At 38.2% G+C, this 287,960-nt stretch overlaps 3 protein-coding genes across 8 annotated transcripts in view; all 3 read left to right on the forward strand.

Moving 5' to 3' along the window:
* The first annotated feature begins 41,879 nt into the window (after positions 1-41,879).
* On the forward strand, positions 41,880-240,651 carry LOC129770018 (uncharacterized). 3 transcript variants are annotated; one of them, XR_008742014.1, is made up of 4 exons: positions 41,880-43,851; positions 224,399-224,524; positions 239,130-239,674; positions 239,734-240,651. XR_008742014.1 is itself a non-coding variant. In XM_055772595.1 (3 exons), the coding sequence occupies exons 1-3, from the start codon at positions 41,880-41,882 to the stop codon at positions 239,246-239,248; spliced, it is 2,217 nt and encodes a 738-aa protein (XP_055628570.1). In that variant the 3' UTR covers positions 239,249-240,651. The 3 variants fall into 3 exon arrangements, 2 of the variants coding, with proteins under 2 accessions (XP_055628570.1, XP_055628571.1); XM_055772595.1 differs by having other exon boundaries at positions 239,130-240,651; XM_055772596.1 differs by lacking the exon at positions 224,399-224,524 and having other exon boundaries at positions 239,130-240,651.
* LOC129770020 (mucin-2-like) lies at positions 124,224-126,694 on the forward strand. Its single transcript, XM_055772597.1, has one exon. It carries the CDS (start codon positions 124,245-124,247, stop codon positions 126,336-126,338), a length of 2,094 nt encoding a protein of 697 aa, XP_055628572.1. The 5' UTR covers positions 124,224-124,244; the 3' UTR covers positions 126,339-126,694.
* Positions 240,652-251,372: 10,721 nt separating the features above from the next.
* LOC129764883 (phosphatidylinositol 4,5-bisphosphate 5-phosphatase A) overlaps positions 251,373-287,960 on the forward strand; it is a 64,504-nt gene continuing 27,916 nt past the window's right edge. The window contains exons 1-2 of one of the 4 annotated variants that reach the window (XM_055764441.1): positions 251,373-251,511; positions 260,195-260,545. In XM_055764441.1, coding sequence (XP_055620416.1) covers positions 260,514-260,545 — 32 coding nt within the window. In that variant the 5' untranslated portion in view covers positions 251,373-251,511; positions 260,195-260,513. Of the gene's footprint in view, positions 251,512-251,667; positions 251,919-260,194; positions 260,546-286,210; positions 286,515-287,960 lie in introns of those variants that run through there. The other 3 variants (XM_055764442.1, XM_055764439.1, XM_055764440.1) reach the window with 3 other exon arrangements.

A 287,960-nucleotide genomic window follows, 5' to 3' on the forward strand; every position in this document is an offset into this window, starting at 1 on the left:
CCAGCCAGTCACTTTCCGTTTCCTTTCGTAAAACGTGAATGTTGACATTTTGCCTGTTGCATGCGTTTGCGCACATAGTAATCAAAACCGAGCACACGGTATGACCGGTAGCCGGTAGGAAGATCATCAAATCCATCGGTTTCTGAACTTGCAAGACCAATCTTTCTCTCTCTCTCTCACACACACACACATACACCCATACCTTCACCTGTCAAGAGATGAGTGCGTAAACGATAAGGCCTGGGCACCATCGCCTTTCCGAGCGAATGACGCAATACTCGAGAGGATGCGAGATCTAGTTTCGATTGCACAATCTAACAGACTCTCGAGTCTTGGCCCCCTGCGGGATCCACGAGATCGTCCCTCTGGAAGTGAGACACATAGTGGATGGCGCGATGGCTTCGGCTTGGAAATAGAAATAGAAAGAAATTGCTCGTGAAATGAAAGCCGATTTCAATTTTCATTTTTTTCTGCTCGCCTGACTAAGCGCAACACAACGGTTTGATGATGCTGCCTGCGTCAAGGAGAAATGGGTCTTCTCGAAAGGGGATGGGGACGGGGAGCTGTTCCAACTCGATTAGACCGCCACTGGCACTGCCCGTTGCCCGTTGCCATGCCTTGTTAGCATGCATGACTGACATGATGTTATGTTTGTTATGATGTAGTTTATTGATAACGTGTACGTCTACATACACACAAACACACATCGTGCATCGCGGGGGAAAAGAGAATAGTTTTGTAGTTTTCTTTTTGCTTTCGAGTTTTCCTGAAGTGGACCCTTCACTCCCGAAGATCACCCTCTCCCCCAAACGTCCTCCGATCCACTTCTCATGGGGTGAAACAATTTCCTGAGCACTAGAACTTTGTGTGATTGAATAATCTTGCATCTCTGACATGAATTTGTTCTGGGAAATTTCTCCATGTCATCATCATCGAAGCGAAATGGAATGAGGAGGGGGAGGGCTGTTGTCTCGTGTACGAATCTGGGCGGCGAACGATTGCTACAATCGATTGGAATTTAGAAGCAATTCGCCAGCTTTGGATTTGAAATTGATGAAGTGATTATCATGATTGAACTTGTTTAACTGTTATTTAGCTTTTATTGGGTTAGCAGACTTGTTTTCATAGGATGCGGACAGTGTGGTGGACAGTGAGTTGGGATTGTCCATATGGGAGTCGTTACATTGTTTCGATCGGGATTTACAGTTTTCAGTTAGATTTGTTGCAATCGGTAGGGAAGGTGGGGGTATAACGGACATTTTAAGAAGAACTTCAATTTTATCTTTGGAAACTCATGTTTCCCAAAACTTTGATGCAGTTTCTTGCAATTCAATATACTGTTTTTCTACCTAATTGACCAAATATTTTACAAACAAGTGTTTTTCAATGTTTTTTTTACTGAAATTAAGACAGACCGTACAACATTTTTTTCGATGCGGGTAATATGGACAGGTTTGTAATATATGAAGCGTAGAGGTTTATCAATCGCGAGAGGAATAATTTTATTCAACCAAGGTCTGAACTCATCACGAATGTCCGTTAAATGATGAAAAAATCGAAATCATCCACCTAGAAGTGATATCGTGCTTTTCAGCAGTATAAATGGACAGACTCTCAACTATTTTGCTTTTGGTTCAGGTCAGCTTCTAAACAGTCCACATTTGGCGATTTGATTTTCATTTATAGACGCAGAGCATTCCTTAGGAATAGATTGAACAGACTTTTTGCTGTCCATCTCACTCCCACTGGCAACTGACCGTTTCACCCCACCAATACAATTATTGCAATAATTTAAATTTTCCACTCAAAAATTAATTCACATTTCCGTACATACCTAATATTGCCTCTCTGTTAACTCACAAACCGAAATATAATCATAAACGAATTAAATTTTGATATTAAACCATTCAAAAAGCCTAATATCGAAGCAGCTAAAATTACATCCACACGCGGAATCATGTATGATTTCCTGTTTTTGTTTCTCTTTTCCAATTTCGATCAGTATTCATTGCCATAGGGTGGCTTAAATATTATAAAATAACATGCAAAAGGTGTTGTCTCCGCCCAGAGAGGTATCTGAGCAGTATAATGAGTAGAATAGACTGGCTACCCGATAAAGATGTAGAGATGGGAACGAATATAGCCAAGGCTGGTTGGTCAATACTGATCGAAGGATTTATTGCGACTGACTTGTTCTTCGGTAATCGGTAATGAATTAGAGAGACTTTAAACTCTGAGAGTTCATTCGTCTCTTGCCCTTGAGGGCGGGAAATTTAATAGAAAGGAAAACTAAGAAAAAATTACTGCAAAATTCATTATTCCCGCTCGACCCAGTACTAGTAACCGCTATGGATGTATGTCGTGTTGCCGCACCCTACACGGCTCTGGGGTCAAAAACACAACCAAACAAATGGAGCAGGGAAAAAGCCCCTTTAAGTGTGCTTGAGGAGCTCGCTTCTAAAAAGGGCGTAAAAAACCTGCTCATCTTTTGCTGTAATTGGAAGAGAAAACAAACAAAGTTTAATCAGTATAGGTAAATGTAGTAATTAAACATTAGATCTGTTCAAATAAACCTGTATCCTTTAGGAAATCGATGGTCCTTTTTTCCTCGACGGCGTCGTCCGATAGTGCTGTCCTTATGGTGTCTGCAACCTGAAACTTTATTCTAGAAGCATTAAATCTAGAGCATGTGATTAATATGTGTTCCACCGTGAGTCTTACATTGCACGACTCACATAGTGTTGGTTCCGATCCACACATGATGAATTTGTGTGTTAAATATGTATGCCCGATACGTAAACGTGTCAGACATACTTGATTAGATCGGAGAATACTATCCTTCCAGGGAAGGGTAGTATTCTTGATCCTTCTTAAGAAGACGTCACGGGAAAAATACCAACTGTTCTCCCAGCTCAATCTGAAGGATTGACTGACCCATCTGATGGTGTCTGTTGCTGGGGAGGAGGCGGTCCATAGTTCGCAGAGCCTACCTTCCTTGGCGAGACGATCAGCCTGTTCGTTACCCTGGATTCCGCAGTGCCCTGGGACCCAGCAGAAAGTGATGTCCTTCCCTGTAATTTTTTCCTCAATGCTCTGAATCCAAGGGTGTTTACTATTGCCACTTTGTAGTGCCCGTAATGCACTATAGGAATCAGAGAAGATCACCACTTTACTGTCGTTATCACAGAGTGATGTCGCGACAAGGAGAGCGGCAATTTCGGCGGAGTATACCGAACATATGGAAGGCAGTTGGAATTTTAGCTCCGTGTTATTGGCAAAAACTCCAAACCCTGTTAGGTTTCCATCAAAAGACCCATCTGTGAAGATTTTGTGGTGGGTGTGATACTTGTTATGTAGGTGGTTATTAAAACAGGCCGTGACAATGCTGCTGGCTTCCCCAGCCCTAACAGCATTTTTGATTGACCAGTCTATCTTTGGCGGATGTGCGTGCCATGGGCGTTGACCGACTCTGCTTAATGGGGCAATAGTCGGGAGGGTGACTTGGTTAATATTTTGCAGCCAAATGTTGGCTCTGGAGTAAATGGATAGAAGATCCGGGTATTTCTCGGACGTCCGGATGGCTTTAGTGGCTAGCATATTTGTGAGGAAGTGTTCGAAAGGAACTACGCCGGCCTCCACAAGCAGAGCGTTTATTGGGCTGGTCTGAAAGGCTCCTGATGCCTGTCTAATCACACTATGGTAGATAGGCTTTAGGTGATTCAAGTGAGCCCAAGAGGCACGGCTGAAAAGTTCGATACCGTAACGAATTCTAGAGAAGACAATGCTTTTGCCTATGTTGCAGATGGTTTTACGAGAACTCAAGTGGCATCGGCCACCTAAAGCTTTCACCAGCCGCAGGCGGCACTTCATATTAGCTTTAGCATTTCTGAGATGTTGTCCGAAAGATAGTTTACTGTCAACTGGCACTCCGAGAATTCGGACAGAACTGACTCTCTTAATAGGCCTGCCGTTGATTAGACATGTTCTAAACCTTTTCCTATGACCTTTACATTTGCAGCAGTGCATTATATTGGACTTCTCTGCAAAAAAATTAAACCCAATGGAATTTGCCCAGTTACTAACAGCCGAGATTCCTTCCTGCAGTCTTCTGCGGGCCATTTCTGGGAAAGGATTTCTTGCCATCAGCAGTAGATCGTCTGCATAGGCCAGTACCTCGGTGTTTTAGGGATAACCTCTAGAACCGACTGCATAGCAACGAGGAAGAGGGAAACTGATAGAAGCGAACCTTGTGGTACTCCGTTTCCTAGGCAACGGTGATCCGAAAGTACTCCTCCGAAGTAAACTTGAAAACCTCGATTGGTGAGGAAACAGCGAAGAATGTTAAAGAGGGAGCCTTCAAAACCCCATCGGTGGAGTTGATCGATAATGTTATGGCGCCATGTGGTATCGTAGGCTTTGGCTAGATCGAGTGAAGCAATTTCGCTGTGGTGGTCCTTTTCGATAGTCTCTTGAAGGAAATGATCGAGTTGACTGAAGTAGGTGCCCGTACCTTTACCTCGGCAGAAGCCATGCTGTCTGGGGTACAGTAGTTGGTATTCTTCAAGGGCCGTCCTAAGTCTTCGATTGATCATTCTTTCGAAGACTTTCCCTAAGCAGTTGAGGAGGGTTATGGGACGGAAGTTGTTCGCGGTCCGTTTACTCTCCTTCACCTTTGGGATAGGTATTACCAAGCCCGTTTTCCATGTATCTGGGAATTAGCTGTTAGCCCAACATTCGTTGTATATCTGAAGGCGTAGAATTTTTGCATGAAGAGGTAGATGCTTGATCATCGGATATTCGATTCCGTCTGGGCCAGCTGATTTGCTTTTGGATATTTTTATTGCCCATAACAACTCGTCCAAAGAGAACTTATCGTTGTATTTGTGGACCTGTTCCGAAGCAGGAGGAAAAACTTTAAGTTCCGCCTCCGCCTTGATAGCCTTGAATTCGTTGGTGTAGTTGGAGGTGGCTGAAATAGTGGCAAAGTGGTCGGCTAGATGGTCGGCTATGATGCCTGGATCTTCGGAGAAGGTGCCATTAATTTCGAGGGAATAGCAGTTTGAAGCTTTCTTGCCACTAAGAGAGTTGACCTTGTTCCAAAGTTCAGATGTCGAAGTATTAGGGTTGATGCCATCAAGAAATTCCATCCAACTGTTTTTCTTGGCTTCGGTTATTACCTTCCTGGCTAGAGCTCGAGCCGTTTGGAAGTTTGTTAGGGCGATCATTTTGCAAGCACTTCCATCAGGAAGGCGTCGTAGAATACGGAGGGATTTTCTTCTCCTTTTGATGGCCTGTGCAACTGCATCGTTCCACCATGGTACAGCCTTTCGGCCGGGTTTCCCACTGGTACGGTGGATATTTTGTTCAGCCGCTAAAATAATGGAGTGGGTAAATTCTTCCACAGAGCAGCTTTCGTGTTCAGAAAGTAAGCTGTTGATTGTGGATTCGAAGCCTTCCCAGTCAGCCGACTGGTATATCCATTTCCTGCGCAAACGAATGTTTGGGTTTCTTGACAGGGTTCGGATGTGGATGGGGAAATGATCACTACCTCTGAGGTTACTATCAACGATCCAACTCAACCTGGGGGCGAGGTCCCAGGAAGCAATCGTGATGTCGATGGCCGATGATGATCCGCGATGGATATCTATTCTGGTATGACGGTGATCGTTAAGTATGATGAGGTTTAGCTTTTGGACGATTCCCAAAATTGTTTTACCTCTTTTGTCACATTTGTTTCCTCCCCATGAAGAGTGGGAGGCGTTAAAGTCACCCATCAGGACGAATGGGTGCGGTAACTGTTTGATGGCATCCGTAAGTTGAGTTTCAATGTCATTACTGTGCCATGGGGGAATGTAAATGGAAGCAAGGGTTACCTGTAGAGGTCCCTTCAGTTGTATCGCATATATTTGTAATGATGATGTTATGGGGATGACGGTATGAGGAAGGTCACTCAGGACAGCGAGGCAGGCTCCAAAAAGCCCCGAGGATGGCCCTTCCTTAAAATACCATGAAAATTTGCCGCTAAATGCCCGCTCTAAGAGCGATACATTGATTTTTTTATCTTCTTGAAAAGCCAGTGCTAGTGGGAGATGTTGTTCCTCAGCTAACATTAGCTTAATTTCATTCATGGAAGTGGATAGCCCACGCAAGTTCCATTGAATAGCAAGTTTTCGGTTGGGTGTTTGGTTACAGGACGAAGGGTTGCTGTTAATAGCTATAGGAGTGAATTTTAAAAAAGAGAAAAAGGTAAGTGGGCTGAGGTAAGTAAATAGGGGTTCGATGATGGGAGAAGGGTATGAGATTAGGAATGGGTAGATTTGCCGGATTTGTTCTTCAGTCTAGGATCATTTTTGGAAACGTTGGCAATTGGTTTGTTGCCAAGTGGGGTGGGTTTGTTTGAATGGTTGGATTGGTTGGAGGTTTTAGTTTTGGATGCGGTGGTTGGTTGGAATGAAGTGGATGGTTGGGGGGAAGTGGATGGTTGGAGGGAAGTGGATGGTTTGGATTCGTTGGATGGTTGGGTTGAGTTGTATTTTTGGTTTTTGGATTTCTTCCTATTGGATTCTTTTCCTCGAAAAATTTCCTCTTCTGATGATTTGAATTCATCTGAGGTTGACCTTTTGTTTGTATTTTTCCTCTTGTTGGAGGGGGTAGTTTCAATTTCCATTGAAATATCTGGGTCGGATTCTGAATCTGACGAGGAGGTGCTGAGTTCCGATTCCTGTGGATTACTGGACGGGGTTGGAACTGCTTTTTCCGAAGAAATTGTCTTAGCCTGAGTGCAGTTGCATTTGCATTGAGAACAACCTGTATTTTGAATTTTGACTAGTCTTTCTTGTAGCTTACTAGCAAAGGAAGGACCATTTTTGTTCTCAAAAATGGATTTAGCTTCCTTATATGACACACCTTGGTCAATTCGGACTCTGGTAATGTTATCCTCTGCGATCCACGCTGGGCACTTCCTATTGGTTGAGGCGTGATTTCCCTTGCAGTTCACACAAGAGGCAGGTGCATTGCAGATAAAAATTTTAATTTTGTCTTTATCATTACTATTTGTGTTAAGTTCAGGGTGGGCTACACCGCAGTTACGACAAAGTTGAATTTTTTTGGCGCACTTTTTGGAAGTGTGGCCGAAAGCGAAGCATCCGAAGCATTGCATCGGGTTTGGGTAGAAGTTTCTGGTTGAAGCACGGAGGAATCCGAAGTTAATTGCTTCAGGGATAACTGTTCCGTTAATGGTGAGGATCATGGTTGAAGTAGGAACTCTTTCCTTCAAGACTGGGTCAAATCTTAAAATTTTCTTAACACCGATCACATTTTGGTCGGCTAGTTCAGATAGGAGGACATCTTCATTTAGAAACATAACGTCACGACAGGACACAACGCATTTGCGTTGGTTCAAGGTGGGATGGTATATAATTTCAATGGGTGTTACGTCGATCAGCGACTTTGTACCCAGAAGCAGTTGAACAAGTTTTTCATCTCGTAGATGAAGCGCATATTGAAGGCGATTTTTATCGTCGCGTTGAGGTTTAGCGTCTTTAAATTCCTTATCGATCACTCCTTGGATCGATTTGGAAACGGTAAAAGGATTCGATGGAAGAATATTACCTTCAGTGGCTCTCAACAGTAATATTTTTGTAAATTACCACCAAAAGGGTCAGCCCATCTAGGCAAGGTACGAGTGGTGGTAACACCACTGTAAATGTTGGTTGGCCTTCCGGCGCCGGAGCTGCTGGAAGCCATGATCGGGGTCTGGCTATATCGAAATATAGCCAGGCGCGGAAAAATATTCACGAACCAAGGTAGACTATACGACGTGTGACGGGGGACGAAAACGGCGGAGGACAGTAACGGCGGGGGATAATGCCAACGCAGTTACAAGAACAAACACCGAAATCACTTGGCGGCGAAACACTTGAGGAAAAGTTCACTGGCAGAAAAGCACTGTTTTAAAAACACTTGGAAAAATCACTTTTAAATGTCTGTTAAATTAAAATCGATTTGGGATATGTAGTAAAAATTTTCTAACCTATACCCTTTGGGCGTCCTATTTCTCACTAACTCCTGGTATTATGAAAAGTTTGGTCACTCACCGATCGTATTGAAGGACCTCCTCGAAGATCACCACCTAATGGTAGTGGGGTAGCGGGGAAGGGACCGGATACCGCCGACGGCAGGGCAATCGCCGCAGCGGTTCGAAGCGACGAAGCGAAGAAGACCCCTTTTCACACCTCCTGAGTTGCTGGTGGTTGAAGCAGAAATTGCGCCAAAATCGCGCGTCACTGGCAGGAAAACGTTGCTGATGAGACGGGCGCAAACAGCGGGACACGCAAGGGGCAGTGAAAACTGCCGGTCAAAGTGGCCAATCCGACCGAACCAACTTCCTGAATGGCCGTTGGGGGCTTCTCGGCTGCTTCCTCCTTTCCTGGTATCCGGACAACTGTTGCTGTAAAAAACGTTTTATTTAGGACCGAAATTAGCTTTGAAAAAAGCTTTGCATCCGGTTGTAGGAGAAAACTTGTATTTCTATTATTCTCTTTTAGAATGGCGCTAAAAACATAACCGTTGCGGTCGAGTGTCAGTAGCACCTTGACTTTTCGTGCCCTATTTATACTATTGGCCCATACTCATTTGAATAGCCTTTAGCAATTGTTTCTTTGGTCGGGTTCCTTCTCGAAAGTTCGCTGTAAACAATTACGCGTTGTATAGCGGGTTCGTTTCCATCCGTTCCCGTTCTATGACAATTGGGTTCTTATTGTTTTTTTGTTGTGATTGTTGTTTTGTGTTGTGATTCTTGTTTTGTGCTTTGGTAAGTATTATGTGTATTATGCTTTCTAATGACATGAAGATTGTCTTTTCAGGGTTTTTTTTCAGGTATCCGTCATCGATGTACAGGTAAGTGATAATAAGTATTCACATATGAGCATATGGGTAATGAATATTTTGTTTTCAGGTGCGACTGTGTGTGTGTTTATGAGTTTTCGAGTAGTGATAAGTTATTATTGTACAGTGTTATGTTTAGATTTTGATTTAATATAGTGTTGAAAAAAATAGCTTTGTGTTTATCTTTATATGTTCGACTTGGGCCGAAACAGGTGTTCTCATTAACAGAAATCTGAAATTCAAGATGTAACTATACAAACCGCGGTTCCCCTAACTGCATCATGACCGAGATAAGCTGGTCATACTGTCGGAGTTAATCCTGTTCTTTGATTACCATGAGCAAATATAACCAGTAAATGCAACTAATTTGGAGGGTAAATTATTTTTCTGATGCTTTTGAAAGCTATAATAGCCGCAAATCCTATGTTTACACTTTCATCACCTTCTTATATAATGGCACAGTTTCTTAGAATGTTGTGACTTTTTACACAACATATAGGGGTAGTCATATAGGCATATTGGTCATGAGGGGTAAAGTGGTCACCTGCTTGTTTGGTAGTATAACTATTGACTACAGATGCCGTATTGACAATCACCTTATGTTTGAAGCATTTAATGACTTTTGAGTCACCCTGTACTTCAGTTGAGCTGTCGCATGTCAAAATATAAATAAAAACAGAAATTACTTTCTCTGTGGCAATTCGGCCGTAGTTCTGACCGCATGGTATCTAAGGAATTTCTCGTGATATTTAGTTTATTCAATCTGATATGGTGGACAAATCATCAGTTTGGACAACTGTTCACTGACCAGATATTTTGTTTGGTCTCAACGATTAATTAGCATAGAAATCATTATGATGTTTTTGAGGCAAAGTGGTCATGGGTGAATAACGATTACAATGTTCTGTTTACTAAAGCTAATATACCTCATCACATTCTGCTCTTGAAGAGGTTTCTTTTGTGACTTTGACCCTAGGAAAATATGGCACTTCAACTAAATCAAGCCTCATTATGCGGAACGTTATATGTTTCTCACTACGTTTATGTACGCATGAGAAAATTTAAATTAAGACTGTAGGTGAATAGGCCAAGTTTATTTCATACATATACCCACTATATCAAATATGATTTGAACAAATTTAGACGAAAAAAAAACGCATAAATCTATCCCATTAAGCTTGATATGTTAAAGTGACCACTTCGCCCCCACTAGGTGACCACTTTACCTGGAAGCGAAATGAATGTTCGATTTTTCACCTTTTTTCCTAATGATGAAAAATGTACTATTTTGAATTTTTATAGTAAAAGCCGTTCGCAATCTTGAACAACAATGAGTTGAACTATAATATTCTTTGAAAAACGCGAATTGAAGCGGTATGTGGACGCCGGAGGTGGGCTTATTCCTTAGGGTGACCACTATGCCCCCACTTCCCCTAACAGTGTTTATTGATAATTGTAGTTATTTCCCCCCTCCTTATTTTTCGGAGATATATATGTGTTATACCTTCTTCTTCTTCTTCAATGGCACTAACGTTCCTAGAGGAACTTCGCCGTCTCAACGTAGTATTACTTGCGTCATTTTTATTAGTACTTAGTTGAGATTTCTATGCCAAATAACACGCCTTGAATGCATTCTGAGTGGCAAGCTCTAGAATACGCGTGATCACAGTGCAAGTCGGAGGAAATTTCTTTGACGAAAAATTCCCCCGACCAGAACGGGAATCGAACCCGAACACCCGGCATGTTAGTTATGACGCTCACCACTCGGCCAAGGGAGCCAATGTGTTATACCTTTATAGCCCAAAAGCAGTCATTTTGACTGCTTGAGGAATTTCAAATAATAAAATGACTTTTATTATTGAATTCAGTAAATTTCGTGTATGACCACTTTCGGCATTGTATTGGAAGGCAGTTTTCATTTTTTTTTTCGATTACCGTCACATGATAACATACAAATACATGATAAATTGTCACTTTGGGCGTGTTGGTAAGTTGCAGTTTATCAAAAATCCAAAGTAGTAATAATCTCCACTTATGTTCGTTTACTATTCCAATAACTCATTTTTATTCAACATTTACTTCCTGCATTTAGGACTCAAAAGAAATAAAATAAACAACTTGTTTGAACAAGTATTACTGCACAAAAATTCGAATAACAATTTTTGTGCAGTAATACTTGTTCAAACAAGTTGTTTATTTTATTTCTTTTGAGTCCTAAATGCAGGAAGTAAATGTTGAATAAAAATGAGTTATTGAAATAGTAAACGAATATAAGTGAAGAGTCCTTCATGTACTGTAGAATCAGCAATAATCTCTGAACTATCGTGTGGAGATGAGACAGATTGTATTCAAAGTGAAACATTTAATAAAAAAATATATAAAAAAACGCACAAATGTAGACTGCTGAATTTGCGGAATGATTGAACAATAGAATTATCTGAAATATGTGCATTTATTGGGATTTTATATGTCTATGGAGCTTTTAGAATATTAAGAATAGTCCAGCTTGCTATCAACCAGGGCAAAATATTACAGTGGACGAGCAATTATTTTCGACAAAAAACAAATGCAGATTTCCATATACCTAATAAACTAATAAACTCAATAAACTGTGCATACAATTGGAATAAATGTTTTGAATGGTTTTTCTTATTTGGGGAAATATCATCAATGCTTCTCAGTGAACACGTCGTTCTGAAACTTGTCATTTACAAGATGTTCAAGAAATATCACGACCAATTTTCCCTAGCATGTCACTCGCGACAAAATTAACGACAAAAAAAAATCTGGTTGGAACCATTAGAGGAAACTCTCTAAGGGGGGGCTGCCATACAAATGAAACACAAATTTCTGTATTACTCGAGAATTAATCGGAATATATATTCTATGCAATACAGTGTTACGTAATATTGAACTGGAATTGTGTCTGATGAAATGTTTCTATAATGGTATGACACCCCTCCCTTCTCTGGAATGGAGAGGGGGTCCCATAAAAACATTACACATATTTCAACCAAAAACATTCCAACCAAACATGACAATTGAAAATTTTCGTGATCTATTAAAGTTCTATTATATTTAGATATTCTAGTAGCTTCGTTAACAGATTGTTTTAAATTAAAGGAATGTGATAATTGTTCCAATTGAATTTCGCACATTTATCCAATCAATGTTAAAGTCACCAGCAGTTATACTCAACATACTGTAAACAACATTGCTTTCCCACCAGTTTTCCAAAATTTCTAGAAAGCGCTGGTCACTAGAAATGGGGAATGATATAAAATTCCATAATTTCCCATCTGCATGCCTCTTTCAACTGAAATAGTTAAGAACCAATTATTTTCAACAGCTTCGTTTAACCGAATGTTAAATTCAATTGATTCTTTTGCATAAATTGTAACACTTCCAGTATGTTTGGAGTGCAAGAAGCGAAAAGCCACTTTATAACCAGGAATGTTATATTGATCATATGATTTTTCTTCAATTATGTGTGTTTCAGAAAGAAAAAGGATGCATGTACTACAAGATATCGCATTTCTGCGTAGTTGGTAGGAAGCCCACCTATGTTCAGATAAATTATTGCTAACTTCTTCTCACATATATTTTTTATAAATTGCTATTTGGTTTGGAAAAGTTACTTTTTTTTCTTATCCAACAGTCTCCGATAGACAGGACACTGTGTGCTATAAGCTGGATGATTTATATCCAAATTCAACTTCCTTTCCTCGTTAAACTTGAAACAATTTATGCATTTCACTTCATTTGATGAGCACTCAGATGTTTTATGTTTTTCATTACATCTTGAACATATTTGTTCTTTCTCGCAATCTGTACTCTTATGTCCGAATTCACCACCTTTGGAACAGCATTAAAGGCCTCAACCACGGTACATTTATCCCACCCGATGCTTCACTAGCAGTCATCAGGTTTCTGAAAGTATAGGAGAAGTGTGTAGAACGCACCCCCTAAGCGAGAATGGATTTATCTTGACCGTGCTCTTAAAATTCAAGATAACAAGTTCGTCAGTACGTAGATTAGTTAACCCTCAGTCATCTGTAATCGTTCTGTTCAGTATCTAAAAACTGAATAACAAAAGTGCTACGAATTTTATTTTGTATGGCACTCAAATTCTAAATTTCCAATCATACGGTGTTAAATGGCCCAGCAGAACTATTAATGGCCCAGCAGATTATAAAGCTCAGAGAAACAGCTTGTATGAATGAGAAATTCAATCAATCTATTCCCTTCATGCCCACCAGCGAAGAGAAGAAACCGTTTCTCCGGTGAGCGTGTTCTCCCAGTATTCGTGTATTAGGGTAAATGATCTTGGTTTGTCCAGTCGAAAATATGATCATGGTTTGCCCACTTTTTTGAATGCTCTAATTCAGCGCTCCTGTGTCAAATAAGGCCTTCGAATGTTTCGAAACATATAAATGAAATTGCCTTTTACATGATTTATAGTAGTTTGATAGTATATTTTTACGAAATCACATGTTTTAAAGGATTATAAAATACACCTTCTATTTGTGTCAATGCGCCCCTCATTCGAGCTAACTTTTAATCGATCACCAGATGATTATTTGGCACGTATTCAGACCTTTTCTGGATTACAACACTTATAAATATTGTAAACATCATGCTTGCTCACCATTTGTATCGGATTTACATAGCTAAACAATTAAATTAACGCATTTTGATGAACTCAATTCTGATCATGAGTTGTCCAATTCAATAATGTTGTTTTGTCCACATGATTTCTATGGCAACCGCTTGGCGCGCTGTAGTTTGTTTATGTTTGTTTATGGTGTGCTTCGCGCATAGCAGAAGTATGGTTTTTCTGTGTTGATTGTGTTGAGGTAAACACTTCTAAAATGCCCAAGAAAAGGCAATATCCTGAAGAAAGCCTAAATTATGAATGAATCAATATGATGACAGTAAACTCAAGCAATGATAAATGCAACATCTAATTGTGAATTCGAATGTTTTCATTCAAAAATGGAGATTTCTAAAACCGAACAAACCATGATAATTTTTTTGGGCAAACCATGATCATAATTCTTCTTTAAGGAAAATCGTTAAAAAACATAAACATTTGAATAATTTCAACACCTTATGGTAGTATTAGCAACTAGAGACTTGGGGCTTTTCAAAAAACCCAAACTCGTATCGATTATGTGTGATTTTCATGAAGAAAAATCGATTTGCATTTACTAGTTGCGTAAAAACACCCCAAATTGGACAAACCAAGATCATTTACCCTAATTCTTCAGTACGCGCTCTTGTTTTCCTGCATTCTCTGAGCACATGATATAGATGCCAAATGTGAAGACATGTTCTCGTTTTGAAGACATTTAATTTTGTGAAAACATATTGAGGTCATTTCAAAGTATGTGAAAACAATTGTTTGTGTGATTTATCGAGCATCTGAAGACATTTATTCGTGCCATGCAAAGATATTTGAAAAAATCACCTGGCATCCTTCACATCCAAGCTATTTCTCTCGTGAGAATGTTATCCGGCCGAAAGCGAGCATATTGCCCCGATCGAGGGTATGCCATACTGCCCGATGGTAAGCAGATGCGCAAAATATCAAATTGAGAAAGAAATGAATCCTTTCTCACCATTTTCTTCATCTGAGATATTCACTGGGAACTCGACTCAATAAATATGTCCCACAGTTATCACCTCTGAATCGGTTTCAAGCAACAAAAACCTTATAGAAATAATGCAGAAAATGGAGGCGATCTGGCGTAGTGGTAACATCCATGCCTCTCACGCTAAAGGTCACGAGTTCAATTCTCACTCCCGACATTCTTCCAAAAATGGAAGTAAAAGTGACGAACCAGCCAAATGAGTTGAAAGTCACTATAATACAGATAAAAAAAAATGTAGAAAATTACATCGAAAATAGCTTCCAAAGAAAATTATTTTTCTTATTTTATTAAAGCATGTTACAAATGTAAAACATGCATGGTGGGATTCTATCATTGACTAGCACGATTGCCTGTATCCATTGCATTTCTATTCTTGCTGGTTTACGAGAAAATCAGGCGGGACAAATTGCCCGGTAGGTGCGTTTTAGACACATCTCCTCTATATGTTTGAGCTGCTGGTGTAATACTGTGTCAAACGAATGTCCTGTTGTCGAAATTTTATGCTCGTTTGCTTCAACAAGGCCAATGCGCACTTTTGCAACGCACTACTTTATAGTGACTTTTAACACTTTTTGGCTGGTACGTTACTTAAAAAGGGGTAACAGTGAACAATGATGGAAGATTAAAAAAAAATTGTGGATAGAAAACTCCAGTTTTTTTTTTTTTTGATAGACAGTGCAAATTTGATATTCTTTCAACATACTACCCTGATGAAAAAGTTACCGGAACAACGCCGTGTGGCGCTCTCAGTCACCCGTTTCTATTTTTCATGTTTTTGGTAGGTTGGCACATCTGTCATTGACATTCTATAAAATTTGTAGTGTGATAGTTTTACATTTTTAAAAGTTACGCTGTATTGAGTACATCTGCCAGTGTGCGTTTGCAACATTTGAACATTTCGCTAAAAACAAAACGGATACCATTTAGCAACCACCGAACTCACCTTATTTGGCTCCCTGCGACTTTTTCCTATTCGAACGACTCAAGAAACACAAAATTCACATAATACTGCTTGTAAATTATTACAATTTGGTTACAAAATATTCGGAACAAACAGTATATAATCATCAGGTCACCTACCATTTTCATCAGCGCTCCGTTCCGATACGAACCAGCTAACACCGGTAGCACGTAGTCCAGAACGTGAACCTCAGAAAATAGCAACTGTTCACGCGTCTGATAAAAACACCGTTACTTTGGAAGCATTGTGCTTTGTGCGATAAAACAGCGGAGAAGAAAAAAAAATCGCACATCACCTCAGAGACACCGGTCCAAGGGTTTCTCCTAGGACCGTTTGCGCAGGAATCTCGGCCCACTAGGGCAACCCACAGGAGAACGGACGGCAACAACACAAAAACGGACACCAGAGGTAGCAAACCAGAACACGATCAAGTTCGAGTTTTATGGAGTTCTCCACACCATTTCCCAGTCCGAGGAGCCGTGCCCACCATGGCGCGAAGTGGTGTGTATCTCGATTTTTAATCGCTCATCTCGGGAATGATTATTATTCAATTTTCTTGTCCTATTAATTTGATGTAAATTGCTTCCAGGGCACCGGGTGCTTCACCTCCGGGAGGGTGGAGGTGGCGGTGGTGATGACGCTGAACGGTAGCTGCCACCGTTCTTTCAGTGGGGAGACGATAAAGAAAATGGGAAATCATAAAATGTCACGATTTCGACTCAGCTGGAACGAAGAGCATCATTGTACGCGAGGGAAGCTGAGCGCGAATTTGAAGTATTTAACAGTACTTTTCGGTGCGATCGCTGCAGATATCGCAACATTAATTCGCCACACTGAAAGGCTTCGGTCGCGTGTTCACGAGCAATGTAACCGTCATATAATCGCCTCTAATCCACTACTGGGGGCCGATTAAGCTAGGATCGTCTCGTAAAAATAAGTAATATCCATTTGGCGGAGTGCGATATATGTCCCGTGTAATATATCGACTGCATAAGGGAGAAATTTGCATGCAACCATTATTACATACTCAACGCAAAACGGCGTAGCGAACGGCGGAGAGATACTAAGCGTAACTTCTAATACGTTTCACGCAATAGCCGGTGCTCTTGATGGACTGCAGGTGAAATGGAGAAGAAAGTAAAATTACAAACTCTTCGCCAAAGCCGCGCACATATCTGCGAAGAAAGAAAGCGAATCGAATATTCTTGTGAAGCGCGGAGAGAAATGGGTACATTGACAAGCCATTACGTGATAATGCTGATGAAGATGAGGCGATGGTTGACTGCTCCTGCTTTCTTCCGATGGAGATGCACCTTTAAATTCGCCAGAGTAAAAGGGTGAGAAGAGATTTCCCTAACGGTTTTTCCTCCTTCCTACAAATCAATAGTTCTGACGGGGCTGTCGATTCGATTGCTTTCCGCGCTATCTTGGTCTGACGATGCAGATTCGCACCGATTGCAATGCAATCTCCATTACAGTGTATTAGCATTGCAGATTAGATGTCAAGTCGTATACGATGGGATGATGCGCAAGAGAGCATCGATCGGTTGCACTTGTCTGTCTGAGTGCCGCCCGACTTATGTTACAAGAGCGCGGCGGCTGATAAATTGCGTTGACAGCGACTAATTACGTACCTGTTCATCACAGACAACCCTCACGAACATATTAGTTAAATCGATGCGTCCTGTGAAGCGCAGATTAGGTTAGTTCACTACTCATTCTTGAATAAAAATGTACAACGCAGCGTTACCGGCTTTAGATACTCTGGCTGAGATTATCCGTGTAATTTCCCGGCGCGCCATTTAAGGCTGTTTCCGCGATCGCCATAGACTACAAACCGTTCACCCCGACTAGCTCACGTATGATATTGAAGACTCCCAGACAGACGGCAGTCCTGGGCTTCCACCAGGCTGAAAGTGAAGTGCGAGTTCGACAATCAACAGTCGCCAATAACGCATCGAGAATTTGCTCCCATGTGAACAAATAACAGCATCCAGCAGACGGACGACGCACGAACATCTGTCTGACATGACTGACAGACTCCGGATTTCGACGACAACAAATTGCAACATTGTTGCTGTTGCTGCTGAGGCCGCTGCAATTCTACAAATTGCAGTGTAATGGGTGCAACAAAAGGAAAACGATTTGAAAAGTGATTTTGTTTCCATAAAAGTAGAAGCTTCTACTCTCTAGATTGCCTTGCATTATTATGTTAATGACGACGGGGACGACGACGACGACGACGACGATGATGATGGACATGATAGAACTGTCCATAGTTGGGATGTGCCTGATGGCAAGATAATTGAGCACAGTATCCCTCGGGAACCGGTAGTGCCTCTGGTGGCGTTTTTTCATGTCCGTTTGATACACGAGACCCACCCAAATCGAACGGAATGGGCGCTTGGATTCTTGAGATGGAGAACAAATCACATACTTATGATTTACGTTTAAGGTATTTCTGGTGAGTAAGTAAGTATCTACTGGAATGTCATTTTTGTTTGTTTCAAGAAAAAGAAAAGAATTTTGTTTGATAGTATTGTTTTGTCATTGGTACAGTTTAATAAACCATTATACAGACTAGGATAGGTGTGGACAGGGTTGCCAACTGTTATTTTAAAAAATCAGGGAAAATGAAGATAAAAATCAGGATAAATCAGGATAGGGCATTTTGGTATGTCCGGAATGTTTGTGACGATTTTTGGAGAACATAGACATCATTTTTTAGACAGAAATACGCTTATTCAATTTTATGTGCACAGTTATGTTCCACAATCATTCGCCATGTTTCACACAGCTTTAAAATTCTATCATACCAGATCATGTTCACTTTCTCGTCGAATACTGTTCAAGGTATTTTTTTATGCTGTCCAAAGAATCGAAGTTCTTGCCCTTGAATTAGTTTGGTAGAAACCTCAACCTGTGATAATCTGGGGCTGTAATAACCGATTGGTTTGACAGCTGATGATATATCATTTCCTACCGTGACTCCAAAATAATTTATTGTGTAATTTATCGAGACATGCAGTTTGGCGTTGGCCTGATGAAAAGGCGACGTCTATCACGTAGATGATTTGTTTCAAAACGGTATTTTCGTTACATTTATGCATCGAGCCGCAGATTGAAGCACAATCCATTGAAGGCATTTCATTCAAATTTTGTGGAACCCACATATGGTCTCGAGATACGTAAACAAGCTTCAGCAGGTGCTCATCAACGGTGGATTTAGATATCTGTATTGAATTTGCTAATTCATTTGGCGTATACTGAGGGTTATTCTTGATTAACGTCTCGATTTATTCATCATCAACGGCGGCCGAATTTGCTGCGAAAACATAAGGGAACCTTTATCTTCTTTTTTCAGTTCTACATAATTCTTAGTGGCTAATATTCTTTCCCAGTCTATTAATAATCTTTGTTTTATTACTTTTATTACTTTGTTTTATACCTCAGCAAACATTCACTTGTCCTTTTTTAGGCATTTCCTTGACATAAGAGAGAGAAAAAAAGATCTCGCAAAAATATCCTCAATTTTCATTCATTCATTTGGCGTAGATGATTTCATTTTCTGTCATTGTGAAGCGAAAAACATAATGGATTTTCAGATGGATTAAACGCTACGCTACTACGTTTTTTAAGCATTCAAATAAATATAATTACGTAATAATAAATAGTAAACGAAAGAAAGCACTATACGAGGGAGAACCAGAGAGCTTTTTATGTAGGCTATTCTGACAGCTCTCATTTCCAACCAGTAATTTTTTGACAGAAATCCCGGTATACATCATACGGATCCTTTTCATTGTGATAAAACAAAAAACTAAAAAATCAGGAAAAATCAGGATCATTTCAGAAAAATCAGGCAAAATCGAGTGTTTGTCAGGATGTCAGGATACGAGCCAAAAAGTCTGGGAAATCCTGAAAAATCGGGAAGGTTGGCATCTCTAGGTGTGGAAGTATTCGATATGGATGCCACATGAGTCAAGGGGGGACCCCAGTCTGGAAAACCGAAAAATCGAATTATCGTTTTTTGCATTTTTAGGAAGCTTATGCCTTCAGAAATGTTGTCCTAGAAGTATTTTTCGATATTTGATTACGTTGGAATGTTACAGCCAAAAGTATAAAGTCACCTCAAGGGATATAGTATTGCTGTATGAATTTCAAAAAGCGTTTTTCTCGAAACCATGTCTTCAACTGGTGGTATCGATATCTCAGGATCTATTCGACCGATTTGGCTGAATTTTTTTATCAGCATGTAGAAATGGATTATCTAGAGCGTTACATAGCCGTTTTTCGATATCTCAATTTATCGATTTTTATGAGCTTCTAAACAGCGATTTTTCATGAAAAATAACTTATTTTTAACAAAAATGGCCGTAATTTTGGCAATTTTTCGAATATTTGAAAACCCCTATGTAACGCTTTAGATATTGTCCTACAGTTTCGAAACATCCTTGTAATTTGTTCTACGACAACCCGTTGCTTCAGAACCGATGCTACCAGCAAGGTACCGATTTTCAGACAGCATCTACGTATCCAGCTGTCAACAGCGTAATAATCAGTATTCGTGCACTCAAAAAATGGAAAATAAATATACCTAAAAGAATAACCCAAATACCCAGACACTTTACTTCGAAACATCGGAAAAAAATCATGAAAATTAATTATTTTCCGACCTTCCTGACGGGGGTCCCCCCCCTTAAGTGAGAAGAATTTGTGTAGCCGATGCTCATCATTGCGGGCTCATCAGAAACTCGCAGAGCTGGCATTAGTTTTTTTGTCGCATCCACTATAGGGGAACTTTGGGTAAGACGCGCCGTATCGGTAAAACGCCCCACCATGAAAAATCATGGAAAACGCAGTAATCGGCAGGATTTTTCAGCGCTTTTAACTTCCTTTTTTCATTATAAATACAATTGAACGTACCGTAGCACAAAAAACCACGTCTATCTTCATAAAATAATTATATTTTAAAAAAATGTATGATTTCATGGAACTTTGACCGCTTCTATCATAAGACGTTTGAAGTAGAAAAAACTTATTTAAATTTTGTAAACTTCAACACATTTTCAAATGTTTCCAGAGCTATCGGTTGAGTTTGAATGGAAAAATTTTAAAAATCATGTTTTATATCAAAATGTAATTTTCTAATCCTTCTCATAATGGGGCACATAGCTCCAGTGTGAAGATTAATAAAGAATTCCTGTGTTACCAAATCACTCAGATATTTCCAGCAATTGTTTTATACCTGGATGGTTTCTGAAGAGCATAAAACCATTTTCACATATCTTTTGTATTATGTAATATAACCCAGAACGAACACAATTATTACAATGTTTCTTACTTCTAATAGAAGAATAATACAAGCCTTAGAAAACAAAATAAAAACTCATAAATATAACGGCCAAAAGTCTGGCAGCCTATTTGTGAACAGCGGCATGTAGCAATATTTCTATGAACAGCGGCTCATATTAATACGATTATAAACATGAATATTGTATTTCAAATTCCTCAGCGTTTTCGGTTCGACATTTGATGATTCTAACTGGTAGAAACATAATGGAAGCGGAAGGAATAAGCAACGAATTAAGAATTATCAAGAATTAACGCTTCGATGTCGTTTGACATTTTGACCTGTTGTTGTGGTGTATTTTGGACACGCTTATGGGCATTCTACCTCGCTTATTTTAGATTGGTGTAATGTGAATGCGTTTAGAATTCTCGTTATTGCCGTCGGGTTGCCTATTCGTAATCGTTCTTGCTCATATCATTGCAATGAAAATAGACGTGGCTACGTTGTGGATGTGAAGAAACGTTGAAATATGTAGTAAAAATACATGTTTCATCCTGTTTTGCTTAACATGGGCGTCTTGCCCGGACTTCCCCTACTAATCCGCCCAAACGACCTTTAGATTATCACCTGTTTCTGTTTTTACATTTTGTCGCAGCAAAAAATCAAATACAAAAAATATTATAGCTGTCATGGTCAGGGTTGCCAACTATTTTTTTGAAAAATCAGGGAGAATGAAAAAAAAATCAGGGAAAACCAGGATAGCTCATATTGGGTTGTCCGGAAAGTTCGTACCCATTTTTGAGAAAACAAAATTATTATTTTTTGAATTTTATATGCACAGTGTTGTTTTGCAATCAATTCAGGAAGTTCTGAAATCTTTCAGGTAGCCTAACAATTCTAAACATTAACTAATTATGGAAGCTAATTTGTCCAGTTGCGAGCAGTATTTGTGGGAATGTATCGACTGGTTGCTTGGTAGAAGCTCACAATACAGAATTACTCTCCAATACCACCTGAACCAGATCATTTTCTTTTTTCAGGTGAAGACCGGGTCAGTCGGATTGTTTCAAATGACCCGTTTTCATCACCCGCCACAATTTGCTTCAAAAAAAAAAAAATCGACGAATAGATGAAACGCACAAGTCGTAACGATTTACGTAACCATGTTTCAACTGATGCACATGAACGGAGATTTTAAACATATGTAGTGAACCTGCTCATTCATTTGTCGTGTCTCACGGATCATTCTTGCAACTTCTTGCTTTACAAACAATTTAATATATATTCTTCAAGAAATAAAACACTTTTTCATAATAATTACAGTTTAATTAAAAAAAAGATGTTATTTGCTGCGAAAATGTAATGAAACCTGTATCGTTTTTATTTAACTGTACATCATTGTTGGTCGCTAATATTCCTTCATCGTTTCCGTTCCTATTCTGTTTCTAATCTTCGTTTTACTGAGATTGAATTGTGAGAACCTTCGGGCATATGATTCTCATAGATTATATTTCTTTCACGTTAACTTCAAAAGTTAAAAAATGTCGACACTGTACCTTCAAAAATGCGAACAGATAGAGTATAATCGAAAGAAAGAGTAAGCATTGTATAAGCGTGGACCGGAAAGCTTTTTGATGTAGACTATTATGACAGTTCTCATAAACAACCGGCAAAACTCCCAGTATATTTATGTGGATTTTTTTTTCTGATTTAGCAAAAAGTAAAAAATCAGGTTCATTTTATAAAAATCAGGGAAAGTTGAGTGTTTATCAGGGAGCGTGCCAAAAAGTCTGGGAAATCCTGAAAAACCAGGAAGGTTGGCATCTCTGGTCATGGTAGTGGATAGATTTGTGATATTCATGTAAAACTTGAACTGAATTCATTGAACAATGAATTTGTTCAGAACGGAAATTTTTCATACAAAATTATGAATCGGGTATGCTTTGATTTAAATTTCTATTCTTTATTCAAGCTTTCGTCGTTCAATCATTGGAGATGATTTAGCAGATTCTCCTAAAAGCTGTTGGTTTGCTCTCGCCCAGTTCAGTAGTTTCTGTTCCTACAGCATCAACACCGACGTAACGTTTGGATGGTGATAAAAAAAACTGTGACAGATAATTCAATTTGATAAATTTTCCATGGCAGGTAATTATATTAGCTTACTTGCGTAAAAATTCTACGTCCTTGCGAGCGGCATTCGCCATGGCGGACGAAAACATGCGTGTAGGCATGTTTTTGAATTATTTCTTCGCTTTATTTATCTATTCTTTCTCAGTTTTCGCGATAAGATTGTTGGAGTAGATCTCACGCTTCAGGTTTGCTCAGAAATTCTCGATGGGACGTTGGTTGGGTTCGCCAACTTGGGTACCACATCGATATTCAATCACTCCATCTCCTCTAACGATTGCTTCGAGTAGTGGGCCGACGCCAGATTCCTTATGGTATTTCTTGATGAACGACGCAACTTCCGGCAGCACTATTTCCTCGTTCACGGTCAGTCCGAAGCTAAAGAAGAGCGGCTTTGCCATTCCCTTCTCGCTGATTGCCAGCCACAACGGCACCTTCTTGGGAAACTAGGTGTGTGAAATAAACTTCACTTCGGAGCTCACTTCCTTCGTGGGGGAAGTAAAATACAAAGTGCCCAGCCAGTCGTTGCCATCCAGGGTAAAAAAGGTCTCGTCGTCCATCACCACCGCAACGTCGCGATTTGTCGGGAAAATCGACTTGACCCTTTTATTAAGCTGCCGCTGCTCCATTGCCTACAGCTCCGAGACCAGTGGACGGGATTTCCTCTTCCTAACATGTATGTCCATGTTCGCCAGGTACTTCTTCACTGTTTGACCGGTTGCACCGACCTCCCGACCGAGCACACGCAGCGATGTAGGCACTCTTTCCTCTTCAGCATCCTTTGGAGCTTCTTTTCGCTCAGGGTCGTCGACCGTTCGGAATCGGGCTTTCTTTCGATGATCTGATTGTTGTCCAATAGTACCAAGATGGTGTAGATGCCGGAACGGGCGTATCCGGCGTCCACAAAGTACCGCACGATGTCCGTTTTCGACGCGACGGGGAACCCTTTTTTGAACGCGCACACTTCTGAACGACTGATAGAGCTGTCAATTTTTTCTGCCGACTCATGGGTTACTATAATTGATGCTTCATGAGTAGTTTCGTCAGTGCGTGTGAAGGTAAACCCATGAAAAATCGGCAATTTTTGTCCATTTTGATGTAGGACTACGTCTTACATTAAGGGTGCCAAATCAGAAAACAGGTCACGTTTTTATGAAATAAAGCTGACGAGAATAACTATTTTTGCTGCGAACGGATTTTAACGATTTGTATACCAATCGAATCGGAAATTTTCTAAGATTTGTTTTATATGCTGCACATTACAATCCCATAGTCTGTACATGCTTTAAATTGATGAAAATTAGAAGCATTCCCGTTTACCCATACATTTGTTCTGTCCATTTATGTGCTTTCCCGAACAGAGCTGTCAATAACGGTCAACTTATGCAGCCGCTAGTATATAAATAACGAAGGGGGATAGCTAAAAGAGAATATTTGCGACGTAAACTCCACCCTTGCATAGTATGTAAACTGTCGCTAGCGTATAAGTATTGCATATCCTCTAGGGAAAATTCTCAGAATCTTTCTGTGTTTGATGCTTGTTGAATGGCGATACACGGAAGATGTCTCTCGTTCAATACTCAGTGCAATGCATGCTTTGATTTAAAGACACAAATTGCGACATATGGTCAATTAGTGTATTGTTCTCGCAAAGGCAAAAAATAATCGTTGCTTCTCGAAATGATTCTACAAAACCACGCAACCCATTAAACTTTTTCAGTGTCCTTTTTTACTAAAGAGTTATTTATGAAATTTCGACGTATTCGACAACGATTATCATGCGAAGACTTATTGAGATCGGCATAACATCGCATCACAAAAATTAAACGGAATGAAATATTAATATTCTTCATGACTCATATTCATAATTCTCAATGACTCAATTCCTTCTATGATAGATTGAGCAGTAGAACCAATACGACTTGATTGTGATAGTCTGCAAACGAAAATTATTTCACCGAAAAAGCTACTGATCCCGATGCCTAATAATAAGAATACGACAATGGAAAGAAATCATAAAACCTCAGCTATCCTTTAAAAATAAAACAAACTTCATGATTTCATGTGTATATGGATATGAGTACATACAACAAATGGCTCTTTTCAGGGCTACTATTTGGAGTTTCAAAGAAGTTAAACTAACAGATTTACATTTAAAATAGCCAAGTGTTCTGAACAATCACCTACGTCCTACGTCAAACGTTCCGTCCGTATTCAACCTTTATTTTATTTCCATTAATTAGCCTTTTGAGCGCTATCAGTTTCTCTGTTTCTTTATCGTCTGTTAAAACAAATAAGTTTGCATCTCTTTCCAAATATATGATTGATATCTTGATATCTTCAATGTCATCTGATTTACTTGCCAACGTTTTTGATACTAGGAAAGGATTTCTTGGTAACTTATTTTAATTACTCTTAATTTTTTCCACCTACACCGTCCGTCCACGATGCTCCTCTACGATTTGCTTGTTTTGTTTTGTTTTTGTTTATATGCGCCATGTGATTCCCCGTGTCGCTAGGGAAAAGTAGGGTCCTCCACGCCAGTGCCCTGCTGTAACACGGTAAAGGCTGCTTATTGTGGGTGCGCTCCGGTGCCCAACAGGCTCCGTTCTCGGCTTCTTATTTATATCTCCTCTTCCACCATTCACTACTCTGCACGGGTCGTATCACACCTTGACTTTTTCCCCCTTCCAAAGATCCCACCGGGGTTGGTTACCCGACCTTCCCTAAGGTTGCTCATATCCCAGGCAGAACCTCGGGGAGGTAAGGATAGAAGTTCCAAGGCAGAAGCTGAAGGTCCAATAATTGGCGCTGGCTTTACCGGTCTCTTCTCACCCAGTGTCTGTAGAACAAACGCTGCATTTTCATGTCATGTTTAATATTCATTTTAGGCTATTGACTGCTCCTTGACTGGAGCGAGACTGTGTAATAGAAGGAAGGAAGGTCTTGTATTATAGAGACTTTAAACTTTTGCAGTTCATTCGTCTCTAGCCTTGAGAAAGGCCCTTTGAAAACTCTACTCTACTCCAGCGCTACCACCTCCGCTCTCTTGCCTTGAGAAAGGCACTCGATCCCTCGCCGTCCAGCCCGTCCAGCAACGATGTTGTCCAGTCGGTGTCCACACAAAGAATGGCGTAATAGAAATCGCGATTGCATCTTTTTGTACGCTGTAAGTTGAAAATGGGCGGAGCTTCAATTGCAATATTTTCACTCTCTCTCTCTCTCTCTACAATGTCCCTAGAACGAACACTATATATTTTTTCATCAAAACGTGACATGCTTTCCAATTTGGTATTTTATATAAAACTAGCTGACCCGGCGAACGTTGTTGTGCTATATAAATTATCCCTAGTGAATATTCTGGCTGTTCAATAAATATAGGTAATCTACTGTAAGTGTGTTTAAATGTTTTAACGATCTATAAAATTGATAGATTTTGATCGTTGGCGGATGAATATCAAGACGATACGTGAGGGTTTGACCGTGTATTGCATTGGACGTGGGAAAATGGACTTCCCGAACCCGAGAGTGATGTGATGATGGAGATGTGATCTATGACGTGCAGAGAACTGGAGCGCTTTAGACGATGACCGCCCACAAAAATCCGAAACCGAAAAAAAGAAATATAATTTTGTCGTAAAATGGAAAAATAAGATAAAAAAATCATCATTAATTTCGTTAAATTGCTATCCAGTTGGTGAAAAATACGCGCTGCCATTTTTAATATGGACTGCTAAATTTATAAGTGCTGGGTTCCGTTCATAAATTGTGAAACCATAGATACGCCAAACGTCAAAAGGCCAATTTAATACCTCATTATGTCGTCGTTGTGATTCATTCGAGGAGTATTTACATCGCTATTCTGAATTCAAAACACGTCCATCCGCTTTTGATCGAGTCGTTGATGAAATCTTTTTGGAAAACGCTTTATACATTTTCCATCTGCTATGCAAGGTGATAAAAGATTTAGATCACCTCATGGGCATTCGGGCGTTAAATCAAAATGTGAGTTGATGCATATAATGAATTATTCTCCATTTACCGATAATAGACATTTATCGGTTAATGTATTGTATGTTGACCAATCAATTCGGGCCCAATTCACGTTTTTTATCGTGTAGGTGTTACATAAATTGTTAGTAGCACAATTTATGTAATTGTGGTCTAGGATGTCATGATATCGAGCATGTTGTTTGGTTAGGTAAAAAAGGCAATTAATGAATTTAACTGGCTGCTGATTTAGAGGTTCAGAAGGTTATACTCACGCATATCAGATTATGATAACTTGAGTAGTCACGATTTTAATATTATGTTTCCCATATATGTCTTCCTAAGAAATCCGCTTGACTTCCTCGGATGCACATGCCTATTCTCCTTTCCTTTTCCTATATATAAGCAGAACTTAGCACAAAATAAGACCAATTCACTACAGCAGCTACACGAATTTCCCAAGAGAGCACTCATGGCCATAGAATACTCAATATACGTCATCGGGCTATAAAATTATTACAAACAATGTTCCGGACAACGTGGCAACGAAGGAATAGAAAGTATTTTTATCTATAATATATTTCACACAATCACAGTCCTATGTCAAGATTCCGTCCGTGCCCCTAGACCCAGACCCATCAACTTTGTAATATACCCGTTACTACATCCGATGATAACAACTGACCACGCGAAATCATTCAGCGATCCAATTTCATCCCAAAGGTATGTTTTGAGATTTTCCGCTAAAAATTTTTTCAAATGAACGTTCAAAGAAAGTTTTCAACAAAACATTACATAACGTTTTGTGACCTTCACACCAGAACTGGTGTTAATAATAATGGGGTATATACTAAACAAAACATTCCGGGAATATTTACATTTTTTTGAAAATCGTGATAAATTTGCCCCCGGATTACGGTACTTGTGTAGCTAATGTTACAGTCGCTATGGATCAATTCATGCGCATGACATTCCAGCCCCATAGGAATATGAAACGACGACTGTTAACATATTAAATTTGGAAAATCATAACTCAAACACTGAAAAAATGCCTCTCTGATTTTTGGATTTGTTGTGTAAAAAAAACCCTCAGTTTTAAAGAAAAAAAATTGAGTTGAGTTGTGATTGAGTTGTGAAAAACACCCGTAATGGGCACCGTAATGAAAAACAAAAAATACCGGCCCAATATTTGGCGATAAAGAACAAAACTACAAATTTTCACCAAAATCTGAGAACTACTTTATCGGTTTGCCATGGGATAGCTGATATTCTAAAACCACTGTGAATGATTTTACTTTTTTTTTTGACCATAAAAAAACAAGGCGTTTAAATTATTTTGAAAAGGAGTCAATATACCGTTCTGAATCATATTTCGGACAACATCATATTTCAGACACTTTGTTCTAATATATTGAAATGCTTCATGCACTTCATAACTATAAATTTAATATCACAATTGCTTCTTTAGAGTGATCCCTTGGTTTCACTATCACTTCATTTGAGAATAACATTTGAATTATTACATAGTAGGAAAAAATTCAACAACACCACTCATTATCTTTTGTGTTTGACGTTTGTTTTGCGTGAGCACGTAGAATTTACCCGTTCATAAATATTTCAATTTCTCCCGTGTTTCATCAGTTCTCATCATCATTAACAGTTTACTGTGATTGCTTGGTAAGTGTTTCGCAGTTGACTATAAAATATAATCAAGTGTAATGTAATTTTCGTCCATGAAACTACAAAATAAAGTGTCCGAAATTTGAATTCAATCTGTCCGAAATTTGATTTAGTGTCCGAAGTTTGATTCTTATTCGCTTCATTTGAAAAGCATTTTATTCGATGATTTTCTTATGTTTTCAATCAAATAGGTACCAAAATAGAAAGCTTAAAAGTATATTAAACTAATTTATTAAAAATATCTACCAAATTATACCTGTGCATACAGTTTAGATCTGTTTTCTGCATCATATGCCTTAACCGTCCGATATATGATTCGGAACGGTACCAGATTTGAGTAAAACACGAGCATTATTTTTGGGTGATATTTTTTTCATGAAACTCAAATTTAGACAAATTAGAAGCAAATTAGAATTAACTTAGGCGTGGTGCACAAATTACGTAACCCGATAAGGGAGAGGGGGGAGGTTGGTCGAGGTTGTGTTACGTTCTGTGTATTAGAGATAAGAAATTGCCTCACGTAGGGGGGGAGGGGGTCCAAAATCCGGTTTTTTAGCGTTACGTAATTTGTGCACGACGCCTTATGACATAACAGAGAACTTATTTTTTTAACAATTTCCGTTTGTGGCAATGATATAGGTTTTACAGTACTCTAATCACGAATTCGGATTTATTTTTGCCAAGGCTTTATTATTCTTCTATATATTTTGAGATTTATTCAGTTATTTTACAAATCATAAATTTTCCTGTCCAATTATTATATTCATACGGTCACTATGTAAAACTGTACAAACTATAGTTATACCTCTTTTTAGCAATCCTCCGATTATGTGACCCCATGCGAGCGCCAAGAATGCCGAAGTCGAGATGAGGAATGCTAGATTGCTTTCAAAGCGTGTAGGTTCTTTGACCTCGGTATAACAAACAACATCAACGGCAACACCAACATTGTTTGCAGCGGACCTTAAGCCAATCGCTAACCGATTAAGAATGAACCTTTCTTTCTGCTCACCCGGGCACCGTTTCCGACAAGGTTAAACGGGAGAAAGATCATCTTGAAAACCGACCAACGTTCATTGCCTCCTTCCCGCCACCCGCGTTCCACCCCTAGCATACACAGGAAGCGCATGAGAGAATCATAATAACAGCAACAACAATAACAACAAAACACTCAATTGATAACAACAAAAGGGCGCACAACTTTTCAAAATACAAATCCCCCAATGGAAAAAAAAAAACAGCCGAAGCAGTAACACAAATCCACGCGGGAAATGGCCAATCACGACGCGCTTTATGAATATTCATGGCAATGCGCACAGATCTTAATTTTGAACGATTCTTACCGAACTCGAGAGCATCCCGCCGAACACGACGATCAAATCTTTATGCTGCTAATGCCTTTCCGGTGTAATTGTTGCATTGTAGTTGACTTGCGAGACCGAAAACTATATCACAAAATTCAAACCGCAAACAGCGAGTCACGTGAGTGCGCGCCCCGAAAAGTAATCCCCATCCCATCGGCAGCATCCAAACAAAAATCCCGTCTGAGCGGTTATTTTACTTGCTTTTTCGAAGATCTCAAAACATTGTAGCTGGAGAAACACGCAAGAGAGAAGAACGAGTTTACGAGCCTTTTGCATATATGCACTTGCGCTGCTCTTTTGCCCCTGCCTGCGGGACTCACACGCCCCCGCTACTGCCGCAAATCGTGATTTGCAGGAACATGAGAAAGAAGGCACTCAAAATCAAGAACCAGAATGCGATATAGAACTTGAACTTGGACCCGAGAGTGCAAATCGTGGGTCGTATTTTTTTGTGTATGGCGGCGACGGCGGTGGCGGTTGCGGCTGCCGCTTAGGCAATTCGGGTTATTTTCGTTGCCGCAAAGAGTATGAGATGGGCCTGGGACAAGTTTTGTATTCCTACGAGTGGGGCATTTGGATTGCGCAACCAGTTTGTAAATGTTACCAACGGAAATGTAATGCAAATTAACTGTTTCGTCGATTGCAGGTTGCACGAAGACGACATATTTTTAGCACAGTTTTCTGTCGGTTTCATTGCATTTTCAGTAATATATTAGTAATATATATTTTCATAAATATATTTGATATCCTGACGCAATTTTTCATTAATTTTGGTCTATTCTATTCGTGTTTCCGGCATAGTTGAGTCACCGAATGTATCTGCGCATTTATTCGGCACAAGAAATTTTGTTTGCAACACAAAATTTTGCAAAATGTCTTTGACCAACATAATTATTCATATCAAAAATCGTCGAGCCGACCACCAACTGAAAAAATATGTACAACGGAAAGATTCAAAAGTACAAATTCCCGTTTACTTTTTGACTGAATTTCCAAGAGCCGTTCGGAGAATGGTTCCCAGCTCTGCCCATGTTTGTAAAGAAGACGTAAGCGACAAAGTGGACAAAATCGGCATTTTGACCATTATGCATTCTATGCAATGTAATACATTTGCTCAACATGCAAACAAACATGTTGTGTCGGAAAACATTTGAACAATTCTGAATTTTTTTTTTCGAAAAATCACTGATTGTACGCATAATGGACGTAGTTCCATACAGCTTTCATTCATCGTTCGAAAATCAACAATTATCAGTATTATGTGCTACAAGCTAAATCTACATTTGAAACACATTCTTTGTAGAGTCCAAACATGCATGTCACTGTAGTGTCTTATTACTTAGTGTTTCCTAATAGATTAAACCATTGAAACGCTGCTCATATAATTACAATTTTCTGTACACTGCACTGCGATGAAGGAAGAGAAGCAATTGTGTTTTTTAATGTTTTAATTACCTAAATTTCTGCATTTGAATCTTCAAGTAGATAATGAAACATAAGATCAGTAGTAAAATAAGAATAATATTGGATAGCATTATAACTCCCCGGATTTGACATCGAATCATTCCACATACTCAGAATTTACTCATACCGTTGGTGTAAGTCACTCCACTATCTTATTGATCGTGATATCGGTAAATCATGTTACTAAAATTACCAACATTGCAGATTGCCTTTACAAATTCAACTAATTGAAAAAGTCACAGGAGGGTTGTGTCCAAGACACGACCGCATATTTGACGTAGGATTTCGTTAGGCTATCTGCTACATGCTGATTTAAGATATGTTAGAAGAATTACATTGTTAAACTCTTCGATAATGATTTGGGTCCGTTTTGTCTGGTTGTTAGGTATTGTTTGTTCACTCCACCAGTGTCCATAACCGAGTGATAATGATAGAAGGATGGTGATTAGTCATTGATGGTACATATCACATACCAAAGCCGCCCTCTGTGGTCCTGGACGAGATGGCTCCTGTGTTATGTATGGATGATATAAAGAATAAAAGCTCATCAAAGTAATATAAGATAATTATCAATATCGAACACAGGTTTTCTCACCAGAAAAAAAGTGTTACTATAGTATAGAGAAAATATATTTGAAATGGAAAAGGTAATTTCATTCATTATTTTTTTATTTTCTGAGTGTTCATTCAACCCATTTCCTTTTCGCTCCAAACCCAACGGAACACGATCCTACATGCCTCAGTGCGAATTTCAATTGGCTAACAGCACCCAATACGATATGTAGAGCATATGTGAAATCACTTTTTCGAATATTCCTTCATTTTTCCAATTTTTCTCGTCGCATGAACTTTCCTTGGGAGAAAAAATATCGTTTCATATTTCAAGTCATTTTAACACAATAGCTACCATATACAATTTTACACTCACAGTTATGCTAAAAGTTTTACAACACATGATCGGTCATTGATATGAATTTTCATGAAGCAACCAACATAAAAGTTCCACATTTAAATTTTATTTATATTCTATCAAGCATAAGTTCTATTCAGTTCATTGAAACATCATTCTTCAATCAACCCATCGAAATATTCTTATTGGAACGAAAACACACTTGTTCATCGCTCCCACCTTATTCGCCAGCACGTATGCAATCAGCAATGCCGACGCTAGTTGCAATGAGCACTATCCGTTTGTGCGCGTCGTTAGTTAAACTATCGACCACGAGGGTATTTACATGCTGATTTCCCTCAGACACCTTGTATTGAAATCTCTGTTAGGGAATACATGTCGGTGGGAAAAAAGCCCCCCCCCTGCTTTCATGTGTTTGCAATGTCGATTTCCCCCAGGCAGCTTGGTTTTGATGTCTCTGTTCGGGACCCGCCGCATGTGTCGTCAATTTCGACCAATCAGAAGTGGGTATTTCCGTTAGGATAGCGGTTGAGATTTTTCAATTGTTCGATAGTTAGTTTCATAACATATATTATTTTATTCAATGTGAGAAATTGTTATGGAGTGCCGAAATAGATTGACGCAAAAATCTCATCAATCCATCATGAAATGACTGAGCAATAAGCATTTGAAATTGGACAATTTTCACGGTGTGCTCGATTTTCGATTTTCAATTTGTACCCCATTATGTTCCCGAAAGACGTAATCCTACGTCAAAAAAACGCCCCTTTTGTTTTTATCGTATCCTAAAGTATTCAGAAAAAAGTACTATCATAGACTCGCAACAAATCAGAGCACCTTTTCCAGACATTTCACTAAATTTCTTCCAAACCTGTTTGATTTTATCCGACATCAACTGATACTATCAACAGAAACGTTTTGACTATTATCGGAAATGTTAGTTAATAACGCTACATATCGAACAACCTGGTGATTACGTCTGGCTATGAGAACAAATGTTCATTGAAACGATTGATTATCCGCATAAATAGACGCAAGCGATCCCGCGGTCTACATCGATCTAACAGCCGCTTTCGACAAGATTCATCACGACATCGCCATCGCCAATTTGGCAGAACCAGACGTTACTGGGACTTTGCTAAGTTGGTTCGAATCTTACCTCAAAGGACGCCGAATCACTGTTTCAGTCGGAGCAAACAGCTCAGAGCCGATCGCAGCGACTTCTGGAATACCACAAGTAAGCCATTTGGGTCGTTAGAATAGACCAGGAAAACTTCCTAATCTATTTTAACGATCATTTTTGGTGCTAGAAGGACCCCGAGCTTCATTCGCAGACGATTTAAAGATATTTTTTCAGATCCGCTCAACCGCCGATGCTAGCGTTCTCCAACGACAGCTGGATACGTTCGCTTCGTGGTGTTCTGTCAATTGTATGACAATCCGACATTCCAAATGTACGACGGTCACCTTCGGTACGAAGAAGGAATTAATAATGCACAATTATACCCTATTTGACGTTACAATTGAACGAAGAACGGAGATAGAAGATCCTATAAAGGTTTGAACTGGTCGATTTATCTAATAGATAATATTAATGTTTAACCAAGTTAAGAGAACAGTATTATAAAACCATCAATGCGAACTGACTGTGTTGCAGGCATGAATTTCTATTCCCAATCTGTCAAGTATCTTCCCAACCCGGGAAGATACTTGACAGATTGGGAATTGAACCCAATATCTAAAAGTGTCTACTTAGAACATGATAGAGATCTGCCACAAATCAGAAATACTCGATATAACCAATCGATGAAAAGATAGTTTACGACAATTCTGAATGAGCTATCCCCATTCCAGTTTCCACTTCAGACCCCACATAAAAATTTCATTAAGTATCAGTGTTCTGCCAGTGTTCACTTAACATAATCCAGGCCCACCAAATGCGCGCGAGGCTCAAACTTCCGTAGACAACACTCATTTTGACGTAGGATTACGTCTTTCGGGAACATATTGGGGTACAAATTGAAAATCGAAAATCGAGTACATCGTGAAAATTGTCCAATTTCAAACGCTTATTGCTCAGTCATTTAATGATGGATTGGTGAAATTTTTACGTCAATCGATTTCGGTACTCCATAACAATTTTTTATATTGAAGAAAATAATATATGTCATGTAACTAACTATCGAACAATTGAAAAATCTCAACCCTTATCCTAACGGAAATACCCACTTCTGATTGGTCGAAATTGACTACACATGCGGCGGGTCCCTAACAGAGACATCAAAACCAAGCTGCCTGGGTCAAATCGACATTGTAAATACATGAAAGTAGGGGGAGCTTTTGTTCCTACCGAAATGTGTTCCCTAACAGAGACATTAAAACCAAGCTTAGGAAAATCGGCATTGTAAATACATGGAAGTAGGGGGTGATTTTGTTCCTTCCTAAATGTATTCCCTAACAGAGACATCAAAACCAAGGTGCCCAGAAGAAATCGGCTTTGCAAATATATGCAAGTTGGGGGCATTTTTATATTGCAAGTAAGGTGAGTGATACGATTAATTCTAGCAAAAAAAAATTTAAATTTGGAACTTTAACGATCGTGTATTGTGAAAAATTTAGCACAAGTGTAAGTGTAAAATTGTATATGGTAGCAGTTGTGTTAAAAATGTCTGTTTTGTTATGTTTATTTTCACCCAAGGAAAGTTTATACGGCGAGAAAAATTTGAAAAGTGAAAAAATATTAGAAAAAGTGATTTCCCATATGCTCTACATATAGTATTAAGTGCTGTTAGTCCAATTAAAATTCGCATTGGGTTGAATAAACACTCAGAAAGTGAAAGTTATAAAAGAAAATTACCTTTCCCATTTCAAATATGTTTTCTCTATATTGAAGTAACATGTTTTTACTGATGAGAAAAATTTATAATTGTGTTCAGTATTGGTAACTATTTTATATTCCATTAGCGAGTTTTTTTTCATATTTCATTCATATATAATATAGGAGGCATCTCGTCTAGGATGACAGAGGGCGGTTTTCATCATATCTCGTTCCACTTCGGTATCTTTTATCTGATACGCACCATCCAACGACTGTTTACCATCTTTCTGTCATCACTACTCGGTAAACACTGGTGGAGTGAACTAATAATATCCAACAATCAAACAAAATTGCCCATTTCAGGGCCATCAAATCATTATCAAAGTGTTTAACGATGTAATTCTTCAAACATATATAAAATCAACATATAGCCTAACGGAATCCTACGTCAACTATGCGGTCGTGTCTCGAACACAACCCTCCTGTGACCTTTTTTTTTTACAATAACAAAACATTAACATTAACAAAACAAAAAACGAATTTCATCATCATCAGTACGAACACGGTAGTTAAACCTGCAAATAAATTTTATAAATTTTAATCAATTGGAAACATAAATGAATTATTTAGAAATGATAAAACCAGTTTACAAAACAGATTTCACGTGTGAAATACACATTTTCTTAAACTCTGCCATTGTTACCGCACATTTAATTTCTCTGGGCATCGAATCGAAAAAATTTACACCTTTATACAACAACGAGTTCTGCGACCTACTAAACATAAAGTTAGGTGTCCTTGCATCATCCGCGATTCTAGTATTGTATCTATGAACATCACTTCCTCTTTCAATTCGATCACACAAATATCGAGGCAGCATACCGTTTAAAATTTGAAAGATAAACATCATTATCAACTAGTAAATTCTTTACTTCACAGATAGCTACTGTAGCGCGTCCAACATCAAATTAGAGGAAGTGTATCTACCACATCTTAAAATCAAACGCATAATTTTATTTTGTAAACGCTGCAATCTCGTTAATTGTGTATTGTTTGCAAGGAATAGGATCGACGAGCGAAAGTCTATGTGCGGTGAGATCAATGATTTATACAATTAATTTTACTGTTCACCGTCAGTTCTTTTTTCAAAAGAAACAAAACGCCGTACTTCTTAGCAATTTTCTTGATGACATTATTAATGTGAGACTTGAAAGTTAAATTGTCATCAATGATAACTCCTAGGTATTTGATTTCATTCACGCGTTCTAATGTCTCACCATCTATTTCAAAATTTACGTCAATACTGGAGTTTGCTGAAGAAATTAGCATGTATTTTGTTTTGCCAACATTCAATTTCGATTGTTTGGAATTAAGGCACTGAGCCAGAGAATGCAAATCTTCGTTTATGTGTTCCTCGGTTTCTTTTATATCCTTAGCTGCGATGAACAGGACAGTATCATGCGCGAACAAATTAATGTCACAATATCGTAAAATCCGTTTCAGATCATTTATATATAAAATAAACAAAATGGGCCCTAAGACACTTCCCTGCGGCACCTCGAGTGAGTTGCCTATGGGATCGGAAAAAAAAATCATTAGAACGAGCCTTTTGAGTCCTGTCGCACAAATAGCATTCGAACCATTTGTACGACATTCCTACAATTACATTGCGCTCCAATGTTTGTAACAATAAGGGCCTAGAAATTGTTTCAAAAACGCGTTTAAGATCCAGAAATACCGCAAATATAGTCTCTTTCGCCTCGATATTCTCTTTCAATTTTGCTAACACCAGATTCAGGGCGGTTTCACAAGAGTGTCCCTCTCGATATCCCGACTGTTCCGGTATTAGCAAATTTTTGTTATCTACAAAATGCATCAGCTGGACTTTCACAACAAGTTCTAACATTTTTTCTCATATGTGCAACATGTTAATAGGGCGGTACTCTTCGGCTTTATCCGTCCCATTAATTTTGGGGATCGGAATCACAAGGTATTCCTTCCAACCCGTTGGCACGTGCCCAGTTCGTAGAGAATCATTTATTAGGTCCAGTAGATCGTGTCCAATCACATGAAAGCAATCTTGTATCACTTTTGCGTTGACATTATCGATTGCAACCGATTTTTGCAATGAGAAACAAATATCTCCTAACTCAGCAAAAGTGATAGGTGAAAAACAATCTATTGATATTAATCGGCTGTATTATTTCGTCAGGTTCACTGGACAAGTCAATACTTTGGTTGATCAGCAGAACACTATTGACGGAATCACTGTTGAATTTATCGGCAATAGTTTAGTCTGACTGCTCTTCTGACCCTTCGAAAACTATGGATCGCGGTACACTATTTTTAGAATTTAATAATTTTACCAATAATGTCCATATTTCTTTGCTATTACTTTGATGTTCATCGATTTTCCTCTGTATATATTCACTCCTAGTTTTTTTCAAGCCCTGTGAATGTATATTTCGCGCGAAGGTGTACCTACTCCAATCATTTCCTGAATTAGTCCTTATAAACTTTCTGTACTTTTTATCTCTTTTGCGTTTGAGACGCAGCTGATCAAAAGAGTACCACCTGTTCGAATTGTTTAATTCAATATATTTTTCAACCACTAATTTATTGGTACATTCTCTCAGATTATCAGTCAGAACAGCTGCTTTATCATTCAGATGTCCCGTCATTGCTGCAAAATCCAGGCTTGTACAAACAAGCTGAGACATGGCTTCTTTGCAATATCTATTCCAGTTTTTAATTTTTATTCTATTTTCATCACGGTCATCCTGTCCATTATCAATGTAAACAAAAATTGTCTCATGATCAGTTACTTTGAATTTGGCCTCTGCAACAGAATGGACAGTAGCAAAATTTGAATACACGTGATCTATTAGAGTTTTACTATATTTAGATATTCTAGTAGCTTCGTTAACAGATTGTTTTAAATTAAAGTAATGTGATAATTGTTTCAATTGATTCGAATTTCGCACATTAAGCCAGTCAATGTTGAAGTCACCAGCAATTATATTTAACTTACCGCAATCAACAAAGCTTTCCCACCATTTTTATAAAATTTCTAGGAAGCGCTGGTCACTAGAACTGGGGAAATGATATAAAATTCCATAATTTCCCATCTGCATGCCTCTTTCAACTGAAATAGTCAAGAACCAAGAACCAATTATTTTTCGCAGCTTCGTTTAACCGAATGTTAAATTTAATTGACTCTTTTGCATAAATTGCAACACCTCCAGTGTGTTTGGAGTGCGACAAGCAAAAAGCAACATTATTACCAGGAATATTGTATTGATCATATGATTCTTCATCAATTATGTGAGTTTCAGAAAGAAAAACCATCTGAGGATGCATGTTTTCTACAAGATATCGCATTTCTGCGTAGTTTGTAGGAAGCCCAGCAATATTCAGATAAATTATTGCAAACTTCTTCTCACATATATTTTTTCTAAATTGCTATTTGGTTTGGATAAAAGTTACTTTTTTCTTGTCCAACAGTCTCCGATAGACAGGACACTGTGTGCTATAAGCTGAATGATTTATATCCAAATTCAGCTTCCGTTCCTTATTAAACTTGATACAATTTATGCATTCCAATTCATTTGATGAGCACTCAGATGTTTTATGTTTTTCATTACATCTTGAACATATTTGTTCTTTCTCGCAATCTGTGCTCTTATGCCCGAATTCTCCACATTTGAAAAAGCGCAACACATTAAAGTCCTCAACCACGGTACATTTATCCCACCCGATGCTTACTTTACTAGCAGGCATCAAGTTTCTGTAAGTATCATGGTCAACTTCAGTTATCGTGTTGTATTTGTTATATTTCAAACGTGGATTTTGATATTCAGCAACGACCTTGACGTCATTAATACATAGACATCATTAATACATAGATTACCGAAGAACGAATTATGCCAAATCTAGTCCTATTAATCGTATGATGAGCCTCTGTAACGAACACAGTGAAATAATTGATGTAACCATGTCAAGGTCAATGCTCAAAGACTATCTGAATAGAATAAGATATAGTATAGATATAGAATTTCACTGTAATATTTGGGCAGCATATTTAGTCTACGCTGGTTTGATGAAATAAATAAATAAACGAAAAAAAATTTTTGATCATGTAACTTGTTAAAATCGTCTTTTGAATTAAACGGATAAGTTATCTAGCTATTTTTAGTTTTTTTTTTTTAGTTTTAAGTAAGTAGTTTTAAGTAGTAATAAGAATGTATCAGTCTACAATTTTGATTGTCGACAATAAATAAATAAATAAATAAATAAACTTGTTGATTGATTGATTGTGCTAAATTATAGAGACTTTAAACTTCTCAGGACTAGAGCACCTGAGAAGGGCCCTTGTGGACAAATCTAATCCAAACCTCGTTCTTCACCTGCCTTGAGAAAGACACCTCATTGACATTACTCGTCAATAAACCGTGTCCGTTCACACAAACATCAAACGACGTACTCGTGAAAATGTTCAATAAAATACGCAATTAAATATAAAAAATGTTGACAAAAATCCAGATAAATCAAGACTTTTGATTTTCCAACATCCACATTTCTGTTCAATACACCTGGCAACTTTGGTTTAACCTTTTATATGGCCGTGGAGACTAGGTAAGGAATCAACTCAAACTTCAGAAAACATAATCCTTACATGAGAAGGAACTCATTATATTTGATAAAAAATAAACAGTTGAAAATATTGGTGGCAATATAGTTGACACCAGGTTTTTTGGGACGCTCCCTGGCAACCTGACAAACACTCAATTTTGCCAGATTTTTCTGAAGTGATCCTGATTTCTTCTGATTTTTGTACTTTTTACTTTATCAAAATGAAAATTACTCGTAAAAAATATACTGGGATTTCTTTCAAAGTTTTCCTGTTTGGAAATGAGAACTGTCAAATAGCTTTCTGGTCCGCAAATGTATAATGCTTACAGTACATTAAATTCTCTTGATACAAAGCTTAACCTAACTTTTTTCTTATCAATATTTATGATTGTGGCGAATTCGATGTTTTTCAAAACAATGCTAGATAATTTCATGAAAACAGAATATCTGACGAATTTGCCGCTGTCTTGTAAGCTCATTTTATACAAAATTAAAACAGTATCTCTAGTGCAGCGAAAATTTGTTTTATATAGACTTACAAAGAAAAAATATAAAATTTGAATTTTTCATCAAACACACAATTTTTTTTATTGAAGAAACTGCATGAACTTATACAGTAGATCCTAAATAGAACGCTTACAGTGAAAAACTTATCAACTTGTTGCATGTGCAACGAATTTAAACAGAATGTTTTGCCGGTGCTCTGAAATCATGTTTTTTTTACATAAAAATGACTCCCAAATTAATATCGTACATTTTTAGCAGCCCTAAAAAAGTTGGAGTACTGCCAGATACTTTCAGAAGTCTTTGGTTAAGCAAAATATTGAAATAATATTCCAAATGCGACAAAAATAATATAGGGGGTGGTAATATAGTTGTTACGGCCTTATAACAGGCTAACCAACTGCAAAGTCTTTGAATTAGTAAGAATTTTGTATGAATAAGACAAAAACTAGAAATAGATTTTTGTTCAAAAATTTGGCTATAGGGGTCTGAAATATCACTTAATTCTGGAAAAAGGGTCTATTGCCCAAAATAGTTTGAGAACACCTTGTCTCGACTATTTTGAAAAAAAAAGTTAGTGCCTAAAGATGCCTAATTAACTGATATGTCACATTCCACAAAGCTGAAATAAATTCTGAGAATATATCGCCGATCTCATAGACAAACTGGCGTGAATCCGTCAATTAGGATTTACAGAGATATGAAATTACCGAAGATTCAAATCAATTAGTGTTGATATTGTTACTTTGTGATGCATTACAGAAGGGGTTATGTTTCACTAAAGATAATCCAGGTCAGCGAAATACATCCATAATTATTATGTCCATTATCTGATTTAAAGTCTTTCGAACGATCAACAACTTTGTTTACGTTCAACCATCAGCACTCTGCAACGCAAATTAATATTTTTCGAATTTTTACGAATAATTGTGATCAAATAACGTGTGTAATGAACGGAATCCAAATTGAAATATGCAATACGACTATTAGGACGTATTCGTATAATGGTTTTTCTAAACTATATTTGTCCAATTGAAGAAAGAAACCACCCCCAAAAAAAAAGAATCCAAAAATGCTCGGCCGTCACATGGGAGATGCTGATCGCAACACCTTGTTTTGCTGAACCAAACAGCAACCGCGGCGGATTTAAACTAAAGAACCTCTCCACAACCGTTTTCAACTGTTGTTTTCAGCATCCCTTTAAACTGTGAGCGCACCGTTGGATTTTGATTTTTCCTTCCCAAACGAATTGGCCGCTGCGAGAGAGTCTAAGAGTTCAAAACAGAGAAAATTCTAAGGCACATGGGAGAGCGACGCGAAGAGAATCGTCATCATCATCATCGACAGCCAACCGCGTCATCAGCCGCCGGCGGCTCGCTGGGGTCGGGCATTATCGCGAACTTGAACTTTCGCGCGTGGAGTGCAAGAACGAAGAAATGGTAGCGCGCTGCTGCGCACCGGTTTGACGGCCGCCAGAGAGAGAGAACGAGAATGAGAGAAATTGCGGGCGAATGAGAAAAACGCGAGCTGCGAGAGTGCACTGCGATCGTGCGATTCGGTGGAGCGTTGGGCGATCGCCGTTTCTGTCAGTCAGGTATGGCTCGTCGACCGAAAGGGTCGGCGCTGATGCTGGCGGTAACGATTGTTACGCTCAGCTTAGCGAGCTTAGTGAATCGGTGTTCTGGCGCAACAGGCAGCAGCGGCGAACTCGACGATCTCAACGCGGAAGAAACCAGAAACTATAGGGAGTTGTTGAATATTCCGAAATTCGGCGATCGGTTAGCGCCCCGCAATCGTCCCCACGTGGAGGAAAGCAATGGCGGTTCCGCGATCGCGACTGTCGTCGGCCAATCGGGGGCCAGTGGGGGTACCAGTGGTGGAAAATTCAGGCGACAACCCGGTCCCGGGAACGTTTATCCCGGGGTGAGCTATCGAAACACGGGGAGATTGGGCGCGAGTGCTGTTGGTGGTAATCATGAGGCTCAGTTGCCCACACTGGTGAATGATCAAATTAGCAAACGAAGTGATGTGATGGTAACGAGTATTACCCAGAATTTGGAGGATTCAAATACCAGCGGCAGTGATTATTCCGTGGATGCCGATGAACAGGACGAACCCGTATCTGAGAGTGAGGACGAAGGGGAAGAGGAAGCAGGTGGCGAAGATGAAGAAGAGCTTGAGGTAGAACAGAACAACTTTGCATATCCTAAGGAAGTGGTGCAAGGAAGAAGTGCTAAGAATAGTGACGAGCGGCCTGTGCTGCTGGAAAGTGTTAGTATTAAGGGTGACAGCTTGGCACCGCTGGTGGGCAAGCAGAATGCTAGCAGCGGAAGTGGTGTGAATGCATCCGCGCAAGCCCATCGACTAGAAATGTCAACAGAATTTTTCGTAGTGCCATCGACAGCGTTTCCAGCAGTAACTCGATCGACGACCGTGCGTCCTGGCGGTGTCATTATAGCGGCCCGTAATCCATCGGGCAACCACAACAGCCACAGTAATGTCCACAAGCTGAATGTTACACCTCCGACTATCGTCGCGACCAATTATCCGAGCGGACTACGAAAAGAACCTTGGGTAGTACCGGTACTGGTACTAGCATCGCTGTCGATGATCATGATGGCAGCCTTCGAAATTTTTGTTCTCTGCAAGGCTTGGCGAACTTCACCCAGCCGGCGACATTTGTTTCTCGGTCAAATGCTGCTCCTTGGCCTATTTTCCTGTTCTGGACTGGCTGCAGTTCTAACTGTCAATCCAACAGTGCTTTCGTGCGCTACTATGCGCTTCGGCGCAGGGGTCGCCTTCGCTCTCGTGTTCGCTTCCCTACTAGTGAAGTGTGTTTTCCTAATCAGTCTCAACGGTGGAGTCTATCTACCGGCACCGTATCAGGGCCTACTGCTTCTTTTCGCGGTACTTATCCAAGTAGCCGTAGGAGCCCAATGGCTTTTGACCTCCCCACCGAGCGTTGATCAAGTTCCGGTCCCAACCAGTGGCACGGCTATCTCCAGCCGCTATCATCTGCTCCTGACAGCCGGAGACCTTAACAACGCAAACCCAACCATCCCGCTCTGTCACACCTCCTTTTCCGAGCTACTCTTCTCCCTTATCTACGTGGTATTCCTGATCATATTCGTCGCTATCCTGGCGATTAAATCGCGCGGCATTCGGGACAATTATCGCGAGGCAACGTACATCGGTCTGGCCGTGGGTGGCATCATCCCGATCTGGCTCGGGTGGACTCTGTGCGGGCTGGCCGTGGCCGATCGGCACCGGGACGCGTGTCTCGCATTCGGGCTGGTCGCGACCGCCTCGACGGTGTTTCTGGTGATGTTTATGCCCAAGGGTCGTCAGCTGGCGGCGATGGGCAAGGAGGGCCTGTACGTGGAGGATCGCGAGGAACGCTTCAGCTCGCTGAGCCGTGCCGGTTCCGGCTACTCGCCGTCCTTCTTTCACTTCAAACCGATCAAGTACGGAGTGATGGGAGCTTCGCCGACGCTGCAGACCAACAATGGGACCGTGGTCGGGACGGCGACCAATTCCAAGCATCAGGCCGTCGCTACACTTGGTGGAGGTGAGTCACGAAGAAGAACCAACTTTTCGGTGGTGTTGCTTTGTATAGTATATGGCACCATCAATGCGAATGTAAATAATGTGGTGTGCGTTGTTGGTTTACAAGTGTGTTTTTGTTTGTTTGTGGGATTCGGACAGGAAATTGATTCCTCAACCTCATTGAATGTAATACGTAAGTGGTCCACACCAGTTTTAAATGTTTTAAATGATGAATATACGAAGTCGGTGACTTTGGTCTATTATCTGGATGCTCACCGGGATTCGGAAAACGCTAAAAATTATGTTACAACAATGGATACGGAAGTTAAAGCTATGGAAAGCAGATAGATTGATAATGAATAATGGATGATAATAAGAATCTAATCTTAAGGCAAACCCTATTTTGATTCTATTGTTTGTTTATGTAGGCATTAATTTTCTCGCCGTAGTCAGAAGATTCATTTTGGCACATTAAAACTACGTTTTTCGAACCCTGAATCAAACAGTATACACTATTTGATTTTCCTTTTCTGAATCTCTAGAATCTCTAGTGATAAAGTTTTATGCATTATGCAATGCTTTGGAAATGCAAACGAAACAAATATATGAGTCGTATACGATGAGAGTCTGATAAATGATCATCAGAGCTGTTTCTGACTTTGTAATTTCATTTTTCAGATTAACTTTCAAAAAGTAACCGAAGGGGCCGCTCAAGTTTTGTCAATAACTTTTGAAAGGTATAGTTGGTGCCAAATTTACGCTCGTCGACAGAACCTTTTTTGTTTATTTGTCACTGCCATCATTTTTGTCTTTTGTTTCCGCTATAAACACAAGTTCAGCAAAGCATCGACGCATGGGGGTATCATTGTTACTCCGCGCCATCTCTTCATTTGTTATAGTATAAGATTTACAAAGATGTTATGAGCGATTAGCATAAGTCCAACGCAGAATAGAAATATCTGGCCATCCCTCGCAACGAAGAAAGTAGTATGACAACTGTCAATGTGTCAGCTGAAAGCAGAGTCCGAACCCTTAGTTGTTTGGTATGTACAAAAAATGTGCCAAATTTTTTGTACCGTATATAAAATTACTCAGAAAAGGTAATTAGCAAAATCACAACACTTTGGTAAGAATTTGTACAATTATTCGAATTTTGTTAATTTGACCCCGTTTTCAGTCTGTTTTGTTTATATAAAATTGAACTCGGTGGTGAAGGTAAAACATCCAATAGTAAATTTGAAAAAAAAACTTTTACAGTATTTTCGTACTATTTTTATTTTCAGTTTCATATACCAATATATTTTATATACCATAATTGGTCTAAACTGTCAGCAGCCGTATTTTTGCTTTTTCATTCGTGATTAGAAAACAATCGAAGTCACATTGCCACATTGGGATGGCAAATTTATTGAAGTGCGAAATTGTAGAAGTAGTGTAGTGGTTTTCTTTATTGGAGTAAATTTAAAATTCATGGTTTGGTAGAAGTCTTGGTGATTATATTCCTCCATTTATTCTCAGACACATTTCTGGTTTATTTATCAGCGCTCGATAAAAAGAATTGAAAATCAAAATGCAACATCGAGATTTTCCAGTGATGTTGTAACCCGCGACGCCGGGAAAGCGCGCGCGAGTTTGTCGCGACCGGAGGGTTTTCCGCAGGTAAGCGGTTGGCTTAAGCGCCACTCCCGCGAGGGAGACCAACCGCCGTGTTCTTGCTTTGCCCGGCAATGAGACACCCAACACCTAAGGGCGGGTTTGTCCTTTCCTTCAAAACCCTGGTTTGTTCCGCGACTTTCACCTGCGCTACTGCGGACCCGCGACACCGTTTGTCCGCGTTCTGCAATTCCAACAACAAAGGGACACTTCGGCCGATCCAATGAGTACCGATTTACGCTGAAAGGGTCTCCTCACTGGACCTACTGAACAATGTCCGTCCCCCCCACCTTGAAACCTAGTTTCGTAGAACAGGAGCGGGGGTTGAAAAACTTCACAAGAAGAGGAGTCCCAACCCTGGACTCGTGACCAACTGAAAAATTCACTCGATTTGTCGGGTTTTTAGGCTACACCGCCAGCCAGAAAAGGTAGAGTGTTCTACACTACTATACTATCTCCACAACATTTATTAAATCTTTATAATTATCATCTCATTCACATTACTACTACTAATATTCTAAATCACAAAACTCATTCAATTACACACTCTACCAGAAACATTTAATGAACCATATAATAAACCTACACTTCAAACATAAACATTTTATTTACAGTATCGGTTTCGAACCCTCGACCCATAGCGTTCATATACTCAAGCACAACGCGTTTACTAACTGATCTATCCGCTCATATTGAATGTGTTGCGTTCTATACCGATGGGCATTTGCCTACCATCGGCATCGTGCTTCGCTGTGTGGTATTGTTCTGTGGTTTTTCATTGTTAGGGATGTGGCTTTCTAATAATTTATCCTACATGCGCATGTGTTATTGGATAAAAATAGTTTTCGTACTCACACAACCTAGGAATTACGTGGAGCCGTTCTGCTTTATCGCCGTTCCTAGCGATGAATGGCGTTACTGCTGCGATGTCTGCACACGGTGTCCTACGTGATCCGTGGGGTGATTCCTTCGTGCGCGAGTATAATGCGCCAGCGTACTACGCGTGACCACCGGAATTGTCGGATTTGGTGGTCGTATCCAGACCTCAAGCGCGGGGTCAGAAGCGGCTCTTCCTCTATACACGGGGAACGAATACCACACAAATGCCACATTTTTAACATCAAAACCACAATTTAAATTACGCCACGTGCAATAGAGCTTACCTCGAATTTTATTTAGTCGTTGGGAAAACGAAGTTTCTCACACCGAAAAACACTAACGACGACTAACTGGTTTCGAACATGGAACAAAAAAAAACAGAAAAAAAACTTATCTACACTGACTGTACGATGTAACTTTGCCGACTTTTACCTTTTTGACTTTAACTCGCGGTTCGAAAAACTAACTTGACCGCTCCTGCCTATTCCACGTTTGAAGTAAGAATGATCGAGCATATTAGTAAATCCTCAGATCAGCGAGATACTAAAAGGACCGGAACTACGTAATAGTTAACGATGTTAACTATTCAGTAATTATACCGAAGTTCCTCTGTGTTTTTATTGGTCCGGCATTCAAGCATTCGCGGGCGATACCCTTTAACCTCCCGAGCACAGTTCAAGTCGAGGTGCTCGCCGGGTTTTGGAAGTTCAAGAATAAGAAAACCCCACCGAAAGACTCTGCTATTTGGAGGAAATATCCAAAAGAAAAATACCAAAAAAAAGGAAAGCATGAGTCTTCTAGATGTGTATTGGTCAGTGGGTGTCTTGGCTAAATACAGCCGCCAAGTCATATTCAGCACCCATTATGGTTAAACGCTCGAATCCAAAAGCAGAGGAGACACTCGCGCTGCCAAACGTCCCATACAGAGAAAGAAGAGAGGAGCTCAGGTTAACACAACCGAGTTTGTGTTGACTCTGGGCTTCAAAGTTATCAAACGAGGGGCTTCCAAATACTCAAATCGGTACCATGCTACATCGCCATGGTTCCATGGCTTCCAAATACTCAAATCGGTACCATGCTACAATGTTTGAAAAATAACGGTCACTTCTTGATCAATAAGCACATGGAGAGCAAAAATACATTTATTTCTTATAACTCCAAGTTTCTAGTTTTGGAATTTTTGGTTACATACGAGTATTTTTGTTTCGATGTATGTATGTGGACAAAAATGTCAGGGAAGAAAAACATGTCTTTCTTTGTTTTATTCAAAGCTTCCATGGAAAAAGAAATTATGAGTGGAAACAAATCAATAACTAATTCAATAAGCCCAAAAATAATACTTCTATACGCTTCCTAGAACTTTACAGTAAAACCGATTACTACCCATATATCTTAGATTAAATAAAAAAAACCCTTTCGATTTTGAATGCTTCACATTGACTGCGCTTTTTGCATGTAGCAATAAAAATAAGTCAAATTATTTTACATGAATATTTAATATATATGAGCCTATCTTGGACAGTCAAGAGTATTTCAAAATAATTGTTTTTAAGATCTTGTTAAGTAAGTAAACTTTCAGTTTTTCAGAAAGAATTTCGTTCTTGTTTGTGTAAATGAACGATTATGAACGACTAGAACGTCTTTTTTTTAAATTAATGGCACCAAAAAAGGCACTTGACGAATTTCATACCAACTTGTTTTAGGAATTGGCAACATCATCTCAGATAGCATTGAAACGTTGTGGGTGTAAAGATATTGGTCATTCTTGCAACTTTACCTGCTTGGAATATTCGAAAAGATATAGAATACTTTTCGAAAAAGGCCGATTTTTTTTTTAAATTTTTAACAAAAATTTATTACTCAAAAACTATGATGTCTACAAAATTCTGGTCAAAGGATGAAATGGAAGAAATTGATTAAATTTTCATTCAAAAAAATAAGCAACTTAAAAAAATGTAGGATATACTTTATGTTTCCATAAAAAAATATCAAACAATTTTTTTGAAAAAAACATTTTGAAAACTAAAATTAATTTTTATCGAAAACATGTTTTTTTAAATTTTTTAAACAATAGATATGAATACTGCCGTTCTACGCATAGTTGTCCCATGTTACAAAGCAGTAAACTATTGTCTAATGAATGTGTAGGATTCCTGGTGGGACAGTTATGCCTAGAATATCAACATGGGTCATTTGAACTTGATTTTGTTTTTTGAAATACGGAAATACGGAGAAGGGAGTGATCTGCAACACCTTTGCAGATTGTTGCATTGTTAGTAGGCATTCATCAACATGGTGTACACGTTTTCTGTTAAACTTTTTTTATTTTTTTTTGAGAATTAGTTCGCTCTTCCAAACCAGAAATGAGTGCATTAGCCCTGCTGAAAGCGAGGCATTAAATTCTCGTGCTTGAACCTATTCATTTATTATGGATCTACAAAAAATATATGGCGGGACAGTTATGCCTAGAATTTCAACATGGGACAATTGGTCGGTGTTAAGTCAGACCGGACCATGTGATATTTTTACGATCTCGGGAAAAACGAGCTTGAAGTTTGGTGTGACAAAGGGTTTTCATTGAGCGTTCAAAACAATTTCGATATGTTATTCCCGAAATACTCGTGATTTTCCAAATCTGATAAATGTAGAGTGTAGCCTACAATATGTTTAACCTAATGCAATCAATAACTTGAAATTTTTAATTTTGTTACTTGGTCCTCTCTGACTTAACACCGACCAATTGATCTTGGTGTTGTTTTTTTAAAAGCTGGGAACAAACAATAACTTTGATTTGGTTTTTGTTTTTCCCGTAGATTAGCCATAAAACATCGATTAATGAAGAAAAGTGAAAATTATCAAAAAGTAACATGGGACAACTATGCGTAGAACGGCAGAATAACCCTTACAATTTCCAACAAGTCCCCCATACATCAGAAGGTGGGCACTTTATAACAAAAGACTTTTTCTACCAACAACTTTTTCGTGTGATCTTTGAAAAATTACTTATAATGCTCAACTCGTAGCATTTTCATACATAAATTATCGCGATTTCCATGTTCTGCATACTTGTTTATATTTAGAAACATGTAAAGAACATGTCAAACGCGAGAATTTGCGCCCACAAGTGTTGTGGTAAAACATTATTTTTTCAGGAGTCTCCATACAAAATATTCCAGAAACTATAAAAGATAGAAGATTGATGCCTTCGACAAAAGCTCATAGTTGAACAAGATCAAAAACTTTGTCAAATACACTGTTTCGCTATCTTGACTTTAAACAAAATTTGGATTAGTTGAATTTTTTTTTCAAGGAAAACATGAAATAGTGAATTTTAGACAAACTTTTTCCCTGTAAAAGTGCCATATTCCAATGTATGAGTGACTTGCTGGAAATTGTAAAGTCTATTCATATAATAAAAAATACGCTTATGAGAAAAATGAATTGCAATTTGAAAAATATTTTTTCAACGTTATTTTTTTTGGTTGTTTGTATTTTTTATGAATGTTTAAACAATTTCCTCCGCTTCGACCCTCGACCACACTTTCGTAGGTATTATAGTTTTTGAGTTATAAAATTTTGTAAAAAATTTTGAAAGTTTTTTTTTAAAAAAGGAGTCCAATTCTTTTTCGAATATTTCAAGTAGTCAAAGTTTCTTAAATGACTAATGTCTTTACACCCACAACGTTTCACTGCTATCTGAGATATTGCTGCCAATGGTCAGTCGAGTTGGCATGAAATTCTTCACTTGCGTTCTGTCCATACATCTTTCACAAATGAATCTTACTCGTTTATTTGGATAGTATTCTCAAATTATCGAACGTTATGATTGCTATGAAATTATGAAGTTATGAACCGACGATTTTTATTTGAAAGTGCACGAAATCAATACTATTGAACAAATTCTAACAAAGTTTTCACAGTGTGAAATTAATTGATAATTTATAATATGTTTCTCTATTGGAAAAATACCCTGGTTTAAAAATAATGCCAGGGTTTTCTTAGAATATGTAACAAAGCGATTTAAAAACTCAATATTTACATTCATTTCTCTGAATTCCATTTTTCCATAGAGGTGACAAGGAGTCGTTCACACAAAAGTCTTCAATGGCATTCATTGATAAAGAGTTGAAAAGTAATTTAAATAAAATCCCTCATAAAGAGGAGGAAAACAAAATGCAATGTACAAATTCATTGACGATGGGATGTGCAGCAAGTCTATTTTGAGAAACATTTTTCATCTGGTTTCACGAAGTCTCCGGATTCTGTTTTTGGAATACTTCTTACAATTCGAAGGAAGATCTATGTGCACTTATAGCATAATATTGAAATTCTGTCATGCAGAATAATTTCGAATAAAACTTCGTTACTATCGTAAGGAAGATAATTACAGGCTTTCTTTTTCCTACTTGATCTTTTCATGTGAAATTCTGACAATAAATTAGAACTCCAGTTCCATTTTGTTGGGACAAACTGAAATTTAAAATGATGCCTATAGGCGGGAGCTTTACATAGGACTATGATTATTGCGAACTATTTTTTATGAATGGATTCTGTTCAAAAATCCGTAATTTTATCTCTTTCAATACTCAACAAGGAATTTTTGCATAATCATTCAGTGCATGCTTAAACTTAAATTCATACAAAAAAGTTATAGGCTTAAGTCTATTAACATTGCTGGATCAATGTCATATTCTAACATATTTTGTAATAACGATTACATGCCTCATTTTAAATTTCGTATAGTTTTGGTTTCTTAATACGGTCTATAAAAGACTTTGGTTCAGTTATAAGACATCATTGGAAGATATCCCTTCACATCTTCAACTCACTGAACATCTACGCATTCCGTCTGATGATTAGGTAAAATGTTCATAACCATTCGCTGCATTAACGTCGATTAATTCATCGCGTACTTGTCGAAATCGAAACCGAGCGCCTGAAATTCATTAAGTCAAGCAAAGTCGTGGCTCGAGAAGTACGTACACTTGAGAGATACTATTACTTTAGAGGGAAAGGTAAAACAAAATGATAAATGAATGTCAATCCCTAAGCATCATGCCTTACGTGAAAGGATAAGGACGGTCAGATTTATTCATTAATTTTACCTTTGACGAATAACGCAATCTATCACAATGCATAGATTGCCTAACATGGAAATTCTACTTACAAAGTTAATATGTTGAATTCAATTGATTTCGAAAATTGTTTCATTCAATCAATAATGTAATCAATACAATCAAATGATTACGAAGCCAACGGTAGTCCTACGTCAACTTTGCGGTCGTATCATAGAGAACACCCACCCCTTTTTTAATGAGACAATAAAAGCAAAACAATATTTTTTTTTAGTAGCTCAATGAACCGACCAAAAAACAATCCAACCTGTCCTTTGCTCTCGTCAATCCTTTTCTGACTAATTTTGGATTTAATGATTAGTGGCATATTCTTCGAAAAATCATAACATCAAAACTTTTTGTTCGATAGAAATAGGTATATCCTGTAATAATCCAAGGTGTATTCAGATTATCGGATAGCTCCGTTTCGGTGTGAAACGAATCAACGTGAAGTGAAACAAACAGGAGAAGCGGGAAGTGCGGATAAGACGGACAGTGAGGGTAAACTAGACATGCGGTTGAGTTGAATAAATACTTTTCCTAAAGAACGCCTCGCGTCTACAAGCGGAAATCCAATCGCCAAATGTAAAAAATTCTTGACCAGTTTCGATAATGTGGGATAAGCATGTACTGTGATATTAGAAATACACGAATTCATTTCTATGTGGATTAATTGAGTTATTCAATTAACGAACACTAGAAATAATTTGATGGTTTGTTGAGAATATACTCAAAAAGTCCTGATTCAGATAGATTTCCATCAACACGGATGAACAGTCAGAAGTGCAACGAAGTACTTCAGAATTATGTACTGTTGTTTTTGCATGAATACCTCCGTGAAAACTATTTAGCTTGTTTCTCCAGATCAATAGCCCAAACCCAAATGTCTTGAGACATGAGTTTTGAGTATCTAGACCAGGGTTTCTCAAAGTGGTCGATATCCACGATATCCACGACCCCTTTGGGTCGATTTCGGTTTCCAGGGGGTCGACACAAACGAAAATTGGTTTTGGGGGTCGACAAGGTCTAAAAATCGACCCCTATTAATGAACACAAGTTCTTATTTGAAACTTTCTTGATAGTGTATAAGTTGTATTACGTGAAGCAACTTGTTATAATAATGACTAATATTTTAGTAGAACGAATGAAGTCATGATCAAATTCAAGTCCAAACCAGGGATGCCATATCTACAGAATAATCTGTATTTATACAGATTTTTCAGACTTTTAGAAACCAAGAATCTTCAGATACAGATTACAGATTTTTTTTGGTTTTCATAGAGATTTACAGATTTTTCAAAATAACGATCCAATATCAGTTATGGCTTGATCTCAATAATTTTTTTCACAACTCATCAATTTTATTCATATAGCATATGTATTCATATAGTCTGAATGAGAGTCATTTTATCATTCATATGTAGCGTGCAGTACTGCTTTCTAATGCTCAATCTAAGGCGAAAAGATGCAAAAGTCTGCGTATCGGCTAACTTTACAATAAATAAATAACACTCTTAATCCTACTAAACCACAGAGAATACGATTATTTACGTGGATACCATCAACATCGTCAAGTTCATAATAACTATGACAATCAATGATACTAAAGCTGAGATTATGCTTCAAGATTGAACGGAAATAGTTTAGCGTCTTTCGTTTTTTAATTTTCTGTTTGAACATACAGAACAATACTCTTAACATCTACACAGTGCTGTAATACATGTAGTTTTCCATCAATCCTTTCCTCAAGCATGGATGACAACTTATGTTTATACTGATCACTGTTCTCTATTATACATAATAGTACCGGTTTGGTTCGTGAAAAAAAATCACAAGACATTATAATCCGTTCAGAAAAAGTGTGAACTGATACATTGTTGCATAAATGATAATATTAGTATACTTCTTTGCTGTGGTGGCTGAAAGCAGACAAACGACCGCAAAGGGTTAATACAGATTTCGATACAAATTTTCTGAGAAAAAAAAAGTCACAGGAGGGTTGTGTTCGAGACACGACCGCATAGTTGACGTAGGATTCCGTTAGGCTATATGTTGATTTTATATATGTTTGAAGAATTACATCGTTAAACACTTTGATAATGATTTGATGGCCCTGAAATGGGCAATTTTGTTTGATTGTTGGATATTGTTAGTTCACTCCACCAGTGTTTACCGAGTAGTGATGACAGAAAGATGGTAAACAGTCGTTGGATGGTGCGTATCAGATAAAAGATACCGAAGTGGAACGAGATATGATGAAAACCTCTGTGATCCTAGACGAGATGCCTATGCTATATTATATATGAATGAAATATGAAAAAAAAACTCGCTAATGGAATATAAAATAGTTACCAATACTGAACACAATTAAAAATTTTTCTCATCAGTAAAAACATGTTACTTCAATATAGAGAAAACATATTTGAAATGGGAAAGGTAATTTTCTTTTATAACTTTCACTTTCTGAGTGTTTATTCAACCCAATGCGAATTTTAATTGGACTAACAGCACTTTCCCATATGCTCTACATATAGTATGTAGAGCATATGGGAAATCACTTTTTCTAATATTTTTTCACTTTTCAAATTTTTCTCGCCGTATAAACTTTCCTTGGGTGAAAATAAACACAACAAAACAGACAGCTTAAACCTAACGACCCGTTCTCGAGCGAGAACACACCTTGGTTTTTATTTATGAAATATGAAATAAATCGTTATATATATCAAGTCATTTTTAACACAACTGCTACCATATACAATTTTACACTTACACTTGTGCTAAATTTTTCACAATACACGATCGTCCATTGAAATGAAATTTAATGAAGCAACCAACATTAAAGTTCCAAATTTAATTTTTTTTTTGCTAGAATTAATCGTATCACTCACCTTACTTGCAATATAAAAATGCCCCCAACTTGCATATATTTGCAAAGCCGATTTCTTCTGGGCACCTTGGTTTTGATGTCTCTGTTAGGGAATACATTTAGGAAGGAACAAAAACTCCTACTTTCATGTATTTACAATGTCGATTTGACCCAGGCAGCTTGGTTTTGATTTCTCTGTTAGGGAACACATCTCGGTAGGAACAAAAGCCCCCCCCCCCTACTTTCATGTATTTGCAATGCCAATTCCCCCAGGCAGCTTGGTTTTGATGTCTCTGTTAGGGACCCGCCGCATGTGTAGTCAATTTCGACCAATCAGAAGTGGGTATTTCCGTTAGGATAAGGGTTGAGATTTTTCAATTGTTCGATAGTTTGTTACATGACATATATTATTTTCTTCAATATAAAAAATTGTTATGGAGTACCGAAATCGATTGACGTAAAAATTTCACCAATCCATCATTAAATGACTGAGCAATAAGCGTTTGAAATTGGACAATTTTCACGATGTACTCGATTTTCGATTTTCAATTTGTACCCCAATATGTTCCCGAAAGACGTAATCCTACGTCAAAACACAGTTGCAAAAATTTTTTGAGACCAAAAATACAAGTAAACTTCGATATAACGTACATTTCACTTTCAAAATTGTACGTTGTATCGAATTGTACGTTATATCGAAGCATAATAAAGTACTCACAAACGTAGTCTATAATACATTATTGTGTTGCTGTTTTAGTAAAAATAATGAATAACTTCAATCAGAAGACGAAGCCAGCCTTTCTCATGATGTTTTCCTTCGTACTGTTGATTAAAGCTTGATTCATTTAGAATCCGCAATCACAAAACCAGCTGTATTTCGGGATTTATTGAAGGTACAAAACTTGTTTTAGCATCACAATACAGGTAATTCATTGTTCTATCAGAAAAAAAATATTGAAAAAAATGTTCCTTTACACTTTGTACGTTATATCGAGGTAAAATGTACATTATATCGAGTGACGTTATATCGAGGGTACGTTATATCGAAGTTTCCCTGTACAGATTTTATTATGGCAACCCTGGTCCAAACAACTCATCGACTAATTTAATTCAAGAAATTACAACGTGATCACACAGCTGAAAAATGTGAATTAAAATGAAGTGATTGAAAAATAATTTAAGAGATATTCAGTTACGCGTAGCTTTTTTTCTAATACTTCAGGATACTTGGTCGGTGTTAAGTCAGACTGGTCCAAGTGACATTTCCATGATTTCGAGATTCTTGAAGCTAGGTGATATAAAGGATTTTTATTGATCTTCAAAATAAGTGCTGTACGCTTGATTTTTCAGATCTGATAGATGTATCTTACAAAATGCTTAACCTAATTCAATCAATAACTCGAAATTTTCAATTTTGCGACTTGGTCCCCTCTGACTTAACACCGACCTCTTGTCACCGAAAATTATGAATATTCGGTTTTCTTTGTTTTCGGGTTTTACGCTGATTGATGTCTAATGCAAATTTTCTATACAATAGTGACTATATGCAAGTTTATCAATGAGTAGACTCGTGACCATACTTGAAACAACTTGTACTTACACTTACATAAATGCGTAGTAAAATAAGCTACAAATTATTTGGTACGTACTTTCTACTAAAAATGACATTGAGCAATGGCATCGTTCAGAGACGAAATGACGAAGTGTTATTACAGACCAACAGATCCTCTCTCCAGTTGAGCGAGTCTGCATAACCTGTCAATGGAGCTCTGTTGTTAGGGTATGTTCGATATATTAAAAATGAACAAAGAAACCGTTCGAACGCGGTGATTTAATGATTGAACTCACCAATATTAAACTGGATTTAGATAGATTGGTAGAAAGTCACCAGGTTCATTCACTACATTAATTTGATGCAAGGTGCGGGTATTTCTGTATTCACATACTTTTCTGAAGATCGGAATAAGTTTCCTCAACACAGAATTCAAAACCAATGAGCCAGGGGAAATCGGCATTGCGGAATAGATGCAAGATGCGGGTACTTTTGTACCCGCATGCATCTTTACCCTCGGGAATATGTGCAGACTTCAAAAGCGGTATGAACACAATGCTTTGGCTCGATTATTCGAAGATCTCCTCTGACGTCTTCAGCTCGCTGAGTTTCTACGTATACGGTTTGGCAAAATGTTGATACCAATTTGCTGCGATAACGTCTTTAACGTCGATTGAACAACATGCGTTCAACTTACATGTCAAAATTAAACCTGAGTGCCTGAAGCTAAATCAATCAAGAAAGCTTGCGGTTCGAGAAGTACGTACACTTGGGAGATGCAACAAATTCAGAGGGCAATGTAAAATATATTGATCGCTTAGCCATTCTGGTGTTCACATATTTTGGAAGTCCACGAGAAATGAATGAAATGAACAAGGCCATACGACTTGCAACGGAGAAAGTAATCTATCACAATGCATGAATTGACCTAAATTGGGATTTGTTAGCATTTGAATTCGGAAATTGTTTCATTCAATCACTGGTTTAATGAATAATTTAATCAATACACTCAAATGAGACAACGGTAGTCCTACGTCAACCTTGCGATTGTATTTTAGGTATAACCCACCCATAGTTTTTGAATGCGTCTTTCGGGAACATATTTTTATCTTTACTTTGCGATTTTAAAGTTAGTTCCACAAATTAATTACTTACTTTTACACTTGATAATTACTGAAGATCATGTATACATTTATTTTGTTCAATTTTAATGAGAAAATAATGCCAAGTTTTCTCATTTCATCAACCGCATAGTTTTCAGATTGGTAAATATTATGTATGAATAAGAAAAAAATTCGAGATTTTTAAAGAAATTAGATTATAGGGGTCTATGGTATCACTTCATTCTGAAAAAGGGGTCTATTGCCCAAAACAGTTTGAGAACCCCTGATCTAGACAGACATCTGGACCTCGAGTTAAAGGATGTGTCACATCAAATTGCATCACGGAAAAAACGCTGTAGAAATTTAATTTTTAGGAATTATATCTTCAGCTTTCGCTTATAATCAGATAAGACTGTATAGATCACGTTGGCCATGCTTCACTGTCAATTTTTCGTAAATTTGGAAAAATGTCGTCGAACGAAAAAGAGCGTCGTGAATTAATCCTGCGCACTCATTTCGAGAATCCGGAGTTGTCACATCGGGACATCGGTAAGATGCTGGGAATCGTCCAATCCACGGTCAGAAGAGTACTAAAACGATACTTCGAGAACCTAACCATCGACCGGAAGGTGAAGAACGGCAAAAATGGATGCTCCGTCAGTGAAAAAGATCACAAGCGCGTAGTTAAGCAGTTTAGACGTGATCCGAGAAGTTCGGTCGGGGATGTCGCCAATAAGCTGAATTTGTCAAGTTCATTCGTCCAGCGGACCAAGCAGCGGGAGGGCCTGCGTACATACAAGGTTCAGAAGGCTCCTAACCGCAACGAAAGGCAAAACATGGTGGGGAAGACGCGAGCCCGGAAGCTGTACACCGAAATGCTGACGAAGCCGCATTGCCTGGTAATGGACGACGCAACCTACGTCAAAGCGGACTTTCGTCAGCTGCCGGGCCTGTTGTTCTTCTCCGCAGAGGACAAATTCAGCGTTCCGGAGGAGATTCGCAAGCAGAAACTATCCAAGTTTGCCAAAAAGTACATGGTGTGGCAAGCGATTTACTCTTGTGGAAAGCGGAGCGCCCCCTTCGTGATGACCGGCACGGTAAACGGGCAGGTTTACCTTAAGGAGTGCCTACAGAAGCGCTTACTACCACTATTGAAGCAGCACGAGGGCCCGACCATCTTCTGGCCGGATCTCGCTTCGTGCCACTATTCAAAGGACGTGTTGGAGTGGTACGAAGCCAACGGGGTCACCTTCGTGCCAAAGGAAATGAACCCGCCCAACGCGCCGGAGCTTCGCCCAATAGAGAAATATTGGGCGATTATGAAGCAGGCCCTCCGGAAGAACCCAAAAGTTGTCAAATCGGAGGCGGACTTCAAGAGAAAATGGATTTCTGTTCAAAAAAACTACAACCTGACGTTGTACAGAACCTTATGGACGGGGTAAAGAGGAAGGTGCGAGCATACGGGCTTGGGCTCGAAGTATGAATAAAAAGAAAATGCCAAAAGTTGTTTAATAGTTTTTATTTTACTGTTTAAAATTTTCAAAAGGATCGGTCTACTGGGCGAATTTCTACAGCGTTTTTTCCGTGATGCAATTTGATGTGACACACCCTTTACTATGTTTTTGGAAAAAAACAATGACTTTCAATGCACTGTTCCAAAAAATCAGTCGTACAAAATGATTGGTAATATTACAAAAATTATAATTGGTGACTTCATATGTACTAAGCTTAAAAAAGAGAGGGTAGGGGCTGATTTGGCGTGGAATTGCTTTATACACCCAGATTTTTTTTACGCGGTTTTTTTTTGTGCGGTTTTTTTACGAGATTGTTGGATAACGGGAAGCTCGCCGAGCGGTACAACGGGAAGGGGTTTTTACGGGCAGCGATTCATCTACTTAGCTCTGGACGGCCCAACAGTGGTACTGCACGTGCATCGGCAGAAGAGTGTACAAACTACTAGGGAATCTTCTAGCAACAGCAGATGACCTCATTCGTGAGGAAAACCGAACTATAGCTACCAGTAACCAACGAAATTGCAGGAAAAAACTACGGGTTTTTGGAAGCGAGCAGCACATAACATTTTACTTCCGTTATACATAAGGATAGTCCCATTTGATATCTATCATTAGGTGTTACGTGTTTACGCGGATTTTCCAATTAAAGCGGTTTTTTTACGAGGTACGTATCCCCCGCGTAAAAAAATCCTGGGTGTACACAAAAATTTCATAAAACTCCAATAACACCGTCACACGAGATTATTATATATTAAAAGATGTACGTCCGGATTAAAAATAAAGAGAATCAAAGACCTACGACCTGATGATTATTAAATTCAGGGTTGCAGAGATGAAAAATTCTTAAACCGTTAAACTCCACGATCGCGCAACACTTATGGGTTCATTTACATAGCCATTAGGCAACCATCGAGCCCTCCCGAAATAACCGTTACCCGGACGAACACTGCCGGCATCCCGCCCATGAAAATTTAATCTTATCCTGTCAAGACAGCATGTGCCTATCTCTCGATCAAACCTCATTCGGCCCCGAAGGCGAGCTGTTAGATTACAGGATGACCATTCCTTTCTGCTAAACTAAAGTGTGTAAATGGGAGGTCCATCAGAAACACTCATTGGGGCAAGAAATTAGCGATGATTTGTTTTTTTTGCTACTCTTGTTCGCTTCAACCAGAACACATCCCTTACCCATCGTACTCTCCACCGAGGTACACACACGGAATAAGAGCCCCGAGTCGGAAGGCTCGTTGGCAGAACGGCTGTTGGCGAAAATTGAATCAATTAATCTTAAAGCATTGGCCACCAAGAACACTGCAAACAGCGCTGCGAGGAACCTTAGATGATAAGAATCGGTCTGCATGCAGCCAGCCAGAGGTTCAACAAACTTCGAAATCTGTTCCTCCCTATCTGTGCGATAGGCGCGATCGATCGTGACTTTGGCATCGGGGCCTTCATTCGCACACGCAGCAGAACCAGTGACCAGTGAGGGAAAGATTTTTGCGAAACGATAAAATCAGCCTAAATTGAACCGGTGCCAATTTTCGTAATAAGTGGCTATTAAAATCCATTCATTAGATTCTGGGCGGAACTATTTGAGGGAAGCTCGGTAATTGAATTCACCTCGACAGATCACCTTGAGCGTTTGTTTGGAGCCGAGCAACGAAAAAATTACATGACGTGCAGAATCATCATTCGGTTGGTATGTTTATTGAACAAACAAATTCATGGAAAGGTCTAAGAAGCATCGGGTAAAAATATTGTGTTCTCCAATCCAAAATCGATTCGTGAACCGCCCAGCCGGTATCCCGATTCTTGCACCAATGCACAAGTTATCCTTCTTCCATAACTTTCCAAGTTTATTATACACCGTCATCACAACCAGCATCAAATTGTGCGCTGACCTTGAAAATTGTTCACCAGCGAATTTGTTCGAACCCTCCTTTTTCGGTGAACTCGATTCGGGGGTTCGTTTCCACAAAAAAAAAACAACAACAACCAATTGATCGAGCGAATGGAGCAACGGCCTCAAAAACGCCAAATCAGAGGTATGCTAAGTTTGTAATTGGCGTGGAATTTTCAGCGAATGATCTCGATTTTTTTATGCCGCGACATCTAAAACAGTGCCGCTGGGTCGAGCCCCGAATCACCACTCATAATTGACCGCGGATTTTTTCGTGCGCGGGTTCAAGCACTAGTGAGCCAAGCAGGGAACGGTTACCAAAAATGGCCAAAAAATCTAGAACAGGAGATCATTAGTTCGCTGAAAGCATCCATACTATGTGGGCCAATAATTGTGGGTTGGTGAAGTGAAGCGCACTTAAAATTAGTTTTTAGGGTAATGCTGCTGGCCCAGTTCGGCCGGGTTCGGAGTGCGTCGTTTCATTTGCATTGCCCCCCGCTATATCCAGCGGCCAGCGGTTATTATTGGTCTGATTTTAGGTCGGAAATTTGGCGAATTTCGATTCATTTGTTGTGGGATATATGGGTTGCATGTTTTATTGAAGAAAGATGGAAGATGAAGGAAAAAATCAACAAGCTTGTATTAGAATATCATTTCTGTTGACGGCCGTTACTCAACTCGCTGTAATTCACGGGATATGTTGGTTCAAAGCCCAGAATAAGAATATGATTATTGCTACTCCTTATTTTAATCCACGAAACGTAGTACAAGTTTATTTTTTTCCATTCATGAACAAAGACAATAACTTATACTATTGTGAAGTTTATTTTTACCAGTATATCAAATTAACTTCTTATGAGGAAATATATAAATCTAAAAAAAAATATAAATCTATTTCACAAACTAATATCGAGAAGAATGAAGAAGAACACAAACGAAGATCCAATAAACTGTAGACGACATAAAGAACGGAATACAAAAAGGGCAGCATAAAATTTAACTGAATGTGAGATATATCGTCTTTCTAAATCATAGGAAGGAAGACATGCGACAAAGGTCTAGTTAATCCTATCACTGTAATCAATAGATTAGGGATCACTATTTTTGGACGAGAAACTTCATTTTTCTTTTAATTTCCGTAATTGAATATTGAATATTAATATACATAATATCATGAAAACCATACTGAATCATACAACTTCGGAGTTTTTCGTTTTGGGTGAGCTGAGATCCAAACATCAACCTTTTCCAATGACATACCAACTTTTTGAGGATGTACGTTTGTTTGTCATTCTAATGCATAAAGGTTATGAAACATGTTCTTTGAGAGCTTATAATCTTTATATCAACATATACGAGATTGTGTAGTTGATCTTCATAAGAAGAACGATCTTGACGAATCGATTTTATAATCGATTCACGAATAAAATCGAAACCAGAGAATCGATCTTGAAATATCAAAAGCCTTTTCCCAATTTATCTACTTATTCTATATAAGTTTGAGGCATCATTTTGCATTTTGTTTTGTTGCCAACATAAATATTCAGTCCATTTTTTGACATCCTCATACATTACAATAAATGAGTGTAGAAATTCCTTTAAATGTGCTATCTACCCTTACTGGTACAACATTTACTCAAGCGAGAGACGAATTTGTATATAATAGGGTAAATGATCTTGGTTTGTCCGATGTGGGGTGTTTTTACGCAACTAGTAAACGCAAATCGATTTTTCTTCATGAAAATAACATATAATCGATACAAGTTTGGGTTTGTTGAAAAGCCCCAAGTCTCTAGTTGCTAATACTACCATAAGGCGTTGAAATTATTCAAATTTTTATGTTTTTTAACCATTTTCCTCAAAGAGGAATTATGATCATAGTTTGACCACCTCTGATCATGGTTTGTCCAAAAAATGATCATGGTTTGTCCGGATTTAGAAATCACAATTTTTGAATGAAAACATTCGAATTCTCAAGTAGATGTTGCATTTATCATTGCTTGAATTTACTGGCATCATATTGATCCATTCATAATTTAGGATTTCTTCACAATATTGCATCTTCTTGGGCATTTTAAAAGTGTTCACCTCAAGACACTCAACATAGAGAAACTTTATTTCTGCTATGCGCCAAGCGGTTTCCAGAGAAATCATATGGACAAAACAACATTATTGAATTGGACAACTCATGATCAGAATTGAGTTCATCAAAATGCGTTAATTTAATGTTTTAGCTATGTAAATCTGATACAAATGATGTACAAGAATTATGTTTACAATATTTGTAAGTGTTATAATCCATAAAAAGGTCTGAATACGTGCTGAATGATTATTTCATCTGGTTATCGATGAAAAATTAGCTCAAATGGGGGGCGCATTAACACCAATAGATGGTGCATTTTATAATCATTTAAAACATGTGATTCCGTAAGAATAAAACTACTGTAAATCATGAAAAAAGCAATTTTATTTATATGTTTTGAAACATTCGAATACCTGATTTGACAAAGGTGTGCTGAAATAGAGCATTCAAAAAAGTGGACAAACCATGATCATATTTTCGACTGGACAAACCAAAATCATTTACCTTATGTATGTCGCACCAAATAAGAGCAATATAATAATAGCCATTCCATGCCAAACCGATACAGTGGTTCTCAGATTTTCGTCAAACGTGGTAGTTTTGTTCTTTATCGCAAATTGTTAGACCCATTTTTTTTATTTTTTTGTTAGGGTGACTATTTCCATTTTAGTGTGGTTCGAAAAATCCATTTTTCGCATTTTTGCCAAAAAAATTCATAACTTTCGAACCACTGGACCAATTCAGATGTTCGACATATCAAATTGAAGCCAATACTACAGAAAAATACTACAGTTGCAGATAATTTGAACTATGTTTCCATTATTATTCATTGTGTTTGTTTTTTATAGTTTTCATGGTCTCGGGCTCTATATTTTTATATTTTTCCTGGAAAGCTGAGGATTTTTCAATAACATATCTCGAAACCAGGGAGGCGTTTTTTTTCGTTTTTGAGTTATGATTTTTCAAAATTACCTGATGGTCCAAAAAATATTTTTTCCCTTTTTTCCCAAAAATGACTTTCTGAATTGGTTCAGTGGTTCGAAAGTTATGATTTTTTCAAAAAAGTCATTTTTGAAAAAAAAAATGCGAAAAAATGGATTTTTCGGACCTAAAATCCCTAAAATTGAAATGGTCACCCTACAAAAAAAAAAAAATAAAAAAATACGGGTCTAATAATTTGCGATAAAGAAAAAACTACAACTTTTGACGAAAATCTGAGAACCACTATGTCGGTTTGGCATGGAATGGCTGATAAGAGACATTTGCAAATAAGCACACATCAAAGGTAGAAGAAAGTTGTTTACGCTCCCCATTTTACGTTCAGCTCCATACTGATTAAGTCGTCCGACCAATCTATCGGCCGATAAAAGTCTCTTAGAGCCCCCACAGACTGCAGACATTTTTTCAGCCGATTGTTTGATCGGGTTGGGTTGCTAGTGCGCACACCTAGCCAACCAAACAGTCGAATTGGTCAAGAGGGCGCACACCAGCCAGCTGTCGGCCGAATATTCTCGAAAGACTGTATTTAATTTGTGTTTGACAACGGAGAAGAGAACGGTGAAGGAAAATCAAAAAGAGAGTCAGAGAGCATTGAATGCATCATCAGATGCCAAAATTGAGAGCGAATTGGAAGCAAACTGAGAGCGAATTGAACTGTCGGCCGATAAACAATCGTCGTGTGTGCGTAGATCGATGCTAACTCGATGCAAACTTTTTTTATCGGCCGATACTGAATCGGTGTAGTGTGAGCATATGCATATCGCTCCATATTGATTAAGTCGTCCGATCAATCTATCGGCCGACAAAAGTCTGCAGTCTGCGGGGGCACTAACTGCTTGGCTTCGTTTGGGTTTTGTTTTGACGTGGGACTACGTCTAACCGGAGTATATGGGGGGGTAAAATGAAAACCTAAACACAGAACATGCAGGAAAAAATGAAAGATTCCGAATGCTTATAACTCGAACATTTCATACTGGATCGGAAAGATGTTTCCATGAATTGATAGGAAATATTTCTACGCTTCTATCGCAATTAATAAAATATTATTTTTCATTAGATAAACAATTGAATAACTGTAAAATGTTAAGCGTTATCTAAACGCCCTAACTGCCTTATTTTGATTGGCCCGATCTACAGTTTCCCTAACACATCCATCAATACCAAGCAGCCTTGGAGAAATCGGCATTGCAAATACATGAAAGTATGGGGATTTTTGTTCTCACCAAACTGTGTTCCCTAACACAGACTTCAAAACCAAGGAGCGTTGCAGAGATTGGCATTGCAAATAGCAATTTATTTTTATTTCCGACTGAAATGTGTTTCCCTAACACAGACTTTAAATCCAAGGAGTGTGGGGAAATCGGCATTGCAAATACATGAAAGTCGGGGGTATTTTTGTTCCGACTGAAATGTGTTTCCCTAACACAGACTTTAAATTCAAGGAGCGTGGGGAAATTGGCAATGCAAATACATGAAAGTCGGGGGTATTTTTGTTCCGACTGAAATGTGTTTCCCCAACATAGACTTCAGAACCGAGGTGCCTGAGGGAATTGGCATTGAAAATTCATACAAGTAGGGGGCATTTTTGTTCCGACTAAAATGTATTTGCCTAACACAGACTGCAAAACCAAGATGTGTGGGAAAATCGGCTCAGCAAATAAGTGCAAACTTCGAGTACTTTTGTACTCGCTTGTTGATTCATGCAAGCCGGGGGTACACGAATTACAAAAGCGGGTACGAACACAACGCTTTGGCTCGGTTATCCATTATTGCATTTAAGGATATGTCTTCACATCTTGTGCTCACTGAAATTCTACGCATACCATTTGATGATTAGGCAAAATGTTGTTAACCATTTGCTGCGATAACGCCTTTTGATTAAGCAATATGCGTTCGACGTACATGTCAAAATAGAAACTGAGTGCCTGAAGTTCATAAAAAATCAAGGAAATTCGCGGTTCGAGAGGTACGTACGCTTGAGAGATGCAAACTTCAGAAGGAAACATAAAATAGAACAATCGTTTGATAATTCTTCCGTTCACATATTTTGTCCTAGGCAACTACCAAACGTAAAAGGACTGTCATTAAATTTAATTGAAACGAAGAAAATTATCTATCACAATGCATGAATTGACCTTACATGGCATTATTCAATCTTTTTACTCACAAAGCAAATATATTGAATTCAATTGAATTCGGGAATTGTTTCATTCCATTAAAAATTTAATCAATACAAACAAATGATTGCTAAGCTGAGGTAGTCCCACGTCAATCATAAATAAGCGGTTATATCATAGATATAACCCATCCATTTTTTTTTTTTTGAGTATAATTCTAAACTGTCAGAATCTGAGATAATGAGAGGTTTGCTTCATACATACAAACAATTTAACACTCTTAAAAGTGGTGTTTACATCTAACATGATAACATGAGAGGTCAAAAGATTTTATCGATGAGATAGCTTCTTTTGAGCTGATGCTGTTTAATATAAGAGAAAATAGTGATCAATCGGTAAAGACGTATCCCTGCCAAAGACTCATCGTGTTGGTCGATTGCGTCCCAAATTGCATTCCATAGCGATATTGTACCCTCTCCATCTTTAGGATATGGATCTTCGCTGGCGATCGAAAAATAAGCTACCGTACTCGAGTACCGATAATATTGGCGTTTTTTACAAACTTATAAAGCCTCCTGGGTGTGTACTTCACCATTTTTTGGTTATTGTCTTAAGGGAGGACCCCGGTCTGGAAAATGTAAAAAATTGATTTTTGTTTTTTGCATTTTTGGGAAGCTTATGCCCTCAGAAGTGTTGACCTAAAAGGATTTTTCGATATTTGATTTCGTTGGAAAGTTACAGCCAAAAGTATGAAGTTACCTCAAGGGATATGGTGTTGCTGTACGGATTTTTAAACGCCATTTTCTCGAAACCATGTTTTTTCCAACTGGTGGTATCGATATCTCAGGATCTACTCGACCGATTCGGCTGACATTTTTATTCAGCATGTTAAAATGAATTATCTCAAGCGTTACATGGATGCTTCAATCGCCAAATCGATTAACTCCATAAAACATGTTGATGTTGAGAAAAATGATAATATATTATATGTTTTATTATTATTTATTATTCAATGGCTAACAAGATTTTGTCATTTAGTGGTGTTAATACTTATTATTAAAGAAATTTGTTGTGTTCATATACAGTTAAGGGCTGATCCAGTGCTTCGATACTAAAATTTATTAATATTCAAAAAATGGAGATAATCGGTTTGGCATGTGAAGCATCCACATAGCCGTTTTTCGATATCTATTTTTTTTTCGATTTTTTATTAGCTTCTAAACTGCGATTTTTCATTAAAAATGACTCATTTTTAACAAAAATGGCAGCGAATTTTCAAAAACTCCTATGTAACGCTTTAGGTACTTTCCTGAAGTTTCAAAATATTCATTGGAATTCTCTCTGCGACACCCCAATGCATCAGAACCGATACCACCAACAAGGTACCGATTTTCAGACAGCATCTACGCTGTCAACAGCGTTATAATCATTAATCGTGCACTCAAAAACTGGAAAATATATCTTCAAATATATCTTAAACAATAACCAAAATACCCGAATACATATCTTTATTCCTAACATCCGAAAAAAAATCACGAAGTTCATTATTTTTAGACTTTCCAGACAGAGGTCCCCCCTTAAGGGAGTCACTAATCTGAAGGGCAAAAAATATTTAACAATTTTTTTCTATTTTTTCTAGCAAATATCGTCACTTAAAGTGATCATATAACATCGAAAAACTACTCCCCCACGCCATAAAAAATACAATTTTACGTATTCTAGTTAAATTGCAGCTGCATAAGTCGAATAGATCCTAGGATAAATGTGCCGCCAGATGAAAAAACAGGGGTGCGAGAAAAATTCGTTTCGACCTCACTTATACTGCGATGTTCTGTAATATTTTTTTTACAAATAAATTACTTTATGTTTTTCGGGTCGTTCATATATGTCTAGAAGTCTTTCTCAGGTGCATTTATAGTTGGTATTGTGTGGGTTTGTATTATACAGGGTTCTCCAACTTTGAATTCCGAAAGTAAATTGAAATAAAACACACTTAGAATTCGAATTTCGATGAAACTTTTATTTCAAATTCAAGTATGGTTTATGCCATTATGTGTGAAATACAACATCATTCAAATGTCCACCTAGGGCTTCCTCGCACACCTTGATCCGGAACAGGAAATTTTCGATGATTTTTCGGCACATATGAGGCGGTATCTCGGTCATAACTTCACGAATGTTGTCTTTCAAATGTTCAAGAGTTTGCGGAGAGTTGGCTTAGACACGGTCTTTCGCATAACCCCACAAAAAAGTCTAGCGGGTTCAAATCGCATGATCTGGACGGTCAATTGGCATCACCAAAACGCGAAATTATGCGTCCCTCAAATTTCGTTCGCAATATGGCCATGTTCGGTAGTGTTGTGTGGCACGTGGCGCCGTCCTGCTGAAACCACATGTCATCCGTATCCATATCTTCAATTTGTGGTAAAAAAAACGGTTAACATGCGGCCATAGCGCTCACCATTCACAGTTACCGTCTCGCCGTCCTCATTTTCAAAGAAATACGGCCCGATGACTCCACCAGACCATAATGCGCACCAAACAGTGACTTTTGGCGGATGCAATGGCCTCTCAACAATCTCGTGTGGATTTTCTGAGCTCCATATACGGAAATTTTGGGTGTTCACATAGCCACCGAGCTCGAAATGTGCCTCATTGCTGAAGAAAATTTGATGCGAAAATTCAGCATTTTGCTGCTGTTGTTCGTTCACCCAATCGACGTATGCCCGACGCATTCCATGGTCACCACGCTCTAATTTTTGTACCAGTTGGACTTTATATGGATGTAGGTGCAAGTCCAAATGCAAAATTCGCCACAATGATGTGTTTGACAATTGCTGAGCACGCCGTGGAATCGAAACATTCGGGTCATCCTCCACACTGGCAGCAACAGCAGCAATATTTTCGGCCGAACGCACATTACGATGATGCACAGGTTTCACAATATCCGCTACGGATCCAGTTTGTTCGAATTTACGCACTACATTAGCGATTGTGTGCTCTGTAGGCTGTCCATGACGACCAAAATCCGTCCGTAATGCTCGAAAAACATTTGCCGGTTTTTCATCATTTTTATAGTATAATTTAACAAAATTAACACGTTGTGCAATGCTAAAACGAACCATATTGTAAAATGACAGACATTCAACTAACGATATGACGCTTTGGTTGACAGCTATGTCAAACGGTTGTCAGCGTAGGGCTGTATACTTTCGGAAGCCCGAAATGGAAAACCCTGTACTTTTAGCGTAGATTTACTTCTTCGATACCTAACAGTTCGGTTAAAAAGTTCATAAAGTTGACGTCTAGATGGCGCCTCTTGCAAAAATCTACTTTACTATCACAAAGCACCATCTTTCAATGGATTTATTATTGTGAAAAACATGGGAATATCCGAATTTCGTGTATTGATAAAGAATTACTTTTTGATGGAAAAAAATACAGTGCAAACCACAGCATGGCTTGACAAACGTTATCCAGACTCTGCTCCACAATAACATATCATTTTATCTAATATTATGATAACTTGGTTCAATAAATTTGAGCTCGCATTAGATAACGAAAACATAGGCTTGATAACAAGGTTTGATTGGAGAGATCACACTTGCACACAAGACACTTGCCTCTGGTGTCACCAAGTCACGATGCGCCACTGCTGGTGCTATCTTATAAAAAGCGGAAGGCTTGAAAGTCTAAACATTCTAACATTTTTTCCTTATATGTTTCGTCATATTGAAAAAAAATATTAATTTTCTTAACATTCTTCTTCTTATTCTCTTGCTTTGACGTTTTTCATGATTATTACGATTTAATTCATTTTGACGTAGGACTACGTCTTTCATTTCTATACCGGGGTGTAAAACCAAAGTTTCGAAAATGAAAGCGTTACGCCGGATACCGAGATTTTGAGCGTTAATAGCTCTTAAACAACTGAACGAAATGGTATGATAAACACTTCATTCGAAAGATAAAAGGTCTACGCGTCATATACTTGTTACTTTTTCATCCAAAAACTTGTTTCAATAGTCTGAAAATGGCTTTCAAAACAGGCTATTGAAATCACCAATCGGTATATAAGCGAGCGCCGCTCGTAAACCCCCTCAGTTATGATTGAACAGCGATTGGAGCATGTTGTCGCTGTGTTGTGAAGCTATTTTCGTTTATCATGAAAGCGCTAATGAACGGTGTCACCAAGAGCCTGTATGTGCACCTAAGGCCAGAAGGGAATCCATCAGGAGAAGAGTGATGCCACGGTTCCGCTTGAAACATCGGCCGCCACACACACATATACACGCGCGGAATTCTCGTTGCTATCATCGTTGCTGAAAAATAATCTGCCAGTTCCCCTGGGAATTGAAAAATACATTCATGCGAAAGAGTTTATTTTAATGTTTTCTATCCATATAACACTGCAACCAAATACATTTGGTTTTGTGATTTTTCAATCAATCGCAATTAATAGGAAAGCTTCTGAATATTTTTTTCCCATCAGTGGAAAACTTTCGTATCCAATATTGGATGCATAACATGAAAAACGTGAAACATCATCGCGAAAATCAAATCATTTTCGAGCGATTATTTGCTTTCTACTCATATAATGCTGCGACCAAATACATTTCGTTTTGGATTTTTTCAATCAAGTGCGATCAACCTAAGACCACGTCTTTCTGCAATTTATTAGAGGTGCAATGAATCTTTAGGAATTCCCGCTCTACGCGCACTGGCAAACAATGTTTACTCAACAATTTCTCAAACGAGAAATGGGTGTTGTGAGAAAGGATTAGCGAACGCGAAAACGACAAACGGGAGAAAGATATGTTTGGAGGTTGATGGAAATTGGCAGAAAACTTCTTCATTCTATCATTCAAGTAATGTGATTCATACCACTTCGTTTTACCAGAAAGAGTTTCTTAATGCTCAAAGGAGGAATTGAGTCCTCCGAGGAAATTACCCAGCGCAAATTAGAGTCGACTATCGATTGCGGCATTCGTACACAAATAATTTTATAATGCAGTTTCACCAAAGTGATTTCTTCGGATATATTCACTACATCATGTCATATATTTCATATTCTTCATTATGAAATCCATATCCATGGCACCTATCGGTATCGAATTATCATCGACACCACGATTTTCGCTAAATGCTCCTTTCAGTTCGGCCTGTAAAAAACTTTTCTGAACTCTAATCCATCAAATTGGGAGCCCTGAAAAGGGCCGTTGATTATATGCTAAGCTAATATAGCATGCTCTCCTCGGATACGATGGGCCAGCTGGATGTCCTTGGGCATGATGTGACGCGTTTTGCATGAATAGCACACAAATTGGTATCTTCGAATAAGCCTCCTGCAGCGTCATAACTGCGGAACTTTGGAAGCGCAAGTCGGTTTTGAAGTCCTGAGCAATTCCACGATCCAAATGCTGCAAAGGTAGCTGCGGATCACCAATTCGGTCGACTTCTGATAGCGACGAATTTCACGCAAAGTTCCCGGTCGATAGCGATGTGGCTTCTTCACCTATCCTGCTGCTGGTGCGCTTATCCGAGCTGCTTTCATGTGCCTTACAACCGAAAGACTAACGAGCTGTCTGCGAAAGACTAACGAGCTCGAGTCCTCACGGTGCGAGAGTAGAGTAAGAAATGAACGAAAGCAAAGGAAGCGTCATTTTATAAACCATAAAAGTATAGAATCTAAACCCCACCCTTATTATATTCGTAAGTATACAGTATATAATAAAGAGGGTGGGGTTTACATTCGATACTTTTATGTTTTATAAAATGACACTTCCCTTGCTTTCGTTCATTTCTTACTCTACTCTTGCACCGTGAGGACTCGAGCTCGTTAGTCTTTCGCAGACAGCTCGTTAGTCTTTCGGTGGTAAGGCACATGAAAGCAGCTCGGATAAGTGCACCAGCAGCAGGATAGGTGAAGAAGCCACATCGCTATCGACCGGGAACTTTGCATGAAATTCGTCGCTATCAGAAGTCGACCGAATTGGTGATCCGCAGCTACCTTTGCAGCATTTGGATCGTGGAATTGCTCAGGACTTCAAAACCGACTTGCGCTTCCAAAGTTCCGCAGTTATGACGCTGCAGGAGGCTTATTCGAAGATACCAATTTGTGTGCTATCCATGCAAAACGCGTCACATCATGCCCAAGGACATCCAGCTGGCCCATCGTATCCGAGGAGAGCATGCTATATTAGCTTAGCATATAATCAACGGCCCTTTTCAGGGCTCCCAATTTGATGGATTAGAGTTCAGAAAAGTTTTTTACAGGCCGAACTGAAAGGAGCATTTAGCGAAAATCGTGGTGTCGATGATAATTCGATACCGATAGGTGCCATGGATATGGAAATCAAAATGAAGAATATGAAATATATGACTTGATGTAGTGAATATATCCCCATATCGAAGAAATCATTTTGATGAAACTGTTTAACGTTTGTCGTTTTTAATTGTTGGGAAAGGGCATTATTTTTGCTGAGTAAATTCCAAGAAAAAATCCATTCCTTCTTTAAGCGTGATTCATTCTGCTTCGGATCAACGGAACAGTATGATAATAATTTCATACAAAAGATAAAATGTCCAAGAGTTATATGATTGCTATTTATTGAGTCGAAAAATTGTTTCAATAGCTTAATGATAGCTTCGAAAACAGGTTGTTGAAATCATTCGTATCCGTATGTAGCGCGCCCACTTGGAAACCCATTAATCTTATTGGAATGTGAGATGGGGAAGCTCATACTTACGTCTATGCATTATGCTGTACACTTCAATTAGAGCCCCCGCACACTACAGACTTTTCTTCAGCCGACAGTTGGGTCGGATCGGCCTTCTGGTGGGAAAACCGACCCAACTGAATCGGCGTAATGTGCGCACATGCATACCTCTCCGTACTGATTAAGAAGCCGACCGAACTATCGGTCGACAAGTCAGTCTGCAGTCTGCGGGGGCTCTTAATTTCGTATTTACAGGCCGAACCGAAAAATTTTCAGTCGAGTTAACCCTTTTTTTACAGTAATGCTTTTGAATCCGGACACTTTGCATTACATTCAATATCATACAACAGCCATAACATTTTTTTCATGTTGAATTTATGCGAATAATAGCTACTAATATAGTTACTAGTTTCATGATAGTTACTAATCAATCGCATTAATTCAACATGCAGAAAATGTTGTGGCTGCGGTATGGTATTAAATGTAACGCAAAGTGTCCGGATTCAAATACATTACTGTATACTTACTTCGATGTTATTCGTTTCTCTCTCAGGGTAAGCAACGAATATAATAAGGGTGGGGTTTAGATTCTATACTTTTATGGTTTATAAAATGACGCTTCCTTTGCTTTCGTTCATTTCTTACTCTACTCTCGCACCGTGACGACTCGTTTGTTTGGGACCAAGCAGACAGCTCGTTAGTCTTTCGGTGTTAAGGCACACGAAAGCAGCTCGGATAAGCGCACCAGCCGCAGGATAGGTGAGGAAGCCACATCGCTATCGACCGGGAACTTTGCGTGAAATTCATCGCTATCGGAAGTCGACCGAATTGGTGATCCGCAAGCTACCTTTGCAGCATTTGGTTCGTGAAATTGCTCAGGACTTCAAAACCGACTTGCGCTCCCAAAGTTCCGCGGTTATGACGCTGCAGGAGGCTTATTCGAAGATACAAATTTGTGTGCTATCCACGCAAAACGCGTCACATCATGCCCAAGGACATTCAGCTGGCCCGTCGAATCCAAGGAGAGGGTGCTATATTAGCTTAGCATATAATCAACGGCCCTTTTCAGGGCTCCAAATTTGATGGATTAGAGTTCAGAAAAGTTTTTTGCAGGCCAAACTGAAACGAGAATTTTCGTTTGGATGCCATACAGCATCGAGAAAATTCCGGAAAAATCTAATCGTTGCTGAAAAACAATCTGCCAGTTCCCTAGGAATTGAAAAATACATTCATGCGAAGGAGTTTATTTTAATGTTTTCTAACCGTATAACACAGCGACCAAATACATTTGATTTCGTAATTTGTCAATCAAGTGTAATTAGCTGGAAAGCTTCGGAAGATTATTCTTTCCCATCAGTAGGATATTTTCGTATTCAATATTGTATGCGCGCGCAACGGAAAATGTTTCGTATCGCGAAAATTATATAATTTTCAATCGATTATTGCTCAGTCGCCGAAATTTTCATACTCAGAGAGTTCATTCTCCTCTAGTTTGCCTTCCAAATTGCCATCGTAAATCACACCTTCTCTCGATTCATTCACGCACGAAAATCATACTTAAATGATATTCTGGTGGTGAAACCCATTCATTTTTCGTGAGGCGTCGTGCACAAATTACGTAACGCGAAAAGGGGGGAGGGGGTAGATGTTGCGTTACTTTCTGTTTAATAGAGATAGGAAATTCCGTTACGTAAGGGGGGGGGGAGGGGGTTCAAGATCCGGATTATTAGCGTTACGTAATTTGTGCACGACGCCTGAGGACATCGACAAGACAACATCGTTACTGAACGAGCTGAACGGCGAGGGATCGAGGGATTCATTACCTAGCCTGACCTGACCTGAAATGCAATCAGTTTGTTTTAACTGTGAGGGAGCGCAGAAAAGCCGATCGATCAGAAGGAGAAGAGAAGGTGACCAAGAGAGCATCGAAATCAGCATTGAAATACGGTTCCTCGGGAAGACATTATAAATAAAATAATCTGCCAGTTCCCCATGGAATTGAAAATTACATTCAAGCGAGTTTATTTTAATTTTTTCTATCCATATAATACTGCGACCACATACATTTGGTTTTGTGGTTTGTCAATCAAGTGCAGTTAACAGGAAAGCTTCTGAAGATTATTCTTCAGAACAAGGTTTTTTGTATCCAATATTGGATGCATATAACCTTGAGCCTCCAACGTAATGCTCTCGTTTTTGAAGCCACCCAAATATTTATTTATTCATTCATTCAGGATGGATTTAGATTCAACTTCAAACAAATGATCCCTAAATCAACGATAGTCCTACGTCACCCTTGCGGTTATACCATAGATATAACCCACTTCCTGTTTTTCCTATTGTTTTATCGGTTTTCTTTTCTTAAATCATTATCAGTTACATTTCAGTACAGTTATTCTTGTTTGCACTTGTTGTAATTTTTCATGTTTTCTCTATTTTTCTATTGTCCTCATTCTTTTGTCCATACTTTTTCGATTCGAGCTATGTGCGTTATAATTCATTCAGCACATTATGATTCCAACAACTTTGAACTGTAACGCTTCAATTTTTCTTCGAAATTTAGTTATCAAAATGTCAATTTAGGATACAGCTCAGATAAATTTGTAGCACTTTCGAGCAATTTAGTTGTACCGTCTTATCATCTCTCGTTTAAATGGTTATTCTACTAAAAATATGTACAAAGTTCTTGTGCAACCAAATCACTGAAGCGTTTACATTGGTGGAATGTTACTGAAAATTTGGATCGCCATGCTCCATTGACCACGCTGTAGCCAACAGCAAAGCAAATTTCGTCATTGGATTATAGAGTACAGAGTATTGAACTTCTCACTGAATTATCTAAATGCATGCGCTTGCAGTTGTCTAGTTCAGAATTAATACATTGCCTCATCAGGATACAGGATACATATTCATTTGAAATAATGTTGCCTTTGCATGTGCTTCCCACCGGAGCCCTTCTGGTTATCGCGTTCCGCCGAATTACGTAAGCCCAGCCTAACGGTGATGGTAGCAAATTTAAGCACCAGTTTTAATGATATTTCTGTCTGCGCAGGTAACCACCGCAACAACACCCTTTTTCTCTGTTTTTTTTCCTCTACCAAATGTAGCGCAGCACTATCTCTCATCTTCTTAATTAAATGTTAAAGCAGATTTCCCCCGTGGGCTTTTAAGGGGGGGGGGGGTGGTACTTGCATCATTGGGTAGGCTCTCTCGGATTCGGTAAGCATGGAGAGCTTTTGCAGAGGAAGGAAAGAAAGAAAGGAAGAGAAAAAAACACGACCAAATGGCGGGAAGAAAGTGTTTACTACCAGTGTTGTGTTAACAATTCATATAAATAAGAAGCAAAAGCGAAATTCGGCTCGTGGATCGTGGGCGCGGAAGGGATGGCTGCGGCGGAGTGATGTTATGATTTCATCTCGCTAACCACCTTCGTCAGGGGAAAAGTATGTGCATACTTCGATTGTTCCGAAACTGTTGCAGCAGAAATTTCTGCTGCTGCTCGTGGGTGGAGAAGAGGTTGATCAGCTGGGGAAGCCACGGGATGCTGCCTTGTTTTGTTCGAGCTGGAACAGATTTTCGCTGTTTTATGCTGTTGTTGGAATTGTTGTTTCGCGACGCTGCTATGAGCAATTAATTGCTCAGCGCTTGGTTATTTGTTGCGCTACCGCAGAGCAAGAAATAAATATGATGGTGATGATTAGCAGAAGCTTCTTCGGGTAGTTTCTCCCTCGGTTTAAGTGGGCTTTTGCACGCAAACGTGGTCCCTTATCAGAGGCCACGACTTTCAACGGCAGCGAACGAGGGGGAAGGCAACTGTTTTTCAGTGAAACATTTGGCGTAACAAAATCATCAACAAATGTAGCGAAAGGAGGCACACGATTCGCGCGTGGGTGAGAGCCGCTACCGACGATAGAAAGTTCTCATCGCTTCGATAGTTTACTGCTACTTGCAAGATTGATTAATTGGAAATTGCTGTGAAAATTCCCATCATTCTGGTTGGCTGAGGCTCTCGAAACAAGACATTCCTAGAATCGGATTCAAATTAAGATACGATTTCCGATTAGAGACGTCCGATGCCTGCCAATAGCGCACCTAACTGTAAAGCTATGCTCCATCGGAACAACACGGAACGAGTTCCATAGTGGGTTTTTTTTTTATTCCTACAGCTGATTTATTACCTCCAGCGAACGCGATAGCGATCATCGACTCGTCACGTTGCTGCCTGTGACATTCTGTTTATTTTATCGATGTTCTTGCTGCTATCACCATACGCGTCACTCATTCAACCGATCGAGCTTGTTCGTAGGCGGTATCCTCCACCTCCTCCACATAGCATGAATGCGACATTTATTATAATTACGTAATAAATTCCAACGGCGTCCCAAACGGCGGATGGTGACAAGAATTGCATATTTATGCTCATAATGACTTCCCCAGCACCCGGGGAAGCGGTATGGTGAAGTGGTATGGTGCTTTGACGAATTCTATTCACAGAACCACACGTTCAGATTGAAATCGAAAAATGGTGTTGTAGTACAATAGTTAAACCGAACAGACAACAGAGGGCGATTTTTTTTATGGCCCAGATGCTTTTAGTAGTAATACTTAATTATCACGCGTGTGAAGTAATACTCTCCGGTGGGTTGTTCGTGGAATATTGAAACACATGCTCAAGTTGAACGTGTGATTTTTTTGACTGATGGAAATGGCTTAAGTTTATGCTTATTATATCTAATATTTAACACAATTTTTACTCTGAAATTTTAAGAACCTGATTTGATGGACTTAGCACCAGCAACTCCATTGGCAACCATTCCTACGTCGAAAAACTGAAGTTCCCGTGTTGTTGAACATCCAATACTGAATTTCAATTTGTTTAACTATTAGATGATACAAATAAATGAGTTAAAATAGTAATCATTATATAGTAGCAATTGATGGTCGAGGGTACGTGTAGCATTTTGTACTTCTGGTGCAATTAGCGATGAAGTGCTCCTCTAATTTACTCCAAACTTAGATCGATCGGCGAAAAAAAACGGCTGAACGCATCAATATGAAACGTTTACAGTGGTTTTATAAGGTACTAGCTGAGCCGGAAAACTTCGTCCCGCCCAACATTTGTTTTTTGTTATCAATACCCTCAAACATTCACGTTTTCTTACTTTGAGCAAGTTAATGGGTCCAATCGCAGAACTGTTCATTGATTGGTCTTCTAATCGACCCTTTACAATTACCTTTTACTATAAAATTCCTAGTATTTCTAATAAAACTCATCATTATAATATCAGATTATTTTCAGATATAATTCTCGTTCAAGATTTTTCAACCACTTGCAAATCACATGTTTCTTCGTTACATGGAATAAATGTTTTATACAGAAAATATGATAGAATAAAGACAGCCCTAAATTGAACAATTCCTTCCTCGAGTACTGCTCTTATGAACACTTCCGGCGATCCTTTTTTTGGTATGGATAGAAGAAGATATAGGAGAGCGTTTCATCACATTAAAATCCATTTCCAGTTTCGAACAAAGATCAATTTCGCTAGCGCAAACATCAAATGGACTAACAGCACTTGTCACTATGTAATTGTAGAACATATGGGAATTTAATTTTCCGAATTTTTCTTTTGTCCTTCAAAGTTTTCCGAAAATTTTCAATTCAATTCATGTTTGGTTGGAATATTTTTGGTTGAAATATGTGTAACATTTTTTGGGACCCCCTCTCCATTCCAGAGAAGGAAGGGGTGTCATACCATTATAGAAACATTTCTCATACCCAAAAACTCTCACATCCCAAATTGTGCTTAATTAGTGCTCGAGTCATGCAGAAGTTTGTGTTTCGTTTGTATGGCAGCCCCCCTTAGAGAAAGGGAGGAGTATATTCACCATAGAAACGTTTCATGCCCCGTAAAATCTTTACATGCCAAATGTGGCTCCATTTGCTTGATTAGTTTTCGAGTTATGCAGAAATTTGTGTTTCATTAGTATGACAGTCCACCCTTAGAGAGCGGGAGGAGTGTCTAATCACCATAGAAATATTTATTGCATCCTAATACCTCCACAAATTTGGTTTCGTTTGCTTGATTAATTCTCGAGTAATGCAGAAATTTTTGATTCATTTGTATGGCTATTGTGTTTCATTTGTATACTATCACGAAAACCTTCTCCGGCCCCAAAAACCCCTACACACCAATTTGTTGATCATGTTGATCGATTCAGTAGTTTCCGAGTCCATAAGGATCAGACAGACAGACAGAAATCTATTTTTATATATATACTAGCTGACCCGGTAAACTAGCTGACCCGGTAAACCTTCAAACATTCACGTTTTCTTACTATGAGCAAGTGCATGGGTCCAATCGCAGAATTGTTCATTGATTGATATTCTAATCGACCCCGTTGAATTTACCTTTTACTATAAATCAGATAATTTTCAGACCCAATTCTCTTTTAAGATTTTCCAACCACTTGCTAATAACATGTTTCTTCGGGTTCCCGGAATAAATCGCCACAGAAAACGACTGCAACAGAAACCACCGCTTATAAAATGTGTAGTAGGCTATAAATATTGTGGCGCGGTATTGTATTTCAAAACAAGAATTAACCGGGCAAACGTATCGCCCCAGGCAAACGTAACGCCCCGGGCAGACGTATACCGTCCGACGCTCGCTAGAGCTCGGTCGGACATTGCTAAAGGATCGTATCCTATGTTTCAAACTAACCGGGCAATCAGTGGATCCCAGGTTTGCGTGCGAGACACCGCCGCTTCCGACGGCGGGTCGGCGGTGGACTCGGATTGCGTCATCTTGGCGGCATGGGCCGCCTCGATTCCTTATCCTCGCCAAATGGGGACTTCGTCCCCATTACATTGTCCTCAGAATAAATTTCGAAAAACGAGAACAAGAGAATAAATTTATAATAGAAATGTGAGGCACATGATGTTTTTCCCGCGCCAAATATTTCTAGCCTACTACACTTTTTCTAAGCGGTTGTTTCTGTTGCAGTTGTTTACTGTGGCGATTTATTCCGGTCACCGTTTCTTCGTTACATGGAATAAATGTTTTATATAGAAAATATGATAGAATAGAGACAGCCCTTAATCAATTTTTTCCCCTCAGAAAGGTGGAGTCTTGAACCACTTTATAAATGTTTCTTGCCCCTTGAAACCTCCACAATCCAAATTTGGTTCAGTTTGTAATAAATCGGGATGACAAAACATGAGCTCAAAACCAATTTTGGGTGTACTGACAATAAATTGTGGACTCTCTTTTAATCTCCCAGGGGCGGCTTAGCCAGATTATGAAAATAGATAACATCATTGAACTTGTTTTTCCTGTCCTAATTCCCTAGCTCCTCACTTTTTTACAGAATACTACTAGTATCGTGTTTAGTTTCAGGACCCGCCGTTGATCCTTTCTTGCTTCCACTCGCGTTGGCTCGGCTATCCGGTGAAGATTTAGATCCAGTTCGTCGCAGAGTTGTCTTCAGGGCTACTTCTGCTCGGAAATTCAGCTCTGGTTCTCGGCTCAATCGATCAAATTTCCTACACAAATCACTTCCTTGGTTTATTACAGATCTGCACGATTCATTGGGATGCCTTTTCAGACAATTACGACACAACTTTTGCGATTTGCCGAGAAAATGTTTTTCGTCTGAATGAAGAATCTACCGCATTGGTAGAGTGAATGAGATGGTTTGGAACAGAAGTTGAAACTTGAAGATATATATTGGTAGCGACACTATTGCTCGTAAACGGTTAACAGGTTGAACAGTCTTGGAATGACAATTCAAGAATATTTCTTCTCTGAAAATGTAAAGTAGACAAATGTTAGAGTAAAACTGACAGATTTTCTTATATTCCTGAACGATTTATGAGGGTAATTATAAAAACAGCTCACTATGTAGGAATCGATATTTAGTATTATTGAAACACCAGCAATGTTACTTTGAGTTTGAATGCGTTGAAATTTGTTGTTTTTGTCTCAATAATTATTTCAATTTAATCAATCAAATTGTCTAAATAATTCTCTCATTGTATGTCAAATCCGCTCTATCTGATAAAAAACAAAGTCATGAACGGAGCGGACCCTAATGCAGTAGGTATTTACAAACGATTATACTCCTGCTGATAAGCATTGCGAACAACTGGCTCGCGAACAAGTTTTTGCTATATTCATGTATACTTACCAATCAAAAACAGTGGCTAAAGGTGAAGCTGTGTTGTTTGTGAGTAACATGTGTGTATAGACTAAATGCTCGTGAACAGCATCTCGTCCCAACAAATAAAGGACAATGAGTATTGAACATTAATCGTGTTTCCATGGTTTATGAATATAATACAGGACAGACTCGAATATATTAGGTTGGGGAAAAAGTTTAAATTACAGAGGCTTAAAAATTACAATTTGGAAAACCTCAAATAGAGGCGAATAAACTTTCCGAGCTTAGGCCAATTCGAACGCGAGATTTCCGCTTAGATAATGCTTGACATGTTCCAATTTCTCGATAGTTAGTTTCATAAAACATATAGTATTCTTCATTGTAAAATTGTTTCTATGAAGCTTCTAAATCTATTTATGCAAAAATCTTGTTAATTCATCAGAAAAGCACTAAACAATAAGCGTTCGAAATAGGATAACTTTCGCTATGTTCTTATTTTATATTTACGTCCCGTAAGACGCAATCCTACTTTAAAAAACAAATGCGGCACTGATGGTAGTTCAAAGATCCACAGCACCAGAAATATTTCGAGGATTTAATAAGGCGCTGGCATAAGATGCATTCTATGAGAAACAGTCAATGGGATACGCGTCTGCATATGAACATTAGAGAGTTCCATCCTGGACCCTCCCATTGAGTGATTTTCTGAATAAGGCGAATATACTTCGTAATTAAGGCGTCTGTAACAGGGAAAAAAATAATCAAAGAATATCTCAAAGAGGACGATACAAGTTTTTGCGGCTGCTGAAAGAATTATATTTATGTTCCGTCTGTCTGTCTGTCTGTATGTCTGATTCTTATGGACTCGGAAACTACTGAACCGATCGACATGAAAATTGGTATGTAGGGGTTTTGGGGCTGGGGAAGGTTTTCATGATAGTTTGAGACTCCTCCCCCCTCAGAGAGGTCATACAAATGAAACACAAATTTCTGCATTACTCCGGAATTAATCAAGCAAATGAAACCAAATTAGGTATATGGAAGTTTTTGGGTGCCATAAATGTTTCTATGGTGGTTAGACACTCCACCCCCTCCTTTGTATGGGGGCTGCCATACAAATGAAACATAAATTTCTGCATTACTCGAGAATTAATCAAGCAAACGAAACTAAATTTGGCACATGAAGGTTTTAGGGTGCAATAAATGATTCTATGGTGGTCAGATACTCCTCCCCCCCTCTCTTAGGGGGGGCTGCCATACAAATCAAACACAAATTTCTGCATTACTCGAGAATTAACCAAGTAAATGGAACCAAATTAGGCACATGGAGGTTTTTGAGTGCTTCCTTGGCCGAGTGGTTAGCGTCATAACTAACATGCCAGGTGTTCGGGTTCGATTCCCGTTCTGGTCGGGGGCATTTTTTGTCAAAGAAATTTCCTCATTTTGCACTGTGATCACGCGTATTCTAGAGCTTGCCACTCAGAATGCATTCAAGGCGTGTTATTTGGCATAGAAATCTCAACTAAGTACTAATAAAAATGGCGCAAGTAATACTACGTTGAGACGGCGAAGTTCCTCTAGGAACGTTAGTGCCATTGAAGAAGAAGAAGAAGGTTTTTGAGTGCAATAAATGTTTCTATGATGGTAAGACACCCCAACCCCCTCTCTAAGGGGGGACTGCCACACAAATTAAACACACATTTCTGCATTATACGAGAATTAATCAAGCAAACGAAGCCAAATTTGGCACATGAAGGTTTTAGGGTGCAATAAATGTTTTTACGGTGGTTAGATACTCCTCCCCCCTCTCTTAGGGGGAGCTGCCATGCAAATGGAACACAAATTTGTGTATTACTCAAGAACTAATCAAGCAAATGAAACGAAATTTTGCATGTGGAGGTTTTAGGGTGCAATAAATGATTCTATTCTGGTTAGATACTCCTTCCCCCTCTCTTAGGGGAGCTGCCATACAAATGAAACACAAATTTCTGTAATACTCGAGAATTGATAAAGCAAACGAAACCAAATTAGGTATATGGAGGATTTAGAGCGCAATAAATGTTTTCACGGTGGTTAGACTCTCTAAGGGGGGGGGGCTCCCATACAAATGAAACACAAATTTTTGCATAACTCGAGAACTAATCAAGCAAATGGAGCCAAATTTGTCATGTGCAGATTTTAGGGGGCACGACACGTTTCTGTGGTGAATAGACACTCCTCCCCTCTCTCTAAGGGGAGAAGGGGGGAGGGGTCTGTCTCTATTATATCATATATTTTTTGTTATTAATTCGTTTATTTTTACAGGCACTATCATATTTTCTGTATCAAACATTTATTCCATGTAACGGAGAAACATGTTATTTGCAAGTGGTTGAAAAATTTTGAACGAGAATTGTGTCTGAAAATAATCTGATATTATAATAATGAGTTTTGGTAGAAGTACTAGGATTTTTTTAGTAAAAGGTAAATTCAACGTGGTCGATTAGAAGATCAATCAATGAACAGTTCTGCGATTGGACTTATGAACTTGCGCTTAGTAAGAAAACGTGAATGTTTGAATCATAAAAATAAGGATTGTTCGACAGAAATGAATTGACAAAAAAGTGCTCCCTATAATTTTTACCTTGAAGAACAATTCAATGCCCTCACAAGTCGTGACCAACATATTCTCGGTGGAGTTTAACTCCAGGTTTTGTGGTGGCTAAACCATGGGTTTGGTATGGTATGAACGAAACTAAATCGTTGCTTCCCTGAAGCTTCACGGTGCATGCTCTTGAACAAATTTTAATGTTGCTTCATAAGCCTTCGTGATGGATGGCAATTCCGAACAAGCGTGCTTTTCAAACCATGTTCTTCGATTCTCTGGGGAAGAGTCCGATTTGAAGCTATCGACTTACTGACAACGCATAATGGATACAAGGATAGACATCAAAATCATGCAAGAAATGGTTTACTTTTGGATTTTACTTCACTTCTCATATGATTTTGATGTCCATTCTGCCAACGCATAATGGATGCTTGTCTCTATCAGGGTGATCCACTACCGATCCCAACGTCCTGTACTTCTAGCTTTCCCGTTTCTCGAACTACCAATATAGGGATACACAAAGGAATCGCTTATTCGGAAACGTCGTTGAACGTGTTGCCAAATGTTAACATAATCATTTACAATCAATCGAGGGTTGTTCTTATTTTATTGTTATTTTATTTATATATACATTCATCGGACTTAACATGGTCTACATGAAAGAAAAACTACAAATATACATGTGGGCAACAAACACTACGTTGAAACATAAACAATTAAGAGATTCATCATTTTTAAGCCGCTTAAATTATCTAGTTGAGCTAAGCAGCTGGAGCACTTTCAGTTTGAAGACAGATGAGGACTCATTGAAATCAAATAAATGGTAAAACTCATTAAATGCTGAACACATGGATTGAAACGGTGATTTTTTTGTGAAATCCGAACGGTTCCGTGGCATACGCAGAAATCCGCTGCGCTGGCGAAGATTACGGGGTAACACGTTTGCTTGCAACGATTCCAGTAATATTGGGCTGTCCATTTCAGATGTAAGAATTTTAGCTGCCAAAACAGCTTTTGCCAGTTTTCTCCTTTTCTCGAGAGTAGTCAGTCCAAGTAACTGACAGCGAGCTTCGTAAGGCGGTAGAATCTGCGGATTATTCCAAGGTAACTCTCTAAGGGCGTACCGAATGAATTTACGTTGAATGGCTTCTATTCGATTCGTCCAGTTGCTGTGGTACGGTGACCACACGATTGAAGCATTTTCCAAATGAGAACGAACGTGCGCGCAATATAAAGAGCGAAGGCAATGCGGATTATCAAACTCTCTCGCAATCTTAAACATAAATCCAAGTTGTCTATTCGCTTTGTCGATTACGGCAGACTGGTGGTTTCGAAATGTCAATCTGGAATCAATCAGGACGCCTAAATCTTTGACGCACTCCACACGCTCAAGCTTTTGGTCATTGATACGATAGTCAAAACAGAAGATCTCACGGCTTAGTTTTCGATGGAATGAAATAACGATACATTTCTCAAGGCTAATAGTCATTCTGTTCTTTTTACACCAGTCGTAGAATTTGTTCAGCAGTGATTGTAGAACGTAGTGATCGTCCAAACTTTCCACAACGATGTATATTTTCAGGTCATCGGCATATACCAGTTTGCACCTTCCATCAAGCGGTACAGTGACATCGTTAAAAAATAGTACAAATAGCAAGGGACCGATATTGCTGCCCTGGGGAACTCCAGTTTCATTCACGAAAACATTCGACAACGAAGAACCTACTTTGACTTGCAGTATTCTATCCTTGAGGTACGATTCCAACCAGCGGCAGAGGCTACTAGAAACTCACAATTATTTCCAGCAGCTTAGAGCCAGCGCACAGCGAAGTGATGCCTCTGTAGTTACTTACAGACCGCTTTTCACCTTTTTTGAAAACTGGAAACATGTATGATTTTTTTTGTTCCATTGAAAGTCTGAAGATCTTCAGGAGTGGCGTTGATAGTGGTTGAATGCATCGTTTCAGAACAATTGCTGGTAGACCGTCGGGTCCAGGAGTATACGAAGACTTAAGCTTGTGCGCCGCTCTAAAAAGCATTTCTTCGGATACAAAGAAGCAGTCAACATCGACAAGATCAGCAGGAACAGTATCGAGAAATTCATTGGATGGATTTTCCGGACCAGCTTTGCCAAAAGCTGACGCAAAATGCTGCACAAACAATTTACATTTCGTTTCGTTCGTCGAGGCTGTAGAGGTTTCGAGTGACATAGTCAGGGTAAACCATCTGCCTTGTGCTTTGATTTTACAAACGACCAAAACATCCTTGGATTGCGACGCAATTGCTCCTGGATTCTCCTCACATAACCAGCATATCTTTGGCGATTGTATGCACGGTAAGCAGAGCATGCTTCCTTGAATTGAGTCTTCGAATACATACACCGTTTCGATGAATATCTCCGAAGCACCGTCGAGCGTTTGGTTTTTAAGTTTCGAAGCCTGCCGTTCGACCATGGTGGCTTAGGTGATGGTTTGAATCGGGGAGTATGGCTCATGAGCAAGTTGTTCACGATGAGGCCAAACTGATAGTCAAGATGTGCTGCAAAATTAGCTGTCATTGCCGAACCTATCGAACTACTCGGTGAGTTCAAGTCAGAGCTATGGAAAAAGTGCGCCCGTTTGGTTTTAAACACATTGCGGACCGCTGGCGCGATTTCTCGTGTTTCGCGTTCCGTCTGTTACGTCTACACTTGAAGGTTAAATTCTTGGTTTCCCAAGAATCTAACAAGGCCTACCGATGCTTCGCCTTCGTCTCATCGAACGAAACGATCTCATTCGTGGAATCTGAACAAATGAAGCGTTCAAGTTTGCCCCAAAACGTGCTGTCCTTAATGCGTTAAGCTGGGTTAGAGGAGCGGCAGAAAACAGTACGGCAGAAAGCGGAAGCGTGTTTATATGAAATGTTAAGGAGAAAGGATGATCACAAGAGTTTGAATGAATTCTGCACTCTCTCATTATTTAAGTAGTATTCTGCTGCTACTAGTATTTTATTCGAAGATAAACGTTTGCAACATGAACTGTTGTAGAGTTCACAAATGTGCACAAGCGTATTTTGTTTTGTTTTCAAAAAATCGGTATACTTTAAAAATGGTTACAGAAATGCAGATTGAGTATGCGAAGCCACTTCTTTAACTTCAGAACACCCGAATGCAGTTTTGAAATTTTAACATTTAAATGGAAATTTTTAGTTCAGTTTTGACGTAGAACTACGTCTTTGATTTCTATATAGGAGGGTCACTCTACGAAAAATGTAACGTTTATTAAAGGTTTTCAAATGCATATTACGCAGATTCTTTCTTACGATATATGTTATAATATATACCACTTGACAGCAAATTTATCCAGCAATTTTTTCGCCTGAGACATCAACAGTGGGAATAATCAAAGAAGTGTACAATTTAACAAGAAAAGAGGTTCGTTAATTGGGCCGAAAAATCAATGCACTTATCGAATTTTATTCGCTAACTGGGCTGCAAAACAGCAAAATCAATACTTCGAATTGAAGCTAACATCTATTATTAATACATAACTGCTTTGCATCCTAGTTAACGTACGCCCTGTTATGAGGATATCTTAATGAGGACGACGACACAAGTTTGATGAACGAATGTGTGTTTTGAATTTTGGAATAATTTCCGGGAACTTTTTGATTAATTTTGTATTCAATATTGATAATTCCAAACCGGCTACTGAATGAACTCTGTAGGTTCACTTCATCAGATGAAGAAACGTTTCAACGACGTTGACAATGCATGTATCCCCTTATGTGCGAATATAGAACTTCATATCTCTAGAACTGAACATAGATGACGACGGAACTAGAGTGATTCAAAAAGCAGAAACTTGGCATACGTCATTGACCGTTTTCTGTGATCCTGTCATTTCGTCCGGTCGTGAGTCCCTCACAAAACTCCGCGAAACGAAAACTCCAAACCAATAATCTCTCCCACTCTCTCACGAGTACCGCGAATCGAAATATAATTAGGAAGCCCACGGCCGGAAAGGGTAAACTATTTCGCGAACAACTGCCGAGACCCGGTTTGGGCTGCCCTTGGCATAGATCGAACCATCCAGTGCTGGCTGGGAAGGTGAGCTCGCTAACCACATCCGAAGATCTACTTCTTGCGCTAATTGGGCGACGGCGGCAGCAGCAGCAGCGTCGGTGCTGTGCTGTGGATTATACGTGGAAAATAAATAAACTTGTAGCACATGTTCTGGATCGGGCGAAGGCGAACCCAGAATAATCCCTTCGAGAGCGGAGATTATCACGCGGGTTTTTTTTTGCACCGGTGGTTGTTGTTATTATTTCACTGACTCTCGCAGGTCTTGTTTGCAAGCGCATCGTCTCGGCTATGGAACTATGCAACGCTAAGCAAGAAACTTCGAAGGCCTGCCGCCCTCGTGATACAATTGAGTCTGGTATGGCAAAGACATAATCTTGCACTTTATGGGGCCGGAGTTGTACTTATGAAAAATGACATATGACTGGTGGCTATTGTGGAGGAGAAAATCCAGGGGAGGATAAATTTAATTACGGGAAGAATGGCGAAGGCGCATGCCCATGCGCCAGCCACGACCGGTTGATTTAGATGTCATGTTTACCATTTTTATTGCCACTTTGAAGAATGGGTAATGGTTTGCAATTGTCATGTTATTCCCGGGCTTTTTTACCCGGTGGACTCATAACTTTTAATTAAAGCTACTTATCGGGTCGACGAAGATCTCCGTTAAAAAATTGATTTCCTTCACCTTCGTCGCTTGCGTATTTTGCTGAGCGCGCAAGAGCGTGACTGCAAATCCATGCGCTTGCGATTCGGGCGGATCCAGACGAAGCCATTTAATGCCATGACACAGAAAGTGAAAAAAAGCTTCTGCAATTCTGGACCCGAATGAGAATGGGGAGTGGGTGTATCGACGTCTGCGCTTGTGTTCTTCCCTCTCTGCTCAGAACATATGACCCGTCGCCCTCCCCAACCGCTGCGTTCTGGATATGTTGCAGCAGTTGTTAGGGATGGTGGTGGCGGTGGTTGTTGTGAGGCAAGTTTCGCCCACCTTCCGAACCTAGAAGCTGCAGTACTAACCATCCCCAGAGTCAACAATGGCAAATTTATAGTTTCATCTGTCTCCCTCTTTGCAAAAGGAGCGATCGGGGTGAAGAGGCAAGAACGCTCACTCACGTATTATCACTTGTTGGAAAACAAATAGTTTTTGCTTCATTTTCGCCTCTTTTCTCGCGATTGTGTGGAGTTTTTTTCGTTTCGCTTTTGTGTTGCTTTAATGGTTTTTCTTTTTTTCCCCTTCTGTCTCGTCGTTTGTCTCCAGCTTCAGTTGTACTTCTTTAGGCTCCGAAACAATTAACAGGCGACGAGTGCTGTGTTCAGCCAGCTTGTTTACCTGTTTTTTTTTTCTCGTGCGCAGCTCTGCTCTGGTGTTAAATTGCAAGCCGAACAATTTTCACTTTTCCCGCGAGATTGCTGGAATCGACACCGGGCCCATGTTTGGAAGAATGTGTGTATCCTGCAGAGCCCCCCTCTTTTCGCAACGCGATTAAGTGAAGTCTTGCGTCCTCTGCGGAGAGTTTGTACAAATATTTAGACACGAACAGTTGTCTTATGTCGCTCTGAATGAAGGCAGCAGTAACAATGGCAACATTCATAACTTAAACTTTCATTACTGCGCCGAATCTCAACACCGGTGGAGAAAGCGATAAAACGGTTAAGAAAACAAAACTGTTACGGGTGTGTTTTGCATCTCGGACGGATTGTGCGTCCCAGCTGTTGATGGCATGCCACTCTCACCGAGCTTCTCCCAGGTTCCGCCTAACGTTCCTCCCGATTACGGTTGTATGAAAGTTGGGTGGAAGGTGCGTTACGAATCCGTGCTCTACTGCCACATCCCGAACCGGAATCCCGACGAACGTCGTTCTGAATGAATGAAAATGAACGAACATAATTCTAGAATTTGAAGACAGGGATCCATCGTCAAGAGTCGTCGATGATGGTTCGGTGCTGGTAGTTTTTTTCTTTCAATAATTAAACCGTTTAAACTCTATACTTTTCCACCACTCGCACGACCGGGGCAATCAAACTGATGGGAGCTAGTGATGAAACAAAGGGCCGAGAGTACTAACGAACTTTTAACCAGCGTTCCCCCTTTTACTATCCGGCGTTTTTCCCCATCTCCAAATCCACTGTTGCGTGACGCAAGCAACTGTAACTGGTTTATGTGATGGGTACATTAATTAATAACTATTAACTACACTACCTCCGCTAATTTTCCGAAGCTCCGATTTAGAATACGTTGACTCTAAACGCTGTTTTTTATTAATTTTCCGGAATCCGAGCGAAAAATTTCGCAATCCGATCGAGATCGACTTCACTGCATTCTAAAATCCGTCCGAGATTCAAACCTAATTGATATATGCTCTATCACATTGAAATGCCCGAATGCATTTTTGAATGTTGAAATATGAATGAAAGTTATTACTTGGTGTTATTCAAATACTTTGAACATGTATGTCTCACCCTAGCTTAACTATTTTTAAAATAATTGTCCTAGAAAAATTATCAATGATATCAAATCACTATCAGACACAATTTTGTATCGCGTCAAGACAATGTAGTCACCTTCGCATATGTCGATTGAGTTAGAATCTCGAATGAAGTTTAGGATGCAGAAGTCTATCTCGTTTGGGTTACAGAATTCAACATCGTGCTTATTTCAAACCTGATCGGGTTCCGGAATAGAGGTAATTATTTGTTGAATATCTAGTATATAAAATAAGGTTTTTCCCACGTACGTATAACTCATCATCACAGGAGAATGACTGAGCAGTGAAAAGTGAGATTGAAAAAAAAAGACTGTGCATTTTTTCTACAACGACAAGTTTACCCAATTGGAGTTCATTTCTTCAATAGAAATGATTTTGACGACATTGAGATTAATGTTTCGTTATTGTGAAAATAATGATGGATTGATGGACGCTTTAAGATGAATTGGAAAATTCGGAAAAAATCGACTACACATATGCATGTTTCGCAGTGAAATCATCAGTCTGATTAATTTCACAGATCTGTAGGTTAACATACAAACTCTCTTAAAATATATTCGTCATTTTTTTGCCAACCAAAATATTCTCTAGAAATAATTTATATGACAGAAAAACGTTAGGCGGGTCAGCTAGTTTAAAAATACTGTTAACCAGAGATGCCAACCAGGATTTTCCAGATGTTTTAGAATGTTCCCTGATATCCTAACTGAATTTCTCTTGATTTTACCGGAAATGAACCTGATTTATCCTGATATCATACTTTTTACTTCGTCAGAATAAACATTCTCCGTAACAATTACTAATATACTGGTTTTGTTTGTATTATAAAAGAAATCCATATATATATATATAGTTATCAAAGAAAATTCGTCCAGCTCAAATCGTTGTAGGAAAATAAAGTGGGACCGTCATCATTATTACATAATGAATAGAGTACTGTTTTAGGTGTAGGTGCATGTGTGTGTGTTTTTTTTTATCTTTAGACTATGATGATGATGGTATGTTGTTTTTATTATTTTTTTTCTTCAATTTTTAATAATTTTAGTTATTAGATTAGTTTAAAAATAATTGTGAAGTCTACAAGAGTTTGAGCATCGCGCGCGTGAACCGGCATAGTAAAATTTGAAATTGAACATTGGCAAAAGTGATTTTTTTTCTTTGTTTTTGTTTTGTTTAATAAGATCGATCCATTCCAAGGGATTGAAAGTGGAAACTGAAAAGAAGCTAGGGATAGCTCAACCGGAATACTTGTAAATTTATCCTTTTGACAGATGATTGACGAGATCTTTCTGTGTTGTGGCAGATCTCATTGCAGATTCAGATTGACGCGATTATACCCCAGGTTGAATGAAGGGCCTGAAGTATCGGCTGGAATTAGGCTTAGGTTTGCTCAGCTGTCTGGTCTCGAAAACGATTAACAGATCGTTGTCGGGTATCCAGTAAAGCGGGATTTCCTTTGTAAATTCAAGGCTGGTACTGACATAGGTATTAGGTTCAATTCCTGATCGGTCAAGGGTCTTCCCGGGTTGGAAATTCTCTTGACATGCCTTGGGAGAGTTACTGGGCCTGAAGTGTCGGCTAGAATTAGGCTCGGGGTTGCTCAGCTGTCTGGACTCGAAAGCGATCGCATTAGTAGATCGTTCTCGGGAATCTAGTAAAGCGGGAAATCCCTTGTAAATTCATGGCTAATGCTGATATAGGCATTGGGTTCGATTCCCGATCGGTCAAGTGTCTTCCCGGATTGAAAATTCCCTTGACATGCCATGGAATATTTAGCGTTTAGATAATGCCCTTACTTGTTCTTTTGATAAACAATCTATGCCAGTGGTACAACCGGACCGTTTTTTGTTTTTAACTAGCTTACTGGTTGATTTGATATTACAAAGAAACTCCTCCATATAATTATCCACAAGATAACTCGTCCAGCTCAAACCTATGTAGGGGAAAGAGGTGGGACCATCATCATTATTTAAACAATTATACTGGGATCCCTACCAAAGTTTTCCTGGTTGTAAATGAGAACTGCCATAATTCGCGTTGACGGCACTGACTTCGTGTTGCGTCAATTGGGAAGCGAAAATGGTAATGATTTTTCAGGATGGAATAAACACACTTTTTTTTAAATAAAAATTATGAGCGAAAATTTACTGTTCCGTACCGAATATGTATTCAATATAATAAAGTGACACGTTTTCAGAAAAATGTGAAAAATATTGTACGGAAACTCTGAACGATAATGATTTTATATCGCAACTAGCTAACCCGGCAAACCGAGAATACACCAGGAAACTTCATTGGAGCTCATGAACCGAACAATATGGTATTTCGTCGTCGTCATTCAATCCAGAAGTAATTACATCAATATTTTGAATTTGAATACAGTCACATTAGTTCCCTTATTAAATGCAATCAATGCACGGATTATTAAATGTAATATCTGCTCTTCACCGAACTGCGGAACTCTTCATGTATGGGATTGTGTCACAATAACCCGAAGGACAGTAACCCGAACGACAGCTACCCGTAAGACATTCACCCGAATTCGAATCACCCGAATTTAACAAATACCCGAATGGAACAACTACCAAATAAATAAAAATAGTAATTCTCTCTCTCTTCACGCTCAGTAAAGAGAATATCTTCTTCGTACAGTCTCGTTTCATTTCAAATTAATTTCTTTCATTCTTCACACTGAAGCGAAATTATCAAATCGTCAAATGAAAATGGAAGGCTCTTACATCGAATGAAGGTCTGAATCGAATGAAAATTTCGTTGTAGCTCGAACCGTATTGACTGAAACTAATGAAAATGACGATGTGAAAGAATGTGCAGTATGACAGCAAGCGTAATCAGTTGTCGGCGCTGGTTATAAGACTAATATGCCTTCATATGCCTCTTTTAAGGGGGGACCCCGACCCCCGCCCGCCTAAAATTTTGGTTTTTTGCATTTTTGGGAGCGTATCCCCTCCGAAATGTTGATATTTGATTTCGTTGGAAAGTTACAGCCAAAAGTAAGAAGTCACCTCAAGGGATATAGTATTGCTGTACTAGTTTTTAAAGGTGTTTTTCGCGAAACCATGTTGTTTCAACTGGTGGTATCGATATCTCAGAATCTACTCGACCGATATTGCTGAATTTTTTATTTGCATGTAGAAATGAATTATCTAAAGCGTTACGTAGTCGTTTTTTGATATTTCAATTTTTCGATTTTTATGAGCTTCTAAACAGCGATTTTTCATGAAAAATTACTCATAAATTGCAGCCATTTTGGCAATTTCAAAAATTTTCAAAAATCCCTATGTAACACTTTATGTATTGTCCTAAAGTTTCAAAATATTCATTGGAACTCAACACCCCGTTTCTTCAGAACCGATACTACCAGCAAGGTACCGATTATCAGATAGCATCTACACATCCAGCTGTCAACAGCGTAATAATCATTATTCGAAAAATAATCAGCGTAATAATCAATAAATGGAAAATACGTCTTCAAATATGCCTTAAACTATAACCAAAATACCCGAACGCTTCACTTTATTCCTAACATCCGCAAAAACATCACGAAAATTCATTATTGTTCGACCCTCCAGACAGGGCCCCCCCTTCTTAATTCCACTTTTTTTGAAAGACGGTCCGGGAAAATTCAGTTTGGAGAAATGATATCGAATGAATCTTTCAATTCAAAGCGACGATCGTCCTTTCACATGTTAATCTGAATGTGACATATAGTCCATTCAAATGATAATGAATAGGGCAGTTTCAATCGTCGAGTGAGAGCATCTGCTTTCAAATTCAAATGAAACGACACAAGAGTGGGAACGAAATTGAAGAATCGATGTTTCAGCATGCGTAATGAATACACACAATCGTAATTTAAACTAGCTGAATAGGAGAGAAGAAGTAAAAAAGTCATTTTCAACTATTAGTCTCGGAATTGTGAAGCCCTGGTCATCATTAAAATATTCCTGGCGAATGAGAAGGTTAGTACAAAACCTCAGTGTTTATGTGAGGAAGTATAGTCCTACATCTCTCCAGTTATGTCCACGACATTACCCACCCGTCCTTTGGTTTTTTTCCAAAATCGGCCCGAGCTTTCCAGACAACTCAATATGAACTATTCTAATTTCTTTCTGATTTTTATTTCTGCTGTGCCTGATCTTGAAAATTAAAGTTGCTACAGTCTATACCTCTCACATATCATTTACCCGAAACCTATCTTCCCGAATGAATGTAGCTCGGAATCCATAATTCCATATGTAACATTTACCCGAATATCGTAAAATTTTCTGAAAATTTTATTATAGTTTTGAAGTTAATTCAAAACAATAAGAAACCCTTTGCCAATTTCTCGACTAAAAACCAAACAAGTTTAAGGGGGAAGGAATTTTCAAGCTGTCCTTAAAAATGGCGAAAGATTATGGATTGCTCCGCATCTACGCATATATGGTTGGATAAATGTATGTCTATCAATAAAATTATGCTTTTAACTTCGTCCGAAAAATCGGCACGAACACTCCGGATAACACAGTATATCATACAATTACAAAGTGTCAAAGAGTTTCCCGAATTCTTACAGTATTGTGTTCAACACAATGATATTTTACAAATTGGTTTAAATTCCGAGTATTTTTTAGCTACAAAATTCAATACTTTTGTCGTTCAATGATGGTTTTTCTCATGTAGACCAGATTTACTTGATTGCACAAACAACCATGAACCGTCCGGTGGGTTCCACTCCAGCAAATATCCCAAATGCTAGTCAACAAAAAGCAAACGTCACTATACGTAGTTCTCATCACCCACGCCCACGACTTAGGAGGCACTTCATGGCAAAGCAAAGCATCCATCATCAACCGATCTGGATGCTGTAACCTGTTACGCAGCAGTTTCGGGAGTCGTCTCACCGTTTCACCGACAATCGGCTGCAGTGGCAGGTGTAAAATGTTAATGAGCAGTCCAAGTGTAAACATATAAACACACACAGGCACACTTCAAGAAAGATAGGTTGGAAAAAAAAACATACAAGTGGCTGCTTGCATTGGGGGTAGATTGGGATCGTTTACGTCTTCACTCATCGCGCGAAGGTGTCAATAAAGACACACAACACCGACAACAAAAAAAACTGATAGAAGAGAACCTGAAAAAATATGGGAGATTCCGTGCAGTAGCATATGGTGTAATGTTGTGGGTAGATTAATTGATAATGATTGCGTGGAGGAACGGATAAATAAAAAAGAAGAAGCAAAAACCCGGACAAGATGAACAACACACCGTATTTCTGTGTGCTCAGCGTGATTGAAGTGGGACTCCGTTTGGAATTGGAGATGCATTTGAAAAAAATTTATTTGCAGACTGTTCGTAAGGTGCGATCAAATCAAAGAAGATTTAATTCAAGATATGAGGCTGTGAATGGTAAGAGTTAAATTTTGCGGCTTGATTATAACATCGAAACACATTGAGTTCGCCCTGCGATGAAACCGATATCCCACATGTTATAACATGTGGTATTACTTATGAACTACAAAAGAAACCGTAACAGTTAGGAACAAAAAAACAAATTGAACACCGATGAGTAGATAAGATTATATCAACCGAATATATACTTCTAGTGACCATCACCATATTATACTTTTTTAGGCATGGAATCGGAATATAATGAGGCTAAATGAGCAAACGTTTTTGTTTACTTCTTCTAAAGTCTGTTTATTCGTAAGGTGCACTAGAAATACTGAGATCATCAAAAAAATCCACGAACAAACATGCCAGAAACAGCCACAGAGACTTGGCGTTTTACAGGCTAACTACAACTTGATGAACCAGTAAACATTTTGCACATTTGTTTAAATGTATCAGATGAATGAATATCAAACTGTTTCACTCTTCATTACCACGCCTATGACGGATTGCCATACTTCGAATGGCTTTGATTATTTTCTACGGGTAGTAAGCTTTTTTTACCCAACAGTAATTTCCAAAAAGGTTCTAGCACGAAATGAGTGACCCTTTCTTTCAATGCTTATTTTATACAGACTTTAAACTGGAAAGTTCAATCGCCTATAATCATCGTAACTTGGAAACTTTTGATTGTATTGAAAGGTTGTCTAAGGAGGAGTTGCAGATAACTAATGAAGCTCGGTAAATAAAGCCGATTAAAAAAAAAATACTTGAAGGCATAACCGAAATTGTGATCGCATTTCTTGGAAGGAGAAAATTTAGTGGATACAATTCCTCAGAGCCAAGCATCGAGTTGATCATGTGTGCAATGTTCCAAAACCAGAAACTTGAAATTTGGATATGATGTACAGTACATCAAAGGTATTTCAAAAATCACTTTCGAAATTCGGCGTCGCACTCTGTTCTTGTTTTTTTTTGACGTAGAACTACGTCTTTCAGGAAGGGTGCCAACTCAGGAAACAGGTCACGTTTTGATGAAATAAAGTTAACGTTAATAACTATTTTCACCGTGAACGAATTCTCATGATTTGCATACCAATCGAATCGGAAATTCTCTAAGATTTGTTTGATATGTTATACATCACAATTCGCTGATCTCTAAATGGTTTAAATTCATGAAAACTGGAAGAACTTCCTTTTTTCTCATACATTTGTTCTGCCGATTTGTGTGGTAACCCTGCCCGTATTTCGAATGCTTATAACTCGAACATTTCTTAACAGATCGGAAAGATGTTTGCATCAATTGATAGGAAATATTTCTACGCGTCTATCAGAATTAATAAAATATAATTTTTCATGAGATGAACAATTGAATAACTGTAAAATGTCAAGCGTTATCTAAACACCCTAACTGCTAAGTTTTGATTGGTCCGATTTACGGTTTTCCCAACACAGACTTCAAAATCAATTAACCTGTGGAAATCCGCTTTGCAAATATACATGCAAGTCGGGGGTATTTTTGTTCCCACCGAGCTGTGTTTCCCTAACACGGACTTCAAAATCAATGTGCCTAGGGGAATCCGCTTTGCAAATACATGCAAGTTGTATTGGGTATTTTTTGGTGTTGAGTACTTTTGTACTCGCTTGTAGTTGTGCAGACCGGAATATGTTAATATGTTTCCCTAAAACGTACTTTCAAACTGAGAAGCCTGGGAAAATCATCATTTCAGATACTAGAGGTGAATGAACTTTCGCGGTTCGAGAACTAAATACGTAAACAAGAGATGTGCAATAATTTCGGAGGGAAATGTAAAATACAATGATCATTTCACCATTTTTCCGTTCACATATTTTAGTAGTCCTAGGCATCATATCAAGCGTAAAAGGACGTTCATCAATTTTATTTGTAACAAAGAACATAATCTATTACAAAAATTTCGATGCATTCTGAAATAATATTCGAAGTGGTAACCAAGTGGATTGCATAATATAACTGCGTAGTTCTACGTCGAAAATATGCGGTCGTGTCCTAGATACAATCCCTTACATTTTTTTCAATTGTGAAGCATTTTCGGTTTTCAAGTGGGAGTCGTTCTGGATTTATTAAAGTGTAAAACGGAAGATGTTGACGCGGTGATTTTCCATCAAAAAGAAAAACAAATTGCTGGTGAAAATGGTTCAAATAATGTTCCATAATGTTCGAGAGAGGGCGTTCTTAAACACACACACACCCTAACAGCATTTTCATCAATTTAAACCATATACAGGCTATGGGATTTGGATGTATAGTACAGAAAAAACCTGTTTTTGTGCGGTTTTTTTTTGTGCGAATTTTTTTTTTGTGCGATTTTTTTTTTTTTGGTGCGATGTAAGGTGCGAAAAGAAGCATATTTGACGAAGTTATTGTCCATTTAGTTTTTTTTCGATGGCTTCAGTGCGAAAAAAAACATATTTGCGTCTCAATTATCCACTTCTGAAATCATCAAATGCTCTAAGTTTTTCTAAGGTTTTGCATGACATGATTTCTAACAGCAACACGTTTCGACATGCAACTAAAAGCACAAAACAGCCACGCGCAACCGAAAAGGCAAAGGATCCCATCGCAAAGCAGGGAAACAAAACGAAATTGAACGGTGAATGGCGTGGATTTGAATTGTTTTCTTGGGGGAAACTTTTTTTATGCGGTCCCTATCTACCGCACAAAAAAAGTTTTTTTCAAAATGTGTACCGACTGCGATTTGAAGTTTTGCACGATTTTTTTTATGCGACCTCTTTTGTGCGGTCCCTATCCCCGCACAAAAAAAGGTTTGCCTGTATATCAAACGAATCTTAGAAAATTTCCTATTCGATTGGTATGCAAATCGTTCAAATCCGTTCGCAGCCAAAATAGTTATTAACGTTAACTTTATTTCATAAAAACGTGACCTGTTTTCTGATTTAGCACCTTTAATGTGGTCCTCCGTCAAAAGTATATTTAACGTTTTGCCCTAGGACTAACCATTAAAGATTTGGATAATGAAAGTAATGTTTGAGATCTTCTTTTTGAATGGCACTAACGTTCCTAGAGGAACTTCGCCGTCTCAACGTAGTATTACTTGTGTCATTTTTATTAGTACTTTGTTGAGATTTCTATGCCAAATAACACGCGTTGAACGCATTCAGAGTGACAAGCTCTAGAATACGCATGACCACAGTGTAAGACGGAGGAAATTTCTTCGACGAAAAATTCCCCCAACCAGAACGTGAATCGAACCCGAACCCTTCCAACCCTTCCAACTTCCATCATAAGCACCAAATTTAAAAACAAAAATGGAGAGTGTCGGTTGTCGTTGTTTTTTGGCTGATTTGGCATGGAACTGATGTATACATATAATTTTCTGTCTTTAAAAATCATTTTCTTACATTTAAAAAACAAAATATATATATATATATATATATATATATATATATATATATATATATATATATATATATATATAGAAGAGTTGTGTCGGAGACAAGACCGCGACGTAGGACTACGAAATTATTACCGACGCGATTTTTTTTTTTTGCTTGCTCTAAGTGAACGATTTGCAGTTATTGATCTGCCAGTTTGAGCGAAACTCTCAGCATTAATATGTATTGTGGATTGCTCATTGTCTATAATGAAACTGAAACATTGAACTTATTGAACTTAGTTACTTCAGTATTTCTTTCCACAGTATCCCTCCGTATAACTTGAGTTTTTCAGTAGCTAAGTTTCCTAACAAAACTAGTTCGAATTCACGTAAATTAAATTCGCTTTCTTATTATTCTGAATCAAACGAATGAATAAAACTTTTTCAAATAACACTTTAGTGTATCTCTGTAGTGCCCTGAAAAGGGTCCAGGTTAAACGTAGTCTTATAGAAGCTGAAGGTGGTTGATTCATGGTTTATTATTGTCATCACGAGAACAATACACAAGCTGGTCATATGATAAAATTTGTGTTCTCATTGCCAATACACGTAATGCGTTTCATGAACGCGGTGCCTCAATAGAATAAAATTATATCGCTGTGTGTGTTTGATCAATAACGAGAGAGGAGATGGCTCATAGATCTCCGTTGGAAATGAGCCTCTGGACGCTTGGACATGCGAGTTCAAAACGGAAACTCTTTTAGAAAAAATAGTTCTGAAAGCACCAATAAATCAACTCCTTCAGCTTGTCGAAATCGTGGGAAAATTTGGGGGGTTTTAATCCCACAAAAGACCGTGCTGCACCAAGAACGAAAATTCAAAGATATAGAAGTTTTGGATACATTTGTCATGCTTACATTTGTTCTGGGGAAACGAATCGGAACTTCGTCTACCATTAGTATGTAACTCACTCTAATCTTTTGGCCTTTTGGGATTCCATCAAAGGCGAGTATCTTACAGTGAATCCGATAACTTGAGAATACCTTAGCCGGATGGTGACATCATTTTCAGCCAAGAGGATGTTTTCTAGAACTGGCGTTACAATCAATCGGTTTCGACTAAATGGCGCGGTTGGCATTTATGGGATCGTTTCCAGTGGAGTTCTATGCAAATACCAGTTGTTGATTTAATTAAATTAATTAATTTAATAGAATGATTCCATAACGATACAAGATAAATGCCCTGGAAAATCTTTTTTTTTTCTGGAATTTGAAGTATTTTTTGTGACATTCATGCTGAGAAAAAAAATTGAATACTTTCTATTTAAAAAAAAACCAAATTTTATTCTATGTTTAAAGAAAAAAAGTGAATCGCTATTTAGAAAATTTATTCTTCAGTTGCGATATTTTCCTAAAGGTTGCCCAATCCTAGTTGCATGTGTTATCCGCATTAGAAAAAACTATTGTCTGCTTGCTAGCTGGTGGGAAACTGAGGTTGGCCAGATCGAACTCTACATTAATAGGGTCACTTCTTTTTCTATTTTTTTTATTTCTCTTCGATAGAATGATATACAAGGTAAATAGTTACGATTATTTTCGCAGTTGTTTTGATTATGTTCTCAAATTGTTTTCACTTCTTTTTTTTCATTTTCATTTTATTCATTTATTACTTACAAAATAAAGTTAACCCTTTTAAGTTGTTAAAAATTAGTGAAAAATTCAACGTTTTAGCGACATTTGAAGACTTTCGCAATTTTAGTAAATTTTAGAATTAGGATGGTAATGTTTGATTGCCTCAGGAGTTTTTCTCACGACAGTTTATGAAGTCCAATAACAAATTTTAAATGAACGAAAACAAACGATTATGTTTAAAACCAATTTGCATGACGAAATTCACCCGCTGTTGTGTAATTATTAACACATACCGATGTCATGTGAAACAGCACAAAACATTGCCACACTTCCATCCGCAGCTGCAACTTATTAGTTTCAGCATTACAGTTCACTGTTGGCTGCACTTTTATTAACGTACAAGCTTAAACACACACCCCCTATCACAACGTGTAAAAGCTCGACCCAGAAGTATTGCATTAAACAAGAAACAGCATTTGCATAACCGTTTCCAACCACCGCTGCGCGGAACAAAGCAAGGTTCATTTGCATGGAGTTGAGAACGGTCCGAATTGAGATGTATATAACCCACAATTTGGGCGTCTAATATTCATTTATATCCCCAATCAGTGCTGAGCTTCACTAATTGATAGAGACATTCCGCAAATTTTGTTATTGGAGGGGAGCATAAATTCTCTGCAAAGATTTGCATAATTGGGGAGAAATTTCAACCCATCCTAAGCCACACTTCCGAGCGTTCGACTGTGGCCGCCACGCAAGTAGTGCAAAATCAGGCAGGGGTCTCTTCCCACCTTCGAATGGTTACAGAATCCAGCGACAAGAAGGTGAGTGGTGATACTCCGAGCGCGATCGCATCGCGTTCTGATCGCTTGTTCCAGGTGCTGTTCTAGCAGGAGGAAAACAAGAGCGAATCCCGCGACGACCGCCGCAAACACAGATAACGATTGCGAACGCGCTAGATCGAAATCGGCTGATAGTCCCCGAGCGGCGATGCTGGTTCCGTCCGACCTGTGGCCATGTCGGGACACATAAATATCGGTGCTACATAAATAGACAAAAACATGAGACTGCGGGAGAAAAACGTGCAAGCGTAATAAAAGCCCCCGCTCAGTCCCCCACGCCGCTGCGAATTTCCATCGTGGCTGGCCTCAACCTGTCTGGCGGTTTTGTGTCCCCAGTGGCCATGAACTAGCGGCCGCTCCAAATGTGGGCAAGAACCCTTCCGACCGGTATGCAGCCGCCGAAGAAAGGAGTCTAGTATTTTTCACCCAAGGAGACGCAATCAATATTTAATTTATTTAATTTATAAAATAAATACAACTGATTTAGCGCTGATTGTGGGAACGAGAACCTCCCCAGCGCCCTCTGCAAAAATCTGTACCCCCGGGGGCTCTAAGTCCGCGTGAGAGGGAGTCGATTCGCGTGTTTCGCCTTTCACGGGATATGTTATAGAACCGTGCTGCGAGGACAGCTGGTGGGAACCGATTCCGCCGGGGCGGTGAGTAATTTTCGATGTTCAATTAGTGCTCAGTCAACTAGATTTGCGTGTAATTTGAGAACAGCGTTTTGTGGTTTCCTTCTGTGCCGCCTCCCGATCCGGGGGACCTGAGGCCGACCAGAGATGATCGCGCTTTGGTGCTAATTATCGCGATATGCTACCGGCTATCGTTTTTTTTTTGTACCCTGTTACCTTCTCGCAAATTACTTGTTGCTCATTAGGATGGTGGCACGAAAGGGAACAAAAAAATAATAGAACGGCGGGAAAGAAATGGTTTCGATTTCACTTTTAATGACACCTTAGCGCTGTTCTGCATTAATCATACAATAAGAGAGAAAAATGTTCGGAGCACCTATAAACGATGAACCTTTTCCGGTGATCAGAACTTTACAACAACGAAAATAAAAACAACTACTGAAACGTTCGACTGTACCTGAGCATCATTTACCATTTACGTGGCCAAAGAATGCTATCCTCCTGTTCGCTGATTTCCCATTCAACTGTTCAAATAAGGAAACCGATTTGAACCTTAAGTACATCTCGAATTAATTGAAGTTAGCACCTTTCCAACATTCTTGTCCGCTGCCTCGTTCTTTGCACTTGATTTTAAGTGCAAGTCCCTTAGTGACAGAACAAACACTCGAACTCTCGGTGTCGGCTGTCCGGATGTGTGTTGTGTGCAGGGAATCTTCGTTTGCTTTTTCGCATCCTTCGCTCTTCCTTTCCTCCCTGGAGTGCCACCTGAAGGGTTCACATTTCATCCCGAAGGACAGTACTCCCCCTCCCAGGGGGGGTTGTGATACATAATGAAAACAACAGTGAATCCGATAAATATTATCAACCTATAAATAACTCTAATCAACTCCTAATATGGCAACAGGCGGTCTCTCTGTATGGAAGTCCGCGATCTCTCTTCGTGACTCGATGGTGGATCCCGCGGGCACATAGGGCGACAGAACCCGCATCCTCCGTGGTCCTCCATCCGGACCGGGCTGCCTGGTTGCTGTGGGTCCATCCGCGAGACCGGCAGAATCTAGCAGGGCTCCAATAAATAATAAATATACGGTGGAATAATTTACATCCAGCCTGTTTGTCTACGTGTGTGTGCAGTAAGTGCCGGTGTGCACAGTGCACACGCAGCTCAAGACAGGAGCAGTCTTGTTCTGTCTTTTGCGAGTCGCGGCGGCCCTTATTTAGAAGTCAAATTGAAATCGATGGGAAGCGGTCGCTGCTGTGTAAATGTTAGCACACGCCTAGTAGAAAGGGCAAGTTTTGACAGGAGCGTTTTACCTTCTAGAGGAGATTCAGAAAAAAACGAGTGTTCTAACGTTTTGACGTATGGTCAAATTAACAATTCTTAATACACTCTACCGAATGTAATTTATTTTGACGTGGAACTACGCCCAACCGGAATATATGGAGGGTAAAATGAAAACCTATACACAGAACATGCAGGAAAAAAATGAAAGATTTCGAATGCTTACAACTCGAACATTTTTTAATACATAGATCGGAAAGATGTTCGCAATATTTCTACGCATCTATCAAAATCAACAAAATGTTATTTTTCCTGAGATAAGCAATGAAAAACTGTAATATATCAAGCGCTATCTAAACGCCCTAACTGCTCCGTTTTAATTGGCCCGATATACGGTTTCCCCAACACAGCCATCAAAACCAAGGTGCCTTTCATTTCATGGCGTTTTTTCATTTTTTTTACTTACACAGCAAGTGAGTTTAATACAATTGAATTCAAAAATTGTTTCATTCAATCAATAATTCATTCAATACAAACAAATTATTACTAAGCCAATGGTGTTTTTCGCGATTAAATATTAGGCTGTCAAAAAAGTCCTGCGGTATTTTTTTTGAATTTTCATTTGTTCATAAAATTAGTTACAATCATCTGTTTTAAGTCAAATATGCGCCGTTTTGTTCGATGACTTGTTCCCAACGAGATGCCAATTTCATAATACCCCTGTTATAGAAGCTAGCTTCCTTATTGGCAAAAAACTCGGATAGTCAATTTTCATAGGCCTCTTTTGTGGTTAACTTCTGACTACCTAGCTCGTTTGCCATGGACAAAAACAGGTGGTAGTCACTTGGTGCAAGGTCCGGACTATACGGCGGATGCAAAAGAACCTACCATCCGAACTCCAGGAGCTTCTGGCGCATCACCAAAGAAGTGTGTGGCGTTGTCCTGATGGAAGACAATGCGGCCTCTGTTTATCAAAGATGGCCTCTTCTTCATGAATGCTACCTTCAAGCGGTCCAGTTGTTGGCAGTACAGGTCCGAATTGAGCGTTTGGCCATAGGGAAGCAGCTCATAATAGATTATTCCTTGACAATCCCACCAAACACACATCAGAACCTTCCTGGCCGTTAATGAGGGCTTGGCCACCGTCTGAGCCGCTTCAGCGGGCTTCGACCACGACCGTTTGCACCATCCGCTTCAGAAACGGGTCGATTTTGTTGCGATTCAGCAAGATGATCAAAGATGTTTTTTTACGTCAACGTGTGTGGAACATACATCGAGCTTCTTTGTGAATCCAAGCTTCTTCAAATGGTTAATAACGGTTTGATGACTTATCCCCAGCTCTTGGCCGATGCTACGGCTTCTACTATGCCGGTCTTTCTCGGCTAATTCAGCGATTTTGTCGCAATTTTCGACGACAGGCCTTCCGGAGCGTGGCGCATCTTCGACGACCTCTACACCAGAACGAAAACGTTGAAACCATCGTTGTGCGAAATGGAAACTGTATCGGGTCCATAAACTGCACGAATTTTATTGGCAGCTTGAGATGCATTTTTGCCTTTGTCATAGTAGTACTGTAAAATATTTCGGATTTTCTCTTTATTTTGCTCCATATTTGCGACACTATAACTCACGAACGACTTAACCAAACAAAACACTGTCAAAGACTATATTATAGCGCGCAAAAATACCTTTCCAACAAGCTATAGTATGACTCGATACAATGAATACAACTAGAACTACGCGCTTACAACGACACCTCGCGGAAATACCGCAGGACTTTTTTGACAGCCTAATATTTGTTCAACCAGCACTCACTGTTATTCCACGATTGTGTTACATTCATCCGAATAGCACTCACCCGAAACACATTTACGCGAAGCACATTTACCCGAATGTAACACATACCCGAATGACATTCATCCGAATGTAATAAATACCCAAATGCAACATTCACCCGAATGCGACATTTGCAAACAGCGTTGCCAATGTTCCTGTTTGAACTGGATTCTTCCAGTTGTTCGATCCAGTCAAACAGTTAAACCTTTAAATCTTCCAGTTTTTTAGAATATTATCCAGTTATATCCAGTTTTTTTATATGTGTGCTTCAGTTTTACCAATTTCATGTAAAATAAATTCACAATGCATTAATATTATTTCTCCTTCACCTTTCCTTTTCCATGACCAATTTTGTTTTTTGACATTTTGCGTGTATCGATCGATCCAAGGTGTATTTAATTACTCTGAATTGATCTTTATTTTCTTACACACTCTCAGTGTTATTGTTCTCCTGGTTACACTTCCGAATTCAATACGCTTTGTCTTTGAGTTTATATGACTACTATATGTTCTTGGTTCTTCAAAACATTTTTAAGTCAAGACCAATTGATCTACCAATTCATCAACGAATGGTGCAATGCTCATAACAATTAAAATATCTTACCCAAAATGGTTAATAGAGCCTGCGAAGATGGCGAAGATGCTCAAAAGAAACACTACAAAAATATTAAAATTCGAGGAAAAGAACAGAGGATTGAGATTAGATTTGATGCAGTGATCTAGGATCAGAAACCGTGTCCCCAAGCACCTCAATTAATCACATAGTCGATCAATAAATACGAGATTTTTAAAGTTTTTTTTCGAAATCAACCGTATTTTCTAGAGGTTCAAGATGAAAAGATTCTCAAATATTGTTTTACAGCAATGTTCAAGTGGTGGGAAACGTTATTTTGATCTGCTCGAATAGTTAATCAATGATTTATTTGGCTATTTTTTTAACTACAGTAGAATCCGTCTATTATGACTCCGCTTATACTGACCTACCGCCTATTCTTACGTAATTATACAACGATATTGGGTTTCCTAATAAGAATTCATATTTACGTTAAAAACGTTTTTTTTTCACAAAACGCTTTGTATGACGTCCCTATATTATGACCTCCTTTCGATGTCATTAAAAACGGATTTGATTGTACATATACATACTACAGAAGCATCGAAATAATTTTATTTCTCAAGCACTGGAGTAGGTAAAAAAATTATTTTAGATAAATCAAAGCCGAACCTCTTGAAATAAAACGATTTTTCTGGATCCAGTTTTCTTCCAGTCATTTCAAGATCTTCCAGTATTTTGAAAAATATTATTGACAACCATGTTTGCAACATTTACCCCAATGTAACGTTTACCCGTATGAAGAAGAAAAAATTTCGACAAATCAGATTATAAGTTTTGTAGAATATCCTGTTGATAAATAATATTAAACCGAAACAACATGGGGGAGCAAACAAAAATACGAAATAAAACGAATAATTGTAATGAGAAAATTTTTTTTGTTCAAAAGGAATGAAATTTGATTCATTCCTTTTGAACTACTTGGCCGATTCAGATGATCGATATATTAAATTAAAGCCAATTAGCTAATATTTACACTTGCAGATGTTCTAAATTTTGTTTTCATAATTTTTTGTTGTATTTATTTTCTGTGGTTTTCATGGCTTTGACTAGAGGGCGCTATTTTCCTGAAAGCTGAGGTTTTTTACATGATAATTTCAACCACTATATCGGGATAGCATAAAATAGCTGATATAAAGAACGTTTCCGAAATTTTTTTCGGTTAATAAGTTAGTTAGAATTTTAGATATAATTTTAAACCAGATCGAAATAAAAAGGTTTCGAGAAAAGTGTTTCAGGCAGCGTAACTAGGGTAATAATACTTTTATTCCTTACATTCTATCATTCGTTGAGTTCTGATTCATATATTGAGCCTTTTTTATCCCATTTATTTAGACTCATTAGCCTAAATATGGTAAGCTACACAAAGAAATGCTACGCTCATACTTCATTACATGCATACATAATTCTTCGTCATCCACTGGCACTGAGATTTCACGATCGCTATCTGCTCGTCCGTGTACTCTTCCGACAGATGATGACCTCCTGTTTGAGGGTTCAGTGAATGTAGGAATGGGAGCAGCGAAATTTTCGGCCGGCGTCACGCAAACTCGTACCGTCCTTGTTGTCAAACAGCTTTTTTAGAGATTCCTTCTTCTTTTTCGTCATGATCTTCGCCGGACGGCCACTGCTGGTCTTCCGCTCGACGTTTCGGGATGTTAGTATCCGGTAAACAGTACTCACCAACACATTTTCGACCAACACTACTGTAAACCCTTTTTCCTTGACTTTCACGAGATTCGAAGAACCGTACAACGCGCTCGCGGAGTACTTGTTGTTTCGACGCCATCTTTGATCGAACTGACAGCACCCGAGCGAAAAGATACGAGCAACCCGTTTCTAGGGAACCCAGGTAACAGTTCTCTTGGTGAGCAAAAAATTACGCTTTTCCATTTTTTTTACAGAAAGGTGTTGCAATCATTCTCACTTTTTATTGAATACTCGTTATAGCCTGTTCGGTCCGACCGAATCGGTTTAGTCAGAACGTCACAAAAACAGCTGACTCTGAAACTAGTTCTAACTTTAAAAAAATCAGGCTAATAATCTGAAAGATCTAAACTATGTATAAATGAAAAAAATAACGATATTTTTTCAAATTTCGGTAGCATTTCAGGATTAGATGAAATCCGAGATATATACAATAATCAATTAAACCGAGCATGAGGAAAATAGAATACTCAAGCAATATTTTTTCATAGGCACCCTAACGAATAAAATAATACGGGTTTAATATTTTGCGATAAGGAACAAAACTACCTCTTTTCACAAAAATCTGAGAACCACTATATCGGTTCGGCATCGAATGGCTGCATATAGAGATTCCAGTATCATATTGATCCTCTCCATTGCCTTTTGTCTCAAAGTCACCGTGCTATAAAGAATATTTTAGATTCTTTTTGAGTTTCGAGAGGTTTGTTTATCCAACGGAGCCCAGAATCTAGCATATACTGTGACCTACACTCGAATTCGTACACCACCATGTGGTAGTATCCTTCTACTACTTTTGAAAGCCGAAAACAAGCTTTCGAAACTCTTTATTTAGATATTTTTCTGTTGTATGTAGACAAAAATATCGTGAAGAAATAAAAAATATATTTTTTCCGTGGTTTTGTGGACTAACACATTTTTGACGTAGGACTACGTCTTTCATTTCTATACTGGGGTGTAAGTTCAAAGTTTCGAAAACGAAAGCGTTACGCTGGAGAACGAGATTTCGAGTGTTAATAGCTCCTAAACTACTTAACGAAATGTTATGATAAACACTTCATTCGAAAGATAGAATGTCTACGCGTTTTATGCTCGTTACATTTTGATCCAAAAACGTTTTTCAATAGCCCTAAAATTGCTTTCAAAAACAGGCTATTGAAATCACAACAATCGGTATATAAACGAGTGCCGCTCGGAAATCCACTCAGTTATAATTGTGCAAAGATTGAGGTACGATCCCTTGAATGGATTAATGTTTCCCTAACACAGACTTCTAAACCATGGAGCCTGATGAAATCGGCATTGCAAAATAAATACAAGCTGCGGGTACTTTTGTACTCGCTTGCGTTTCTGGAAATCGGAATGTTTCCCTAACACAGACTTCAAAACCATGGAGCCTGTGGAAATCGGCATAGCAAATTAGATGCAATCAGCAGGAACTTTTGTACTCGTTTGCGTTTTTGAAAATTGGAATGTTTCCCTAACACAGATTTCAAAAACATGGAGCCTGGGGAAATTGACATTGCAAAATAGATGCAAACTTCGGGTACTTTTGTACTCGCTTGCATTTTTGCAAACCGGAATATAAATTCCGAAACCAAGAAGAAAAATTGGCGTTGCAGATACATTCATGTCGGCAATACTTACATACCCCAATGCATTTTTACACTCCGGAATTCGTTTTGCTAACACGGTCTACAAAAGCGGATACAAATGCAACGCTTTGGCTCGATTATTCAAGACTGCATTGGAAGATATCCCTTCATGTCGCCAGCTCACTAAACTTCTACGCATACCGTTTGATGATCAGGCAAAAAGTTGATAACTATTCGCTGCGATAACTACTACCATAATGCATGAATTGACTTACATTGGGATTTGTTTGCAATTGAATTCGTAAATAGTTTCATTCGTTCACTACTTTAATCAATAATCTAATCAATACACACAAAAGATAGCTCTAAACAGCGGCGATATCGTACCCAATGAGGATCATCCGAGGTGGGATTACTGCTAATTGAAGAGATGTAATTGATTACTAAGCCAACGTTAGTCCTACGTCAACCTTGCGGTTATATCATAGGTATAACCCATCCATAGTTTTTTAATGACCAACTTATTAGCAAATCCAATTAACCTTATCAACTAGCATTCATTTGGATCCTGTAACGTTCTTATATGAGCTTCTCATACAGGGATGTTTCTGGTTGAATGAAAAATATTTGTCTTTGATGGTGAATCTATACATACTGGTTTTTTTGCGATTTTTACGTGATTCTCTTGGAATTACGCGATTTTTTACGCGGTTTACTCGAAATTACGCGATTTGGCACTGCCTACCGACGCTTCGTTGGAAAGAGAAAGAGAAAAAAAAGAAATTCTGCAAGAGCGTGTGCGATTGTGATTCAGACGAGCGCGCACTGTTGATGGGGCAATATTTTTTACGCGATACTCTCGAAATTACGCGATTTTTTTTTGCACACACGCATCAGTCGCGTAAACCAAAAATTCAGTGTATATAAAAATCTCATGTCGAGATGTTCGTGGTCGAACTCCTCCGAAGAGGCTCGACTGATTTTCATGGGATTATACACAAAACACTGAGAATAGGTCGTAAACTGTATACCATACCAATTACCGTATAATCGATACCGATTAAGATGGTCCTATGTAGAAAAAAAATAAATCTTCTATTTTTTTGTTTGCATTTTTCTTTAATTTGGCATAAAAATATATATACCCACATTTTTCACCCCCGTCACCTATTTTCAACCAGATCCAAATAATCGACCCATCATGCTTTTTTCGAACAGAACGATTTTATTTATGTTGTGAAATGACAGATAGGGCTACGTTCGCTTCATCGAATCACACATGCATACGTCAATAACCTCAATTTGACGGAAGCCATTGAAATATTAATACTTTTCGGATCATGCATGCTCGGATTGCAAGGCTCCAATCACGCTATTGTCATCAATCATGATAATACACCGGCTGAAGAACACGTGGTAGATCCAATGCGCATGGTGTTGAAGACATTGCTGGAATCATGGTAGGCGAACACACAGTGACGCGAGAAATTATAATTCGAAGAAGAAACTTTAATCTGGAGTTCATCGTTGGCACACACCGTTTATTCGACGCTCTCCATCTTTTTCTTCAATGGTACTAACGTTCCTAACGTTCCTAACACTCACCGTCTCAACGTAGAATTATTTGCGAACGACTGCAATTTCGCACGACACAATCAATAGAAACGGTGTGAGGAAGAACAGGAAGAATACATTGCGGGAAGCTATCATGAGCAACGCTTGCACAGTCTCTGTTGTTACCAGGCCAAAATACATGCATTGTCATGACATGACAGCACGTGTGTTCACACAGAGAATGATGTCTTTAATTAGCTTCATTACAACATTACACGTATTCGGTCTCACACGCTGCTGGATGCATTCGGTTGGATGGTAAAAGCGAGAATTATTAGATGTTTGGTTTGGTTAGTCAACAAAATAGGTCCTGAGGAAAACGATAGTGAAATCTCCACGAAAATTCCAGATACTTCTACTGATCAACTACTCCCAACTACTCCTACTACTCTGAAATATGATCGAGTCGGAATTACCCGAACCGAGAAGGAATGATTTATGTTTTTTTGTGAATATGTTGACTGTGCGCTCCATTCTTCGGTATGTCAAACACAAGTATGAGCACAAGATTCACAACCAACATATGCACTGGAAATTATTATTACAGAACAACGTTTGCCAGGTCAGCTAGTAATTCAATAAACAATAATCGCACTGTACAAGTTTATTTTTTTGCTTTGACGAAAACAAATTTATTTAATTTGTTTGCATCAATTTAAAAAAAGCACCATAAACAGGGGTTTTGTATTTTTCTAGAAAATCATCATCCGTTTTTTTTTAGCCGATCTATCAAAGTTTGGAGTAAATTAAGGCAGCACTTCAACGCATATTATACCAGAGTTTCAAAATGCTATGCGTATCAAAAGTTGATGACTCACAGTCAATCTTCCATACTTCTACATTGAAGAGGAAATATATTTAATTTAACCCCACTCGATGCTAGATATCTTCTATACCTCATTCACAATTTAGACATATCATACGTCCACTCTTAACTCGCCTAGTCCATCGTATCGCATCAAATCCAGCAACCCGCCGACCCGAATTTGTTGCGATTGTTTTGGTTTTGCTCATTAACCTGAACTTGTTAATTTTTTTTCTTCTCATTTTCGTTCACGTTCACGGGAATTGCTGACCCACAAATTTCCTGGTTCCCCAAAAGTACGAACCCTCCATTGATTGGTCAGCATTAATCATCATCAACCGAAAAAGGGAATTATTCAATAAGCCGAGTGTGGGATAGCGATGATGATGATGATGATCGCACTTTTTTAATTTACCATATGCATAAAAAGCACTCAGGGCGCTTATCATTATCATCAATCCTCTGTTTGAACAATTTTTGAGGGTTTGTTGTGGTTACTGTAGTCCGGGCAGGGAGGGGGGAACAATGCGAGTGCATGACCTTAATCCGTGTTGTCTTGATTGTACATTTTCCAGGGTGCGTTACGCAGCACTGTTTCCATTCTGACAATGTGCGGCGGGGTCATTAAGTCTCATTTTACTCGTGTTCAACGTGTTGGGGAGCACATCTATAAGCGGTGATGCCTCTCATAATAATCCATACATCGCACCGACAACGTTCTGCAATGTGCTCATTTAACTCGACGTAACAAGGTCAGATGACTCCGGTCCAGGCGCACTGCTCGCGAATCCAACAAGTTGGATTCCTCCATGTGGCCCCAAGAGGCCCAACATTGCACAACTTAGTCATACTACTTGTTCCCGTACCGGACTCCCATTTCTCTCGAAACCTGTTCGGGTGGCGCGTGCTCACCCGTGCTTCTCGAAAAATTACCTCAGCAGTAATTGGTTATCTTTTGGCATGGAGCTTTTCCGCTGTCTGCTTTCCACCTCAGCCCAGACCCTTCAGGACTGGTTCCCCCGCGCTCGGCACAGTTGGGTGTAACCGGATTAAACAGTTTTCATACACCAAATCCATTCGGTTGGTTTCCGCGCGCAAACGCATCCGATCTCGCGATCCAGACAACAACGACTACGGAGACGATATAATATGATTCGAATTGTGCACTATAAAAATTGAAAGCGCATAAATTCAGATCACCACCCAACCTGACAACTGGTCGCCTGAGCCAACACCATGATCCGAAGAATGCCTTTGTTCGATTATGTGCGCGCGCAAATGCATATGTAGACTCAGGTAGAGTCCAAAGTGTCGTGGGACGACGGTCTGATTGAAACCACACCAACCAAAAAAAATAGAAGGTGTCCCAGTGACACCTTCGTTGGGGGGACAATTTATGTTTCGGGTCTGACCCATTTCTGAGCTTGAGCGGAGTGATGTAATGGAACAAATAGAGTTTGTTAACCTATAACCACGTTATTGTGGTTATTTGCTGGTCTGTCTGTCGGATCATAAGTTACACCCGCGGTGTCAGCCTAGCTGGTTGGGTTATAATTTATGACATAAAACATGGTGCGTGGCGTTCCGCAAGGGTGAGGTATTGAAGTAAAAATAGTTCCAACGATCGGTTGATGACAGTTGAGTGGTATGATTTACTGCTGCAGTCCGTAAGAGATTTTAGGAGAGAGATTTGCATTTCAGTTCCAACAATTCCGACGCAAAATACGGCATGTATGTAGCAATATACGTCAATCGATAGAATCGCTGTACGCGATTTTTTCCGTTGAGAAAATGTTCCATTTATATGAAGTTACAATTTATAGGTTAGAATTCGTTTTTCAATGACGTTTCTGTTTTCTCATCCCAAAGTTAGAAAGATGTTAATGAAACTAAATGAATTTCTTCTTCAAAAAAATTAAAATTAATTTATAACGTTGATATCATACATTTTACTGTGACAGAAAATACAGCTAGCGAAAAACTTCGTTTATCGGAATCTAAGAAGTAGACATTTTGTTCTAGAGTAATCGTTCACGTGTTCACGAAGTATCAGTGCCTAAAATTTTGAATGAAATTTTGAACAATTTTGAATCCACGGAATATGTAATGAAAAATTGTCGGTCGATTTTCGCGATAGATAATATCAGAGATAACTTTTTTAACTACAGAAATACTCTCCGTTTGACATATGAGCAGGTATGTAATGAGACGAATCTGGTTTGTGTTTTTCGAAATGACACCATTCGAAAGGAAAAAAATGTTGAAAGCTGGTAAAAACCGGAAAACTCTCATATCATTCGAAGCCATCCGCCATATTCACATAATTCGATACACTGTAACTTTTAGAAATATTATAAAATACACCTTCTATTGGTGTCAATGCGCCCCTCATCTGAGCTAACTTTTAATCAATCACCAGATGATTATTTGGCACGTGTTCAGACCTTTTCTGGATTATCACACTTTCAAATATTGTAAACATCATTCTTACACACCATTTGCTTGACGCGCAGCAGTTTGTTATTTTGTCCCTCGCACATAGCAGAAATAAAGTTTCTCTGTGTTGAGACATACAATCCATACAAATGAAACACAAACTTCTACATTACTCGAGAATTAATCAAGCAAATGAAACAATATTGGGCATGTGGAGATTTTAGGGTTCAATAAATGATTTTATGGTGGTTAGATACTCCTCCCCTCACTCTTAGGGGGGGCTGCCATACAAATAAAAAACAAAGTTCTGCATTACTCGAGAATTAATCAAGCAAATGAAACCAAATTAGGCATATGGAGATTTTAGGGTGCAATAAATGTTTTTATGGTGGTTAGACACTCCTTCCCCATCTCTAATGGGGGGCTGCCATAGGAATGAAACACAAATTTCAGCATTACTCGATAATTAATCATGCAAATGAAACCAAATTAAGCATATGGAGGTTTTAGGATGCAATAAATCCTCCTGTCGCTCTGAGGGGGGGAGGCCGGGAGTGACTGCCACACATATGAAGCATACTTTTCTTCATAATTCAAGAACTAATCAAGCAAACGGAACTAAATTTGGCATATGTAGGTTTTAGGGAACAATAAATGTTTTTATGGTGGTTTGATACTCCTTTCCCCTCTCTAAAGAGGTGGAGGAGAGAGGGTGCTGAACAACTCGAGAACTAATCAAACAAATGGAATCAAACTTAGCGTATAGAGGTTTTAGGGATCGATAAAAGTTTCTATGGTAGTTCGACACTCCTCTCCCCTCTCTGAAGGGGGGCTCCCATACAAATGAAACACAAATTTCTGCATAACACTAGAACTAATGAAGCAAATGGAGCCAAATTTGGGATGTGAGGGTATGAGAAATGATGTTATAATGGTATGACACCCCTCACTTCCCTGGAATGGAGAGGGGGTTCCATAAAAATAATACACATATTCCAACCAAACATGACAATTGAATTTCTGAATCTCTGAAGGAAAATGGGAATATACGAAAAATTCAATTCGAATATGTTCTACATATTGACAAGCGTTGTTACTCCATTTGATGTTTGCGGTAATGAAATTGATCTTCGTTCGAAAGTGGAAATGGATTTTAATGTGATAAAACGCACTACTATATCGTCTTTTATCTATATAAATAAAAATGGATGGCCGAAAACTCGAGAAGGGAAATGTACGATCTAGGGAAATATGTTATTTGCAAGTGGACGAAAAATCTTGCACGAGAATTGTGTCTGAAATTAATCTGATATTATAATGTCGAGTTTTGGTAGAAGTACTGAAATTTTATAGTAAAAAATAATTTTAAAGGATAGATTAGAAGATCAATCAATGAACGGTTCTGCGATTGGACCCATGAACGTACGAAAACGTTGATGTGATAACGAAAAATAAATTTTGGCTGGACGAAGTTTACCGGGTCAGCCAGTTTCACATAAAAAGGGTAAAACTTAACACTAGATTACCCAAGCAAGTCATTTTGACTGCTTTTCAATTTCAATTAGAAAAAAAAGATGACACATTATGACACAATTTCTTAAAAAGTTGTGACTGTTTGTACAACTTAATAATAAACGTATTAATAGGTTGTACAAAAAGTCACAGCTTTTTCACAAATTGTGTTATAAGTAATTATTTTTCTAATTGTAATTGAAAAACAGTCAAAATGACTTGCTTGGGCAACCTAGTGTTAAGCACACATATAAAAAAAACTATATGCAGTTGAAATATTACTGGATAATATTTCAAAAAACTGGAAAATTTTAAGATTGACCTGTTTGACTGAATCGAGAGAAAAAAAACAGAAAGAATCCAGCTTCAACTGGAACATTGGCCACGCTGATTATCGCTATGTCATCCGATTGATCGGCTATTGGTGAGTGATCATCAGTTATAAAAAGCCCATTAATAGGATATTGATAAGTAAGGTATTAAGCATCTTCCATTTGCTGATAACAGATCGAAGGGGAAAAGTGGTTCAAAATGCAATGTTCTACAGAATTGCCGAAAAATTGAATTTTTTAATCACCTTAAATGAGAATGATGTACCCTATGGGCGGAAAAAAAACGAGTCTAATTCATAAGAATGAAGAAGGAATAATTTTAGAGCGATTTTTGGTGGGTCCTCTTTTCATGAATTTCTGATAAAATCAAAATATTGTGGGCTCAGAATAAAGGTTCTTCCTCTTCGATGGCACTAACGTTCTTAGAGTACTTCACCGTCTCAACGGAGAATTGCTTATTACGTAGTCATTTTCATAAGTTTTATAAGTTCATTGAATTCATTACTGACCCCTTTGCTCGATCGGGACACAACGTAGTGATGTGTTCTGAGTGATAAGTTCTAGAATACGCGTGGCCACAGTGCACTATGGTCCAGGAGGTGCATTTAAGTGGAAATTAGCATCGAGAGCTCGACAGTGATTTTCTAGACAAAAATTGTCTTCGACAAAGTTGTTACATATAATAGAGCGCTCATTTTTATGTTATCAAAAATAGGGTGACCAAAATTGTCGATGAAATGAAAAATCTAACTTTCTTATCTTTATAGATAGAGGTAAACATAGTTCGACAATATTGTAGCCCTGGTTATTTTAAGTAACTTTGTGGAACAATATTTCTTTCTATCTCTTCAAATAACCGATATAGCGTTATTTGAAGAGACTCCACACCTTATGTGGAGTCAAATGTGCTCTTTAAAATGCTATCAATAATTTTTTATTATGTTTGCCCCAAAAAGAACGACAAGCAAATGAAAAGTTCGTGTTTTCGGGGAAAAAACATCAATAACTTTAAGTAGCATTAAGATACATACAAGTTATGCACCGTAAAATGCGTGGATTGGAAAGCTCTAAAGATCATTCAAAGACAGTTTTGATGTAGAATTTTACATATAAAAGTTAGAGCAAAAAAAACCTTTTTTTTCATGGTAACCCTAACTCAATCTAGAGAAAAAACGTTATATCGGTTATTTGAAGAGATAGAAAGAAATATTGTTCCACAAAGTTACTTAAAATAACCAGGGCTACAATATTGTCGAACTATGTTTACCTCTATCTATAAAGATAAGAAAGTTAGATTTTTCATTTCATCGACAATTTTGGTCACCCTATTTTCGATAACATAAAAATGAGCGCTCTATTATATGTAACAACTTTGTCGAAGACAGTTTTTGTCTAGAGAATCACTGTCGAGCTCTAGATGCTAATTTCCACTTAAATGCACCTCCTGGACCATAGTGCAGTGTAAGTCGGAAGAACATTCATTGGCGAAAAATCCCCCGGTCATAACGGGAATCCAACGTGTAACACCAACCCCTCGGCCACGGGAGCACCAAATAAAGGTTAAAAGTATTCCGATTTTGATCTGATTTTCAGCTTTTGGATACTTTGTTGATCAATCTGATCGGCCCTTCCACCATCTCTTCATCTCTGTAGCAACCCTTTTTTTTTTTTTTTTTTTTCCAAAATATATTTTTTATTAAGGCACATGTGGCGTTAGCCTGACGGGGCCGGGAGTTCAATTTTTCTACAATGTTTGCTTACAACTATGTTAGTAATATGTAACCGATTACTCGCGGTTGGCTCGAGGTTAGTATTACAAGTGTTCTCATAATTGGTATGTTGCAGTCTTCGATGCTCTATACGTATGCCCGACACGGGCTACTTCCTATTGGGATGCAGCTGACCATTAATCAGCAACGCTCCCTAGTCTGTACCCCATATCTAGCGTGGTGCGTCTTTCTCGACTCGAGGAATCCAGGATAGAATGGTCACTAGCCGGCGCAATCATCAGCTCGTGTAGAGTTGTCATGAGCGATACAACCTTTGGCTCTTGTTGAATGATCAGTGGACTGCGCAAACTTCGGTCCGTGCATCTGTAAAGAGTGTGTGTATGTATTGCCGCGACTAAGTAAAAGTTTATCGATCGGATAGGAGGGATATGAAACGGGGACACAACGAAGGAAACATCATTAAACGTTGACATCGGCGTTTCTGAGGAACAGGTATAGATGAAGCAGAAGATCAGGATCCCGGCTACCTAAGATATCCCGGACGGGGATATCCGATTTTCTGCCTTGTGCTCTCAGTGCTCTAGAGAGCTGAGAGCGAGCAGCATGGAACCGGATACACGACCAGACAACATGCTCGATGTCGTGGTAGCCATCGCCACAATCACATAGATTGTTTGCTGCGAGCCCAATGCGATAGAGATGCGCGTTTAGGTTGTAGTGATTGGACATAAGCCGAGATATCACGCGAATGAAATCACGACCTACATTCAATCCCTTGAACCATGCACTCGTCGAGACCTTAGGGATAATCGTGTGTAACCAACGACCGAACTCATCTTCACTCCACATGCGCTGCCAACTAACGAGTGTGTCCTGACGAGGAATGTGAAAAAATTCATTATAGGCAATTTGCCTTTCAAAAAGTGTGCCTTCTGAAGCGCCCACCTTAGCTAGCGAGTCCGCTTTCTCATTCCCCGGAATCGAGCAATGAGAGGGAACCCATGCTAAGGTAATCTTGAATAATTTTTCGACCAAAACACTCAATAGATGTCTTATTCTTGTTAGGAAATAAGATGAGCGTTTATCAACCTTCATTGAGCGGATTGCCTCTATTGAGCTGAGACTGTCTGAAAAAATAAAATAATGGTCGATGGGCAGTGTTTCAATGATCCCTAGAGCATAGTATATCGCACTCATTTCTGCGACATACACGGAACAAGGATCTTTGAGTTTGAAAGAGGCACTGGAATTTTCATTGAAGATGCCGAAGCCAGTGGACCCGTTTATGTATGAACCGTCAGTAAAGAACATTTTATCAGATCCAACTTTCCCATATTTTTCCGAAAATATCGACGGAATAACATTGGAGCGTAGGTGATCTGGTATTCCATGGATTTTTTGTCGCATAGACAGATCAAAAATGACAGAGGAATTGCAAAAGTATGGGAAGCAAACTTGGTTGGAGATGCCTGGTAAAGGGTGCACGTTGTGGGTAAGGTACTCATGGTATAAAGACATAAAACTTGACTGAGGAGTCAGTTGGAGTAGATTTTCGAAGTTATCAATCACCAATGAATTCATGATCTTGCAACGGATGAGAAATCTGTAGGATAATTCTGTGAACCGAAGAGTAAGCGGGGGTACTCCTGCCAAAACTTCGAGACTCATCGTATGTGTCGAATGCAAACACCCCATGGCTATACGCAAGCAACGATATTGTATCCTCTCCAGCTTGAGAATATGAATCCTGGCAGCTGATCGGAAGCAAAAACTGCCATATTCTAACACTGACAATATCGTTGTTTTGTACAACTGAATGAGGTCTCCTGGATGGGCGCCCCACCATGTTCCGGTTATTGTTTGGAGAAAATTGATTCTTTGCTGGCATTTCTGTTTCAAATACGCAATGTGTCTCCCCCAGGTACATTTAGAATCAAAATATACACCCAGGTATTTGAAAAACATAGAGTGTTGGATCGTTTTGCCGGATAGGTAAAGCTGGAATTGGGCGGGTTCGTGCTTCCTAGAAAAAACGACCATTTCAGTTTTCTCCGTAGAGAATTCGATACCCAGCTTGAGGGCCCACGTGAACAGATTGTTCAGGGTATCTTGCAACGACTTTTGCAGAGCGACGGGATTAGTACCCATGATGGAAATAACTCCATCGTCTGCAAGTTGTCTCAGCGTGCAGTCTCTAGTGAGACAATCAACCATATCATTGACGTAAAAACTGTACAAGAGGGGGCTTAGGCAGGAGCCTTGCGGTAGGCCCATAAAACTGTAACGAGTAGATTTCGAGCTGCCATGAGAGAAAATCATGTGCTTTTCTGACAGTAAATTGTACAGGAAATTATTCAGAATTGGTGAAAGTCCACGATTATGAAGCTTCTCTGAGAGAATTTCCATGGAAACTGAATCAAATGCCCCTTTGATATCGAGAAAAACGGAAGCCATTTGTTCTTTGCGAGCAAATGCGATTTGGATTTCAGAAGATAGCAGCGCGAGACAATCATTCATCCCTTTACCTCGGCGGAAGCCAAACTGCGTATTTGACAGCAAATTGTTCGTTTCGACCCACTTGTCTAAACGAAGTAGAATCATTTTCTCTAACAATTTGCGAATACAGGATAACATTGCAATCGGCCTATACGAGTTGTGATCGCAAGCCGGCTTGTTGGGTTTTCGTATGGCTATCACTCTCACTTGTCTCCAGTCATGCGGGACAATATTCAGCTCCAGAAACTTGTTGAACAAGTTCAGCAAACGCTGTTTTGCCAAGTCGGGAAGATTCTTCAACAAGTTGAATTTAATCTTGTCCGACCCCGGAGCTGAATTGTTACATGAGAGGAGGGCAATTGAGAATTCTACCATCGAAAAATTCTCATAATCGCATTGGAGCGGAATATCGCGTACGACGCTTTGTGCAGGAACAGAATCGGGACAAACCTTCCTTGCAAATTTGAAAATCCAACGGTCAGAGTATTCCTCGCTTTCATTGGTATGGTTCCAGCCACGCATTCTCCTAGCCGTATCCCAAAGAGTACTCATAGCGGTCTCCCTTGACAAACCATTGACGAATTTCCGCCAATATCCACGCTTTTTTGCTTTAATCAGACCTTTTAGTTTGGCTTCTAGAGCTTGGTACTTTCGAAACCATTCCACTAATCCAGTTTTCCTGAATTTTTTGAAAGCGGATGATTTTTCAAGGTAGACCTTTGAACATTCCTTGTCCCACCAAAGTGATGGAGGACGACGTCGGAAAGTGGTAGCCGGTACACGTTTCTTTTGAGCTTGAAGTGCGCTATCGTAAATCAAACTTGATATAAAATTATACTCTTCAAGGGGAGGAAGTTCATGCATCGAAATGATTGCTTCAGATATTAATTCTGCAAATTTTCTCCAGTCAATATTCTTCGTGAGGTCATACGCAATATCGACTGACTCACTAGATTTTGATTCATTGGCGATCGATAAAATTATTGGTAGGTGATCACTACCGTGGGGATCTTGGATTACCTTCCATGTGCAATCCAGGGATAATGAAGAAGAGCAGAGAGATATGTCTAGCATGCTTGCCCGTGCAGGAGGGTTGGCTATCCTAGTTGCTTCCCCAGTATTTAAAACTGTCATGTTGAAGTTGTCGCACAGATCATAAATCAACGTGGCACGGTTGTCATCGTAGAGTGACCCCCATGCTGTTCCATGGGAGTTGAAGTCACCTAAGATTAACCGCGGCTCCGGCAATGCCTCGATAATATCAAAGAACTGATGGCGGCCTACAGTAGTCCTGGGAGGAATATATATCGAAGCAATGCAGAGTTCTTTGCCATTGATTTGTATCTGGCAAGCGACAACTTCAATGCCTGTAATCGATGGGATAGTGACTCTATAGAAGGAGTGACGTTTTTTGATCCCCAATAGTACGCCACCAAACGAGTCGTTACGATCTAGGCGAATAATGTTGAAATCGTGAAAATTCAGCTCGTCGGCTGAACAAAGCCATGTTTCACAGAGAGAAAATACATCACAGTTAGAACTGTGAACTAAAAATTTAAATTGGTCTAGTTTAGGGATGATGCTTCTGCAATTCCACTGTATGACAGTGGTCAAATCCTTGACCTCTTGCGCTGAATTAGGCATCGAGGGAAATGAACGCTGCTAAAAAACCACATTTTTCTTTCAAAAATGTTCTCACGACCGGAAGCAAACATAATACTATGCTTTTAAGAGGATCATTTATATTTAAAGCATTTAAAATGTTATCCACAAGGTCTGAAAGCGCAAGCAGGCCAGGTAGTGGCTGTTGCTTCGACCGCGAAAATGGAACAGACGTGTTCGTTGTTGTTCCGGGAAGTGCTGAGGACCCCTGGTTGGTAGCATGACCACGTAAACCGGGAGGTACTTGCTTCGGCCTATTCTCAGCACGTTCAGTTCGAGGCTTCATTCCAACTTGGGAAGTTTCGGTATTCTTTCTGGGGAGTGATGGAAAAGAAGTAATTTTTCTTTTCCTGATGGCACCCTGCGATGTACCGGAACATCCGGCATTGGGAGCGTCAGCAACAGGCTCGTCGTTCTGCAGAATGGAGTAGGGATTGTCCTGTGTCGTTGGCACGGAACTCTTAAGCATTTCTGCAAAAGTCCGCTTGGAACGTTCCTTTAAGGAACGCTTGAGTTTTTCCCCTCGTTGTTTGTACACCGGGCATTGAATAAGATCATGAGGAGTCCCGCCGCAATGAAGACACTTGTGCTCTTTCGCGCAAGGATTCTCATCATGGCTCTCTCCACAATCTGCGCAACGTTTTTTATTGCAACAATAGGCGGCCGTGTGACCGAGTTGCATACATTTGTTGCATTTCATTACCCGGGGTACAAACAATCGAACAGGTAAACGAAGTGCCCCTATTGCAACGTAATTTGGAAGGGCGGAACCCTCAAAAGTCACACGAAAAGAGTTTGTCCGATTGAGAATTCTTTTGTCATTTTTATGTGACACAGATTTCAGTCGATCGCATGCAAGAATCTTCACAGTTTTTAGTGTGGAGTTCTTGAAGCGACCGACACCATCGATTATCTCTTTTCGGGTCAAACCCTTTTCGGTTATTACGCCGTCTATTTCGACGTTGCAACAGGGTACGTATACACGATACTCAATCGCAAAGAGGTCGCAGCGCGTTATTTTGTTCGCTTGGGTCCTGCTTGAGACGACAACTCGTAGTTTGTCTGGCCCCATCCGTGTAATTTCGGTAACGTCAGAAAAATGTTGAGTTAGTTCCTTCGAGATACGAATGACATTGAGAGGTTTGCAACCCTTGTCACCATATATTTCTTTTTCAGCTACCATTCAAAAACAGCCATTTCTCGATTTGACGATATTAGGTCTAATTTGGTTGAGTTTTTTGACGTAGAACTACGTCTTTCAGGAAGGGTGTCAAATCAGAGAACAGGTCACGTTTCTATGGAATAAAGTTAACGTGTATTGTATACCAATCGAATCGGAAATTCTTTGATATGCTATACATTACAATTCGCTAATCTTTAGACGGTTTAAATTCATGAAAACTGGAAGAATTTACTTTTTCCCATACATTTGTTCTGCCGATTTGTGTGCTAACCCTACCCGTATTTCGAATGCTTATAATGCATTATGAACTGAAAAGTTAAAAACCTCTACAATTCATCACGTTTGTTCGTTCGCGAATACATGCAAGTCAGGGGTATTTTTTAGTATTGAGTCAGCTCGTTGTATCCCTGTAGTAGATTTTCAACGTGAGTGTGGAAGATAATTTTTTTCTTTCTTCTTCCAGCTGGAATAACTTCTGACTGCACGAGAAGCAGTGAAACTTTTACCACCCGAAGATGATTACAGTATAATAAAATCGCTGTTGAAAAATGTCATGTATCGATCACTGAGCATGCCGCTACAAAATATACAACGCGTATGGATTCTAAGCGGACAATACTTTATCCGGAAACTATATTGAAACGTTCTAGTCTGAATGTCGTGTTACTTACTACGAAAACTGTTCCGTTCCGTCCTTTTCATTACATCCATAACAGCATAATAATGTTTCGGTTTAAAAGTGAAGCATTTTTCTCTTCCTCTTCAACACTCACCAGGCATATGATTCGTAACATGCTGACCCACATTTTTCCGCATATCGAGCATCCCATTCGGACAAAAATAGAAAAGAAAGAATGACTGCCCCCGAAACTGACGTAAAACATCGCCGGTATCTGGCAGGAAATCAGTAAATTCGTCTTCTCAACACGAACTTTTTCCCCAGTTCTCGGCTCTCGTTAACGCATCGATGCATGTCGGAGCCGTAATACCTCACACCGTGTGAGGCACCATGCTGGAATTCGCTCAGCTTGTTCGATGCTCTTGATTTCTATTGATAAACATTGATGAACAGATATTCAGCAAGTGGTTTCATAACAAGCCGCTGCTTACGGCTTAGGCACCGATCAGCTACAACCCTGATGGTGTAACAGCACGAAACGCCCCGCGCACAATTAAATGCCACCATTCTTGGTTGCCGGCAACGCAACACTGCCCACCAAAAGGGTGGCAAACAAAACAGAAATAAATAAGCCACTTTAGTACCCGTGCGCTTCGACGTGATTCGCACAACACGCGCTCCAAAGTTAGGCCCGAGTCGCGCTGTGTAACTTTCTTATTAAATTCCCCCAAATAACAGTAATCCTCTGCGGCGTTGAGGGAAAAGTTTGAGAGAGAAAAAGTAAGTCTCGCGTGCAAACGCTAGATTCAGTTATGCCTTTTTCCTCGTTTACGATTTCTGCGATAAACGTTACTTGCGGTCCCGTCCCGTCTGTGTGCTACATATGCATCAGCCGATACGCGAACTGCTCTGGTGAAAATTGCCAGTTTCGATTTCGCTGTGCCAATATTAATCCGGAGTTCCCTTCTCTTCATAGATATTCATGTGAACTTTTCCAAAAATTAACATTCCGCCTCCAGTGGGCACAACTGAGTTACTTCGTAATGACTGCCGTCACTCACCACCCGACGACGGGGCTTTTATTCTACCAGAGTCAACATTTGGAAGTTGTTATGACAAACCAAATTCCCCCGACGCAAAGTCGCAATCACTCGCTACGTGTCCCAGCCTTCCTCTTCCTGTCGCCAAATTTATCATCCGTGAGCAATTTTTGCGCGTACGTGCCTCCAAAATTGAGTCACAACCGCGTAAAAATGCCAAACTCCATTGGCGCCGGCTCAGTTCTGTACAATACGCGTGAGGAACTGAACGCTATCTCCATGAGATTTCTCGTGCCGCTGCTGGTGGTGGTCGCACTCGAGTGTCCCACCGCCCTCGGGGGCAATCCGCACCGTGCCACGTTCAAAAGCCTTCGCCAGCTGGATCGCGAGTGCCATCGGTACCTGAGCAGGGATGCCTGCGGAGATTGTGCGACCCGCTGTCGGGGGGTTATCGCTCGATACTGGAAGGATGGCGTGGGACTTCCGGCCGTGACCGTAAACCGCTTCTACTGCCCGGATGCGGGTGACGTGGATCACTACGATCGAACTAGGGCTTGTTTGGAGGAGATCGCTTCGAAGGTACCGCTGAGAAAGAGCTGTCTGCGGGCGACATGCACCATGAAGTGCTACGACAATCAGTACGGTCAGCTGAAACCCAAGGTGCCAGCTTTCGTTCCGTTCACCGATCTACATCATCAGCAGAACTTGCGCAAGTGTATATCGATGCTTTCGATCTCGCGAAGTCGGATCGCGAAGATTGCGAAGCATGGCATTCTGAATGTACCGGAAGGAAGGTGTCTGCTGAGGTGTTTCATGGTACGGGAGGGGCTTTACCGTGACGACGTTGGGCCTGACTTCGATCGAATCTATGTGCAGTTTGCCATCCGCGAAGTGGACGATGAGATGCGACGGGAAACGGCGCAATGTGTGGATCGAGTGCTATCGGAGCCGCTGGATAGCTGTACTCGGGCATCGCACGTAGCGAACGAGTGCTTCAACTCTGTGTTCCCGACCTTTGTCAGTCACATCCATAAGTTCGTGAGGTTCAGTAAAGTGCTGTACAGACCCGTCAAGAATACTGTTGAACCCGATACCGATTCGGATGATTTGATTGACGATGGTCAATCCTTACCCGGGTTTCTGGATGAAGCTGTCCCCGTCATTGTGTTGCCTCCAATTATTCTTCCAGCCGAACCTGGCAGCCAAATGGAGTCGACCACAGCTGAGCCTGAAATAACAACAGTTGTCACAACCGAAATCGACTCAAGTTCAACATCAGATACTACTACAGAATCAACTGCTGAGCCTGAAGTTACAACAGTTACTACGACAGAAATCGAACCAAACCCAACACGAGCTAAGAGGTTGGATGAACAAATGATGACTACCGTAACACCCCCTTTGTTAACCACAGAGGAAGTAACGCTATCATCTGAGTTCAGTGTCCGAGACGATACCAGAACGACCGTACTCTTCACACAGAGTAGCGCTTTCGAAAACGTTAGTACTCTCTCGTCATTTAATGAATCGTTAGGTATCTCATCTACGGAGCTACCACAGAGTCCTACAACTACCAAGGCGCGATCCGCCATGACGCTGCCATCAAGCAGGGAAACCACTACAAACATATCTTCAACAGCTACCACATCATCAACGCAAACAGTAACAGAAGAAACGACGGCCTCGAAATCCATCGTCGCGGTCACAAAGCCTTATACAAGCACAGAGCTGTCAACAGCCACAGTGTCGGTTACCGTAGCCCCAACTGTCACAATAACATCAACAATAAAAATACCGACGACGGTAACAAATCCGTCAACAGTTCCATCGAATTCAACATCCACGATGCTGTCAAGACTAGCGGCCAATACAAAACCATCGACCACAGGAACGCGTGTTCCTATGTTAATCCCCTCTACAACCGTTATGACTACTACCACTACCGCGCATGTTCCGCGATCGATCGAACTTGTATCACCGACAACAATACTTCCGAAAACCTCATCGACTGTAACGGTCACACGTACCAGATTAAGTCCAGCTACCACAAAACCAACAAAAATAATGACCACAACAGAAGCAACAACATCTTCAACGCTAAATCTTAGTCCGGTAACTACGACCGTCCTAACGACCGTACCCACGACACGAGTCCCAAGTACCCGAAGGCCTAGTACCAGCGTGATCCATCCGGAGCCAACAAGCACCACGAGCATGCCCACGACGCAAACCTTGCGCACCGGCACCAGGGTGAAGCAGAAACGGACACGGCGATCCACAACCGGACCCATCGTCGGGAGGGTTTCCAAATGGGACTCCCCGATGCAGGATGTCCTGATGGAGGTGAGAATCGTGGAGAGTGACTGTGAGTGAATACTGAGTTGAGGTCAGACTAGAATTTTAGGGTTATTTAATGTTCGGTTAAGCTACGTAAATCTGCCAATGTAAATATATACACTCCGTGACACATCTCCAGTTGATCCACGCATCATTGTCCAACACACCATCAGCCATCAGTGAATCGAAATAGTTACAGTTTTTTTGAGCATCAAATGAGCAATGACAGTATTTGGTGTAGCAGAAAAAAATCATGTTGAGGGTTTTATGTAAATAACTAGGGTAATTGTAAGTTATGAAATAAATAGTATATTGAAACACTCGTTATTCAATATTATTAGCAATAACCAATAGGCATTTAAATCAACATATGATCAGTTGCATATGCTATTTAGTGACCGCTTTTGTCAGAATATAAAGCTACTAGGGTTGAAGTACCTATAATCGCAATAGTACGTATCATGGTAATACGAGTGAGTCTTTTACTAGTTTAGAAAACATATCTTATTTTTGAAGGCTCTAATATGATTTTTAAACATCAGAAATCTCTTTTTCGACGATTTTGGTACATGATTCCATGCAAAGCATTGTTCTTTAATTGAAAAATTTAGTTTGAATATAGTGTGTCCCATTGATGCTTGCTTCTTAGCATTTTGCTAAGAAATATGCGGTCAAAATAAAGAGATTTTTATGCTGTGAAGTGGCTGTTTTGATGCAAACACACTGTATACGCATATATTACAACCTTCTTGATGTTGTGATTCGACCAATTTATACGATTTTATAGAAATAGACATGTATTTTTGTATTACCATAATTGACATAATTTAACATCTACGTGTCAATTATCGCAATATCGAAATCTGCCTTGTTCCTATTAGGGTTGTACGGAATCGCTGCAAAGCATAAAACTGCATCATAACCCTCACGCCTTTGTGATTCTCTTGTCAGCTAGCAGAGAGGCTAGTCAACGAGGAGCAGCCGGTAACCGGTAAATTCTTTTTTAATTTGTAGTTAATTAAGTGTACCCCCTCTCAGATTATCATCCCGGAAGTTCTTGATTTTTAAATTTTGAATACAAATAATTGGTTGATGTTCTAGCATTTTGAAATTATGTTGCACAAAATCTGTCTGAATTGAAATTGTCCATGTTTCAACATGTGCATGGTTATCGTAAGAGAAAGTCAATCAAGAATATCGATCAAAGCAAAAGAAAACATTAGGCAAAAATTGCCGAATAATGAATAATGAATAATGAGTCTTGTATAGAATTAATTGGAAATTTTTAAACTTTCATTAGAAAAAGGGAAATTTTTAATTCTATCAAAACTTTTTTCCGTAGTAAAATGACCTGCAGGAGCGTTCTTGGAATCAAATGAATGCTGATTGATAAGGTTAATTGGATTTACTATTGACTTGGTTAATAAAACACTGTGTTAATCTACAAAATCTTTTTAAAACACAGAAAGAATCTATTTTATTCTCTCCAGTTTTGTTATTCAAGTATTAACTGAATCTCATTAACACTTTTTCCTTGTGACACCGACTATAGTTACACTCATTGCGAAACTTCGGGAACACTATTACCATAATGGGTACATGGAAGTGACAAGTGACAAACACATTTTTTATACAATTTAGTCAATTGATCATCGAAATGTCAGTGAGAATCTCCAAAAACAGAGTTCAAACTGCTAGAAAAAGTATACTTTTGAACTAAAATAGTGTATTTATTCGCCAATTTCTGCAAGTTGGTGACATATGTCCTCCATAATTGGTACACTTACACTATACTGCTAACTACAAATTTGTTGTCCCCTGCATGCAGATGTCTAATCAGAATTCTGATTACTGACAATAAGTATTCACGTAGCATTATGTATGCTGATTTACAACAGTTATGTATTCAAAATGCTATGGATAACAATGCAATGGGTAACTGAAATGCAACTTTAAGTTTGATTTACCGCAAATGATATTTAATACCTCATAATACTTGCCTGGGAACTGTCGAACGAAGTCGTGTAACAGTCCTGTAGAATGATCGAAATATGAATTTGAATCACGGTTCTGCCAAAAACAGCAAGCTCAAACGAAGCTTAACTGAATCGGCAACGCAACGTTTTTGTACCGTCTATGGGGGTGAGATTGAGTAAAAAACGAAGAAAGTTACAGTTCAGTGAAAAATTAATACTACTCAACAATTTCCAGAACACTCGTAAGTTCATCATTGGAGAACATATCTACGTATTCAGAATTGCGTTTTACTCTAATTTACGATAGTAATTCAACAAAAAGTTCGAAAACTACCTTCTTTTATCCATTCTCATCCTCATCGACGGTATATGTTTTCTATATGTGTACCTGAATCCTAACTATGTGATCAATCAACGAAAGGTTAGCTTTACTTCCTTTCTTATGACTCAACATGTTTTATAAAATGTAAAATTTCAGTTTTTATCGTGTTTGGTATCAAAATGTATATTTTCGGATACGCAGAGTTCATATTTCAACTCGGTTCCACCAAAAAACCAAAAGGGGGGAGGGGCAAGGGGGCAAAGTTCAAAATGTTCAGTTTATATCGTGTTTGGTATCAAAATGCATGTTTTCGGATACGCAGAGTTCATTTGGTTTCACCAAAAAATAAAAAAAAGAGGAAAAATTTTTCGAACCATTGGTTAACTTTGAAAAATCATAACTCAAAAACGTAGAAAAAAACGCCTCTCTGGTTTCGCCATATATTATGTGAAAAATCCTCAGCTTTTCAGAAAAAATATGAAAAAATATAGCGCCCTTGAACCCGAGACTATGAAAACATTAAAAAACGAATACAATCAATAATAACGAGAACATATTTCAAATGCATGCGTAGTATTAGTGATTGGCTTTAGTTTGATATGTCGATCATCTGAATCGATTTAGTAGTTCAAAAGTTATGAATTTTCGAAAAAAAATATTGTTGGAAAAAGAGGAAAAATGTGATTTTTATGACAACCCTAAAATGGAATGCTCACCAATGCTCACGAAAATCTGAGAACCACTATATCGGTTGGGCATGGAATGGCTGATTTCAGGTTAATATGGAGAAAAATGTAAAAGGGGGGATTTCGGGGGAAAAACTCAAATGCTGAGTAATAAAAGACACGGTGAGGAACACTTTCATTAAAAAAGTTTTGCGGGGAAATGCGGGGCAAGTTTTATAAGTCCATCCGAAGCAAAATTAAACTTCCAAAACAGTGTTTACTTTGTGTGGAGTTAACACATACTTAGAAAAACAAACGCAAAATAGTGGCACCGGCGAGCATGCTAAACTAGTATGTTATCGCGTTGCCAAAGCAATGATGCGAGCGCGGGATGGGGTGAAACACGTGATCCTAGATACCTTGAACATCCTACAATAAGGGATTGTAGGATTTTTGTGTTTTTATGCAACTTCATTCAAAGGAGGAAAAGTATAAATTTTCGAATAATAATTTTGTTGAAATAGTTCAAAAAAGAAAACTTACAAATATTTGTACGGACCGCAAGACGTTTCCTTAAGACAGACTACAAAATCAGGCACGGAGACAGTAAAAGCTAACTGCGGAATAGATGCGAATGAACTTTTAAGCCTCTATAACACAATAAACCTTAACTTTAATGATAAACTGCGGTACATGCCAGATGCGAATGAACTGCAAAGTGTACAGCCTCTTGAATACAAACGATGTAAAACAAGAAGCGGTATTTAGGGAATCTCCGTAGCCATAACGGTTGCACGTCCGCTTATTAAGCGAATAATCATCCATTCGATCGCAAGACTACCCAATTGATTGACTGGGGGTGAGTTAACTGTTTAGTTAAAGCCTCTATAATAAAAAAAAATGTAAGTGGTTAAGCCTAGGACACGACCGTATTTTCGACGTAGAACTACGAAATTATATTGTTCAATCCGAAATGAAAGAGCCGTAGTTTTATAGGATCAGCGGATGATGGGTGAGTCGTGATTCTTTCTTTTCCTCACGAGAGCAATACGAAGAACACGAGAATAGTAAGCAAGTATCGCAAGCGTTATTTCAGCGGCCTGAGGAACTTTACATGCTTGCCTAACGTAATACTTTTTTAACTATGCGGTCTTCTCGATCTACTGGGACACATCCTCCAACTTTTTTCGTGTTTTTTCGTATTTTTAACCCTGATTCATCAGAAAATAAGAGTTCACTAAAAAAATAATGGTCCTAATTACAATGATCAAATAATACGATAAGGCGATATTAAAGATGTGAGAACAACCAAAAGACTTCGACAAAAAAACAAAACCTTAGATTACAGAGCACAGAACAGAACGCAAAATAATATGAGATGAACATGTTTTCATAAATGTAAAATATAACAAAGTTATCCTATTCTGATTTTACCAGTAAAATGATCAGGACGACCATCAGTCCATGATCGAAGAAGTTTATTGTGGGAAAGACGCCGCAAAATCGAGAGTTATATGCACCCAAATTCACAATATTCAAAGAAAGATAAGGACTAGGAAGACAATGAAAATCGTCATCTCGAATTTCAAAAATTTACCCCATAAAAACTGTTCACTACCTCGAAAGAACACCTTATCATATCAGCTCAATTGGACTTGAGGGAGAGTGGTGCAAAGCGGTCAAAGTTTGAGTTTTTTGAAAATCGAAAAATCATTAAAGAGGTCAATGAAGGAAACCGAGGTTTTCAAAAAAAGTTAATGGGTCTGGGCCTAGGGACACAAACGGGATCATGACATAGGACTGTGATTATGTGTAGTAATTGTAGTTTGAATTGAGATTTTCCATTATTCAAAATCTGTATTTTTTTCTCTTTTGATACATCAAATGGAAGCCCTGAAAAAAAACCAGTTTCTTGCATCATTAACGGGTTATATGAGATAACGTGGTAGAGTCCCGAACCACATTATGTTCCAAAACCATTACAGCCATTTCTATCCTTCTCTTCTGTTTATTCAATTATGCAGAAGAAGACAAGGAGACATCATTTATCATTTTTTAAGACAAATCTAAATACAGGGTCTTTCAGATTAAACGTTCAAGCAAAAAAATCAAATAGCTCCTTTTAAATTTTTTTTCGCTCCATCGATGGTAACACTGCATTCCCCACTTCGGGACGATAACATTCGGCTACTCGTTCAGTCTGATCGGATGGTTTTTAGTGTCAAGATGTACAATTTACAAGAACGTGTATTTTTAGTGAAATCCTATTACTCGACCAACCGAAGCCTTAATGAAATTTTGTCCTCTTATGATAAGAATTTCGACATTTCACGTCGTCGATTACTTCCTCTGAGGTTACGTGAAGGACCGTCCGAGGAACTTAAAGAAGAAATAACTCGAATTTTCAACAGCATCGAAGTCGTAATGTTAGAATTCTGCATGAATAATTTTGTTCACCGTTTAAAACGCGTTATCGGAGGAAGGGGTGGTCACATCGAAAATGTCCTAAAATAAGCTATATTTTCATTTTTTCAAAATCAGAATCGGTTCACTTTTGTAGAAATTATTAAAATTTGTTGCGTGAGCGTTTAAATCTGAAAGACCATGTAGTAAAAATCTACATAAATATAAGCCTAAGTCAAATAAATCGATGAGTACAGAAATATATTATAGATAAAAATAGCATTTCCTCCTTCGTTGGCACGTTGTCCGGAACATTGTTTGTGGTGGTTGCCCTACAAAAGGGGGTTGCCCTACAAAAGGGGGTAGCCGGGAGATATATATTAAGCCATGGCTCATGACCATGAGTACTCTGTTAGAAAGTTCGTGTAGCTGCTGTAGTTAACTGATCTCATTGGGTGCTAAGATCTGCTTATGTATAGAAAAGGGAAAGGAGAACGGGAAATTGCATTCGAGGAAGTGAAGCGGGCTTCTATGGATGACATATATGACGAGCATAATATTAAAATCGCGACTACTCAAGCTGTCATAATCTGATATGCATGAGTATACCCATTCGAACTTCTAAATCAGCAGCCAGTTAATTGTTAGAAGCAAAACCTACACGATAATCATGTCAATTGAACACAAATCGATTGAACTTTAGGGCGAATAGAGTAAAACCATCTTCCAAAATTATCCCACCATTGGTTCTGCCAACTGATAATACCTATTATCCACAAATGAAGAAACACTCATAATTCGCATCAAATCACATTGTGAGCTAACGCCAAATTGTAGGCAAAAAGATTGCTCGTTGCGTCGGGGAGGAAAGCGAGTGGTTAGTGAAATCGAAAAAACATACCCATTTTAATCGTCAAATTGTTTAACTTTTTGACATAGGACTATGTCTTTGATTTCTATATATTTGATTTCTATATTTACTCTACGAAAAATGTAACGATTCATTGAGAGTTTTCAAACGCATATTACTCAAAATCGTTATTGCGACATATGATGTGTTATATACCATTAGACAAGAAATTTATCCAGCATTTTTTTTGTTGGAAACGCGAACATAAAATATAGTAAAAAGTTGATGGGTCTGGGCCTAGGGGCACGGACGGGATCTTGACATAGGACTGCGATTGTATGTAGTAATTACATTTGAATTGAGTTTTAAGATTGATTAAGATTATATACCATTATATGTCGCAATAAAGGTTATAAGTGATATGCGTATGAGAACTCTTAATGAATCGTTATATTTTTCATAGACCCCTCTATATAGAAATAAAAGACATAGTCCTATGTCAAAAAAATTGATGCCAAATATCTTAAAATTTTTGCGTGAAATCCAAAACTTCTTTTAATATAATAACGGATGGTCCGACTTAGATCAAATACGTACCGTTCTGTTGTAAAATTGTTGCAATAAACATTGGTAATCGCTTGGCGTCAGATCCTAACTGTATGGTGGATGCATTAAAACATCCTAATCAAGCTCCCGGAGTTGTGTGACCTTGCATTGTCCTGATGGAACACAACACCTCTTCTGTTCTTCTGGGCGTTTTTGGTCAATCGTTAGCTTCAAACGGTCAATTTGTTGGCAATGGATATCTGAATTAGGTATATTGCACAAAAAAAAATTAGAAACATATTTAAAAAACAAATTCATAAAAAATACAAATTTGAAAAAGAAATTGCACGTATTTTACTGTTACAATAACGGAACCATCAAAACTATTCACGATTCCACGAATGGAACAAAAAAGCAAAAGATTTTTTTTAGTGTGAAATGTCACAACTAAAACAAATGTTACAACGAGCTTAAACTTGAAATTGTACAATCGATATACACGAGACATTGATCACTAAAGCCTGCTGCCTAGACTTTTTTCCCCAACCTAATATATAAAAAGAAATACATTATTTTCTCGTCAGATGGCTGTTGTGATCGATATATCGCGTAATATTGATCATACGATTTTAACTTTATGCTTGTTGTAAAGGTGACATTCCACACTGAAAAAAATCTTTTGCTGTTTTTTGTTTGTTCCATTCAGTTGTGAGTTACAGGGTGTTAACAATGGAAGTCACTAAAGGAAAATTCGGAACATTATACAATTTTTTCTTTGATAAAGGCGAAAATGTATACTCGAATTTATAAAAAAATGAATGAAAGAAAAATATATATAACACATCGATGAAAAATAGAACAAATATGACGAAAGGACGTTAGCTTTATTTTACTATTATTGATACCGAGCAAAGTCGATAGCATCGACTGAGTGACAGCTATCGAAGCAGCTGTCAACATTTTTCGAGTTGTTTGATTTGCTTCTCGTATATCTTCAGAGAAATATTTTGTTTTGGTTGGCGCCCCCGATATTTCCCCTGGGAAGGGTTTCAAAAACGCTTAATTATATGCAATTAGTATCACATGAAGTTCGAGCTCGGTAAGAGATTATCTCGATTTACAAATGATTTACAGTGATAGTGATTGTATCGACATCTCGATTTGATTTATATAATATGGTCCAATATATAAATTTTTTGTATAGAACCTATTCTATCCTGTAGGTTCTAGTAACACTATTTCGTGGAAAATTGTTTCAATTTGCCTACTATCTTTCAACTTGCCGCTCAACAGTTCAGTCCAGGGATACTATTCGGCGACTAAGTTTCGTCAATTATACAACTCAAATCTCCCACAATAATCTAAACCAATATATGATAGCCTTCTTCAGAAGAATTATATGAGAATATAGCCAAGCGGAGCTGTGTCGATTATAAATGCAAATGTATATCAACTGCGTATATATCCCAAAACCAAATAGCAGATTGATGATGCCGAGCTAATTCCCAGACCTATCGGCAACCCATGATCATTTCACACAATTCTTAGGCCTCATGGGTCGAATCGATCCAATTCCCAAAAATGTTATTTCAGAAATACGCTGTTGATTTGAAATGGGAAGAATTTTCCATGAGATACGACTATAATTGGAAACATGCCGTTATTCATGTATTGCTCATCCGAAACTAATTCATGTCCCACTCAATCGATTCTAATGGGAATTAAATTAACCCAGATTACTTCCTATCACCGATTAACATAAATTCCAATCACATCCAGTGGAAGTTACACAACATTTCGACCCGAGCAGGAGAATGTTAATGAATTGTCTGGTTGACAACAATTTGTAAACAATAAATCATCAGAATGCATCTCGCTGCTACGAAAGCGAAGAGTAAAAGAGAGCAAACCAAGAAACAACGTAATGCGATTCCAATGTTAAACTATTCTAATTTATTAAAGTTAAACGGCTGTTTCGAAAAAAAACGATTCACAATGCATCCATTCGCTGTCATTTTTTCCCTCTTCTCTCTCAAGGCGAGTGCCTAGACAAGGCGAAGAATTTCATTAACATACGTTTAAGCTTCCCCCTCAGGGTTGGATCGCGAGCCAACCGTTTTCCCATCCGCTCGAGCCAAGTTCTGACATTCTGACGTGACAGTTTCCCATGTCGTGTTTTGAAACAAATGCACAGCTCGTCACACGTCAAATGTCACGATGTTCGAAACACTTTTCACCCCACCCGAGAGAGTAGAAAGCCAAAGCTAAAATCCCCCATTTGACAAATTGTAGCAATTTGTTGCAATCTTGCCCGATCGACAAACTGCATCCCAGCGTCTTTCTCTCGGTCGGTCGGTCTGTCGGTCTGTCAATGCCGGTCCCGGTCTGCAGCTTCAGCTTCAGCTCAAGAGTTTCGCGACTCAATCGTCCGGACATTGATCTATTCTTATCCGCTCAGAATGCGACAGCGTCGGCCGACTAATGACTTCAAATAAGCATTATAGGAGCCATTACTCAAAGCCGCTATTCCTTTCCCGGGTTTATTTATATGCATATTTGTTTCCTTCGTGTCGGATAGTCCTTCTTCTAGCGCCCCGGTTTGCCGCCGGAGGAAGCGCACAAGATCGCGCTTTAAATATTATTAATTGATTCTGATTTGAATAATCATAGGCAATTAATACGAAAATTATCTGAATAAATTAATTGCGATAAAATGAAACATGAGATAAGGTTAGGATGATGGGGCTAGGAAAGGGAACTCAAGAACCGTTCTGAGGTTCTGAAGCAAGCCTTTTAGAATAGAGCTGGATGAGCCGCTAATTGAAGATGTAATAATACGGATTGACAGTGGTCAGTTATGGTGTGCGCATTCTTGTTTCAAACAGAACTGCCCGCGGGAACTCATCGGAAGCTGCACCGAGAGAACAAGTGACACGCTTTGCTTATTGAGAGGGTCATTGTGTGGGAATCGTCTGCGAAACTTCATTAAGTGGCGGAGTGTGGGTTTTGGTCGTGACTTAGCACGATAATATACATTTGCACTGATTTATAATTTCTTCTAATTGAAGTAAGAACGATATTCCAAAATCTTGTGTGCGTAGAATAGTCATTTTATATGTGATTTATTATTTGTCTTGAATTTTGCGCATTTGCTGCTTCAAAAGAACGTAACTCAAAAATGGTCATTACGTTTTTTTTAATTGTGGCCGGAGGTGCAGATTGGTTCAACAAATCGACTAGTAAAGAAGGGTGATTATCAACACACGCAATTGAAATTGAATCGTCCTAATAAAAAAAGGCGGAATGGTCCGAATTCGGCCCTGCCCAGCAATCGTATAACAAGCGTATTTACAGCATCATAAACACAGTATTTTGGGTGATATATGCGCTCAACTGCCATATACATGCAAAAGTGGAGGCGATATAAACACATGACAAATGCTAGCCAATTAGTTTGAATGAACATACACATTATACGTGGATCTAGTACAATTATTTTCATACGTCTATACGATTTATTAGGGTGGGTTTAGACTAGGGATATATTGATGTGAAGAAATATGATGAGATTTATAGAAATCGCATCAACCGTTTACACTAGCGCGAACTTATATAATGAATATATTCATATTTTCGGTGAATTTATTCACCTGAAGTAGAACTGCATCCAACTTTAGTGATTTCTCACCAGTGAGAAATTCAGCAGCGTTTACATATGCCTGAATTTATTCTATTCAAAGTGGTTATATATACCTCGAAGAAATGTATCATAAATATTCTCACCCGTTTACATCTATTTTCGCGTGAATAAATCCATCTATAGCTATAGATCTTCCTAATGTAATCCCGCCATTACAGACAAATAAAAAAAAACAAATGGCGAAAAATAATCGTGAGGTTATCATTGTTTTCCTAACCTCACGAATCGCCGCCATTTGTATATATGAGAACATTTATGTTTGTAGGAACAGGAAATAATAAATTGACTTTTAGATGAGTCCCCGATGTTTAAATGAGTGGTGATAATGGTTAAGAAGATACCTACGGTGGGATTCGAACTCCGGTTGTTTGGATCGCACGGCTATCTGAAATATAATACTGAAGCAGTTGAAACTCGTACATATTATACTTAAGAGATTCAATCGGATACGTCATTTGTGGTTGCCGATTTGAAGTATTTTACTGTGTCCTAAGGAAAAGGAAATCATCCCAATCAAACAAACCAAATACTCAGGTTCATTATTTGAAATTTATAACCCAGGAAATTCATAGGAACGATCTCAATCCTAAAGATTTTTTTTTTCAATTGTCTGAGAACATTTTGTTCTCTCAATTAATTCAGAATGTAGTTTTACTATTTGTAAATCAATGTAGCAACCTTGCAAAGCCAAATAAACCAAAGCGCTTTGATACTTCACTACACTACACTACAGGTTGGTCAATACGACAAAACCACTCTGGAACCATATTTATTGAAACTATTGTGTTTTGTTCACAAACAAAAGTACTAGTAATAGTGAACTTATTGTACTGAATGAACTCAGTGAACTTATTAAACTGAAATTATTGAGAGAATGCATATTGTCGTACTCATGTACTCATGAACTTCTCTCTTTCAAGCTTCAGGTAAACACTTTCATTCGTAATGTTCGCAACTTAGTGATCAAACAACTGCACCTTGTTCCATAGATCTGACTTGAAATATACATCTACAATCTTGATGTGTCAGATACATGATAAGATATAATATGTCCTCAATTACGATCTAATATGATCTACTGTTGCATAATATAAGCATGCAAGTAACAGCATGTAACATGATTTTCGCATTAATTCAAATTATACTTTTATGTGACTATGCATATATGATTTTTTGCATCTTATACGATATTATATACAGTAGAACCCCGATTATCCGCGGAATAGTCTGGCTAGCTCACCGCGAATAACGAAAATCGCGGATAACGCAATAAAGGACTAAAAATGAGTTCCAAACACGAAAAAAGATTTTTTAGCATGAAAACTATGTTTCATCAATACATGTACACCAGTGGTCAGATAATGAGAGAGTCATGATCAAAACAATAGTGCATTAGCCTATCACTCACTGACAAATTCCGGGAAGGGTTAAATATTTACTATGGAACTCGCTGTCGCGCATAATCCGAACCGCGGATCATCCGCTCGCGGATATTCGAGGTTCCACTGTATACACGATGTATGCTTTGCTCCCGTGGCCGAGTGGTTAGCGACTCACATTATCATGCCGGGGGTTCGGGTTCGATTCCCGTTCTGGCCGGGAGATTTTTCGACAAAGAAAATTCTCCCGACTTGCACTGTGGTCACGCGCATTCTAGAGCTTGCCACTCCAGAATACATTTAGGGCGTGTTATCCGGCATAGAAATCTCAACTAAGTACTACTAATAAAAAACAGGAAGTGGGTTATATCTATGGTATAACCGCAAGGGTGACGTAGGACTATCGTTGATTTAGAGATCATTTGTATGAAGTTGAATCTGAATTCATTCTGAATGAATGAATATTTGAAGAACCTCGAAAACGAGAGCGTTACGTTGGAGGCACAAGGTTTTATGCATCCAATATTGGATACGGAAATATCCTACTGATGGGGGAGAATAATCTTCAGAAGTTATCCTGTTGATTGCGATTGATTGAAAAATCACAAAACCTAATGTATTTGGTCACAGTGTTACATGGATAGAAAACATTAAAATAAACTCTTTCATATGAATGTAATTTTAAATTCCCAGAGGAACTGGCAGATTATTTTCAGTAACGATTAGATATTTCCACATTTTCCTCGATACTGGAAGCCCACCAGTGGTTAATGCTAACTCGATAACCATCTGTTAATAGCACTTGATTGAAACATATTTGGTCACAGTGTTACATGGATAGAAAACATTCAAATAAACTCTTTCACATGAATGTATTTTTAAATTCCTAGAGGAACTGGCAGATTATTTTCCGGATCTTTCTCGATCCAAACGGAAAGAATTCCGCGCGTGTATGTGTGTGTGTGTAGCGGCTGCTTCGAGATCTTCCCGGGGAACCGTTTGTAGCATCACTCTCCTCCGGATGGATTCCCTTCTGGCCTAAGGTGCACAAACAGGCTCTTGGTGACACCGTTCATCCGCGCTTTCATGATAAATGAAGAGCTTCACCACAACAGCGACAACATGCTCCAATCGCTGTTCAATTAGAACTGAGTGGATTTCCGAGCGGCGCTCGCTTATATACCGATTGTTGTGATTTCAATAGCCTATTTTGAAAGCAAATTTAAGACTATTGAAACAAGTTTTTGTATCAGAAAGTAACAAGTATAGAACGCGTAGACATTTTATCTTTCGAATGAAGTGTTTATCATACAATTTCTTTCAGTTGTTTAGGAGCTATTAACACTCAAAATCTCGGTCTCCAGCGTAACGCTTTCGTTTTCGAAACTTTGATTTTACACCCCGGTATAGAAATGAAAGACGTAGTCCTACGTCAAAATTACGCAAGAAATACCTACGTTTAGACGGCAAAAGTTCCGCTGGGAACGTTAGTACCATTCAAGACAAGAAGATGCTTTGATCAACATTATATACGATGGCTTTATATAAAACTTAGAATATTCCAAGTTATACCTAGCAATCATTAATTCGTATAACTAGCGCACATACAGCTTCATATACGATGCGCCTAACTGATATATACATGCAAAAGTGGAGGCGATATACATACATGACAATTGCTTGCGAATTGGTTTGGATGAATACATGATTTACACATGCATCTAGTACGACTATTTTCATACGTATATACGATTTACTACAAGCAAACAAACAAAAAAAAAGAAAGGCAGAAAATGTTCGTGAGGATATAATCACAAACCGCCATTTGTATATACGACAACATTTATGTTTTTAGAAATAGGAATTATTGAATTAACTTTTAGTGGAAGGGGATATAGATATTTAAAATGATTGGTGTTGATGGTTGAAAAAAAATGCTCCGATGGGATCCGGACTTGGGTTTTTTGGATGATAAGCAACAGCTTTCTCGCACGGCTATCTAGAATATAATACTAGATCAGTGAAAACTCGTACATATCACACGAAAAAGATGCAATCGGATACATCATTCCTGGTCGTCTATAGTATTTTAGTAGAAATATCTTGAAATTTATATAGAAATGGTCAATTAAGGTTCAGTGTTACGCGTTTTAAGTAATAAAAATAACATAAAGTGAAAATGTTCATTCATTTTTTTCCGATTTAAAGCTGCTTTCGGTATTGATTATTTTGCTTCCCTAAATCACAATACCATCACCATCAGACACTGTACATACGACATCACGGATCTTGATATGTCAAATTCCTAATATTATGTAATATGGCCTCAATTACGATCTAATTTGAATTACTGTTGAAGGATTTTCCACAGCATATAAAACATTTTTTCGCAGTTATACATTGATTTAAATTATAACATCATATGCCCTAAATTTTGGTTGGCATATAATGCGCCTATAATGCGCCTATGCTGGCATATGCATGAAAAAGTGGAGGCCATATACATACATGGCAAATGCTTACCGAATCAGTTTGGATGAATATGCAACTTTGATCGGCTATAATAGCGATTATGTTGAAATTGAATTGCGATCTAATATGAATATATTCATGAAATGTCAACGCACCTAATACGACTTTTACCATACTGATATACGATTTATTACAGATATAGAAAAAAAAACTAATGGCGCAAAATATTTTCGTAAAATGTTTATTATAGCCTCACGAATCGCCATTTTTATATATGAGTATTTATATTTGTAGAAATAATAATTATTTAATTTGCTTGTGTTGGGAGTGCAATATGAATATTTAAAATGGCACAGATTGATGTTTGGTGAAAACTGCTCCGATGTGGGTTCGAACTCCGGTTGTCTGGATTATCATCCACCAGCTATCTCGCGCAGCTATCTGAAATTTAATTTAACAGCGGTTAAAACTCATACATATGATTCGATATGATATAACCTAATACATTCTATGCAGTAGGATCAGTCATTCCTGGTTGCCGATTTTATTATCTAACTATGTTCCAAAGAAAAAGATCTTTGATTTCTCTGTCATAGAAACCAAATATATAATATCATTGACCTGGAATAATAAAAAATGAATGAATATCAATAAAACTATCTCAATTTTAAATTATTTTTATTACAATTTTCACTGTACAATTTGTTTTCACAATCATATCCAACTAAATTCTGATTACTATTATAATAAATATAATAAATCAATCTGGCAACCTTGCAAGGCGATGCGATGCAATGTGCCAAATTCGATGTGGTATATATCTAAGATTGGCGTTCAATGGCGTAGTTCATTTCGTTTTGCTGCATGTTTCATTAGAAGAGATGTTTGCCGTTGTTACTTTCATCGAACATCAGCAATTTCGAGTGCATTTCATTATTTTCGAGTACATCAGCATTTCATTTACAGTTCAATATGTAATATGTAATATGTAATATGTAATATGTTCTTTAATAGTATCTAATATGATTTACTGTTTCATGATTTTCTCCAGCATGCAACACGATTTACTACAGTACTGATACGATTTCAATTATTCGCTTATACGACACACAAACTGCATCAGCGTAATATACGCATATGATGCGGATTAAATATATTTTACGGCAATGTACATTATAAAATTGATGTTTATTATACCGAATTACGACTTAATTTGATAATGGCATATAAAATCGAGTTTTTACATTTCATGCGATTTCAAATATACACGATACATACTTTGATTGATATCATATGCGATTACGATTTATTCTGATTTCTTGTAAGACTTAGTACGTGCAAAATTATACGATTTAATGTTTGCTGAGTATAGGCAAACCTGTTTCTGTGCGGGGGATAGGGACGTATAAAAAAATCGTACCAAACTTCACTAGTAGCTTCAAAAAGTAGTGTTCGCTACACAATTTGAAAAAAAAACTTTTTTTATGCGGTGAATAGGAACCGCATAAAAAATAATTCCATGAGAAAATAACTCAAATCCTAATGATTCCATTCGTGATCAGCATCTTTTTCCATTTTTCACTTGAATAAGCGGCCTACTCACTTGCGCATTATGGTGCTCACTTGTTTTCATTATGGTGCTCATTTCCATTTAAGGATGGTATGAAAAATTCATTTTTTCGCTTTTTTCCAAAAATGACTTTTTTTAATTGATTGTGTTTGTTGTTGTAGACTAGAGGGCGCTATGTTTTTTAAAATTTTTCTTGAATGCTATGGATGTTTTACACAACATATTCAGAAATCAGAGATGTGATTTTTTGTCGTTTTTAAGTTATGAATTTTCAAAGTTAACCGATGGTTAAAAAAACAAGTTATTCTCCCTTTTCCAAAAAAGGTCCTAACTTTTGAACTCCTGAACCGATTCAAATAATCGACATATAAAATTGAAGCATTTGCGAAAAAAATAATTTTCATTCTTATAATCATTGGTTGTGTTAGTTTAGCAGAGTTTTCTCATTTTTTAAAATATTTTTTCTTGAAAGCTGAGGTATTTTTAAATAACATATCTAAAAATCTAAGATCTATCTTTTTTCGATTTTGAGTTATGATTTTTCAAATTTAACTTGTTTTCAGTCTTCATTCAATATTGCTATGCAACTAGACTAGATCTATGCGACTAAAATTCAACTTTATGCCAAGTGTATTGTTTTTTAAAAAAAGAAAAGCTCATTGGCTTCAATTTTATATGTCGATTATCTGAATCGGTTCAGTAGTTCAAGCGTTATGAATTTTTGAAAGAGTGATTTTTGGAAGAAAATGCAAAAAATGATTTTTCGGACCATCGGTTGACTTTGAAAAATCATAACTTGAAAACGAAAAAAATCACCTCTCTGATTTTTGGATATGTTTTGTAAAAAAAACTCAGTTTTCAAAAAAATAAAATATAGAAAAATATAGCGCCCTCTAGTCCAAAGCCATGAAAACGACAAAAATCAATAATTACGAAAATCAAATTCAAACTTGCAAGTGTAATATTTCTAAAAAAAACAACTAATTTTCTTTGATTTGATATACCGATTGTCTGAATCGGTCCTGCAGTTCAAAAGTTATGAGTTTTCAAAAAAAGTTAGTTTTGGAAAAAAGGCAAAAAAATATTTTTTCGGACCACCCTAAAATGGAAATGACCACCGTAATGAAAAAATAAAAAGATACGGGTGTAATATTTTGCGATAAGGAACAAATCCACTTTTCGCGAAAATCTGAGAACCACTATATCGATTTGACATGGAATGACTGTATATGCATCGTATATCATCCAAATGTGTCTTGGATTTATATATATATTGCCTCTCATTATGGATATTCATTCGATTTAATGTTTGTTGGGTGTTCTATAGTGATAAACAAAATCGAGGTCTTCGCATTTTATACGATTTTAGATGTACACAATGCATCCTATGATCGACATTACATATGGTTTAGATTCGATCTCACTTTATATGCGACTTAGAATGTGCCAAGTTATGCGATTTAATGTTTGCTGTGTGGTTTATGAGATTTTTGTTACTTTTGGGAAATAATGAAAAATGAGTAGAAATAATGTCGGATGATAATTAAGCGTGTATTATTGAACGAAACGACAAATATCTAGTCGGAAAACTACGGAAAAGACTCGCCCATCAATAAACATTCTTCTCTCAGTGCCTCCGCCACAAATAACTAACATAACCAACCTCAACAACCCTCACGTAAGATGTTAAAATCATCGATTTAATGAAGCTGCATTTGATTAACAGCCGTTCCTATTGAAAAGTGGTCGAAGTGGCGAAGTGCAATGAGAAGCGAAAAAAAAATGGAAACTAAAGATATTGAAAGCGAGTTTCTGGTTTGCGGTTTTTTGATGGATCTTCTCGAGTGCCGCGCATCCGTCTGATTCTATTCTTCCAGAATCAGAAAACACGACTTCTAGATCTCAACAACACTATCGCGCGATGGTTTGTAGAAGACAACAACAGCAACAACGCCGATTCGAGCTGAACCTCCGCAGGATGAATGCAAGTTGGGATCGAACCGCGCACCACAAACCACAAAGATCAATTCGTTTGCTCGGCAGGATACCTTCCTGCTCTTCCCGCCCCCACTTCTTATAAGAGATTCCCGCCGAGGAAGAAATGAAGGTGATAACAAGCAGACAAGTGGGAATGGAGTTGCAATAAATTGATCCTATTAAACATTTATTGCAGCGCCAATCGCAGCTTCGAGACTGCACTTGCGCACACAGGTCGTTGATTCATTGGTTTTACAATGTTGTATCGGAGAACAGCATCGTGATTATTTCATCGATTTCAATCACCAATCGATCGCTCGGAGCCGGTTTTATACAAATAAGAACAAAAAAAGCAAACCGAAGAACTCTAGCCGAAATTCGGATTGCATGTTTCAATAATCAAACGATAGGCAGCAGTTATGACGCCAATGGCGAACCCATTATCGGATTATTATTAACATCAATGAAATGGCGAGGTAAGCTCCCGAGCGGCAATCTATGGTTCGTGAAAAATAGAGAGATTGTTTTTTTCCGGACCTATGTTCAGTAGTTTACTTTAGCTTTAGCTAAAGTAAACTTAGCTGAGTATGTGGGATGGTGAGCAGCGTGGAAACATTTTAATGAGATTAATTAGAAGCAAAAATGATTGATTCTTAAGCTGATTAGCGTAAAGTGAACCGAAGAGTTAAGGCGAGATGGTTATAAATTTCGCCGCTCTTACGCGACCGCTTCTGAGGTTCATTGATTCAAGAGGATGTTTTCCTTGAACCTGGATTTGTTTGTGGAAGGTGTCAAGGTGCTCTTCTCGAACGAATTCGTTCAAGGAAATGCAGAAACCCGCTTTCAAGTAATCCCGAGTTCTTTTTTGGTACAGTTCTACGTTATGGGAATCTCATGTATATACTCCCAAAATAAATATTTAGCTCATTTCTTGACATCCTCAAACATTACATGAAAAGAACTAAAATGTTTTATAAAATGTGCTATCTACCCATACTGGTACAGCATTTCCTCAAGCGAGAGGCGAGTTTGTGTTTAATAAACATGCCATAGCAATAAAAAAGAACAAAATAAGAAACATTTTTCAAATAGGCACAAGTAAAATTTGTATACGCTTGCCGTAATGAAGGTTGTTTACGTTCTTCGTTTTACTCTCAGCTAAAAAGCTCTCTTTCGTGTATACTTGTAAGATCCAATTTAATATTTTAATATGGTGTCTCGTGCATTAGTATAACAGTACCAGTGGTTTTATGGATAGCGAGGTTGTGTGGAACAATCTTACAACCTAGCTACCCTTGGTACAATCGCTGCTTGGCATCGTTTGGGATTTTTTGGGTACAATTTCAAGCTGACTTTCCTCTCTCTCACTGCTCCTTCTCATTATCCTCTAAGTTTTACCAAAACTCAAGGCCCAAGGCTCGTAACGCTGAGGCCACCTGGCTCTTGGTCCTCTTCAGCTCCTGCTGTACTTTACGGTCGTGCAGCACTATCGGACGGCCGTAATCAGACCTCCGTTTGACGCTCTCACCTTTCTCCAGAATGAAGAGGATGTTCTAAATACGGAATCGAATATATCCGGCGGACACCAGGTGCCTCACGATGTCAACTTCTTCGAACCGGAGTGGAACTTTGTTCTTAGGGAACAAGAAATGTTTTTTGTTTGATTAGTTCGATTGGTTGGTCTGCAATAAGCCACAAACAAAATTCTTTCGAACTCTTCTAATGGAGACAAATTGTTTGCAAACGTAAAACAATATGTTGTTCTAATAAGAATACAATAAAGCACTTTTTCAGCAGCCCCGAGGCTTCCACGAACTCATTCATGTCTGCAGCATCCCGAGTCAATTTTGCACTCTTCTTCAATTTCCGCTTGAAATTTGCCGAATATTTTTCGATTGGGCGGAATTGGGGACAATCAGGAGGATTAAGGTTTTCTCAAATGTAATCCATCTTCACGTACGTTTCGTCATCCATAATCATGCATCCTTTGTACTTCGTCAAAACCATGTTGTACAACTTTTGAGCGCGTCTTTGGCCACCAGATTTTGCTTTAATATTTTGTTTGGTAACTTTCATGCACGGAAATTAAGATAACCTTCTAGCATACCGATTCTCCGGATGGTGCTTTGGTTGGAGTTGTGTTTCTTGGCAATGTCGTAGTCTGAAAGCACCGGGCTCACCCCAATTGTTCTACATACCTTCAACCTCAGCTTCTGATCTTAAGTTCCGCTACGACGCGTCCTCTGATCCACTCGAACAACAGTGGTACGTTCGCGGAATCATTTTAGCACATCATACACGGTCGATTTAGCCACTTTCGGTGATTTCGCGATTTTAGTGTTTGGCCACTTCGGATTTTCAATGTGTGTGTCCAAAATCAAATTTCTTCTTCATGCTTCAACCCTAAATACGAAACGGATCAACGTGAAATTTCTCCCGTCAAAAGATACAGGTTTTCCAAAAAAAAAACTTTCAAAAGATCTCAGATACGCCTTCTACGACCGCTGCTATAAAATGAACAGTGATTCCAGAATATAACGCCATTTTGAAAAGTTACTCTTGAGTCGAATTATCCCAATTTCTGTGGAAAACTCATATTTCAAACAAATACAAACGTTCATCCAAATCAAAAACGTATGTTTCTCAAAATTTGTATATTGCGGTAGAACCTCCTTCGTTCGTGCAATAATTCTACGGAAACAACATCCTTTGAATATTCAAATTACACAATCAGCTGCAAGATTTTATCATGAGTGTATGAAATGATTGAGATCTGTTTCCACAACTATTTTTTAATGTCTACAAACTACGAAACTGTCTAATAAGGTTTTCAGCTTACTATTTTCAATTACGTTTACGATTTGTTTTATTGAAATTTTCTCAACGCATAACTTCGGTAATTTTCGATCCAGAAAGGTACAAATAAATCCTTATAGACAAAACAGCAACGGCTTTCGTTCGTTTTGACGTAGGATTACGTCTTTCGGGAACATGTTAAGGTACAAATTGAAAATCGAAAATCGCTCATTGCTCAGTCATTTCATGATGGATTGACGAGATTTTTGTTTCAATCAATTTCGGCACTCCACAACAATTTTTTTACATTGAATAAAATAATATATATCATGAAACTAACTATCGCACGATATGAACAAAATGAACTCGTTTGCTATTGTAATCAATATAATGAGGGCAGTGTGTTTCAAGCTGAAAAAAGCCATTTACACTGAAACAAAATCATATTAGTTGCGCGTGAATATTTGTTGATATTCTAAGACACTGCTTACAATTATTGGTCAGTTATTCCCTGATGGATTACGAGATATTTGTATCAATCGATCTGAGCACTCCATAACTATCAAACAATCGAAACAGCTCCAAACGGGAATACCTCGTTCTGATTGGTCGAAATTGAAGATACGCAGTACCGACATTGTAAATGCTTCAAAGTAGAGGGAACTTTTATTCCCACCGAAGTGTGTTCCCTAACAGAGACATCTAAACCAAGTTGCCTGGGGGAAATCGGCATAGCATACACATGAAAGTAGGGGGAGCTTTTGTTCCCACCGAAATTCTGGGAGTGATGAACGAGTGTTTTGACGTAGAACTACGTCTTTCATTGAGAGTGCCAAATCAGAAAACAGGTCACGTTTTCATGAAATAGAGTTAAAGTTAAATAACTATTTTTTCCGCGAACGGATTTTGACGATTTACATACCAAACAAATCGTTTGTCATTTGTGAGCTTCCCTACCCGTGCCGTCAATAAAGAGCAACTTATCGGCGATCAACGAAGAAGAATGATTGAAAGTCTCCGTGAATAAAGCAGAGAAGGTTCTGAACTACACAATTGTGTGGGGAATCATCAAACTAGACTATCATCGGCTCACCAAGAAAATAATTGTTCAGGAATTTTGTGTGTGATTTGGTTTCGCATTACAGTAGAAAAACTATCTCCACCAATGATGACAGCTAAGCTATTCGAGACCGGAAATATTAATAGAGAGGGGTTCTGTTGAGAAGAGCGCAAGGCGGAGGACTTTAATAAAATAACAGCGTAGCTCTACGTCAACAATGTGGTCGTGTCTTGGATGCAACCTCCTATTTTTTTTGACGTAGAACTACGTCAATCAGAAAACAGGTCACGTTTTTGTGAAATAAAGTTAACGTTAATAACTATTTGCACAGCAAACAAATTCTGATACTTTGCATACTAATGGAATCGTAAATTCTCTAAGATTCGTTTGATATTCTGTACAGTACAACCCACTAATGCCTAAACAATTTAAATTAATGAAAACTGGAAGCATTCTCATTCTCCCATACATTTTTTCTGCCGATTTGTGTGCATTCCCGAACGGGGCTGTCAATAACGAGCAACTGATACATTCGTTTCTGCCCAGTTTCAACATATTTGGTTTAAATAAGCCATCCGCGATTTGCAGCCACACCACTTCTCGTTTGGTGGTCATCGAAGCAACATGGTTGCCGCAGAACGACGTGCATTGTAAAACTTTTAGCACAACTGTAAGTGTAAAATTGTATATGGTAGCTATTGTGTTAAAATGACTTGAAATATGAAACGATTTGTTTCTCCTAAGGAAAGTTCAAGCACCGGGCAAAACTGGGAAAATGAAGGAATATTCTAGCATCGTGTTCCGTTGGGTTTAAAGCGAAAATGGAAATGGGTTGAATAAACACTCTGAAAGTGAAAAATTATAAATTAAATTACCTTTTCCATTTCCAATATATTTTCTCTATACTAAAGTAACACATTTTTTTTCTGGTGAGAAAACTCTTATATTATATTGATGAGTTATTTTTTCTTTATTTCATCCATACATAACACATGAGCCATCTCGTCCAGGGCCACAGAGGGTGGCTTTCATCATATCTCAATCCACTTTGGCATCTTCTATCGTGATACGCACCATCCAATGACTAATCACCATCCTTCTGTCATTATCACTCGGTTATGGACTCTGGGGGAGTAAACAAACAATACCTGACAACCAGACAAAACGGCCCTTTTCAGGGCCACCAAATCATTTAACAATGTGATTCTTCAAACATATCCAAAATCAGCATGCAGCAGATAGCCTAAATGAATCCTACGTCAACTATGCGGTCGTGTCTATGACACAACCCTCCTGTGACTTTTTCGATATAGAATGAGTGAACACGTCACACCGTTCCGATCAACTTCATAATACCATAGTATAGCCTCATTCTCGGTGCTCTGAATCTCATGAAAACACAAAACAAGTTTTCTAAACAAATAGGCCTTCAATCTCCATCCCAATATGGATAATTGATACAAAACATCTCACATTCCTAATTTTACAACACTCACGTCTAGCCGTTCCTCCGCACAGCTCTAAATATAGCACTCCCGACCAGACCAGACGGGGCGGTTTCGATCGACTATGCAACACTAGCTTTGGCCAGGTTCATCATGATTACCGCCTTCCCATCGCTACTCTACTCCCTCCTTCCTGCTCAAGAACGCGCCGTAGCATAAATCCCTTGAGCAAAACTGTCAATCAAAAAATGTTCTTTCTTATCGAGATAAATGCGATACGTCTCCTCGCACCTCGTTCCGGGGCCTTGCATAGGGAAGTCTTTATGGGTCCTCTCCCGTCCGCGTTGGGCTTGGGCCCCCAAACCGCAGACGGATCATCAAAATGCGCGCACTTGGGCTCGGGCTCGGGTTTTGTTGCATTCTTAGGATGCATTTTTGTTGTTGTTGTTGTTTTCGCGATTGGTACTTGGTGCTCAATCACGCCGCCTAAGGATCTCACCGCAGAGCTGAGCAGAGCAGTTTCCGATCCTCAATAAAGGTGTTTTTGTGCTATTTATTCGAACGATTTTCTCTCCCCTCGATACATTTAATGAGCACCGCTTGGTGTCTTCTTCTTCTTCCACGGGATGGGATGAGCGGGTGGACGTTCCGTAGGATCGGATAGGACGGAGTTGTTCAGTTGGTCCGTGCCATGCTGCTATGCGGTGAGCAATGCGAACTTACCTTTGTGGTCGTCTTCGTCGTCGTCGTAATCGGTGGTGGAGTGGGATCAGGAGATGACTCCCGCGAAGATTGATTTGACTGATATGAACTGAACTTGATGGTCATTTGATGTGATGTGGTGGTTGGTTTGTTGCGGATGATGCTTGTTGCCGGCCGGCCGGCTTCTTACTTGTTTGCTCACTTGCTTGTTCGTGTGCTGTGTTGTTTTGTCGCCGACAGCATCGCCGATGCTCTGTGCGTTCGTGATGTTATGGGGAGCAATAGCAACAGCGCGAAAAAAAAGGGTACAGCTCAAGTGATCTGCCATTGATCTCGTACGTACGAGAGGTACGTGAGCTGGCGTAGTCTTACCCGAGAGTCAGCATCAGGTGGGAAACGTTTATTGATCTCACGTATTTGGCCTTCGGAGAATCTCACACTCCCGATCGCGCGAGCTAAGTGTGGAGAAACACGCGGAATGTGTGGAAAGCGAGAGTTTGTCAGGACCGTGTTTGATGGGGGCGAGTGTTTGTACATCGTTTGGAACATTCTGTAAATCAACATTTCAAAACATATTACTTTGATCTTCCTTGTAGATACAATATTCTTTTGCGTGAGTAATGGTTTTGCGTGAGTTGTTTTTCAAAAATCCTGATCACATGCTATTGTCGTTTTTTTCTGTTATCTTCCATTTCAGAATGTGAGTTTTGATGTAATATCCAAGATGATATAAAATACCAACAACAGGCGATACTTGGTGAAGGTACTTTCCAACTAAAATCTGTCAATGGTTCAACCATCCTGACCATCCTTCCGCCTGCAGGCAGCACCGATCACATTATGGGCACTCTAAGCAATTCAACTATTTGCCACCGAGGGCACTCTCACGGTCAGAGATGCCAACCAAATTTTTGAAAAATCTGGAAAAAATTTGAAAAAAAAACTGGAAAAAGCTGGAAGAATCAATTTTTTATTTTTTCTTAATATTGTTTATATTTGCAATAAAAATACGTGTACAGTGGCAGTGTCAGTATGTAACATTGGTACTTACGTATTAACGCCACCAAACCGTAATTTTCATTATGAATTTATTCTGAGGTCAATGGTGCGCCGCCTCGGTTCCTTGTCCTCGTTTGATGGGCACTTCGTCCCCATTACATTAGCATCAGAATTTTATTTCAAAACATCAACACGTAAACACGTAAATCCCGTAGCATTTTAAATTTCCCTCATTCTGATTATGATCCCACATTTTAACCTTTTATAAGGCCGTGGCAACTATATTGCTACCAACGAAAAATATTTATCACGCTGTGCTTGGAATATTATTTCAATATTTTATTTAACCAAAAACTTTTAAAGGTATCTGGCAAAACACAAATTTGAACCTCCGTATCCTATTTTTAATCGTGTTATTTGTATTTTTGTATGAACAATATTCCGTATTCTGGAAACCGAGCGAGTCAAAATTACCCGAATGAATTGCAATTTGGCTTCTACAATCCGTTCGACTCAAGTCCAATGGAGTTGTGCAAATGTGACAGCTTTGCCACACAATTCGACATTGAAAACATTGAGCTTTGTGTTTCATTTCTGTGAAGCAAAAATCATAATGGATGTTTGGGTAGAAAAAACGCTTTTAAAACAAACATTTCAAACGCAAATTGGCTCTACATATCAAATATGTGTTCTATGTAAAAATGTACCACATTCTCTGCATTTGGAGAAAAATCTTGAACGAAAATTGTGTCTGATGATAGTTTTATATTATGGATAATGCTTTGGTGGAAATGCAACGAAATTTACAAAAAAAAAGTTAAGTTAGAATGAGGACTATGTCTTTTATGTATTTAAACAACATCGAGTGATAATTTTCACTCAAATTCAACTATTCAAACTTGCTTTCGGGTCGGTCAATCTTAGTAAAATGCTCCCCGAATACGAATGAATTATTTTCACGTTTCTTGCGTCAAGGCGAGGTTGCCACATTTGCATAGAATGATTGAAGTTGAGTCGAGCGGATTTAAGAATGCAAGAATCAATTACGATCAAATCGTGAAATTTGATCGAGTTTCAAACCAATCGGATTCCGAAATGTGAATGATTATTCGATACGGTTACCACAAGCATGATTCATGGCCCTTCGAATGACAACGACGGAATAATGCAGCTCCAAATAGAAAGATACATCAACTCCATTGAAATTGCCTGGCGTATCGTTGGTTTCCCAATTCATGAACCTGGCCATGCAGCTATAAATTTAGCCGTCTATCTTGAAAATGAAAAGTGCGTTTTTTCTACCTAAGAGACAATTTAAACGAAAACAATATTGATTTTCTTTTTTTCATTTTTCTACTTCACCAAAACAGTATATCACGTTTATCTGTTTACATTGAAATTTTAAAGAGATCGAACATGTCAGTTCCGTTATGAAATACATTGAATCAAGAAAAATCATACAAACATCCGCTCAAATCGTTTCATTCGTTCTTTTTTTCGATCACTTTCGATTAATTGTTAAAACATTCAAACACACTTATACAATACATTAGTTATGTTTAATTGAACACCCAAAATATCGGAAACTAGTGAACCGATCGACATGAAAATTGGTATGTAGGGGGTTTTGGAGTCGGTGATGGTTCTTATAGTTCGAGGCTCCTCCCCCCTATCTAAGGGGGGGCTGCCATACAAGTGAAACACAAATTTCTGCATTACTCAAGAACTAATCAAGCAAACGAAATAAAATTTGACTTGTGGAGGTTTTAGGATGCAAAAAATGTTTCTATGGTGGTTAGATACTCTTCCCCCTCTATTAGGGGGGACTGCCATACAAATGAAACACAAATTTTTGCATTACTCAAGAATTAAACAAGCAAAAGAAACCAAATTAAGCATATGGAGGTTTTAGGGTGCAATAAATGTTTCTATGGTGGTTAGACATTCCACCCCCCTCTATAAGGAAGGGGTGGCTATACAAATGAAACACAAATTTCTGCATTACTCGAGAATTAATCAAGCATATAAAACCAAAGTTGGCATGTGGAGGTTTTACGGTGCAATAAATATTTTTACGGTGGTTATACACTCCACCCCCCTCTCTAAGCGGGAGCTGCAATACATACGAAACACAAATTTCTCTATATTACTCGAGAATTAATCCAGCAAATAAAACCAAATTAGGCATCTGGAGGTTTTAGGGTGCAATAAATGTTTCTATGGTGGTAAGCCACTCCACCCCCCTCTCTAAGGAGGGGCTGCCATACAGATGAAACACAAATTTCTGCTTTACTCAAGAATTAATCAAGCAAACGAAATAAAATTTGGCATGTGGAGGTTTTAAGATGCAATAAATGTTTCTATGGTGGTTAGATACTCCTGTCCCCTTTATTAGGGGGGGGCTGTCATACAAATGAAACACCATTTTTTGCATTACTCAAGAAATAAACAAGCAAAAGAAACCAAATTAAGCATATGGAGGTTTTAGGGTGCAATAAATGTTTCTATGGTAGTTAGACACTCCACCCCCTTCTCTAAGAGGGGGCTGCCATGCAAATGAAACACAAATTTCTGCGTTACTCGAGAATAATTCGAGCAAATAGAACCAAATCAAGAATATGGAAGTTTTAGGGTGCGACAAATGTTTCAATGATGTTTAGACACTCCACCCCCTTCTCTAAGGTGCGGGGGGGGGGGGGCGCCATACAAATGAAACACAAATTTCTGCATTACTCGAGAATTAATCAAGCATATGAAAATAAATGTGGCATGTGGAGGTTTTACGGTGCAATAAATGTTTTTACGGTGGTTAGACACTCCACCCCCTCTCTACGGGGGAGCTGCCATACATACGAAACACAAATTTCTATATTACTCGAGAATTAATCCAGCAAATAAAACCAAAGTAGGCATATGGAGGTTTTAAGGGGCACGAAACGTTTCTATGGTGAATCGACACTTCTCCTTCCTCCCTAAGGGGAAGCTACCATACCGATGGAACACAAATTTCTGCATGACTCGAAAACTAATCAATCACATGGAGCCAAATTTGGTATGTGAAGATTTTTGAATATGAGAAATGCTTTTATGATGGTATGACACCCCTCCCTCATCTGAAATGGAGAGGACTCCTATACCTTCTTCTATCTATATAAATAAAAATGGATCACCGAATGTGTTGATAAGAGCAAATCTCGAGAAAGGAATTGTCCGATTTAGGGCTGAAAAATATGATAGAATAAACATATTTTCTGTATCAAACATTTATTCCATGTAACGGAGAAACATGTTGTTTGCAAGTGGTTGAAAAATATTGAACGAGAATTGTGTCTGAAAATAATCTGATATTATAATGACGAGTTTTGGTAGAAGTACTAGAAACTTTATAGTAAAAGGTAATTTTAAAGGGTAGATTAGAAAATCTATCAATGAACAGTTCTGCGATTGGACCTATGAACGTGCGCTTAGTAAAAAACATTTTATGCTTGATTTATTAAAACTGTGGAAAATGTTTCGACACTGCGTTGTAATACATTCAGTATTGGAGGGATAGTCTAAAAGAAATACAGCTGGATGTATGAATTATATTAAAGTGGATTCCTAACAGATCAAATATTCTAAGCAGCAATAGTGGAAAAAACTGCCTGTTCAAATAGGTGAACATATGTCGTTTGAAAAGTCGACAATGATTGAAGGAATTATAGTTTGTGAAATAAAAATGTGGAACAAACAATTTTTGGAAGCTTCAAATCGGAAGGTACAAATGTTAACAGAAATGGAAAACGAATTTTTAGAGTGTAAGAATGAAGCTTACGAATTATAGAGCAATTCCACGCCAAATCAGCCGACCGTTCCCCCGACACTCCACAATTTTCTTAAATCATTGTACGTAACAAAAGAGAGGATTTTCATTATCAGTGTTCTGGGATCGATACCAGTTGTCTTGGCCAGATTCCAGACGAGAAAAATTGGATTGAGACCATCTCGATTTCTGCATGGATCTTTTCACTGTTGTTCGAGCATTTTCAAACTCTTTTGGATGCTTGGTAAAAGGAAATCCGTCTTTGATGGCCTGTGTTGCTCGCTCAAGCTTCTCCTTCTTCCCACGTTGTCTGCCCATCCTCTTTTTGTAATTCAGCGGCATCTGGAGCCAATTAGACCAAAGAAAAGCCTCAAACCTGTTGGACCAATTCACCCCACACAACATACAATTAATTTAATTTATTGTTATCAAACTTGCAGTATCGCTGTATCAAAATTTTATTCATTGAAATTTTATATACTAACAACTATCAATTGATCAACATTACGATAGCAGCACCTATATAAACTTTATCCAAACTGACATAATTTTCCTGATCGAATTAAATATCAATAAAAGGGAGGCAAATTAGTGAGAAAACACCAAACCGTACTTCTAGTGCTTATACTAAATACAGATAGAGAAAGTCATAAAGGTTTTCTATGTGAGTGGAGCTGGAAGAAAAGAATATAATTTTGGGGAGTAAAAAACTTTGAAATGGCAAAAAATAAAAAAACCTGGAAAAAAAACTGGGAAAATTTAAAAAAAATGAAATTTTTTGCCTTTGGCTGTTTCGCTGGCATGCTTGAAAGAAACTGGCAATATACAGGAAAAACTGGAAGGTTGGCATCTCTGCTCACGATGTCCCTCTTGCACCGAAACAATTGTGTCCACATTTCATTTCAAATTAGTCATGGTGAAATTGACTTCTAACGACACTCGTTAGTCAAAGATGTCTCCGCGTGGGGCAATCGATTCTTCCCGGTCGTTTCATTTGTCTCCAGCTCAGACCGTGCGGGGACGACAGCTCGGCTCCAGCGGAGTGGTCTGCGAATGGTAAATCATACGGCGAGGGGATACTGCACTCATCCCGGAACGAAAGTACCTTGTAGTTTGTGTCTCTGCTGAGTTCTGCGTACCGCAAGGAATATTGAACTGTTCTTAGACCCTTCAGCTATTGCTGCTGCCGCTGCTGTTGCTGCCGATGGTGGGCAAACCGGGCGAGAGGCGTGCGATGTGTCGTAAATTAATATACAATTTACATTGCCGGAGGGAGCATATATTGAAGAATCGAGCGAGTCCCGGTGTCGAACCCGGGTAGAAAACCGACCACCTCAAGTTCCGAGAACCGCGTGCGCCCGCGTGTTTGAGTACGCGCGCGAGAGTGGTTCAACGAACTTTTGATGAATCGCTGCAAGGTTCCCGTGTCGTTTGGTTGAGCGAAATGAACTGCGATACTTGTTTGTTTATTTTTCCCGTCATTTTCCACCTTGCCGTTTCCTCCAGGGATGCTACTAGAGAAAGAAATTTCCTCAACACGACGTCGTCGCCTTTGTCGTGTGTGGATTCCAACCATATTTTATTACCCCACCACCGATCGTCGTGGAATGATCCGATCGAAACGCAATTAAAAATTTTGATCCTGGAGACCCCCTCTTTTCGGACAAAAAGTGACACTCGGCTAACGGGACATGCCGTCCCGTCTCTCGGGCTGGAACTGGGACCGAATCGAAGAACGATTTGTGATAATTTATTCCAAGATCTTCCGCGATCTGCTTTGTGTATCTTTCCTTTATTTGATTGATTGATAAAGTCGATGTTCGGGTTAATCCGCGCGCTCTTCAAGGTGGCATCCAATTGGATTGTTTTTTTTTTTTTGATTTTCGGTAGCTTGTATCGCGTGGATCTTTGAATCGGAACGATTTGTTACGGCTGGCTTTTGTCCGACCGGTGGGAAGAATGCACATGAGGATAGAAACGGGACTTGTTTGATTTCGGGCGTTCTAGGGGCGTATTAGGGAAAATTAGCCTGAACAAACACATCAGTCTAAATGGAGCGGCTTTTTTGGGCTGTCCGAAAGAGGGAGAGAGACACCCAAGAACAACGGTTATTAAATATTTGAATATTAAAAGTTCGCGGAGCTTGTTTTCCAATAGCCTAAGACTTGCCGCCAGCTGTACGTGTCAAAGTGATAGACACATAATCGGTCCGCTAATACGCGACAACCGTTTTATTATCATCCCATTGAGTTATTTGGGACTTCCGCAGTCAGAGATGCTCGTTATAAAGACATGCACATAAACACCAGACAACGAACATTGCTCTCATTTTTTCCCGTTGCAAACTTTTGAATAAATTGAGAAGTTCCGCGAGAATATATGAGTAACCACGATTTTTATTTATTCGTCATTCGAGATTGAAATTTTTTGTCTGGCTTCATCTTTTGATCGAAATCCAGAGCTTAGAGAATTTTTGTAAATTTACTGATTCAATACTGCTCTAATTCGTATTTAAATGTGTTTCTTCATTTTCTATATTTCCATTTCCAAACTATTGAGAATGGTGTGAAAAAAAAGAAAGCTATGTTTTCATATATCTAAAAAAAATCTATTAGACATTTCCGTACCGCACAGTTCTAGAAATTTTCTGAAAAATAAATCATAAATATGAACAAAACACATACGAAAATATTGAGACATAAATTAGACCAGTACTGGGTCTCAAAATAAAAAAAAATGAAAATATAATCAACACTGTTAAAATTCTGGAAAAAATCACACATATCTAGAAAAGGCATACGAACACATTTGAATACGAATTATAGTAGTACTGAATCACTAAATCCCCAAATATTCTATATTTCAAGATATTTTTAGTACTTCATGTTTTGATGAAATTTTGTATGGTGAAAAACCTACTTTTCAATTCTCAATAGCTTCGAGATAAAAAATTGAAAATACATACAAGTGCATCTTACTATGGTGCTTTGCACTTATTTATTAAACGGTTATGTCTAGCTTGGACCCGTTTGTATGTTTGTGACTTTGTAACTTTGTAACTTTGTCTGAAGCGCAGTACCACATTAATAGAAATTTAACTCAGTTATTCAGTTATTCATGAAAAATGTAAATACAAGATGACGGCAGCTACAAAATGGCACATCAATACGTATATCAAATGAAAGGGATTGACTAGTAGAACACAGTTATTTATTAAAAATGCAAATCCGCAATGGCCGCCACCACAAAATGGCTGCCTATTACCTAACTTTCTTCGGAATATTTTGATGATGTACTGTATTCTATTAGTCAAATCATTTCATTTGATACAAATATTGAGAGGATTGCAAAAAATACATAGTCGTCCATTTTGTGGCGCCGACCTTTTCGAATGTATGTTGTTCATAATGTAGTGTATTCTCCAAGTCAAGCAATTCCGGCATTTTTTAGCGGCGGCCAAATTGAATTTTTAAGATCATGGAATACGCAGTTTTATAATGGCAGTAGAATTAAAGGTATGTTCCAAATTTCAGATCAATCAGTGATCAGGAACAGTGTCAAATTTAAATTAATTTGGGACAATCCTTCAAACACTCAAACATACATACAAACAGGGCAAGCTGAATGATACCATTAAAAAGTAATTGTTTATTTTGGAACTGTGGCCATCTTGGATTTAGTTTTGCATGATCTACTGTGTTCTACCAGTTGAGCACTTTCATTTGATACCCATATTGATGGGGCTTCGAGGAAAAATAAGGCGCCATTTCGTGGCTGATATACATATTGATGGGGTGTGAAAAAAAATATATGGCGCCATCTTGTGGTGGCGGCCATTTTGGATTTGCATTTTTCATAAATAACTGTGTTTTACTAGTCAATCCCCTTCGTTTGATATCCATATTAATGGGGTTCTGAGAAAATATGTAATCCGCCATTTTGTGGTGGCCGCCATCTTGGATTTGCATTTTTCATAAATAACTGTATTCTACTAGTCAAGCCCTTTCATTTGATACCCATATTGATGGGGTTGTGAGAAAATATATATGGCGCCATCTTGTGGTGGCGGCCATTTTGGATCTACATTTTTCATAAATAACTGTGCTCTACTAGTCAATCCCTTTCATTTGATATCCATATTGATGGGGTTCTGAGAAAATATGTAATCCGCCATTTTGCAGTGGCGGCCATTTTGGATTTGCATTTTTCGTAAATAACTGTGTTCTACTAGTCAAGCCTTTTCATTTTATACCCATATTGGCTATTCAATTTGGAATTATTAAACAAATTACTCAAAATTTCCGAAAATCAAAAATAAAATACTCAGGATAATCGAGTCCAAAATTCCTGATAATCGAATCTCGGATAATCGAGTCTGCGAATTATCCGGTTTAGTTCATATTTAAATATATTCGTATGTGATTTTGTTATTTGTGATTTTATTTTCAGTAATTTTCGAGGACTGCGTGGTACGAAAATATCTAATATTTTTTTTCATATTTTTTAATTTTAAAGGTTTTTAATTTAAAAAAAATCGAAATAAAAAAATTCATTTATTAAATATCCTTTGAACACTTTTGTACCGCACAGTTCTAGAAATTTTCTGAAAAAAATACACACGAACTTATTTACGGCCATTCCATGCCAAACCGATATAGTGGTTCTCAGATTTTCGTGAAAAGTGGTAGTTTTGTTCGTTATCGCAAAACATTAGACCCGTATTTTTTTTATTTTTTCAGTAGGGTGACCATTTCCATTCTAGGGTTGCCCGAAAAATTAACTTTTTCTCCTTTTTCCAAAAATGACTTTTTTCAAAAATTCATAATGATTTTTTGGACCATCGGTGAACTTTGAAAAATCATAACTCAAAAACGAAGAAAAACGTCTCTCTGGTTTCAACATATGTTATGTGAAAAATCCTCAGCTTTCCAGAAAAAATATAAAAAAATTATAGCGCCTTTGGTCCCGAGACTATGAAAACAATAATAAAACGAATACAATCAATAATAACGAGAGTAGAGTTTGAAGTTATAGTTATGAAGATTTAATTTGATATATCCATGCCCCGGCCAAGAGGATATGATCCGTGAGTCAAGATGTGTCGCGAATTTAGCTGTCATTGCCAAACTATCAAACTTCTCGGTGAGCTCAAGGCAGATCTATGAAACAAGGTGCGCCCATTCGCTAATCATAATTAACTCGAAACAATCGTCAAATTCGCGAAAATTTAAAGAAGGCAGTTTTGCAATCTTAAAATTTGAATGGAGATTCTTAATTTATTCGATTACTTAAAACACGACACTCTCTTAACCATTTGGCTATATATTAGGCTATCAAATAAGTCCTGCGGTATTTTTTTGGAATTTTCATTTGTTCATGAAATTAGTTACAATCATCTGTTTTAAGTCAAATATGCGCCGTTTTGTTCGATGACTTGTTCCCAACGAGATGCCAACTTCATAATACCCCTGTTATAGAAACTCGCTTCCTTATTGGCAAAAAAACTCGGATAGCCAATTTTCACAGGCCTCTTTTGTGGCTAACTTCTGACTACCTAGCTCGTTCGCCATGGACAAAAACAGGTGGTAGTCACTTGGTGCAAGGTCCGGACTATACGGTGGATGTAAAAGAACCTCCCATCCGAGCCCCCGGAGCTTCTGGCGCGTCACCAAAGAAGTGTGTGGCCTGGCGTTGTCCTGATGGAAGACAATGCGGCCTCTGTTTATCAAAGATGGCCTCTTCTTCATGAGTGCTACCTTCAAGCGGTCCAGTTGTTGGCAGTACAGGTCCGAATTGAGCGTTTGACCATAGCGAAGCAGCTCATAATAGATTATTCCTTGACAATCCCACCAAACACACAGCAGAACCTTCCTGGCCGTTAATGAGGGCTTGGCTACCGTCTGAGCCGCTTCAGCGGGCTTCGACCACGACCGTTTGCGCTTCACGTTGTCGTAAGTGACCCACTTTGCATCGCCAGTCACCATCCGCTTCAGAAACGGGTCGATTTTGTTGCGATTCAGCAGCGATTCACATGCCTCGATACGGTCAAAGATGTTTTATTGCGTCAACGTGTGTGGCACCCATACATCGAGCTTCTTTGTGAATCCAAGCTTCTTCAAATGGTTAATGACGATTTGATGACTTATCCCCAGCTCTTGGCCGATGCTACGACTGCTACTATGCCGGTCTTTTCCGGCTAATTCAGCGATTTTGTCGCAATTTTCGACGACAGGCCTTCCGGAGCGTGGCGCATCTCCGACGACCTCTACATCAGAACGAAAACGTTGAAACCATCGTTGTGCGGTGGAAATGGAAACTGTATCGGGTCCATAAATTGCACAAATTTTATTGGCAGCTTGAGATACATTTTTGCCTTTGTCATAGTAGTACTGTAAAATATGTCGGATTTTCTCTTTATTTTGCTCCATATTTGCGACACTATAACTCACGAACGACTTAACCAAACAAAACACTGTCAAGGACTATATTATAGCGCACAAAAATACCTTTCCAACAAGCTATAGTATGACTCGATACAATGAATACAACTAGAACTACGCGCTTACAACGACACCTCGCGGAAATACCGCAGGACTTTTTTGACAGCCTAATATTTCACAACACACAACATTTACAAAAACTCTCCATTATAATATAAAATCATCATCAGACACAATTCGAGTTCAATATTACGTAACACTGTATTGCCTAGAATACATATTCGAAATAGAAAAGTGAATTTTCATTCATTATTTTTTATTTTAGAAGTGTGTTAATGTCATCCTGTAAATTCATGGCTGTAGAGTGGTTTTCACATTTTGACCCACCTGGCAGTATGTTAAGCGCCTTGATTTACACCAGCTTGAGAGTTTGGCAGTTCTCGCAAGTGACAGTGGTCGCAAATTGCATTTGCGACCCGGACATGTTTGACGCTGTCAAATGCAGTGTATTAGTATATGGATACCCTAGGGCCGGATATATCGATCATCTGAATCGGTGTAGTAGTTCAAAAATTATGAATTTTTAAAAAGTCATTTTTGGGAAAAAGAGGAAAAAGCTGATTTTTCGGGCAACCCTAAAAAACTACCATTCTTCACAAAAATCTGGGTACCACTATATCGGTTTGGCATGGAATGGCTGTTTAGATATAAATAAGACCAGTATTGGGTCTCAACATTCTAAAAAAATATAGAAAATACAATTTTGTTTGTCCCGCGCAGTACTGTTAAAAATCTGAAACTATCACAAATATCTAGAAAAGGCATAGGAACACATTTAAATACGAATTAGAGTAGTACAGAATCTGTAAATGCCCCAAAAAATGCGATATTCCAAATTTTTTTTAGTACTTCAGTTTTTGATGAAAAATATTTATTTCATGAAAACTTCTTATTTGGCACCCTGTACAATGTTTTCCATATGGCTGATGATTTAGTTTTGGGGAACTTTTTACTTCCATACCATTAAATTAGGTTGGGAAAAAGTAATCCATTATTTTTGCGTGAAACTCAAACCTTTTTCTAATTCGTAGCCGTAGCTACGAATTCGTTATTCGTAGCTTTTTGTTGTAAAATTCGTAGCCATTCTAAAGGTATATTCATAATGCCTCTCTCATAGAAGTTTATGGTCCTTATTGGCGATCAAAACATCCCAATGAAGCTCCTGGTGTTATGTGGCCTTGCGTTATCCGGATGGAACACAACATCTCTCCTGTGAGCTAATTCTGGACGTTTCTCGTCAATCTCTAGGTTCAACCGTCTATTTGGTGACAGTGAAGATCTGAATTCGTATGGCACTAGAAAAATAAAATAAATTGAATAATTTAAAAAAATAAATTCAAATGAAAAAATTAACTGCACATATTTTACTGCTACAGTATCGGCACCATAATCACCATTCACAATTTCAATGGTTTGGCTTGCATTTTCACCTTTATAAAAGAAAAAAGTGAAAACTGTACCGAATTTTATTTCTGTTGGGTTCCATTGTTACCACCCTGTAACTCACAACTGAATGGAACAAACAAAAACCGCAAAAGAACTTTTTATAGAGTAAAATGTCACCTTTAGAACGAGCATAAACTTGTATGATCGATATCACGCGAGATATTGGTCACTAATACTAGCTTCCGAGAAAATAATGGATTACTGTTTTTTTCAACCTAATATAGGGTTGGGGAAAAAGAAATGTCGTATTTCTGATCGAAACTTGACGCTTTATTTAACATACTTAAAATTATCCAATTTAAGTCAAATATGCGCCGTTTTGTTCGCAAACTTGTTGCCATTTAGAAGGCAACTTCATTATCCACCGCTTATAACCCCCCCCCCCCTCCACCTTATTTGCAAAAAACTCAGACAGCCAGTTTTCGAAAGCCTCTTTTGAGGCCAACTTAGTATCACGCAATAGGACATTCCATCCGAGTTCCCGTAGCTTCTGGCGGGTCATCAAAGATGTGTGAGGCCATGCGTTGTTCTGGTGGAAAACAACACCATTCCTATTGATCATTTCTGGCCGCTTCTGGTCAATCGCCTGCTTCAAACGGTCAAGCTGCTCACAGCAGAGAACCGAGTTGAGGGTCTGACCATAGTTGAGCAGCTCATAGTGGATGATTCCCTTCCAATCCCACCAAACACACAGCAAAACCTTCCTGGCCGTCAATCCGGGCTTGGCGATGGTTTGGGCCGGCTTACCGCTCTTCGACCACGACTTTTTTCGCTTTAGGTTGTCGTACGTGATCCACTGTTCATCACCAGTCACCATCACCTTCAAAAATGGCTCGAGTTCGTTCCGTTTCAGCAGTGCATCGCAGGCGTTGATTCGGTCTAAAAGATTTTTTTGCGTCAACTCGTGTGGTACCCATACATCCAGCTTTTTTTGGAATCAAATCTTCTGCAATGGTTCCAAACGGTTTTATGGTCTATACCCAGTTTCTGGCCAATCGAGCGAGTGCTCACATGCCGGTTTACTTGGATGATTTCAAAGATTTTCACGACGATTGGCCTACCAGTACGGGGTGTATCTTCGACAGTCACTACACCAGAACGAAATCGATTAAACCAACACTGTGCTGTGCGAATCGTTACAATCCATAAACTACACGAATTTTTTCGGCCACCTTCGTTGCAGTTTTACCTCGCAGGTAGTAAAAACGTAAAATATGGCGAATTTCTTGCTTGGTGGACTCCATCTTTGACGCGCTATAACTTGAGACTGAAAAGGACAATCACAACACTGTCAAAACGATTCACATTGTAGCACAGATTCTCGTCTTTAAATAGCCGTATAGTATGACCCGATGCGATAAGTACAACACAAGATATGTTTAAGTGTTGCCACATATTGACAATATACGACATTTCTTTTTCCCCAACCCAATATTATCGCTTTCAAAATAGGACCCTTCTGAAGCAAAATACTTTTTCCAACGAATCCAGCCATCGAAACAATTGTTATAGCTGTATTCAGGAATTGCCTTCAGGTCACGCAGTGAATTCGTGTTTATGTCTTCTATGCACTGAGCGGTAATTTGAGTTTCGGAAATAGAAAAAAGTCCAATCATGTCATATCTGGAGAATACGGTGCTTGTTCAATCACACTCCATTTTTGGTCAAAAATTCGTTTAGAATAATCGATCAATGAACTGGTGCATTATCGTGGTGCAAAATGCAAGTGTTATCCTTTCACATCATAACGCCAAGGTAATAGGGGAAATCAGGCTAAAGTCGACACCCTAAAATTCCACATATTTTCAAGACTTCCCATGTTTCTATGACTTTAAACCATTACAGAACTTCTCTTGAACCATCCTACAGAATCGATTGATCATTTTTTTTTATCCAAAATATATATTTTTATTAAGGCTCATATGGCGTCAACCTGACGGGGCCGGGAGTTCAATATTTCGACAATGTTTGCCTTATAACTATGTTAGTAATATGTAACCGATTACTCGCGGTTGGCTCGAGGTTAGTATTACAAGTGTTTTCGTAATTGTGATGTTGCTGTCTCCAATGCTCTGTACGTGTGCCCAACACGGGATACTTCCTTTTGGGATGCAGCTGACCATTAATCAGCAACGCCCCCTAGTCTGTACCCCATATCTAGCGTGGTGCGTCTTCTCGACTCGAGGAATCCAGAATAGAATGGTCACTAGCCGGCTCAATCATCAGCTCGTGTAGAGTTGTCATGAGCGGTACAACCTTTGGCTCTTGTTGAATCATCAGTGGACTGCACAACCTTTGGCCCGTGTATCTGTAAAGAGTGTGTGTATGTATTGCCGCGACTAAGTAAAAGTTTATAGATCGGATAGGAGGGATATGAAACAGGGACACAACGAAGGAAACATCATTAAACGTTGACATCGGCGTTTCTGAGGAACAGGTATAGATGAAGCAGAAGATCAGGATCCCGGCTACCTAAGATATCCCGGACGGGGATATCCGATTGTCTGCCTTGTGCTCTCAGTGCTCTAGAAAGCTGAGAGCGAGCAGCATGGAATCGGATACACGACCAGACAATATGCTCGATGTCGTGGTAGCCATCGCCACAATCACATAGATTGTTTGCTGCGAGCCCAATGCGATAGAGATGCGCGTTTAGGTTGTAGTGATTGGACATAAGCCGAGATATCACGCGAATGAAATCACGACCTACATTCAATCCCTTAAACCAAGCTTTCGTCAAAACCTTAGGGATAATCGTGTGTAACCAGCGACCGAACTCATCTTCACTCCACATGCGCTGCCAACTAACGAGTGTGTCTATTTTTTTTTTTTTTTTGTACTGTGCATAAATTATTCAAAAAGAACATTTATATTATAAAGCAATATAACAGCAAACTACAGAAACAATAAATGTACAAGTCTATCATCGGCCGATCATTTCGACGACGCCGACGACCCTGCCTGTTGGGTCTCGTTTGTCTTCTTCTTGTGGTGCTCCGACACTGCTTGTTGCGCTTTTCATAGTACCAAGAGACTATCCATATACTATTTGGACACTTGAGTGAAAGGGGGTGAGGATAGTTGCAAATAATACCGTAATTTGAATGATGAAACGTACTGAAGTTTTGATCCCAGCTAGGGTTAGAATCTACCGTTGTGAACCGTGGTCGACGGCTACCATGAGGTCTGGCAGCCCTTTTTGTTGACATGCTCTACTCAACAGTGGCTGTTTTCATTTGAATATCAGTCCAACTCTGCCGTTTTGTTTTTCACGTATTTATACACGAGGCATCTACAAAAAATGTGCTCCCGTGATCGAGTGGTTAGCGCCATTTCGTAGCGGTCGCCATCTTGGATTTACATTTTTCATCAATGACTGTGTTCTACTAGTCAAGCCCTTACGTTTGATATCCATATTGATGAGATTTTGAGAAAATATGTAATCCGCCATTATGTAGCAGCCGCCATCTTGGATTTACATTTTTCATCGATAACTGTTTTCTAGGGGGTCTTCGTAGCCACTTGGTTACGCGTTCGCTTACTAAGCGATCGATCGTGAGTTCAAACTCAGGGCCCTCAATTGACCATCTTTGTGTTGTTATAGAATAACTACGTCCACGCAACCATCATCAGCTATGGAGATCGATCTACGGTGGAACAAAGATCGATTCATCCATACAACTGCTCTGCTCTGCAAGAAACATCGGGCTGCTGTTCTATAAATAACCCAACAATGATCAATATCAACTGTCTCCGCTGTCCGGTCTGCTGAACAATGGAAGAACAGATAGAATACCCTTACGTCTAAATGGCTACTACAGTGTAATTTACCATAATGTAATGGAACAGAAAACCTAACGCCTAAATGGCTACTACTTCTACTGTGTAATTTATAATTTATAGAAACATAAACATATGTACATGTACACGATAAAAACCCGGCTCTGTTACAGATAAAATGCTAATGAGCCTGATAAATAAATAAATGGGATAAAAAAAAACTGTTTTCTACTAATCAATCCCTTTCATATGATACCCATATTGATAGGATTTATATATATATATTAGAAGATATATATATATATATATATATATATATATATATATATATATATATATATATATATATATATATATATATATATAAATGGCACCATCTTGTAGTGGTCATCTTGTGAAAATACAATAAATAATTGAATTAATAATAAACTTTTGTACCAAACAATAATTCTTAAATAATGATCCGTGTCATTCTTAAAACAAATTCGTCAAATATTTGAGAGTAACCAAACAAGCCATATCATTGCAGCTGAAGGTAATGGGCAATTGAATCCGCAAGTGAGAATTATTTTTTAACGTTTAAACAAGTTTCAAACACAACTTAATGTCTATCGTTAAATTTTGACAAAACGATAATGAGGGAAGTACCTTTCAAAGCTAGATACCCACCAATATGGCAGACCTCTGGAATATTCTATTTCGAGTTGTAGACCCGCGTTCAGTTGCTCATCTCAATTCCACACACACCATAAGGTTTTATTTTTGAATCCTTTATTAACTCGAATTGCTAGATTTAGGCCGAACTGGACCAACGATGAGACCGCGCAGAAATGTCCTCATAAAACTTTGTTCCGCCTCGATTGGATAAACCGTGAGCACAAAAAGATCCCGCAATAGCGGTCTTATGACAGAGGTTTATAACGAGTGTTCGTTTTATTGGCTCCATGATAAGGCAAAAAGAAACCCAAATTTACCAACAATCGTGTCATTCATCGGGTGAGCGTAGATTTTATGTTCTTCACGAATCAGGCCACGCGGTCCGTCTTTTCTTTTTTTTTATGGTCCACCAGAATATGTGTCAACCAATCAAACCTTCTAACAATGGTTTCGCTGATTTCGCCGATAATGGGGCGAGATGGGGCGGGAGTGGCCCCAGATGAAGATTAAATTAAAGATAGCATTCTAATGGTTTGTAGATCCATTCAGATTTTCCCGGGGTGTGCCGCAGAACCCGAGTTGTTTTGTGTGGCCCAAAAGGAACCTGAAAAATGGTCTCCCAAATTTGTTTCTTCATGCTTGTTAGCTACAGTGTTCTCTGTTGCGTCGAAAAAAGCGTGAAAGAAAACCGATTCATTGCAAAACGGCTTTTGCTAGGGGAAGAGAATAACATAAAATGAGATCTACAGCCCAATTTCACCTAAGTTACTTGCAAAATCTTGGTCTTCCGCTGTGAAACGCTTATTACACTATCATGATGAAATATTGCGGATGAGTTGAAGGACCCCGGTAACACCGTATTGAGAAACCCAAACACGTTGAATCGTCCCTCATAAATTTCGTTTGACATAAAAATTTCACCTCTGGTGTTTGACTCATAATATATGAAACCCAAAGGTGCGTGACGCGGCTCTTCGACCGGTCAAGTTCAACGGACTCGTTAAACAACAACACATGTTTTTTTCGATTTATTTTTATAATCTTGTCAAACGGTAAGCTTCGGCCAGCCCCAAACCGAAATGAACGATCCAATTTCACTTTTTCCACCTGTGTCGAATTTGTCATCAGCCGCAGTGGAACCTTTCTTTTTTCTTTCGGCAGCTCCCCTTCCCGCTGAACGATTTAAAAGTAATTAGTATTTCCACCTTGATTAAGTCTACTCACCTTGATTGATCGGGCAAAAATGGTGGACCGGTGGACGAACGAAGAGCAGACCCAGGAAAAAAAAACAACGAAACCGCTAACGGGTTAACGTAAACGCATCGAAGAGTTTGATGAGTGAAAGAAAAACAAATCTCTGTCGGCACTGTTTTGGGGAAATTTTAACGCCAATTATTATTATATCACACGCAGGCAGACAGAGACCGCGCGTTAGTCTCGTTTACCAATATTGGGGTTTTAGAAGAAAAAAAAATTAGGTGCGTGAAGTGATTTCACTTTTTGTTGCAATTTGGAGTCGGGCGGCGAAATAAATCAATATTACGGCGGTCGGTGAAAACAAACAATATCTGTTATAAATAGAGCCATTCCATGCCAATCCGATATAGTGGTTCTCAGATTTTCGCGAAAAGTGGTAGTTTTGATGATTATCGCAAAACATTTGACCCACTTTTTTTTTAATTTTTTTTAATTTGGGTTCCCATTCCCATTTTAGGGTGGTCTAAAGGGTTTTGAACTCCTTGACAGATTCAGATGATCAACATATCAAATTAGGGTCATTCGGCTAGACTTCCTTCCAAAAATATTACACTTACATAAATGAAGATTTTGTTTTTATAATTATTGATTGAATTTGTTTTTTGCTGTTTACATGCCTTCGGACTAGAGGGCGCTATATTTTTTATATTTTTTCCCAAAAGCTGAGGTTTATCTACATAACATATCCAAAAATTAGAGAGGCTTTATTTTTTGTTTACCGCGTACTCGAACATGTGTTTGCCATTTTATTCTCGCTAGCAGAGTTGACATACAGGGTGTTCAATAAGTTCAAATACACTTGAAAAATGTTGTTTTCTGTGTGAATTTTTATTGGGGCAATGTTTTTTGAGAACCTTTACGACACATTAGCTGGAAGCAACCGAAATAATAAATGACAGCAAGTCGACTAAATTGATTTTTTTTTCCAAAATATATATTTTTATCAAGGCTCATATGGCGTTAGCCTGACGGGGCCGGAGTTCAATATTTTGACAGTTTTTCTTATTGTCTATGTTAGTAATATGTAACCGATAACTCGCGGTCGGCTCGAGGTTAGTATTACAAGTGTTCTCGTAATTGGGATGTTGTTGTCTCCAATGCTCTGTACGTGTGCCCAACACGGGATACTTCCTATTGGGATGCAGCTGACCATTAATCAGCAACGCCCCCCTAGTATGTACCCCATATCTAGCGTGGTTCGTCTTCTCGACTCGAGGAATCCAGGATAGAATGGTCACTAGCCGGCTCAATCATCAGCTCGTGTAGAGTTGTCATGAGCGGTACAACCTTTGGCTCTTGTTGAATCATCAGTGGACTGCACAACCTTTGGCCCGTATATCTGTAAAGAGTGTGTGTATGTATTGCCGCGACTAAGTAAAAGTTTATAGATCGGATAGGAGGGATATGAAACAGGGACACAACGAAGGAAACATCATTAAACGCTGACATCGGCGTTTCTGGTTACAGGGGTACAGACTGGGGGGGCGTTGCTGATTAATGGTCAGCTGCATCCCAATAGGAAGTATCCCGTGTCGGGCACACGTACAGAGCATCGAAGACTGCGACATACCAATTATGAGAACACTTGTAATACTAACCTCGAGTCAACCGCGAGTAATCGGTTACATATTACTAACATAGTCTAAGCAAACATTGTCAAAATATTGAACTCCCGGCCCCGTTAGGCTGACGCCATATGAGCCTTAATAAAATATATATTTTGGATAAAAAAAAAAAAAAAATCGGCGTTTCTGAGGAACAGGTATAGATGAAGCAGAAGATCAGGATCACGGCTACCTAAGATATCCCGGACGGGGACATCCGATTGTCTGCCTTGTGCTAAATTGATTTTGTTTTTGTTATTATTGATTGTATTTGTTTTTTGCTGTTTACATGGCTTTCCATGTCCAAACATAACTTATCCAAAAATCAGAGAGGCTTTATTATTGTTCGTGAGTTATGATTTTTCAACATTGAAATTGATGATCTTTGACTGAGTAAACGATAAAAAACGAATACAATTAATAATTACGAAGTTTTGAATTTTTGTGGTGGAAAAAAAGAGAAAAATTGACTTTTCGGACCATCGGACCAACTTTGAAAAATCATAACTCACGAACAAAAAATAAAGCCACTCTGATTTTTGGACATGTTATGCAAATGTTTGCTTGATTAATTTCCAAGTAATGCGGAAATTTGTGTTTCATTTGTATGGCAGCTTCCCCCTAGAGAGGAGGGAGGAGTGTCTAACTACCATAGAAACATTCATTGCCCCCTAAAACCTCCACATGCCAAATCTGGTTTCGTTTGTTTGATTAATTTCCGAGCAATGCAGGAATTTGTGTTTCATTTGTATGGCAGCCCCCCCTTAGAGAGGGGGGAGAGGTCTCGAACTATCATAAGAACCTTCCCCGACCCCAAAAACCCCTACATACCAATTTTCATGTCGATCGGTTCAGTAGTTTCCGAGTCCATAAGAATCAGACAGACAGAAAGACAGAAAGACAGAAAGACAGAAAGACAGAAAGACAGAAAGACAGAAAGACAGAAAGACAGAAAGACAGAAAGACAGAAAGACAGAAAGACAGAAAGACAGAAAGACAGGAAGACAGAAAGACAGAAAGACAGAAAGACAGAAAGACAGAAAGACAGAAAGACAGAAAGACAGAAAGACAGAAAGACAGAAAGACAGAAAGACAGAAAGACAGAAAGACAGAAAGACAGAAAGACAGAAAGACAGAAAGACAGAAAGACAGAAAGACAGAAAGACAGAAAGACAGAAAGACAGAAAGACAGAAAGACAGAAAGACAGAAAGACAGAAAGACAGAAAGACAGAAAGACAGGAAGACAGAAAGGCAGAAAGGCAGACAGACATCACTCCATTTTTATTTGTATAGATTTTAATGAGTGACACTACATTGACGCGGCGGAATTCTTCTGGGAAGGTAAAGGTTATCTAGAAAGGAAAAGACGATTGTAAAGTAATTCGATATCATATAAGATTTAATATGTACATGACATACGAACGTGCTCCCGTGGCCGAGTGGTTAGCGTCCCACACTATCATGCCGGGGGTTCGGGTTCGATTCCCGTTCTGGCCGGGGGATTTTTTTATCAAAGAAAATTCTTCCGGGTTGCACTGTGGTCACGCGTATTCCAGAGCTTGTCACTCCAGAGTGCATTTAAGGCGTGTTATTCGGCATAGAAATCTCAACCAAGTATTACTAATAAAAATGACGCAAGTAATGCTACGTTGAGAAGGCAAAAGTTCCACTGGAACGTTAGTGCCATCCAAGGAGAAGGAGGATGACATACGAACTCGATGTTTGCTGCGTTTATATCTTCTACGATATTTATCCTGCTGCTCATGTTGTTTCTGGCTGGCCAAAAAAACTCAAAACCAAACAATAAAAGAAATCTATGTATATAAAAACTAGAAGCGGCTAATATCTGTGATATAACCGCAAGTTTGACATAGGACTACCGTTGGCTTAGCAATGAATAGGTTAAAATCATATAGGTCTTAAACGTTCCATCTTTCGAAAGAAGTGATTTTCATATATCTTCGTTTAGCCGGAAAATAATTATTTAAGGAATCAATCTTTCCTCGGAAATACCCAGTGCAAATAATACCCACTCTCCAACTCCAGACAATTGGAAACTTCAGTCGATAGCGGCATTCGTGAGCATTCGTTAATAGATCTGCTGCTTATAAAAACAAAAATGCAACTCCGTCCAGTCGGGCGGTAGAAAAAAAAGGGATTGGGAGAGAAGAGCATAGTGCTTCGCGAGCTAGCGAGACAATTCTCCTGACATCTTCGCAAGTAAATGAATTTCTTCCTCTTCTTCTTTCTCGTGAATTATACAGACTTTTAACGTTAGTAGTTCATTCGTCTCTAGCCCTGATAAGAGCCCTTGGGGACAACTCAATCCAAACATCTTCTCCACCTGCCTTGACAAAGACACTTCATTGTAGTTCGACGCTCCTCAGCAAACCGATTTGTGATTTCATTAGCCTGTTTTCAAAGCAATTTTTAAGCTATTGAAACAAGTTTTTGGGGTAATAATTAATAAGTATATTATTCTTAGACATTTCATCTTTCGAATAAAGTAATAAAGCAAAAAAACAGTAGCTCGTTATAAATGTTTTCTTCGCTCCGTCGATGGTAACACTGCATTCCTCACTTCGGGACAATAATATTCGGCTACTCGTTCAGTCTGCTCGGATGGTTTTTAGTGTCAAGATGTACAATTTACAAGAATGTGTATTTTTAGTGAAATCGTATTACTCGAACAACCGAAGCCTTAATGAAACTTTGTCCTCTTATGGTAAGATCTACAACATTTCTAGTCGTAAATTACTTCCTCTGCGGGTACGTGAAGGACCGTTGCTATGTTAATAAGCCAGAAAATTTGGAGGAACTTAAAGAAATAACTCGGATTTTCAACAGCATCGAAGTCGTAATGTTAGAGTTGTGCATGAAGAATTTCGTTCACCGTTTAAAACGCGTTATCTTAAAAGGGGTGGTCGCATCGAAAATGTACAAAAAAAAAGCTTTATTTTAGTTTTTGAAAAATAAAAATCGGTTCACTTTTGTAGAAGTTTTAGAAATTTGTTGCGTGAGCGTTTAATCTGAAAGACCCTGTATCATACCGGGCAAACATATGCCGCCTGACGCTCGCTAACGCTCGGTCAAACCTAACTAAAGGATCGTCTCTCGGGAAGAGATAAAACATATATTTGTTTCTGTCTTTTCAAAAAATTTTGGCGGCAACACAATTTTTCGCAAGCTAACTCAATAGCAAATCCAATTAACCTCATCAACCATAATACTTTTTAATACAGTTTTTTTTCAATTTGAATGAAAAATACCTCTTCGAATTTTATAATAGATTGTTCAATAAATAATTATTATCTAAAGGCAGTTTTAAAAACAAATTTCGGTTCGAATGTTTTCAGAAACATCTGTAGCCTAGCAATTTTTGACGTAGAACTACGTCTTTCATAAAGGGTGCCAAATCAGAAAACAGGTCACGTTTTTATGAAATAAAGTTAACGTTAATAACTGTTTTTGCCGCGAACGGATTTTGACCATTTACATACCACACGAATCGGAAATTCTCTAAGATTTGTTTGATAAGCCACACATTACAATCCCATTGTCTGTATAAGGTTTAAATTGCTTTCCCACATCCTCATACATTTGTTATGTCCATTTGTGTGCTTTCCCGAACAGAGCTGTCAATAACGAGCAACTAGTGTAATGGTAACGAATCTCTGCTGAGGCAAATATTCGGCCTTTTTCCAAGCAGTTACCATTGTTTGTTTTCTGTCTTCAATGCATTGAACTGACGCTATTGTATTGAAGCAGGTGTTAAGGTTGTGCACCAAAAAAATATTTGTGGAATACCAAGTTATATAATAAGTTATATTAGGTAATTAATTTATTTGGGTGCCAGTCGCAAGACTGCTTTCAACTAGGATTGCATTTGCGCTAATCTTGATCATAATGAAGCAGTGCTACACTTTTCGAGGTTGTTGTGATTAACAGATAGAGTTTATTTCGTTTATTTAGTCACCAAGAAAGTAAATGACGTTCTAAAATTTTGTATGTGATTTGGTTTTGCTTACCAATAGCAAAACTTTCTCCACTAAGGATGACAGCTGCGCTTATCTCGAGCATGTATTGTTCTGCGAGCACAAGAATGAATCATCAAACAATTGTCGTCAAATGATTCTACAAAGACGGCGCCAGTGGTTGTATGGTTAGCGTAACAGCCTCACAATCCGATCGGCCTGGGTTCAATCCCAGCTGGCGTCGTTGGGATTTTCTGAGGCGAAAAATCTCTGGTTACGTCTTCCTTCGGAGCGGAAGTAAAAGAAGTTGGCCCGGCTCATGAGTTGTTGAGTCTGATAGGTAGGAACAGGTGGAGTCGCCTCCCTGATGTCGGTGATTGGCACTAAAGTGGCGGAAATAGGCCGACGAAAAATAAGCGAAGATAAAAAAAAAAAAAAAAAATGATTCTACAATAAAAAAAAACATTTCAGGGCGACCAAACCGGTACAATGGTTATTTCAAAATTTTTGTAGTATTATAAAACAATATCCGCAGTTATAAACAAGCGACTTGAATTAAACCACAGCGTAGTTCTACGTCAACAATGCGGTCGTGTCTTGAACACAACCTCCTATAATTTTTTCAGCAAATCTATATAAGTTTGGAGTTAATTAAAGTAGTACTTCATCGCAAATTGTACCAGAAGTACAAAACGCTATACGTAACCTCGGAAAGAACGATTAATTGGATTTGCTAGAATTACGCGTAGATAAATTGTATTAGTCCACAAAATATTTGAATAACCAGAGAGAAATCGATTTTTATTTCTTCATGATGCTTTTGTCCACTACATCTGCACCCACCAAGAAAAAAATGCAATCGTAAAATACCTTCGAAATGATGTATACGCCATCTTCATGCGTTGATCACCTAGAAGTTTCGTCTTCACACTCTGTTCCTCTAATTGTTTTTTAATCGAGTGTAGTTCAAATTGCGATATAGAAAAAGGAAGAAATTGTTGGTTGAATAGAACGGATGCGAAGTGTGAGTAGAAAATAAATTATCTCATAAACAGAAATGAATAGTTAAAAATAAATTTAAAGCTTTTAGCTTTGTCCAACAACTAGATGCGATCTCCAATAGATCCTGAAAATCTCGCCAACACCAACCAGATATCGCACCTTCGAAAAGTTCAGGTCTATACAAATTATCTCATTGGCAGAAATTCACATTCACTTTGAATGCAATGGATAATGGTAATCAAGTTGAAGCTCTATACACTGACTTTAGTAAGGCTTTCGATCGTGTTGATATACCATTACTGCTTCTTAAACTTCAAAAAAATAGGGATAGAAGTCAAGCTATTGAAATGGCCAGAATCATATTTGACTGACCGCACGCAAATAGTAAGGTTTAATTGGAAAATTCCAAACCAATATTTGTTACATCCGGAGTTCCTCAAGGCTCTCATTTGGGGCCACTTTTGTTCATTTTATTTGTTAATGACGTTTGCGTTTTTCTTAATAGTGTTAAGACACTTATCTACGCAGATGATATGATGCTGTATATGGAAATAAAGAATGAAGAAGACTCTCAAACATTCCAAAATGAAGTTAACATAGTTTATAATTGGTGCACTAATAGTTTATTACAGCTCAATGTTAGGGAATGCACTTTGATGACTTTTACAAGAAGAAGAACACCATTGAACAATGGTGTTAAGCTGGGAAATCAACCCATCAGTAGATGTCAACGAGTAAGAGACTTAGGCGTGGTCTTAGATTCGAAACTAACTTTCGTTGATCATTATAATACAATCATCCATACAGCAAATAATATGTTGAGCTTCATCAAACGCTTTAGTTACGATTTACACGATCCGTACACAATAAAGACATTGTATATTACATATGTCAGATCAATTCTCGAATACTGTAGTATTGTATGGTCCCCCTACATAACTTCACACGAAGACAGAATTGAATCTGTACAAAAACAATTTTTATTATTTGCACTTCGTAAACTAGGCTGGTCTTCATACTATCTCCCTCCATATGAGGCACGTTGCTTGCTAATCAATATGAAAAGCTTAAAAGAACGTCGGAACTCTGCCATGTTTCTATTTATTATTGACATCATATCACAACGAGTGGACTCAGAAGAAATATTAGGAAACCTAAATTTTTACGCACCGATTAGGCACCTGAGAAACCCTAACATTTTCTACATAGATTACCGAAGAACGAATTATGCCAAATATAGTCCTATTAATCGTATGATGAGCCTCTGTAACGAACACAGTGAACTAATTGATGTAACCATGTCAAGGTAAATGCTCAAAGACTATTTGAATAGAATAAGATATAGTTAAATTTCACTATAATATTTGGGCAGCATATTTAGTCTACGCTGGTTTGACGAAATAAATAAATAAATAAATAAATAAATAAAAATTTGTTGATTATGTAACTTGTTAAAATCGTCTTTTGAATTAAACGGATAAATTATCCAGCCAGTTATCTTTAGTTTTTTTTTTAGTTTTAAGTAGTATTAAAAATATATTGGTCTACAATTTTGATTGACGACAATAAAATAATAATATTCCTCGACAGCATTGAATTTTTCAACGAGAAAACTTACAAGTTCCCCGAGAATGGCATTTTCCAAGATGGCAAAACATTGTTAAACACACCATTGCAAATAAAATTGAGCTGCATTGGGTAGACATGCAGTTCAATTTTAAAAAGATTTTTTATGATGATTTTCCAAAAAAATCGGCACGAGCTTTCTGGGCAACCCAATAGAATTGTTACAACTCAACTATTTACCGTATTCTGCATACAACGTACACAGGGATAAGAAGTTAAAAAAAAGAGGTTAGAAAAAGATCTGTCCTATATTATTGCTGAACCAAAATTATGAAAAGTCTATAACACGACTAATGATGAAAAGTCGCGAGCACATCTCAAAGAATAAAGAGTTTATATTTCTATACCGCATGCCTCAATTTTCGCTTCAGCGTGTTTCAATTTGGAAAGACGTCGGAATGCATTCTCTCATAATTGTATGCCATGTCTTTCGCCAGCACCGGGATACCGAAACATCAAACGCTCGTCATATTAACATGCACCGGCAAGTAACAGTACAAATTGTTCCAACGAATAAATTGTACAAATAATTGTTTCCCTCGCGTCGCTTTGTCGTTTGTTTATTCGAAAAACGTGCTCGATTGCACAATTCTCCTAAGTCATTTGCTAGTTCATATTGATCCGTAGAGAAGGAGGATTAACAAGAAAAAAAACCACGACAAGGGAGTTCAGACAGTTTTATTGCCGCGCTCCGGAAGAACCGTGCGGATCGCTGTTTTGATATCGTGTGGCTTTGTTTACCTTTATGGCTCCTCTGCATGACTTCGGTCGGTTCTGGTGGCAATTGAACATCATTTTCGTGCCACCGATTTCCGTTTTTGGCAAAGAGTTGCAATATTCAGCCGTCAACAGGGACCACCAGAGCGAAGCGGGGCGGGATCACGTCGTGTCATAATTCACAATGGCACAGCACTTCCCGACAGTTGAGATGGTTTTGAATACTGTTGCGGTTACTGCTGCTGCTCGGTTAAAATAATTTATTAAACACCTCAGGCGCTTCTAGAGAGGGTTCTCAGTTTAGGGACGCGTGCGGAATTTGAATGCTTAATGGGGAATCGTGATTCCGTTGCGCTGTCTAGATGGGAGAAATCAATGCACCCAGAATAGCCCGGAAGATCGACCGGGTAATTCATTCATGTGGTGAAAGATGATCATTGAATTCGTACAACAACATCCATCGATCGATTGATCACTAGTATTAGAATATAACTTCCATCGCCTTAACCATCAGATAGTGAATAATTGGACCCAGCCAACCATTCTGGAAACGAAACAAGTAGAACGAATTGGGCAAATTGGGCACTATTCTCTCCCCATGGCTGCCCTACATCTATCCACCCCTGCAGACAACAACAGCCATAGCAAATCACAACTAACAAAGTGTGTAATTTGGTAACAGTTAGCTCAACGCACCGCGATGCTTGATGGTGGAATGACTATGCCATTCGCTGTGTACAATAAGCACAACAACGCCACGCCATACCATATAACTTCATCCAGCCAATTTTCGATGCCCATTGGGCGCAACCCGCGGAATCCGAGTAATGTTTGCTTTCGTGTGCCTGAGCGCCATCCAATCATCTTTTGCCCCGGCTAATCCACCGTTACAATGTACTGACCCCCCCCTTTCTCTTCACCATAAGCTAACGAGCCTTGGTCGAGTCAGGATTACAATTTTTCATAACATCCAGCTGCGTGGTCCACATACGCGGTAGTGGCGCAGTAGCACGTGATCCCAATTCGCACGGCGGTCTGTCATTAGTGGGTCTAGGCAGGCGGCCGACGCCGTTGTCGTCGAGCAAACAGTCCGCTCCCGGTCCGCTGCGCTGGAGAGTACCAGTTTTAAGACCTCATCGCGGCTATGACGCTCTGAGCTCTAATGTCATACTTTTCTGCCGCTTTACCAATCCGGCTTGATATCGGCTGTTTGTATGCTGCAGTCGCCCCGGCATAAGCAGGGGAGAGGGTGAAATTTATTATCGCGTTATATAACGCATTAAAACGAACCCGGTGCTCTTCATCTGGTCGCTCCAATTTCGCGTAGTGTTTATGCCTCACGATCTCTAGGTGTTGAGAGGATTAACTGTTCGGAAAGAGGACGGCTGATTAGAGCTTAGGTACTGACATCGTGAGAAGGTTTGTTGTTTACATATGTGACCTAGCGACTTATGTCTGTTTTTCATTTCATATGTGACTTTCTTCTTATATAGGTAAAACTAAAAATCTCTTACCAGCAAATGGGGGATATTTAATTCTAGTGAATTTTCTAAGAAAGATACCAAGTCTTTCTACAGGTCTGCTTCAATTTGAGGATTTTGAGGTGACCTCATTGTTATGCTAATTTCGACGAAAGAGCTCATTTCGATAAAAAATTTACCCTCAAACCGCCTGATCGATTTGCGAACTTTTTGCAATAAATGAAATCTATTCCAATTGACTTCCTAAGGGTGCTCATACACTGTTTGACCGAAGCCAAATATTTGACCCTTTTTGACAGATAAAATTTGGTCAACGTGTACTGATCAAATATATTCTACACAAAACACGACAAGCAAATATTCAATTATTGGATGCCTAAAATATTTTTTCAGTTTGTTCTTCGAACCTGTCGGTACATGGTTAGGTTACCTTGAATATTACAGTTGATTTTTTCCATGTTCGGTGTTTGATATTGTTTACTACTGTTGAAAATTGAAGAGTGGCAAACAAAATAGTGTTTGTACAAATATCAAATCAAACCTTATCTGTCAAAAAATAACAAATATTTGACCTCCGGGCAAACAGTGTACGGCCACTGTATAATCTGGTGGACACCAAATATCTACTGTCAGGCAAGTACTTTCTTTTTTTTTTTGCTTTCGTGTAGCTTTTGAAATGTCGAGCTTTTTATATGATTTTTAAGAAAGTGTTTTATTTAACAAAAATGATTTAATCATAACACGAGGATTGAGTAGAACTATGGCATTTTTTTCGGTTCATTCTTTTTCATGGAATTGTTGATTTTGATAATGAACCATTTGCCACAACCTCTATGCCTACCCATCTGGACGAATGAACATTTGCCCGAATGCGACATCTACCCGAATGTAACACTCACCCTAATGCAAGAATTATCCGAATGTACTTTTTTCAGCTACAGTGGTAGACATTCGTTTAGCCACACCCTATTTTTCCTCAATATTTTTAAAAATAAGTCAATTCTTTGTACAGTTTTGCTCATAAAAGACGATTATTGTTTATTTTCATCAAATTCATTCTAAAAAAAAAGTATAAATTCACTTTTTGTTTTCTGAGTAATTCAAATATGTGGAATCAGGGTGGACATTCGTTTAGCCGCATCCTAAAATTTCAATAAAAGAAAATTTGTGCGGCAAATTTCGAGTTCAATCGGTAGCTAATATTTAGTATGTCCACCTCCATTTCGGATCACTTTGAAAACTCGATTTGGCATCGAGTCAGACAGCTTTTAAAGTGTTGCCATATTGATTACAGCCCAACATTCCTGAATTACTGTTTTGAGACTGGAAATGTTGTCAAATTGTCATCCGTTTGCATAGACCATCTCGGCCAAGATTCTCCATAGGTTCTCTATGAGATTGCAATCGACTGCCAACAGGTCATTCAAGAAGCGGAATGTTCTTCTCGGCAAACCATGCCTTCGATTGCTTTGATCTATGCATAATCCTGCTGAAAAAACGCCATCCTCGGTAGCGTTATTCTCAATACGGTCAATCAAAACGTCCTCCAGTAATTGAAGATACTTTTCGTAGTTCATTCGGGTGAAAATGAAACAAATGAGAAGCTTGCTGTGATAGGAAACGGCTCCCCACACTGTCAAACTTCCGCCCCCAAAGTTTCGCTTCGATTTCACGACATGGCTTTGACTTGAATTGTACCAATAGCAACTGTAACAGTCCGGACCATCCAAATCGAACTTTTTTTCGCGGGAAATACAACATTTCTCTATTCTAGTTTCCATTCCATGTATTGCCGGGCGAAAATGAGATGGTTCTGCTTATGGATGGCGGTCAGTTTCGGCTTCCCTTGAGGTTCCTTCCACATGATGTTTGGTGACTCATTCAAGATGCGCGCAATATGCCTCTTCGTTACTGGAACAACCGATTCTGCCTTAATGTATGAGCAGGACATCGTTTCCTGGTTGCTTCGTGTCTTATTCGACCTTTAAGACGCGAAGTAACTTTGGTGTTCCCATTTGTTGGTCGTTTTATCCCATATTTCTGGCACTATTTAAAGAAATTCCGCACCACTTTCTCAGATCAACCAATTTTTGTTACGATCTAGCGATTAGAAAACTTTTGTTCACTGAATATCTTTATTATTTTCCGCCCCTCTTTTTTTTATCCCATTTATTTATTTATCAGGCTCATTAGCATTTTATCTGTAACAGAGCCGGGTTTTTATCGTGTACATGTACATATGTTTATGTTTCTATAAATTGTAAATTACACAGTAGAAGTAGTAGCCATTTAGGCGTTAGGTTTTCTGTTCCATTACATTATGGTAAATTACACTCTAGTAGTCATTTCGGCGTAAGGGTATTCTATCTGTTCTTCCATTGTTCAGCAGACCGGACAGCGGAGACAGTTGATATTGATCATTGTTGGGTTATTTATAGAACAGCAGCCCGATGTTTCTTGCAGAGCAGAGCAGTTGTATGGATGAATCGATCTTTGTTCCACCGTGGATCGATCTCCATAGCTGATGATGGTTGCGTGGACGTAGTTATTCTATAACAACACAAGGATGGTCAATTGAGGGCCCTGAGTTTAAACTCACGATCGATCGCTTAGTAAGCGAACGCGTAACCAAGTGGCTACGAAGACCCCCTTTCCGCCCCTCTTCCGTCAATAGAATACCTTTCGCCATTCCTTTAAATTCTACGTAAATCACTAATCTGACCAACTTCTTACGTTGCACATCTAATATTTATCTGGTAAATTGAACATTCCCAAGTATTTTTTCAAAAAACACAGATAAAGGATTGGTGATTATGCGAATACTCGATTTTTATGCCCTGCGGCTAAACGCATGTCTCGGGAAAAAACGACGTTTGAATGTTTATATCCACCGATACCGCCTCGTGTGTGTGTGTATGTGTGTGTGATTGTGACGCACGTCCTTTCAATAAAAAGTGACTTAAATATACTATCACTACAGCAAATAAGTATCCCGACAAAAAGAACATTCCTAGTTGTTTTGTGGGTGTTTCAAGTTTTTTTTCAAGTGCGGCTAAACGAATGTCTATCACTGTATATTTAGCTAAGAGGTATTTTTATGTTTAATTGTGATCAGCGTTATGTTATGATCTCATTTATACACAACTGGTATCCAAAAACGAGCGAAAATGGCGTTGCGGACTCTATTTTTCAAAGCTATGGAAAAGATATATAGGGGTAGTGGGGGGAAAAGTGGTCTACTAGGGTTACGGCGAAAATGGTCATGTCAAATTTCAAAAACCGACCATGTAAATGTTTATTGGTCCAAAAAAATGATCTGTGCAAAGTTTCAGCTCAATCGAACATGATTTAGGGGTGCCTCAGAGCGCTCAAAGTTTTGATTTTTTGATCCTAGAAAACCTCCCAGAAGGGAGTAAAGGAAATTTGGAAAATCGGGAGCAAAGGAAATTTGGAAACTACGGCCGAATGACTTCCGAGAGAGCGTTTTTTGTTTTTATTTATTTCTTGAAATGCGACAGCTCCACTGTAGTACAGGGTGACTCAAAAGTCATAAAATTCTTCAAACACAAGATGACTATCAGAACGGTGTCAATAGTCAATACGTACACTAGGATTGGACTATCTTGGATCGATTTTCAGAAGATCGATCTTTTTAATTTCGATTTCCGATTTTTTGGATCGATTCATTGGAACAGAAAAAATCGTGAAGATCGATCTTTTTCCTTCGATGTTTTAGTTTTTTTTCCAGTGTACAGTGTATTTCCATTTCCAGTGTATTTTAATCTTAAGTATTCAATAAATTGAGTATTAAGTATTACTTTTTTTAAACCTGACAAATTTCATAAACATAATGTCAACATTTGGATTGCTTTCGAGGTTTTCAAATTAGTAATAGCGAATGGGATTGAGCTATCTTGGATCGATATTTATGAGATCGATATTTTCCTCTCCGATTTCCGATTTTTCGGATCGATTTTTTCTACTACAAAAAAATCGCGAAAATCGATCTTTACCTTTCGATCTTTTTGAACCTAGATTTTTTTTGTGAATTTACTTTTGAATCAACATTCATTTAATCTCACCAAAAACCAGTTGAAAAATTTCAAAAACATTGGATCCCTTTCAAGGTTATCAAATAAATGGTCGTAAATTTAGGAGAAGTAGTTTTGTAAGTTTGGTCATTACAAAACAAGTGATTACAAGTTATATTTACACCATCACATTCACCAGACTGACAGTGAGAATTGTGATAAGACGGGTTTTTGACATCAGGTCCAGCTGGAACTGGGACCAATAATTCGAATAAATACTAAACGTATCACACGATGGGATTCAACTGGATTATTGTCAGCGGAGTTCTGGATGAATATCAGTTGTTGAATTTCTAATAATGATTTTCAATTAACACGTTGGATGCCACGGTTTTATAGCGATTGGATTGACATTTTTAAACGTATTAGGACCATCGTTTCTTATCGTAGTCGAAGGTATTTCTGTTCGAAAGGGAATGCTTATATGTTTATATTATTTACCTTTATTATCATATGTTATACTGTCAGTCACCGGTGACGGACGCGACCTGAACGAAAAATCAGTGTCAGTTACCGGTGACTGACGTGGCAGTCAACATGTTAATTAAAAAAAAACACATTGTTTATAGGCTTTCAAGTTTCATAATTTGATGTTTGAATAGAAATGTAAAATAAATTCCATGTTTAAAGACAACACTTATATGGAACAAGTAGATAAATTGGAAAAAAGGTATTCAATTTTTCAAAGATCGATTCTTTGGTACCAATTTAATCAGTGAATCGATCCCTTCGCCGTTTAAAAAATCGATCCATCAAGATCGATCTTTTTCTAAAGATCGCCCAATCCTAAGTTATACTACCAAACAAGCAGGTGACTACTTTACCCCACGTGACCACTAGGGTGGCAATGGATGTATGGGAAAAATTTCATCATCGAATTTCAAAAACCGACCATGTACATTTTGTTTATTGGCCCAAAAAATGATATGTGCAAAGTTTCAGCTCAATCGGACATGATTTAGGGGTGCCTCAATGCGCTCAATGTTTTGATTTTTTGATCCTCGAAAATCTTCCAAGTAAATTTGGAAAATCGACTTTTTATTCGATGCCAAATGACTCAAAAATGAATGAAACGCCGAGATCTGGTGTCATCTCGAAAAAAAATGTTGGCCTAAAATCGACCTTTTGGAACTTACCCTGAGAGGCAACGAAGGTATGGAAAAAAATAATTATCGAATTTAAAGACCATGTACATTTTGTTTATTAGCCAAAAAATCATTTTTTGGCCGACAATCGACTTTTTGGGACTTAGCCTGATGAAAATTTTCACTTTGTACACTGTTCACATATTCTAGGGGAGGTGAACAGACATTTTGTTCAATTTCAGCGATTATTTCGCATCTTTCGCATTTCGTTGTTTGGGTGACAAAGTGGTCAGTGGAGGATTACTACTGACAATGTTCTGTTTTCAAAAGCTGATATACCTTATCACCTTCTGCTTCTAAAGGGGTCCCAACCAAAATCAAGCCTCATTTTGAAAAACGTTATGTGTTTCCTACTACGTTTTTGTACGAATGAGAAAATTTCAATTACGATTCTAGGTGCATTGGCCTAGCTCATTTCATACATGTAGCTACTATTTCAATAATGTTTTATGGTGAAGGTGGAAGCTAGCCACAATGGCGCTCATTTCTTTCGTCTCCCTCCCTTACCCCTCGCCCGAAAATCAAGAATTTTGCGAAGCAGTGTGGAGAAAATGATCGTTTTCGCACACTTCCCATCAAGTAGTATCAACCAAACTCTTATCGATTACTCACAAGATTTTAAATTTTCATCTGCTGTCGCACTGTATAGTGAAGAACGTCGGAAAACTCGAGCTAGTGCTCTGAAAGTTAAAATTTAATTTTTCAATTTTCGGCAATGGTTTTGTTTGTATTGGTGAAAGCATCGTTATTTTTTCGACACTGATGCCAGACAACATCATCGAAACAGCTTTAAAACCATTCAATGAATCGTTATTCCTGAGTCAAAGCGTTTCATGCCATGAAAATCAATAGAATAAAATTGTGTTGATATCAATACAATTATTATTTTTACGTATAATGGGTCTATAATAATTGGGTAAGAAAATTGTATTGCAGAGCTCGGAACACTCGAAAAAGTTAGAAGTGTTAAGCCTCTCCAACGTGAATATGTGAAAACAATACGATCAACGAAGGAGAATATTAAAGAATTATCAAGAACTTGTTAGTACCAAAAGAGCCCCAACTCGCATGTGTTATAAATTTGCTTATGTTACGCTCACGTATAATCAGAATTTTACTTCATATGCAAATGCACCTTCTATATATATTTATATCCGCAATTGTTCATCTGAACATATCGTTCCGATGAACAATTGAATTCTTTCAATTCTGACAACCTTGCCACGCAATTCGACGTAAACAACATTGGTCTCCATGTTTCATTTCTATGAAGCAAAAATAGTAATGGTTTTTCGGGTGGAATAAACACGCAAAATTTAGCATTCAAACACATTCAAAACAAATTTAGCATCCAAACGAAATCGAATAATAATTTTCATTCAAATTTCAACAATTTAGAATTATTTCCGGAATTATGCCGATCAGATAGAGAGTAAATTGAACCACAAATACGGATGACTTATTTTGACCATTGACCATTGACCAAGGCGAACGAATTTAAGAGTGTAAAAGTCGATTTCGATCGAATTGTAAAATCCGATCACTCATATGCATATATTAGGCTGTCAAAAAAGTCCTGCGGTATTTATTTTGAATTTTCATTTGTTCATGAAATTAGATACAATCATCTGTTTTAAGTCAAATATGCGCCGTTTTGTTCGATGACTTGTTCCCAACGAGATGCCAACTTCATAATAACCCCTGTTATAGAAGCTCGCTTCCTTATTGGCAAAAAACCCGGATAGCCAATTTTCACCGGCCTCTTTTGTGGCTAACTTCTGACTACCTAACTCGTTCGCCATGGACAAAAACAGGTGGTAGTCACTTGGTGCAAGGTCCGGACTATACGGCGGATGCAAAAGAACCTCCCATCCGAGCTCCCGGAGCCTCTGGCGCGTCACCAAAGAAGTGTGTGGCCTGGCGTTGTCCTGATGGAAGACAATGCGGCCTCTGTTTATCAAAGATGGCCTCTTCTTCATGAGTGCTACCTTCAAGCGGTCCAGTTGTTGGCAGTACAGGTTCGAATTGAGCGTTTGGCCATAGGGAAGCAGCTCATAATAGATTATTCCTTGACAATCCCACCAAACACACAGCAGAACCTTCCTGGCCGTTAATGAGGGCTTGGCCATCGTCTGAGCCGCTTCAGCGGGCTTCGACCACGACCGTTTGCGCTTCACGTTGTCGTAAGTGACCCACTTTTCATCGCCAGTCACCATCCGCTTCAGAAACGGGTCGATTTTGTTGCGATTCAGCAGCGATTCACATGCGTCGATACGGTCAAAGATGTTTTATTGCGTCAACGTGTGTGGCACCCATACATCGAGCTTCTTTGTGAATCCAAGCTTCTTCAAATGGTTAATGACGGTTTGATGACTTATCCCCAGCTCTTGGCCGTTGCTACGACTGCTACTATGCCGGTCTTTTCCGGCTAATTCAGCGATTTTGTCACAATTTTCGACGACAGGCCTTCCGAGGCGTGACGCATCCTCGACGACCTCTACACCAGAACGAAAACGTTGAAACCATTGTTGTGCGGTGGAAATGGAAACTGTATCGGGTCCATAAACTGCACAAATATTATTGGCAGCTTGAGATGCATTTTTGCCTTTGTCATAGTAGTACTGTAAAATATGTCGGATTTTCTCTTTATTTTGCTCCATATTTGCGACACTATAACTCACGAACGACTTAACCAAACAAACTGTCAAGGACTATATTATATATTTAATATATTATATTAAAAATACCTTTCTAACAAGCTATAGTATGACTCGATACAATGAATACAACTAGAACTACGCGCTTACAACGACACCTCGCGGAAAGACCTCAGGACTTTTTTGACAGCCTAATATGAATATTGAATTCTACAGATCGGTGAAAAGTAATAAAAACATCCATGACTAAAGGAAGCAATATGGCTGTGTTTCAAACTTAGATTACCGATGTGAATACTCCTCGATTGAATTTCGAAGAACGGGAATTTTAGTGGTGTGTGGACACAGGAAATGGGCTTGTTCCTTAGGGTGACCACTAGGGTGTCAATGAAAATGGTCATCTCAAGTTTCAAAAAGTTACCCCATAAAAAACCATCTCAAAAAAACACCCTATGCACAATATCAGCTCAATTGGACTTAAGGGAGAGTGGCGCAAAGCGGTCAATGTTTGGGTTTTTTGGAAATCGAAAAATCACCCAAGGGGGAAGGGGAAGGAAATCGGGGTTTTCGAAAAAAAAAAATTGATGCCAAATGTATTAAAATTACATGGAACGTCGAGATCTAGTGTCATCTCGAAATTTTTTTTGTTAAAAATCGGTACTCTGGGACTTAGCTTTTTTCGGAATACGAAACGAAAAGTATGGTTTTAGGTGCCAATAAAAATAGTTATCTCAATTTTTCATTCGGAACTTGCTACGAAATGTTGGTTTGCATGATAATATATCCTATGCGAAATATTAGCTCATTCGGACTTCATTTACTGGTGTCACAAACGTTGAAATTTGAGTTTTTTTAAAAAACGATAAATCACGGAAAATCGAGGTTTTAAAGAAAAAAATTTGATGCAAAATGTCTTCACATATACTGCAGTATTTTCTAGCATTAATTACCAGGAGTACGAGTTTAAATTGTACGGTTGTTGTTTAATATGTTGCTAGCAGGCAGAGTTGCCAACCTTCCAGTTTTCCCTGGATATTGACAGTCTTGACGTAGGACTACGTCTTTGATTTCTATATAGGGGGGTCACCCTATGTAAAATTTGACGAAAAATTAGGAGATTTCAAATGCATATACCGCAGAATAGTTCTGGCGATATATATTTTACTTTGTATCATTTGATAGGAAATTTATTCCGTAAATTTGGAATGGAATATTTGGAATATTTATATTGCAATGCTTTGCTAATACCAGAACAATCGGGGTATCGGGAAGGTCATTCCTGTGAAACCGCATTGAACTTGGTATTAACAAAATGGAAAGAGAAGCTAGAGTGCAAAGAGAATATCATTGCTGTGTTTTCTTGGATCTAAAACGCGCTTTCGAAATAATTTCTAGGCCCTTGTTGTTGAACACGATTAAGCGCTTTGGATTTACGAGTACTGCATATAAATAGTTTGAAAGCTATTTGAATGACAGAACTCAACGGACTATTTTTAATGATTCAATATCAATCCCCTAGGGAATAATCTTGGAGTACGTCAGGGAAGTTTATTTGGGCCCCTTTTATTTATTATGTATATCACTGACATGTGAAGAGTTTTACGATTTTGTGATATCAATCTTTTTGCAGATGATACTGGTAACTTTTTGAAATTTTAGGGTCGTTTTTTCCCATACAATCATTGGCACCCTAACGTACACACAATAAGCCAAACAATGGATTGAAAGCAACGAATTTTTTTTTTTCAATTTGCCTTCCCACTACAAAATTATTTGTGTCTTCCATTCATAAATTGACTCAACTTCCTCTGGATTATTTTCTCTGATAAACAAAAAGTATATAAATAGAACACGCGAATTGAAAAAAATAACATTGAATTGAAAATTTAAAGCTTTTTTTTAATCGTTTATTTTTACAGGCTCAGTTACATAAGTTTAAAGGAGCCAAACTCCTCACTGTATTGTTACAAGTATATATAAACATTTAACCTTAATTCTAATGTTAGTGATGTAGAAAACCGATTACTCGCGGTCTACTCGAGTTTAGAAGGGTGACATATTTTCTTCAGAAAAAGGAATGGATATAAGGATATGTTGACAATGTTCACACTCACATTCAAACACTCACATCCATCACACTCAATTCTTAAGCCTATCTTTCATCAAATATGTATTTACATTTCACCTTATTCTATTGTTAGTAAGAAGGGATTTAATTTCGCGCGAAGGAAAAGGAAAAGGAGAATATAAGGATATAAGGATATAAGGACAATCAGATACGAAGATCGATAACTTTTAGAAAGACATATATTTGGGACATGTAATCAAGGTCTAACCTAGCCAACACATCTCTCACCGACACACTGGTTTCTAAATTGGTTTTCTAAAATCGATCTGGCAACAAGATACTCCTCGCACGACCAAACAACGTGTTCGATGTCGTGGTAACCTTGGCCACAAGCACAGATATTGCTATCGACAAGATTTTTTTTCTCTATTATAGTGACTTTCAACTCATTTCGGCTGGTTCGTCACTTTTACTTCCACTTTTGGAAGAATGTCGGGAGTGAGATTTGAGCTCGTGATCTCTGCGTGAGAGGTATGGATGTTACCACTACGCCAGATCGCCTCCGCATATCGACAAGATTAAAACGAAAGAGTAGCGCGTCTAACGAACAGTGATTGGACATGAGTCGAGAAAAGGTGCGAATAAAGTCCCGACTCAAGTCCAGACTTTTGAACCACGGTTTGAGGCTAACCTTAGGAATAATCGAGTGAAGCAACCGGCTCAATTCATCTTCGTTTCACCTACGTTGCCAGTTAGCGATGGTATCTTTACGAACTAAAGAGTAGAATTCATTGAAGGCGATTTGACGCTGATAAATGTCGCCTTCAATCGCACCCACCTTTGCTAATGAGTCAGCCCTCTCATTACCCGGAATTGAGCAATGTGAAGGGACCCAGACAAACGTAATTTCTCGTATTCTCTCAAGGAAGTACGGCGAGTGCTTTTCCGGTCTCACTGAACGGATAGCTTCGACAGAGCTAAGACTATCCGTTACAATATAATAGTGTTCAACAGGTCGTGAGGTGACGCTGTCCAGCGTCCAGTGTATCGCCGCCAATTCAGCAATATACACCGAGCAAGGATACTGAAGACTGTGTGAGGTGCTAGAGAATTCGTTGAACACTCCAAATCCTGTGGACTTATTTATAGAGGACCCATCAGTAAGGTGCATATTATCACAATTGATATCCCCATACTTTACATCGAAGATCGTTGGAAAAGTTCTCGATCGAAGATAATCTGATATTCCATGGATATATTGCTTCATGGACAAATCAAAATGCACAGATTAATTGAGGTAGTCAGGAAAACAAACACGACTGGGAATATACGAAGAAGGAACAACCTGCATGGAGATGAAGTCATGATATGAACTCATAAATCCGGAGCGAAGATTTAGCTCGATCAGCTGCTCAAAATTTCCGATCACGAATGAATTCATAACCTTAAACCGGATGAGGAACCGAAGAGATAATAAATTGAAGCGATCTTTTAGTGAGAGTACGCCTGCCAAAACCTCGAGACTCATGGTATGCGATGAGGGCATACATCCCAACGCAATACGGAGACAAAGATACTGAATTCGCTCGAGTTTAATGAGGTGTGTTTTGGCAGCTGATTGAAAACAGAAACTGCCATACTCCATCACTGAGAGAATAGTTCGATACAACATTATAAGATCTTCTGGGTGGGCTCCCCATCAAGTGCCGTACATTTGGAGTCGAACCAGACCCCATGATACTTGAATGATATAGCATGAGTGATCGGTTTACCCAAAAGTTGAAGAAAAGACGACCATCTCTGTTTTCTCCGTGGAGAATTCGATCCCTAGCCCAATGGCCCAGGTTGAAAAGTTGTTCAAAGTATCTTGTGAGGGTTCTTGCAGGTCGGATTCGTTTAATCCTACGACAGACACCACTCCATCATCTGCAAGTTGTCTTAGGTTGCAATTTTGTGTAAGGCAATTGTCAATATCGCTTACATATTTAGAAGTACAAAAGGGGGCTTATACCTGAGCCCTGGGGGAGTCCCAGGTAGGAGATCCGACTTACTGTCGAATCCCCATGAGAAAAGTTCAAATGTTTCTCACAAAGCAAGTTATATAACATATTATTCAATAGAGGCGGCAGACTCCGAGAATGGAACTATTTTTTTTTTGCTCTAACTTTTATATTTCAAATTTTACATGCAAACTGTCTTCGAAAGACTTTTAGAGCTTACTACTACAACAATTTTTTGATGCAGAACTTGTCAATATCTCAACTTTACTCAAAGTTATTGATATTCCTTCCCAAAAAACATGCTCTTTTTTTTGTTTGTTATTCTTTCTAGAGAAAATATAAAAAATGTTTGTTGACGGAATTTGAAAGAATAAACTTCACTCTATATAATATGTGATTTTCAAAACTATGTTAATTTTTGTGTTTGAGAAAATTAAAATTGAAATCATGAGTTTTTGGATGAAAACCCATCAATAACTTTGAGCAAGATTAAGATAATGACATGTTCTGCATCGCAAAATGTTGGTATTTATAAGCTCTAAAAGTCGTACGAAGACCATTTTGATGTAGAATTTTAAATATAAAAGTTAGAGTAAAAAAACTCGTTTTTCATAGTTACCCTAATGCAACTCAGATAGAAGGCAACTTTGTAGGAGATATTTATTGTTTAGACAAAAACTGTCTTAGACAAAGTTGTTACATATGATAGAGCACTCATTTTTATGTTATCAAAAATAGGGTGACCAAAATTGTCGATGAAATGATAAATCTAACTTTCTTATCTTTATAGATAGAGATAAACATAGTTCAACAATGTTGTAGCCACAGTTATTTTAAACAACTTTGTAGAACAAATCTTTCTTCTATCTTTTAAAATAATCGATTTAACGCTTTTTTCTAAGTTGTAGTAACTCTACATCAAGACTGTCTTCGTACGACTTTAAGAGCTTATCGATACCAACATTTTGCGATGCAGAACTTGTCTATATCTTAATCCTACTCAAAGTTATTGATGGTTTTTTACCCATTTCAATTTGATTTCAATTTTAATTTTCTCAAACACAAAAAATAACATAATTTTGAAAATCACACATCATTTATAGTGAAATATGTTCTTTCAAATGCCGCCAATAAACTTTGTTTACGTTTGCCCCAGAAAGAATGACAAACAAATGAAAAGAGCATGTTTTTTGGGAAGAAATATCAATAACTTTGAGTAAAGTTGAGATATTGACAAGTTCTGCATCGAAAAATGTTTGTATTAGTAAGCTCTAAAAGCCTTTCGAAGACAGTGTGCATGTAAAATTTAAAACATAAAAATTAGAGCAAAAAACGTTTTTTTTTATGGTGACCCTAACGTAACAAAGAAAAAAGGCGCTATATCGGTTATTTCAAGAGATAGAGAAAAACTTTGTTCTACAAAGATGTATCAAATAATTGGAGCTAAAACATTGTCGAACTATGTTTACCTCTATCTATAAAGACAAGAAAGTTAGATTTTTTATTTCATCGAAAATTTTGATCACCCTATTTTTGACAACATAAAAGCGAGCGCTCTACCATGAGTAAGAACTTTGTCTAAGACAGTTTTTGTCTAGAGAATAACTATCGACTGCGAAATGCTAATTTCCACTTAAATGCAAACGTATCCTGGACCATTGTGCAATGGTGATGGTAATTTAGATTGGCAAGTGATCACTACCGTTAGGGTTCTGGATAAAATTTAAAGCTTTCCCGAGAATCAAATTTAATTGCAATGATGAAACCAATCCTTATTTTATATTGAAAATTAAGCGTACATTAATAAAATAAGTCACGCGTTACATGCATTTTGCTTGTGAATGAGAATATTGTTATCTTTTATAGTTTTCTCCAAGCGTTTTCGTTATATTCATCTTTTCAGTCCTGTGTCCAATCTGCCTTCCACATTCATTCGTTCTCAAACAGTTCGCTCGTAATTAGTTCATTTGAAATCAGTTCGTGTGGCGAACTACAGTTTTTTTTTTGTTAATAATGACAATTCGTTCACTTTTTTGGTGAACTAGTTCTTTCGTACTGTTCGTGAACGGTTTGCCTGTCTCTACAATGGAGGCTATCGCCCGAATTGTATGCAAACATATTGTTTGTTGCTCTTTCTCCACAGCGCAAGCAGCGAGTAAAATGTAAAAGAAACATACCTACTTAATAGGCTAAATTGTTTACTTGTTTTACTTACTTCACTGTTAAGTTAATAATGAAAAAAAAAAGCTGAATAAAATGATACATAGTAAAATGTAGATCGCCAGAACGATTCTGCGTTATATGCATTTGAAATCTCTTAATTTTTCGTTACATTTTTTCATAGAGTGACCCCCCCTGTATAGAAATCAAAGACGTAGTCCTACGTCAAAACTGTCAATATCCAGGGAAAACTGAAAGGTTGGCAACTCTGCCTGCGAACAACATATAAAACAACAACCGTACAATTTAAACTCGTATTCCTGGTAATTAATGCTAGAAAATGCTACAATATATATGAACCAATTTGTTCGTAAAATGAAATGAATTAATCGCTCAGTATTCACTCATGTGTGGTATGGCCTAACATGTATATAGCGTTTTGTAATAATGTTTGCGCCATACGTGATTTAGATAATCGGCTAAATTAATTGATTAATTTGAAGGGAAATCTCTTCCACTAATGATTTTTCTCTCATCAATGTTAATATTGTATCCACATGCTCCAAAAATTGCAAACGACTTCAACACTCCCGAGCGACGAACTCGCTCGCAAAACAAGACACATTCCTTCGAAGAGTTCATTGATTTCGCAGCAAAGCCAAAGCCAAACGATGGCTCATTGCGCGGCCCATCATATCGCGAACCACCAATCACTGGCATAAATCACCCATTTGCATGAATATTTATTGTGAACCACCATGAACACTCTATTATTGGCCGTGAAAGGAGAGTGTTCCATGTGCGCGCGTCCGCCCGGCTGAACCCAGATTCGTCGAATTGGCACTCGCTTGCTTGCTTTCGCCCGCCCGCAATCGCCACCAATTTGGTTATCTTTCTTTCAATTATTTCTGCTTCGTTTTGCTGGCGCTTTTGCCTCCCACAACACCACCGCTTCGCCAAAGGAAGATCTGTGTTTTTTTTTCTGGTTTCTTCGCCTGAGCGGACTGTCTGTTTGCCGCAACTAGAGTGGAAAGCAATTATTATCAGTGTAGCGCTGGTGGCTTAGCACCACTTCGCTGACGACGGAAAATGAGCTCAGAACACGAAAGCGCTTCATCTGGTTGCGGAGGCACATTTTTCGGTAGCTGCGAGGCATCAGCGTCGTGGTTTCTTAGTTCCAACGGAATGCACATTCCAGACGGGTGGAGATTCAATTTCCCAAACGCCCAAATTACCGTCAGTCAGTCGGCGGATTCGGAAAAAAAAAACTCCAAAAAATACAGCTGAAAGCAACGTGTGCGAGCTGTCCAATTTTCGACCGAGCAATTTCAAGGAGTTTTGTTCTCTTCATTTGGTGTCGGTTTGCTGATTCGTTTTGGTGTTTCACACGACCGGATTTTGGAATATCTTTTTTTTCCACCGACAAAATCTCCGCCAGTCGACCTTCGGAGCGGGAAGAAACAGCCTTGAGGCTATTTCGCAACGGAATGCAATGCAATTACTCGTTTAAATGTTTCTGTTGGCTTTCTGACGATTGAATGTGTGTAATTGGCCCTTGATGGACCAGAATGTGGCATAATTTCGCAGAATGACGAACGGGTGTGTGGAATAAGTCGTTTCGGGAGTTATTACTGTCATTAGGGGTCCGTCTCACAGTGGTCCAAAAGCCCTCAAATCAGGAGATACTTTCTAGAGGCATGGTGTCTTGGGATTCCTGGCCATCATGAGGAGATAATGGTTTGGTTCACAATTTCACCGCTAGGGCGCGCAGCGGTAGGAAAAACTTATGACAGAGAAAAATTAATAACTCCTCAGGAATGCTTTCTAGACACATGTTGTCTTCAGCAAAGTTGATCCTATGATTCCTGGCTATAACTAAATGACAATGGTTTAGTTCATAATATCACCACTAGGGCGCACAGTATGAAAAATCAAAACGGAAAAAAAATCATAACTTCTCAAGAATGTTTTCTAGAGACATTGGGCCTGATCACGAACATCACTGCCACGTACGCTTTCAAGTCACTTACACTTCACTTAATCTTCGTGTGTCTATTATCATTGTCACGGACAGTTGTGTGATAAAATAAACTCCGTAAAGTGAAAGAGTTCATTCCCGTTTATAAGAAACATGTCAGTTGCATAATTTCTGGCGGTTGCATAATCTCGGACGTTTAAACATTATGTAGGTAAACTTAAAAAGTGTATGAGATAATATTCCATTTAATTAAGCGTATGTTTCAGAATGACAAGTTTGCGATTATACCTCGATGATTCGGTATTTCAATGTCAACTATTCGGGCTCATCCCATGATTCATGCGTGCGTTAGTTTGCTGAATCAAATGCTAGTTTAAAGATGATGAAGAATACTTGGTTGATCGTGAATAATGTAGTTGTTGAACATATGGGAATGTTATTTTATTTTCTGTTTCTATAAATTACTCTAGAGATAAAACATGACTATTACGTATAATAATGAACTTCTCGCATATTATTTTTCTTAACTCAGTCTTACTCGATTGTGAGAGTGAGAAGCATTTAGTGAAGGTCAAGGTTAAAATCATTTTGTAAGAATCATTTCTACAATTTTGTTGAATAATAATACCTTCTTCATGTCTTCAAAACAATATCGTTGAAAATATTTATTACGTAAAAATGAAAAAAATAATGGCCTTATTCTTTACAACTATCGTCCATTATAACTATCATACGGATGTTTGAATTACAAAAACCTGCTCTACAATGTAGGAAAAACTTCACGGTTATTATTCAATACTCAAAATATCCACAAATCAATATTATACATAACCAACCATAATAACCGTCCGAGTCCAAATAAACAAAATTTACGTCCTCTGGATACGGCAGGATTCCGTCTAAAAATGCCACCAAGAGGGTAATTTACTGTTTGTTTATCTTTTCTTTACTAAACAACACAAGACTAGATTCAAAATGTTGACAAAAAGCTAAATAAATATGAAATTAAACTTACTCCATTCCGCGTCTCTTCACCATCTAAAACACAAGTGACAAATATACCTGTTTTTCTCCGTGACATGGCAGTAACGTGGTATTCATAATAACACCGAGTTCATCAAAGTTGTCACGACGGATGAACTCTTCCGGATTCTACACACACGGTGGCAGCCGTAATAAGGTTGTATACAATACACTCCGTTTTCGCCGTGAAGTGACGGTCGTGATTAGGCCCATTGTGTCTTATCTAAAGTTGATCCTATGATCCCTGATCATATCGGGATGACAATACAGGTCGGACTCGATTATCCGGAGTATTGATTTTTTTTGACGTGGGACTACGTCTAACCGGAGTATATGGGGGGGTAAAATGAAAACCTAAACACAGAACGTGCAGGAAAAAATGAAAGATTCCGAATGCTTATAACTCGAACATTTCTTACTGGATCGGAAATATGTTTGCATCAATTGATAGGGAATATTTCTACGCTTCTATCGCAATTAATAAAATGTTATTTTTCATTAGATAAACAATTGAAAAGCTGTTAAATGTTAAGCGTTATCTAAACGCCCTAATTGCCTCGTTTAGATTGGCCCGATTTACGGTTTCCCTAACACAGCCATCAAAACCAAGCAGCCTTGGAGAAATCGGCATTGCAAATACATGAAAGTCGGGGGTATTTTTGATCCGTCTGATATGTTTTTCCCTAACACAGACTTCAAATCTATGGAGCGTAGGGAAATTGGCATTGCCAATACATGCAGGTCGGGGGTATTTTTGTTCCGACTGAAATGTGTTTCCCTACCACAGACATCAGAACCAAGGTGTCTGAGGAAATTGACATTGCAAATTCATACATGTCGGGGGCATTTTTGTTCCGACTGAAATGTGTTTGCCTAACACAGACTTCAAAATCTCTGCGGAAATCGGCTTTGCAAATAAATGCAAATTGCGAGTACTTTTGTACTCGCTTGCCTTTGTGCAAACTAGAATATGTTTCCTTAACACGGTATCCTGAACTTAGGGACCTGGGAAAATCGTACAGTCACTAGAGGCGAATGAACTTTCAGGCTTAAATCCTCTATAGTATAAAAAGTAGAAGCTGTTGATTCATGCAAGCCGGAGGTACTTCTGCACCCGAATGTTTTTTTTTGCACCGCGAAAAGTGTTTTCCTAACACGGATTACAAGAACGGGTACGAACATAACGCTTTGGCTCGGTTATTCAAGATTGCATTGAAGGATATACCTTCGTATGTTCTGCTCACTGAAATGATTGCTAAGCTTAGGTAGTCCCACGTCAACCTTGCGGTTATATTATAGATATAACCCACCCATTTTTTCACTCCGGATAATCGAGCCAAAACAATTTTTTTTCTTTATTTGTTTTTTTCGCATGTATTTTTCGTTTTTTGAAAATAAAAGAGGAATTAGATTTCTGATTCATCCTCTTAAAGTCAAAAACAACTTTCTCACATGAAAACAATTAATTTATCCAGATTGTCTCAGGAGGCAATAGACGATCATATTTAATGAAAAAAATCCTCCTACGCATATGTGCGAATTTCAATAATGACAGAGTTACAGAACTTTTTTTTCGTTTCGGACTCCGTTGCTTCAAACTGGCTCTACATTAAAAAGTACGCTACGGAAGACGATTTTGATGCTTTCATTTGGAAGATGAGAAAATTTAGTACAGGATATAGTAGTGGAACAACTAAATTAGTGAATTTTAATAACATTTTGGAAGTGAAACACTTAAAAGTAACTAATTTTTAATGTGTTATTATTTATTTTATCCTAAAAATTTATATTAAACTAGATTTTTTCTATCAATTAAAATGAAGTTATTTATCTGCTCCACAATGTGTTCTTTGACGCACAACTTCTATCTTTCTTAATTTGGCTACAATATCGATATAAACAATTCCTGGTGAAAATTCAAGCAAAATCTTCAAAAATCACGATTTTCACCCCACTGTACATGTAATAGCCACATAAACTTCACTTTAACTTTGAAAGGTTACATTTCTTCATGAAATAAGCCATATTTGAAATATTAAAAAAAAATCCAAACTGAATATTTGTATATAATCGAATCTCATATAATCGAGTCTGTATATAATCGAGTACGACATGTACTGTATTTTATTAGTCAAATCATTTAATTTCATACCAATATTGAGGGGATTGCAAAAAATACATAGTCGACCATTTTGTGGCGACGACCTTTTCGAACTTATGTTGTTCATAGTGTAGTGTATTCTCCAAATCCACCATAAAATGGCGCAATATATATTTTTTTCAAAACCTCTTCAATATGGGTATCAAAATGAAGTTCTCGACTAGAAGAACATAGCAGATCATGAAAAATTCAATTCCAAGATGGCCGCAGTCACCAAACAACTAATTACTTTTTAAATGGTTTCATTCAGCTTGACCTGTTTGTATGTATGTTTGAATGTTTGTAGAGTTGTCCCACATTAACAGAAAATTGAACGCGTTCCTGTTGACTGATTGATCTAAAATTTGGAAGACACCTTTAATTCTACTGTTATTATCATACTACGTATTCCATGATCTTGAAAAATCAATTTGGCCATCGCTATAAAATGGCTGAATGACTTGACATGGAGAACACGAACCATAACAAACAACATAAATTCAAAAAGGTCGCCACCACTAAATGGTCGACTATGTATTTTTTTTGCAATTCCCTCAATATCGGTATCAAATGAAATGATTTGACTAATAGAATACAGTACATCATGAAAATATTCCGAAAAAAATTAGGTAAGAAATGAATGTTGGATTTCCGTTATCCACAGTTAGTTGTTTCATCATATACCCCACGATGTTTTTTTAGTCTCATCATTGCCCTAGACCAATGAAGGAACGGATGTGATAACTACTAACTGCTACTTGCCAAATTATTTTCTAGCTCTTAGTACATTTTTTTTTATTAATTCGTTTATTTTTACAGGCTCAGTTACTTAAGTTTAAAGGAGCCGAATTCTTAAATATAATTTTAAAACTATATATATATAAACAATTTTCTTACATCTACGGTTAGTAAGGTGGAAAACCGATTACTCGCGGTGTACTCGAGTTTAGAAGGGTGACATATTTTTAGGAGAAGGATGTGATATAAGGAAATTGTAACAATGTTGATGAACACTCAATTCTTAAATCTATTCGTATATCTATAGTTTATTTATATTTCAACTTATTCTACTATTCATAGCAAGGGGACGAATTACCCGCAAAGGAAGGAAAGGAGGGTATAAGGATGTAGGGACAATCACACACGAAGATCTATAGCTTTAAGGAAAACATATATATGGGACATGTAATCAAGGTCTAACCGAGCCAACACATCTCTTACCGGCACATTGGGCTGTCTTCCTCGGGCCCGAAGGGAGTTTTCTAAATTCGATCTGGCGACCAGATACACCTCGCACGACCAAACAACGTGCTCGATGTCGTGATAACCTTGGCCACAAACGCAGAGATTGCTGCTGGCAAGATTAAAACGGAAGAGTAGTGCATCTAACGAACAGTGATTGGACATGAGTCGGGAGAAGGTGCGAATAAAGTCCCGACTCAAGTCCAGACTTTTGAACCACGGTTTGAGGCTAACCTTAGGGATAATCGAGTGAAACCACCGGCCCAATTCATCTTCATTCCACTTGCGTTGCCTGTTAGCGATGGTATTTTTGCGGACTAAAGAATAAAATTCATTGAAGGCGATTTGACGCAGATAAATATCGCCTTCAATTGCACCTACCTTTGCCAATGAGTCAGCCCTCTCATTACCCGGAATTGAGCAATGTGAAGGGTCCCAGACAAAGGAAATGACATAACAGCGTCTGGATAAAGCACTCAAAATTTCTCGTATTCTCTCAAGGAAGTACGGCGAGTGCTTTTCCGGCCTCACTGAACGGATAGCTTCGACAGAGCTAAGACTATCCGTTACAATGTAATAATGTTCAACAGGTCGTGAGGCGACGCTGTCCAGCGCCCAGTATATCGCTGCCAATTCAGCAATATATACCGAGCAAGGATTCTGAAGACTGTGTGAGGTGCTAAAAAATACGTTGAACACTCCAAATCCTGTGGACTCATTCATAGAGGACCCATCAGTAAAGTACATATTATCACAATTGATATGCCCATACTTTGCATTGAAGATCGTAGGAACGAACCCCAATCTAAGATAATCTGGATTTCCATGGATTTTCTCCTTCATTAGCTCTTAGTACATTAAGCCGTTTAACTTAAAAAAATTATTTTACTTATTTTATTTTCTAGTTTTTTAGTAAATTATCTGTATCATTAGTGTACCTCTCTACATGAAAACCGTTCAAAAATATTATGTTTCTTACCTAACTTTCTTCGGAATATTTCGATGATTTACTGTATATTTGTATATTTGTATATTTACTGTAATATTTGATACCAATATTGAAAGGATTGCAAAAAATACATAGTTGATCATTTTATGGCGGCGACCATTTTGAATTTATGTTGTTCATAGTGTAGTGTATTCTCCAAGTGAAGCCATTCAGCCATTTTGTAGCGGCGGGCGAACTAATTTTTTCAAGAACATGGAATACACGTTTTTTTAATGACAGTGGAATTAAAAGTATGTTCAATTGCTGATTAATGGTCAGCTGTATCCCAATAGCAGGTATCCCGTGTCGGGCACACGTACAGAGCATCGAAGACTGCAACATACCAATTATGAGAACACTTGTAATACTAACCTCGAGCCAACCGCGAGTAATCGGTTACATATTACTAACATAGTTGTAAGCAAACATTGTAGAAAAATTGAACTCCCGGCCCCGTTAGGCTGACGCCATATGAGCCTTAATAAAAATATATATTTTGGATAAAAAAAAAAAAAGTATGTTCAAAATTTTCAACTTGGATTTTGGATTTTTCATGATCTACTGTGTTTTCATGATCTGCTGTGTTCTACCATACCCATATTGATGGGCTTTGAAAAAAAATGGCGCCATTTTATGATGGCGGCCATTTTTGATTTGCATTTTTCACAATTTTTCATAAATTACTGAAAAAATGTAATCCGCCATTTTGTAGTGGCTGCCATCTTAGAATTGCATTTTTCATAAATAACTGTATTCTACTAGTCAAGCCCTTTCAATTGATACCAATATTGATGGGGTTGTGAAAAAATATATATGGTGCCATCTTGTGGTGTTGTACTAATCAAGCCCTTTTATTTGATACCCATATTGATGGGGTTCTGAGAAAATATGTAATCTACCATTTTGTAGTGGCCGCCATCTTGGGTTTGTATTTTTCATAAATAACTGCATTCTACTAGACAAGCACTTTCATTTGATACTCATATTAGCTATTCAATATGGAATTATACAAATTATTCAAAATTTCCGGAAATCAAAAATGAAATACTCCGGATAATCGAGTCTAAAATTCCGGATAATCGAGTCCGACATGTACTACATTTAGAAAAGTTTTTTTTCCAACTTTTCTCAGTTTCGTACCACTGTGCGTCTAAGAACGTTTGAGATGCGGGCGGTATATGCGAGCCACCTTGTAACGATCAAGATGGATAGCACCGGCGTAGTACCGTTGCATTGACCTTAGTTCTCAAAACCGGAAAAGCTCATGCCCACCCGCCAAAAGTCGTTGATCTCTGAAGCGTTTAAACACCCTCGCACCTCAACGGAAAGCACGGGAAACCCGCCATCAAACACCCGAACAACGTGTCCCATTTGACATAGTTTACAACCGATGTAACGCGCTTAGGGCTAAACAAAACAAAACAACAAAAAACCGCATAAAAATAAGTACTATCCCCACAGCTATCGCGCCGTCGATAATCGATAATCATGATGATTATCACCATCAGACAGGGCGAGTGCAACACCCACGGGGCTCAATCTTGCCGGTGTCGCTCACGGGCTGCCAGAATGGCACCAGAACCTACAAACACACAGTTCCTTCAAATTATCCACCTAACGCCGACTCCGTCCCATCGGTTCCCATTATGGTGCACGAGCTCACGTTGGCGAAGGTACCACCCGTTCCGTTCGATGATGATTCGCGAACGAAATGTGAAACCAATGGAAACGGTGAAGCGTCAATACGGTCGAACAGCTTTATCAAGCCAAAATTCCCATAAAAAACACCGCGATATAATTTGCAAACAGACGGTGTCCGCAGCGCATAGGCCGGGAATGCCGCGGAAGCACGCGCCGCCCGCTCAAACGTAGCCACACTTCATCATCATCAACATCATCGACATGATCGTCATTATCACCGTCGGTTTGTGCCATTATCTAACCACCTTCTAGCGTACAAACGTGCGGCGAAGAATTTCAACTACCCTTGGTCCGTCCTGCCAGGAACCCTGTTTGGCATGCAAACATTACCCAATAACAGCGTAGTGATTTATGACTCTTAAATTACTGCTAATGGTTTAAGCGGTTGATTGTTGCTCTATGGTTCTCACCCGGAGGGAGCGCACTCCGTGCACTGCTTGGCCAACATTGTAGTGCGGCCACATATGATCTCATCCGACAGCAAGCACTGGCAAGCAAACTGGAGCAGCTCCAGTTCGATCGGTTTATAAATAACACATCCATGGTTGCGCCCCTTCTGCTCGAGCGAACCTTTGGTCAGCTGCAGGTAAAGGATTATGTGGCTAAACATAGAAAACATGTTCATGTTCGCATGCGGAGCTACTGGAGGAGGAAGTTGGCGCTCAAACCAATCGCTATAATTGCTCGAACTGATGGAGATCGGTTCTGACGGGACAATTGTGCTAATTTGTTGAGATTGAGTTGCTCCGGTGGCGAACGCAACATTGTTGCTGCTGCTGCTCCAGCAGCAGGAGATCGACGTGAGTCATTTTTCTGTGTTGACTCACGACACATATTTTGCGCATATCTTGCAATTCACCTTGGATTGTTTGCTATTTCACACCGCTCGGCAACAATCTTTGAACGAAAATTTGTATGGGACTCAAGCAAAAATGCTTTGAACTCTTGCCTGGAAAACCGCTGTTTTTGTTTCTTCCAGCAGTTTCTCTGTCAATATAGATCAAAAATCATTCGGGCTCTTTCGTTGATATCTGCTTTTGCTTCATCCGTGTTCATTTCATTTTTCACTGTAAAATGAATTTCACGGCATATTGAAATGAGCACCCCAAATTTGCGTTAGCGGCTTACTATCGATCGGCAGGTATGATTGGTATGCGGGGCTCGGCAAATCCATATTCCATATTGAGGATAGTCAACGGACTATGAAGAATTTCTCCTTCGTATTCAATTGGAAATAAGTTTAGGCTTCTTCCAGCAGTTTCTCCGTCAACATGACTCAAAATTCATTCGGGCGTTTAGTTGCTATTAGACTCTACGACTCATTTCATTCTTCTCCGTCAAGTGGACTTCAATGCATACTGATGTGACTCTCCCCGAAAAGAATTAGTCTCTTTCTCTCTCTCTCTCTCTCTCTTTCTCTCTCTCTCTCTTAAAATTATTTATTTAAAGAAAATTGTTGTGTTCAGAAACACTGCCTAATTTGGGAATGCTATTTTCACAAAATTGAACTCGGGGACAAAGTGAACTAAAATTTTGTTTGGAATTCCTCTCAATCTGCTTGCTATTTACTGACACTAACGCGAAGGCCGTTATAGCACACCTGATGACTGTCTAACAATAACCTAACAATAAACCGTCCATTAATGGTGTAACTACTTTTTTTTTGCATTAGAAATCGAGTTTTCGTGTCACTTTAAATGGACGGTAAAATAAGATTGTATACGTGGGTAACGAGATTAGTGTCAAGTGTGGATTGTGTGGATTGAAGTCATGTTGAATGAAGAGGCAGATTTGTATTCATTAGTCCCGTCAATTAGAATAACCATTTGCTAGATAGTGCATTAGTCATTCTCGCTCTCAACGCTCGTCAAGTCAATTTATCACCTCCTGAAAATTTCCGAATATAAAGGGTGTTCCACACCAAATCGTATCACGGAGAAAACGCTGTATAAAATTACACATTGGGTTTTTTTTTCAAATTTGGGTAGAACTAGCTTAGAGTGTATTGTTTACACTGCAATACGGTCAGAATGGATGTTCTATTAGTGATCAGGATCGCAAGCGTGTCGTGAAAGCGTTTAAGCGAAATCCCAATGCTTCGGTCAGGGATGTTGCCAAAAAGTTGAATCTGTCCAAGTCTTTTATTCAGAGAGCCAAGGATCGGAGGAGACTGTCTACGTACAAAGTGCAGAAGGCTCCAAATCGTGACGAACGACGAAATACGATGGGAAACTATACACCAAGATGCTGACGAAGCCTCAATGTCTCATCATGGACGATGAGACTTACGTGAAGGCGAACTTCGGGCAGCTTCCGGGCTACTGTTCTTCACCGCTTAGCACAAGTTTGATGTCCCGGAAGAAGTAAGGAAGCAAAAACATTCAAAATTTGGTCTTTCCTTTCTTCTCATGTGGCAAATAGAGTGCGCCATTCGTTACTACCATGACTGTAAACGGGCAGATCTGCTTCGAGGAGTGCATACAGAAGCGTCTGCTTCCTCTGTTGAAGCAACACGAGGGTCCCACGATCTTCTGGGAGGATCTAGCTTCAGGTCACTATTCAAAGAATGTCCTGGAGTAGTACAAAGCCAACGAGGTCACTTTCGTTAAGTTATTACTTATATATAGTTCACTCAAAAATAAATAAAAAAGTATTCATTTTACATAATCCTGCATGTGTCACTGCTTTCTCAAGGAAAAATAATTCCGACCAGTACGACATCCATGCCCAAATTTAATACGATCGCAAAGGGTTAATTGTACGACAACAGAAATTCCGAACCAAACCGGTTGTGTGATGGCAGCGGAGGTGACCGTTGCGGAACCTTATTTCACCTTAGACGAATTTCATGCCAACTCGTCTTAGGAGTTGGCAGCACCATCTCAGATAGCAGTGAAACGTTGTGGGTATAAAGACATGGGTCATTCAAGCAACTTTGCATACTTGGAATATTCGAAAAAGTATTAGACTACTTTTCGGAAAAAGCCGAATTTTTTTTTCTAAATTTTTCTATAAAAATTTATACCTCAAAAACTATGATATCTACAGAATTCTTTTCAAAGGATGAAATGTAGGAAATTGAATTTTTACAAAAAAATACCAAAAATTTTTTGGAAAAAAATTTCGCTGACAAAAAAGTTGTTTGAAAAATTAAAATTCATTTTTCTCAAAAACGTATTTTTTTCAAATTCCCAAAAATATATATATATGAATACCCCTTACAGTTTCCAACAAGTCTTCCATTCATCGGAAGATGGGCACTTTCACAGGGAAAAAGTTTTTCAAACAACACCTTTTTCGTATTTTCTTTGAAAAAAATACAACTCATCCTAATTTTGTTTAAAGTCAAGATAGCGAAATAATGTATTCGACACAGTTTTAGATCTTATTAAAATATAAACTTTTGTCGAAGACATCAACTTTCTATCTTTTATAGTTTTTGGAATATAAGTCATTTTTGTATGAAGACTCCTGAAAAAAATAATGTTTTGCTTGTAACATTTTTGTGTGTAAATTCTCACGTTTGACATGTTCTTGATATGTTTCTAATTAGATAAAAGTTAGCAGATCATGCAAATTGCGATCATTTATACATAAAAATGTAACTGTGGAAAACTTGTTGGAAATTTTAAGGGCTATTTTATATCTATTTTTTCAGAATTTTATAAGCTTATGTTTTCGAGAAAAATGAATTTAAATTTTCAAAATAAAAAAAATGTTTCCAAAAAATTCTTTGGTAATTTTTAATGAAAACCAAAATAATTTCCTACATTCCATTCTTTGACTAGAATTTTGTAGGTCTGATAGATTTTTTTTGTAGGTTTCTTTTCAAATTTTGTGTTTTTTCAACTTTTTTTTCGAAAAATCTTAATTTAAAAAATATAAGATCTTCAAAAAGTTGGTTATAGAATGAAATGTAGGAAATTACTTAAGTTTTCATTAAAAATTATCAAAGAATTTTTTGGAAAAAAATTTCATTATAAAAAAAATCGAAAATTAAAATTCATTTTTCTCGAAAAAATATGCTTTGAAAATTCGGAAAAAAAATAGATATAAATAGCCCTTAAAATTTCCAACAAGTTTTCCATACATCGGATGATGGGCACATGGAAATACATGGAAAAAGTTTTTCGAACAACAACTTTTACATGTTTTTCTTTGAAAAAATGCTATTAATGTTCTATTCGTTACATTTTTATGTTTAAATTATCGCAATTTGCATGATCTGCTAATTTTTCTCTGTTTAGAAACATGCCAAGATCATGTCAAACGTGTGAATTTACACATAAAAATGTTACGAGCAAAACATTATGTTTTTTCAGGAGTCTTCATACAAAAATAACTTATATTCCAAAAACTATGACAGATAGAATGTTGACGTCTTCGCAAGCAAACCATTTGTCATGACAATGTCATGCGAAAATGCGAAAACAGAATAGAAACATACGGTATGAGGCATGATGTCGACGCCAACCTCTCTCAGTTTCTATTCTGTTTTCGCATTTTCGCATGACAAATGGTTTGCTTGCGTCTTCGATAAAAGTTCATATTTTAATAAGATCTAAAACTTTGTCGAATACACTATATCGCTATCTTGACTTTATACAAAATTAGGATTGGTTGTATGTTTTTCAAAGAAAACATGAAAATGTTGTCGTTCGAAAAACTTTTTCCTTGTAAAAGTGCCCAACTTCCGATTTATGGACGACTTGTTGGAAATTATAAGGGCTATTCATATATATATTTTTGGGAATTTGAAAAAAATACGTTTTTGAGAAAAATGAATTTTAATTTTTAAAATAACTTTTTTGTCAGCGAAATTTTTTGGTATTTTTTGTAAAAATTTAAATAATTTCCTACATTTCATCCTTTGACATGAATTTTGTAGGTATCATAGTTTTTATGTCATAAATTTTTGTAAAAAAATCGAGGAAAAAAATTTGACTTTTTCCAAAAAGTAGTCTTATTATTTTTCGTATATTTCAAGTATGCAAAGTTGCTTAAATGACCCATGTCTTTACACCTACAACGTTTCACTGCTATCTGAAATGGTGCTGCCAACGGCCAGTCGAGTTGGCATGAAATTCGTCTTAATTTCTTTCATTATCTCCAAAACGCCTTGTAGACCATCATCAAAGTTACAGGTTGCTATATTTGCTGCAATTTTCAAAAATTTGGAAATTTTGTTGCATGCATGAATTTTGCAAATCCACCGCTCTGATCGCGATAGTAGGGACCGACGCTGGACTCAACGTAAGTGTAAGGTGTCATTTTTGTCGGGGAATGAGATACAAATTCCTACACGCTGGAGCCAGGGTGATACGACAACGAAAAGGTTGTTTGAATGTATTGAGAACAAGGACCTAGATATTGTAAACTTGTTGTTATTGTGTATTCTCCAGATCTGGCTCCCAGCGATATATTTTCTGTTCGCAGACCTGAAGGGAACGCTCGCTGGCAAGAAATTTAAGACCGATGAGTGATTACCGAAACTGAGGCCTATTTTGAGGAAAAACCGAAAGAGTACTATATAAATGGTATCGAAAAGTTGCATAATCGCTATAACTGCTGTATCGCCCTCGAATGCAATTATGGTGAATAATAAAATTTAATTTTCCAAAAAAAAATTGTTTTACTGTGTTACCTTATAAACTTTTCAGCCGAACTGTTAGTTATGAAACACCGGCGGTTTGGTTTTTTCATGTTTCACTTCTGACAAAACAATAAAGTTCATAAAGCTATACTAAAATATATATAAAAAGTTATTCTATCCTAAACTATATACTTCATCACAACCAAGCTCTTCCTACAGGGACTTGAAAAATAAAAACATTATTACAACTGTAATGAAGTGTATTCACTAAATATAAATAAACGACCAAATTACATCAACAATCGAAGCAATATGCCAATCGAAATTTCTTTTAACCAGAGCCAATTTCTCCGAAACTCTACCGGCCTCACAATCGGGAAAACCACTGGCGTACGAAGGCAGCACCGTTCAATATCTCCGGCGTCAATGCGCGGTTATGTTTACACAACCGCGCGCCCATATGACTAAACGCGAGAAGATGCTCCTCGTTCTCTTCCGCTGACCGTGCAGGGCTGCAACACGAAGCCCGTGGTTCCAGAAGAGTTTTTTTTCCTTTCTTTTTCGCACATGCTGATGGTCAACTCGTACATATTTGCATATGGTTTGTGCCGGAAAGAACTACACGCGCTTCGAAACGCAAATAGCTGGACGAGAGAAAGAATAATAATAATCTCCATATAGGGAACCCTCGAGAAACTTGTCCCGGCATTCTTGGGATCTTGGCAAATTCAACAATGCGAATGTACGACGTCGAGTGATGGGGAAGGGGGTTCTCCGTCGTCCAAGATAGGAGGAGGCATCAGCAGGAAAGTATACATCATCCACGCGAGAGTCCCCGAGGAGGAAGGCGTGCAGTAGCGTGCAGATTTGAAAGTAAAACTACCATCGGTTAACCATTGGCAGCACGGAGTGTTTGCGCAACCAGGAGATGCTCGTATGCTAATATGCTAAACCAGCTGTACTCTGCATGTGTTGCGAGCCTATTTTAGTTTCTGGAGATAAGAAGCCGCTGGACTTTTCCTGGTACCGCATGTTAGTTAACCCGCTGTGTTTGAACTCCTGGCGACGATGAGTAGACTTGAATGTTTACCATGTGGCTGCGATGACTAGACTATTGCTTGCCCTTTCGTTTGGCTTTTATGAAGAACAATGAGATTGGCTGTGTTGTAATTTGAAATTCCTTCGAATTATTTTATTACAGCGGTGTTTCAAAACTTTTTTTGAACTTATGTAAAGAAACTTCAAACGGTGTAATTAGTTACGGTTCTAACCTTGATACTTTCAAAGTCTTTACACATAAAACCAGCACACCTGTTATAAGACGTTGTTTTTTTTCGCCAGAAACAAATGTTGGGTTGTGTTTTGTTTTGTTGTTATTTTCATATTTTTTCCAATTCTCATTTAATTTAGAAATCACAGATCATCCCAACTAATTCGATTGATGGCAAAACTGATCCATTTATTGCCAGATGTACGATATTTTGTACAAATATAGGTCGCTAAAAATACTTCCGTCTAGTTCTCCGTTCCTCGTTTCAAGGTCTGCGTGAGACCCCCAATCTTTACGTAATAAAACAATAAAATCAGATGCCACGCTGATGCCCTCCACGAAGAAACAGTTGATCCAAAACACCCTTAACCTAGAAGTAAAACCGTAGAAAACAGAGTTCAAACAATACCACAAACGAAAACTATACTCCTCGCCGGGGAAGGTTCATTCACCCACCCCCCAGGCGGTTGATTATCTCAGTCTAGCAGCTGACCTCGTCGGGTATTTCTTTGGATCATACCATCGTAACCCAACGTACGAAGTTTCCCACCTCATTCAAACTCCCAAGAGTAGCGCCACAGACAGCAATAAAACGTAATAATTCACTCCGCCTCACGCTGAAGCTAGCATAAAAAGTAAATATCGGTTAAACCCCTCATTCCGGAGCACTTCCTCCTAGATCAATTCGCGATGCCTCCAGCTACTCTTCCCTAAAGTTTCAGACAGCTCCAGCGTCGACAACGACGACGACAAAAACGTTAGAAAATGATATAGTAAACACTGAAACAAAGGCAAAGAAACGAACTGTTCGTTAGATTAGAGTGGCGTGGCTTCCGAACGGGCTGGGGTCTGGCGCTACCCCATCTCCAGTGGATGCAGCGCACAAGACTGCAGTCAAAACAAACCATCAATGATTCTTTCACCTGCTCCCGTCGCTCTCCCGGTTTTTTCCCTCTCATGTATACAGGTACCTTAGAAGTGGAGTGATTAGAGCGCGACACGTTGTTCTATGAGGCTGCAGCAGCTAAGAAGATAGGGTTGCGCTGGAAAAAATAAGAATAACTTCAATGGAAAGATAACGGAAAACATAATTAGCGTCGAACAAACATTTGGAAGAACATGCTATTCAGGGGATTACGAATGTATGGAACAAACATTGGATGTTGCATGACAGTCAAGACTCATTCGTTGGTGAGCAATTTTGCAAGACATGCTATAAGTTACATTATCAAACTCAAAGTGAATAAACACATATTGGCCTTATTAGATCAGTGGGTTCTGGTGGGTTGCATGAAGTGCACCAATTATCATTTGATTGAAATGCATCTCAATGTATCAAACCTTTTTCGTTAAGAAGCCTTAAGAACTTTGCACATGCTTTCGGCATAAAAGACTAAATAGGTATAATATATAAATATTAAAGATTATTTATTGTAGATGATCAGATTATTCTGACTGAAGAGTAGTGTTTTAAAAAATGCGGAATGAGGGACTGACAAAACTTTGCAAAGAGCAAGAAAACATAAAAATCACATTTAGAAATTAAATTTCAATAACAAATTTTATACCTTGTTGTGTTCCCTTTGTTTAGTATTTTTCAAAGCCCAGAAAGTTTCGACAGAAAGAATCTCTGGGCAGTTTGGAAGATTCATCTCCATTGGACCATATGTGACGTTTATTTACTTAATACATCAACAGGTTGACATAGAACCCTAATGATGCAGTGTTTTTAATTTATTCCTAAGGGTGTGTCACATCAAATTGCATCACGGAAAAAACGCTGTAGAAATTTAATTTTTAGGAATTATATCTTCAGCTTTCGCTTATAATCAGATAAGAGTGTATAGATCACGTTGACCATGCTTCACTGTCAATTTTTCGTAAATTTGGAAAAATGTCGTCGAACGAAAAAGAGCGTCGTGAATTAATCCTGCGCACTCATTTCGAGAATCCGGAGTTATCACATCGGGACATCGGTAAGATACTGGGAATCGTCCAATCCACGGTCAGCAGAGTACTAAAACGATACTTCGAGAACCTAACCATCGACCGGAAGGTGAAGAACGGCAAAAATGGATGCTCCGTCAGTGAAAAAGATCACAAGCGCGTAGTTGAGCAGTTTAGACGTGATCCGAGAAGTTCGGTCCGGGATGTCGCCAATAAGCTGAATTTGTCAAGTTCATTCGTCCAGTGGACCAAGCAGCGGGAGGGCTTGCGTACATACAAGGTTCAGAAGGCTCCTAACCGCGACGAAAGGCAAAACATGGTGGGGAAGACGCGAGCCCGGAAGCTGTACACCGAAATGCTGACGAAGCCGCATTGCCTGGTAATGGACGACGAAACCTACGTCAAAGCGGACTTTCGTCAGCTGCCGGGCCTGTTGTTCTTCTCCGCAGAGGACAAATTCAGCATTCCGGAGGAGATTCGCAAGCAGAAACTATCCAAATTTGCCAAAAAGTATATGGTGTGGCAAGCGATCTGCTCTTGCGGAAAGCGGAGCGCCCCCTTCTTGATGACCGGCACGGTAAACGGGCAGGTTTACCTTAAGGAGTGCCTACAGAAGCGCTTACTACCACTATTGAAGCAGCACGAGGGCCCGACCATCTTCTGGCCGGATCTCGCTTCGTGCCACTATTCAAAGGACGTGTTGGAGTGGTTCGAAGCCAACGGGGTCACCTTCGTGCCAAAGGAAATGAACCCGCCCAACGCGCCGGAGTTTCGCCCAATAGAGAAATATTGGGCGATTATGAAGCAGGTCCTCCGGAAGAACCCAAAAGTTGTCAAATCGGAGGCGGACTTCAAGAGAAAATGGATTTCTGTTCAAAAAAACTACAACTTGACGTTGTACAGAACCTTATGGACGGGGTAAAGAGGAAGGTGTGAGCATACGGGCTTGGGCTCGAAGTATGAATAAAAAGAAAATGCCAAAAGTTGTTTAATAGTTTTTATTTTACTGCCTAAAATTTTCAAAAGGATCGGTCTACTGGGCGAATTTCTACAGCGTTTTTTCCGTGATGCAATTTTATGTGACACACCCTTTAATTGGGATTGACGTTGCTTAAGACGATTTTTATCGTATATCTGGATAAATGGAAGTCTATGTGTTTAAACTGACGGTTGAATATTCGAGGTATGCTAGGAACGGGCTCATGATAGGCGTAATTAGTACGTGCAGCTGGTAGTCGGAGAAAGACGTGATTTCGCAAATTTATCCTTCTAACGTTGAAGTTAACATAACTCAGCAGTTCTGAACAATCGATGTTGGCTTGGATGAGATCGTATACGAACATAGCTCTAGCCGTATCCCGTCGTTCGCAAAGTCGATCAAACCCCAGAAGCTTACATCGATCTTTATACGTTGGTAGGATTTGAGGGTCATTCCAAGGAAGACGACGTAATGCATACCGGACAAATTTACGTTGGACGGATTCAACTCTCAATATGCTGTTCTGGTAATATGGAGCCCACACAACCGAAGAATACTCCAGAATCGAGCATACAAGGGCACAGTATAGCACTTTAAGACAATGTATGTCGGTGAAGTATTTGGTTGTGAGAAATAGGAATCCAAGAGCTTTAGAAGCTTTTGAAACTGTATATGCTATATGTTCACTGAAGGTGAGCTTAGAGTCCAAAAGGATACCTAAATCTTTTATGTTTGTGACTCTTTTGCGTGTCGATCCTAAAAGCTCGTAATTGAAGTATGTCGTAGTGTGTTTGCGAGAAAAAGAGATGACTGAGCATTTTGATGGGTTCAGAAACATATAATTTGCTTCACACCAGCAGGCAAAAATTCCTAATTGCCGTTGAAGAAATGTTGTATCACTATGCTTTTTTACGCACACGAAGAGTTTGAAGTCGTCGGCATATGAGAGCTTCATACATTCAAGTATTGAATTAACATCGTTCAGATACAACACGAATATCAAGGGTCCAAGATGACTTCCTTGTGGAACACCTGATGTGACGTCGAAAGGGGATGATATAAAATCACCTATCTTCACGCTCATCCTTCGACCAGTCAGATACGATTTCAGCCAAAGTAGTAGTGGTCCATTGAAGCCGATGCGATGCAGTTTAGCAATTGCAATTTGATGATTGATCCTGTCAAAAGCAGCCGAGAAGTCCGTGTAGATAGCGTCGACTTGGTATCTGAATTCCAGCGCTTTTGAAATGAAGGATGAATAAAGCAGCAAATTCGTAGATGTGGAACATTTTGGTACGAATCTATGTTACTCTTCAGCTATGTAGTTTTTACAGGTTGTTGGTTTCGTATTAGCATTCTTAGCGCATTCTTAGAATAATTAGAATGTAGATTTTTTCCTTCCTGGATGGAATGAACAAAACATTTTTCTACATTCGTATTTAACGTATTTAATTATAACCTTCTCACCGATTTTTTCGTTGTAAACGTCAAGTGGATTTCATTGCATATTGAAGTGATTCCTTCCAAAATGAATTCGTATCTCTCTCACGTGTATCACGTATGCAAGATGAAAAAAGTAAGGTGTGAAGCTTTTTAACATTAACAAAATCTGTGACGTTCTTTTCGATATATTCGTCTCTTAGCTACGTGTAGCAGGAATCTAACGTCACAAAGTAATGATAGATTCCTGCGGAAGGCTAAGCTTTCTTGTTTGAAATTCTGGCTCAACCAAAAACGTAAATAAACAAAGTCCGAGTCACAGAATCGTTTGTTTCTTTGGTCGAAGAAACATTTAACAGATAACAGAAGTTATAAGAAGAAATAAAAAAAATAAAACATTTTAGTTCGTGGCATTTTTTTTCAATGATAATGTAATGCGGAAAATATTTTTACAAATATCCTCTTTCAACGTTATTTGTTGGCTAGTTTTTTTTTGTACCGTACATGAAAATTATTTAACGCATATATAAAATAGCGTGCAGGTTTGTGTTCAGAAACGCTGACAAATTTGTGAATTTTATTGACCCCGTTTTTCTGCATGTTTCTTTCACAAAATTGAACTCGGAGACAAAGTGAACTCAAATTTTTTTTAGAATTCCTCCCGACTGCACGCTATTTACTAATACTAACGCGAACACCTTTATAACATACCTGACAACTGTCTAAGCTCGTTGTTTTAAGATCGCGGTGGGTAAACAATGAAGCCGTCCATTAATGATGTAACTACTTTTTTGCATCGGAAATCAAGTTTCCTTTTCACTTTATATGGATGTTAAAATAAGATTGTGGTTATATAATAGTTCATCAGTCATCCTCGCTCTCAACGTTCGTCAATTCTTTTTTAGTCAAGTTAAGTCATGTTGACGGCGAATGCCGAAGTAGTCCTAGTCGAAGTGAAGCTACTGAGAGGAGAAGAAGCGAAGCTTCGAAGATTCTTGGTCTGTAGGCCTGTTCACAAAGCGCACGTATAACTATAACGTTAGTCATTGGAACAAGTGACTTTTTGCCATGACTCATTCTGATACTGAAGAACACCAGTTGCCCTCATCTTTCTGTTCATTATATGGTCAGCAGCACCGGTTTCCTAGAACGTGTCGGGGACTCTGCGAAAGTACTCCGTTGTACACCGAAGCTCACCCTGAACGTTCTTCTCTGACATTCACATTCTCTCCCTAAGTTTCTGATCAATCACGGTGCCCAATTTGTGCACAATCCGCTCTCATTACTTCAGATAAAGGCCAGGAATTTGCAGAGTTTTGTGGATTTTTACAAAAAAGACAACATTTGTTTCATTGCGATGTAAACGACAGGACGCAGCCAAAAAGTAGGTTGAATGCTGCACGCAATTTCTAATGACGGTTAATTGTTAGTGTATTTATGAGTAATTAAGCAGTCTTTAGCGGTATGATTTCATTCACAGTTTTTTTTTATTTTAACTTCATCATCCTGGGTTCAATTAGGAACAGAGATCGAATTCTCGCTAAGCTGCAAGATAAGTATTCAGTCAATCTATTTAGTTTTCAATGAGTAGCGCAATGTTGAAATTTTCGTCTCTTCCTTTTCACCGAAAATTCCTTGTTATAGAGAAAGAGATGTGAGAATATATATCTTTCTCTGAAGTTGATCGAGAATGCTTTTTCGTCTCTCATTTAATACTGAAAATATGGAGCGATAGATCAAAACTAACCATAACTAACCATAACAAAGTGAGCCTGTCTAGACAGCGTTTATCGATCTGCATTTGGACAGCGTCTAAATTGTATAAATATTAACTCATCTCATGTTCAGTTCACGATGAAACCCAATGTTATCGAATGTTTTCATGCAGTGTTCAGCTGTACTCAAAAAGTGAAAACCCATTATCGACATCAAGAAGTCACTGAAAACGAAACTATTTTTCGGCTAATCATAACTCGCCGAAAATAAAAATCGGCGTTGCGTTTCTCGCGAGAATCAAAGTGATCCTATAACATTCTCTCGCCTCTCATATTCTCAACTATTTTTCTCTGTGAGTGAAAACGGATGTTTTTCTCTCCAATCGGCGAGCATTTCGATCTCCTTCTTCTTTTTTTCTTTTCAAATGACTCTCCCGTTCCTAGAGGAACTTCGCCGTCTCAACGTAGTATTGCTTGCGTCATTTTTATTAGTACTTAGTTGATATTTCTATGCCAAATAACACGTCTTGAATGCATTCTGAGTGGCAAGCTCTAGAATGCGCATGACCACAGTGCAAGTCGGAGAAAATTTCTTTGAGGAAAAATTCCCCCGACCAGAACGGGAATCGAACCCGAACCCCCGGCATAATAATGTGTGACGCTAACCACTCGGCCACGGAAGAACCATTTTTTTCGATCTCCTCCAAAGGTCTTTTTCAAGACCAACATTTTCTGAGACTCCCATTTATCATTATCGAGCATCAAACATGAACTATCATTATCGAAGCCTCCTTCAGCCAAAGACTCCGGCATTCCAGTTCGTTGCAACAAAAAGCGATCTAAACTTGGACTTCCTAATTTCACTTCCTCCGAGCCAGCCTAGATAGCTAAATTTAAGTGCGGTTAAAAACCCTTCTTCATTAATTTTTTTCTTTATTGATGAAATAATTCGTGATTCAGACATGATCAACATAAACTGAACTTTCTTTTATATAATTTTTGGGCTTCCAATGTTATGATGTTTCTTGTTTCTTTTTTAAAGATTCTTTTGTAATTTTGAGGATTGTAATTTGTTTTTTTTTTGTGCAATTCGAGTTCGTGGATAGTGCACTCCTCGGATCATCCGCTTGCGGATATTCGGTACTTTATACCAAATATGTACAGGGAATTTGTATCTTTAAATTTTTCCTCTAAAAATTTTCTATTTGTTTCTAGTTTGAGCGAGATCCGACATTTAGTTTATTTGCAGCGTCACTAAAAACAAATTAACGGTTTTTGCTCGGCGATTTTCGATGTAGAAAATTCTATTGGTCAAAGATATTGTGTGAAATGTTGTGTTCCAAACAAAGTATATTCTGCCGAAATGTTGACACAATTCATACACGGGTTTATGAATAGTATAAGTCATTCATAGATGAACGAGAAGGGATGAACGATTTGTAACATCAAGGATGATGAAAACATCGAATAAATCGTCATTCGAGTTCGAGAAGTCTAGCTCGTGGAACAAATATGTTTGAAGAATTACATTAGTGGCCCTGAAAAGGGCCACATATCAGATAGAAGATGCCGAAGTGGAAGGAGGTATGATGGAAACCACCCTCTGTCCCCATAGACGAGATGCTTCCTGTGTTATGTTTGGATGAAATAAAGAAAAAAAGCTCACCAATCAAATATAAGATAATTATCAACACCGAACACAATTATCAATTTTTCTCATCAGTAAAAACATGGTACTTAATTATAGAGAAACATATTTAAAATGGAAAAGGTTTTCTTTTACAATTTTTTACTTTCTGAGTATTTATTCAACTTTTATTAAACCCAATGCGAATTTTAAATAGACTATTAACACCTAATACGACATTTAGAGCATATGGGGAAACACATTTTCTCATATTTCTTTACTTTTCCAATTTTTCTCATCGTATAAACTCTCTTTGGGTGAAAATGAACACAACAAAATAGACAGCTTAAACCGGACGATCCATCCTCAAGCGGGAGCACACCTTGGTTTTTATTTATGAAAATTGAAATAAATCGTTTCATATATCAAGTCATTTTTAACACAACTGCTATCATATATAATTTTTCACTTACACTTGTGCTCAATTTTTCACAATATACGATCAGTCTTTGATATAGAATTTCACGAAGCAACCAACATCAAGGTTCCAAATTTAAATTTTATTTGCTAAAATTCATCGTATCACTCACCCTTACTTACAATACAAAAATGCCCTCGACTTGCATATATTTGCAATGTCCCCCTATCTTCATGTATTTGCAATGTCGATTTCCCCCAGGCAGCTTGGTTTTGATGTCTCTGTTAGAGAACACAATTCGGTAGGAACAAGGGCTCCCCCTACTTTCATGTATTTGCAATGCCGATTTCTCCCAGGCAGCTTGGTTTTGATGTCTCTGTTGGGGAACACATTTCGTTAGGAACGAAAGCTCCCCCTACTTTCATGTTTTGGCAAAGTCGATTTCCCCCAGGCAGCTTGGTTTTGATGTCTCTGTTAGGGACCCGCCGCATGTGTCGTCAATTTCGACCAATCAGAAGTGGGTATTTCCGTTAGGATAGGGGTTAAGATTTTTCAATTGTTCGATAGTTAGTTTCATGAATTTTTTTATTTTCTTCAATCTTGCTATGGAGTGCCGAAATCGATTGACGCAAACATTTCATCAATCCATCATGAAATGACTGAGCAATAAGTGTTTGAAATTGGGCAATTTTCAGGATGTGCTCGATTTTCGATTTTCAATTTGTACCCCAATATGTTCCCGAAAGACGTAATCCTACGTCAAAAATCAAACTGTTACTAAACAAGAAAATTATTAAAATATGTTTTGTTTGTGGATGTCGAAATGTGACTCAAATACATCTTAGCAAATAACTGTATTTGGGAGCTGAGACCGATACTGATATTGTATAAATGCTTTCCGTTGAGCGAACTTTCGCTCTCTTGTTGCGGGCTCAATGGGATGCGCAGCAAAAAGCCTCTCCACAAGATGCCACACAAACGCACACGGTTAGAAACGGCTTCACTGTGAACTGTAACACATTCAATGCAGTCTCATTCATGACATCATTAGAATTGATTTCAGCGGTCTTCAAATGTCTACAAGTATCTTGGTATCTTTAGCAAAAGCTGTCTTTCCGAAACTTCATAGTTGCCGATTTGTCAAATCGATTTTGACGTGAGACTACGTCTAACCGGAATATATGGTGAGTAAAATGAAACATAAACACTGAACATGCAGGAAAAAATGCAAGATTTCGAATGCTTATAACTCGAACATTTTCTACTGGATCGAAAAGATGTTTGCATCAATTGATAGGGAATATTTCTACGCATCTATCGCAATTAATAAAATGTCATTTTTCATTAGATAAATAATTGAATAACTGTAAAATGTTAAGCGTTATCTAAACGCCCTAACTGCCTCGTTTTGATTGGCCCGATTTACGGTTTCCCCAACACAGACTTCAAAACCAATCAGCGTTGGGGAAATCGGAATTGAAAATACATGAAACTAGGGGGACTTTTGTTCTCTCCGAAATATGTTCCCTAACACAGACTTCAAAACCAAGCAGCATTGGCGAAACCGACATTGCAAATACATGAAAGTAGGGGCAGCTTTTCGGGGGAATTTTTCGTCAAAGAAATTTCCTCCGACTTGCACTGTGATCACGCGTATTCTAGAGCTTGCCACTCAGAATGCATTCAAGGCGTGTTATTTGGCATATAAATCTCAACTAAGTACTAATAAAAATGACGCAAGTAATACTACGTTGAGACGGCGAAGTTCCTCTAGGAACGTTAGTGCCATTGAAGAAGAAGAAGAAGGGACAGCTTTTGTTCCCACCGAAATGCGTTTCTCTAACACAGACTTCAAGTCCAAGGAGCGTGGGGAAGTTGGCATTGCAAATACATGCAATTCGGGGGCATTTTTGTTCCGACTAAAATGTGTTTCCCTACCACAGACTTCAAATCCATGGAGCGAGGGAAAATTGGCATTGCTAATACATGCAAGTCGAGGGCAATTTGTTCCGACTAAAATATGTTTCCGCAACACAGGCTTCAGAAACAAGGTGTCTAGGGAAATTGGGATTGCAAATTCATGCAGGTCGGGAGTATTTTTGTTCCGACTGAAATCTGATTACCTATAAAGACTTCTAAACCAAGGTGTCTGGGGAAATCGGCATTGCAAATACATGCACTTTTATACTCGCTTGCCTTTGTGCAGACTAGAATGCGTTTCCCTAACACGGTCTCCTAATCTTAGGTATCTGGTAAGATCGTGCAGACACTAGAGACATGGCATTTGTTCAAACTTTTTACTCACAACGCAAATATATTGAATTCAATTGAATTCGGAAATTGTTTCATTCAATAAAAAATTCAATCAATACATACAAATGATTACTAAGCTAAGGTAGTCCCACGTCAACCTTGCGGTTATATCATAAATATAACCCACCCATTTTTTTCATTTCGTTGTCAGGTACTCATAACATGTATCGAGCTTGAATTGCTTCCAAAAATTCGGCTTATTCTTTAGACAATTTTGACCGTTCTTGTAATTCCCGATGAAAATGACTAATGCCCTCCAACATTTCCTCTTCCATCGTTGGAACATGCCCGGAAATTCTTTCGCCTGGTTTTACTCATCTTATGAGGAATTCTCCTTTCAGTAACAATTTTTATATCGTAGGATTTTAATAAAAGTTTCTTAATTGCCCTTTTGACTAGACTGTTCCATTCAAAAGCGAAAAAAACAGTACATTGAGTCTGATCACAATGTTACTCATAGATGATCCTTTGGTTTACAAAGATTCTGCGCTAGATCTATTTCATGTAGTACAACGCATCAGAAGTGCAGATAACACAAAGGTATTAAATCACAAAATCCTGGTAGGAGGGACCGTGAACTTGATCCAGTATTTGAGTCGCACAATACGCCAGTGGCTGTGATAAATTGGTTTCACAGCGTTATAATGAGCACCCCATCGACAAACTTTTAATAACACACCTATGTGGCTCAGAAACATTGCTCAGCGATTAGTTGAAACTGCATAAACCGAGTAAACAGATTAAACAGTTCTAAAAATGTCACACATCGTAGATTCTTACCAAAATCATGTTGTTCTCATGCGTCCAGAGAATTGTGTACTAACCCTATGATACGGCTGTTTTTGTTTTTCTTTCTCAACAAATCCTGAACTCCTTCATTTTATCCTGACATGGTTGGAGCGGTCGATAGCCTGAGAACGGGACTTCATGATAACTAAACCCTGCCCTTCCAGTTGTTGAAGGATGTCGTTATCTGAATCTACGGCTCTTCCCACCCAACACGAAAAAGTGGAGTGGGTTATATCTGTGATATGACTGCAAGGTTAACGCAAGGCTAACATTGGCTTGGTAATCATTTGTTCGAAGTTGCATCATAATCAATTCTCAATAAATGGATGAATGGATATTTTGTTTTCCCTTGGAATTGTCTTGCGGTCTGTTCAAATATATACGAAATGATATTATTTCGCTTGTGGACTCTTTTTAACGTTTGACACTCAAATAATCAAAACAAGCTTATTAAATCCTCCGTACATCCGGAATATCTTTTCCGTGATATAAGAAATCATCACGGGAACGCCTAGTTGACTGCCCAAATGCGTGCGAAATTATATTTCACCCCTCACCCCTTCAAGAAGCTATCGCTATTTATAATTATTTAAATAGATTGCTTTCGAAGCAGTTTTGAGCTATTGAAACAAGTTTTTATGGCCAGCAAGTAAAGAAAACATCTCTCGTAGATCTTTCATTTTTCGAATAATGTTATTCTCATTAAAGTTCACAACCTTGTACTTCGAACGTCACCCCCTGGTTTTCAAGACTTTGAATTTAAATCCCAAGACAGAAGTGAAAAATGTAGTATGACGAAATAATGAACGTAAAAATCCAAGAAAGATTCTATAAATGAAAATTTTCATAGGGATTTATTTTGTTAGATAACACCATAAGTAATAACCGGTTACCTTCATTCAAAATCTTTTAGTCATGGTCATGGGTGTCACCCCTCTAAGGGTGCTACCCGGGGAGGACCGCTCCTCCCGCCCCCCCTACACTACGCCACCGCTTTGAATTGAATGGAAGACAGATGGCGTGGAGGAAACCAGGATCGGTGCTTCAGATTCACCATTTGGTTGTCACAGTAAAACACGGCGGTGGTAGTCAGATGATGCATGGTAAATTGACGGCTTCTGGAATTGGAATCATGGTGTATATCGATTTGGCGATGGACAAGATGGCTTAATAGATCTTCCTGAAACGTAACCTGCAGTCTCTCGTTCAGAAATTCGGTCTCCCTCGTGATTACTATTTTAAACAGGATAATGGCCCGAAGCAAACTGACTTCGTGGTGCTGGAATGCCTGCTGTATTATGTCCCAATCAACTCAAAACACCTCCGGAATCACCGACCTTGAACACTATTGAGTATATATGGTGGGAAATCAAGAACCATCCATCCATCAAAATCCAGAAACGAAGCGGAACTCAAAACGACGGTTACGGAGATCTGGGAGGTACTTCAGTCTACAGTGACCTGAAATCTCGCCTCGATGCTTGCAGGAAGTGCTACACGCAAAAGGGGGACCATACCAAATACTAGGGGATTGATTTTTGTTATATTTTAACATTTCTGAACTGATTTCAATGATTTCAATAAGAAAAACTTGAACTGTACACTCAATTTTGCGACGTCTAAATTGGAGATTTTTTGTTTGTATTTTAAACATGAAGTAGAAATGTGACCATTTTAATTTTTTTCTTATCACTACATGAGAGTAAAATGGATCGATTTTACGATGATGTAAGTCGCATTTAATTATTTATTTTTTAACCCCAAAAAACTCAACAATAACAAACCAGCACGAGTTGTATACTCAAATTTGCCATTGACTGTATATCGCCAGCAACAAAACGTGTCCGGTTTAAAAGCAATTTACCGTCCATAATTTGGCAAGTTTCGTTCATCAAGCAGTTTGTTTGCATAATGCCAGGCGTTTTTATTGCTTCGGTGCGCGAATTTTATTTTATTTTTATTTGTACGTCTGAATTGAAGGACCCTGGTGAATGAAAGAAGTAGTATAATGAACATCACAAAATATGCTAAATGGGGAACCTTAGAGCAAACGGAGAGAAAGAGAGAAAGATAGAGAGAAAGGAATGAAAGATATATGTAAATTACTAAATTGAAAGATATATGTAAATTAAAATCAATATGGATTCCAATTCCAAATATTTACAAGCTAGAGTAAAAATTTGACCATTAACGTAACAAAAATAATCTAATTTCAATTGGATTTCATTATGAACTCTCAGTACAAAGTTTGGTCCTTGCCTACAACATCCTGATAGCTGGCAAATTCTGCAATGACTCGGAGCAATGCCAACGCGGTATAAAATATTCATCGGTCATTCATCACTTATTATAGTGCCACAATAGCTCGTTACCACTGTATGAAGGAGTCTTCAAAATGCACAATCACGCTTTGCGTCGCTAGAAGCACATTCATCAGCTTTCTATTTTTAAAACCCCTTCGATCCCACCGGCAATCACACACACACACACACATTAACATAATGCAGCGACAGGGTAATCAACACGGCCCCTTTGCACTTGGTTTTCTCGGCCTCGAGGTGCCGACCTCCAGTTCCCCGTCGGGAAGATCCATCCTGCACAAGGGATTCTTGCTTTCATACGTTGCTGAAATTCCTGACGTGCGCGCAAAATGTCTTCCTGTGTTTGCTCTGGACCCTAACGAGGGATTCGATTGACTGCGGGAAGTACCAACGCAACGACGGGCAACAACGGGCCGGAATGTTTGGAACAAACCCCGCGCAGCCACCGATTCCCGGTATAGTTGTTATCGGGTCTCAATAGTAGGAACATGTGCTGCAGAAGGAAGAGAGGATGTTCGCAGGGAGGAAGACAACACCGGGGTCCGTCTAAATGTGGGGATAATGATGCTGGGAACATTATTCATTCTTTCGCCTAGCCCTGGCTTCAAGTGACCCAATCAGTCGCGACCGGACGGGAGCGTGTTCGAAGCGATGGCGTGGGGAGGCCAACGAGCGAAAGGTTCTGCGGGGGTCGAGCCACATCCAGGAAATTGCTGATAACGCCAGCTTTCAATGGAGGATAATTTATTGCTGGCTCTCTTCTCGGGTGCGATCAGCATCTTCCCGCCCTGTTCTAATCTACCATCGAGTTGTCGAACTTTTTCGTACGTTCACGGGTAGGCAGGCAGGCGGTACACGGTTGAACATCGGAAACGTCAAAAGTTCTCACACACAGAACCTTCACTCTGGAAGTTTGACGGTGAATAATTAATGTGGGATCTTCGCGAAAAGAAAATGGTTGTTCAACAGGCGATAAAAATCTTTTGTTTCATGCGAAAATAGCGTTCTCTAGTTAAACGATGGTACGAAACGACAAGGTTCACAGTAGACCCAGGAATCGGAAGTTGAGAGCTATTATGGTGCCACATTCGAGGCTGGTCAATGGTGAGCTCGTTAAGTTGCGAATGTTTTGTTTTACCGTCTATTTGATGGAATAAAATATAAATTGAAGAGTGTTTTAGACTGTTTGTGGACCCAGATCAAGAGGTGGCCTTTACGGTTGGCGAGGTTGAGGAATCACTTGTAAATACATATATAATAGGTTAAGCACGCGTTTGATTGCACTTTTTTTACGTTTTTGTTAATGTAACATGTTTTTATGCGCCGTTTACGCAATGAATAATGATTGTTTCAAAGCATAAAATAGGAGATTCTGCGAAAACGAAATGAAAAAGAGAGATGAAGTCCATCTATTGCAATTTGTTAAACTTTAGCATGCAGCATTATGTAACGATTCCAAATGTATTTCAAGTTTGTTTTTATTTAATGCTGTTTTGTCTTCGAAACTTTAGTGCGTGATATTGTTTTACTTCGTATTTAGCGTCTTCCTAATAAGATCCAGAATTACATTCTTGTTTGTGTTGACACATGACACATTCGTTGGAACACACAAATAGTTCGTCAAACATGATTCAATCTTTAATTACAATCACTACACCCACGCACCAGAAGCACTTGTAAAGACAACCAACCACATGCAAGCGTTCCCAAATTGGATAAAATACTCCAACAGAGAATAGTCAGAAAGAAAAAAAAACAATTTTCTTCATTGCATTTTTCTAGATCGTGTTGCACTGGTTACGGCACCCCCGAGCTATACGCCACGCATGTATCATTACTTTCCAGCACACATGACACATCCCTTCTGTTACTATCCCTCACTGGCGCCGCAACAGGCACGGTATCCAGGTATGTATCCGCTATCATTCATAAAACATATACACACATATAAACGCATTATACACCGCGCTAAATTGACCCAAATACAACCGCTACTAACAAACCATCACCGGCTCATTCTAACCTCATTCGCAACTTGGATGCAAACAGCAGCAACCAAAAAAAAAACCACAACAAAAAACCTCAAGGCCAAACCCCCAAACGAAACGAAGGGGCTGGCTGCGTGGAACGCAACATGACACTCACCCACGCTAATGACACGGTGTTTTACGGCTCATTTACACGTTCAGAAAAATGTTTGAATGCTTGACCCCATTGACTCTCCCACCGGGTCTTGTTATTACCACAGACCCCAAACCCAAACGCCTCAATCAAAATCTCGAACGAGAGTGAAAAAGCACCATCATCTCGATGGCGGCTACTTCCTCCGATCCATCATCTCGGACCAGTAGCAGCAACAACAGCATCAGCTTTTTTTTCGCTCTGGCATGGTCTTCGGCCGTTTGGTGCGGGGGTTTTGTCCGCCCTACTTCTGACCGCAAGGCTCAAGTATTACGTCCCCCGACCGGCCAGCCGTTGATGACTCGTGTGCGCTTACGCCTGGTTGTGCAATTCACAAAATATACGATACTAAGTTTATTTTATTATTCCGAAAGTCAGTTTAATGAATAAACAGAATTTCTTCAACATAATTACATTGAAATTGAATTTTAACATTTTAATTTTTCAATCATAACGATTAAACGGCGTATGGTAGCAATGGGCTCTATAACGTCGTTCCCCTGCTATTGTTATTAGACGTTATTAGTGAGGAAGGGTTCAAATCAGGATTCACTGCAGTAGTGATGTGATTATAGGAACGCAAACTTTCAGCTTCTGGACGACACGAATTCCTGATGCTTCTGCATGGGCAATCTTGGAAGTCAACAGGGATAATACCCATCTCATCACCTGTGCAGCTCTATTCAATCGTATGTTTCAACACGCGGTGTCGAAGGATATTTTTCGACAACAAGGCAATAAAGTTCCTCTATATCAGGGATGGCCAAACGGTAGTCCGCGGTTTACCGGTCGCCCGCGTAAGTATTCCTAGGCGCCCGCCTGCGGGTCTAGGATAGTGTATCTGCATAACATTGAGTATATCGATTTTTCGTGTAAGTTTCTGTTTAATTTTTGTTATACCGTGCTGAATCATATTTCGGACACTTTGTTCTAATATCTTGAAATGCTTAATGCAGTGATGATATAACTATCAAATTAATATCACAATTGCTTCTGTAGAGTAATCCGTTGGTTTCACTATCACTTCACATGAGAACTACATTTAAATTATAACATAATCGGCAGATATCTTACAACACTACTCACTATCGTTTGTGTTTGACGTTTCCTTCGTGAGCACGTAGAATTTACAATTACTCATCCGAAATTTGAATTCTATCTGTCCGAAATTTGATTTAGTGTCCGAAATTTGATTCTTATTCTTTTCATTTGAAAAGCATTTTATTCGATGATTTTTGACGTAGGACTACGTCTTTCATTTCTGTACCGGGGTGTAAGTTCAGAGTTTCGAAAGCGAGAGAGTGACGCTGGACTGCAAGGTTTTGAACGTTAATTCCTCTCTACCAGCTGAATGAAGTGGTATAATAACCACTTCATCCGAAAGATAAAATGTCAACGAGTCATATGTTTGTCACTTATTGGTCCAAAAAATCGTTTCAATAGCTTAAAAATTGCTTTGAAAGCGAGCTATTGAAGTCATAACAATCTAGCTCATTGATGATGATTGGTGATCGCAATGTGTTCCCGAACACGGACGCAAAATCTAGGCACCTGGAGAAACCGTCATAGCGAATACATGCAAGTTGTGATTTCTTTCTCTCGCTTGCATTGGTGTTTGGGAAACCATAGCGGACACATGCAAGGCGTGAATACTTTTACTCGCATCAGTTTCTGTTCTGCTTTTGCATGGAACAGTCGTGAAAAATTGTTTGCGTGTGAATGCGTCCGAGCGAAGGAATATTCGCACCCATTTCCGCATTGCGATTGCCACATCACGATAAAAACGAAATAAATTTTATGCAAGGTATAGGTATAGATTTTATTTCGTTGTCAGCATGAAATGGCGCCCTGTATTTCTGTTCTGCGCATGGAGTGATCATGAAAAATCTAGTGTTGTTTTCACGAAATCAAAAATGAATCGCGTATCAAACATCTTTAGTTGCTTTTACAAGGCTACTCAAATTTCATCGGTTCGTTTCGAGACCACCAACAAGTTCGAAAGAGTTGAATTTTATGTTAATAACAATTCCATACTTATACTCATCCACCCACACACAAAAAAAAAACTTTCAGCAATCTTTCAAAATATTCATTAATTCATTAATTATGAATTGATTCAGATGCAATTCCCTCTTCGACCTCGACGGCGAGTGCTGCTCTATTGGATGGAGTCACCTTTCTCGGTCTTCAGGAGTGCAACTTCATTCGGAATTTTCGTGACCGCACATTGGATCTAGTTTTCTGCGCTTCCGACGTTAATATAGCCATCAGCGAATGCGTAGATCTCCACCATCCTCCGTTAGTACTATCGTTATCGACTACAGGTGGAGCAATGTCGGCTGCTGAGGATCGAAACGAAGCTGACAATCGCTGAATTATTCTAAAATTGATTTCGCTGCATTCAATGAGTTTCTGGGTAGCTACAATTGGAGTGTCCTTGGTCAGGACGTGAATGACATGGCGGCGCGGTTTTGCGAAATTGTCTGCAACTGGCTCGTAACGAATACTCCTCGAAAGAAACCTCCGTTGTATCCAGCTTGGAGCACTCCACTCCTTCGTGTCCTACGTCGTGCCAAAAATTCATGCCAACGCAAATTGCGTCGTCGACGAACTCTTGAAGCAAAACAAACCTTCCGATTCGCTAGCAATGCATACCGCAGCCTTAACGCAACTCTCTACAAATCGTACGTACGTACTTGAGTAGAAATCCAAAAAGTTTCTGGAATTTTGTCAATTCCAAGCGGAAAACTGCATATATTCCGTCTAAGGTATTCTTGGGAGATCGGGAGTCGTCCTCTGTTCCTGAAACATGTAATTTTGTTTTCAAAACACTTTGCTTCAGTCTTTGTAGTTGATGCAGCCACCCCGTCGGAAGCCGAGAGTGCTGCAGCTAACGTTCCGGAGAATTTAATAGACTTGCGGCCATTCGTTATTACCCTACAGATGGTTGTGAAGGACGTAAAAAAGTTGAAACGTTCAACAGTACCTGGTCCTGATGGCGTTCCAGCGATAGTTTTCTGCCGCTGTGCTCCATCCTTGGCTCTTCCACTCTCCCGTATATACACAGCTTCGTTGGATCATGGGATATTTCCTGACGTGTGGAAGCACTCCTTTATGTTTCCCGTCTTTGAGAAAGGAGACAAGTGTAACGTGACTAATTATCGTGGTATAACCAGCTTATCTGCTGAATCTAAGTTATTTGAGCTGATCGTAAACGATGTTGTCTTCTTCGAAGTTAAGAGCTATATCTCACCAATACAACATGGCTTTATGCCAGGACGCTCGGTTAGCACCAACCTTCTCGAGTTTTCATCGTTTTGTGTCAACCGCCTAGAGGAACGTGCTCAAGTCGATGCTATCTATACCGACATAAAAGCCGCTTTCGATCGAATTGACCATCGCATACTACTGAGAAAACTATCCCGTCTTGGTGCTTCTGAAGGATTCATAAACTGGCTGAGGTCATACCTTTCTGGAAGAACGCTCCGTGTCCAGCTCCAGTCTTACACTTCATCTCCGTTTGCTGTTTCTTCGGGAGTTCCGCAAGGCAGCAATCTAGGACCACTGCTGTTCGCAATCTTCTATAATGATGTGTCACTTATTCTAGCATCCGGCTATGTGTCGATCTATGCAGACGACTTGAAAATTTATCTCACCATCAAAACTCTTGAGGATTGCCGTCGTTTGCAGAGCTTGCTCGACCAGTTCGTGTGTTGGTGTCGCTTGAATAAACTCTCCATCAGCCTCACTAAGTGTGTGATCATGAGTTTCTATCGAATAAAACATTTGCGCTGATCACTAGATCCAATCGTCAGCTTGGGTTCATCTCGAGAATTTCTAGAGAATTTAGTGATCCTTACTGTCTGAAATCACTCTACTGCTCTCTTGTTCGGCCAATTCCGGAAACAGCATCTGTAATATGGAACCCTTATCAGCACATGTGGAGCATCAGGATTGAACGAATTCAAAAACGGTTCATTCGTAGAGCACTCAGGCATCTGCCTTGGCGTGATCCGCGGAACCTGCCACCATATACTGCTAGATGTCGATTACTGAATCTGGATACACTTCAGCGACGTAGACGTATTCAACAAGCCACTTTCATTGCCAAACTAATTTCTGCTGAAATTGATGCACCTAATTTGCTCGAGAGAGTGAACTTTCGCGCCCCCAGCCGAGTCCTACGATCCTCGTATTTGTTGCAACCGCTACCGCATCGTTCATCATTTGGTCAACATGAGCCAATTACGGAGATGATAAGAACATTTTCCTTAGTAGAGCACCTTTTTGATTTTGGAGAACCAGCACGACGCTTCAAAAACAGAATCGCGAATTCCGATGTGCTCAATGCCATGTTTTAGTGTTATTTCGACTATTTAGAACTATTTATAATTATTCATTCAGACGAAATTGTCAGATGAGCTTTTAACTAAACAAATAAACAAATAAACAAATAAACAAATAAACAAATAAACAAATAAACAAATAAACAAATAAACAAATAAACAAATAAACAAATAAACAAATAAACAAATAAACAAATAAACAAATAAACAAATAAACAAATAAACAAATAAACAAATAAACAAATAAACAAATAAACAAATCGCCACGAGCGCCACAACAACGTGGCCCGTATTGTTCATCGACAACTGGCGCTCCAATGTGCTCTACTGGAAGACAACGTACCAAACTACCGGTACCTGCCTGCACCTGTCCTGGAAAATGACCGTTTCAAGCTGTACTGGGATCGCACTGTTCTGACCGACCTCTCGATCCACCACAACCGCCCAGATATAATGGTTTACGACAAGAGCGACCGCAAAGTCACCATCATCGATGTCGCTATTCCACTGAACCAGAATCTGGAGGAGACCCACGGTCGCAAAATCTGCAAGTACCGACCATTGGCCGTGGAGCTCAAGGAACTGTGGGGGCTAAGGGAGGTCCCAAGAATTGTTCCAGTCGTTCTCTCTGGAACTGGAATTATCCCGAAGACACTTCTGGAAGCGCTAAAGGTGTTGAACATCGAGAAGAAATTGGCCGGCATCCAAAAGTCGGTCATCCTTAGCACCTGCGCGATTGTCCGACAATTCCTCGGTCAGGACTAAAACAGCACGAGCATGCAGATACGTGCATTCCGCAGAGCCTAGTCCCCCTTTGGCATTCAGAAGCCCGGGGGCAGGTGAAAATTCTGGCTAGGTTCGCCTAGTTAAGAAGTGAGATAAGTCTGCCAAATAAAATAAACAAATAAACAAATAAACAAATAAACAAATAAACAAATAAACAAATAAACAAATAAACAAATAAACAAATAAACAAATAAACAAATGAACAAATAAACAAATAAACAAATAAACAAATAAACAAATAAACAAATAAACAAATAAACAAATAAACAAATGAACAAATAAACAAATAAACAAATAAACAAATAAACAAATAAACAAATAAACAAATAAACAAATAAACAAATAAACAAATAAACAAATAAACAAATAAACAAATAAACAAATAAACAAATAAACAAATAAACAAATAAACACACAAACAAATAAACAAATAAACAAATAAATGATTACCGAGCAAACTGTAGTCCTACGTCTACCTTGCGGTTATATCACAGGTATAACCCACTTCTTGTTTTTTATGTTTTCAATCGAATAGGTACCAAAGTAGAAAGCTTAAAAGCATATTGAACTAATTTATTAAAAATATCAACCAAATACCGTTCTGAATCATATTTCGGACATCATATTTCGGACACTCGGACACTCAATGCACTGATGATATAACTATAAAATTAATATCACAATTGCTTCTTTGGAGTAATGCCTTGGTTTCACTATCATTTCATATGAGAACTACATTTCAATTATAACATAATCGGCAAAAATCTGAAAACACTACTCATTATAGTTTGTGTTTGACATTTGCTTAGCGTGAACATATAGAATTTACCCGTTTATAAATACTTAAATTTCTCCCGTGTTTCATCAGTTCTCATCATCGCGAAGTTTACTGTTATTGTTTGGTAAGTGTTTCGTAGTTGATTATAAAATATAATCAAGTGTAATGGACCTTCATTCAACGAAAGTTATCTACCGCACTTGGTGGTTGGCAGAGACCATCATTCGATGAAGTGATGCGTCCAACACTAAAAAATATTGAACACAATAGACGGAAAATGTTCCTAAAAACAACAATAAATTATGTTAATTTCGTGAATAAGGCTGACAATAACGTTGATGTGAATGCGTTAAACTTCTATTTAATCATAAATGAATAAGCTTTTATTTTTAAAAAAAGCTGAAATAATTATTGTATGAAAAAAAACATGAAATAAACATAACTATGACTATAAAAAAAAAAAAATGTAATTTTCGTCCAAAAACTAACAAAATAAAGTGTCCGAAATTTGAATTCAATCTGCCCGAAATTAGATTTAGTGTCCGAAGTTTGATTCTTATTCGCTTCATTTGAAAAACACTTCATTCGATGTTTTTTTTAGGTTTTCAATCAAATAGGTACCAAAGTAGAAACCTTCAAAGCATATTGAACTAATTTATTGAAAATATCAACCAAACTTAGATCTGTTTTCAGCATCACATGCCTTAAGCGTCCGAAATATGATTCAGAACGGTACCCAAATTGTTATTTATTTGATTCTTACACACCCAGTTGTTCGACCAAAACTTGTACTAAAATGTTTCTAAAATGACAAATTGAGAATGTTGAAAGCAATTATACATCCGGCATAAGGTTTCGAAAAGCTATAAAAGTAAATGCTTGTAGAAAACTTCGCCGTTGAATATAGCAAATTACAGAATGTATCTTCAGATGAAGTTTTGTCATTTTTATTTTGGCTAATTTTGTAAAATATTGCTATCGATAAATATAGTCATGAATAGAGCAGCAATGATGAGTGGGAATTTAGGATATTCTAAAATTAGATATCAACAGCATACCTCTATCTTTATAATTCAACACAATGAAACGTATTTCAATGATTTGGATTTACTTCTAAAATATGCCCTCGAAAAGAGTTGTAGAAAATTTTACCCATGACGGAACGAACGCAAATTCGAGATATTACACATCTTCTTCTTCTTTTTTATATATAAAAATGGATTTCTGTCTGTCTGTCTGTCTGTCTGATTCTTATGGACTGAAAAAACTACCGAACCGATCGACATGAAAATTGGTATGTAGGGGTTTTTGGGGTCGGGGAAGGTTCTTATGATAGTTCGAGATCCGTCCCCCCTCTCTAATGGAGGGGCTGTCATACAAATGAAACACAAATTTCTATATTACTCAAGAATTAATCAAGCACATGAAACCAAATTAGGCATATTGAAGGTTTGGGGTGCAATGAATGTTTCTATGGTAGTTAGACACTCTACCCCCCTCTCTAAGGGGGGGCTGCCATACAAATGAAACACAAATCCTCTTAGAGTAGGAGAGGGGGCCTCAAACTATCATAAAAACCTTCCCCGGTCCAAAAATCTCTTACGTACAAATTTCCACGCCGATCGGTTCAATAGTTTCTATAAGAATCAGAAAGACAGACAGACATCACTCCATTTTTATATGCATAGATTTTCACGGATTCACATTTTTTGCAAGATTTATAAAGTCCACCTTCTATTGGTGTCAAAGCGACCCTCAGTTGACCTAACTTTTAATCATCCACCAGATTATTATTTCGTACGTATTCAGACCTTTTCTGGATTACAACTCTTACAAATATTGGAAACATAATGCTTGTACACCATTTGGACCAAATTGATACATCTAAATAATGTAAATTCTGCATTTCGATGACCTAAATTTTGATCATGGTTTGTCCATTGCGCTGATGTTGGCTTGTCCACATTGTTACTATAGTAGACGCTTGGCGCGCTGCAGTTAGTTTATGTTGTCCTTCGTGCGTAGCAGAAATAAAGTTTATAAATAAAGTCTATTGACTGATGTTCATCTTTAAGATAACCAAGAAAAGGCAATGGATCAATATGACAGTGCACTCAAGCAATGAGAAATGTAACATCTACGAGAAAATTAGAATTTCTTCATTCAAAAATAGTGATTTGGAAAATCGGACAAACCATGATCATTTTTCGGACAAAGCATGATCAGAGGTGGTCAAACCAGGATCTTAATTTCTCCTTGAATAAAGTCGTTTAAAAACATGAAAATTTGGATAATTTGAACGTCTAATGGTATTATTAGCAACTAGAGACTTAAGGCTTAGACTTTTCAACAAACCCAAACTCGTCTTGATTACAGTGATGCTTCTGAATCCGGACGCATTTCAATTTCATTCAAATTTTTCATTACATTCAATATTATGCCAAAACCATGACAGTTTTTTGCATGTTGAGTTAATGTGACTGATAGTTACTATTGTGTCAATTTAGTTTAGTGTCAAACATAGTACCTAGCTGTTAACAAAAAAAAAATGTAAAAAATCAAAAATCAATGTGAATTTCACAAACCCATGTCCGGAATAAAAAGCACATTCAGAAAATGCTTTTAAATCCGGACGGTCAAAAGTTGACGATTAAATTTCTCATTGAAGGAGTTGCATAAAGGTATGCTAGTAGACTTAATATGGAGTATGGAGTGTGGAGCAAAGATTTTCGACACGGGAAACCGCAAAACTGTTCGGTATACAGCACGGGGTCGATTATATGACCCGTTTGTATGTACGTGGGTAACTTTGTAACTTTGTCTGTAGCACTGTCCCACAATAATAGAAATTTAACCCCCTTCCTGTCGACCGATTGATCTGAATTTTGGAACACATCTTTATCTCTGCAGTCATTATAAAATTGCGTATTTCATTATCTTGAAAATCCAAAATGGCGGCCGCTATAAAACGGCGGATTTCATATTTTCTCTAAACCCCAACAATATGGGTATCAAACGAAAGGGCTCGACTAGTAGAACACAGTTATTTATGAAAAATTCAAATCCAAAATGGCCGCCAGCACAAAATGGCGCCATATACATTTTTTTTTCAAACCTTATCAACATGGGTATCAAATGAAAGGGCTTGATTAGTAGAATACAATTATTGATGAAAAAAATAAATTTTCTAATGGGGTGGGGTAAAAATAATGAAGAAAGGGGTGTAGTAACTACTAACTGCTACTTGCCTTATTAATTTCTAGCTTTTAGTACATCTTTTGTATTATTATTATGTTTAATCACAATGAAACCATTGAACTTAAAAAACGTGTTGAAATCTAAATACTAAAAATTCAAAAAAAAACTAAAATAAAAATAATTAAAATTCTAAAAAATCTAAGAATCAAAAATTAAAATCTGAAAATCTAAAAATTTCAAAATTAAAATTATTTAAAAATTCTAAAATTTAAAAATTTAAAAACTTTAAAAAAAAATTAAAAATTTAAATATTATATTAAATAAAAATCAAATTTAAAATTTAAGAATCACATCACTTACCGCAGTGAATCCTGATTTTTTCTTAACCATTCCCACAACTATCCCTTCCATGATAAACGCTAGGGAACCACGCTATAGAGACGACCCTTCTTGCCTTCGGGCGGTGAATATCATACTAACATTCCTTCCCTTCCACTGGTAACTGTAAGGACGTGGCCGGCGTCGTTATTGACCATTCAAAGCTCGAATCACCGAAAATTGCACAACGAGAATGATTTGCTAGTCCCAAGCGTCATTCTGTGTGTTCTTTGTGCATTTTGGTTGGTTCAGGTCAATCACGGAGAGCAACTACGAATTGTACAGTCTACCCAAGCTCAAGCTCAAGCTCAATGAAACCATTGAACTTAAAAAGTGTTTTTTACTTATTTATTTTTTTAGTTCTTAGTACATTATATGTATCATTAGTATATTTCTCAACAATAAAACCGTTCAACAATCTTAAAAATTTTGTATTTGCATTTGCATCCACCATTTTGTAGCGACCGCCATCTTGGATTTACATTTTTCATCAATAACTGTGTTCTTTTAGTCAAGCACTTCCGTTTGATACCCATATTGATGGGGTTCTGAGAGAATATGTAACCCGCTATTTTGTAGTGGCCGCCATCTTTGATTTACATTTTTCATCAATCATTTTATATATAAAAGAGAGTTTCATCACGGGAGAACGGCTGATCAGATCTACGTCGTCCATATATTTTGTGAGTTTGTCTTCACCCAAATTAGAATGATAGAGTACTTTAGAAAATATTTGAGATGATTAGAAAAATTCGAAAAAATTGACTATGCATATCTTTATATATAAAAGAGAGTTTTTCCCACGTACGCATAACTCGTCATCACGGGAGAACGGCTGATCAGATCTACGTCGTCCATATATTTTGTGAGTTTATCTTCACCCAAATTAGAATGATAGAGTACTTTGGAAAATATTTGAAATGATTGGAAAAATTCGAGAAAATTGATTCGAAAAATTTATCTTAACTTATCTTTATCTAAAATAAAAAGGAAAAAAAAAGAGGTACGCATATGTATATTTCGCTGTGAAAATCATAATTTAGATCAATTTTACAGATCTGAACGATAACATACAAACTCTCTTTAAATATATATTTGTTATTTTTACTGCCATATAATGTATTCTCTAGAAATACCTTATATGGCAGAACAACGTTTGCTGGGTCAGCTAGTTGTATTATATTAATCAAGCCCTTTCATTTGATACCAATATTGATGAGGTTTGAGAAAATATCTAATCCACCATTTTGTAGCGGCTGCCATCTCGTATTAACATTTTCCATCCATAACTATGTTCTACTAGCCAAGCCCTTCCGTTTGATACCCATATTGATGGGGTTCTGAGGGAATATGTAATCCGCCATTTTGTAGCGGACGCCATCTTAGATTTACATTTTTCAGAAATTACTGTATTCTACTAATCAAGCCCTTTCATTTGATACCCATATTGATAGGATTTTGAAAATATATATATATATATATATATATATATATATATATATATATATATATATATATATATATATATATATATAAATTTAAATTAATATATATATATATATATATATATATATATATATATATATATATATATATAAATGGAGTGATGTCTGTCTGTGTGGGGCTGTCATACAAATGAAACACAAATTTCTGCATTACTCGAGAATTAATCAAGCGGATGGAGGTTTTAGGATGCAATAAATGTTTCTATGGTGATAAGATACTCCTTCCCCCTCTCTTAGAGGGGGCTGCCATACAAATGAAACACAATTTTTTGCATTACTCGGAAATTAATCAATCAAACGAAACCAAAGTTGGCATGTGAAAGTTTTAGGGTGCAATAAATGTTTCTATGATGGTTAGACAGTCCTTCCCCCACTCAAAGGGAGGGCTGCCATGCAAATAAAACACAAATTTCTGCATTACTCGAGAATTAATCAAGTAAATGAAACCAAATTAGGCATATGGAGGTTTCAGGGTGCAACGAATAATTCTATGGTGGTTAGACACTCCACCCCCCTCTCTAAGGGGGGGCTGCCATACAAATGAAACACAAATTTCTGCATTACTCGAGAATTAATCAAGCAAATAAAACCAAATTTAGCATATAACGTAACGAAGAAACATGTTATTTGCAAGTGGTTGAAATATCTTGAACGAGAATTGTGTCTGAAAATAATCTGATATTATAATGCTAGAAGTACTAACATTCGAGTTCTGCTAGAAGTACTAGGAATGTTACAGTAAAAGGTAATTTTAAAGGGTAGATTAGAGGATCAATCAATGAATAGTTCTGCGATTGGGCGGGACGAAGTTTGCCGGGTTAGCTAGTATATATATATATATATATATATATATATATATATATATATATATATATATATATATATATATATATATATATATATATCCAATATATATATATATGGAGCCATCTTGTAGTGGTCATCTTGTTCAAATACAATAAATAATTGAATTAATAAAAAAAATAGTACCAAACGTGTTTCCATTTAGTCCAAGACAAGACAAAATTTAATAAAAAAAATTTCTCAAAGAATTGCAAAGAAAACAAGTGTCCGGTTTTCAAATCATGATTAAAAAGTGTCCGGATTTAAAATCACGACACGATGAAAGAAATTTCAAATTTTGAACAAATACAACATGATTTTGTGGAATTCTGTGATTCATAACATAGATGAAGGCCTACTAATTCTATAGGAACGCTATTTTTTCATGCTATGATATGTCAATTTTTTTTAGTAGTTGAAGTTATATTTGTAAGCGCTTAAGCGTCCGGATTTCGAAACATTACTATATATGTGATTCTCATTAAGAAAAATCAATTTGCATTTACCAGTTACGTGAAAACACTCTAAATCGGACAAACCAAAATCATTTACTCTTTAAAAAATTGAATGAAATTGATGGTAAGTGGTAGGTAAAAAGTTAAGCTATCTTCAGGTGCAAAAACATTACCACATGGTTGCTTTCCAAAAACATGAAAAATTATCAAAGTTGCTGATTTTTCGAACGCTTGGCCTAATATGTGTTAACCCATTTTAGGCCAAGCGTTCGAAAAATCGAACAGTAGCTTTGATAATTTTTCATGTCTTGGGAAAGGAACCATATGGTAATGTTTTTGCACCAAAAGATAGCTTAATTTATTAGCTACCACTTACATCGATTTCGTTCAATTTTGAGTAACTTCATTGGATAATGAATTCGATTTAAAGCAAGTATGCTTGGAAGGTGTTTTCAATTTCAATTAAAAAAACCAATAAAATTCAAAAAATGTGAACTTTTCGACAGTATCGCTTCGATAAAAGGACATACATTGTGATATAGAGCGAAAATTATTCGATTGAACCTCCTACAGGAAAATAACAGCCGGGCAAATTGAGTGTTCGAAAAATCGAACGTTGGCCATAACGAACATTTTTTTCTGCTGAATCAACACCAACACATCTAACCTCCGCAGCGCATATTGATATGTTTACTTTAGAAGACGGAAGGTTTTTCATTTATTCTTGCATATTCAATTGTGAATGTTAGCAAATATCGATTAATTTAGCAAATATTATTGAAAATCTGTATGATTTTTCATCCGTAATAACTTTAGGTGATAGCGTCCCGTAGAATTTGTTTTATGGAGGAGCTGGAGGAAATAATCAGTACGTGTAACGAGAATTCTGATGAGATTGTTCGTGTGAATATTATTCCACCAGAACGAGTAATAACCTCCCAATCCTCTATGCCATTGTTTTTTCGCAGTACTCTGGTACTTTGCAGGTTTTGGAAAATGTTAGATTTTTAAGCATTGACATTTCTCCGCAGTTAACAATAAAAATAACAGCATATACTTTCGTTTGAAAAAAAAAAGCCTGCCAGTAATAAGTTAAAATTACATGAAATAAGAAATGCCACATCTCACCTTAGGTGGATTAATTTGGGTTTATACTTAGAGACCTCCATTCTCCTGTTCTTGTTCTTCCCGGAATCCAAAATAGATGCATTCATGAATACCGTATGCTTGCTAATTGAAATGCAAAAAAAAAGTGCGGGTTTCGACCAATGTTCGATTTTTCGAACAGTCATTTCCCGGAAAATGGAAGATGAGAAAAAAATAATTCTTGAACATTGGAGTTCCTTTGGCGTCAATAATCGAAATTACACCAATGGCTTTCACCAAAAAAATATTTTGTACAGCTTGGTCGTTAATGGGTTAATCATATTTGCATTAGTAGTCTGATAGCATGAAGACATGCTTTACTTTCTCTCTTCGTGATTGAAATGTTGAACGTAGTGTTTCCTACGAGATGAGAACATGGAGTAAGTGTCTTTCCTCGAGCATAACTTTTCATCATTATATCATGCAAAAGTGTTAACAACAAATAACAATAAAGCAGTTGACAACGTTAAATTATCTGTTTTGTGTCTTACGAAACGAATAAAAACAGCTCGAAGATATATACAATACGTACATACTTACTTGACTGCTTGACTGATAATCGCTATTACTCGCCTGCCGTTTACCACCGACAATTTATGTTACACTCTTCCGGTTTCATGATGTAATTTATGCTGTTTATGCGAGCATTCGTGACGCAATAGATAGAAGGCTTTGATTGCGGTGTTTTGATGACGATGTTATGTTTTGTCGATGCTTCTCAACTAGGGTTTAATGAAATAATAACCAACAATTTTAACCTCATTGATACCGTATACAGTGAACTATGCGATCACACTAACTCTCAGTTCCGTGGGCTTACTATCGTGCTGAAACATTAATTCCTGCCACAGCAATGCTCTCACCGTGAATAACCGATTGTCCTTTCCCCTTCCACAGGTTTATTCATGCGTCCGGACGAGGCCAATCTCTACACCACACTGGAGCAAACGATGAGCAGCAATCCGAACGTGTACTTCCAGCGGGGCGGTGGAGTCCATCCCGGAATGATGTACTGAGATAGGTGCAGTTGAAATACGGACGACAATAGTGATTTCCAAACAACGAAGTTTCGACAAAACACGAAAAACCGCACGGAGACAGGCTGTAGGAAGTAGTCCGTGAGTTCAGCCGGATACCGGAAATGAGTGTGCCTAGGTGTGATCGTGTATCGTGTCGGAAAGTGGGAAAGTATTTTGAGGAACCGAAGCCGACGCAAGCTTGGATTTAGTGAATATTACCAGCTGCAAGAGACAGACGAAACAAGTGATTTTAGGCGATAAGATTGAAGAGAAGGAAAGAGATTCCGTTTCGTACTAAATAGGATAATTAAGAGAGAAATAAGTTTCATATTCATCAGACGCAACAAACAGCAATATAAGTTTCCTGCTCAAAGGAAATCCATCTCCAGTAGAGTAGAACTTCTTTCACTTCATTAGATTTTAGTAAGTATAACGTAATTACTAGTGCAGAAAGAATCCTAATTTTGTTCGCTTTCTTATAGAGTACTCGAGAAAATGTGATCTCTCCGCACAATAATTGAAGACAGCAGTGTTCATAACCACTAACGTAGCCGATACTATTAATGAGACCTACCACGAGGCAATAAGTTATACATCGAAAGAGAAACTACAAATTTATAAACGTAAAACTTTTGATGCAAATTAATGTCGATAGAATCTCAGAAGCATTCGAGCATTAGTTACATTTGACAATAAAAAATCAGATACTGTCACTTAGTAGAGAAATATATGATAGCATAGAACTATTATTCACTACCAGAATAGAAATCTCCAACACTACAATCGCATCTCGTTCCTTTATTCGTCCAAACGACTCGTTCGTGACATGACGAATAGAAAAAAAAAACAATCGCTGATATACTTTATTTTTAAACGAAGTTTATTTTTATAATTTTAGAACATCGCTAACAATTATACTCTTCAACGGAAGTAACAAAACCACGTTCAAATGTAAAATGAAACAAAATGAAACTCTCTCTGTGAATGAATTTAAACACACGCGCACCACGAATGTACGATTATGCGATGTACACATTTTGCAAATCTTTGCGCTGACTAAGAATTTGAAACGCTTAGCTATACTACTGACTGACAGTTCGAATCAATCGGGTTTCCGCCTCTCCACGGGACCACCCCATGATGGACCGGCGGCCGAAACAGATTGATTCGGGTTAAGAGTTTTGAATGGTAGATTTATTTTACACGTGTAAGTCTTCCTCTTCGTTTTCCTAGAGCGTCACTATGAGGTAATGAAAGCGTAGATAAATTTGATTGTGCTGTCGGCGATGTGCAAGTGGGCAGTAATTAGTAGTTAGTAGTAGATTGCTGTAAATAATAGTGCTAAAATTTAGAGGAAAATAAATTTGGAGATATATTTAAGATTGAATCTTGAATGAGAATAGAGCGGAGTTTGCATTCATAGGAACTGAAAAAGAACCTCTTTCCAATCTTTCAGCTGGAACCAAGACGACAAGCTACTGTTCTGCCGCAATCTCGCAAAGTGACGCAAGCGCCAGAGGTAAAAATTTTCAGTACGAGACTTTTTGTAAAATTGCATGTATAATCAGCATACGCGTACATTACGAAAATCTAATCTGTACAAAATGTGTATTGTTGATGGAAAAACATTGCCATCGGCTTGATTTTTGAAAAAATGCAGTTTTATTTAAGCTATACCACCAACGCCAATTTGTTTTGGAAACAGCAAATTTAAATCGCTGTTTCAACAACCGATTGGCGTTCATCCATCAAACCTAAGAGACGAATGAACTCTCAGAGTTTAAAGTCTCTCTAATTCAATACCTTCCTTCCTTCATCCATCAAAGTATGTGAGAATCTGTTTCCAATTATTTTCTCCAACATGCTGCCGTCGAGCGAAGCATCAGGGAGAAGAATTCACATACTTACCCAACTTTGTAGCATGAGTCGAGCAGGTTAACGTAGTTGAGAACCCGATTGTAATAATTATGGACAGCACCGATTTTTTCGAATTCAAAATGCAATTGAAACCATCCGTGTTAAATAACATAATGCCGTCCGAAATTATCCGAAGTAAAACAGATTCAGTTTACGCGAGGATGTTTTGAGTTTTGTTACAAGATGTGTTTCGTTTCGTTTGGAGCATTTAGAAGAGTGCAGCTGTTCACCAAATCCGACATTTATCCTTCAATCAACACTCAGCTTCAATTTATCCGAAAGAGAAATTGAACATGCCAGGAAAGTAAACATCGTCAAGAAGCTTTGTCCCTTGATGCCTGAAGAAAAAAGACACTACATATTAGGGAATCCTTGTAATCAACAATTAAATTGATGAGTTTGAACTATTTAGTTCTAATCTTTATGAGCTATATGTGAGAACAGCAATACACTTCAATCACAGTGGAAATGGCGCTTGCGCCACTCCGTTTTCAAGATTTCACGGGGTCATTTTTTCACATTTCTGTAAATTTTCACAGGGGATATGAAAATGTCCACGCTTGTCCACGGAAAGGGGGCAAGGGCCACGTGGACACGAAAAATGAATATTTTTTCAAATATAATCATAATTTTGTATGCTCCTATAACTTTTATAGTTGCGGGCTCTGCATAGTCGTTCCGAGCGATTCCATAATGGATAAGTTTCCATGATATTACACATATGGTTTTTTATCAAATACAATTTTCTATAGAGCGTGTATAGAGCTCTTAAGAACAGTTAGTCTTAGGATAGTAATGTCTGTATAGTTTTTCATGCAGAATTTCGTGTAAAATCATTTTTTCGCATTACTTTTCTCGAAAAGTTAGAATTTTTCAAAGTATTGGAATCCCCTAAATTTTTGGAATTAATATTTCATTTGCGTGAAATGATCCATGCACCACTTGTCTTCAAACTTGAATCAATTGACCCAGTATTCCATTTTTTTTCAGAAAATTTTGCATAGATTGCAGTTGTAAAACATTCGAATTGATTGATTGAAGTGCTTTTTAGAAGTGAAAAAATACTTTAAACTTTTCGTTTATTAAGGGTTTTATTATTTTTTCCCTAAAAATACATGATAAACTTGATTGTTTCTATCAAAAAAATTAAAACTCTCCAACCCTTCTACAATTCCTTCCTCGACACCACAATGTTATTCCTATTGTTATCTTTCACTATTTTGAATGTTCTACAACAGACAATTATGAAAATTGTCTCATCTTTCAAATGAATTCAATTAAATTGTTCTATGTAGCGTACTTTTAAATTGGAATCAATTTAAGGCAAAAAAAGGGTTTCAAGAAATGTGCAACTTTCATAGTTGAGATTTGAGCTCGATTTCATAGTTGGGAATCAATGAATCGTGAGTTGTCTGATGTAATTCTTCCCCGCGAGCACTTTGGGAGTCATCTAGACACTCAATACAAAATGGTCTATAAGGATTTCAATACTTTCAATACCCTCTGAAGATTCTCCGAACTATGGCGGAAAAGGTTTTGAATTGCGCTACCGACTAAAGGTGAATCGGAAATCCAGAGTGAAGATGAATCGCCATTAGCAGTGATCGATCATATTCCGGAGTGGGCAAAGAATTTTTTCATCTAAAATTTTGAGTAACACTGTAACTCTGCCATAAAACAATGCAAAACAATGCATCTCTTTAGTAAAATGTTCTACTGGAATTCCATATGAATCAAATGGAAACAAATTAATCAAGTTGATTGGATTATTATTGGCATCTATGTGATATCAACAATTTTTTTTTTTTTTGCTAGCGTTTAGAAAATCGTGAACTAAAAATGTATTTGAAAATGTTTTTAAATCTATTTATTTTTATTCGATTGGCGATTGGCAATCACAATTAGTAAAGCTCAAGATTAATCTTTGAAGTTGTGTAGTTTATTTTCAGATGCGAATTGTTCCTACCCTGGTCAACTGTACATTGCGTGTTTCCGTGTTAGCAAACCAGATAGCCTTTATATTTATTCGCTTATAATGGAAAACAAAAAATATCATATACTCACAAGTATTTCAAAACTAAACACATATGAAGCATGTGCTTTGTTATGTTACCCATTTCTCTACCATACAACAACAATGGGCTTCAACTGGTACAGGGTGTAGCTAGTGAAATTTAAAATAAACACAATTTAAGAGGGGACCCCAGTCTGGAAAATCGAAAAAAACGAAATTTTTTTTTTGTATTTTTGGGAAGCTTATGCGCCTCCTCGATATTTGATTTCGTTGGAAAGTAACGGCCAAAAGTATGACCTCACCTCAAGGGACATAGTATTACTGTACGAATTTTGAAACGCGTTTTTCTCGATACCGTGTTTTTTCAACTGGTGGTATCAATATCTTAGGATCTACTCGACCGATTTGGCTGAAATGTTTATCTTAAAGGCATGGATTATCTAAAGCGTTACATAGCCGGTTTTTGATATCTCATTTTTTCGATTTTTTATGAGCTCCTAAACAGCGATTTTTTTCTAAAAAATAACTCATTTTTAACAAAATGGCCGCCATTTCGGCAATTTTTCGAATTTTTAAAAACCACTATGTAACGCTTTAGGTATTGTCCTAATGTTTCAAAATATTCATTGGAATTTGTTCTACTACACCCCGTTGCTTCAGAACCGAGCAAGGTACCAATTGACAGCATCTTCGTCTCCAGCTGTCAACAACGTAATAATCATTATTCGTGCACTTACAAAATGAAAAATACATCTTCAAATATACCTTAAACAACAACTAAAATACCCGAGCTCTTCACTTTATTCGTAACATTCGAAAAAAAATCCAAGAAAATTCATTATTTCCGACCTTCCAGACAGGGGTCCCCTCTAAAAAGGGAATTAAAAATTAAATGGAATTTAGGCGCAAATCAGTTCTTTCCTTAATTATTTTAATTTAAAAAGGAAAGGGGGGTAGGGGTATGAAAATGTCCACGCTTGACATTGCTTTTTCTGTCCACGTGGTATGTAGACAGCCCCTAATGAGAGTACAAATGTTTCAAAAGTCAAATAGAGACGATTGCAAATAATAGCATTAAACAATTCATTTCCAAGATAAGGAGTTGATCTTTGAGGAAATCTGGGAGCCTTGTCACGTTGGCAATCTTCCCATGTTGGTGCACTGAACTAATAACTCATCGTGTACAAAGTGAGACTAACTTGAGGAGCATAGAAATGCTATAAATTCAAAATATTATGGTATGCTATTATTACTCGCAACGGCGAAGGTAGAGTGTGAGCATCTACCAATGTTTGAAGTCGACGTGAAGGAAAGGTACTCTATCAGATTAGGAGCTGTCCACATTAGGATTGGGCGATCTTTATAAAAAGATCGATCTTATCGAATCGATTTTCCAAACGGCATAGAGATCGATCCACTGATCAAATCGGTACCAAAGAATCGATCTTCAAACATAGTACGATTTTCAATAATCGTATTCCGATTTATCTGCTTCTATATGAATGCCGCCATTTCGTTGAACAGGGAACACAAATTTTCATATTTCTATTCAAATATCAGAAGCATTTTGTTTTGCTTCTCAGCATAAAGGCTATAGCCACAGGGCATTTTTCTTGTGCCGTCAGGTAGTCGTTTTATTAAATAAATTTATTGAAAAAGCATTATTAAAAATTCAACAACCGCCCAGAACTCAGCTGACAATGATCCCATCAAAGCCAATCGTGTCATACTTCTGTCATTTTGTTAAAGCCGATTTTTGATATTGGCGCCAGACCTAGAAAACAACCTCTCGCCTGTAATTGATGTCAACATCTGGATTAGTGATCTTATGCGCAGCCGGCTACAGATCATTCCTTCAGTAGCTGTCGTTAGTTTTGTCTCTGTCTGCATTTGTACTGTCAGCATTTGTTGATATTATGTTTTAAAAGATGTTGTGTGACCTTCGGTGAGATAAAAAATCGATATATACTGAAAAACAAATCAACAATGAGATCGAAATTATCGAAAGCAAAAAAAAATCGATTTTCTCGATTTTCTCGAGTACAAAAGACCGATCCAAAAAATCGGAAATCGGAATGGAAAAGATCGATCTTTTAAGAATCGATCCGAGATCGCCCAATCCTAGTCTACATATCACGTGGACAACTTTAGGGGGGTAGGGGTTACGAAAATGTCCACCCTTGTCTTTGGTGATTGGGGAGAGGGTATAGATAATGTGGACACGTCAAATACGTAATTTGAAAAAAAAAATCACATCTGTATTGAACAATAAATGCAATTTATTCTGCATTTACGAGAAATTTATCGATATTTATCAATAAAAAGGTTGAGCTGAGCTTTTGATGGATGCTTCTTTGTTCTGTAATACGCATCTATTGGGTTGCCCAGAAAGTTCATGCCATCTTGTAATGATAATCAATTCGAGACGCTGATCAAAAATAATCCTCAGTACACGACACATGAATTTGCAGCTTCATTACAAATACAGCAGAACATTATTTACCATTAACCGCGAAATAGTCTGGCAAGGTCACCACGAATAATGAAAATCGCGGATAATGCGTTAATGGACTAAAAATGAGGTGCAAACACGAAATAAAAATATTTGAGCATTAAAACTATGTTCTATGAAAATCATTCCATCTGTAAGGTCGTGCACACCAGTGGTCAGATAAATTGAAAGCCGCGACCAAAACAAAAGAGGGTTCTACACTATTTACCAAAAACATTTAATGGATCGTATTTCCAAACTCACAGTTATGAAGCAAATCGTGACTGGTGATGCAAAATATATCAGGAGGAAGCCATTCTTTGTGTCTGAATGATTGGGAAAAAAATTTGTATTGTGAGTTTCTACCAAGCAACCAGTTGATAGATTCCACCATGCACTGATCGCTAATAAACGAATCAAAACTTCATAACGCTACACAACATTGATATCTTGAACAGTGTATTGATATCCATGTCGATTTTTCATACCACTGAGGTTTTGTTTCGCTTCTGCTTTTCTTCAATGATTTCGATCAACAGAATTCCACTAACGAAGGCCTTGATTTCATTGTTTGATTTTCTCCAAAACTTAGGCAGTTCAGCCAGCTTACGTCAGTTTATGCAACAAAATGTCAAATGGAATTTGGATGAAACTAAGGAGTTATAAAAATAACTTCACGGGCAATGTTGGGAAACAAATACAAAAATTGAGTACAAACCGCGACAAATAATAAACTATTAGTAAACCTTTTTATCAATATAGCGTAGAAAATAGAAACAAACTGAAAATGGAATTTACACGCAGTTGAATTACTTTCCCGATTTTAATTCAAGAAAAAATGTCCACGTGGACAACTGAGGGAGTGGTATAGAAAATGTCCACGGAGAGGAAGTGTCTAAAATCGTGCTTTTTCTGTCCACTTGCTATGTGGACAGCCCCTTAGCGGTCCCGACGGCAGTTTAAAATACGTAAAACACGAATTCCTTATCCCTATTCTATTAACTATCAAAATTTTGACTAAACCTTTAGGATGATGAAATCATTATGAGACACAATTTTCGTTCGCAATTTTTTCACAACTTACATGAATTATGTTACTCTGTTACATAGAATAATTATTTGGAGCGTAAAAGTCGCTTTTCATTCAATTTTGTTCAGTTGTTTAGGAGCCATTAACACTTAAAATCCCGTTTTCCGGTGTAACGCTTCGTTTTCGAAACTTCGATTTTACATCCCGGTATAGAAATGAAAGACGTAGTCCTGCGTCAAAATTGTATTTATTCTGACAGATGCGTAGAAATATTCCTAATTAATTGATGGCATTATCTTTGCGATTTATTTAGATATAATCAAGTAATAAGGGATCATTATTTCCTACATGTTCAGTGTTTAGATTCTCGTTTCAACCCGTACATTTTCCTGTTGGTCGTTATCCTACGACAAAAAGGTAAACCCAATTAAGTGGTTTTTATTCTTGCATGGACTTTTGAAACGACTAATCATTTGTGAAGTAGCATCTAAATGTTCTGTTCATGTTTTTAAGTAATTTCAACCCAAAGATCATTCGTCCCTGTATTCTCAATGAATTCGTATTTTGAAAGAACGTTGAAAGGTTTTTTGTTAGTGTGTGAGTGGATATATGGTTTTTACGGGGGTACAAATGAAATTCGGCTCTTTTGAACTTATTGGTGGTACTGAATAGCATCGAGACGCCTTGATTATGCGCCCGTGATCGGGAACACAAATTATGTACACCAAAAAAGCAAAAAAAATGGAAAAGTACTCACAGCTTGCATGTGTCTGCTACGATTTGCCCACAAATGATTTTAAAACTGCTGCTTTTATCAATGTGGTTTCTTTGATATGGTGAAATATTCTCTACACCATATCAAACATTTCGTATTCTCCTCCGTAAATCAATAGTCAATGACGTCTATCTGTATCTAATTATTATCGATACTTCGGTTTTCGCTGAATGCTCCGTTCAGTCCGGCTGCAGAAAAGGAATGTGATTGGGAGAGAAGTGAATAATGCATAGGCGTGTGAGTGAGACCATCCTCATGTCACATAGCAATTACAACTAAATGGATTTCCGAGCAGGCGCCAGATTATATACAGATTTGTGCGATTTTAACATCCTGTTTTCAAAGCATTTTTAAGCGGTTTAAACATGTTTTTGGATCAATAATTAACAAGCTAATAACGCGTAAACATTTTATCTTTCAAAAAAAGTGGTTATCATACCATCATTCCACACCAATAGTTGGTTAGGAGGAATTAACGCTCAAAATCTTGTTGTTCCGGCGTAACGCTCTCGTTTTCGAAACTTTGAACTTACATCCCAGTATAGAAATGAAAGACCTGGTCCTACGTCAACATTTTTTTTTTCGTTAATCCCACACTTTCGCTATCCCCGTGACCAGTGATCCCCGATTTTTGAAATTAATCGTTCATCAACTAATCGAATCATCGTCACACTGAGAGAAATAATAAGCTTGACTCATAATTCTCATTTGCTAGAAAGCCATCTGGAATCAGAAAAGTGTTCATTCCGCTTGTAAATCAATTATTATCTTTTACGCTCTCCTAAAATCGTAAACGAATCTCAATTCGCGTTAACGGCATTGAGCTTCGTTTTCGAATATAGGGGAGCGTCAAAGATAATGGGCCCTATTCCAGAAAACGAGACGAGCAATTCGTCTCGTCTCGTCTCGGCTTCAGTCACTGTCGAGACGAGCAAAATATCCTATTCCAGTACACGAGTTTCATTGACATGTTTTATTAGGTAGACTGGTAGAGCTCTTTCATTTTTGACGGATATCAATATCAATATTTACATTTGGTTGTGACCAAGGTGTGTATATTGGTTGTGATCAAGGTGTATATATATATGTGTATAGGTATGTATATATGTGTACACCAGCATCATCGTCACTTTAATATGTAGGGAAATACGGTTTGTAGAGCAGGGGTTGTTTGTTTTGTTATCGCCTGAATCCTGGTGTCCAGAAAAAAAATATGGATGGCGTTCGCTCAAATCATTTTGTTGAAGAGGGCTATGAGGAGCTAAGTGTGAAGATTGGAGCTAAACAGCGCAGATAACTTTTGGAAAAAGGTGTGGGAGGAAACTCAAATTTTAAATGATATTCACAATGCATTTCACTTTTAGCATTACCAATCGGACCTATGAACCAGGCTAATAATATCTTATACTTGCGAGAGTTGATTGTTGGGGGCAGCGGTAACAACACCATACTGAGTGATACACCTAGCAAAAGCATGTGCAACAATAACAACAGGAGCAGTAGCAACAATGAAGAAATCCTATGAAACAGCTTATCCTATATAAAACATAGGGGTAGATCGCTTACCTGTTTCTGTGTAAAGTAAAAATTGGCCATCACAGAGTTTTAGCAAATTGTCAATGCGTGAGAAGCGTTGAAAACCAACAAATGATGAATAAAGAGTGCAATGACGACACCTTGCGTGACCATACAGGGATATAGAGTATGACTGAGATTATGGTTTCTTGACACCCAAACTGTTCGATGTTTATTTTTGATAAAACTGTTAATATGTACAAAACATTCTATGTGGGCTTTATATATATCATAAAATCTCTACGTAAATATCATTTTTGAAACCAAAAGTGGAACTATGGTATTATCATTTGATTTGTAGAGTTTTAGTGGTAGCGGTAACAAACAACGCATACTGTTGCCTTTTCATGAAAAATTTTGTATGTGTGATGGATGAAAGTATTCTAAAAACTTCTAGTAGAGGTGAATATTGAAAATAATTTCTGAATAATTTGAATAAAAATCCGTGAAGTCCGTCTAAAGGGAGTTAGGTTGTGGGACGTTAAACGTCTTCGAAAAATGTGAATGAAATCTGAATGAATTATTGAATAGACCTCGTTTAATCAACTCGAATGAGTTCCAACTTGCAATTAGAGTTCTTATTTCAAACATCAACGTTTTTCAAATGTTACTGATTTTTTTCCTGATATGGATTCAATGACAATGTTCAAAAAATCTGTCAATGTTTGCAAAATGAAAAACATCATGTTCTCACATGTGTGTAGCCGTATGTGGTATTTCATCAAACCTCCTACTTTTATGACGGATTTTTTTTTTGCGGAGCATCCAAAGCGTTTCGGGTTTCTGTTCGATTGTATCCGTCTCGGAAATGCTATCATTATTAGACAGCTGGTGGCCATCTATTTTAGTATCTGCTCTTGATGGTGAGTGCATTGGTCACTGTTGAATATGCATACGAATTCAAACTACGGTTTGTAATGAAACGGTTTCTCAATAAATTTACAAACTTTCTTAGTAGCTTTGCCGACAGCTGCTTCCTTCATTTGATTCAACAGTTTACCCTTGCCGCTTGCATCGATCCAATCCCAGATTTTTCTGGTTCCATTCACATTCGCCGCATCGAATCATAACAATACTGCCATGTGCTACCATTCTCGGTATGGTTTTCAGAATAACACTTTTCTTTTAAGACCACTTGTAACAGTAATTCATTAATTTACAAACTAAAAGCAACTAAAGCTTAAAATCTGTTTTAGATTGCGTAGCACCTCCAATCTGTATATTATATGGGTGACGTATTCGGCGACAGTCTGTTTGTAAACAATACCGACAGCAATTCCAGTATGGCTCAAAGTACATATCGCATGATTACATCACCTGATATTTATATATACACACCTTATTTATATATACACACCTTGATCAAAACAAACTCAGCTCGTCGGGCTGACAGTTCAGACACTGGATTTTAATCCGTCGGCTCAGACGAGTTTCTCGTTTGTTTTTCGTCGAGTCAGACGAGTTACTCGTCTGTTTCTTGTCGAGCTCGTCATCTGGAATAGCAAAACAAACTAGACGAACGCTCGTCTGCTCGTCTCGTTTTCTGGAATAGGGCCCAATGATTGATGTCCAGGATAAAACTGCAGCGGCCGTACGTTTTTTTCTCTATGGGTTTGGATCGATTAATCGACGTAAATTATTCGTTCGCTTCGATTATTGATTGCGCAGTATTCGTTCAATTATTAATCGATTTCTGTAGGAAGTATTCGATTAATCGAACGATTATCGGGGATCACTACCCGTGACTATGCCACTCAATTCCGCGAATAATCGGGGCCATGCCGTTCATTCTTTGGAAAATTACGCACAGCGACATCTAGGAGAAAACGCATATAATTTTACTCTAAAACAAATCGAAGGCACAAACCATTGGCGGTGGAATGTGTCTGTCACCAACCCTGGATGCCAGGCGATTCCTTCATAGATCTTTGAAAGGTCACCAGCGTGAAAAACTCTTCCGGTTGCTTTACGAAAAGAATTGTAAACCAGTAATGCTTTTATTAACTGTTCTCACAAGGTCAAAAAGTCTGCAAATATCTTCAACATTTTGAAATATATTCAAAATGTCTCCAAAATATTGAATGTTATTCCAGTAATTCTAGTCTTCAAAATGAAGCCACATCTTTTCATCTGGCATCTCTGACGATTACACCACCCTCCAATCTGACACAAGTGACACAGTTCTCCGTCGGTGTTTATTTACATTTGCCCGGTTATGCTACGTCGTCCTGCAATTCTCAAGAATCTGCTCTCTCTCATCTTTGTTCATGAATGACGAGAGAGATCGTACGAAACGAAGGAAGAGAGGAAAATACGCAATGTTTTGTTATTCATCAATTGAAGCCCTAGTCGGGTAGCAGTCAGCAGAGAACTGTCAGTCGTTTGCTATAGGCGCGTTACATGTCGTGATTTTTCGATTTTGCTTGATATTTTTCGCGGATTTCAAGTGCTTTCACAGGTAGTTTTTTGTGCTATGGTTGACAATTATAAAGTGCTCAACAGTATTCTTGAATTTTTTTGTGCTTATCAGCAATTGGCAAAGAATGATGGCTTATCGTTTTTATTTTCATTAGTGATAAAAAAAACGTGTTAATAAACAGTTTGTGCTTCGCAGGGATCTATAAATAAGCTCATCTGGAATAGGATTGGTTTAATGATTTTCTTAGTACTATAAACGTGATTTGCATGTACTACCAACATGCACAGATGTGTAAAGCAAAACGCTAGTGAATATCGCCGCCCTTAAAAATGCAACGTGAAAGAAAATCGAGAATGAAGTTGTGCTGTGATGAAAAATAAAAGCAATGTTATTCGCTGTGGTGAACGAAACAAACCGATTTTAAGAATGAAAAAAAGTTATAGGAGGTTGTGTCCAAGATACTACCGCATTGTTGACGTAGAACTACGCTGTTATTTTATATAAGTCGCTTGTTTATACCTTCGGATATTATTCTATAGTGCTGTGAAATTTTAGAAACAAATGCTTAGTAGAATAATCTCTGAAATGTTTTTTTCATTGTAGAATCAGTTGACTATAATTCATTGATGATTAATTCTTGCCTTCGCAGAACAATACACTAGCTGATCGTATGTCGCAATTTATTTCATGTAAATGCATTAAAAATTTACCACGAACGCTATTCCGGTGGCCATTTTCGCAATTGACATAGACTCGGCTACAGTCGATATACATGTTGCACCAGCACCATTATTCCACATCTCATAACTACATCAATATGTATTTGGCGCCGCGAGGAAACAACAACAATGACAACACATGCAAGTATCAAATATCATGCTACATGTTATTTAGTATTGCCTCAGTGGAATTACACCTCTAGGCATCGTTCGTACAACGTAAACCAAGCGCCAAACAAGCGTTCGCCATAGCACGCATACAGAGCCATATATCGGTGGCTTGAAACTACTGAGAATATTGACACTTCTCAACATTTTGCGTTATTCTCAAAAGAAACGATTCTGTTTATATTATTGGCCTCGAAAAAAGTTGCATTACTTTCTCATGCTCGAGATAAGCGCAGCTGCCACCCTTAGTGGAGGAAGTTTTGCTACTAGCAAGCGAAATCTAATCACATACAACATTCCAGAACGACATTTACTTTCTTGGTGTCTAAACATGCTAAATAAACTCTTTTTGTTACTATCAACAACCTCGAAAACAGTAGCATTGCTTTATTATGATCAAAATTAGCGCAATCCTAGTTGGAGGCAGTTTTGCGACTGGCTCACGAACCCAAATAACTTATAACATTCCAGTACGACATTCAAGATGCTTGGTATTCCCCAAATGATTTATTGGCGCACAAACTTGATGCCTGCTTCGCCATAAAGTCAGTTTAATGCATTCATGCAATGTCAAAGGCACCAACGAAGCCCTTATGATGACGAAAAACAAACAATGTTAACAGCTTGGAAAAATACTGAATTATGCCACACGGCTTGTACTTTGCTGTAACATCCATCGATGCGAATTCGCTGATGAGTTCGTCTAGAGCGACCGCCTTCACCACCAGCGTGGGGAGATTGATTTTGGTTGCTGCCTGGGTAAAGGCGTTTACATTTTCGACCGACGGGCCGAAATCACCTACTTCGCTCTTGTTCGATGCGGTGTCACACTCGCGAAGACACGGTTCAGTGCGAGCGCTTTTCACTGCACCAACATCGCGTGCTTCACTAGATGACGCTTGTCTCGAAATTTGATTGCCCCTGGCAATACGTTCGCTTTTTGCAGTGCTTGAGCCAGCCTTCCTCTTCTTCTTGCTCATCACACATTACGCGAAGCGTCCAATTTATGACGCGGAAAGAAAAACACACGATGCGAACAACGCCAAAAACGAAATGAAAAAACCACACGACGATATCCAAGTTGGATTACCACTGGCATTACCACAGCTCTGTTCGGGAAAGCACACAAATGGACAGAACAAATGTATGGTAAAATTGAAACGCTTAAAGTTTTCATGTATTTTAACCATTTACGAACCAGGAGATTCTAATGTATAGCATATTAAACAAATCTTAGGGAATTTCCGATTCGTTTACTATGTAGATCGCCAAAATCCGTTCGCGGCGAAAATAGTTATTAACGTTAACTTTATTTGATAAAAACGTGACCTGTTTTCTGATTTAGCACCCTTAATGAAAGACGTAGTTCTACGTCAAAAATACTGCACATGTGGTGTCACGAGTGCTCAGTGTCATGTGTGCGAAAGTAATAAAAGTTGTTTGCTGTGAGGTCTTCCCATTGGGGAGCTCTTAGCAAAGCTGAATTGCGAGCCGTGGAATGAGTGGTTAGCTGTATAGGGTTGCCATCGTGGCATCGACAAAATTGTTTCTAGCTGCAATAAGTTTTTAAATGCGGAGAATCGAAAGATTTAAATTTTCCTTAAACAAATAAGCGAGCAAACATCGTTTCGGAGCATTTCTCATGTATTACAATGGTGTTTTGAAACTGGAAAATATTACTTTTTGCTATATGTTTTTGCCAGCCGTGTGCTATGATTGATGCTAGGATCGTTAGCAAAATCTCAAGCAGAACTGTCAGTGGGATACCCAATTCATGTGGAAACAAAGAGAAAATATCATATTGGCTCCTGTCAGTTCAATAGGGGTTCTCTAGAGATGTCACCCGGGTGGTTTTTGCGTTCATTTCAACCAAATTCATTTTCCATACTTCGGCAATATGAACATTCCGATATATTTTATTATCACCATCTCTATGTTAATCAATAATACAACTGCCTTCGTTAATTTGTCAACCCAAACCCGCTTCGGAACCGACGTGTTGTGTTCATTTAGCCTTACGAGGTCCCTTAAAACAGAATTGCGACTTGAATTTTCGCGGGTTATGTATAAGGTAAATGATGTTGGATAGTTTAGTCCGAAATATGATCTTGGTTTGTCCACATTTTTGAATGCACACCTGTGTCATATCAGGTATACAAATGTTTCAAACCGTATAAACAAAATTGTTTTTTTTCATGATTTACAGTAGTTCTATCGTCCCGCCCAAAATTTGTTTTTCGTTATCACATCCACGTTTTCATACTAAGCACTGTTCATGGGTCCAATCGCAGCATTATCCATTGATTGATCTTCTGATCAACCCTTTAACCCTCCTGTACTCGCGTGCAAAATCATAGCACGTATACTCGCGCACGATGTCACATACCGAAAATTGAACTTCTCTGTAATGTTGCCATTGTGTATTTTTCAGGTTTTATTTGCATTTATTTGAAGAAGAGGGTATGATTGAATGAAAAAACTCCAAAAAATATGTTTTCTTCATCTTTATTATGTCTTAATAGTTATCTAATTCAGCCTCCTCAAAACAGAGTAATTTTTGATACTCCAACACAAATAACGAAATTCGAATTTTTCACTGTTATAGATTAAAAGTAAGCAACTGAATATAATTCATGGAAGTATAAAGAGCTATAAAATAACATAAAAACGTATAAATCGATTGTGGTTTTATTGGAGTAAGAATCAGAACATAGCATAACTGCATGCTCGAAACAATCATATTTTTTTACATTTCATGCGGTTGTTGCGTATTTTTCGGGTCTTTTATCAAAGATAAAAATGTAGATGATAAAGATTCTGGAATATAAAGTTTGCATATTTCTAATATTGTTTGTCTCTGTATTCTTGGTAAACTAAGAATTAATGCCTTTTTTAGATGGGGCATGAAAAAATTATGTAAAAGGATTTCTAGGAACTTACTTTTCTTTTTCTTGTTTTCTTGTCGATATTGTCCATTATAATACATATCCCCGAAACTGTAAGTGTTAAAAATTACCATAAGCCACCGATTAGTTTATAGTTTACTGTTTACAATTATTCCACAAGTGAAATTCTTTCACAAGTGTGTATATGTATGACCATTATATTTAGGGAATACCTATACGAAAGTCAAACATTTATATTATGCTTTTGAACGTATGAATCTAACGACGAATAGTTAATATATGGATCCGTTCAATCCAGTTACAAAAGGGACTGAAATCAAATAAGAATAGTCCGTTAATGATCTTATGCATTATATGCAATAAATATTCCACGCCATTAACATTAATTTATACATTTTATTCAACAATACTCTAGAATATGGAAAAAGGCACTTGTCCAAAAAGTTACTCCTATACTCGCGTCGGTGTGTCAGACCGAAAGTGTTAAAAAAGTGGCACACGTCCCCTTTGTACCAACACAAGCGATACGCTAAACGATGGCGAACGACGAATAACGAAGCTGGAGTGAATCGCAAAGTCGTAGTGTTGGTATTTTCTACAAAATGAACGAATTAATGATTTCTCGGTCTGACAGACCAATGCGCGAGTATAGGAGAGTTAAAATTACCTTTTACTATAAAATTCCTAGTACTTCTACCAAAACTCGACATTATGATATCAGATTATTTTCACACACAATTCTCGTTCAAGATTTTTCAGCCACTTGCAAATAACATTTTTCTCCGTTACGTTACATGCCAAATTTGGTTTTATTTGCTTGATTAATTCTCGAATAATGCAGAAATTTGTGTTTCATTTGTATGGCAGCCAGCCCATACCCATTATTTCTGGTACAGGTGCTGTACGATACAGGGTACAGATTTTCGTCAAAAAGTACGGATTGATACAGATTTTTTCCACGTGAGAAATTTGTTACATTTGAACAAAGCAATACTGAGGTACATGACGACTTTTACGCCACAGTATTGCTTGATGCTGCTGATCATAAAAACATTTACAATGCAATGATTGATCAGTTTCATAAAGACGGAATTTCTTACAAGGATCGCGTCGGACGGCGCGACGTACCAATGAAACACAAATTTCTGCATACCAAGCAAGACCAAGCAAGCAAACAAAACCAAATATGGCATGTGTTTCGATGTCTCATTTGTAACGTTCTCAGTATGCTTCACACCTCGGCAACTGTCGAGGGATTTTTTACTGAATATAATCAGAACAAAAAAAAACGCTTCGAGGTCAGCTCAGCAACGATACGTTGAACGCTATTTTGAGATCAAAAGATTTGATCAAACATCGGGGCGGCAGAAATTCAGATTCAGATTCAGAAAAACTATGTATAAGCATCATCAAACACACAAATGACTTGCAAATGTAAATGGAGTATTTGTAGTACATAAATGAGTATATTTTTCATGCTAATAAATCAATTTTTCTCTACAACGAATATTTTCGGTGGTACAGATTTTTGGAAAAAATCATCGAGGGGTTGTATCCGAGACACGACCGTTTAGGACGTAGAACTACGCAATCTTTTTTTTTTAATTTGTTGGTTTATCATTTCGGATATTATTTGCGAATACGCCGAAAGCTCATAAATAACTCTAAAGTAATCTTCTTGCCCTTGCGAGAACAATACACTAACTGGTCATATGTCGCAATTTGTTTCTTTGTATCAATGCACACATTGCACTGAGTATTTAACGAAAGACATCTTCCCTGCATCGCCATACAACAAGCATCAAACACGCGTCTAACAGATGTACATAGTTGCAGCGATAAACTTCAAGTGAATATTCGCTAGCGTTCACATCTCGAGGGGAAACATAAAACACAAAACGAACAGAATAAGCGTCCTTTGTTGTTTCGGGCACAGAAAGATTCTGAGAATTTTACTCAGATGCAATACGCTAGCGACAGCTTACTTACTTCGAAAATATTCTTTTTTCGTTGTTTCTATTCTTCTTCTTCTTCTTTTCCTTTGTTTCCGGAGACTTTAAATCTAAAGACGCGTCCACATTACGCCAATCGGCCTTGGTCACCCGGTAAAGCCGACTATGTGTGGACGTACCGCCCGAACTTGTCGACGTGCCGAAAACCGACTCGAATCAAACCGATCCCAACCCGAAACAAGTGGGTCCGGTTCGAGAAAGTCAAACCAAAATAAAACGAAGTTAATTAGCGTTGACGGCATTGTGCTTCGTGTGTTCGTGACGGCTTCGTGCATCCGATGGGACTTCGGCTTCGTGCACCCGATGGGGCGTCCACATTACATAACGAACCGAATATGCCGCCTGGTGCAGGCCGATCGGCATCATTCGGCATGATGTTGACGCGCCTTAACGATTCATTCGTCTAATAAGTTGCTCGTTGCTCGTTATTGTTCGGGAAAGCACACAAATGGACAGAAAAAATGTATGGGGAAATGGGAATGCTTCCAATTTTCATCAATTTAAATCATATACAGACTATGGGATTGTACTGTAATGCATATCAAACAAATCTTAGAAAATTTCCGATTCGATTGGTAAGCAAATCGTTAAAATCCATTCGCAGCAAAAATAGTTATTAACATTAATTTTATTTCATAAAAATGTGACCTGTTTTCTGATTTGGCACCCTTAATGTAAGACGAAGTCCTACGTCAAAAGTACAGATGAGAAAGATTTTCAACCCCTCTGGAACAGATTAAAATGTGGCAACACTGATCGTGACGAAGTAACAGAAGTCTTTCGAGTCTACCAAATAAAACATTCCAATGAAACTCGTTTACTGAAATAGGATATCTTCAATGACAATCGGTTCATTTTCTTAAACTCTTACAATGACTCAAAAATTTCCTGATGCACTTCAGATATATTTTTTTAAATGTATCGAAAATTTTTGAAATAACGTTTTAGTTATTTAGTTTATTTTGCTACTTCAGTAGTAAACTACTTCACTAAACTACTGAAAATGAGAACACGCTATATCTGACAATATAAATATATATCATGTATTTATTGTGGAAGAACAACGTTAACAATCGATCAACATTACTCCTGTGAACACGCGTCATCAATAACCAAAAATTCAACTCCAATTGTTTTATTTATTTATTTATTCCTTTACAATGAAGCTACATCTCATGAAGAGACTGTGGGCCTGATTCTCGAATACACTTCACGGTGGAAACGAAATAAACGGCACGCCATTGAACTACGTTCTACGAGTTAGTGAAGTGTCGAAGATAATGATGAGTTTTCAGGCAGAATGAGCACTTTTCAAATAAAAAATCATTAATGAAAATTAACCTCTTCGTATCAAACTGGTATTCAATGTGAGTGGAAAACTTTGTTTTCTTCGTGTGATATAATAATCTCATACAAAAATTCAATCTGAAGATAATTTGATTTTATAATGATAAATTTAGTGGGGAACTAATCTCGCATCCAGATGTCGACACCGTACTGTTGTCATCGCGAATGCGTCTCATACCGTTTCCACCGTGAAGTGTATTCGTAGTGTATTCGAGAATCAGGCCCTGTATCTCATTCACAACATTGTTCCGCCACAACTGCCGGTCGCACCGATTCTTGCCAAGTCCTGCTCCACCTGGTCCAACCACGTCGCTCGCTGGGCTCCTCTTGTTCCCACCGGATTCGAGTCGATCTTTGCAGCGCTGCTGTCCGGCAATCCTGCAACATAACCTGCCCATCCTTAACCCGACCAGCCATGGCGACTTTCTGAATGCAGGATTCGCCGTAGAGTTGTGCCAGTTCGTGGTTAATTCTCCTTCTCTATACTCTGATTTCCACCACCTTATATTGTTCTGTGCACTACGAAGTACGAAGTACGTGCACTATTATGAACTTCGTAAGGATTTGCGAAGATCATAATAGGCGCGACTTTCGTTGACTATGCGTCTTCGAATTTTACGACTGTTGTCGTTGTCAGTTGTTATCAACAAGCACGTGTTCATCCGATTAACCGTAGTGAATCCTGATTCTTCTTAACCATTCCCACTAACAACTATCCCTTCCTTTATAAACGCTAGGGAACCACGCTATAGAGGCGACCCTTTTGGCCTTCGGGCGGCGAATATCATTCTAACATTACTTCCCTTCCCCTGGTGACTGTAAGGACGTGGCCGACGTCGTTATTGACTATTTAAAGCTCGAATCACCGAAAATTGTACAACGAGAATGATTTGCTAGTCCCAAGCGTCATTCTGTGTGTTCTTTGTGCAATTTGGTTGGTTCAGTTCAATCACGGAGAGCAACTACGAATCGTACAGTCTACCCAAGCTCAAGATCAAGCTCATAAGCCTTCCGATTATGTCCACGTCATCGGCGAAGCAGATAAACTAGACTTCTTGAAAATCGTGCCCGGCATGTTGAAGCCCGCCCTCCGCATGACTTTGCTTATTTAATGCCACCGAGCATGAGATGGCAACCCTAGCAGCATCCACTGGCATCTCAAGTGTAATTGAGGAACGCGAAACAACATCGGTTTCACATACATATTTCACTGATGGCCTCGTCGACACTGGGGTGAACTTGGTAGATTCAAGGTGGTTTTGTTGATAAAATGATACAACTGCGGATCTGACACACTCGCGGTGTTCACATTGGTTAATGCGAACTAGCGGTTGTACACACATGAATGGTCTTCCTGATTCTGATATTTTATTCTTTTTTATCAATTGTCCGATAAGAGAACCGCACCTCAGACTAACTGATAACATATCATTTCCAGTGGGAAAAAAAATGTAATAATCGCGTCTAATTCAATCCGTGGTCCCCAGCGGAACGATACAAATTGAGTGATTGAAAAACATTCGCAAACCTTCGACGTTTCGTAAATCTAAAAATATTTCCCGTTTCGTAGCGTCCCAACATCGTCGTACGTCATAGCTGGCCTGTACTAGTCTGGTGAACTTCGCGCGCAACCAGCGCTAATCACCCAAAACTCGTGCATTAAATCGATTAGTTGACGAAGTGAAAGAAGAACCCAAAACTACTTGGAAAAGTGAAGTGCACATCCTTTCGGACGAGGTGCCCCAACCCGCCGGCAACTCGTTTTTGACGCGTTGAGAAGCGTCAAAAATAGAAACTGTCGCCTGTCAGAGAGAAACCAACGCCGTGATCATTGGCCACCCAAACAAACACAACTGTGTCACGGCGAAAACCGCCTGCAGCTGGCAGCGATGAATTGCGGTACCAACAACTGGAATGTGACGTAAGTACTATTTTCTTCTCAACGCTTCCTTGCTCTTCTTGTCGGGCCGAATAGTGCAATTATTAATGTAGGTCGCAAGGTCGCCAGGATTGTGTTCTACTTGCTCTCTAGGGGTACTTTACGAGGGGCAACGATTCAGATAGCTTCCTGTATACTTAAACTGAACCATTAATGAACCAAACCATTAATCTTATGTTTGAAAATATCCAGATGTCAAAAACGACGTAGTTTACGAGCGCATCGCGATGCGTAGAATATATTGATATTCATAACTGATTCTATAAAATGTTTTGCCTAAATCGAATGTGAAATGAGATGGACTCGTAATTATGTTCGCAATCATTGAACATAATAGTCAGATGTTTATCTCGTAGTTTTCCCACGTTCTGATCTTACAATTGGTATTTGTTTTCCGACGAGAAAAGTATAGTATATTAGTTCAAGTCAACATCAGCCGTTGACGTCAAGCCTTGTGTGAAGCAATTACACCTGTTTGCGTTCGTGATTTCCATGTTCAAATTTTAATACATTCATAGTAAGTATAGTAAGCGATCGATCGTGAGTTCAAATCTCAGGGCCCTCATTGACCATCTTTGTGTTGTTACAGAATAGCTACGTCCACGCAACAATCATCAGCGATGGAGATCGATCCACGGTCGAAATAAGATCGATTCATCCATACAACTGCTCTGCTCTGCCAGACACATCGGGCTACTGTTCTATAAATAACTCAACAATGATCAATCAACTGTCTCCGCTGTCCGGTGGTCCAACTGGATAATGGAAGAACAGAAAGAATACCCTTACGCCTAAATGGCTACTGTGTGAATGTACCATATGTAATGGTATAGAAGGAATACTGGCGAATGACAACTGTGTAATGTGCTAATTATAGATATGATAACCATGTGACATGTACACGATTAAAATTCGGCTCTGTTACAGCTAAAATGCTAATGAGCCTTAAATAAATAAATGGGATAAAAAAAAATAGTAAGTATAGAGGAAAGATCTAATATTTTTCTCGAACCACAATTAAAGTGATAATGATAATACATCACATTAAAGCAGACATTTTTTTATTGTTTTGTCACCGGAATGCTGGTACTGGAATGAGTTGCGCAATTTTACGTTCCTTCAGCACCCGCAGTCATGTGGATTGCCTTGATACGAAATTTGGCACAATAGGCTGAATTTGTTTTTATGTTTCTCCTTGCTTCTTGCGCATATTGATACGATCATTCGATCCCATGGAGCCTCCACAGCGTAAGATCAATGAACACCCGTTCATAGTTGCCGCGTAAATGCAAATGTTGAACAACATTGGCTTTTAAGTGTGTAGCAGCGTCCAGTTAAAGCCGGTGTTTATTTGTGTTCATTTGTATCGCTGATAGTGAACATGATTCTTAGATTTGAGATATTACCGGTCGAACGAATAATTGGCATTGCTCGTGTTTGATTCTGGCGGTCAGATGATGTCACGGAGTTTCAGAGGTTAGCGAGCCGGTTTGTGAGAGGCGACCGTGATTAGCATATAATATGGTAAAAATAATAAATTCAATTGCTTCGGAAATTTCTAGGGTTGAAAATATTTGTTATCACCGGTCGGAGTAAATAACAATCATATTTTTTTTTAATTTAATTATTGAACGGTGATGAAGAATCTATAATTAGAAATGACTCTCTTTTCTGATGAACACAAAAAAGGCGGATCGCATAAACAACATAAATTCGCCCTTCCAGTTGCAAAATTCTAGCTTGGAAGACAAATTACTCTCTATAAAATTATGAGGCCCAAAGGCAGTTTTAAATTGTTGAAACTAGAATGACATTTTTTACTTCAGGTTATTTGATTATTATGAACACGTAGTTCTGATCCTTCATTAAATATTTCCTGATATTTCCACAAAAACTCACCATCATAATATAGAATCATTATTAAATACCAGATGTGCGAGTTGAAGTTGTCCGGTTTGTATGCATTCCTTCGATTTAACATATACGTCATTTTTTTATTTGACATGAAACTTCAAACACTCTCTTCTGAACTCTCCGAAATCATAATTGGCATATAATTCTGATTTCAATAATATGACAGTTGAAGCAGCAAAACCAACTACCCTTGCAAAACTTTCCATTTTTATGCTTTAATTCTTAGATTTTCCAAAACAATAACACACTAACCCGTGAAACATCTCAGCGCGAATCCATTAGTTTTCGGGTTGAAACTAGTGTGGAACTAGGTTCAATCTATACAAACTCTTCAATCACGTTCTCAAATGACGAAAACATAAACTTTTGTTGTCATTTTAAAAGTGGCGCTCTGCTTTTTTTCTGCCTTCGTTGCAGTTGCATAAAGGGGAGTGCTACAACTTTGTGTGATAAGTTTCTTAGTGCGCAAGTTTATAGAACGGTTTTTATTCGGATTTTGCCGATGAGAACTTTTTGCTCTCATGATATTGCAATGCATCAGCATCCGGACACTTAAGCGCTTACGATGATAACTTCAACTACTAAAAATATTGACATATCATAGCATGAAAAATTACCGTTCCTATAGAATAAAAATGCTTTTATGTAAGGTATAAATCACAGAATTTCACAAAATTGTTATATTTGTTCTAAATTTTCAAATTTCTTCATTGTGCCGTGATTTTAAATCCGAATACTTTTGATGATACAGCGCGGACTCGATTATATACAGTTTCTGATTTCTTTTCACTATATATAATCGAATCCTGTATATAATCGAATCAATAAAAATATTATTTATTTTTTGCATGTATTATTCTTTTTTTTTTTTAATATAAAAGAGGAATTTGATTTTTGATTCATCTCCTTAAAGTCATAAAATACCTTTCTCACATGAAAAAAAAAATCCAGATTCTCTCAGATGGTGATAGACGATCATATTTGATGGAAAAAATCCTTCTACGCATATGTTCGAATTTCAACAATGATAGAGTTATAGAACTTTTTTTTTGTTTCGGACTCTGTTGCCTCGAACTGGCTCTACATTACAAAGTACGCTACGGAAGACTAAATCTAAATTAATCTAAAATAATGGATTTCAATAACATTTTGGAAGTGAAAAACTTAAAGGTTAGTAATTGTATTATTATTATTGTCATCCTGATTTTTTTTACAAACTGGATTGTTTCTATCAATCAAATTTTATTTGTTTTCGTGAAATAAGGCGTATTTGAAATATAAAAAAAGTATTTTTTTTTCAAACTGTATATAATCGAGTCCAAAATTGTATATAATCGAATCACATATAATCGAGTCTGTATATAATCGAGTCCGACCTGTACTTGTGATTTACCAAAGTTGCGAGTTGCATGAGAGTGTCCGGAATTGAAAGCAAAAGTGTCCGGAATTCAAATCAAAGTACAGGTCGGACTCGATTATATACAGACTCGATTATATGTGATTCGATTATATACAATTTTGGACTCGATTATATTCAGTTTGAAAAAAAAATTCTTTTTTTATATTTCAAATATGCTTTATTTCACCAAAACAAATCAGTGGGGTCAAAATCGTGATTTTTAAAGATTTTGCTTGAATTTTCGCCAGGAATTGTTTATATCGATATTGCAGCGAAATTAAGATAGATAGAAGTTGGGTGTCAAAGAACAAATTGTAGAGCGGTTAGAGAGCTTTAATCTAGTTGGTAGAGACAATCAAGTTCAATATGAATTTTTAGGATAAAATTAATAATAACACATTCAAAATTACTAACTTTGAAGTTTTTCACTTCCAGAATGTCATTTAAATCTACCAAATTAGATGTTTCACAACTATACTCTGTACTAAATTTTCTTATCTTTCTATTGGAAGCGACATAATCGTCTTCTGTAGCGTACTTTTTAATGTAGCGCCAGTTTGAAGCAACAGAGTCTGAAACAAACAAAAAGTTGTATAACTGTATCATTGTTGAAAATCAAACATATACGTAGAAGGATATTTTTCATGAAATATGCATAATGCACTGATGATATAACTATAAAATTAATATCACAATTGCTTCTTTAGAGTAATCCCTTCGTTTCACTATCATTTTATATGAGAACTACATTTGAATTATAACATAATCGGCAAAAATCTATCAACGCTACTCACTATCGTTTGTGTTTGACGTTTGCCTAGCGTGAGAACGTAGAATTTACCCGTTCATAAATACTTAAATTTCTCCCGTGGTTCATCAGTTTTCATCATCGTTAACAGTTGACTGTGACTGCTTGGTAAGTGTTTCGCAGTTGACTATAAGATATAATCAAGTGTAATGTAATTTTCATCCAAAAAATTACAAAATAAACTGTCCGAAATTAGAATTCAATCTGTCCGAAATTTGATTTAGTGTTTGAAGTTTGATTTTTATTCGCTTCATTTGAAAAGCATTTTATTCGATGATTTTTTTATATTTTCAATCAAATAGGTACCAAAGTAGAAAGCTTAAAAGCATATTGAACTAATTTATTAAAAATATCAACCAAATAATACCTGTGCATAAAGTTTAGACCTGCATCATATGTCTTAAGCGTCCGAAATATGATTCAGAACGGTAATCGAGTCCGCCCTGTAGTTGTTTTGATTGTTGCCTTTTCTGTCAACAGCTAGGTCAGCTTGACACTACACTAAATTGATACAATAGTAACTATCAGTCACAATTATTCAACATGCAAAACATGTTATGGTTTTGGTATGATATTGAATGTAATGAAAAAGTGAACTCCGTAGTATGTTAGATAAAGAACCTATTGAGAACCAGAGTAGAGGGTCCAAAACTCCTGAGGAGCATGTTTGTAATAGCTGTTATCCATGGTTATTATGAAAAGAAAGAAATTGATAAACTCCTAATCACATCACTCACCACCGTGAATCCTGATTCTCACCTCCCCCCCCTCTCTCACTAACAACTATCTCTTCCTTGATTATCGCTAGGGAACTATGCTGTACAGACGACCCTTCTAGCCTTCGGTGGCGAATATCATACTAACTTTCCTTCCCTTCCCCTGGTGACCGTGAGGACGTAGCCAGCGCAGTTATTGACAATTTAAAGTTCGATTCACCGATTCACTTGCGCAATGAGAATGATTTGCTATTCTCAAGCTGGATTCAGTGTGTTCTTTAAACAATTCCGTTGGTTCAGGCCAATGACGGAGAGTAACTACGAAGTGTACAGTCTACCCAAGCTCAAGCTCAAGCTCTGGCACGCCAACAACGGTTCTGATTTGGCAGATTAGGCTAAACAGGCTAACCATTGTTCAAGTTAGCTTTGATTGTTCGCTCATTGTTTCATTTCACTTATATTCAGCACTAAATGAGAGACGAAAAAAATATTTTCGAAAAAGAGAGAGAGAGAGAGAGAGAGAGATTTACCCCACGACTCTCTATCTCTCTCTGAAAAAAAATGTCACGCCTGAAAAAAGACCATTAAGTTCATAAAGCTTATAATCGAAGATAGTTATTATCACATCATTACAACCGAGGTTTTCCATAGTTCAGGAAACTCAAAAATTGTTAGGGGTTGTATCTAGGCCAGTCCGCATTTTTGACGTAGAACTACGGAATTATATTATTCAATCCGCTCTTATATCACTTCAGATATTTTTTTTTTTTTGAATGCATCGAAAATTTTTGAAATAACGTTTTAGTTATTTAGTTTATTTTGTTACTTCAGTAGTAAACTACTTCACTAAAGTACTGAAAATGAGAACCCGCTATATCTGACAATATAAATATATATCATGTATTCATTGGCTCGCAAGCAATGTCATTCCATTCCATTTTTATGTTTTCAAGAGGCTTTAAACTTCTTCAGTTCATTCGGCCCAGCGAAGGGCCCTCGTGGAAAGAAACTCTACTCCATACTCTTCCTTCACCTATATGGAGAAAGACAATCCACTGCCGCTCGACGCTCGCCGACATCGATGTTTCTTCGATGACCACCAAACGAGAAGTGATATGGTTTCAAATCGCGGACGGCTTATTCATACCATATAAGTTGAAAACGGGCAGACACGAATGTATTAGTTGCTCGTTATTGACAGTACTAGAAGGTAAGCACACAAATCGGCAGGACAGGATGTATGGGAAAATGGGAATGCTTCCAGTTTTCATTAATTTAAACCGTTTCCACTTGCCTAGGATGTTCTCCGCTACGCTGTTTATGGCTGTTTTAATCATGCTCCAACAGTTCTCAAGAGGAGCTTCGTTAATTTGTTCCTCTTCCGGCAGCGCAGCTTCAAGCGGATGTGCGTAGTTTTCGGCGACATCTGATTGTTTCAGTCGCGTAAGATTGTACCGTCGCGGGCATCGGTACCGAATGTTGTTCACAACGAAGAGTTTTGGGCGCATCTTAACCAGGGATGGTAGAAAATCACATTCAACGATCAATGAATAAGTATATCCCTCTAGTCGGATATTTTTAAATCACCCCCAGCAGGCGATGCTCTTTTATTCTTCATATGTACACAGAGAGAAAACTTGGAACGGTGAGCTACCAAGATCTCAAAAAAGCAATATGAAAGCGGAATCCCCACTGCTTGCACTCTCGAAGCATTACTTCTACTACTCAAGTTTTATCGTGAGTGCAAGCCACAAATGGTTAATCCCATTCCATAGAGCAGATGATGAGTTCTTGATCGGAAAGTGTAACAAGAGACGATCAACTGAAATCTTACGACACTCGTCGAGGGATTTTTAATTCTCTATTGCATTGTCCGCAGTGAGTGGCTGACTCAGTCTCGTGTCGATTTTATTTTGCTGTCGTCTCCCGCCCGATGAACAGCAGACGGGTAATGGATGCAATTAATTAATTTTATTACCAGCAGATTTGGGCGAATCTCATCCCGCCCAAAATCGTTTTTTAAATACCAATAATTCTGAACATTCACAGTTCTCTCCAAATAATTTTTCCAATAGTAATCCAATTAGTGACTTCACGAAACACCTTTCGGATTCGATTGAATTTCAGACCCTTTTTTATTTTGTAGATAAAACGGATCACATATTTGATTAATTCAATTCTGTGTGGTTACGTTCTTCGTTGCGAATAAATGTAATGAATTAGTATGGACGTATTTTATTCATATATCATGGACTTCCGACATATCTGGCAGTAGATTTATCGAACGACTAATGTTTTTTTATATCCCTTCAAACTTGTTGCATCTCTCGAGTGTACATATTGCTTTGACCGCAGATTTGGCATGGTTAAATCTGTTTAATTTCAGGTATTCAGTCTTCATTTTGTCGAATGAATACTGTTGGAACAATAGGTATCGCAGCAAATAATTATCAACATCCTACCTTATCATCAAACGGTATGCGAAGAATTTCAGTGAACTGACGGCATTGGAATATATGCTTTGTGAGGACCACACAATTATTATCAGAGCTGATAAACTGGAAGTCATGAACATCAATTCAATGTGCCCAAGATAAATTTATCCTTTGAAGGTCATTAACCTTTCTAAAGATGATCAGATGGAATATATTCCAATGTCGTCTGGAATAACCTGTCCAACACCTTATGATCGTAATATTGTTTTTGCTATTATTCTGATGTTTCATAACACGGAACTCTATTGATTATTCGCCGAAAATGAATAAAAAATATCCTTGAAGTTAGCCTACGGTTTTAGTAGCAGTGCAATATGGTGAGCCAGTCTCAGGATAAGAAAACATTTAAAAATAAAGCTTTTTTTTTGAATGAATCAATAGTAAAACAAAACGTCAAAAAATTTCTAAGCTTTGTGATAGCAGAGAATCATTATGCATTTGAGTTGTATGAGTATTCCCCCCCCCACAAACTGTGGATAGTCTATCTGCATACAAATTATGTAGAGTTCCACAATCCAAAAATTTTATGAGCAAATATTTACGTGCTTACACAAAAAAACACATGTTAACATATTTGCGCTAATTTATGTTTTTTGATTAATTCAAGGTAATCAAGGTCTTTTCTAGCCACCAGTTTACTCGGGCCCGAAAAAAGAGGTCTGTATTTAGGCTGGCGGAAAAATATATCTCGCAAGACCACGTGTTCGATGTCGTAATAGCCTTGGTCAATAACGCATTTACATGAACTCATAAAATTAGTGATTTGAGGGGGATTATTGTTTGTAGTCTCTTGTAGATTAATTTAAACACCATCTGAGAAATCCTCTGTGAAACATTAAACATTAAAGTCGTCCTATCTGCTGTAGCGCATTTTTTTATTTTACCCAGTTTCATCGAAGTAAACGCACTCGGAAAGGAAAATTGAACGCCCGGACGAGAGAGCGAGAATCGTAAAGCGTACGTCATAGAGACACTCATTCCCATGGAGCAAATTCTTGTTAGGAGTTGAAAGCAAAACGAGGAAGGAGAGTAACTCAATTATTCGAACTAGTTTCAGTCTAGCAATGCTTTGGTCAACTCAGAGTTACCAAGTGAAAATCATTTGGTTATGATGGGTGAGGATTAATAGTTAGTCGCAGTTTGCACAGATTGCGATCTGTGCAGTTTGCGATTAATCGTAAATCACATCATGCTCCCTTGTTTTCCATCCTTGATCTTAACCATCACTAGGTAGTGGTACGATGTCAAACTTGGGGTTTTTCAATAGTTGGGAAAGCACACGAGTACTTCCGATGAAATTGAGTGATCGACAATTCCACGTCCCGAGTTTCCAATCGTTAGTCCGTTTTCGTCGCCTGGATCTGTGTTGATTAGTCCGGTTCAAATCTTCTTGTGTATCGTTCGTTGCTTGGTGTTTTTTTTCAGTGGTGCGGCTTGCAAGGTCTGCGACCAACCCCACTATCTCGCAGGAGGACCATCGTGATACTGCTGCTATACGTCCCGAGTACCACCAGGACTGGGCAAAGACGCTTATAGCGGCGTCAATTCGTTTAGCAGAGCTGTTTCCGAGTTTTTGTGGCTGTTCTTGGGGACTGGCAATGCCCAATGCTCATCATCCCACTACACCCCATACAGTTCCCCTTTACCAATGCAAGCCAGAAAAACGATCTATGACGATAGAATTTCTGACCCGAACAGGAATCGAACCCGAAGCCCCCATCTTGGTAAGCGCAACGCTTACCACTAGGCCATGGGGTCCACACCCAATTATCGATATATACAATGAATAAACTAATTTTCGGCATGTTTGTTTCTATAGGATCAAGATTTGGATCAAGTATCGTCATGATACATGGGTTTTGTTGTATACCTACCGAAGATTCTGGGCATCATTTGGCAGCTATATTATGAGGTTTCTGTTTGCAGAAATTGTCCTCAGTACTTTTATGATAGCAGAATAACGAATTCTATTCTTATCATAGCTACAATTCACTCAACTTTACAGCATTCAAAAGAGATTCCTGCTGTTTTACAGAATCAATAATCTGCTTGATTTGTTATTGATTAAAAATATGGCAAGAAGGCCGAAAGTACAACGGAAAAATGATTTGCGAGTGCAACTTACGAGGTCAAAATTGCAAGCATTAAACATTTTTTCCAGCCAATGTTGCCTTGGTACTGTCATTCTCAAGCCATACCCCATTTTTATTTCATGCAGTTGATAGGGGCAACCTTATTGCTGGAATGCGCCCTGATGACTAGGACTACTAGAATATATGAACGGAAGAATTGTCAAACGATGATTGTATTTTACATTTCCCTCTGAAATTATTGCACATCTCATGTTCTCAAATCAGCAGAACAAATGTATGGAAAAAATGGAATTCGTCCAGTTTTCATGAATTTAAACCGTTTAGAGGTTAGCGAATTATAATGTACAGCATATCTAACAAATCTTAGAGAATTTCAGATTCGATTGGTATGCAAATCATGAGAATTCGATCATAGTGAAAATAGTTATTAACGTTATCTTTATTTCATAAAAACGTGACCTGTTTTCTGATTTGGTACCCTTACTGGAAGACGTAGTTCTACGTCAAAACATACTTGAAATGTAAATAATATTAATCATCACCGTTGTGTGGAGATACTTTGGAGATTTTCCATTTTCCTCGAATTATGATTTTTTTTTATCCAAAATATATATTTTTACTAGCTGACCAGGCAAACGTTGTTCTGCCAAATAAATTATTTCTAGTGAATATTTTGGGTGTTGAATAAAACACACTAATGTATTGTAAGTGTGTTTGAATATTTTAACGATCTTTAAAATAAATCGAATGTGACCGATAAAAAAACGAATTAAATGATTTGAACGAAAGGTTATATGATGTTTCTTGGTGTATTTCATTAACGTAACTGACATGTTTGATCTCTTAAAAGTTAAACGTCAACTGAAAAAAGTAATATAAGTTTGTCGTAAAGTAGAAAAATGAAATATAGAAAATCAATATTTATTGCTGTCTTCTTGTTAGAAAATACGTGCATGTGATTTTCAACATAAGCCTGTTTGGAATCGCGTTATTTTATCGTTGTCATTCATTCGAGGAGTATTCACATCGGTAATCTAAGTTTGAACCACAACCATATTGCTTCCTTTATTCATGGATGTTTTTTATTACTCTTCACCGATTTGTAGAACTCAATATTCATATATGCATATGAGTGATCGGATTTTACAATTCGATCGAAATCGACTTTTACACTCTTAAATTCGTTCGCCTTGTCGCGAAACAATGGTCAAAATAAGTCATCCGTATTTGTGGTTCATTTTACTCTCTATCTGATCGGCATAGTTCCGGAAATAATTCTAAATTGTTGAAATTTGAATAAAAATTATTATTCGATTTCGTTTGGATGCTAAATTTGTTTTGAATGTGTTTAAATGCTAAATTTTGCGTGTTTATTCCACCCGAAAAACCATTACTATTTTTGCTTCATAGAAATGGTCCATGTTCCATTTCTATGAAGCAACCAATGTTGTTTACGTCGAATTGCGTGGCAAGGTTGTCACATTTGCTCAACTCGATTGGACTTGAGCTTGAACAGAATGCAAAATTGCGCTTTTTCCATTCAACAGAATACAACCAACAATATGTGGGGACGAATACGATCGAACTTCATTTTGTGTTTGAACACACGCGCAATGTCATGACAATGCATTGCGCTTTGGCCTGGCTATAACTAAAGCTGTGTCGGCGTTGCTCATGATAGTGTCTCGCAAGTGAATGTATTATTCCTCGCACCGCTTTTGTTGATTATGTAGTAAGAATTGCAGTCGTCAAATCTCAACTATTTACTAATAAAAATGACGCAAGTAGTACTACGTTGAGAAGGCAAACCTTGGGAACGTTAGTGCCATTGAAGAAGAACATAGCGAGGATCGTATGAACGGTGTGTGTCAACGATGAATTCCAGATTATTGTTTTTTCTTCACATTAAATTTCTCGTGTCACCGTGCTATCATGATTCCAGCAGCGCTTGTGCTTTGGATCTACACACGTGCTCTCCAGCTGATGTTTTATCAGGGTTGATGGCAATAGCGTGATTGTCATTTTGTAATCCGAGCAAATGTGATTTGAAGAATTTCGATAACTCATTGTGCTCATTCAAAAAGGCTTCCAGCTCATCGGAGATGCTTCCTGCTTTAGATGAATTGATGTTACTTGTGTATTTGTAGATGGATGTTGAATGAAGCGGGCGTTACGCCATCAGTCATTGAACAACTTAAATGAATTAGTTCTGTTGAAAAAACGAACAACGGTTAAATTATTAGAATATTTTTGACACAAAAATAATAAAATCGCAATTAAAAATAGGGAATTGGGGTCAAAATTTAAGGTTATATGTAGGTATGAAGTCAAATTTTTGAAGAAAAAAATATCCAGATCTTTTTTTCTGCATAGAGCCACCCTATTCGGTTTTAAATGTATGGTTATCGGTATCCTACCGGTATCATATATAGTTTACAACCTATTCTCATACCTACCAAGTATTTTGAGTATAATTTCATCAAAATCGGTCGAGCCGTTTCGGAGGAGTTCGGTAACAAACACCGTGACACGAGATTTTTATATATATAGATTAGGGCTCATATGGCGTCAACCTGACGGGGCCGGAATTCAATATTTTGACAATGTTTGCCTTATAACTATGTTAGTAATATATAACCGATTACTCGCGGTTGGCTCGAGGTTAGTATTACAAGTGTTTTCGTAATTGTGATGTTGCTGTCTCCAATGCTCTGTACGTGTACCCGACATGGGATACTTCCTATTGGGATGCAGCTGACCATTAATCAGCAACGCCCCCCTAGTCTGTACTTCATATCTAGCGTGGTGCGTCTTCTCGACTCGAGGAATCCAGGATAGAATGGTCACTATCCGGCACAAACATCAGCTCGTGTAGAGTTGTCATGAGTGGTACAACCTTTGGCTCTTGTTGAATGATCAGTGGACTGCACAACCTTTGGCCCGTTTATCTGTAAAAAGTTTATAGATTGGATAGGAGGGATATGAAACAGGGACACAACGAAGGAAACATCATTAAACGTTGACATCGGCGTTTCTGAGGAACAGGTATAGATGAAGCAGAAGATCAGGATCACGGCTACCTAAGATATCCCGGACGGGGGTATCCGATTGTCTGCCTTTTGCTCTCAGTGCTCTAGAGAGCTAAGAGCGAGCAGCATGGAGCCGGATACACGACCAGACAATATGCTCGATGTCGTGGTAGCCATCGCCACAATCACATAGATTGCTTGCTGCGAGCCCAATGCGCGTTTAGGTTGTAGTGATTGGACATAAGCCGAGATATCACGCGAATGAAATCACGACCTACATTCAATCCCTTAAACCAAACAGTCGTCGAGACCTTAGGGATAATCGTGTGTAACCAGCGACCGAACTCATCTTCACTCTACATGCGCTGCCAACTAACGAGTGTGGGCCTTCTCGAACTATGAATTGTTTGAGTAAATATGTTCACTTACAATCAATAATCCTAATTTAATAACAGGGAAAGGAAATGAAATGAAGTAATTCGCGAGGAGACTATTCTAGACATCTTTCCATGTTTAACGGGAGTGTGAAATGATTTCGAGTTACGTTTAGAAATTTAATCAGAGATTTTTTAGATGGGGCATTTGAATTATCCTTCGTTTGAGTGGTAACTGGATAGATGACATCGCTATGATGTTGTTCAAGGGAACGAACGATTCTCTAAAAGAAATGATTTCCATGCTTAACAGTTGAGTTGACAGACGACCTCATGGAGTTTTCATTCCTCTTAGCATTTTCTCAATCTCGATACTAGAATACAGGAAGTATGTGACGTTAGTGCCCTTATAAGTTTAGTAATAAAGCTTCCGAATTGTTGCATTCTTTGAACTCGCACGAGAGGCACCAAACCATCGTCCTGCAGCTTCTGTGAGGACAAACTCTTCGCTGTGTCCGGATCGGGAAATTTCCTCGACCTAGTCCAGGAATAGATCTGTAAAAATAAAATAATCTGTGGTAATCAATTTAATTAGAACCAAATTACACATGTATCATAATTAACATTCAGAACCAACACAATTTCATTCCGTTTTCGATCAATATAAAACAGGTAAAATGACCGAAATCAATTCCACTTAACTACGATATTAATTATTCATACAGTTCAGGCTATATTGTGATCCATTATAGGACTAAAGGGTGTGTCACATCAAATTGCATCACGGAAAAAACGCTGTAGAAATTCGCCCAGTAGACCGATCCTTTTGAAAATTTTAGACAGTAAAAGAAAAGCTATTAAACAACTTTTGGCACTTTCTTTTTATTCATACTTCGAGCCCAAGCCCGTATGCTCGCACCTTCCTTTTTACCCCGTCCATAAGGTTCTGTACAACGTCAGGTTGTAGTTTTTTAGTTGTAGTTGTAGTTGTAGTCTTCCGGAGGGCCTGCTTCAAAATCGCCCAATATTTCTCTATTGGGCGAAGCTCCGGCGCGTTGGGCGGGTTCATTTCCTTTGGCACGAAGGTGACCCCGTTGGCTTCATACCACTCCTACACGTCCTTTGAATAGTGGCACGAAGCGAGAATCGGCCAGAAGATGGTCGGGCCCTCGTGCTGCTTCAATAGTGGTAGTAAGCGCTTCTGTAGGCACTCCTTAAGGTAAACCTGCCCGTTTACCGTGCCGGTCATCACGAAGGGGGCGCTCCGCTTTCCGCAAGAGCAGATCGCTAGCCACACCATGTACTTTTTGGCAAACTTGGATAGTTTCTGCTTGCGAATCTCCTCCGGAACGCTGAATTTGTCCTCTGCGGAGAAGAACAATAGGCCCGGCAGCTGACGAAAGTCCGCTTTGACGTAGGTTTCGTCGTCCATTACCAGGCAATGCGGCTTCGTCAGCATTTCGGTGTACAGCTTCCGGGCTCGAGTCTTCCCCACCATGTTTTGCCTTTCGTCGCGGTTAGGAGCCTTCTGAACCTTGTATGTACGCAGGCCCTCCCGCTGCTTGGTCCGCTGGACGAATGAACTTGACAAATTCAGCTTATTGGCGACATCCCGGACCGAACTTCTCAGATCATGTCTAAACTGCTTAACTACGCGCTTGTGATCTTTTTCACTGACGGAGCATCCATTTTTGCCGTTCTTCACCTTCCGGTCGATGGTTAAGTTCTCGAAGTATCGTTTTAGTATTCTGCTGACCGTGGATTGGACGATTCCCAGCATCTTACCGATGTCCCGATGTGACAACTCCGGATTCTCGAAATGAGTGCGCAGGATTAATTCACGACGCTCTTTTTCGTTCGACGACATTTTTCCAAATTTACGAAAAATTGACAGTGAAGCATGGCCAACGTGATCTATACACTCTTATCTGATTATAAGCGAAAGCTGAAGATATAATTCCTAAAAATTAAATTTCTACAGTGTTTTTTCCGTGATGCAATTTGATGTGACACACCCTTTATATTTCCATCATGGTGAAATCAAACATCGTGAATAGCTACGCATGCCTTGGTCAGGAGGATTCAACTTGCATTAACATTCCTCTGATTATGTTATCGGTAAGATACATGTACCACAAACTGGAATGAATTTCCGGAATAGCTAAAATTATTGCATCGGCTTTGGCACCCTCGAAAAACGTCCTCGAACAATGCTTCATTTGAATCACAGATTTTATCATTACAAAGAACCCTAGCAGCCTTTTTGTGCTACTAACCGTGTAGCATAAAAGCTTTTCTGCTTCTCTAGAACAGGTTTTATTGTAACCAATCGATTGATCTTTCTGCCGGCAGCGAAATAAGGCACGTCCTTCTGATGAACTATTTCCCCGCTAGTGTGCTCTATCGTTGCCACATCATGAGATCCTTATTGTGAACAGAGCACAAAGCTATTTATCCCACATCCCACCGCTGGCAGACATACACTACTATCGTGCCTGATTGATACGATATCTTTACCAGCGAACAAACGCTGATACGAAGTAGGTCAAAAACACCAACGGAAATTGTATGTTTTCCTAGTGTCAGCTGTGGTTACCAATCGTGCGGAAATAATAATTGCGACGGCCAGCGTTAAGGCTATCAAGTTGCGGTACCACAACGCCACAACACTAAATTTTTGGTAGAAGTTGCACTTGATTTGACACATCGACGACGCTCCTCACGGACCGGTCGTCCACTACGCGTTGAAGCAGGTTTTGCATCCAATACGCGTGACAAACAGGTCCGGAGATATGCTCTGTGGGGAGAGTGCCTGAACCTGCTGCGCGAAGTGTAGTAACCCTGATCTCGCGGGAGACACACTTCAGCTGAAGTTAGATGATAACACTGAAACCGCTTGCTTTCGCCCTTATTTCGGAGTGAACATATTATAGGGTAAATGATCTTGGTTTGTCCAGTCGAAAATATGATCATGGTTTGCCCACTTTTTTGAATGCTCTAATTCAGCGCTCCTGTGTCAAATAAGGCCTTCGAATGTTTCGAAACATATAAATGAAATTGCCTTTTACATGATTTATAGTAGTTTGATAGTATATTTTTACGAAATCACATGTTTTAAAGGATTATAAAATACACCTTCTATTTGTGTCAATGCGCCCCTCATTCGAGCTAACTTTTAATCGATCACCAGATGATTATTTGGCACGTATTCAGACCTTTTCTGGATTACAACACCTATAAATATTGTAAACATCATGCTTGCTCACCATTTGTATCGGATTTACATAGCTAAACCATTAAATTAACGCATTTTGATGAACTCAATTCTGATCATGAGTTGTCCAATTCAATAATGTTGTTTTGTCCACATGATTTCTATGGCAACCGCTTGGCGCGCTGCAGTTTGTTTATGTTTGTTTATGGTGTGCTTCGCGCATAGCAGAAGTATGGTTTTTCTGTGTTGATTGTTTCAAGGTGAACACTTCTAAAATGCCCAAGAAAAGGCAATATTCTGAAGAAAGCCTAAATTATGAATGAATCAATATGATGACAGTAAACTCAAGCAATGATAAATGCAACATCTAATTGTGAATACGAATGTTTTCATTCAAAAACGGAGATTTCTAAAACCGGACAAACTATGATCATTTTTTTGGGCAAACCATGATCAGAGGTGGTCAAACCATGATCATAATTCTTCTTTAAGGAAAATCGTTAAAAAACATAAAAATTTGAATAATTTCAACACCTTATGGTAGTATTAGCAACTAGAGACTTTTTTTTTTTTTTTTTTTTTTCTGTATTATAGTGACTTTCAACGCTTCTGGCTGGTTCGTCACTTTTACCTTCCATTTTGGAAGATTGTCGGGAGTGAGAATTGAACTCGTGATCTTGAGCGTGAGAAGTATGGATGTTACCTCCACGCCAGATCGGCTCCACGTACTAGAGACTTGGGGCTTTTCAATAAACCCAAACTCGTATCGATTATGTGTGATTTTCATGAAGAAAAATCGATTTGCATTTACTAGTTGCGTAAAAACACCCCAAATTAGACAAACCAAGATCATTTACCCTATATTGAATATTGAATCGAAGGCTGCAACTGTAAAAGGGTGAGTGTCAACCGTGTGGAGGATACATACAAAATCAATCAATAGTTCACCATGTAAGACTCCCTTACCTAATGCATGCTAATGTAGGGGTTCACATACCGACGAACATTATTCAAATCTTTGCGTTCTGTTCGTCCTTTCGGTTGGTTCAATAGAATATAACAGCGGTGAGAGTAGTGCCACCTGCCCGTGGGAGGGTTAAAATATGAGTCAACAGTCGACCCCGATTACTGATACGGTAGCTGCCGTTTATGTAGCGGGAGTAGATAAGGACCAAAGGTCGGTGATCTGTATATATATGGATGTGTGTATTAGTCCGCTTACGTTGCGATATTATTATTCTATTGGAAAACTTATTTCTTGTAATAACAGCGCCTTGTCGTCCACATGAGATTACTGGATACAATTTTACACAAAAGGAATGTGGGTCTGTTATTGTTAGCACCGACAAAAATACACATGAATGGATTGAACATTTACAAACATAGTGGAGTTACAATGAAATGAAAGAAGTCTTTCTAGCTAATTATCATCAAGCTTTTATAATTTGTCTTACAAGTCTAAGATCTAATGATCTGGCAGGGGGTTCATTAATGAAGACTTACTATTAAGCTGATGGAGATAAGAAAAACACAACTCAGCTTACTCCATTACAACTAGTCATTGGGACAGTAAAACAAACATGGACAACTCAGTTCTTGTTTACTTAATTTGATTTTTACCATTAATTATTAGTTGTCGAAAAAGGCGGAATTACTGCTTATCGTGAATAATGTGTTGGTATTTGAGCAGTTCCACGCCAAATCAGCTGGCCGCTGACCCGACCTTCTCCGATTTTTTTTTCAAACTTGGTACTTTTGATGAAAGCTTTCTAAAAACACAATTTTCATTATCATATGACCAATTTTAATTAAGGTAAATGACTTTGGTTTGTTCAGTCGAAAATATGGTCATGGTTTGTCCACTTTTTTGGATGCTCTAATTCAGCACACCTTTGTCAAATCAGGTATTCGAATGTTTTAAAACATATGCATTAAATTGTGTTTTCCATGATTTACAGTAGTTTTATTGTATATTTTTATGGATTCACTTGTTTTAAAGGATTATAAAATCCACCTTCTATTTGTGACAATGCGCCCCTCATTTGAGCTAACTTTTAATCAATCACCAGATGATTATTTGGCACGTATTCAGACATTTTATGATTTATAATACTTACAAATATTGTAAACATCATGCTTGCACACCATTTTTATCAGATTTACATAGCTAAACCATTAAATAAACCTATTTTGATTACCTGAATTCTGATTATGAGTTATCCAATTCACTAATGTTGTTTTGTCCACATGATTTATATGGCAACCGCTTGGCGCGCTGCAGTTTGTGAATTGTGTCCTTCGCGCGTACCAGAAATAAAGTTTCTCTGTGTTGAGTGTTTTGAGGTGAACAATTTTAAAATGCCCAAGAAAAGGCAATATTTCTGAAGAAAACCTAGTTTATGAATGGATCAATATGATGACAGTAAACTCAAACAATGATAAATGCAGCATCTACAGAAAAATTCGAACTTTTTCATTCAAAAATCTGATTTCTAAAACTGGACAAACTATGATAATTTTTTTGGACAATCCATGATCAGAGGTGGTCAAACCATGATTATAATTTCTCTTTGAGTAAAATCGTTAAAAAACATAAAAAATTAACAATTTTAACGCCTTATGGTAGTATTAGCAACTACAGATTTGGGGCTTTTCAACAAATCCAAACTCGTATCGATTGTATGTGATTTTCACGAAGAAATGTCGATTTGCATTTACTAGTTGCGTAAAAACACCCTAAATCGGACAAACCAAGATCATTTACCCTACGACTTATCTTTTAAAAAGGCGTAATCGAAATCATTGGTCTTTCTTTCAAAAAATCGTAACTCGAAATTCAGATATCTTATTACAATATGATGTTCGACAAAGTTGTTGGAAAATCAATGAACTACTTAGGAAAAATAACATTTCAAATGCACTGTTCAAAAATCTTACTCAAACATTGAATTTAATATTAAAAACTTTTATGTCTCAAAACACCCCCCTTCGATATTATTTTGTATATTTTTAGTGGAAACCCCTTGCAATTTAACAAAGTTGGAACTTTGTACAGTGATGTAAATTCACCAAAATGGAGAAATGCATTTTTGAAAATATATTAAATTTCAATACTTTGTAAAATCGTAACAATAGTGAAAACGATGTCAGTGGAATTTCCATACGATGTCGGAACATTTATTTGTTGTTATTTTATTTATTGTTATTCCCATCGAAAAATATTTCACATACCATTTATATTTGTGAAGTAAAAAGCAATAGATACAAAAGAATGATATTTTTCGACTTTTATTTATTTCAACTATGATTATTTATATACAGGAAATATTTCAGGTTCTTCTTTCGAATTTCAATATATCTTAGCTGCTATCTTGTCATCAAAAATAGGTATAAATGAATGACATTTATGAGTATCAGGAATTGATTTCGTTTTCTTAGAAATCTGTTCAAATTTCTCTTCAGCTAATCTATAATTATCTTTAGAAACATAACAGAAGGATTTTTTAGTTTTGGAATTCTGCCTACAATCATTGGCCCGATCATTAAGTTCTGGGAATTATTCCAATGATATCGCTGAACCTCATCTTGTAAAACGAAAGTATAATTTTCGGGAAAATCACATATTGTTATAACTTCTACTTCTCCTTCATTGTTTTCTTGTTTTTGAAAATCTTGCTTGTTCATTTTTAATGAATTAGTGATGTATCAATTTATCAATTTTCTTCACAAAACATGAGCAAAGTTCTTCTGGAAATATTTTATTCAATTCAATTTCACATCTATCAGTTGACACCCACTGCTCAAAAGCCACCTATATAACATTTTTTTATTGAATTGAACTTGAATTTTTTTTTAAATGATGAAACATCATTACAGTTCACACAAATACTATATCCTTGTGCAGAATTTATTGGAGTGTTTTAAAACTGCTTTTCGATTTGCGGTGCGATGGTTGTTTATTGAATTATTAATCATCAAAGACAAAGCGGTAATTTTTCTTTCAAACTGAAATATCTCTGTATGGGAAGGTCCCACAGGAATTTTCAAGGAACCAAATGAAAGCTGGTTGATAAGGTTAATTGGATTTGCTGTTGATTTGGTTAGCGGAAATAATCTATTTTCCATTTCTTCCCGATATTGTTGCCCACTACACCTACACACACCAAGATAAAATTATGTACATCCCATCAATATGCGTTGTTTTTTGACGAAGTTACAGCATGTCAAAAATCACTTGAAATTTCCGACTTCGCACTTTGTTCCTCTAATTTTTTTGTCTAGTGTGTATCGAAAATGGTCAGTCTTAGGACAATAAACATTGTATAGTTTTTCATGCAAGGTTGCGTGTAGAATCGATTTATTGCGCTACTTTTCTTGTAAAGCTAAAATTTCACAAAGTACTGAAATTTCATAAATTTTCAAAAATTCGTATCTCCATTTAGGAGAGCTTACCACGAGACCACTGTACATCAAACTTTGTTAAATTGGAAGGGCTTTCTTTCACATAACATATCCAGAAAATAAAAATATACAAAAAATATCGAATGGGGAGGTGTTTTGAGATATAAAAGCTTTTAATATTAAATTCAATTTTTGCATAAGATTTTTTAACAGTGCATTTGAAAAGTTATTTTTCCTAAATAGTTCACTGATATTCCAACAACTTTGTCGAACATCATATTTGAATCAGATATCTGGATTTTGAGTCACGATTTTACGAAAGAAAGACCAAAGATTTCGATTACGCCCTTTTCAAAAATTAGTCGTAAAATAAATGGGTCATGATAATGCAAATTGTGGTTTTGAAAAGCTTCCATCGTAAGTACCAAGTGCTTATTTTTTCTTTTTGATCTGACGGAATTGGGGGCAATTGGGAGGGTTGAGTTCTTTGTCAATATAATCGACACCTCTTTACAATACAATTGTCACTGAAGCACCTCTTGACTGTAATGGCAGCTTGCCTAACTTCACAGGACCTTTGTAAACGGAAGGAGACGTTTTTGCTTGCACTGTTGCCTAAACATTTTCGTCTATTGTGACGAGAACCTTGGTTTTCTGTCCACAGATTGCCTAATCAGGAACTTCCTGGTAAATTTATCAGCGAAAACGAACTCAAATTTGCTAGGGACATCTCCTCTGACAGTGGCCTTATAGAATTTCTGGCCTGGGAGCTGTCCAAAATACATCTTCACGTACACTTCGTCATCCATCAGCATGTAGCCCTCGTCCTTTGTAAAAGCCTTGTTGTACCCAAAATATCGACCACTACAACCATCTATTAGAAAGATTTCAACAGAATTGTTTTATTCCAGTATAATATTTTTGTTTTCTCGGGAAATTCCTTTTTTCCAAAAATGCAAAATTAGTGGTGAAAATAATATTTTCGATTAAAAAAAAAATTAGAAAAAAACAGATGCTAGGTATTCATAGGGTTGTGTAACATTTACCCGAATACAATTCACCCGAAACGCGCTTACCCAAAGCACATTTACCCGAATGACATTCACCCGAATGTAACGAATACCTGAATGCGATATTCACCCGAATGAAAAAAGGACAAACCAAATGAAAAAATGAAAAATTGTAATGCAGAAATTAGAAAATGATGCAGCCTTCCGCATGTTGATTCGTTTTTAGAAATTAGTGTAGGCAAAATTAACATATCGTTATCTGTCCTTTCCGTATTGCTCTTTAAGGCCAAGAAAATCGTTTAGAAATGAACACGGCCTTTGAAATAATTGATTGAAAATTATGCAAGTAATTTGCACATGAAAAATATAAAGCATAAATGTCTTAGAAAGGTGAAAAGAATTGATAAAAAAAACAAAAAGTTCCATACTTACGTATTAGCAATTTTATATTTCATCGTAATGATATTTATTCAGAGGTAAAACCGCCGAGGTGGCCGTCGACCTGCCGTTTGAAACGGCGGCCTCTCGCAAGCAAACCTGTATTCCATCGATTGCCCGGTTGCTCGATTTGAAACATAGTAGACGATCCTCGAGATTGACCAAGCATCAGAGAGTGTCGGATTACGTTTACGATTACGGCTTACGTTTTCCCGGTTGATCTTTGCTTTGAAATATATCTTTTATATTTTTTTTATTGTATTTGTTTTTTGCTGTTTACATGGATGTGGACTAGAGGGCGCTATATCTTTATATATAAAAGAGAGTTTTCCCACGTACGTATAACTCATCATCACGGGAGAACGGCTGATCGGATCTACTTCGTCCACATATTTTGTGAATTTGTCTTCACCCAAATTAGAATGATAGAGTACTTTGGAAAATATTTGACATGATTAGAAAAATTCGAAAAAATTGGCTATGCATATGCTATGGCTATGCGTTTTTCCCACGTACGTATAACTCATTATCACAGGAAAACGGCTGATCGAGTCTACGTCGTCCATATATTTTGTGAGTTTGTCTTCACCCAAATTAGAATGATATTTTGGAATATCATTCCAAATGAGAATGTATTTTGGAAAATATTTGAAATAATTAGAAAAATTCGAAAAAATTTGCTATGCATATCTTTATATATAAGATGGATATTAAAAATAAGAAGGGAAAAGGTACGCATATGTATGTTTCGCTGTGAAAATCATCATTTAGATCAGTTTTACAGATCTGAACGATAACATACAAACTCTCTTGAAGTATATTCGTTATTTTTACCAACCAAAATATTCTCTACAAATACATTATATGGCAGAACAACGTTTGTCGGGTCAGCTAGTTTTTTTTATGTTTTTTCTTGACGCTGAAGTTTTTTTTTACATAATATGCCGCCACTCGGCCATGGGAGCACATTGACAAATAGAGAGTATTTTTTTAAAAAATTAAACTTGCGAAAAAAATGAGTTTTGTTTTTTAAATTATTAATTGTATTTGTTTTTCATAGTTTACTCGGTTGAAGATAGAGGACGCTATATTTTTTAGTATTTTTTCTTGAAAGCTTAGATTTATTTTACGTAACATATCCAGAACTCAGAGAGGTGTCTCCTTCCGTTTCTGAGTTCTTATTTTTCAAAGTTAGAAAAAAATATTGTTGGATCATCGGCTAACTTTTAAAAATCACAACTCAAAATCTCAGCTTTACAGAAAAAATAAAAAAATATAGCCCCCTTTATCTTTAACCGAGTAAACTATAAAAAATATTTTTTTTCGCAATTCCATTCGGGTATGTCACATTCAAGTATTTTTTTACGGCTAGCTCTCGTTAGAGTAGTTGTCTTTCGGGTAAATGGGACACAATCATTCATAAACAGGTGAGATGGCGCCTTTGTGTGCAAGAAAAACGTTGTTGTAGAAAACTCAAATGCTCGTTAAAACTGCTCAAAAAATGAAATTTGGCTATTCTTCAATGAATTCATGCACGTTAAATCGTTCGTCCGAAACGCAAATGCGGCGCTTGCTCTACAAACACCGAGGCGCAGGAAAATATTGCAACTCAAGCTCCACCCGTTTTCATCTTATTGCAACGAGCAAGAGTATAAAAAATGTCTAGCGCTTCGATTTTCGCTGTGTTCTGAAGGATAATCTCCGCCGTTGCAGTCTATCAAAATATAGAACCTTTTAAAATTTTGTCTAATCGGTAAAACAGATGATATGACACAGTGAACCCTCATTTTTACTTTCCATATGAACAAATATCACTTCCACAAGAACCGCAATGGAACCACGCGTTAGAGATAATCCCTCGAATCTCTCACTTTAGTCGCGAACTTATATTACTTATATTCTTATACTTATATCCATACTTATATTTTTATATTATTTCACAATGTGGATTGTTTGCTATCCTCTAGCCCCATTCGGTGCGATCTTTATGCTTTTCCGTTAGTTCAGGTCAACTACGCCCACACTAGCGTTGGCAGAAAACATTTCATTTTTGGCAGAAATGATGCCATTTCGTGTGCTTGAGGGTCAAATGCGCAAATAATGAGCTGTTTTAAATGCTTAAAAATGGTTTGTATGTATGTGAGCAGACATCTCTTTCTGTTTTCTTTTCACATTTCATTTGGGATTATGCAAAAAAAAGTCTATACGACGTCAATGGGGATCAAACCAAGGTCGGCTGGAATACAAAGCTATATCACACGACCACGCTATCCATATAGCTGCCAGTGCTGTTATATAGAAGCGTGATAATATTACATCTCATCATAAAATGAAGTTGAAAAGTGTTTTCTGTGATCGGGATGCCATAACATGTGCTAAAAATTAACTTTGGGTGTACGAAGTGTGTAGCTTAGGCAAGCTCAAGACATATTCTGATCTACAGTAAGAAATGTTGGCAGTTTGGGTCACCGAAACTCTGTCGATAATAGGTCTGCACATTGCACAGTCAATTCGTGCTCTTGTCTCGATGATTAATATATTTATTTGCAACATAGTACATTTTTTCTAGATTTTAAATCTGTTGACCACCTGTTCGCCAAAAATTCTTATCTGTGCTTAGGTAATTGCATCACACCTAGCACTTCGTTAATATATATCACGTACAGCAATGCTTTTAAACTCTGTTTACAGATTGTGCGAATGATTTGCATAAATTATCACTCACGCAATTAAACATAGAGTTGAGATTCATCTCAGTTCCTAGAACGGAGAATAAATTTATGTTCTCATTCCACGTTTAACGTGTAATGGAAGCTTGTACCCATGTAGAAAGTTGGAGGTCAAATTTATTTCATGTTTTACATAGAAAGCAACTATAAGGCATAACATTTCAGGTCGCTGCTCATCCCAAGCAATAAAATGGTAAACATTTTCGTCTGCACTAACACACTCACTGCAATCAACGCAACGAAAACAATATGAAGAGACCATCTCGACAATAATCGTATGTCAATTTTCACTTTCCGTCACTACGAATCATTATTGCATTATGTTCACACTATCCGCGGTTCGGCGATTCATAGGAAACCGCTGGCAGAATCTGAGCGTAGAAAAATATAAATATTAATTGCACTACGCGCGCTCCGTTAGTCATAACTGTCAGAATACTGTTTCGCGATCTACACTAAAGTGTACCTGTACCACTAAATCACCTCCAGTCCTTTATTCTTGCTGATTTTTTTTTCTTTTCTTTCCGTCGTTTCATTATTGTTTACCTGTGCATCTTTATCGTGCAAGCGTATGATACGTATCGGCCACCAGCGGGTTGGGTTTTCTCTTGGCCCTCATGGTGATGTGGTTCCACAGTGACGGTCAGACGATTTTTGATAGTGAATGAGTTTTGGTTCGAAACAATGTGTATAAATCAGATATTCGAACTATCTTTGTTTGAGCTTTTTTCGGGAAATCTTGCCCAATGTTTTTTAAATGTCTATGGAAGTGCAGAATTTTGTAGTAATACACTTATTCATCGATCTTGGGAGAAATCATGCAACCTACCCTTTGCGTTTTACGATCGCCTAATTCCTTGAGTTGCATCATAATACCTCGCTGTGTATATGGTACGCGTTAGGCGCCAGCGCTACAAACAAACTTTCCACAATTCCACAATTTCCATCGTCTCGCGAAACCTTGCTGCCTCCAGTTCAATTGCATGCTCGCGTTTGTTTTCGTATGATGCCATTTCCGCGATCCGCTGCCGGTGCGGTACCCCGCCTGTTGGCTATGGGTTGCTGGTTCGTCATTTGCGTCGAAAATTTACTCCCCGCAGTCAGTGGGTCTGTTTGTGGTCAGTCGATCAGCTGAGTCGTTTAGTGCTTCTCGGTCCGGTGTGTAGGAAAGGTCTCTTCGCGCGTTTCAAGTGTAGTAAGGTAGTGCTCAGTGTGGGACAACTGTTTTGGGATTTGGGTATTTTTTTGAGCGAAATGTTCCATAGGAAAACTTCGAAGCGGCGGAAGAAAGTGGTTGCTATAAAGACCCCGTTGAAACCGATAGTGAAAAGGTAATCCATGTGGAAGATATTTGTGTTTGAAATAAAAAATTCAAATACGCCAATAAAACCGGAGATTGAGTGTGATGAGTGTGATTGAGAGTGTGATTGAGAGTGTGAGTGTGATCATTGTCAACATATCCTCATATCCCCTCCTTTTCCTGAAGAAAATATGTCACCCTTCTAAACTCGAGTTGACCGCGAGTAATCGGTTTCCTATATTATTAACATTAGAATTAAGGAAAAATGTATATATACTAGTAACAATACAGTAAGGAGTTCGGCTCCTTTAAACCTATGTAACTGAGCCTGTAAAAATAAACGATTTAAATAAAAAAAAAATAAAAATAAAAAAAAATAAAACCGGAGGAAGTTTCCAGATACCTATGGGTTCATCTGCACTTATCTGCTTAGTGAAGTTTCCCTTACCCTACGGGTAATACCAAGAGGAGCGAAAATGCTAGACAAAAAAGCGGTGACATATAACGCAGAGGCATTATTTACATCACGGGGATGAAGCAATTATCGTAAAAGTAACGCGAAACACCTGTAGCAATATGAGGAAATCTAAATGTTAGTTAATTAGTTTGAGGGGTTTCCCGCAATTTCGCTGTCCAATATAAAATTTAATTGTGAAAGGCAAGTGATTATGTGCATTGATGTTATTATGTTAGGATAATTATGCCTTTTTAATGTTCATATATTCGTTATATTAGTCATTGTATATTTCAATATAAATGTTACGGCACGCGATACATGTTTGATCTAGCAGAGTAGCAATGCAATGCAAAAAAAAAAATACAAAATGAATATATGGTGCTAATAGCATCAAAGCTCACTAGTCAGGATCGAGCGTCAAGCTGTAGGCACAGATTTATTGTCCCTTTTTTTTGTTCGATCTGGGCCGATCAGCATTACAGCCGTAACGAAACCGAATTGAATCGTGTACATGATATCTTATCGATACATATGATAACTACACACTATCACCTTCCAGCGTGATAGAATTCCTATTATTCCACTGTTCAGTTGTAATGTTGTGTTATTAGTAGCACAAATAGTTCGATATTTTTCGTTTGTAACAGTTCGGCTGAAAAGTTTATAAGGTAACACAGTAAAACTATTTTGTTTTTTGCAAAATTCAATTTTATTATTCAACATAATTGCCTTCGATGGCGATACAGCGATTATAGCGACCTTGCAACTTGATACCATTTTTATAGCACTCTTTTGGTTTTTCCTCAAAACAGGCCTCAGTTTCGGTTATTACTTTATCATCGGGCTTAAATTTCTTGCCAGCGAGCATTCTCTTCATGTCTGCGAACAGAAAATAGTCGCTGGGGCCAGATCTGGAGAATACGGTGGATGCGGAAGCGGATTCGAAGCCCAATTCATGCAATTTTGCCATGGTTTTCATTGATTTGTGTTTTTCCCATATTTTTCACAATAACAAAAGTT

This window comes from Toxorhynchites rutilus, chromosome 2 (genome assembly GCF_029784135.1).
Source record: "Toxorhynchites rutilus septentrionalis strain SRP chromosome 2, ASM2978413v1, whole genome shotgun sequence".
Classification (NCBI taxonomy): Eukaryota; Metazoa; Arthropoda; class Insecta; order Diptera; family Culicidae; genus Toxorhynchites; species Toxorhynchites rutilus.

What these genes read in the sequence shown, in the direction of transcription:
- LOC129770018 (XM_055772595.1), top strand. Translation starts at nt 41,880, where the DNA reads ATGGCTCGTCGACCGAAAGGGTCGGCGCTGATGCTGGCGGTAACGATT. An exon ending in CGTCGCTACACTTGGTGGAG is followed by an intron (nt 43,852 to 224,398) that starts GTGAGTCACGAA and finishes GCATTTTTCTAG; the next exon opens with ATCGTGTTGCACTGGTTACG. An exon ending in GCAACAGGCACGGTATCCAG is followed by an intron (nt 224,525 to 239,129) that starts GTATGTATCCGC and finishes CCCCTTCCACAG; the next exon opens with GTTTATTCATGCGTCCGGAC.
- LOC129770020 (XM_055772597.1), top strand. Translation starts at nt 124,245, where the DNA reads ATGAGATTTCTCGTGCCGCTGCTGGTGGTGGTCGCACTCGAGTGTCCC.